We start from the raw sequence: 288358 nt of genomic DNA, 5'->3' as shown, positions 1-288358 counted from the left end.
GATGCCTGTGTAGTGTTGCTGTTCATGCTTTTAGCTGGATGCTGCATGATAATGCCATATGCTGTGTAGCTGAAGTCACTGAAATGGGCCAGGCGGGAGTATTGCTGCATTGTTAGTCTGTAGTCTGCCACTTGCACACTCAAGCACATTGCTTCTTTTAAAAATGTAAGTATTGGAAAAAGGTCTCAGTTATTCTCCACATACCTAGAAATAAGGGAAGAGAGTTGGGAGTTAAGGAGGAAGCAGAGTATGACGTTATTGCTGTTAGAAGATAGGTGAGAGATTAAAGGTGGAAGAGCTACAGGAGAAAAGGGAGTTCTGATGTAAATATCACTTGTATTAGCTTTGCTGCTACTGAGTTGCAGGCAATTTAATAAATACGCTGCAGCCTCGTGCAGTAAAATGTTATAACTCCAGGTACAGAGAATAAAATACAAATTCCCGTTTGGCGTATGCATGCTCCTTATTTGAAGGTGAAGCATTGCTTTGTGCAAATACTACCAAATTCGCAGAATGTACTTTGCAGAGGAGGAGTGGACCAATTATTTTCTCCCCACAAAAACACCTGTTTTTTGGAAACAGAGTAATGGTGTCATACCAGTAACTTACAAAGGTTGTTATGACTCGGAGACTACTCTGTGCATGTTGGAACCTAGGGCAGGGCTCTGTCTTCTTCTGCCTGTCCACACGGATCTACATGTAGAAGCATGCACTATGTATGACAGCTTCAGACACTGTATAAAAACAGACATGGGAGGGTTTTTCTATTTATGCTTTTGCATGACTAGAACTGCCTACTGATACAGGAAAAGAGGAATGTGAATTTGGACACTAGTATGAGTGAACAATGGCTTGTGGAGGTATGCTTTCAGATTGTCAAAGCAATGATTGAATCTTGCTTTGGATTTTAATACATCAGTAGGACATTAAGTCTGGATATTAAGACCGTTGTGTCTTCATACTGTGATATCACATTTAAAGTTAGCGCTGCACACAGTTTAAAATATCCCCTCACTCTCAAGCCCACTGGGGCTTTCATCATCTAATTGTTCATTCTGTCTGAAAAATCCAGGCATGTCCCTAAAGGCCCTTCTGCCCTCCCAAGTACCCACGGGAATCCTGCAAGCAGAAGGCAGAAAGCTATGCATGTCTGAGTACTCGTTGTGTAAGCATGCTGACAAGCACAGGGAGAGATGCTTGCCTGGGATATGGGGCAGAGAGGAGCAGGGTAGATGAAGTGAAAGCTCTTTTTAAGATGAGCGTTGCCATGGAAACCAGTGCCTTGCTCTGTGTTGGACTCTTGTGAAGTGAGGCTCATGTCTGAAATCTGTGGTGCAGAAGTGCCTCAGAGGTCCCTGGGGCTGTGCCTGCAAGAAGTCATGCTGTCTGGTCAGGCTGCTTCCATTTCCACAGCTGAGGAACTGGCCACAGTTCAGTAGCCTAATCAATATCTGCATAAGGTCTCATGGTTTGCTGTGAGGGGGAGCAAGTGTGGTGCATAATCAGGCCTGCTCTGACACCTTCTGAGGGAGAAAGCACGACCAAGCCTCATGGGACAGGGAATCTTACCCTGTTCTCAACTCTGGACCCAAGTTCCCTTTTATACCTTTATTTATCTATCTGTAAAGTAGCATAGATCATCTTTTTTATTTCAAAAAGATCAGGCTAACAATCTTTGTGATCCAAACTGATAAAACCCCTCCATAAAAAGCTCTAAGTTAATCAGAGAATGGGCACAACACCTGAAATTGCTAAATAAGCTGATAGAAGAGGAGCCTGGTTCCTCCTGTGCCCCTGCAGTCAAGGGTTTCTCTGGCGGGATGCCTCCTCAAGTCTAGGTGCTATCTTATGTTCCCATGAAATCTTCGTAGAATTCCTACCCACTCTGTGCAGGTGCTTTAATTTTTCCTTGTCTTGCAGCTCTGGGGCATGGGACACATGGGGGTGTAGTGTGTGTTAGAAGACACTGGAAGCTGAGGTAAGGAGCCCCTCATTGGATTGCCAGTCATAAACATAAGGGTAAGTCAGCATGGCATAGAGCTACACGGAGAAGACCTGTGCCCCACTTTAAACAGGAACTCAAGTTCAGGTGTCCACAGGACACATGCACTGAAGTGTGATTAATATTATAGCTCTTTGGTCAGATTTCTAGCTCCTATTTTGTTCATTTCCTACGTGCTGGAAGACAATCTGCATTTACGAATTGATGTCTGTTGGGTTCAGGCATGTAAATGTACCTGAAAAGTCTCAATTATTATTCTAGGGTTTGTTCTACTTACACAGTAATAGATACTATCTTTGTATTTTGCTTTTTAAATTAGCTTTTTTTTTTCTTGTTGAAGTCTTGTTCATTCTTCTTTTGTGAAAGGAAGTCAGGGACCAAATCAAAGTTTCTGTCTACAAAGCTGGAATAGCACTTGCACCTTTCTAATGTTGAACATCGTGCCTCCTTCACTTCAACCTGATGCAGCTTAAAAAATTAATCAGACTGAAAACATGATTAAATGTTGTGATCATACTTTCATTTCTGTTTTTGCTGAACCTTCAGGGTTCCCTCAGAGAATGAAAGCTGGTAGTCTGAGAGAATTGGACTCCAAAAACCAGATTTCTAGGAGAGACTTTGGTTCTTGGGTGCAGATCTTATTAGATGTACAGATTTTTACAGCTTCTACAGAGAATCACCCCATTTGGATTGTATGTCTTGGTCTCTGCTCCCTATGTTTTTGAAATGGCGATCTCATGCCTTTCTTTCATCACACTAGAGACAATCAGCCTCTTGGTGCATGGTAAGGGAAGGATGTTTATAATTACTATTTGCTTCATACTAATGCTGCTTTCAAATGTTGCTAATGATACAGCCATAGTTTTGAACCATCCTTCTGGGTTGTTTTTTTTATGACCTAGCATGGTTCTTTATTGCCTTCTGCAGTTGGTTTATTGTGTTTAAAGACACAGAGAAAACAAGGCACCAGAATGCACTGATTTTTAAAGACTCAGATTCTCTGAAGAATCCAAGAACAGCGGTTTGGTGACTGACATTTACAATAAGCCCCAATACTCAAGTCTTAAAGTTCTCGCAGCTCAGAGTAGGTGTAAATGAGGGAGGTGTGACGACTATGAGATAATTTAGTCTGTTGGCACCCTTCTGTGATCTACGTGAAAAGTGTTATGAAATCTTGTAGTTGAATTTATATTAAAAATTAGGGTTGGGGATGTAAATTCAGGGAGTCTGTGTGCAGAAATTTAGGACCTGTGTATTTCTTTAATAGGCATCATACTATTTATGGGTTGCCCTTGGGAAGGCTCTGGGAGAGAGTAATAATTGCTCACTGCTTCTGTATAATAAAGGATGTTTAATCTCTTTTATAACACTGTATATTACGTCATTGTAGAAAACCTTTCAGAAAGCCAGTATTTCAGATGGATTCATGTCAGTGAGGGTACAAAACTGTAATTAGGATGTGTTGACTTAATTGTTCTGGAGCGTGTTGGGGTTCAGATGGGAACTTCAGTCACTGCTGCTTGAAATGAGGGTAGATAACTGCTCATCCTGGAAAAGTATAAAGCTTGCAAGACTGGGTATTTAACACCAAGATTTTTACTGTCTGGAAAGAGAGAAGGTTATTATGTAAAAATGAATCTGCTGAGGAGGCTGAAGTGGTTGGTGTGCTACCACTGTGAAATGCAGAGATGCTTTTTAATAGAGGAAGTAGAAAACAACTAGTTTTTTTATCAGAGTGGAGGTTGCTGAGAATTGTGGATGATGGCAAAGAGAGTTTTATTGTGTTCCAGTTTAATGATGCAGTGCTGGAAAGTCAGTGCTGAATCAGAGCTACTCTGTAATAATTCATCAGGGTCAGGAGAAGGGTGTTCTCTGCAGTGGGAACATGCTGTGCCCGAGCTCCAGGGGGGACAGTACTGGCCAATGTAGGAGTGTTCTTCTAGGACAATGCTGCATAAGAAACAGGAAGAAAGGATAAATAATGTGCTCCTCTTGAGGCTTGGGTTGCTGCTGAAAGGGTTTTGAAAGGGACCATTTCATTGCACAAATGTCTCTTTTCCCAGGGCAACTTGTTCACTTCAGCACGCTGACAGATATGTATAAATAAAGATGCTGAAACAATGTGCAGGTTATTGTGTTTCCCTAAGAATCCCAGACAGTGTTTTATTTTGAGGGAAGCAGCTTAGTTCTCAATAAATTCCATGAGTTTGAAGGCTAGACGCACACAGACATGGGCTCTGGCATCATACCTGCCTTGCCACAGGTCTCGATGGTATATTATGAGAGCCCACCTGCAGTACTGTGCAAGTACAAGAGGGATGTGGATGTGCTCCAGTGAGTCCAGAAGAAGGCTGTGAAGATGATCAGAGACATGGAGCACCTCTGCTCTGGAGACAGGCTGAGAACACTGGCCTTGTTCAGCCTGGAGAAGAGAAGACTCTGAGGAGATCTTAGAGAAGCTTCCAGTACCTAAAGGGGCTACAAAGAAAGCTGGAGAGGAACTTTTTACAGGGACATGTGGTGACAGGACAAGGGGGAATGGCTTTAAACTGTCAGAGAGAAGATTTAGATAAGAAAGAAATTCCGCACTGTGAGGGTGCTGAGGCACTGGCCCAGGTTGCCCAGAGAAGCTGTGCCTGCCCCATCCCTGGCAGTGTTCAAGACCAGGTTGGACAAGGCTTGGAGCAACCTGGTCTAGTGGAAGGTGTCCCTGACTGTGGTAGGGGGTTGGAACGAGATGAGTTTTAAGTCCCTCATAAACAAAATGATTCTATGATTGATTCTATGATCCTAGTTCTAGTGTAGTAGCCAAGAAAACTACATTTGGGGAAATTTTATATGAAAAAGACCTAAAACAACAAACCAGAAGGCAACAAACAAGCAAACAACAACAAAAACCAAAACCAAACCAAGCAAAAAAACCCCCTCAAAACACAACAACACCCCCTTTGCACCCCATACTATGAGAAGTAACAAAGAGAAGTATTGAAACTGATACTTTAAAGTCTTTAGAGTAGGGGTCTAGGAAAAGGAAATGTGCTGGCTCTGACAGTAAATTGTTCTGTGACCATGGGTGAATGTCAGCACACAAAAAAATTGCAAAGATGTTTGGATCCCTCAGGTTTTCAGAGATGAGATGGTTATACCTGCCCTTAGAGATTACCTCTGATCTCTCACTAATGGAAAAATAGGATTTAGCACTTCTGTATTTTGATGAAACATAACTAGTAAAATAATGCTAGATCCTGGCTCTCTAAAGAGTCGCCTATGGAGAGTGACTAAATCCACCAAGACAAGACACGGGAAGTTAAGAGACTAATAACTTGCTGCCACTTACAGCAGATAGCATTCAACTGTTTTCTGTTTGGTAAAATTTCTTCCATGTCAGGAAGGTTTTTCTGAGAGACAGATTACTTGCTCCTATTATCTCAATTAACGACTTGTGATCTGAAAGCTTATGCTAGTCCAGAACACAGTGTTTGCCAGCTGATTTTGTGGGGTTATCTTCTTCATATTGTAGTATGAATTTTTCATTGCTGTAATGGAGCATGTGAGTAGGGTTACTAGATACAGTGAAGGTCCATGGTATTTTCTGGAGCTCCCTTTGTCTGTTGTGTGTCGGGGGGGACTTGGGGAATAGTCTGCTCTTGTAAAAGAACTTGTGCGCGGTGATTTTAGTACTGATGTACTGTTGTATGTTAGTTGAAAGGTAGGGCAGGGCATTTGTTTTTGGGACACGAATTTCTGTTCTAGAGGAGGATAGGTGGTTTTGAGTGAGGAACCTCAGCCTAAGTTCTCCTAGCAAAGATCCTGTCGTCTCCCTCTCCACATGTAAAGCCTTGCAGAGGGGCACATATGGCTGAGAGATGGGAGACGTGAGGTCAAATGTTTCCAAGAGGAGGTGGGAGCTGGACTCCGACTGCCCATGGCTCTAACAGATAGGAGCAAGGAACAGGAGCAGACATGCAGCTGGGTGCTACATGCCATATAACTGACTAGTACTTCTAATGGCGCTGTAAAGCAGCAGCATAGTAGTGTGTTACAGGTAAAAGGCACTATTAACCCCCAGTTTCACTACCAGTAAAATACTGCCAGTGTCTTTTTATTCAGCTGTGTTAACAGAAAGGCATGTGACAAAGTTGACTGAAACATCATCTGAGGCGAGTTTCATGACCACAAGACAGATAGGTAGAAGAAAAAGCTTCTGTGGCCATCAGAAGTACTTTACAGAAGCCTTGTGAATAGCTTGCTAAAATCCTTTTGACATCTTATTTATATTTGTGAGAAGCACATGAATAAAGTACAATAGGTCATGGCTAAAAAGCAACCTTCCCTGCAACATGTATAGCTCTTAAAATCAATTAAAAAGCCTTTATTTGAGTTTGTCTTGTGTCAGAAGGGCTAGGCTGAAGCCTGTCGGGAAGCGAGTTGTAGGGTTGTGAGTCAGATGCACCTAAGGAAAAAATGATAGTGTTTAGGAGCTCCAGGGAAATAAAGACATACAGTAATTTGCCCCCTAGAGGAATAAAAAGAAAGGGAGAGGAAGGAAAAAAAACTAAAGGCAACATTTACTGGTAGCTCAACAACTTCTGTCCTTAGGGGCAATTCTTCCAGGCAGTGTCATGCAGATGATATAAATTTATGCTTTGCAAATTGTTCTGGAGACTGGTGTCCCTTCGAAGAGAGATCTCATTCCAGGCATTTTGTTCTGGATAAGTACAGCTTGTGCAAGTATGGAAATCTTTGTGCTTTTTTAGTGTAAACTGGGGAGCCTGTTCTGTAATTGGACCAAATGCAGGAGGGAGTCGCTAGTGTTGACTACACCAGTTACTCAGTACGGCGCTTTCTCTGTTGCCAAAATAACCATGTCTGCCTTGTTCCAGTTCTTGGGGATTGGGCTGAGCATCTGCTCAGCACTAGTGGGAAGAGATGTCATGGAATCATAGAATGGCTTGGCTTGGAAGGGACCAAGTTCCCTTGGAAGGGATCTAGTTCTAATCCCCTGGCACAGGCAGGGACACCTTTCACTACACCAGGTTGCTCCAAGCCCCATCCATCCTGGCCTTGAACACTGCCAGGGATGGGGCAGCCACAGCTTCTGTGGGCAACCTGTGCTAGCTCCTCAGCACCCTCACAGTGAGGAATTTATTTCTAGTATCTAATCTCAATCTCCCCTCTCTCAGTTTAAAGCCATTCCCCCGTCTCCTGTCATTCCCCTCATGTCCCTGTAAAAAGTTCCTCTCCATCTTTCTTGTAGGCCCCATTTAGATATTGGACTGCTCCTCTAAGCTCTCCCCAGAGCCTTTTCCTCTCCAGGTTGAGCAATCCCAACTCTCTCAGTCTTTCTTCATGGGAGAGGTGTTCCAGCCTCTGAGCATCTGATATACTGAAGGTAAGGTCATGTACAATTGCATCAAATCTGGAACGCAGTTCTGCTTCTGTGAGAGACTTCTAATAGGACTTGAGGCAGGTTAATTGGTGCTCTATGATTGACTTACTCTAATGCCAAACAAGCAGTGATAAAGCCACTTTCCTCACAAGGGTACTATAATGACTAATGCTTTCTCAAGTATTTAGATATGATAAAGGTGAGGAGTAGCAAAGAAAAATAGATGCTTGCTGGTTTGAAATATATTGTGTACAATCTGTGCTTATTTAGCTGTGGTAAATGAACAGTAGCATATAATAGAGAAGACCTGAAACTAGATCTTTTTCATTATTACAGTTATGTGTTTCTGGCATCCCCCTCTCCTCCTTCCTTCTAATATGCTGTTGTTATGGCAACAGTGTTTCTATCAAGAAATTCATGTGAACTATAACCCTCCTTGCTGTCTTACCTGTTTTGGCACACCCAGCATACTTAAATGCATGTGTTTGAGTTTGTGTTCTCTAACCAGAAGGAATTTTATCATAATTTTGAGCAGAACTTTACTTGCTTAAAGAGGGCTTTGACAAAATCATATCTGCTATTAAGTACCAGGTTATTTAACACAAACTATTGCAAACATTTGATGTCATATTTCCACTTCAACATCCTATGGTTGGGCAAAGAAGCCTTGACAGCAGCTTCCTTGCAACTTTTAATAATCATGGATGAGTGGAACCAGTATCATCAGGTTCACACATATTTCACTGCAAAGGTTTGTATTTAATTTTACTTTCACACACCCTATTGATGAGCTCCTGCGTTCCCCTGACAAGAGCCTTCAGGACGTGCATAGCGATGTCAGAGCTAGCTGTTCATCCCCCATAATAGACAATAACAGCAAAGTGGCACTCTGACAGGATCATGAAATAGTCATGAGGAGGGCCAAAATAACAGACGGCAGTAAAGAGTTATTTAGTCTCTTAACCAAAAGGAATGGAGGTGTGTGATATTACAAGCTTCCAGATGGCAGAATACGGAAAAGACAGCTTCATGATCTGCTCTTATGAATTCGAACCCCTGCATGTCACTGGTGAATGAAAGGTATAATTATTTAGAGGGGGAGGGTGTTTTTAATTTGAGTGATATTTCTCTAGTTAGATGCATTAAGTTGCTTTATGAAGTATTTTCTGAGCAGAGTAGAGGCTTATAGTTGTTTAAGTGCTTGGTGTGCTCACTTATTTTCCTTAATTGTGCCTCAGATCTTAGTTTTTATTGTCCTGAACATACCAGTAACTCTTTTCCTTCTTGTAAAAATGGCTAGAAAGCATCTCACAAACAAATACAAAAAACCCCGTGATCGTTGGCACGATTTAGTAACACTTCATACTGAGTTGTGCCTTTGTTCACCAAACAAACAGAAAAGGGATTCCTCAAGATGTGACAGTCTCAGAGGGCTGCGACTGGAAATCCTAATATTTCTACTAAAGAATTGTTTATTACAGTGGGTCTTGGGCAGTATCTGCTTCTATGATATGCAAAATACAAAACACATCCTGATGCTGGATGAAGACATTTATGATACTATCTTTCACTAGGATTTATTTTAAGACTGGTCTTGGGCTGCCTTTGTTGCATATCGCTTGAAAGGCAATTTGTAATTGTAGTGTTCTAGGTATGTGAAATACTCGTGTGTGTGTGTGTGTGTGTGTGTTCGGGGTTTGGAGGGGAAATGAGGGCATACTCATGTATGGTTTAATGAAAAAAATTTGCTACTACTCTGAGCAAATGCATCTGAAGATACTTACCTGCTCTTTGTTCCATGAGCTGTATAGTTTTTAGTTTCTATGTTGGCTTTTGCAGCTTGTAGTGTTAGTAGTGTTTTGTAGTGTTACTAGCACTGATCTCAGTAACCAGCTTCTATGACTTGTATATAATTTCAGCCTGCAGATAGCCCTCTAAAAGAGAGCTTACATTCTTTGCCTGTTGCTCTTAGGCTGTATCTATATATGCTACTAATTTGCTGTGCTAGCAAAGAACGTGAACCAGTAGATGAAAACAGTTGGTGCTGCAACCCTTACATCTACGTTGTGTGCTGCTTGTCAGATTTGTTTAGGATTGGATTTCGCCTGGCCTTCTGGACTGAGTGCTGCCATCAGATGAGCTTCAAAGCTGACTGAAGGGTCAGATGTTGATTCAGACTCTTCTCTGCCAGCGAGGTTTGTGAATGCAGTCACTGAGCATTTTTAGGGGCGGTGCTGTTATTGCCCTCATGCTGCATAGGGTTCTGTACAGTTCTACAGGCCTGAGATGGGAGCAGTGACCTTCAAGGCAAAACTTGGTGCACATGCTTTCAACTTGTATTTATCAAATGTTCAGAACCTGTGGATGATTGTTATGGGGGGAGATGAGAATCATAGAATCATGGAATGGTTTGGTTTGAAAGGGACCTTAAAGCTCATCTGGTTCCAGCCCCCCTGCCACAGGTGGATACACCTTCTTCTAGACCAGGTTGCTTCAAGCCCCATCCAGCCTGGCCTTGAACACTGCCAGAGAGGGGCAGCCACAGCTTCTCTGGGCAATGTATTTGTGCTTAGGTGTTTGTGTGGTAATGTGTTTACCTGATCACTTTCTCAGTTGTCATCTTGCTCCTCCTCTTGTCTATGTGTATCCAGTGAGATACCTCATACTTTGTGCTACCACTTTGTAGCCTGTGCTTTGTCTTCCATCACATGCCAGTGGAGAAACCCTCATCAGGGTGCTCTCATATGCATTAGACATACAAATGGGGAAAGACAAGAGAGTGGAGAAAGGAAGATGAAAGTTAGATTTTTCTCCTTCCATCATGCCATAAATAGCAGGCCTGCCTGCTATTTATCAAATGCCACCAGAAAAATTCCTTCTCTGCACAATGTCTTTTTACAGATAAGAACAAGCTACAACTGCCTGTAGTTCATTTTGACCAGCTTCCACATCTTTTTTAACCACATTTTCTGTGTTTATTGTTTGTTTGATTAAGCTAATCCTTGTTTTTACAAGAGGAAACACAAAGATCATAACCTGCTCTGCTGGGTTCCACATCCCATACTGGTCTCTTTACCAGTTGCACAGTGACATTAGAAAATCTTTATAGGGTGCAATAAGCACTTACCAAAACGAGTATGCTTTTTGAAAAGACCAATTAAATACAGTTCTGTCATTAGTGGTGTTCATCATTCCTTGGCATTCATTAGCTGACCCAGTTGGTTTGCATTGCAAATTAATTTTCCATGGATGGCTGTAAATGTATAACAAGCTACATTATTCATATGCAAATATTCTTTTGATTAAATCCATCTTCACTTATTAATGCCCTAAAACACTTTGATGTTTATTCTTCTACAAGCTTATGGACAAGGATTTCAGCCATGCTGCCTTTTTGCGCAGCTTTTTGTCTGTTCCCACAAAGTCTTTTATTTTTCGCTCATTAAAAGTGACTACAGCAATGTTTCCTGTGACTAACTAGAAAAATTGGTACGCTATATATCAGAGTTCATCATCTGTTTGATCAGAAATGCAGCTTTGGTGCATTTCTTAAAATTAATTGGAGAACTTTTTCAGTTCAGTTTTAACCTAGGAAAAAAAGAGTTGAAGAACTTCTGTGTTCTGGCAAGAGAGCTTTTTCACATTCTTACATGCTGTTCCCAAGCCTCTCATTAGTGGGCCTTCAGTTTTACAGCCAGAAGGTAGCCTCCTCCCAAAAGAAAACTCTGGGAATTCTGTTTGAAACTGTCATGCTAGTTTTATTTCTACAGCTAATGATTACAAAGATAAACTTTCACATTAAGCAGTACAGATGACTTAGAGGCTAATTGCCATCAGTTTACAAAAGCCTTTACAGTTTTCTATTGACTTCGGGACCTAGTCTTTAAAAGTTGGCTTGAAGAATGCAAATCCTCATTAATAGGTTTCCTTACACAGCAACGTTGTTGGGTGCCATGGCACCTAAGACCAAGCCATAGTTTAGATGCTAGTCACTGTGCTAATGATTCAGGGACCAGACAGATCAATTGCTATTGTCAATGTCCATTAGATCTTGCCTCTCTGTCTTAATCAAAGAGGCTGGTTCATCTTGGATGAGTGCAAGTGTGGCAATGTGCTGCAGGCAGACAAGTGTCTTGGCTATCTATGGCAAAAAACACGTGTGTGCTTTTGTATAATAGACCACCAGAAGGCATAAAGGCTAAGAATATAATTCTTCTGATTTCAGAAGAAACTCATCCTAATTTACATCCATGTAACTGAGAACAAAATCAGACTCTGAATGTCTTAGGAGACATTATCCAATTAGAAGAAAGGTCAGGTTTGCACATTTACTGTCTATAATAGTATTTCTCTTCCTCAGTTACTCTTGGTCAGACCTGTGTGTGAAATGCAAATGGGCGTGTGGAGGAGTGAGAGAGAATGTCATCTCATAGAGCAAATTTGAGCAGGAATAGAAAGTCTCCACAGAGCATATATTCAGAGCAAATTTGTCCATTAGTCACTTACCTCTGTTGCTTTTCCAGCTGCCTTTCATCATCTCACTTGCGTCTCCTAAACAATTTTTTCCTTGTGTGTAATTGTAAAAAAGGTAAGCTATCAGTAATGCCTTGTTGAGAGCAACACTTAATCAGAATTAATCCATGATTCCAAAAGGAAAAGGAACCAATAAATGTGCTATTGTCCTGTCTGAGAAATGAACATAACTTTGTGGTAATGGATCCACTGCTATGAGGAGACACTTAACAAAACTGTGATGGATTATCTTGTGAAGGCACCAGGAGCACACTTGATATATAATTAGCTCTCAAAGTCCTCTTCCATAGAGAAACAGGTAGAGCAATTTTTATCCTCCTGAAGACCTTTCCAGTCCAAGCTCTTCACAGAATAAGAAATTAAGAAATTATGTCTGGAGTCCTAAATACCCTAGTTAATACTGGGTTTACATATAATGAGATTTACGTTAGTACAACTGGAACAGACTTGTAAAGAACTCTTATTTTCCAGCCTAAGAGACTGGGGAGGATAATAGCAAATAAAACTAGTATTTCCATGGCAGTGTAATTTAACAGTTCTGACAAAGAGAGACTCCTGGGAGAATGGGTGCAAAGCTAACAGTGTCTCCTCTGCTGCTAGCACTACCCAGTGTCTACAATTGCAGCCATGTGATTGAGAGAACTCCACTGTCCTCACACCTCTTTGTATTGTCTCCCTGACTATACCAAGACTGTGGGGAGCCTGATAAGATGAGCCCTGTACATGTGTGAGTCTAATCCGACTCAGAAAAAAAGCCTTGCAGGTAGTTGGTAATAGCTAAGTCTAAATAGAAAATTGTTGCTAGTAAAACTCATGTATATGACTGGAGTAATGCTGGAAAGCAGCTTGCTCTGTAGGTATTAATTGAGGATCTGTATCTGGGACAAACATTAGATGGAGCCTTCTTTCTGGGCAGTTATTTCAGTTATGGTCCATTAAAGGCATTACTTGATTTATTGTTTAAACTGTCAGGTCAGTACAGTGTGCTGTGGGACTAGATGAGGTACTCAGGCAAAATTCTGCATTAGCTTAGATATGTGCTGCTCAGTGCAACGCTGTGCTTCTTTAGAAATCTCCTTAGCCTAGCTTTAGGTCTGATTATTTATGTGACAGTAACAGCATTTCAAGTACGTAAACTGCAAACTACACTGATAGAACTCTTCCATTTCCTGAAGTCCTATGATCTCTGGTTTTACTCTGGTGTTTGTAGGGGGTGTTGAGGTGAGTTGTTGGCATCTGGAGTCCTTCACCAGGAAGAACAAGATTTTCCTGTTGATGGTTTTCTTCTTTATTGTAGGACATACTTGTTACTCTAGGATGTACTTGGATTCCTTTTTATCTTTCAGAAACACAGTTGTAAACCTGGCTTTTTCTTTATTGTTCTGCAGCTCCATGTTAAGCGAAATGGTCATATAGAGTAAATCTGAATGTTATATGCTATTTCTTTGTTCCCTTTGTTACTTCTAAACCAAGATCTTTTCCAGGTTCATTCTGCATTTCTTTAACTGACCATTCGTGAGATTTTCTTAGCCGTGGAATTCTCAACGTCAAGTCTGTGCCCTATCTCTTACCATCCCTTGCCTGTACTTCTATACTGCATCCTGTGTCTATGCTGCCCAGGCCTCTGATGTCATATCAGGCATATCATTTCTCTGTACCACATCGTTAGCCATAGAACCATGGTGGTACCATACAGAGATATACAGAAATAAAATGAATTACCCATAGACACCTAGTCAATTAGAAAAAATCCTGTTACAGCTAAATGAAGCAAAAATGGTTTGTAGGCAGGTGAAAATAGATTCAGGTAGAGCAACTCATTACAAAGCCTATGAGGTGGTACTAGCAATGGCGATACTGTTATCACAGGGCTAGTTGGTTATGTACTGCATCGTGAATATATACTGTGATGATTGGCTGTGCTAAACTAGGACAATTGTTTAAAGCTTATTTTGAGTAGCATTTGTTCTTACAAATGAAAACAGCTATGGGAGGATAACTTTCGGGTTTACACAGTGATTCTACAACCTGCTAGTTTAAATCTGTAAAACATCCATTTCCACCATGGTGTCATTGTTGATGATTACTCATCTGGTGACCATGGGTTCCTAAAAGAGATATGTTCCTAAGAAAAATAATTCATCAAAGAAATTAAAGCAGTTTATGTAACACACTTGGCATTTTGTTTATCCAGTATGCAGTCTCTGAGGTGTTGCAGACAGCAGCCAATGGAAGGTGATGTGTGTAGGTGTGACAGTGTATGGCTGGGCTTGTGGCTTGGGGATTTGTGTTCTTGCACCAGCCTTAATTTGTTGCCAGGTCTCTCCTGACAAGACATCTGCAGTGAAAAATGGGAGCAATATTAGTTATTCTCCTGCTTAGCCCACTGAAATAGTGAAGAGCCAGGAGTGTTGATTTGAAAGTATAATGTTATGCAGTCACAGCAATCGATGCATCCTACCTTTATGGTAAAGGGGTAAGAGATACCTCAGTGGAATGCTGCTCTACTGTCAACCTTAAAACAGGCTCCTTTCAGTTTCTTCTTGCACCTCTCCAGCCCCCCACTTTTACTCTGTTTTCTGTAATATTTTCATCAATGACCTGGATGAGGGAACTGAGTGCACCATCAGCAAGTTTGCTGATGACACAAAACTGGGAGGAGTGGCTGACACACCAGAGGACTGTGCTGCCATTCAGCGAGACCTGGACAGGCTGGAGAGTTGGGCGGGGAGAAACTTGATGAAATTTAACAAGGGCAAGTGTAGAGTCTTGCATCTGGGGAAGAACAACCCCATGTACCAGTACAGGTTGGGGGGTGACCTGCTGGAAAGTAGCGAAGGGGAAAGGGACCTGGGGGTCCTGGTGGATAGGAGGATGACCATGAGCCAGCAATGTGCTCTTGCGGCCAAGAAGGCAAATGGCATCTTAGGGTGCATTAGAAAGGGAGTGGTTAGTAGGTCAAGAGAGGTTCTCCTCCCCCTCTACTCAGCCTTGGTGAGGCCGCATCTGGAATATTGCGTCCAGTTCTGGGCCCCTCTGTTCAAGAAGGACAGGGAATTGCTTGAAGGAGTCCAGCGCAGAGCCACAAAGATGATTAAGGGAGTGGAACATCTCCCTTATGAGGAGAGGCTGAGGGAGCTGGGTCTCTTTAGCTTGGAGAAGAGGAGACTGAGGGGTGACCTCATCAATGTTTACAAATATGTAAAGGGTAGGTGTCAGGATGATGGAGCTAGGCTTTTTTCAGTAATATCCAGTGATAGGACAAGGGGCAATGGGTGTAAACTGGAGCATAGGAAGTTCCACGTTAACATCAGGAAGAACTTCTTTACTGTAAGAGTGACAGAGCACTGGAACAGGTTGCCCAGGGGGGTTGTGGAGTCTCCTACACTGGAGATATTCAAGGCCCGCCTGGACAAGTTCCTGTGTGATGTACTTTTGAATGCTCTTGCAGGGGGGTTGGACTAGATGATCTTTTGAGGTCCCTTCCAACCCTTGGGATTCTGTGATTCCAAGTAATCCCTTCCAAAAGCAGGCTAGGAAAGGCTTACAGGGACACCTCTCTTTTGGTTGTAGCTGGTAACTTTTTTTTCCTAAGACTGCTTCTGTCTCTGCTGGCTGCTGCTGCACTTTGCTGGAAAGAACACGCAAAAGCAAACTTTTGTCTGTAACTATCCAAAAGTAATAATTCTAGATCGGTGTCTTTTGAGAAACATCATTTTCCTCCAAAACCAATATCTAAAATACAAGATTATATGAGAGGAAATACGTGGGTGTGATGCTGAGAAGTAGACTTTCTTCAAACTTGGAGTTCCTGAAATATCTTCTTGTACAGGCTGAAGCAATAAGTGCTGTAGCTGCTCATCAAGGTAGAAAGTCTCTTGATCAGCCTATATTTAAGCAACATACTAGAGAAACAGGAGAACCAGCCTGCTGAGGAGGTAAAAAACTCCAAAATCAAGCCATCACCCAGACAAACTACTGCCTTATTACTGCCTTCATGGGGATCAACTGATATTACCATTTGGTTTGCCTGGGGCCAAAGTAGCAAAGTTAGGGGGAAAATTTTCCTATGTTCAGCAGCTTACAGGTGTCTCCTACCAGAAAGACATCCTTTCATCTACTCTTGTTGTCCCTATTTAAGCTATATGACTACAGTGCCTAAGCAAATATGTGCTGCCCATGTGACATAAGCTGACCTGACAGCTTTGAAGTATAGAATTGACCTGAATTTTGGGGCCTGCTGGATAGAAAACTCTGAGGAACTTACTTCCTTTGTTTTGAGTTAGTTTTACAGCTGAATGTTACGTGACAATAAAATATAGCAGTATCAGTTATCTGTTCCCTGCAGCATTGTTGTAAGCAAGAAAGATGTTTTATGTTGAGATGTTTGATTTACTTATCTAAGATGTGAAAATGATCACTAGGATATCCTGTCAAAGGAAAATTATTCTTTATCTTATCCACATTGTGTGCAGAGCCTGAAATTGCCACTCTTGTGTTCGTGTTGGGGATCTTTAATGGCAAAGACCGTATTACAGACCGTTCTAAGCAAACTTCACCTTCTGGTAAACGTATTTTCTGCGTTCTGCAATAACCATATATCAGGGAACAAGAGAGGTTACTGTTCTGTCTGTCACATCATCCTAAATCTGTGGGAGCTATCCAAAAGGATCCCACACAGCATGGCTAAGACTTTTTTGGAACAGCATGTAGGACTTTACCTACAGGTCTCTTACTGTGTTTTTCTGAAGACAGTTTCATGCCTGACATGCTTCACTTGTATTGATTAGTAGCACAGAATGGCGCTTTGAATTTTTCTCTTCCTCTCATGCTGGGTGTATTCATGTGGAAGCCTAGCAATGTGCCATGTGAGTGATTAGGAAGACTTCTTATTTTGTTTGACTTACTGCAGCCAAGGACTAAATCTAGTAATTTATTCTCCCTCTACTTATTCCCTCCTACCCCAGATAAATGCAAAAGTCCTGGAATTAATTCTTGTTAGAGGAATGGAACAGGTGAGTGTCATACACTGGAATTAATATTTTTATATAACTTGCTGCCAACTCGGTAGCCCCAGTGACGGATGGTTTGGTCTAGAAATAGAAATGGCTGGGGCTCTAGCAAATATTTCAAAACACTTCACGACCCTTTTGAAATGCTGGGAAGGAGGAATGTTAGAAGCTGCCATTTTAGCTGTGGGAAATGTTCAGTGTTGAACTTTAATATTATGTAAGTGAACTGAAGGAACATCATTCGTACCAAATGTCCTTTAGAGGGCGCTTGCTCACCGCTGCATTTGTTTTGAACATCTCTTACAATAATGTGGTTTAAAAATAATCTGCTACTGCACTAGGTTAGCATTTGACTGCAATGAGTTTGGGCCAGTTACGGTTACTGACATCAGCACACAAAAGTTGCATATACAAAGTATATACAACAATATTGCATGAAGTATGCTTATTTTTGTATAATATGTCAATTTACAGGAGAGCCGTTTCTGCCCAGAACAGCAGGTGCAGAGCAGGCCCACACTTCTTAAAAGAAAGAGCTTTCCCATTTGTAACTGGATTCTGGTATGATTTGGGGTTTTCTTTGGCTCTGCCTTCTGCTTTTCTGTGACTTTTCAGCTGCAATAAACTTTCCGTGCTTCATCTTCTTCAGTCATCTTCCTTTAAGTAAACTGTCGCATATCTCCTAGAGGTGCAGTAGAAGACTCTGAAGGACACAGAAACAGCTCTGGTAACAAAATTGGGCTATGAAGTGCCTATTTTTTGTTGTAAGCTAACAGCTGAGAAATTATGTTCTATTTTCTTAAAAGGATCTTTCTGGTAAGTTCAGTTGTTTGTAATGATTATGGCAACTGGATGGATGTGCCAATGGTGTCATCTGATCATTTTCTGCCCTGTTTCCAGTGTCTTCATTTTCAATTTATCTTTATCAGCTGAAGTGCTTCTTCTTCCTTCTCGATGCTGTTCCCGTAAGGGATAGCTTGCCAGCAATAACTTCAGGAAATTTCTCTTGGCAGAGGGCAACCCACTGCTTATAGGCAGTGCTCTCCACTTTCACATTATCTCTTCGCCCTTTAACATAGCATAAAGTAGTTCTGCATAGGTGGGCCATGGGACAAGTCTCCCTAAACTGGATAACTTATGAATGAATATGGCTCTATCTTGTATTTGCAGTTTCTGTAGCTGTTGAGAGTGTGAAACACCTGAGAGAAGACAAGCTATAAAGTGGTGCATGTCCTATGTTTAGAAAGACAGTACTGGCAGTGTGTGTTAAGGCAAAGCTCTAGTGAATTAATCTCTGCTTTCACTGTATCACTTTAAAATTAATGCTTGTTCATAAATAATACAGGATTTGCTAAAAAATCTCCATTAGTCCAGACCTTGATCTTGATGTCACAGTTTTTCTTTCCACATAGAACCTGGAATATGAAGTGGTTGATATAAACTTGGCATCAGTATAATTGGACTATGCCATATAACGCTAGCAGTTATTCCAAAGTTAATGCATGCATAATGTTTCTATCACATGTAAGAATGTGAAGTTTACTTATGGCATTGTCTGTTTGGAATGAAAGGAGCTGATTTCCACATTTGGAATTTTTATACATACTGGAAAGGTTGCTTAACTGAAGACAGCTAAACTATATTAGCAGAGTTGAGCTTTTCCATGTCCATTGAAGAGCTGACCTTCTGCTTCAGTTTTAAAGCCTTCATTTTCCATGTGTAATTAACTCCTTTCATCTGAATCTTGGAGGAGTCAGAACATATCTGAGTGGCCTGTGCATAAGCATTAAGATGGTTTATAGGCCACAGGCCGAATAACCAGATAATTACTTTGCAGATTCGATTCTTTAACAACATGGGATCTTATGGGAATAGATACCTAAACTTCACATCATGAATTTATAAAGGCATCACTGGTTAGCATTTCAAAACATGCTGAATGTGTGTGCTTCATAAAGCTTTGTGGTCATACACTTGTACAAGGAAAGGCAATTATTCTAAGTTGCTTCTAGACAGCAATGTTGGGGTTTTTTAATACTTCTTCATAAGTGAAATTCAGTCTGTTTGTTTCTCTCACAGATGTCATTGTGGCACTTTTCAGCTGAAACCAGTTAATTTATTCCAGTGGTGTATAGGGATATCTGGCTTTGTAATAGCTTTCCATATCTTGTTAGCCTTTGTTTAATATTCATCTAGACAGAGACCGGTGATATTTAGAAGCACATATCTCTAAGATTACACTTAATTTTTATATCACTAGACAGGATATAGCTTCTGATATTGGAATAAGATAATAACCTTTTTGGAGAGTATGAAATATTGCTCTGTACCTATATCACCGGGTAAAACTGAGTCTCATGAAATAAGCACTACCTCTTGTGCTGCGGTTAATTGAAGAAAACATTTGATTACTCTTCCATAGACCTCTAGGACTACTGTGCCTTTTTTAGGCCTTGACCAGCTTATTGAATACTTTGGCAACAAAGCTGATGAGAGAATTCTTTTTCTTGTCTTTCAATAAAATAATAAAATACCTGTTTTAGGTATAAACCAAACTTTATTATGACTTGATAAAGGGAGACTCTTGGGGGTTTAAAAGCTTATAGAAATTATCTGACTTCTGTGTCTTTCAGAAGAGGTGGTTTTAGATGTTTTGGTACAAAGTGACTTATGCATCTCTTGTGTTCGTATTTTGTTGCTACTGCTGGGGGATTCTGGGTCTTCAGACATTTTAGGTGTCCCTGTCCTATGTCCTTAAAAGTGCCACTGGGTGGAACTAGTGTTATAGGAACTTGGTAAACAATGGTGACAAAGCTACTGCTTTCCTGCTGCTAGGGAAAAAATGTCAGTTTAGGGAAGAAACTTCAGATCGTATAGAGCTGACAACACTTAACATGTGAGAAGTTCCTTCAGTAGCTAAGTGATGCTGCTAGTGTCCTAGTGAACTTTCAGAGCTCTTGCATATGTTCCATAGCAGGCATGCAAACCAAAAGAGCTGTTTCAATGGGTGGCAGCTGAAACACTTGTCCTGAGACCCCAGTTGTTTAGTAATCTTTTAGTGGTTATTTTTGGCTATGTTTTAACTGCTCACACTGAAATTTCCTCTGATGCTTTCTAGTGGATTTTAAGGGGCCTATTTCAGCCAAAAAGATCCTGCTGTTCCCAAGTGGAATCCCTTTTAAAAGGAGAATACACTGGCTGTATCAAATGGTCTCATAGTCAAAAGAAAATGGTCCAGACAGAGATGCTCCTGAAGAAAGCTGCTGTAATTGCCACTAGCAAGCATGTACTCCCATCATAACTCTACTATTAGAATATTTCTACCCATTTTATCTGCTCTTGTTAAAAGACAAAACCAACATCATTGTAGGCAGGCTGACTAAACCAGTGTCTGAACCTGACCACCTGGTTCTGCAGTTGTCTTTCATGAGAGCTACTTCACTTGTACAAGGGGCTGTTTGCAAAACTCTGGAGTAATACATTTTGGTTTATGCAGATTTTGCCTTTGAAGACTGTTTATGGCGGAGAGTTTAGCAATACAAAGCATAAATAACGTAATGATACTAATAATGGAGTTGCTCAGACATTGATTACCACTTCATTAAGCAAGATTACTCACTGTGATCTCTGCACTGCAAATTAGGTTTTGATAACTCGACCTGTTCTCTAATTTAGTGAATTAGAAAAATAAATTGCTGGGCCAGAACACTTAAAAAATAAAAAAAAAAAGTAAATATTTGTTTAAAGTGATAAAAAATTACCTTCATGTCTCTGTTTATTCAGGATCAAAAATACTTCTAAAGGTAATATTTTTATATTAAAAGCTTTGGGATCCTGTGTCATAAGAAATCTCTCCCAGTCAGTGTTTTGGGTTTCTTTGTTTACAAAGTACATAATAAACAATGCTTTGGTATGATAAATTTCTTGCTGATCCTAGGCCTGTTGGAGTTGCAACCCAGTCTGGTAATCAGCTCTGGAATTATTTCTGAGGAACAATATGCTTACACACAGAATCAGAGAGTATCAGTAAATGCAGAATTTGCCAGCACATAGACATGACAGGTGACAAATTAACCTCAGAATGAACTAATGGGTTTTGCTTTAAACATAAACCAAAACTTGAGCAACATACTCAGGTGGTGTGAAGGAATGTATTACAAGGCATAATGCTTTGATGTTATGGTGACTCGACCAGCATTCCAAAAGGCTCAGCTTTCTAAAGGATATATCCCTTATTAGAAATGATGGAGCTAATTTTCAGAGTACCTCTGAGAACCATATAGGGGTGATCTGTTTGCTTTGGTTTGTGGCTTTTCTGTTTTGCTGTGATCCAAATGTTAACTTTTCTTACATGTTCATCTTTAAGGGCTTCATCTGAACAGGGTATTTTGACATGAGTCTGAAAGGTTTATTGTAATCATCTTTGCAATGAATTAAAACATGTTGATTAATATGGTTGCCATTAACTCCTAGGAGTGATTAAAATGGATCTTGATTCATGATTTGATTCATGGAAGGTTATTGTACAATTTAGAACTCAATGTAAGTCGCTCAAATTAGAGTCCTAATTTTTAGGCTTTTCTGTCTCATACTAGCAAGTATCCTTTCCCTATCTTCCTCTCCCCTTAAATAAGGAAATCTTTGGGATCACTCCAGCAAAAATTCCCACCAGATTCTCCTCCTTCCAAATAGGATGCACATTTCTTAATGCTTAAACATGAACTAGATTTCTAGTCTATTACTGTATGGACAAAACTATCAATCTTCAATTATAGAACTGACTAAATTAGACTCATGACATTTGAAACCTATAAGAAGAAATACAGCCCAAGGTGGGACCCTGAATCTCAATTTTCCATTCCTCTCAGACTCGGTTATTAAATACATGACCTTGAATAGATTGTAGAAGTGTAAGTTATTTTCTGTATGCTTAGTTGAACTTGTTTTAATGTAACTGTCTGCTGCTGTTTTTCCAGAGAGCACTCAGAACAGCCATCCTTTTTCAGCGAGAATAGATTCAGTGTCAGTGAAATGTCCCCACTCTGAGCTGGTCTTTATTTATAGTATTCTATCTGCTTTTTCCATTGTGTCAGCTGGGTATCAAACTGCTGAACTGATAGAAACTCTGTAGTAAAAAATACTAGCACAAAGGTGATAAACACCTCCACACAAATTACCCTGAGCACTAATCACTTGGGCTTTGTGAGAAGCAGCACACTGAAATGTTCCTGAAATAACTTTACTCTGCCTTCAGCTTTTTAAAAATAATCCCCAAAACATGCATAAACATCAGAAGCTGTGAAACAGACCTCCCCTGCTAACTGTTTGTGGCTCTAATTATTACAAATTTACACAGTTAGGGAGTCTGAATGCCTGCTAGCATTATCTGTATCGTTTATAAATGTGTGTTGTCAGATGTATATTGGTAAACTTTTTCTATTTTTTCTCATAGTATCATCATTTCTCCTTTTTCATCTGCTATGAGAGACATGCAAGTTTGCATTGTTACAATTGTTAGATTCGTTACAACAGACTGAGCCATAAGGTTTCAGGACAAATACATCACTTCTAGTAATAACTGATGGTGTGCCTGCTTACAGGCAGAGGATGGAGCTCTTATAGTCTCAGAATGGTGGGGAATCCTTCGGTAAATTCATTACTTCTTTCAACGATGCAATCCACTGAACATGCAGAGCACTGCAATGGCCTTTATCATTCCTCTTCCCTCTTGCAGAATTATGTATTTCATGCAAGAATTCAGAGAGGCTATCTTGGCATGTCTGTAAGCATGTGGATAGGGCTTGCGCACAGTGTCTAAAGGACAAATGAAAGATGTTTGAGTTTCCCTGCTTTGGCTTGACATTGGTGGTCAGGCAAAGCTGGCTTTCTTTGCTACGCTAGTGACAGTCACTTTGCTTCTAGAGAATATCTGAGCCAGAAGCATGGTACCAAGAGCAATGGAGTCTGCAGCATCTCCAATCCCAACACTGGTGGTCTGTGACATAGTTACGTTTATGGTTCCTTTTATCTGTCCTGCATGTTATAGGTGGTTCTTTTTATTTGTGTCTGCTCTGGGTTACACTTTGGGTTTGTCCAAATTTTGAGCTTTTCCTTGCAAGAAACAATTAAAAATTCTTACGCTGCCTCTTATCTCAAGGAGCTTGATCTTGAAATCAAGCACTGAGTATTGCAAGACACAGTGAAAACCCCAAAGGCTGCAGTGGCAAGTAAGTGGGTTTTATATGTCCTTTCGTATTTAGATCAGCTTTAATTGTGAACATCTCGTGTCTTCCAGAACCCCTAATTTACATAAATATTTTTTCCTCCTTATTTTTTACCCCAAGTTCATACTTTAGTTGAGACCATTTTTTCTTGTTAATTTTCTGGCCTTATACTCCATGAACTGTTGTTGCTAAATGTAGATACCTACATTCTGGTAAGATTCTCCAGCTTCCTTACCCTACAGAACATGACAGTTCTGGCCCTTGTGCTGAGTTTCTTCAATGTTCCTAAACTCAGATCTGATCAGTTGATGGGTAGTTTTAATGCACCCAGTGCTGCAGAAGACTTTTGGTTACTGAAGTTAAGTCAAACTAGCACAGAATGCATTATTTAATAGCTTTTAGGAGTTTGTCACATCAGTCTGTGATGGACTGCCTGGTGTCACCTTGCTGTCCCAGGAGACAGAGCAGCTGAGACCTTTTCCTCTCTCTTAATCTCTATCTGAAGCAACAGCTGAAGGTTGCAAGCCTAGCCCGAGTGTGCTATTCTGAATGGTGCTGCAGAAGCTATGGATATGTGAGGTACCCAAAACTGCTGTAACACTGTATAAATGTCACTCACTCTGCTGTCATTCAGAAGCTGTCAGTCTCTTGCAATGCCAAAATATGCTCTCTGGGAGGCAGTGTCATAGTGCTCAAACTTTTCCTTATGCCTTGTCACTGAACAGGCAGCCCAGCAAAGGCTTTGATCACTGTCACTTTGGCTTGGGTTTAGAGGTTGAAAACCTCTGCTCCCCATTGATTTTTTTGTATAGTATCAGCAGGGATGAAACAAGGACCCACTTTTTCATCTGTCCTTCTCACCACTGCTTACAGCTCAGCAGGAGTTGGGATGTGGGCTACCTCTTCTCAGCCCAATTCTTCCCTGGAGTTCCTCCAGTGAATGCTCTTTTCACACTGCCCCTGCTACAGCCAGATACAATAGCAGTGAGTCTGTGACACACAGCAGATGATGCCCTTTACTATTCAAGGGAGATTTAGGTTAGATATAAGGAAGAAATCCTTCAGTGTTAGAGTGGTGAGACACTGGAACAGGCTGTCTGAAGAAGCTGATGCTCCATTCCTAGCAGTGCTCAAGGCCAGGCTGGACTGGGCTTGGAGCAATCCAGTCTAGTGGAAGGTGTCCCTACTCATGGCAGGGGGTTGGAACTAGATGATCTTAAGGTTCTTTCTAACCCAAACCATTCTGTGATTCTAAGCTGATTTAAAGAACTGTTTGGAGGATGACATCTTGCAGCATTCTGTCATTATTTTTATTGGCCCAGCAAAACCACAGGACTGCATCTTTGGAAGCCACCTCATAGCATTTGTTTACCTGTTTGCCTCCATACTGAGATGATGGCTGCCCAGAACATTTATCCAAGACAAGAGACAGTCCCTGCAACAACTAAACTAGAGAAAATGAGCATTGTTCTCTTATAACATCTGAAAAATAGCACATACTGGCACAATGAGCTACTAATCCAGCTGCTGTGCATCTGCCAGAACCAGAGCTCAAACACAGATTTCTTTCTTTCTGAGGTCCAGGCTAATGTCTACTAAAAGATACACTTTCTTTTCCTTTTAGGTTAACTAATGATTGTACGAACCTGCCCACATTCTTTCTAGCTTGCATTATTGGGAGGTGATGAATAGGACTATCACTAGAAACCCCCCCCCCTTTTTTTTTTTTAGTTAAGATTTAAAATTGGGATATTACTGTAAGGAAAATACTGATTTTTAACTTACTTTCTACAGGCGGCTGTACCAGCTCCCCAGCATTTTAAGAGGCAGCCTCTATTTGGCTGTCACGTAACAGGACTTTCCTCTAAGAACTGAAGTGATGCTCATGTTTTGCTTACAAGCTAATCAGAACAGCAGACAATGTTTAAAAATGACATTTATTATGATGGTTTGCTAAACAGTAGATGTGGTTTTGCTCGAGCATGTAAATGTCAAGGAGCAGAGCACCTAGCAACCAGTTTGCAAGATATTTTCAGCATGCAAAGAAGGTTCTTTGAGCCTGTTGGCAGATGTGTTTCCCTTAGTGCTCAATAACTGTCCCAGCTGCAGCCTCAGGTTAGATGGGTTGTCTTCCTCACTTGTTCTAATTAGTAATCCATTTAAGGAAATAATATTGCAGCATGATAGGTGTGCTCTAACCGGATGTCTAATAGCTAGGTTTCTGAAACCAGTCCAGAGACCTTCCATGTGGGGAGAGTGCTGGGCTAACAACCCTTCAATATTAAATCTTCATATCATAACATAAGAGGAGGCCTGATGGTCACCCAGTACATTCTTCTCTCCAAAGGCAGGATTTGTATCACCTCTGACAAAAGTTTCTTTGGAAAAACTTGCTGTGACAGAGATTCTGCCTTTTCCTGAGCAGGCAGTTAGAAGAATCACTGTCCTTATTAGCAGGGAGACATTTGGTTCTCGCTTTCGTCATAACTAACCTGGATTTTCCCTTTCATTCTGTCTTCTACTCACAATGGGTATGGAGAACACATGAGAACTGCTCTTGTGGTTCAGGGCAAGGGTCTGTCCAACACCACAGTCTGCCTCCCAACAGTAGTCAGAGCAAGATGCTCAAGGAAGAGTGTGGAGAGGCTAAGCATATATGATATATGAGGCTGTCAGTTACAAAAGCATGGCCAGATCCATTTTGATTCGCAGGATTTTCTGAGTATGTTGTGGCTTCTCTACTTAGTAACTTGCAGTGGATTCCTCTTCTAAGTTCTCTATTTGATTATTTGTCTCCTTACAAGAGTTTTTATGGTTTTGAATGCTTTTACATCTTGTCCTTTCTTGGATGGTTTCTCTTTAGACAGAACATTAATTTCATCTTCTCTCATAGGTCATGCCTTCTAGACTTATGATCATTTTCAAGTTGATCTATGCTTTTCTTACAGCGTAGTTTCGTATGAAGGCCATATTACATCAGCCAAGCATTCACCCATGCTGAATATGTACCTTCTTTCTGTCCCACTTGTATCTTGCTGATCTCACTAGTGTACTGTGTTTTCTGGGAAGTGTGTTCTATTACAGATAGCATAATCAGGATTTTTGGCTGTGATTTAAACAGGGTCTGTGACTTGCTTTTGAATATGCTTCTATTCTCCTTGAATTAAATGGGACACTAAGGCATTCGCTCTTCAGATGTCTGTGTATGAACTCTGTAACCATGGAGAATATTTATACATCTCCATCTGCATCTGAGACCCATTCTCATTCCTACTGAGGTTATTGTTAACAAGTCCTGACAATGCTTGCAGGAGTCTTAACTTATGCTGAAAGTGACCTTTTCTTTTTGGACTAGACAAAAGGTTTTTCCCAGGCACAAATTCCAGCCTGTCCCTGCAAGTTTAGAAGGGATGTTCTTCCTTCTTAGGTAAGAGTTTGTGCTTCTTCAACCTGCTGTCATCTAAGTGGTGTGTTCCCTGCAAGTTGCATGTCCAATGTGTGTGTGTTACTATGTGACAGTGCAGTACACTTAGTACTGCGGGTAAAATAGAAGGAAATCTTTGGACATCCTCTTCACATTTTTATATATTTTGTTATGGGAAACATCCTGTAAGTCTCAGATGACTGATTGTAACAATACTTAGATGTGTAACTTCTGCTTCCTAAGCATCCTTTGAGTAAATAACTGTTAGACTTCTGCGTTGTAATGGATAAATGCTCGAATGTATCTTCCCCCTGCCCAAATGAAATCAGCAGTCAGAAAACTCTGACTTGGTACCAGTTAGAAAATATTGGCATGATTCTGAAAGCTGACAAAATCTTGTTTCTCAGTGAGCTGCAGAGTTCCTCCCTGTTATAAATCAGCTGGTTGGAAGGAGGGTTAATAAATATGACAGTTTTGTGGGTCCTGGTCCTCAGCAAGTACTCTATCCTGGCTCTTACAGCCATCCCAGCAGCTGAGAGTCTGTCCCTGATGTTACAAACTCTTTATCACCATTCCTTTCAATCCAAATCTTATTAGCTTTCATTTGCAGAGAGGTTACCCTGGCATGGCAAAGATCATGAGCCATATTTTTCAGATGCTGTTACTGCATAGCAGCTGAGTTGGCCCATGTATCTTTAATTTCCTTTTGGCATCCAGCCAGAGGGAGCATGCAAGGAGCAATTTCCTCAAACACAGTAGCAGTAGGAAATTCATCTTGCTCTGAACCAGCTATGTGATCTAAGCAGGGGCCAGTCTGATTTTCAGCTTTGATACTCTGAAATAGAAATTTGAATATAAAGTCATCCTCAGTACTTGGATGTCTGCATTTCCCCTAGGGGCATTTCAAGTGAGACAACTGATTCCTTATCCTGACATTTTCTTAGAATTTCCATATACTGTAGCTATTAGTAGGTTGTTTACAAAGTACTGCGTAGTTTACCAGACCTGTGCAAATATTTTATTTCACAGTAAGGAGAGGCAGTTTAGAAAACAAAAGCAAACCATGGAGGATGGTGTTGTATTTCTGAGTCATTAGAATCGGCTCCTCCACTATTAATTGACCTCCTTAGTTTCTAATCCTGATCTCCACAAAACCACTTCTATTTTCCCAGCACTTCCTTCACCTGCCACTAGATTTTAGTGGTTTTATCTGATTCTTTACCTCACTTTCTCTTCCCAGTTGCTAGATTGCTCAAGTATCTCAGCTTTCAAAACCATTCTTCACACTCTATTCTTCCCATTATTTTTTTTTTTTTTCAAGTGATGGAAAGCTGCATATACATTACTTGAAAAAAAAATCTATACAAGTCATTGCAAGACTTCTCCTGAGCTAAAGATATTCATGCAATCCTTAGCTCCCACTCCACCTGCATCACTGTATTTAATCGTTCCCACTGAATTCTTCTCTGATACTTGTTACTATTGTAAACCCACACTGTGAGTGCATATACAGGACTAGCTTTACTGTGTCAAGTTTGTAGTACTGTTACCGCAACTCCGTGGTTGTTTTCACCTCCTCCATCCCTTTCTTTCCCTTCAGGTTGGATCTTTGGGGCTGAGACTTGCTGCCCAGGTGAATCCTTGAACCGGTTGGGTGTCAGAGACAGTTGTCTTAAGCAGAAATTCATGTTCTAAACCTAAGGAATGTGTTTTTTCACTTCTTGCTTCCTTTGAAGCCACTGACTTGACTCTTTCATATTTGTTTTATGTTCTGTGCACATTTTCCAACCCAGAGATAAACCCATATCTTTCTTTCATACCTCTTTGTAAAACTTTAGTAAGATTCTCATTATTCTTCATGATTGTCTCTGAATGTCATATATGTTTTTGAGAAGAGATGTCTAAGGTAACCCAGAACTCAAGGTGGGGCAGCCAACATTCCCTTTCTCCCATCATAAGTTTGAGGTTTTCTATTTTGTGTTTTGTTTTTCTCCCTATCACAGTCAAGCCAGTTTTATTCAAGCAGTTTGGCTGCCTTTGCTTTGCTTTGTCCTCATTATTTTTGGAAGTAGCTCCAGCTGTTTTAGGAGTTGTTAATGATTTTGTTTCTTCAAAGGGAGCATGAATTTGGTAAGCACGCAGACAGGGCTTCTCTTCATCTGGGATATAGTAGCTATCGACAATAAATGGCAAGGTAAAAATAAACACACACAAAAAAATCCATCCTCTCTCGTTGGGTTAGGGTTATTTCAGTAGCTGTGGCTTCTCTTTAGGACAAGAGAAAACCTAAAACCTACCTCTCAGCATGACCCTAATTGCAAGTTATAAGGGAATGGGGAGGAAGAAGGGGGTTTGTGCAGCTGACAGTTTCCTTCACATTCAGCTACTATTTCAAGAACAATATTTCAAGAAGTGTGAAGCATTATAATGGCACAAATCCTCCAAGGAGTGGAGTAATTGTGGTTTTTGGCTCTTGCAACACAGTTGTGATCAAACTTGTCAGAGTTTGCATGATTCCCAGAGAGAAGAATCACGTTACACATACATGGGCTTTTTTGCAGAACTAGTTCTGGTCTACAGAACTTTCTAGTCAAGGGCAGGACATAATTCTTTCATTGCTTTTGCTATTAATGTCATGCTAGATAAAGCATAGAATGGTTAGGGTTGGAAAGGACCTTAAGATCATTGAGTTCCAACCCCCCTGCCACAGGCAGGGACACCTCACACTAAACCATCTCACCCAAGGCTTCGTCCAACCTGGCCTTGAACACTGCCAGGGATGGAGCACTCACAACCTCCCTGGGCAACCCATTCCAGTGCCTCACCACCCTTGCAGTAAAGAACTTCTTCCTTATATCTAATCTAAACTTCCCCTGCTTAAGTTTGAACCCGTTACCCCTTGTCCTATCACTACAGTCCCTGACGAAGAGTCCCTCCCCAGTATCCCTATAGGCCCCCTTCAGATACTGGAAGGCTGCTATGGGGTCTCCACGCAGCCTTCTCTTCTCCAGGCTGAACAGCCCCAACTTCCTCAGCCTGTCTTCATACGGGAGGTGCTCCAGTCCCCTGATCATCCTCGTGGCCTCCTCTGGACTTGTTCCGACAGTTCCATGTCCTTTTTATGTTGAGGACACCAGAACTGCACACAATGCTCCAAATGAGGTCTCAGGAGAGCAGAGTAGAGGGACAGGATCACCTCCTTCGACCTGCTGGTCACGCTCCTTTTGATGCAGCCCAGGATACGGTTGGCTTTCTGGGCTGTGAGTGCACACTGAAGCCGGCTCATGTTCATTTTCTCATTGACCAACACCCCCAGGTTGCTCTCCGCAGGGCTGCTCTGAATCTTTTCTCTGCCCAACCTGTAGCTGTGCCTGGGATTGCTCTGACCCAGGTGTAGGACCTTGCACTTGGCATGGTTGAACTTCATCAGGTTGGTGTCAGCCCACCTCATAAGCGTGTCAAGGTCCCTCTGGATGGCATTCATTCCCTCCAGCATATCAACCAAACCACACAGCTTGGTGTCATCAGCAAACACATCATCTTACCTCTTTTTCTCTCGGAATTTCTGAGGTTTGACTTGGATGGAGAGAATAATACCAGAAAATATAAGTGCCACAAAAATTATTCAGGAAGCAGAAGAAATGAGGCTTGGGAAGCTTCCAGTCCTTTTTTCAGTAGCCCAACTTTGGACATTTAGTTCAGTCTTGACATTTAAGGTCTTCATGTCTGCTTGGGCTTGCCAGTCATCTTCAAATGTTTTCGTATGATACTGTGTTACAAAGATGTTGTTTAAACGAACATTTTGTAAAATGGCATTGGAAAATGATAGGATTCCATTAAGTCACTGATCAGGATTAAATCAGTGACTAATGCTTAAACTTTGTTACAAAATTAGCTCTAAGCTAGAGGCAATAATTACTCGTTATTTTGAATATGATTAAGAACTCTGATAATTTGTAGCCCTCGGTGCTGGTGTGTAGTGTTGACTCAGGGTCAAAGCTGTCCAACATGAGCTAGCTGGAAATCTGTCACCCTGGTATATATGTGTGGGCAGGGTGTTTTGTTCATATGATCATAGCTGTTCACACAAATTCTTGGTGAGAGATTAGGAGAAAGGATGGAGAGAGGATGCCTCTTTCAACACATCACTGAGCCAAAGCCTACCCTAGCTGAGGTTTAGTGGTTTTCATTCTTTTAAATGCAAAGCAATTATTTGTTCTCACTTGAACAGGATTCAGATGGATTTATATCCATTTGCTATGTGCACTTAAGGTAGAGGGGGTACATGAGAAGGTGGGAAGAACAGGCAGCTACCATATACATAGCAAACTGAATGTCAGTGGTATCTGTGTCTTTAACCTCTATTACTGTAGCAGCAAGGAAATGAGACATCTGCCTTCACTGATTCAGAAATATCCACATCACACACCAATTGAGAGAAATTGCAAGAAAAATAATGGTGGAAATGATGTTTTGTGGTCTCCAACTCTCAAAATATGATATCAGCAGTGATGCTAAGGGACACCTAGTAGAGCAAACTGGCCTTTTCATTTCAAAGAAGCCCGAATTGGCCCATGCTCTTTTCTTTTTTGCATAGAATCATAGAATCGACTAGGTTGGAAGAGACCTTTAAGATCAAGTCCAACTGTTAACCCAAGACTGCCAAGACCACCACTAACCCATATCACTGAGGACCTCATCTATATGGTTTTTGAATGCTTCCAGGGATGGGGATTCCACTGCTGTCCCGGGAAGCCTGTTCCAATATAGTCCTTCCTTACTTGTAGGACTATGCAACCTGAGAGGTTGTATTCTTTTCTTCACCTTCCCAAGCAAGTCAGCCTGGAAACTGGGTCAAAGCTAAGACTGCCACAGGAGATTTGAGCAAGGGGGTATTTCCTCATGGCATCAAAGAGCTTTGGTCCAAGCCAGTAAAAAGTGGCCAGTTAGGGTAGAGGAAAATCAGTGATTTGCAACTACCAATATCTCTCATTAAGTGTTCCAGTGGGTCAGTATGTCTGATGGCAGTAATAGCTTTTAGCTGAGCAGTGAGGAATCTCATTCCTTATGCTCACAAAAAATTAGCTGTATGAATGTTTAAAGTGTATTCTAATGGTGCCCATCATTTTATTGTACTCAAGCTATACACTCTGTTGTACACAGGCTGTGTGGCTGTGATAAGACTTCTACTGTCCTGGTTTGGGCTGCTTAATGCAACATAATGAAAGGCTTGTGTTTTGTCTTACTTTAACCCAAGAGGTTTCCAAGCATAACTGCCAAAATATATTGAGTATAAGCATTAGTACTGTAAATATTCTATATAAAACATGTAGAAAAAATGCTCTTCAGGGACTTGCATGAGTAATGAGTTCCTTTCTAATTAAGAAAACCACAAATGCATGAATTTAAGTTCTCAAAGTAGGGAAAGTTGAAATTTCACACTATTAAAGATCTTATCCACAATATACATACTGTAATGCATTTTAATCGATCATCTATATGATGAAAAGCTTATAAAACAAACAGTTGCCATGTACAATCTCTGTTTACATGGCTTAGCTTAGTTCACCACTGCCTGTTTCACGTCTTCAGGAATACAGCAATACTCACTGGTGGGAATAAATGGTATCTCTTATAAACCTTGTATGTTGTGACTTTCAGCCCTTTTCCCTCCAAGTTATTTGATTCTTTTCCCTTCATTCCTCATTGATGTACAATTTGTTTAACAACACTAATTTATTTTTTTGTAACACTGTAATTTTGCTTAGTAAATTTTATTGTCCTCCAGTCACTTACTGAAAAAAAGCCATTTGGGTTTTTAGCAGGGCTTTGTGTTGTGTGTTAATACTGCTTTTGTTTACTGGGTTCTTGTCAGCAAGTTTTCTTCATCTGTCTTGCTGAGCTGAGAACTGTTGTAGAAAAACTTGAGCTCCAGGGGGTGGTCATCCTCATCTTCCCTGGTGCACAGGCATAGTATGGTCTCTGTACCCTCTTCTGAAAACTTATTTATCCAGCTTGCATGAAACCCACTTAATATTTGCCTTGAATGCCATTAGCTGTACTATGGTTTGTTATGCTATTTGTCTTCTCTGTTCTTGATATTTGCACATGGGTATTTTTAGTAGTTTTTTTTCATAATCTGCTTTTTCTACTGTTCCCCTGTCTGCTTTTTATTTGCTGGCTTGCTGAAGCAGAACAAGCCTGCCTGAGTGTAGTGGAGAAGGTCTGTGCTATATGCACAGCTACAGAAGGAACAGCTATTGTTTTGTTACTGTACTTTTCCTAGCAAAAAGTGAGCTTTGGAAAAAAAGAAAAATACTTCTCTTGAAGGAGCTGAATTTTGTTTGGAAACTCAAATTAACTGCCAGAAAAAGTCAAGCTCAGCTATTTAAAAATGGATTGTTGACACTCCTCATAGAAAAAGCTTTGGGTTTTGGGACAAAGTGTTTTCCATGTAAGATTGCTGTGGGGATTGGTTCCTCAACACATGGGGCACTGTCTGTAGCTGAATGGGCAGGACACATCATACTTTCAAGAAAGGCTTGACATTTTGTGTAGTCTTAACTGGCTGGTAAGTAAGGACATGGGACTGTGTTTCATACTGTGAGATGGGCTCTTAAGAGCTGCAGATTTGTTGGTGCATGCTTCCAGGAGTGCCTGTTTCTGGTGTTTCCAAGGACAGGGATCCAAGTCAAGCTCCTACTCAAGTCTGTGGGGCCAGATCCTGAGCTGATGGAAACTGTTACTTGTATACAGAGACAACAACTGTATCTGACCTGAGGGTCTAGATTCAGGGTTTTTATCAATGTTTTGCATTGAAGCAGAGTGATAAGATACATGAAACCCATGATCACTCTCATATTGGATGCTGGAAATGGCTGATGCTGCAGTACACAGCCTAATTCAGAAGCAGTTTGAATGAGATTTCCCCCCTGTTTGTAATTTGACACTTTCAGAAGTGCAGAACAAGAAATGCAGCACTGTAAGGAAAGACTTTTCTACAACTGTAGCTCCTTAGCTGCCATTAAGATGGCTGGCAAAAGGCAAACCATAAAGGATGACTGAAAAAACTAGGGGAGCAGCGCTGCTAGATTTAGTACTCGCCAACAAGGAGGGTTTGGTCGAAGTGGTGACGGTCAATGGCAGCCTTGGCTGCAGTGACCATGAGATGGTGGAGTTTAGGATCCTGTGTGGGAGGAATAGAATACCTAGCAAAGCCACAGTTCTGGATTTCCGAAGGGCCAACTTTGGCCTCTTCAGTCAACTGCTAAGGGAAGTCTCATGGGAAAGTGTACTAGGCGGTAAAGGGGCTCAAGATAGTTGGTTAGCATTCAAGGACCGCTTCTTCCAAGCTCAGGATCGGAGCGTCCCAATGAGTAGGAAGTCAAGTAAGGGATCTAGGAGACCGGCGTGGTTAAACAAGGAGCTGCTGGGCAAACTCAAGTGGAAAAGGAGAATCTATGGATTATGGAAGGAGGGGCTGGCCGCTTGGGAGGAATATCGGACAGTTGTTAGAGGATGTAGGGAGGCAATTAGGACAGCTAAGGCCTCCTTGGAACTCAATCTTGCTAGTCGGGTTAAAGACAATAGAAAGGGCTTCTTCAAACACATAGCAAATAAAACTAAAACAAGAGGCAATATAGGCCCACTGCTAAACGAAGTGGGTACCCTGGAGACAGAGGATATAAAGAAGGCAGAGGTGCTAAATGCCTTCTTTGCCTCTGTCTTTACTCCTGCAGACTCTCCCCGAGGGCCCCGGATTTCTATAGCCCCAGAAGGAGTCAGGACAAAGGAGGAGTTTGCTTTGGTAGATGAGGATTGGGTTAGGGATCAGCTATGCATACTGGACATCTGTAAATCGATGGGTCCGGATGGAATGCACCCACGGGTGCTGAGGGAGCTGGCGGAGGTCATTGCTAGGCCACTTTCCATCATCTTTGGTAAGTCGGGGGAAACGGGCGAGGTGCCTGAGGATTGGCGGATGGCAAAGGTCACACCAATCTATAAGAAGGGCAAGAAGGAGGACCCGGGTAATTATAGACCGGTCAGCCTTACCTCCATCCCTGGAAAGATGATGGAACAACTTATTCTTGACTCCATCACTAGGCATATCAAGGATGAGGGGGTCATTAAGAACAGCCAACATGGTTTTATGAGGGGGAAGTCATGTATGACCAACCTTATAGCCTTCTATGAGGAAGTGACTAGGTGGAGGGATGATGGTAGAGCGGTAGATGTGGTTTTTCTTGATTTCAGTAAGGCATTTGATACTGTCTCCCACAGCATCCTCATAGATAAGCTAAGGAAGTGTGGGCTTGACGATCAAGTAGTGAGGTGAATCGAGAACTGGTTGAAAGGAAGAAGGCAGAGAGTTGTGGTCAATGGCGCAGAATCTAGCTGGAGGTCTGTGACTAGTGGAGTTCCCCAGGGGTCGGTGCTGGGACCGGTGCTGTTTAATATTTTCATCAATGACCTGGATGAGGGAACTGAGTGCACCCTCAGCAAGTTTGCTGATGACACAAAACTGGGAGGAGTGGCTGACACACCAGAGGACTGTGCTGCCATTCAGCGAGACCTGGACAGGCTGGAGAGTTGGGCGGGGAGAAACTTGATGAAATTTAACAAGGGCAAGTGTAGAGTCTTGCATCTGGGGAAGAACAACCCCATGTACCAGTACAGGTTGGGGGTTGACCTGCTGGAAAGTAGTGAAGGGGAAAGGGACCTGGGGGTCCTGGTGGATAGGAGGATGACCATGAGCCAGCAATGTGCTCTTGTGGCCAAGAAGGCAAATGGCATCTTAGGGTGCATTAGAAAGGGAGTGGTTAGTAGGTCAAGAGAGGTTCTCCTCCCCCTCTACTCAGCCTTGGTGAGGCCGCATCTGGAATATTGCGTCCAGTTCTGGGCCCCTCTGTTCAAGAAGGACAGGGAATTGCTTGAAGGAGTCCAGCGCAGAGCCACAAAGATGATTAAGGGAGTGGAACATCTCCCTTATGAGGAGAGGCTAAGGGAGCTGGGTCTCTTTAGCTTGCAAAAGAGGAGACTGAGGGGTGACCTCATCAATGTTTACAAATATGTAAAGGGTAGGTGTCAGGATGATGGAGCTAGGCTTTTTTCAGTGATATCCAGTGATAGGACAAGGGGCAATGGGTGTAAACTGGAACATAGGAAGTTCCACGTTAACATCAGGAAGAACTTCTTTACTGTAAGAGTGACAGAGCACTGGAACAGGTTGCCCAGGGGGGTTGTGGAGTCTCCTACACTGGAGATATTCAAGGCCCGCCTGGACAAGTTCCTGTGTGATGTACTGTAGGTTACCCTGCTCTTGCAGGGGGGTTGGACTAGATGATCTTTTGAGGTCCCTTCCAACCCTTGGGATTCTGTGATTCTGTAGTTCTACTGGGAGTTAAATAGAAAAGCTCGCCCATTTTCTGGTGAAAGTTTTGGGTTTTCTGCTTCAGTGCAAACCAGTATTTCTGTGCTGAGTATGAATTTATGGTATTTTTCTTTACATGCTCTGTCGGCCTTTGGGTTTAATTTTGTTTTTCATTAAGTCAGGAAAGACTTCCATGAAGGGTGGGGTAAATTAAATGACCATATTTATGATTCTGCCATAAAATATCTAGATATTTTCAGTGCAAAATCACAATACTTGTACACTTCTATTGAATTCCAGGTCGCATTCTTTGTTCAAACTTTGGAAACCAAACAAAACTGGAATTATTTTAGAGGTTTTAATTCTTTTCTATGTTGGACGCATTATGCTATTCTGCATCAGTTCAGAAGTGATCCAGCCTAGTAAATGGTCTCAATCAGTAGCTACTTGGGCAGAACTCAGGGAAAAGAGTGTGTGAAACAATATGTGCCTAAAATATCTCTCCCCGTGTATTTCTTTTTAGCTCTTGGTAATCTGGTGAGTACTGTTTTCCACACTGTCTGGGCCATCCTGATTAATATCCACTAATGATGAATGAGTCTAATTTCTTCTTCAGCCTATTTATATTTTGGCTTCCACAACACTGTTTTGGAGAGCTCTGGAATTGAACGAAGCATTGCATAGGGGAGAAAAAGATCCTGTTTATTTGTTTTCAGTTTGTTGCCAAGTAATTTTGAGTCCAAGCACAGGAAACACAAGTCTCTCAAGCCTCTCAAAAACCATTTCATATTTGGGCCAAACTCTTCCAATTCCCTAATGCTGGAGTTTCACATAGGGTTATAAAGAGCTCAAAACTAGTGGTCTTTCAGTAGTACCAGTGCTACTAAGCCTAGGGCTTTAAATCCATGTTTGAAATCGTGCTTTAAATATTGTATTTGTTTTAGCTAATTAGTTCTGACATTGTAGATATACCGGTTCTTATAAAGGAGAATATTCTGTTATGGTGGCAGAGGGATCCTGTGCTCTGTTGTGGAGTTCTCAAGGGAAATCTGTAGGAGATTGATTGTTAGGATTGATTGTTAGGGTTGTTAGATTTTAGGGGCTTGATTGATATTCTGAAAATACTTACACCAAATGGTAAAAAGCAATTAAAGTTTTCTAACAAGTCACACCATCCATTCTGCAAGCATCAGTGTTTAATTTTGCATCGCATTTTCCTCTGCCAGTTTTGCTTTCCTTCCTCAGAAATACCTGCTCTGGTTTAAATAAAAAAATAAAAAGGCAGGGGGAATAGGTCAGGTCTGTTTTCCCAGTGCTGTGTGATAGTACAGTTCGTGTGTGGTTATCTCCAGGGAATGGTGACTGATGGTGAAAAGCAAGAGCACGTCCCAGGAAAAACCGCATGCAGTAGGTCATTGTTGTACTGTTTGTACACAGGCATTTGATTACAGTCACTGCCTTAACAGGGTATGATAAGACAGAGAACCCAGTTAACAGTCCACCAAGAGCAGTGATGATGGTCTTTGTGTGCTGCCAGGGTGAACTCAGATCAGGTTTTAGTTAGGCTGGAGGCTACTACATCTACTGAGTATTTTCTCTTGGTGGCAAGAGTTGTTGGCTTTGTTCCTTTAATGGGAGGAAGTAGCATGAAAACCAAAATAAAGCATGAGTGAAGGTTGCTGACAGCAGCATAGGATGGATTGGCTCAATTCAGTTTCATTTTGCTTGGTGATTTACTTTATAATTACAGATCTTTTTTACTTAAGCCCCAAATGACTCCACAGAAATAGAGCAAGTGTGCTACTAATTAAAAACAACCAAACAGAACAACAAACTTGGGATGACTCAGTTCTGTTGTTTCTAGATGCCCTTGAAGTCAGAAACCTCTAGTAAGAACAATGCGTTCTTTTCTGTAAAGATATGCTTATGTACCTGCCTGAATTGTGGCCTCAATACAGTTACTTCACACAGATGCAGAGATTTATAATGTTTGTTTACTTACTTTCATACTGATATTTTTCAATCAAGATTGTATTTGCTAAGCAAGGTTTTATTCAGACCACTGTCTTCCTAAAATAACTTGCTGTATTTCAAGAAAGATGGGCAGGTCTCGGTATGACTGAAGTACTTTTCAGCTTGGAGTAGAGCTATGTGTTTGGAAATGGTTGTGCTGGTGCTTACTTTCAAAAGTCATGCAACTCTATTTCAAGAAGTAGGACAGTGTGTCTTGCTACTAAAAAATACAGCAGCGAGGTAGGTATATGTCTCTCTGCAGTTTGTTACTTGTCAAGAGATGTGCTATTTTACCTACCATAATTAGGGGGTGTAACAGCAATCAGTCCTAGCACTCCAACTGGCTTTGGTGGATTGTGACCTTCCCACTAACAGATTTCACTGAGTTCATATGACCTTCTTGCTGGTTGCAGCATTGTGAAGACTGTATAAATCACACTAAGCTTTTGTTTCACGATAGCTGTTCAACATGGAGTGGTCAATTTTGTTACCTTGAGCAGGACCTCGGTGTTCACTGTACATCTACGGCTGACGTGGTATTTCTCAATACTATGGGAAATCACTGCCTGTTTCACCCTTGTCAATTGTAGGGATTCCCTCCTCTGGAAAGGGAGAAGCCAAAACTATTTAATTCAGGTACAGGCAGACAAAGGCTGATAAAGGAGAATTATTGCCCCATTTCACTCTGAGAATGCATGCAAGCCTGGTCCTCTCCCCAGTGCAGAACTGCATGAGTCCTGCTGTAGAACTGGGAACAAAAACCCCGAGTTAACTAGAAACTCATCCTTCCCCTTGCATCTTCAGTTTGCTGATGTTACCATGTGCCATTGTTCTCTGATAAACCCAAGCTCAGCCTTATCCTAGAAAATGTAGGTATTAAAGCTCTAAGTTGAAAGTGTAAATTTTAAAATGCCAAAATAAAGCTGCTTTTGCAGTTTCGATTGGCAAGTTGTAAGCAACTGAAACCTGCATCTTATAATGGGAAATGTTGGTCAAGTCTAGTTGCAGTAATTGTAAACTGGATTGTATATGGTCCCTTGTGAGAATAACAGTAATAGGGTTAAAGAACAAATCTACAGTGGTCTCTTTTTCTGGTGACAGACAAATCCTGCTGGTTTCAGGAATTATGCCCATGGAGTATGTGCAAGGACTGAGCCACCAGAAATGGCATGCTCATCCTTTTCTCATTCTCAGGACTTCTTTAGCTACAGCAGTGTTTGTAGCTGCTTTCTGACCCTTGCTGGAGAGGCTCATTCTCTTTGCTGTGCCCGGGAGTTTTCAGCACTGCTCAATGTGAGATTTAGGAGTTTTTTCTTTGGCAATTTTCCTTTGTTAAATCCTGAGCACTCTGGCACTCAATAATTATGTAATTTATTCATGTTCACTTTGGGTTTCCTCCATGGAAAATTCAAAGATACTCTCACAAACATGCCTTGCCATCTTGGAATTGCGTCCGATAAACCGTCTCTCCCACTGGGATCTCTGGTGCAGCCGCATCCAAGAGATACTTGTTTGCTTCAGTTTTATTGCTCTCTTGTAAAGCTATTCTGTGTTTCTGCAGGTAGTGCTCTCATTTGGGCTGCAGAAATATTGCTTGTATTGTCCTCTTCACTAAGTATCTTTGAGAGCACAGAGTTTAGCAAAGATTTCTCTTCTTCTCTAGCCCTATGCAGGCTGCTGCTACTTTCACATTATGTAGCTACTGTTGTTGAGTCAGATTTACACACTCACATTGTTACAGGACTTTGTTAGAGCTTCAGCCTGCATTGGATCTGGTCCTTCAATATGTGAAGCCTGAACGTGTGAGCTGCAGGTGTCCTTCCTGTGGGATCCAGCAGCTTTGCAGGTTCCCTCCAAAGCATGTAACTTCGTGCGTGCATCAAAAGGAGTTGCCTTGGAAACAGAACCTCTGAGCCTTCATTTAATTTCAGAGGAGCAGAAGGTCATATGCCGAGTCAGCAGAGCTTTGTGTCAGGTACTGACAGTGGGGGGAGACTTAGTAAGGCCAAAGGTACTTTTGTTTCCAAATGTCAAGAAAATTGAAAGTCATGTGAGAAGCAAATGATAAATTTCCTTGTTGAAGATAACAGCTGAACCAAGTGCTTTGCTTTCATAAGGGATGAAGAATCAGTTTGCCAAGAAACTACCATGTCTGTACCTATTTAATCATGCTGCTATCACTGATGACAGTATCATCAGTGTGGTCATGGGGACATGTCCTCATGTCCCTAACAGCAAATGTAAGAGAGACGTAGCCTTGTACATCTCCAGCCCAGTGTAGCTGTGAAGAATTACACTGAGAATAAGGAACAGTCACAAAAATTGGACCACACTTTTGACAGGTCTGAACACTGCTGCTCCACAAAACACATTTAATGAACCCCACAGCTCAGCATGGAGAGGTGTAACCTCACTTCCATAATTTTTTTTTCTTGCCTTTCAGTGATTTGTTTTGTGTATCTCATAGCAAGTGGGATTGTTAAAATCCTGCTCAATTAAACATACCTACTTAGAAGGTGAACATACTGTTACTGCATAGAGCCAATACAGAGACCTTGTCAGAAAGAGCCCTGGTGGCTGACTAAGGTGTAGATGGTCAGCTCTGTGCTGGCGGTGTGAGGAAGGGGACATCTGGTTGTTATGTCATGGGATCCTGCTTACAACTGCCTCTGTATGCAGAGAGGCAGCAGCTCAATATGGCAGTGGCAAGCACAAGTGGACACTCTAGCTGTCTGAGGTTGGTCCAGAGGGATCAAAAGCACTCAGACATCCAGCAGCACTGTGCAGAGAGTGAGAAGCCCAGCTCTCTCCTGTCCTTTTTAGGCATTCTTCTCTAGCTTTTATTGTTCTTAGAGGAGAATTAGTGAGAAGTGATTTGAAGGCCATAACCAAGCTGTACATGCACAGATAAACCAGCAAACATTGGAGGACAAAGGTGTTAAGGGGGAGAGTGCTCTTAATGTCTTCTCAGTCTGCTGACTCACACCTACCTGTCTAGTTGAACTAGAGCATTGGCATCACACTTCAATTACTGTTCTCCAAAATCCAGATAGCTTATGTGTGACTCCCTGCCCTGGACCAGAGGAGATGGAAGAAATAGAGGGGAAAAGACAGACTGTCTTGGAGCCATCTGTCTATCAGTTTACTCATATTTCATTTGGCCATCAACTTGATATTGACCTAGCCCTCTGCCTGCAGTTGCTTATGATGCCTGTTGTCCTGCTTAACAAACAGCAGTGAGTGTGGTTACCATTTAATCTGCCACTGGTCATCTGACACTATTTCTGATGAAGAGTAATTTCCTACCCCATAATTTTCTAACTCTCCATGTGGATTGGCAAATATAAAAACAAGATCTGGGTTTCAGTTCTGTAACTGGCAAATATAAAAACAGATTTTGAAGAAAGCAAGCAAGCTTGAAACCACCTTAAGAGCAGGCAGTGAAGTTGTGGGTAACAGTCTGTGCTTTACAAAGTCCTTAACAAATAGGATGTTGCTCACCACCTACCACCATTACAACATGGGTTGATGGAGTTTGTTGAATCTAGGCAGACCATTTTACTCAAAACTACTTTGCTATGAAACAGACAGGTTTCTAGGTCATGTTATCCCTGAGGGGTAACTAGTGAGATGAGAAATGGTTTTGACGAGAGAACAGGCAGAGACTATCTGTTAGTGACTGCATATTGGTTCTCCTGACCCTGGCTCTTGACTCAGCTGTGACATTTAAAATGAAAAACTGGAAAATCCCGAGACAGAATGGCAGCCATAATCACTTTAGATACGGTACAAAGAGGATTGGAAGAAGTCAATATGTTGTTGTGTTACTCTCATGTTAGGGCTAATTAGAAGAACAAAGGATCGAGTGTTCCTGCTCACTCAAAGCCCTGGTTTACTGCCCTACCAGCTGCTGTGCTCTGCCTCCCTTCTTTCTTGATACAACCATGACTGAAGAAGCAAGTTTCCCCACGGAGAATGTGTGCAAGTGGTCTGCTGTGGTCATGAGGATGAGGAAAAGCTCTGCTGGGTTTCAGTTCTGTTATTGGGAATTAAAAGCCTCTTGTGATTCTTTCTCTCACACCGTGTCTTCAAGTTGTGTTGTGCAAATCCATGTTGTTCCTGACTGCCTCTGCAGTTCAGGCCAGTCCTGCCTGTCAGGGTAGGTTATGCCTTATGCCTTTTCCTCCACAGCCATTGTGTAACTGCTGTCAGGAGCCCTCCATGCAAAATTGTTCCTGGCATGAAGCACACATGGCTCTGAGGATCCTGCTCCATTTGAACAGGCATGGGACTTTCTGTAGCAATGTGAAAACTTACAGGCTGGGTACCTCCACAGAGTCCTAGTAACCTTACTATGCCAACAAGAGAATGAAAACGGGCTTCAGGGTAACTGTGTACTAGGCTTCCTTAACTGGGAAAAGAGAAACCTGTTTCTACAGAGCAGTGTCTCAGATCACCAAGGTTTGCAAAACCTCTGCATGTCCTCATAATCAGGTTAAGTGGGAGATATGTGAGAAAAATCCTTCTGGAGGTGATCATTATTTATAGTTCCTCAGGTGCTGTTGCCAGAACAGCCCTATTAGGCAGCTACTGTATGCAAAAAGGGTCACTTTCTGACAGCTTGAACTACATGCAGTGCTGCCGTGTTGGGGGCGTGAGAGACTTCTGCAAGGCCAGGTTGATGCCTTGTTATTTCTTCTAAGTTTTGCTTTGAAGGTCCTAGATAAATGTACAGACTTCTGATTACCATTTTCTTTTATTTGCAAAGCCAAGGAATGCAAGAGTACACTCTGCCTAGTTCTTAAAAAGCAGTATCAGCACTATTTTTGTTTATAGTAACAAGGTTGGTTTTTCCCCTTCCCAATTTTTCATAAGACAAGCTTATGTAGCACAAAATCATACTTGGAAAGCATTTTAATTCAGCTTGATTGGAGTATGATGAAGATCTTAAACTTCTCTGTGTAGACAGAACTGGAAGCAAGAATTATCCAGTAGCATTATCTTTTAATGGCTGTTTCTATTTTTGTCCTGAATTCATTTGCTTAGAATAATAGCTAAAATCTTATGCAGAATGTGGAGAAAGAATCACTGATGGTTCAGTTAGCAGACAAAGGGATAAATATTCTAAATTTCATGGAGACTGTTAGATGAATTTGTTTAATGCCAAATCAACATTTTGTTTGTTTTTAGCTAGGAATAATTAAGCAGGATTGGTGGCTAACAAGTTACCATCAAGCTGAAGTGAACCATGGGCAAAATAGATGAGTTCACACTGAACAAAGAAGCAACATCACTGTCAAGTATCTTGATTATCTTAAGATACCTCAAGATAATCAGTTATTCATCTTCTGAGGTATTATTCTATGTTTCAGAGCTTAAAACTTTTAGGGCAGCAATTTAGGCTGAATACTTATGATAATAAAGACAAGGATCTGAACCTCTTTGTCTACAGGATGCATTGAAAAGAAGGTTTTTGTGTTGCTTATGAAATATGTATACAGTAGGGGATATTGAATTTTTATTGTGTTTCAGTATATTTACAGTCATTTATTCTCTTTTTCTCTCTGCAGATAACCCTGCATCTGATGTATGAAACTTTGGTGGGCTTTTAAAAGATTTTGGGCTAAACAGCAGATTGAAGAAGCTACAAGGTAAAATCTGTCTTCTGGTGGTTTTGGGTACATTTACATGGTCTCATAAAACAAGTGCTCTCTGTATGTGCAGCTGTAATAAGACCTTGAGTTTGGATTTTCATTGGTCAGGTATATTATTTGGTGTTCTGAAGATGAGCTCCAATGATTAGTTTCTTTTCCTCTCCTCTATGTCATGCAGAGATCATTTTTTATTACTTATCCAGCACAGTCTTCTGTTTATTTGATAACACAGCTGCTGGTATTTGCTCCATGAAACCAAGTGTCTTCTGAAGGTTAAGTGCCTTGTGCTGGTTGTTTGTATAATGACAGTTTTCTTGCACACTTATACTCAGGTTCATAAATGCATGCTGTTCAGAGCTTCCTACTATAGTCATTTGCAAAGGAAAAATGAAACCAGACCAAGCAAAGCTCTCTACAAGTCGTGAGTAGAGCTTATCCATGTAATGAGATCACTTTGAAATGGATGCTACTGAAAAATGCATGGTGTGTAACTAGCTGCTATTTCCAAATGTCACAGAATTCTTTGCCCTTAGAGAGGGACAGCAAAGAGGGGATCAGGTTAGCTTTAAATTTAATATGGCTTGCTCTCGTGGTATATCCAGGCTTAGAGCTCAGAAAGAGGAGATGGATTTGATTCTGTAAGTCAGTTTTTTATTAATCTTGCAAGATGGCTAATGATTTGGGTAAATTGTTTAATATACATTTGCATGTTTTTTTCAGCCTGTATCTTTTAGTAGATCTTACTTTTCTTAATGGATTGCTGAATAGCAACTGAACAAACTGCAATAAAGTGGGCCATGAGTTTTATCTAAAATATATTGGCTTCCCACCTTGTGTCAAGGCAAGAAATGAGCCTGATTTTATAGATGTGTGTTTTATGAAGACCTAAAAGGAGATACGATGAAAGCTCACAGGGCAGGTGTGGGGGGATAGGGTTGGCATGGAGGGGCTCAAGAATAAAACCATGGGATCGGAGGAGAAGATAGAAATTAAATTAACCCTCTGAGCTACCATTGTCAGTTAATCATTACACAAGTCACCAATTCCACTGAAAATGAATTCACTAAAACATAAAATAGAAATATTTCTATCTCATTGAACAAAGCCTATTTACAAATCAAATGGAGTTGTGCAGAATTGAACCTTTCCTGCAGCACGAGGCTGAAAAAGCATCCCATGGCTTTCAAGTGTAAGAAGTGTGGTTGCTTTGATGGTATTACACAGGTACACTCCCTTGATTAACACGAAGATATGCCACCTTTTCTTTGCATTGACATGCTCAACAAACCAGTAAGTACCAGTGATGTATCCTTAGTTAGATACAAAGACACAGATACGGATATATATGCATACAATAACCTAAAATACATCTTTCCTGACATCTGCCTAAGAGGCCTATTCTTAATGACTTTTCCCTATTACAAGAAATTTCCAATGGCTATGTAAGGCAAGCTGAGCAAAGTGTTTGTCTTAGTTTATCAGTACTAGGAAAGTGTTATGTTTCCTGTCTCAACAGACAGCGTGAGGAGTTAGTCCTTTGTTTCTGGCTGTTCCTTCACCTTGTCAAGCCATTTCTGCCTATTGAAGAAGAAATGAAAAATCCTAATTTGCCGGAGAAATTTTTCTTCCTATGTAGGCCTTATTTGGGGAAGAACTTCCTAAGTGCAAAACAGCTTGGAGATCTGCCCAGCCCTTCTCCTTTAGAAATATCTCATAACATTGTCTGAAGAAACTCTTTCTTTAGAATAGACCAAGGAGAATAGTTGATAGTACACTAAATCTGATGTTTGGATTAGATAGTTTGTGCAAGAATAGAATCTTTGATTTAGCTTGAATGTGGTTTAATGAGATATTCTATAGGTGACTAGGTCCTTTGTTTTAAATAGAAGGCTCCAAATTGTGGAATGGGCTTCGATCCCTACTGCCCCTGCTCCCCCCTGAGTCAGGTCTGCTTTGGCCAACACAGCAAGAAGGGAGACTACTTGTGGAATGGCTATCATTGTGAAGCATGGCAAGAATGATGTCTCTGACCCAATGTGTGAAGTGGTCTCCCAAACAAATGTCATTTTGATAACACAGTGCTGATTTATAACATGCTGTACTACTTTGTCTTGCTCAGGATCAGGGTGCCAATTTGTAAGCCCACAAAGCATTTTGATAGAAGCTGATGGAGCGGACAAAAGCAATAGGAAAGGAGACAGGAAGGTAAAATGCCTTTTTCTCGCCATGGACAAAGAGAGGAATAAAATCCCATTGTCCTGAATCCTGGTCCCCAATTCTGCTTCAAGACTGCTCTGCTGGAATCAGCTCCCTTGAGATAGCCCACATGTCATAAATCTCACGTCTGACTGACTTTGCTCATCCCCTCTCTCCTCTCTTGGGCAGGTCAAATCACACAGGGTGGAGGTTAATTCATCTTCCGCAGTGGGAAACCGCACAAGATTCCCAAGTGCTTGCACTTTCAACAGCTCCCTAGATAGTCATTCCTGCCCAGTACCAATGTCACTGACTCCAGGGCTTTTCTGCTCATTCTCTAATCCTCTTTAATCACACAGGGCAGTGTGAGATGGCATTCAGCTTCTTAGCTTGTTTTTCTTGTTAGCCTTTCGTGCTTGATTCAGATATTTTGAAGTTATGCAGAGACCTTAAATGTTTTGATGACTTGGAAAGAGAACAAGACATGCAATTAAGTGCAGCAGATCCATTCCTGTGACGGAGGACCTTTTAGTTTGCCCAGCCAGGAACTGTGTAATTTTAGCAGCACAACAAATTAATACCTCATTGATGACTTCTGTGGTCTGGGGGTGTATTAACTAAACGCTGTTGTGCACGTCAACAGGAAAAGAAGTATGTTTTCATCGAATAGCAGAGAGCTTGCAAAGTTGGAGGCTGGTAATTGAAATGTAAACACTGAACTACAGTCATCCACTCTTGGGAGGAATGTGTATGAGAAGGGAAATTCAAGTAGTCTTACTCTAACTTAAGAATATTTCAGATTAGATTGGAAAAAGGCAGTAGAATGTTTCAGGAGGCTTGTAGAAATGGTACTGCTCAGCACCTTCCTCAGGGCAGAAGAAAAATGCTGTTTATGTCCCTTTCCTACATAAAGGGAGATATGCCCCCCACCCTGTGTTTGGGGTTTGACAAGTTTTGGTTGAATCCAATGCTGACATCTCTGAAGTATGGCTTATAGGGATGGTCCGGCAGCTGGAGCACTATGTGGTTAAAAGATGATTCTTTGTAGATGTTCAGCTGCAGGACAGAGTAACCTCTCTGATTTCTGGAAAGAACTGCCAAGGCAGGGGATCAAAATGTGTTGATGTTTTCTGGTTGGAGAGAGTTCACTGGTGTTGGTATTACTAATGCCTATTCGAGAGTGGGGACTCTGTGAGCCTCGAAGGGCAGTACGAGGATCCTGCTAGGTATCTCCTGTAATTGCTCAGTATGCTGTCCGGTTTTCCTTTCTGTTTCATGGGCTATAGGCTCCATGGCAATAATTCCCTTTTGGAAATGCTGCATGTTGGTATTTACAGAGGGGAAGGAAACCCTCAAACCCCAAAATTCTTTGATCTTCCAATGTAAATGAGGAACTTTTTTTTTTTTTTTTTTAATACTTCTGGCTACCTGTAACCGGAACAAGTTCAGCTTCTTCCCTCCCCAGTTAGAATCTGTGCTTTTATGACTTATGGGTTTTGATTTTTAATTCCAAATCAGTGCTGCTGTCAGGAAGTAGAAATGTGGTGTAGCTGATCTCAGGTGTCAGGCAGCTGTTATGTCAGTGGGTAATGCAAAAGCAAGGATGATTTTTAACTTAATATAAATCACTGAGGGCTCACAATTCTGCTAGCATTTGGCCCTTAAAAACTCTTGTCTTCAGTCTCTCTGTACCAGCTGGCAAAGAGAAGCATATCAGGAGTGCAGGCACGTTTACATTCGCCACCATTACTGGATGATGAATAAGGTGTCAGGTGAGGTTGTTTACTTGGAAAGCAAATTGGAGGAAAGCAACCCTATAAGAGGAGACAGTCCTTCAGAAGGAAGACAGTTGCTGAAGGAGCACAAAGCTGCCATTAATTCCTTGCAAAGTATTAATTCTGTGAGTTAGATTTCTGTGACAGAAAACCTTACATTTAAAAACATTCCAGATACTGGTAATTGGATAAACATCTATTTTGGGGGTGGGGGAGGGGAGGTAATCTATGAACAATATTTTCTTGTTTATATTGATCTCCATCAAAAGTGTATTTCTACCACAAGCAAATTTTCTATTGACTGAGGCACAACGAATCCCATAAATTATTTGGTAGTAGGAAAAGAACAAAAAAATATCAAATATCATGGAGGGAGAGGGTTGCTATTGCAGGAATTTTTTTTCTTCTGAAACTGAATTGAAACAACTTTCATGTAAGAGTTAGAGCTGACCTATCTCTTCATGCAAAAACTGAAATCTGTGGAGGGTTATATGGTCTGGATGCTTTGCTATAGTATCCTCTTTTTAAATGTGGTCTAACTAAAATTACAGCCCTACTAAAATAAACAAGGAAGAAGAATTTTTCTACCCTTTCAGAAACTTTTTCTTGGCATGAGGAAACTTTGATAATTACATTGAGCTATGTTGTATTTAATGTTAGAAGTGTTGATTAAGTTCTTCCTGAGCAGGTTGTGTATCCCTCCTTAAAGAACAGATGTTTATACAAGAACTAAAATTACCTCCTGACAGGTTGTTCGGATCAGCGCAATTAGAGACCCATTGCATACACAGAGAGCTAAGTCTCATATTTGCTGGATAGCTGTTGTAATGCACTGGTAATGAGCATATCTGAAAACATTTATTACTGCCAGGATAGTTACAGAGTGCCGTGACTGACAGTTGGAAGTTGCTGAGCTGATTACCTGGAGCATTAATGCATTGCCGTCCCTTAACCCAACCTTGGCACTAAACCAGAGTAGTATTACTATTTCATAAGATACGCTTCTGATAGCAAAACATCTTGAATACAGATGAGTAGCAGAAAAATGAGAAACGCAGTCTGAGTCAGATCCTCAGCCACCGCAAATTGGCCCCACTGGGCCGAGGAGCTGTATTGCAGTTTTACCTTGTTCCTTTGAGAGCTTCCCACTGGGCAGGTGCAGATGAGGAAAGCAGTTTTCTCACACTGTAGGTTGCAGATGAAAAGTATCAAAATGTTCACCCTACATATCTTTAAGCCAGAGGCTTGGGAAGCCAAGCTGGTTGCTGCTGCTCCCAGGTGCAAAAGTGCTGTTTGAAGCGGGAGATAAATGTGACTGCAGCCTATCTCTCCAGTTCCTTCTGAAGCAGCCCACTAAGGCTCCACATCTCTGTCTCAGCCCTATCTCTTGTCTCTTGCTATTCAGTCTACATCACAGAAGTAGCCCTGCACAACCTGGTTTCCATAACCTTTCACTACAGGAGAATAAACCTAGGTCCAAAACTGGCTGATTACATGAACACAGGAACAGCTCTAGGGCTTCAGGAATGCAGCCCAGTTGAGACACTGTGTCTAAATCCATGATGATCCCTACACAGCATGAACAGCTCTTCTATTTGTTTGGCTCCATGGTTTTCTCTTCATAGCAGATGATCTTCCAGTCATCTGTGAATCAGTAATACAAGCTCCAACAGCAGTATGAATGATAGGGACCTGCTTCAACATATTTCTTCCTTGACAAGGCAGTTGTGAAGTTTTCATTAGTTCTAGACACAACAGAAAAGGTATCAAAGGTTTTTACCATTCAGGAGATTAATTGTACCTCATAGGGACCAGCATTAAGCTTTACCTAAGCTCATCCAGGCAGAAAATGAACAAAACCTGCTTGTTGTGGGAGCCAAACCCTAACAGAAACAACTCTATCATATCAGGGCACCATTGATAAAGAGCTGTGCAGACTAAACCTTAATCAAGAAAAATACAATTTTTGTAAACACTAATCTATTTGACTCAGATGCAAGAACATCTGGTGCTTTGTAACTTTTAGGATAAAGTAATTGAAATCCCATAGTGCAGGCTAAACTGGAAACCAATTTTCAATCAGACTTTAGCAGTGAAAGAGGCACCCATTTTACTGCTTTTAATTTAGAGGTTGGGTAACTAAAAGAAAGTAAAAAAATGTAGTATTTTTTACCTGCAATTTTTATGCTCTGTAATTGAAATACCCCTGGCTGTTTCCATATCTGCCAAGCAGGCAAAAATGGGATTTTCAGAAAGTATTAGAGGAACAAAGCAGAGAATCACAGAATGGTTTGGCTTGGAAAGGGCTGTAATATCATCTAGTTCCAACCTCCTGCCATGGGCAGGGACAATTTCCACATTGCTCAAGGGCATGTCCAACCTGACCTTGAACACTGTTTGGGCAATTGCACTGGGAACGAAGTAGATGCTGAACTCTTCCTGAAAATCGAAAGTCGCAAGGCATTTAGCACTATTTGTGCCAAAGAATACCCTCCTTAATGATATATTCAATCTTCAGGTCTCATTCACACAGAGCTGGGTGGATGTTTTCCTTATGAGTTGTGTTTTTTAACCTACGTCCTTCAAAAGAAGGCTCCTGGGATGGAAAGGGAATGCATGTTACTGTATCCAGCAAGGGACTTGGGTAGTGAGAACTGGACTGGCAGCCTTCAGGCATATTCATGTCCAATAAAAGGCATGGGGAGAGCTTGGTGTTTGAGAAGAATGTCAATTCTATTCCAAACCAGATAGTAAGATTTAAAAAGAGGTGGCATGAATTGTGAGCCTGTTGCAGATTCAAAGTAAAAAATCAAAAGCTGCCTTACAGCACCCTTTCTTCGTAGCTATTTCTATTTTGTTGGACTGAACGTGCTTTTCCTGCTACCCCACTTAGTTATGTGTATTTTGCTTTTGCTGGCAAACCTGCACATTTAGGATGAAAACAGTTTGCAGCTGATTAAGGATGGTGTGCCTGGCAGTTTCTTGCTAATCTCTCTTACTGTGCACTTTGTAAAAATGACAGTCATGGTATAAATCCTAGTTTAAATCAATACCTGCAAGTGCTAATCTCTGAAGAGGAAAATGTCAAATACCTCCTGCTGTACGCAAGGACTCAAATTATATGGCATCAAACATTAAAGGCTACCTAAATTGTTCACCTTCTTTGTCCTTTGCCCAATGCTTTGTACTCCCTTTCCTAGCATTCTTTATGCCATTAACCATTCTCACATAAATGGTGGCTTAGTGCTGGTGGGTGTCATGAGGTGACTTATAGAGCAACAATGCATGCCAAAGACAAAAAGCTGTGTGGTTCAATTGATACTCTGGAGGGAAGGAATGCCATCCAGAGGGACCTGGACATGCTTGTGAGGTGGGCTGATGCCAACCTTATGAAGTTTAACTATGACAAGTGCAAGGTCCTACACCTGGGTCGAGGCAATCCCAAGCCCAGGCTGGGTGGAGGATGGATTGGGAGCAGCCCTGAGGAGGACTTGGGGGTGTTGGTCAATGAGAAACTGAACATGAGCTGGCTCCACTGTGCGCTTGAGCCCAGAAACCAACCATATCCTGGGCTGCATCAAAAGGAACATGACCAGCAGGTCGAAGGAGGTGATCCTGCCCCTCTACTCTGCTCTCATGAGACCCCACCTGCAATATGGCATTCAGCTCTGGGGCCCCCAACACAAGAGGGATGTGGACCTGTTCAGGCAAGTCCACAAGAGGAGGCCACAATGCAGCTCCAAGGGCTGGAGCACCTCTCCTCTGAAGACAGGCTGAGAGAGCTGGGCTTGTTCAGCATGGAGAATAGAAGGCTCCAGGGGAACCTTAGAGCAGCTTCCAGTGCCTAAAGGGGGCCTACAAGAAAGCTGGAGAGGAACTTTTTACAGGATTCTGTAGTGACAGGACAAGGGGGAATGGCTTTAATCTGACACAGGGAAGACTGAGATTAGATATTAGGCAGAAGCTCTTCCCTGTGAGGGTGGTGAGACAGTGGCACAGGGTGCCCAGGGAAGCTGTGGCTGCCCCATCCCTGGCAGTGTTCAAGGCCAGGCTGAACGGAGCATGGAGCAACCTGCTTTAGTGGAAGGTGCTCCTGCCTGTGGCAGGGAATTAGAACTGGATGAACTTTAAGGTCTTTTCCAATCAAGCCATTCTATGATTGTCATTTCTGGCCCTGTGGTGGAGCCACCAGTGGTCCGAGCTCCTGCTCAGGCACTGGCTTGGACAGTGCCTTCAGCTCTGGAGTCAACCTTCTTCCTTACTGCTGGGACCTCTTCTGAGAAGGGTTTATAAAAGCTCTGTTAGCTGCACATTTAAGCTCAATGTAGCACTTGAGGTGACTGGCACTAGGAATCCTGGGACTAAAATCAGTGGTAAATTTAGTCTCTGGTTTTGGCCCCAAGTCCCAGATCTGAACACTTACAGTCAGCATCCTACCCCACACCCATGGATGCTTTCCTTGCTCATTAACTTTAGGACACACAGCAATTTTAAAAGCCCGCTCTTTGCTCAAAAGTGCCAGAGGGGAAAGCAAGTAAGTAAACTGTAAGACTGAAAGGGAACATAGTGTGGTTCAAGGTAGAAGGCTTTACCTGCCCACTCTGCATCAGTTCCATCTCTGCAGAAGTACGTGCTCTGTTTTTTAAATTAAAGTTATTGCTTAGACCATATTAGCTCATAAAACTATTTCAGAGTGTGGAGAGAGTTTCTGCTCTCACTGACGTCTTTGGTCCTCTTGAAAGGCAAGCTGTACCTTAGTGCATTTGGGACCCTGATTCTAGGAAGTACTTGAAATTACAGCTTTTTTCATGTTTGATATTAACAAACTGATCTCGACAAACTATCTATATAATTTCTACAACCTTTAGCAATTTGGTTTTTTTTTATAAGGTGCATACCTGGATTTTGTTTGTCATTGCACTAGATCTGCTGCTAAAATATCAAGCCAAATTTCAAAAATCCTCAGTCTCCTTTCATTATATCCTTAGCTAAAAGCATCACTGATGGTATCTCAGCCCAAGGAGGAGCCAAGGACTCTGTACTATTAGCATCTTCAGGTATGTCCAAGTGCTCTGTTCCTTAGTTTCAGACGGCTGCTTCTGAAACACCTTCTAGAAGCTCTCCAAATACAAGTAGCAGCGCATGTGCCAGGCAGAAGTACTTAGAGCTGAGGGATCCTTGCAGTCTTGAGAAACAAATTAGCGAAGTATTAACAGATCAGAGTCTGCAGCTGTGCTGGATGAAAGGCTTCCCAGGAACAGACACCCACGTTTTGGTTGTGTTCCCTTAGTTCTGGAAGAGCACAAGGGAGGGATGACTGTTAGAAGGGCACAGTATTTCCAAATGGACAGTTGCAGATGCCCCAGGGATGATCAGGTCTATGGAACTGACTCTTGCAGAGAAGTTGTGAGCTGGGGAGAGCAGTTCTTAGAGGAGAATCTCTGTTCTGAGGATATTTCTTTGTGGTTTCCAATAAAAGCTGCTTTCAACTGCCATCTTTGAGGAAGTGCCCTTGGACTGTGCATGCTCAAGTTGGTCTCCTGCAAAAAACAGTCCGAAAGGCTATATCCAGCAGCCAGTGCCTTTTCACAGCTCTGCAGCTTTGAGGACTGCCACTTTTCTGTCATTTCACAAAAAAAGCTGTAGTTTTTCTGGTTTATGGCAACTGTTGGAAGCCAGGAGCAAATAAAGTGTTGGAGAAATAACACAGGCTTATAGTAGTAAGCTTGAACCTTTATATCTAAGACTGCTAGTGCCAAATTCTCTTCAGTCCTGAACAGTCCTGCTGGGGAGCACCAGGTTTGTGTGAAAGCATATTTTGGGGCACAGGCTGCTTTAGAGATGTTTACTACCAAATAAAACCAGTGCAGAATTGCAGTCTGTGCTGCCTCTATTGCAGGTGAAATTTCTGCTGACCTCAGTAGGAGCTGTGCTGTCTGATGAGGCTGAGGCAGCACCTTTCCTTTTCCTGGAATGAGGTGATTGATCCATTTTAAAGGGATGGGAGCATCTCACACCTCAACATTTTCATATTGCAACAAAGATTAAATGTAATTCAAGTCACCTCTGAGGAATTTGTGTGGTGAATCTAGTAGGCAGGTTGAACCTTACTGTGGCTCCAGGGAACTGCATGATAAATCAACACCAGTTGGTTTGTTTGCAGAGGCTTAAAAGGACACTGTAATGGTGCTGTCCTGAAAAGGTGCTGCATTCCAGCCCCTAGTGATGTGCAGAGTCTGCACTGGCTGATTATTCAGAGCTGGTTTCAGGTGCTTTGCAAGATGCAAAGTCAAATACTAGTATCAACAAATATGGAGATGAACATTTAGGCTATTGGACAACTGTACCAGAAATGCAGCCTGTTTCAGGGAAGCCACCTGGAAGGAAGCAGAGAGGAGGCAGTGGGTTTGCCATGACAAAGAGAAGTACATGTTGTTTGCATATCTGCTCAGCTTTCTTACTTCCCATAGCAGTTTCTCATACTGTTTTGTTTGGGATTTGCACATATCTTGGCCCCACCTCTTCTCTACGTATCTCTTCTTTCATGCGATTTTTCTGTTGTGTATTGCCTTTGCTTTATCTTATCTTTCTCTTCTTTCGTTCCTCCATCTTCGTCTGCATTTTCATTGCCTTCTTTCCTTGCTTTTTCTTTACCCAAGTCTCATGCATGCTTTCTCTTTAGCCTCCTTACTTTGCCACTCTTCATATGTTTCTTCCATCTCTACATTTTTCTGGGCAGCATGCAAGGGACAACTGGTAGGATGTAATCACCTGCACCATATCCAAAGGGGAGCAGTGCTGCAGCTTCTTCAGACCTTAAAACCATTGCAATCCTCCAGGTACCACTTGGCTCCGAGAAAGGAGAGGACCAGCACATGATTCCTCTTGTGCTGATCCAGGTAGTGTTGTGCAGGGGAGCTGCAGCTCAGTTATTTCTTCTGGGAAGCTCCCAGACTGCTATTCCTTCCCAGTGAGGCCCTCTAGGTACAATAACAACCTGAGCCACCATATTCAGATCAAGGCCTCACCTTTAGGTCTCCTTTCATAGAATCATAGAGTAGTTAGGGTTGGAAAGGACCTCAAGATCATCTAGTTCCAACCCCCCTGCCTTTACTGTTGTCTAGAGGAGTTAAGATCAAAACATATATTTGGGGATGTTTTCCCCCAGTCTAAAGTAATCAGAACGGGTAAAGTTCACTACAAAAGGCACAGGCATTATCCTACCAGAGGGGTATGTCCTACAGAACATGACTTAGGAACAAAGGGGTAGCCCACTGTGCTGGAAACCCTCTCTGCTTTTGGAGGGTTTCTGTACTCAAAAAATCAGCTGCCACGTTTGGCATTTGCTCAACTCATAGAACTTAGTTATTGGCTTGTATCATGGGCTTGTGATTTATCCATTAGCTACCAAGCCCTGCTGATAGATTTTTCGTAAATCTGTCACCCTTTGATTAAATGCTCCGTGTTAGCTCTTTGCCTTTCTTCAGAGCAGATCTTTCAGTCGTGATAGGGGAAAACCAAAGTTTGACAATACTTTTTCTGCAATTCCACAAGGGGAAATGCAGCTTCCATGCAGATTATTTCACATACACATGTATGTTTCTTGGGGAGGAAGGAAAGAGGGAAGCTTTATGAGCCCTGCCTTATCTTCTTTTATTTTAAAAGAAGCATTGGAAGCACAGGATATACCAAGAGGTGACTTGGTATAAAGAACTGGGAGTGTTCGACCAGGTTAGCAATTCCAACCCCTTCTTGCTGAATGCATCCCATTACAGCCTTTTCCATAAGCTTCACAAGGTATATCTTAAAACCTGTTTCCCACCTACCACATATAAGACCTCACTCCTTTAATGCTTTTATTTTAATTCTTGATCTTTTAATTTTCAGAGCAATCCTGCTTCAGTATGGATTATTAATACCCATTTGTTCTGATAACAATACTACACCAGTCTTAAGTGTCCCTTCCTTGTCAGTGCTTTCCCCTAGATGTGGGGGTTTTTTGTGGGTTTGGGGCTTTTTAGAGCAGCCCTATCCCTTCTCTTGTGCTGCTTTGGTTGGAAAAAACCCAGCTGGAGTTTGCAGCTTTTGGGCAGACTGTTGATTCCCATGACTGTCCTTGTTGGGTTTTTTGCTTTGGAAAGCCTGCAGCAGTTTCAATCTTTCATGAATCTGAGTAACCAGAGTCGTTCCCATTATTCCACATATTCCCAGTGCAACTCATCAAATTCTTGACTAAAGAAAGACCCTGTTTTTGTCAGAAATGTGAGGTAACTAATAATGCCCATTGATTATCAGCAGAAAGATAGCTAAGAAATACTTCAGTCTCAGGTGCTCTTTCACTTTAATCTTGCAGCAAATACTGATTTTAAGATACTATTTCCTTTAGATATGAGTAGTTCATGTTATGTTAGAACTATGCCTTCTTTCTAGAAGGCATTTTCCCTTCTAGCATTTGACTGAATTTACTTTGTATGTTCAATAAATAGAAATTCAGATCTGATATCTTTGCCAGCTCCTTGGAGGTCAAGAAAAGTGCAATAAGCCCCTGTGCCTATAGCCACAAAGCCATCCTTCTACCCTGCTGCTGTAAGCACCAGCTCACAGCCCACTGCTGCTTTGATTTCCTGGTGACCTTTCGTTTCAGTGCTCTGCCCTGTTGAGACTCTCATGAGGGATGCTACAGAAAGGAATGGAATTGCTTCCCAAGCAGAGAAATGCCAGACCTTGAACAGGCAGCCAGAGAGGGCAGGGGATAAATTACTCTGAGAATGGTCTGTTCTTGAGAAGGAAAAGCTTGTTTCTCTGCAGAAAAGTTGGAGTCCCTATGGGCTCCAGCCAGTTGCTTCTGGAGGGAGCAAACATAGGGAGGGATTTGCATTTCCTCATTATCTTTCATGAAAGTGTTCCAATATCGGGTGCCTAATTTATGTAAGTGCCCCCACTGTGTAGGTGAGGGATAGATCTGAGAGGGAATTCAGCCTCTGAATTCATGTACTTGAACCACAGAGCCCACTTTCCACTTGAGGTCATGCTATCATCACACAGGTTTTCCTTTGTAAGTCTTATTGTCAGCAGCAGCATCTGCCATGTATATGTGGGAAGTTTTATTAAGGTGACTAATACAAGTAATAGCAATCACTGTTCGTTTTTAAGATTATTATCAGACTACTTAATTATTCCTCAATGGCTTAATGGGTATACTCAGCCCATGTCTATACAGCTGTGACAGTCATCTGATAGTCACCGTGATTCAATGTGTGATTTTCAAAGTACATACAAATGAATGATATTGGTGCATCTGTACTGGGCTATTTCAGGAAGAAATGATACTTGCAAGATAGGAGGACTGGAAACGACATATTAATCAGGGGCTGGCTTTTGCTGGGTTGGATAGAAGAGAAAACCAAACCAACCGACCAACCAAATTTCCCCAAACTCTTCATGAAGAAGGGGCTGTTTGCTGGCTGGTCCTGTCAGGGATTTGTTTCAGAAAAGAAGAGAGAGAAGAAGGTCTGTCGCATCAGGACATCAATAGTATCTCCTGGTACACCAACACTGTGCCACATACCTTGGGCTGAGAGCACAGCACACAGCTCTTCCTGCTCCCGCTAAATGGTTCAGGAACTGATTTGTAGACATCTTCCTGAGAGCCAGCATATGGGATTTTTACTGATTTTATCTAAACTGTTTCTAAACTGGTTCAGTTAAACAGCTAAATTTTTCTTTCCTGTTATTTTTTTCCCCTGTGTGTACTCAAGGCCTTTGCAGATTAAAGATAATAGTTACCATTACTGCTAGGATGCTTTCATTCCTAGAGCTCAAGTGCTTTGCACGGATGAGTAAGTGTTATCAATCTGACTGAACAGTTACACGTGCCTAATTACAAAGACTTGAAGCAATTGTTGAAGAGCCCAGTGAATGACACTTGGGCTGTGCAGGCTCAGAGAGCAGGGAAAGCTTCCTTGACCTACTTCCTTGAGGAGCAATCTTGCTTCTTGGGGCTGGAAAATGGTCGTGTGTATATTTGAGTGAGATGAACTGTAAGGAGGAGTGTAAAGGGAATAAAGGTTCTTTCATAACAATTCTTGCACTTTTGGAGATTAGCTCTGTATAGTATTAAAAGTGAAAATAACTATTTGTTCTTTTCATCTGCTGAAAAGCACTCTATATTTGCCCTGAGATGGTTTGAAAGGAGCTGGAATGGCCATGTATTTCTCCTGAAACAGAGTGATGCGGCTGTTATAAATCATCTCATTCCTAGGATAAAATCTGTTGATGATGAGCACTGCTGGTCGTAGAACTGTTCTGACCTCTTGGCCTTGATCTGAGCTCAGGATAACAGGAAGGGTTGTTGCTGCTGACTTAACAAAGTTGATTTGTTGAAGCAGAGGCAAATACAAATCAGCTTGTCAAATCAGTAAAGCAGATAGTGCCATCCAGGACACAGAGTACATTTTGTTAAAGGGTCTGTCTTGGAAGAAAAGTATTTGTCTAGCAATGGAACTGAGGCTGTAGCTGATAAGGTAGTGAATGTACAGGGATTTCTTGTGCAATGGGCTGAATGTTCTCTCTTGTTATCTCTCTGAAACGTAGATGTGGGAGGATCATGATTTGTCAGCTGGTGCCTGAGGTCCGCAGCTAAGAGTGAGGAGTTCTAGGCTCTAGTCCCTTCTCCAGGACCTTGCTGTATTTCTTATCCAGTGACTCCTGAATGTGCAGTATATACACAGTACATGTATACATACTCCATGTCTGTGCTTTAAGTAATAACAGGGTAGAGGATTTCAGGATTGCATTTCTGGGTATGGCTAAATTTTACCTCCTTGAAGCTTTAAACTCTCTGTGGGATACGTTACCATTGCACATTGGGTCATAGGCCTTAGTTATAATGCATAGGATTTAGTTACTGGAGTCAGAATGAGATTTCGGTTCTGAAATTGAATTGGACACATATTTTGCTGAGGTTGTTTCAAAATGGAGGCTTGATTTCTGTGCTATTGGAAACTTTATTCAGGTTTAGAGATGCTAAAATGTTCATGCTTTTTTTACTCCTCCGTTTCATGCTGTCAGGCTCCATTAACGGCTTTCACAGGTAATTCAACAACAGTTCAAGTAAAGAAAAAAACCCCTACTTTTAAATGTTTTTACCATTTTTTCCAAATTCCATGGGCCAGTGAGTCGACCCAGTGGTGCAGTGAATTGGCAAAAAGCTCTGGCTTCACAGCTGTTGTACAGCACACAAACATGAGCTGCAAGCAACTGCTGTCCCTGGTGGAAAGATCTCTGAGAGTGAATCGCAGAAGTGGGGGTGGATCAGAGGGGCTGGGGTGGTTTTATAAATGCTTCTGAGTAAGCAGAGGCTTTGGGCTGGAGGAATTGAGTATCTGGTTCTGGACTGTGTTTATAGTAGTAAACAGAGGAGTTGAGGCCAAAGTTAAGAATAAAATCTCTAACCATGTGCGTTTGCTGAAATGTTGTACACGTATTTGTGTACAAACCTATGTGTTTCACCGGCTGGTAGGATATTACCCATACCGTAAAGAGCTCAGAAGAGAGGCACTGAAAGATTTAGAGCAATGCCACCTAGTGATAAAATGCAATCTCCTAAAAGAAGTCAATTTTAATTCTACAGGCTTTAAGATGCTTATTCCTTTACTGTGCTCTCTGGCAATTCCACTTGTTAGCATTGAACTTGGACATCAAAAATGACTTGAGGTATAGTTAGAGCTTCTGCTCAGCACCAGCTTGGATTTGTAGGTATGGCTCATATCCTACTGAGAGCAGCAGGCAGAGCTGGCCAGGAGGAGCCCTCTCGCCTCACTTCTTTTCTCCTGTCTTATACCAGTCAGAGGCTGAATGCTGATACCACTGCTTAGCAGGAGGGAGTGCATCTGAATCTGACCATTTTTAGCCTTTGGTGACTGATAGTGAATCATTTTTTTCCCCCTAACAGCTGCTTGAATAAGGTGACCATCTGTTCCTTATTAAAAAAAAAAAAACCAAAAAAACCCAGAAGAAAATAATCCTTTGTTCAGTGCTTAATGTTGTGCAGCCTGTATCAGTTGAATATAGGGTGTACTTTGTCCCACATTTCAGCAATAACCACACAGCGACGTCTATACAGAGATACAATGGTGTGATTTGATAAGATCCATGATTGTTGCATAGCAAATAGGACACTGCGGGCTTTTCTTTCTCTTTTCCTGCATAATTTTCTTTGGTTTTTCATAATTATTTTTATTATTGTATTTCCTGGTAACACAGTTATTCAATATCTCCAACGCACTACTGTGACACTTTAGTAGTCAACATTTTGACTGTTTTATATTATGCACTTCCATAAGAAAACTTAATCAGTAAGTTTCTCACTGAGATTTCTTTGTCTTGTGATGCCCTTCATGATGTTGGTGATCCTGCTGCTTAATTTTCTCATTCAATGCATCACCATGGTTGAAAGTGATGGCTCCCAAGAGTAACCTGAACAACATATGGCTGAAAGAACCTGGTAAAAAAAAAAAACCTTGGGCAAAACAGCAATGCACATCTGGGGAGCCAGATGCCTTTTCTTTTGGATTTTAAAATAGTAGTCTGTGGCTCTGGCAAGACTAGTATCTTATCATTTATATTAGGTGAGATACGTGCAACCTGTCTTTAGCCAGACCTTTTGTTTCCTTTCCCATGTAAATTCCACTGTCTTGAATTTGAAACTGTTGATTTCAAATAGTGTCAGTCTCTCCTTTCTCTGGTATTGCTGTATTCTCTAAAGTGAAACACAAAAGGAAAAATTGCTGAATCCCAAGTCCTCGCTTGGGTTGCTGATGCAGCTCCGCTCCCATTGAGAGGTAGAGGTTTCAAAGAGCTAAAAATTACTGAGAAGTCTCTTGAAGGGCACCCTGCCTTGAAACCAGCTTGGTAGTTATGATGGAAAATGGGTTCTCACTCCTTAAAATCTGGTTGTGTAGCAGAGTAAAGAGAAAACCAAAATCAGACCCAAAACAAAACCCCAAATAAACTAGACTTCAGTTTTGCCATACCAAGTTGTTTATTGAGGATTTGAACTCTTATCTGCTCCTCAGGGCTTCTATCTTTTCTACAAGTAACATTCAGATGTAGGCAAACACCAGGTTTTGCAGTGGTTTATAAGTGAGCTCTTGAGCAGAGCCCGCACACATTTTTGTGATGTTCATTATCATTATCTCACAGAAGTAATAACAGGTAATGCATTTCTTTATGAAGAGAATGATGATCTGAGGGAAGTGTTTTTCCTAATGATTTACTTGCTCATATTTTTAGCTTTTTTCTTACACTGGCAGAATTGACTTTTTCAATCATGAATGTGCAGTGAATTGTTTAGGAAGCCATGACACTGCTGAGTGTGACAGTATGTGTACATACGCTTCATAATGATTTGGGAAAGTGCAGCACTACAGAAAAGAAGGTGTAGGAATAGATGTGTTTGTTTTCATGCCAAAAATGCAAACAAAATTATTTCTGGCAGGGGAGAATTTCAAAGAACAGATAGGCTTTGTCATCTGTCTCCCACTGAATTTCAGTAGGCTTTGTATGGCCTGCCTGTTAGAAAATCTTCCATTTTTCTTTACAAAAGGCTGTTTATTGTTGTCTGCAGCACAGCACTTCTGAACTCAGCCTGGAACAAAGTTTTATTGTGTGAACAGTCTTAGCAATTGTTACACAAGGTGCATATGAGATGGAGGGAAATATCTGAGCTTTCATTTCTCCCTATGGCTTTCGCCATGCTAACCTGTTTTGTGCCAGCTGTGGCCTCCAGCACACAGCTCTTTATGGCACAATTGGTGGAAGAGGGCTGGGCTGGTGGGTGGTGGCAGCCTACACCCAATGCCACCATGTGGAGTTGTGCCACCCTCTGACCCTCCTAGTGCCCAAGCTGGCATAGGTAGAAGACTCTCTGCAGCATCCTCTAAGCTTTGTGCCTCAGTTTTTATCCTGTGCCAGCATCCCAGATCCATCATCTCCATACCAGGAGTGTGAGAAGGTCGCTGGCTGTAAGGGGAAAGGTTTTTAAACAGGGCCTGGGAATGAGGCAGCTGAATGTGACAAAATCTAAAGGTAGCTATAAGGCCAGGTTGGATGAAGCCTTGGGTGGGATGGTTTAGTGTGAGGTGTCCCTGCCCATGGCAGGGGGGTTGGAACTAGATGATCTGGAGGTCCTTTCCAACCCTAACTATTCTATGATTCTATAATTCTATGAAATGAACCTTAACAGGGGTAAATATCTAATAACTTGAAACTGTTGTTCTGGCATGATGCTTTAAACTACTTTGGGGGGTTTCTTTTCTATTTTTTATAGTGGTGATTAAGACTTTTTTTAATCCATGATGACAGGAAGGAAACACTGCTGGTCTGCAGCCTTTTCCAGGGAGGGAGGTGAACTGCAGGTGTGTGAAATTGGTACAAGAAAGAGCACAAATTCACCTCAGTCATGTACCAAGCTACTTAATTCTGGCAGTAATCGGCAGCTGAATTACAAGAAAAGTGATTGAAGCCCAACAGTGGTGGGGGAGGTTGTTTTCCTGTCTTTGCCTCTACTTTTCAGTGGGCTGCAGGGCTTTTATTTGAAACAGAATATACAGAAGTTTTGTAAGTACATTCCAACAAAGGTATATTTATACAATGAAGACTTGAAATGTTTATTCTCCTGTCAACAAGGAGAACAAATTCAGTATTGGAAGAGTTTAATTTACCTTTTAGAAACTCGGAATCTCAAAGATAAACTCGAAAGAAACCTACATTTATCAGAATACACAGTGCCACATTTCTAATTTATGGATGCAAACTTCAGTCTGCCCATAGAAAGCTTTCAGCTCAGATAGGAGCAACTTCTTGTTTTATTTCAGTCTTGCCTTTCTATAATGTTTTTCTGTGATTGTACCTTTTGTTTTAGCACTTGAGCTAAAGAAAAAAGAAAATCCACAGAGCAGTCTCATGTTTTTTCTAATGACTTTTTGTTCTTGATTGGAAGCAAAGCCTGAAATTCTAATACACGGAAATGAAAAGATTCTGAAAATGTATCTTTGCTTCACACTGACAATTGCTAACTACTAAGATAAAAATTATTAAATGTTCTACAGGGAGCATAACATGTTTCAATGAAGGAAATCTAAAATTAAATGTACAACAGTAAACCCAAATTATTTACCATTGCTTAATTCAGAATCAAACACCTGGTTTTTACCCAACAAATTGTCATGAAAACTGTCAACACTGTGTATGGTGTTTGTCCCATGTTCAGGCAGACACTGACAGTCAGTGCTCCACCAGAGCTGAAGAGTTTGTTATCAGTCGTGCCACACCTCTATGTTGTCACCTATTTCTCTTCATCAAAGAGATGAACTATTACAAAGGCTCAGAAAGCTGAACAAACTGCACTCAGTGCTCTCTCTTCCACACCTTCCCTGAGCCTTTCGGTACTTCATCTGGGACACAACTGGGAGCTTCCCAGGGCAAACAGTCATATTTGATAGTAACGCATGATCATTTTATCACCCATGTGGGTTGATTTCTTGGAGACCATCTTGCTTTTGATATTCAGGTTTGAGTTCCACCTTCAGTCTCTCCTCTGATGCATGATCTCTGTCCCTAACCTGACCAATCCAGCCATATTCCTTTGGACCCGTCATTCCCATGGTTCACAGACGTATTTTTACCTTGACTTTCTTCTACCTTTTTCCCTTAATTTTGCTGCTGCTGTTGGTTTTGGTTTTGGGTTGGTTTTGTTGGTTTTTTTTTTTTTTTCAGGGTAGTATTTCAAGGTCTCACTTAGGAGCTTTCTTTCACCCGTTGTTATCTTCTAAAATGTCACTGAGACCATCTGCACCAAACTGACTCTGCTGAGCAATTCCAGTTCTCTGATATAATTTCACAGACAGACTAGGTGCAGGCAAGCTCTCGTTTCCAGACAGACTTGCTCTTCAGCAAAGAACTCAGTAGCATAAACCCCAGACAAGCCTGGTGAATGTGACAAGCGTATCCCCTTAATAGAAATGAACCACACATTTTTGTTACTTTTAGTACCTTTCTGCCATGACTGCTAAAGCTGAACATTTTTCTTCATGGATATTAAGCAGTGGCTAAGAATCAGATTCAGGAAACGACTTCAGCACATATTCCCATTAGCAGACAGACGTGTGCATGTTGTAGTTTCAATGAAACCCATGAGGCTTTCAGCATGGGCATACCCTTAGGCATACTTAAATGCTCAGTTAAACACTCTCTTCTTTCAAGGGCTTTATTTTTCTGTTTTGTGAACGTGTATTTTACAAGTAAGCTATTTTTCCCCATTTTGGTCATAAAGTATGGGAGCTTGCCATTATCTCAGTAGTTTTCACTTTCTGCCTGCCAGACACCAGCCTGCTTACCAGCCTTTCTGTTGTTCCTTATGTCTGGAGGTAACAGGCGAAAGAAACCCCAAAACTGCTTGAGGAGGAAATTATACCTTTCCCTCTCCCACCCTCTTTGCTCAGCCCAGCTGGCCTGCAGTCAGTGGATGCTGAAAACCTATTCTTATACTCCTTTTTTCTACTTGCATTATCATGTTACTAGATTAGTACATACTGTTCTTGTTCACTCTGACATTTGGCAGTGTAACACCTGTATAGCTAAATGTGTGTTCTGAGGCTTCTGCCAGAAACTTGGAGTCTCAGTAACTAGAAACTGTGGGTTAGGCTTCCAGTCTTCAAGTATCCTGTAAGCTTGAAAGGTCTGTGCAGTCCCACACAGTGATGGCATGGAATATTTCATCTTAGTTCTTAAATCCTGTGTCTCGTAATTGCCAGCCTTCTTGGGTTCACATATCTTAGATACAAGATGGTGCCTGCTGTAGCTTTCTTCAGTAACAACATTTAACATAAGAATCATAGAATCATAGACTAGTTAGGGTTGGAAAGGATCTCAAGATCATTTAGTTCCAACCCCCCTGCCATAGGCAGGGACACCTCACTCCAAACCATCTCACCCAAGGCTTTGTCCAACCTGGCCTTGAACACTGCCAGGGATGAAGCATTCACAACCTCCCTGGGCAGCCCATTCCAGTGCCTCATCACCCTAACAGGAAAGAATTTCCTCCTTATATCCAATCTAAACTTCCCCTGTTTAAGTTTTAACCCGTTACCCCTTGTCCTGTCACTACAGTCCCTGACGAAGAGTCCCTCCCCAGCATCCCTATAGGCCCCCTTCAGGTACTGGAAGGCTGCTCTGAGGTCTCCATGCAGCCTTCTCTTCTCCAGGCTGAACAGCCCCAACTTCCTCAGCCTAAACATAACGTGGTCAGGAACCATGTGCCTATAAGTAACAGTAATAAAATATTCAGGCAAGTATTTTAAAGTAAGGGAAATTATCATGAAATCATCTAAGATAACTGTATCCCAAGCACTTTAACCTTGAACCTCCACACAGAAACACTGTTCTTCCTTGGCTTCAGCAGTTTGCTACATTAGCTCATGCATCCATCATTTCATCATTGTGCTTAAATGGCCCAGATGTGTTTTATGAAAATGCTCTTTAGCAGTCATGGCTGATTTGGCAATCAGCCCCAAGTGGAGCAATAGTAACTATGCTCTCCCTGAACTCATTTACCGTTGCTTCTGCTTTGTTTTCCTCATACCTGTGCTGTTCAGTATCAAAGCAAAACAATTTAGAGCCTGTTCTTACATGCTGTCATAGGACGATCCATAGCAAGGCTGATAAATAGATAAATAGAACCTTTAGAGTACTTGTTCTGGCATCTTTCAGAAGTGACTTTTATCCTGTAACTGAAGTGGGCCAGCTCACAGAAGTGAGTAGGTCCACTCAGCTGCCGTGGCAGTTCTTGAGAGTGTTTTGATCTATTTTTCTCATACTGTACATTCAGTTACAGAGGTTCTTTGGTGTTCTTGATATGCAGAGAATATAAAGCTCTAGTTCTTGCTTTTATTCAAATTGGTCTGTTAATTCCCTGTCCTAGTAACTTCTGAGCAAGATTGTTAAACAATGCTATTTAACTTTTTTTCAGCTGTGGTTTTTTTAACTATGCACCCAAATCTTCCCTCTTGAAATCTCTTCTTGTGCCTTTTCAACCCCATTCTGTTGCTCCAAATATAGGTATTCTCTTTGAACCTGCTCCAGATTCCACTTAAAGCATGTTTGTATGCTTACTTCACAGCTTCAGAAAGATAGGTTTAAGGGAGACTCGGGCTTGTGCGAAAGGATGCTCATGCGTTTTGCTCTCTCATAACATGTGAAATGTAATTATGGCAATATTCTATTCCCAGCTCTTCAGAATGCTGTTGCTTGTGCATCTGCTAGGATCAGTGATTAAAGATCAAAACAAGGATCTTGGATACTTAGGACTCAGTCAACTTTCACAGCAAGGAAATGACTTCTTAAAATTCCTCTGATATACTGGTCTCTGTTGGCATGGTACCACTCCATGCAGTCCCCAGGGAAGGAAGCACCTCCTGTAAATGTTAGTACTTTGTTGATCTCATACTGAGTGTCAACTACTTGTAAAATACTTGTAGTAGTTTAATGGTTGTTTAAAGATGTATTCAGCAATTCATTTGGGAACTAGAATTGTTAATTCTGTATATTTTTTTAACCACTGTTGTAGTTCTGACTCGTAAAACTACTAGTGTTGTTTATCTACCTTCTGTTAGAAGAGCCAAAATTTATGGGGACCTTAGTCTCTTTTACTGGACCAACTGATGAAGTTGGAAAAAAGAGCAGGTTTTTTGATCCATCATGTCAATGACATTGCTTGTCATGATACTGCATGACATGTTGGTGAATAAATTGGATACAAAATCAAAATGGCCTTTATGAAACAGCCTATAAACTGCTTCATAAACTGTAAACATGCTAGCTTGTTAAGTATAATTGCAGAGTAGGAATTATTGCTGAAGTTGATTTGTTTCTGCAGAGGTTCCAGAGAACTGGATCCAAGAAGTGATCTTTGCAAGATCTTAAAACCAGTACATCAAAGTAAATTCATTACTGATAAAGTTTGTAGGCTAAAGAAGGAAGTTGTAAACTGTAAGAGAGAGGAGTGCTGAGTGATCTGGATTGTTTGGAAGGCTGCATGCAAGTAAATTATGTGTATTCAAATAACATGGGATAATATAATATCTATACATATACTCATTGGCCATCAGGATACAATAATGTGCCCTAGAGAGTGTTGTTCCTGAAGAGTGCTTGAGGGAGATGAAAGTTGCACGAATCATTGTGGGTACTCTGCTGCATATCAGGGGGCCTTGGTGGTAAGGAGATTGAATAAAATCCTTGGCTGGTGAAACACTGGGTACCCAGGAAGAATAGAAATGTGATGTAACATCCATTTAGCACTGGGCTGACCTCTGCAGAAAGAATGTCTGATGCAGCTATGGTTCGTAATTCAAGGAGTAAAACGATTTAATGGGAATGGTTGAAGGGATGGAAAATATGCCTTACATAAAGAGACTCAGGGAGTGCTGTCTAGCTGTCTTTATTGTCACAACTTTAAAGCTACCATCTGCGATAATAATAGTTCAGCAGTTCCATGGACAAATTCATAATAAAAACAGCACCCAGAAGTCAATGTAGGACTAATCAATGTTTTAGAGAGGCAGAGTTGCAACTTTTCACAAATGGCTCTAAGCAATCATTGGAACATTTCCACAATGGCTTTAAGAGATCAGTCTTGATTTTTAACTTGTTTGGTATATTAAGGGGAAAAAAAAACCCAACTACAGACCAAAAGCAAGAATTTTATACAGACAAGCTTTAGCTTTTACATAGAGCACTAGGTTAGAAATCCCAGTAGTCCTCTCTGGTCTTAAACTTCTAAAGTCATCGACTCACAAAGGCAATTTTTCTTTAAATGGCCTCTTAGGACTGCGTTTTCTCTTCTTCTGGTTGAGCAGTGTGACTATGGTCCTAGTTTCTGAATATGTACAGGATCTTGTCTTGATTTGAGGGACCCAGAAGGGCTGCTCCGTTGCCTGTGTTATTGGTGTTCCTCTTTCTATGGACTGGCAACAGAATGGAAAGTGGAATGTCAACTAAGGGAAGACCTGTGGAGGAAGAAAGGCTTTTATATATATATATTCACAGACAGGAATTTAAAGTAGAAAAAATCCCTTTCCCCTTCTTTTTAATTTCGCTGTAGTTTCTGATCCTGAAACAGCTGTGGGTGGAAACCAGCAGGGCCTCCATACGTTGCCAGCGGGTATTCCTTACCTGAGAGTCTTACAGGCTCCAAGTCACCTGGAAACACATCAAGCAACAGGATCTGCTTTAATGCTGGGAAGAATGTTGCGAGGAGAGGTGTTGCTGAATATTGATGAAAACAAGCAACTTGGCTTAAAGAAATAACACATAAAGTTGATTTTAATAACTGTCTAGATGCTTAGAACAGGTATCTAAAAGCTGAATTCTATTGACATAATCTCTTAATGAGGCTGCAAAGATGTTTTCCTTCTCTGCTGTGCCATTTCAAGCGTTTTACCTTTCCCTCGTGTTTGATTTTTTTCCAACGTCAGTCATTCATTTACAGCACTCACGTTGATTTAAATGGGTTTTGGATCGGGCTCCAAGTTAGCATTTCCCTTCTGTTTGAACAGGGATTTTCTTTTATCCAGAGGAAGGAAATCAATAATTTGTCATGACAAACCAATGCTCATTTGGATTCACAATCATGCAGTGAACTCTTCTGTCGTTTTCTAAAGCAGTTTAGGATAATGGAAGAAGAGCCTCACTTGTGATCTCTGCTGTTTTCTTTTGTTTCCCTGGATTGATTTAAGTTCCATACTCCATTTGACCATTTGTAGAACAGATTACAGTAAATCTATCATTTTGTTTGTTTTAAAGGCAGTGCTAACTTTTTGTGCTTTCTGTTCCCCGACTCTTTCCCAGGGGGACCATTCAGGGATCCATCAAAGGATTAACCTTTGCCATGACAAATTAGTAGATGTAACTGTAGGAACAAGCTAAACGATAAGGCCACAAAGATGGTCAGGGGTCTGGAGCATCTCTCTTATGAGGAGAGATTAAGGGAGCAGGACCTGTTTGGTCTAGAGAAGACGGAGAGGGGATCTCATTAATGCATATGAATATCTCAAAGGCAGATGCCAGGAGGATGGTGACAGATTCTTTTCAGTGGTGCCCAGTGGCAGGATGAGGAGCAGTGGCCATAAACTAAGCCACAAGAAGTTTCACCTCAATATGAGGAAGAACTTCTTTACGTTGAGGGTGGCAGAGCACGGGAACTGGCTGCCGGAGGGGTTGTGAAGTCTCCCTCTCCACATGGAGACATTCAAAACCTACCTGGGTGCTTTCCTGCGTAACCTGCTCTGGGTGTCCCCGCCTTGGTGGGTGGGTGGACTAGATGATCTCCAGAGGTCCCTTCCAATCCTAATGATTCTGTGATACCTTGATGTAAGCTTGCATATTCTGTACCCTTTGATTCCACTTGGACTTTTGCAGATGGCAGATTATTTTTTGCAGTTCCCATCCTCTTAGGTGCTACCACCTCTGAAATCCCAGCAGCACATTACTGCTCCTCATCCTTGGCTGTCTCATCACAGGGAATGCCCAGGTACTTTCCTGTCTGTGCTTTCCCTGCAAGCGTTTGGGGATTGCTGAGGCAGCCTGGACCCCTGTGGAGCTGAGCAGCTTTTCGGCCATGCAGGCTAATGGTCAGAGCTGAGTTGGGGGCCCTGGGCCTGAGGCTGTCCCCAGCTTTGTTCCAGGACTTGCCTTATCCCAGCCCTGGGACAGGCTTCTGCATAAAGACGGTTGGCAGCGCCTTGCCGATTGCCCTGTGAGGAGCTGGTGTGGGGTGCAAGCTAGAGCGGGGGATGTAGGGGCACTCCCAACTTTGTATTTGCTGGGCTCAGAGGAGAAGCTGGGTGCTGGTGACTGGTCCTGGCCATGTGTTTTTGGCGCAAGTGTTTATCCCACCTTACCCTAAAGCTACCTGTGCATCGGCTCCTGCGCTGGGGGAGCCCCCATCCCCACTGGCAGAAGAGCTGGGGTGCTGGAGTGGGGACATAGGGAGCTGCTGCAGGTGCTGAACTGGGGCTGGCGCACGGATGTAATTCGGGGGTGTGCGTGTGTGTGTATGAGAGGCGCGGGAGGGGTGTGTAGAGGCGGGTGGAGGGGAGGGGTTAGGAGTGTGTGTGTGTGTGGGGGGGTGTCAGGGGCGATCCTCCCCGCCCGTGATTGGCAGCGCAGCGATCTCCCCTCCCGGCGGGAGCTTCCTTCCCTCCGGCCGCCGCTGAATTAGCGCTGAGGAGGGGCCGGGAATGCAGAGCTGGCAGCGCGCACCCCCGAGCAGCCCCCCCACCGCCCCGCTGCCCTCCTGCCGCCGCAGCCGCTTTCCTAGCCTGTAATCCTCGTTTATCCCTTTCCCCCTTCCCATCGCATCTCTCGGCCGCTTCCCCGCCCGTCCGCCGCCCTCCCCGCGGCGCGGCGGGCTGCCTCCGCGGGCGCGCAGCGCGGGGCCATGCCGGCGGGGCCGCCGCTGCTGCGGGGTGTCCTCCTTGTCCTCCTCTTCCTCCTCCTGCTGCTCTTCCTCAGCGCCCCGGCCCGCGGAGCCGTCTACACCAACCATTTCTTGGTGGAGCTGCACGGCGGGGGCCAGGCGGAGGCCGAGCGGGTGGCGGCGGAGCACGGCTTCGGCGGGGTGCGGAAGGTAAGCGCCCGCGCAGGCTCGGGGCGCGGTGCCCTTCGCGCTGGGGTCCTGCCGTGAGCAGAGCCGGCGTGGTCCTGCCCGCGACTTCCAGGCGAGGAGGGACGGAGCGGGCGCTTGCCGGCTGTCCCCGCGTTAACCCCCCTCTTCCCTAGGCAGTTCGAGGAGTAGCGGCTCTGAGAGCCGTTGCCAGCGCTCCTCGGGAGCAGCACGGGAGGGTGGTTTTCTTGGACTGGAAAGCAGAGGAGTTTCCCACATGGTAGCTAGGTGCTTTCTGACTTACTATGTAAACATCCTCCAATTGAGTTCCCATCCTCTCGGGATCGGGAGCTAGGGCTGGGGCTGCCCGGGGCTTCCTGTGCGAGGCTGCGATTGAACCTGCCTGGAGCACTTTAATTACAGCCCCATCGCCATGGAGAATCTTGCACGCAGTTTAAATGAAAGGTTTCACAGGGGGATTGACACTCGAGTTTGTGAGGCTGGTGGCTTCTTAACGTTCCTGTTATTCTGCTAGAGAAGCAGGATGCACCAGCCTGAAGAAGCTGCTCTGTGTGAAGCATGATGAGCAATCAGTGCTTGTCACTAATGAATGTGAGCTGAGAAAGTTCAAGTGTTATTGGAGGTGGTTTTCTCTCCCGAGGTCCCAGCAAATCCGAGGTAGCCACAGTGGTGGGGAGTCTCTTCCCAGCTCCTGGGGATCCCAGCTCCACTTGAAATCTCTCCCATTCAAATAGTTATTAGACCTCTCGATATTTTAGGGTACAGTCTTGTCTGGGGTGTAGATGGGGAGAGGCTAATAGAGTGCCCCGGTCAATACAACTCCTGGCAGACTGAATGCCCAGGCAGCACTGGGCTTGGAGGAGCATAGAGGGAAGGGAGCTGGGAGCATTGCTGCTTGTTAGGGTTTTATCTTCCCCTGGTAGTTATGCAATGAAAGCCTGATCCTACTTCCAAGGAAATGAATGAGAATGGTACCCTGAACTTGGATGAGTGAAATGGCTTGAGATCTTGATTAAAAAAATACATCTAAAAACCTGAAAGAGCATATGAAGTGAGGCTCCCTGCCTCGGGCTGCCTTGTCTCAGATCCAGTGGGAACTTGTTAGAGAAATGAGGACAAGATCATTGTTGCATTGACCACTGCCAACTCCTGCTGCTGATAAGATGCTTTTGTTTTGGGATCACAGCCTTGTCCTGATAGTAACAGAGCTGGGCTGCTGATGCCCATGGGAGAGTATCCATTGTGGGGATTAGATCTTGTTACATGAAACTTAGATACGCCTTTTTGGTCATCAGTTTTCTCTTTATTCCCCTCCTGTTTTCCCTCCCTCCTGTCATGGGGTATCTGACTGATAAGGCCTTACAAAGAGGGAAAAGTTCTTTTCTGCATAGCTGAATTTTGTATTACTTTTGCTAGATGCGTTCAAATGATCTTGTGGCACAAGAGACAGGGGGTGAGAGGATTTTGCAGAATGAAGAAATGCAGCTTCTGGGCTGTTGCAATCCCCCCCCCCCCCCCCCCCCCCCCCATGCCGCTCCCCAGGGTGGCTAGAGCACGTTAGGAGATACACAGCTTCTTCATGGGAATCAATCCCGCAGCTCATCTCGGCAGAGAGCTGGAGGAAAGTCCCTCGGGTGTGCGGGAGGAGAGTACCTGCTTTCCAGTACATGCCGCGGGGGGGCTGCTTCCCGTGGCCACGGCTGCCTCTAGGAACGGAGCGGAGCAGAGCCCTGGTGTGATGTGCGTGTGCTGGCAGGGTGGGGGGGGGGCCGGTGGTGGCCGTGGCTCCTGTACCGAGCACATGCTGTCCCAAGAGGTTTTGAGGTTACATCATCCCAGTACCTAAAAGGGCAGAAAGCCTCCCACCCCTCCTCCACAAAGGCAAGTGGAAATAGCACCCTGTTACCTGAAAGGCAGTAACTTTAGGAAATAGGAAAAGTTTGTAGGGTTTTAGCTGTCTGTGTTGGAGGATAATCCATGAGAGGCTGATAACAATCCCCATTCTGCAGGGGAAATCTGTAACGGGGTTTGGTGGCGATAGTGGGCTGTTAATAAAAGCCTGTGCCATCTACTCCAGTGTCTCTTGAGTATTGCTGAACTGCAGTCTCCTCATCTCTTTTGCTATCTTCAGTATTGCTGAACTGCAGTCTCCTCATCTCTTTTGCTATCATCAGGCTTCTCTCTGCTTACAGCCTGCAGAGTCAGCTTGCATGGTGGTGCAAGGCAGAAAGTTGAATTTGGTTGTGTGTGTGTGTGTGTATGGAAACAGAGCTGTTGATGGTAAGCTTTCAGGGGAAAGGAGCATGTGTAGGTGTGCTGTCTAATGAAATATTAAAAAACATAACAGACCCCCACCCCCTCCAGTTACACCATAAGGAGAGGTGATCTATGGTGCTTCAGCCACGCATATTGTTTGGGTAATATAATGAGTCATTTACTTCAACCAAATCCAGTTACCTTCACCCACATGGGAGAAGAGGTGTTGTCTGAATATCATCACCTTTATTTCAGTGCAGGGACTTTCCCATTAGGAGCACAAGGGCCGATTCAGCTTTTTTCTGTGTGTGGACTTAAGACGTATATGAGAGGGATTTCTTCTATGCATATATTACAAACCACTCTTAACATGACTTTACAGAAGCTGATTTTTAAATTACATGTTTTTAGTGCATATGATTTTACCTAATAACAATCTCTGAGCAAGTGCATGTTGCGGTCCTACACCTGGGTCGGAGCAATCCCAGGCACAGCTACAGATTGGGCAAAGAAGAGATTCAGAGCAGCCCTGCAGAGAAGGACTTGGGGTGCTGGTCGATGAGAAAATGAACATGAGCCGGCTGCAGTGTGCGCTCGCAGCCCAGAAAGCCAACCGTATCCTGGGCTGCATCAAAAGGAGCGTGACCAGCAGGGCGAAGGAGGTGATCCTGCCCCTCTACTCTGCTCTCGTGAGACCTCACCTGGAGTATTGTGTGCAGTTCTGGTGTCCTCAACATAAAAAGGACATGGAACTGCTGGAACAAGTCTAGAGGAGGGCCACAAGGATGATCAGGGGACTGGAGCACCTCCCGTATGAAGACAGGCTGAGGAAGTTGGGGCTGTTCAGCCTGGAGAAGAGAAGGCTGCGTGGAGACCTCATAGCAACCTTCCAGTACCTGAAGGGGGCCTATAGGGATGCTGGGGAGGGACTCTTCGTCAGGGACTGTAGTGACAGGACAAGGGGTAATGGGTTAAAACTTAAACAGGGGAAGTTTAGATTGGATATAAGGAGGAAATTCTTTCCTGTTAGGGTGGTGAGGCACTGGAATGGGTTGCCCAAGGAGGTTGTGAGTGCTCCATCCCTGGCAGTGTTCAAGGCCAGGTTGGATGAAGCCTTGTGTGGGATGGTTTAGTGTGAGGTGTCCCTCCCCATGGCAGGGGGATTGGAACTAGATGATCTTGAGATCCTTTCCAACCCTAACTATTCTATGATTCTATGATTCTAATAGCAGATTTCAGCAGAAATACAAGAGAAAGCATTGCCTTGAAATTAATGTTATGGACCCTGTGATGCACTTTCTAATTGATTCTTTGGCCATGCTTCCTAGCATCATTCTGAAACCACTACAAGACTTAGGTGGGCTAAAAGGTGCACTTTAAATTCAGTGCTTGATGAATTGATTAAGGGGTTGGTACTTGTAAACAGGTGCCTGTGTTTAGATCTGGGATCCTAACATGAAGAGTCTCAAAAACACTGATCAATTTTCTTTAACCTTTCCTGAATTAATCCCAAATTACCTCTTTGTAACTCTGTGCTCTTTGATTCGTTTTTTTTTTTTTTTTAACATTTGCAGTTTCTCAATCCATTTGTACCTACCAGCATTGATTGTGTGTATTCCTGGTGAAACAGATACTGTGATGAAGCGTATCCTTTCCTTAAAACGGCTAATCTTACCATCTTTGACCACTCAGGAGTTGTGGGGATGTCCCCCTAATTAGCTACACGTGAGAACTGCAAATGGAACAACTTTCTTCCCTCCCCCCCCCCCCTTCATTTTATTTGCATCCTGGCATGGCTGCCACCAGAATACATTTCTTAATGCAGGCTGAGAAAGCTGCTGTCTGACCTTGCCTTGCAATTCTTAATTCATTTCTAACAAGGGGAGTTGTAAGAAGCCTTTGGAAAGGTCTCCTAATTGGAGATAGAGTTTAGGCACTTCTTCCCATGTCATCAACACTGAGACTGAGATAATCTGCAGAATGCCACCATAGCTGAATATTCCTCTTCTGGTAGCATTGAGGTGAAGGGTTTTAAACAATTACCCTTCAGTGGCCTCAGATTTTAAAATAGGAACCAAACACGAATTTCAGAGCATAAAGAATTTGATGTTTTATATATTGCCTGATCACCTCTCCCTCTAAATCCCAAACCCCAAGGTCCCTCTCACAGCTGTGACTTTTCTGCTTCCAGTTTCTGTTTAGGAAGCTGCTGGTTGAGGACCAAGATTTCTGGAGCTGGCCAAGAATTTCTGGATGAAACATTGGGAGCTTTGGGGTTTTTTTACATTGCATAAATTCAGACTTACTGAAAGCAAAACTTCACAGATAAAGAAGCTGTATTTCTTGCTGCAGCAGCCCACTTCTGTGCATCTAAGCTGGAGCCTGTGAGCTGGGAGTTGATGTGCTGGGGAAGGCAGACCAGGAGGCAGAATAATGGGTTTGCAGCCTTGGGAGCTCTTTGCAGGGGTTTCTTTCCAGGATCCTGAAAATGTCATCCTGCATTCTGCACACTAGAGACCTGGAAGTACCCTCCTGTACAGAGCAGCCCCTGAATCTGGAGAGGAGTTGCTTGCCTAGCTTGATATTTAATGTGCCAGGCTATGCTTCTGCATGCCCAGAATGCACTGTGATGGACAGATGGGATTCTGTGTGTGTAAAAACAACCTGGTTCTCCTGTACATGTGTTTATAGTTATGTGTGTCTATATACATATATATGTTCCTTGTTTCTTTTCCTGTACTACCTATGCATGGAGCAAAGAAGGAGTTTTTCTTACCCAGGCTTCTGTCTGACACTGTGTGTATGTATTTTAACCAACCAATTTGTACACATAGATGGTGGTCCGTACTTTACAGATAAACGTGCCTGTGTTGCCTTCACCTGAGCTGCTAACCCAAGCGCTCATGGAAGTGTTAGTCCTGGCTAGGTGAAGGCAGCATGGAGGATGCAGACGTGCTCCGATGTGGAAACAGATGCTGAAGCAATGGAACATCCCATGCAAAGAGGCAGAGAGCCCAGACCTCTCCACATGGGCCCTCTGGAATCCAAGGACTTTAGATCACGCCTCAGACTGCAGTGCTTCCGTGCACTAATAGGTGTTTAATAATTAATCAGCTTTGTGTTTTATGCTGGCCTAGAGGAAAGGATGTTTGCTTCCAAAAGTAATCCTTTATTATAGAAACAGGAAAGCCTCTTAGAAGGTACAATGTAAATTTTTTGAGGAAATCAAGAGCTTTAATTTCCTAGATTTCACTGTTGCAATTCTGTGTTACTAAGAAAAAGTAAATTCCATGCAAATGCTAATTGTGCAACTACTGAGATTTCAATAGCTTGCCTTGCCATAACAGCAAATGCTTCAGCTTCCAAGAGAGAGTCTTGAGCTGATGTGCTTAAATTAGGGGGAAGATGCAATTAGCTAGCAGGAAAAGTTTGATCCTGCTGTGGGAAGGCACACTGCTGGGTCATGATGGAGAGCTCCTTTTCCAAAAAAGCCCTGGAAGAAAGTAATTGGGAGATGCAGGGAGAGCAGCCATCTGTGTTTGAAGGGATGCTCATTGGCTCCTCACAGGTGGAGTCCAGGCGCCAAAATGGAAAGTCCCATTTGCTCCTGTTTACACCCAAGAGGAATATTAGTGGAATTAAATGAGAGTTTTGCTGTGCTTAGAGAGAGTTTGTCTCATATGTGGGGGTACTTTATTTATCTTAAAATGATGCTTTTTTGGTTTGTTGGTTTTTATTTGGTTTTGCATTCTGCCTTGGATGCAGAAAACAAATCCCCTGTTACTTCAATGTACTTGCTTATGCATGTGAAAGCTGTAAACTGTCAACAAGAAGAATGTAAAGCACGGACTCAAGAACATCCCTAACACAGTTTCTGTAGAGCTCTTTCTCTACTGGAGAGTCACACCAACCGCTTGTTGGTGGTGAGTGCTCTGTTTGAGGTATAAGATAATTACCTTATCAGGTTTTTATAGCATTTATTATTTGAGTGTAAAACAAGAAGGTCAGACTCCCCTGCTATAGATCCCTGCTGTAATTGCTCTATTACTGTTTTGAATACATGGTGTAGTTCTGTTTCTCAGCAAAACATGCACATTAAACCTTGCTTTTACAGATAAGTTTTGTTTTGTTTGCTGAGCTACAGCTCAGTAAACACAAAGATCCCAAATTCTGGCTATTTATAAAGCTGCCTGCATTTATAATTTTGTTTATTCCATATTGCTTGAACTCACTGGCAAAATTGAACATGTGGTAGAGACCCAGGAAATGCGCTGCGAGTAATTCTTTTTTCACTTATTTTTTTAATGCTGCAGCCCAGCTGGGGATGTGCAGTTATTTGTTTTCGTTTAAATTATATTTAGTTTTGCCAGTATCAAGGAGAAAGAGAAAACATAATGAAGAAGTGAGCAGTAGTTCCAGAGCACTGTGATGCCAGCACACCAGAACTGAACATGATGTGAAGCAGTCTATCTCCTGCAGTCTAGCCCCGGGTGCCTGCCTGATGAAAGCTTCTTGTGGTGTGGTTTGAAGGCAGCAGGGACAGCTTTCAGCTTCATGGCTGAGGGGCTTAAGCAGTTGAGAAGCATCGGTGCTCAAAGCATGGGTGCTTGGGGTACTGCCTGCTCCTTTTCCCACCTTGCGAGAGCTGGTGGAGCAGGAGCAGCTCCTTCAGGAGACTCTCTGCCAGAGGTTGCCTGCACGCCACCAGACTGGAGCCAATATCCCAGGCCAGCAGTTTCAGGATGACATGGCTCCATGGAAACCAGAAGTGGACAGTGGCCCCCTGACTTGTTTGCTAGAGCCTCTGCTCCAGAGAGTACCTGTGAGGTGGGGAAACTACCAGCAGAGCAGCCACAAGTTCGTTGTTAAAGGGCAGGCTGGGGCTTTGAGCAACCTGGTAGTGCTCAAAGTGGAAGGTGTCTGCCCGTGGCAGGGGGGTTTGGAACTAGCTGCTATTTAAGGTCCCTTTCAACTCGGTCCATTCTGTGATTCTATGATTTTGTAGCAGGAAATAGTCTGTTGCCATATACTGTGTCTCCTAACCTTGCTGGTGCTCCTTTTCCTAGTTTTGTGAAATCCCTTCAAAGTATTTGATGCAGTCATTTCTCTCCTTTGTACATCTCTGTGTAAACGAATCATGATGGTTTGTGGAGAATCATAGAATCATAGAATGGTTAGGGTTGGAAAGGACCTCAAGATCATCTAGTTCCAACCCCCCTGCCATGGACAGGGACACCTCTCACTAAACCATCCAACACAAGGCTTCATCCAACCTGGCCTTGAACACTGCCAGGGATGGAGCACTCACAACCTCCCTTCATACGGGAGGTGCTCCAGTCCCCTGATCATCCTCGTGGCCCTCCTGCAACTGAGGTTCAGGATTTGCACCAGGAGAGACGGGATTAATATGTAGGAAACAAATCTCTGTCAGTTCCTTAGCTATTTCTGACCTTGCTATGGAATTTATAGGCAAAGGTGTTGCATTAGTACCAGTACTAGATAAACAAAGATCATCCGTATGGCCCTGCTGTCAGTCTGGGATCTCCCTTTAACTTTCAGGCTATTTCTGAACTCTACAACATCCAGATATATTAATTCTTTGTTTTGTGTGTGTATTTTGGCATCCCAGATGCAATGGCTCCGTCTGTGGCCCTACTTGAAACTCTCCTCCTCTGGGTAGGTTTTTCGGGTGTTAAAAGCACTCTGAGGGCCATTTCTAAGAAGCAATATGGGTACCTATTGGTGTTAATCTGCACCAAAGTTGGATTTGTCCCTTGACCTTAGGATGCAGAGCTAAGCAGCAAAAAGATAACTGTTTTTGTAACAGTAACCTCTCTTGGCTTGTTTTTTTGTTGTCAGGCCAAATGGAAAGACCCTATTGCCATGCCTACAGCCAGACCCAGATGGTTTAGGCTACTGCATATGAGGCAGAGTGTTTTGTTTCTAGGTAAGCTGTTCAAATCTGGATTAAAACTCTAGACAAAAATAAATAGTTCACTCCCAGCTTGAAGTGCTTCCATCTGAGAACCTCTGGCATCCTTGGCGTTTGTTTGTTAGCAGGCAAATGGTCCCAGAGATTGACAGCTCTGCTAGGGTTGGCTCCTTCTGAAAAGCACAGAGGTGCTTGAGTTATGGTATCTCTTAGAAGACCCAACCATTGTGTGAAGGTGGAAGACAGCCTTCTGTCATTCTCTCAAATTATGACAGGTGTCAAGATCTAACAGCCTACCCACACGTAGAAAACTATAACTGATACAGTTAGAATGGGAAAACAAACCCAATAGCAGCACATTTACTATCAGTGTAGGAGTGTTTAACTCATTCCAAGTCAGAACAATATTGGTAGAAATTTCATTTAAACTACAGCTTTTACCAGTAAGACCATGTTGATTTAAAAAAAAACAAAGCTAAAGTAACCCCACAACAAGAAGAAAACACAAAAAAGGAGTAACAGACTTCCTGGAATAGTTATACAGGTAGTACTTTACAGTGTAGCTAAGTAAAAGTTTGCATGTGACCCTTTCCCTCATCCATCTATGGCATTATTCCAGTTAAAATTAAACCAGACAACTCAAGTTTCACACGCGTTTGATAAAGTACTCACAAAGTGCTTGCTGAAACGTATGTAGAATTCATTTGTTAGGAAGTTTCAATTAGTAAGTCCTGCAAGATGTCCGTGCGCATGGAAAATTCTATGAACTGGAAATAAAGCCAAAATGCTAACATAAATGATAAATTCTGCCAGTTCTTGTTAAAATATTATGCCCGGGAAACCCTTCTGTGCAGTTCCGATCTGTAGCATGTGTGGATAGTTTATGTGAGAGCTGTATTAACAAACTCAGAGCTATGGTTAATGATCTAAAATGTACCTTTGTTCTGTAATGCTATCCTAGTCATCAGAAACCCTGCTCTGTTTTTCTTTCAGCTTTTTTAGATAATTAAATGGGTCAGGTCTCTACAGGATGCTGGCTGCATGGTGGCTATAAATATTGCAGCGAGCAGCCCAGAGCTTCCATCCATCCCTAGCTTCTGGCGGGAGGAAGCTGAGCTGCTCGACTATTTGTCAAACCCAGGATTTCTCCAAGTAACCTGAAGCAGTCTGATGTGGTGTTGTAAATCAAGGCAAGCTCTGCATTTAACTCTTATAAATTCATTGAGAAAGCTAAATCTGTACTATGGAAATTGAGATTTAATTTCAGCTCAGTGGTCCCAGGCTGTGTTTTGGGACAGAGAGCACTGTCCCAGAGAGAGATGAATTTGATGTGGTGTGAAATTCTGCATGGCCACCACTCACAGTTTTCAGCCAGCATGAAATCTAGTTTGGTCATGGATTCATGACAGTAGCTCAAAAGTCTAACTCAGCTTAATACTGGCTGTATTCAGTATTCAGCAGGTAACAGGAGCTTGGATCTAGAAAAGGGAATTACAAGCTAGCCTGGTTTTACCATTGATACACTGGGATTATAAACAAATAATTGAAGTGATAGCTCTAGTTTACTTGCTCATGGAGTGAACTGGGAGGTAATGTTCCTTGTCATGTATTGCCTACCTTCTCAAACAAAACTGTGTAAACATTATGTTCTTAACAACTTTGTCCACAGAAAGCAAATGGAAGGAGTGACCTCGGTGTTTACATCAAACCAGTGGACAGCGTGTCCCACATACTCATGACTGAGCTAGATTATTTGCTTAGCTATCAGAGCTACTTTCCCCTAGAGTATAGAACCAAACTGGGAAAACCTGCCCCCAGCAAATACATATTTTGTTATTATTTTTAAAAGTAGAGACACTGGTACTGTTATTAGATGGGCATTGGATATCAAACTGCAGCCAAACGTGAATCTCTTCCCTTGATGGGTGGTAAAAGAGGTGGGATAGAACTTCACCTCTCCCAGTGACAGAAGATTCTTCTTTCTGCCTTCTCTTAGAATGGTTTGGGTTGGAAGGGACCTTAAAGATCATCAAGTTCCAACCCTCTGTCATGGCCAGGGACACCTTCAACTAGGCCAGGTTGCTCAAAGCCCAGTCCAGCCTGGCCTTGAACACTGCCAGGGATGGGGCAGCCACAGCTTCTCTGGGCAACCAGTGTCTCACCACCCTTATAATGAAGAATTTTTTCCTAATGTCTAGTCTAAATCTCCCCTCTGTCAGTTTAAAGCCATTCCCCCTTGTCCTGTCACTACATGCCCTTACAAAAAGTCCCTTTCCACCACAAGTGAAATGAAGGACTGTGATTCTGAAATCTGCTCTATGAGTGAGCGCTGTGCTTGTCACCTACTATGCAACACCAAGTGCAGGAGAAGCTTCTGCTTAAGGCTTTTAGCAGCAGCCAGGATGTGGTAAATTACCCATCACCATGACTGGTGGATTCTCATCGGTCCTGCAGGGACCGTATGCTTTACTGTGCAGTTAATTTTAGAACTGTGTTCCAGCTGAATTTAGTGATTTAGAAGTTACTCTGAACCAGTTGCAAAGTGGAGCTGTCAATTCTGAATTTGGGTAAAGAAGCAGCAAAAAGTCAGAACTGGAACACATTTGCGGGTTTGGAAAAATTGGTTAACATTGGTGGAATCATGGTTGTGGATCAGGAAGTTTGGTCTTCACAGCATTTCTATCTGTTAATTTTTACATTAGCATTTTAGCCCCAAAGCTTCACAGTCTTTTACTTTTCTTCACTTAACTCTAAAACCAAGCAGCAAGTAGATTTTTTTTACCACTTTCTTCTGGTGGGGATTAAAACACTCAATTTCATTCTGTAAGATCCCTTTCCCCCGCTTCTAATTGAACATATTTTAGTCATGTTAAATATATTGTATATATTGTAATACATATACAACAATATATTGTAATTTCTATTATATTGTAATAATATATTGTATTGTAGGGAAACCAGTGTTCCAGGCTCTAAAGGCTAAAACATGATGAGTGATTAATTAAAAATCCACATGTACCTTGCTCTACTGGTATAATAGAAGCAAGATAGCATATCAGCACAAGCTGGATTGACCACAAGTTCTGCTGGCAATAAACTTCTGTCGCTTATTAATGGTAGTAACAAACAGTAAAGACTTATTTCACAGCTGCCTGAAAGGTCAATGGGGTAGGACCAGGCAGGAAGGGGAAGAGGTGGTGCTGCTATTTTCTTTCCTTTCACATTGTTGCTGCTAGCATGGAGGCAGATTTGGGTCATCCTTCATCTTCTAACTTGGAGCTCTTGCACCCACTCAGCGCAGTTAGTCTGTTGTGAAGTGATGATCGTACTGTTGTGTACTGGAGCAGTGGTGGCACAAGTAAGGGCAGAATTTGCTTCTGACCTGGTCTCATAATAGTGGGGATTAATGACTTTCCCTTGGCAGAATCAAGAAACTTTACAGAAATAAGGAAAACAGCCAAGATTTCCTCTTTTCCTTGGCTCCACTGAAAACCTTTTTCCTGAAGCTTCCGTGCCCTGCTCCTCTCAAGCCTACTATCTCAGATTAAAACAAAAAGGAAGCAACAATGCCCCCCTCAACTTTAATATCAGGGTTTTGTTTCTTGTTATCCATCAGCTTCTCTCCCATCAAGCACATATTTTTCTCCAGGAATTGGCACTTCTCTGGGAACTGCAAGACCTACTCTGTGTGGTCTAACAACCAAAACCTCCCTGTGAAGCACTTGCTGTCGGTTGGCTACTGCTTGGCAGCCTAGCATTAAACAGGCATGAAGAAAAAAGGGAAGAATAAAGGTTTTGAATAGAGAGCTACGTATCTTCTTTATATGTTTGTCAGGGCTAGCATCTTTGCATTAGTGAAATTCACCTTTTATGTGATTTCTTGAGGAGCTCTGGACAGTAACCAACTAATTTTGGTCTGAACTGCTTTTTTTTTTTACAGCACTACTTCATTAGAGCTTGAATTTGTGACTTTGGTTTTTGGGGCTACATTAGCTGAACACTTGTGCACGTTTGTGTCTTACACACTTCATTACATGGACATAGATGTAAAAGTATTGCTGAATTGCTGTGCTGAAATCCAGGGTGTCAGAGTGTAGCCGTGTCTTGCCCCTTTCTATCCTTGAGATACAAGTACCAGTAGTTTGGACTGGGGCACACTGCATCTCAATGCAGTTTTTAAAATAGCAAACTTTATCTCACATGGCTGTTATCTCAGTGTTTTTAGAGCTGATGTGACACCAGGCTCCTGTGAGACAGTAGCAGTCAACCTGTTTGGTTACAAGCTTAAAAGGAGAGACGTGTTATAGATCAGGAGTGAAGCAAAGTGGCCTTTGTTAGCAGTGCTAATTGCTGTCACCGGTCCTCATCCAGCTCAGTTAAAAATACACCATGGTCACTTAAATTTTCAAACTCTAAATCAAGCTATTCCTTATGAGCTTTCCCTAAGGCAAATGTACTGTTATAAAGAAGAGATTTCCATCATGTGTTATTAAAACATACTAAAATATTTACCAAATATTTGTTAAAGAGGTACCTGATTACATACGTATATATTATATGTGTAGATATACTCATTAATATATGTTTACAATGGCACTTGGCATTTTACAGTTTGAGTTTTATAGCATAGTCTATAGTGCTGTGCAAACATTAATTAAATGAATCCTATCAATAAATAACTAAACAAGTACTTATTAGACTGTGCCATTTTACATGCAAGGCAACTGAGACAACATTAGAGCTGTAATTGTTTGAGATTCTCTTAATACTAGGAGGCACTGGAGTTACCCAGCACCTCTGAAGATGAGTTTTAGTCTTGGTTCTGTCCTACAGCAGAATGCTACCATATGAAGCAGCAGCAGGGAGGGCAATGCAAATGAAAGGGTTCTGGATAGAACAACCTTGGAGAGAAGGCTACTCGAGGTGTGAAAACTTTCACGGAATATTATCACCTTGGGAGATGCTTTGAAAACATAGAAGAGCCTTGAAAGAGTGGCAGAATGCCCAGAGGAGCCCCGTTACTCCAAGCAAGAGACAGGCACTTCTAGCAAAATTTTTTTTAGCCTTTGGTAATAAAATGTGGCAAAGCCACTTTCAGGGCACCATCCTTTTTTAAACTGTATTGTTAAAACATTGAATGTCACAGGCTAAATGAGCCACAGTTATCTAACTGGGTCAAGTGCTGACTGGTTTTCTGGCTGTGGTGTCATTTACACTGCACAGCTGAGGAGCAGTTCCTTGATGTCACTACTGACATGAACAAGTTAAGAAAGTCTGGGGGAAGAAGATCTATAGGGATGCTGGGGAGGGACTCTTCATCAGGGACTGTAGTGACAGGACAAGGGGTAACGGGTTAAAACTTAAACAGGGGAAGTTTAGATTGGATCTAAGGAGGAAATTCTTTCCTGTTAGGGTGGTGAGGCACTGGAATGGGTTGCCCAGGGAGGTTGTGAGTGCTCCATCCCTGGCAGTGTTCAAGGCCAGGTTGGATGAAGCCTTGTGTTGGATGGTTTAGTGTGAGGTGTCCCTGCCTATGGCAGGGGGGTTGGAACTAGATGATCTTGAGATCCTTTCCAACCCTCACTATTCTATGATTCTATGATTCTAAGTGCCTCGAAAGAACGTCTGAAGTATAATTTCTGTTTGTCATTTTGGTTTTTTGGTGGTTGTTTTTATTTTGGGGATGCTTCTGGGAGGGGATTTGGGGGTTTTGTGTTTTGTTTTGGGTTTTGTTGGTGATGTCTGTTTTTTCTTACTAGGGTGAATAAAATTCTCCCAATGTGTATGAGTTTGATTTTGTGCTACTGATACGTGTTTTAAGAAAATGTAATTGATTCAACTTCAGTTGGAGTTGTATCTAGTATCCTAAACCGTGTGTGTGTTTGTCTGTTGTGTGTGCAGCTGTTATGAAGCCCCGTAGCTGAATGATTGGAGGAGGCTGTCTAATTTTCCCAGTGACCATTTGTTGCTTCTGAAAACACAACTGTTAGATGACCACTATGACTTTGCTCAGTGTTGAGATCCAGGATTCTTGTGTGGTTTAGTGATGGTCTTGGTAGTCCTGGGGTAATGGTTGGATTTGATAATCCTTAAGGTCTTTTCCAGTCTAGTTGATTCTATGATTCTATTCTGCCCAGGGCTTGATGGGGTGCTTTTCTTTCAGGATCCTCATCTATGTAAGGGGACATAATGATTGCTAGGCCTTCACTTCAGGCTGTCAGCTGAACAGTAACAGTCACCTATTTGAGATAGTGACAATCTGGATTAATTCAGACTGTCCAATGTGAGTGCTAGCGTATAAGCAAGAGCATTCTTCTCTTCTCCAAATGTGGAAAGTATCCTGCTTTCAACAGTGCACGTGGTAGAATCAGTAATGGATTTTATGCTTACTGGGGAGTAACAGAGAAATCTCTCTAAAATGCACAGATCCATTCACATAAACCAGAATAACTCTTCTAAAAGCCTCAAATGGCTTCTCCAATTCACTGATAAAACTATCAGCAAATCCACAGTCTTGTCACTGCTACCTTAAATGACTGTTATGTGCTTGCAGGATGAAGATCTTCAGTGACAAACTGAACAAGATAAATACAGTAAAACGTTAAACCTGTGTGATTCATTCAATTGCAAATCAAATTCCAAATATTACAAACTTGAAACCAAACTAATGGAGCAGTGTTTTGCGAGCACCTGGAAAAGCACTGTGTGTGATACTGTAACAAGACTGATGAGAAAAGGATGACTAGACATCTAACATCAGAATTATCTACCTGAATGTGGACAGCAGTGCTCCCTTTACAGTCTCTGGAGTGGAAGAGGTGTTCCTGGGGCTCAGCTCTGCTCATTTTAACATGACCACCTAAAATAGGTCAGATTAATCATGCTCTAAAAGTGTATCTCTTCTTTTTTATCATGAATTATATGTGGAGTTCAGATGAGCTCCACATGAACAGACTAGACATGGGTCATAGCAGTCCACAGCTGGTTCCATTTCTTCCATTAACTTCCCTATATTTAATAAAACCCTCATGTCCAGCTGTTGGGAAGATGCTTTGACCTTGTGGTTGCTGGATGCAAGAGGGACTACACGAAAGGCTTTGTTTTATTTTTTTGATAAATAAAATCCAGAGGTTTTATTTATATGTTCTGCAGGGTCTATGGATATTACATTTGACTTTACACTGTTCCTAGAGGAGAAGACATTTCACTGCGGGGCATGAGGGAACCTTTCAGAAACCATTGGAAGCTACTTCTGCTGGCTTCAGATATAATAGAACTTTTTAAGGAAGGTGGCCAGGATAACAGGAATACAGAATAATCAATATCCTAAATAACAGTAACAGGTAGCCTTGTTATCATATGTATTACAGTATTTGCACAGACTTCTGGATCTCTCAACCCAAATAGTCACAATCCTTTCTTATTGCCACCACCTGCTGCTGATTCTGCAGGAGGTGGTTGGACACGTATATGAAACAAAGTTGGAAATATGTGTAAATATCTAAGGTGTTTCAGAATTGTTTTGCAGGAGAAATATACTGAGTGTTAATGGGTTGATTTGACAAGGATCATCTTCTGATGATGTTGTAACATGAGGTTTACATTTTGGGAGTGTAAAAGCCATGGCTAATACCTCCAACAGCCAGTTTTGCCAGGACAATCAGATTAAGCTTTGATGGAGGCAGCTAAGTAAGATGCAGGTGCAATGAGAAATGAGCCAGGAAGACTGAATCATAACACTCAGACCTGGACCTGACTGTGCTAGTCTTGAGGGCTCTTTGGAGCTTGTGCAGATCCCTAGCTCCACCAGAGATCCTTATGCTGAGCCTTCAGTGTAATTATAGCACACTAATGAGAAAGTGTGAAATCCCTGCCTGGGGCTGTGGGACGCAGTGGTCTGGATTTCATGCTGGGAAGGCTCTGGCACAGCTTTAGTCCTCTGTGCTATTTCACATTTCTACACCAACGTTTGAATTAATCCCTTCTTGTCCGTCCTTTGTTCTATGTTATTTCGATGCTTGGGGCTGCCTGTGTTTCCAACTGGCTCTACTCTTACGTGGCCCTCGTCGCTATAGTGAGTGAGTGCTTTTGACTTCAGACTTGGCTCCCATCTGTGTATTTAAAAGTAAAATGATTTCTAATGCTAATTGGGGTGAAGGAAAATGAGAGAAAGAGAGTTTAAAAATTCATAATTGAATATTTATAAGCATCTTCAGTGCATTTGGTGAAACTGGGATGAAAAGGTTTCTAATTTCTGCTGGGAGGCACAACTGAAGTTGTGCTTCAGCTATAATGGCAACTGAAGCAGTAGGGCCTGTAAGGCCCATGAAGGCTCCGTGTACATTTACTTGTGCCAGGTTTAGGTAATGTTTTCTGCCAGTGTAATTACTGAGCAGTAATGGGATGAAAGAGCTCACCTGTGCAGATTTATGGCCCCTTTCAAAGTCAGGAGCTGTGCTTGGGTTCTGGTGGTAAGAGATGTTGTGCGTTTGTATTTGTTGATTAATTTGCAGGATAAGTATTTTGTTTTTCCTCAGAGCAGACAAAGGGTTTCTTCAGCACCAGTGCTTGTCGGAGCCCTCATATGCCTGGCCACATATACAAAGGCAGTCAGCCCTGGGGAGGGTCTTTGTCATCAGCCTGGATGGATGAAGGCTTTCTATGACTTGTTCACTGAAGGATCCATTTATGCTGATTTTGGTGACAATCAAAGAAGGCAACCCAGGGGTAACTTGTTATACATCACCTTTTGCTTGGATTTTAAATGATTTTGCTCAAAAGAAAATTGTTACAGAATGTTGCCTCCGTTGGTAGCTTGGGAGAGGAACCTTAACAATAAGTTGAAATAAGCCAGTTTTAGAATATTACCATATCAGGGAGAAATCATTGGAAATGATACAAAAAGGCTAGGAGTGTAATGTAGGGATGCAGCATTATGTGATACAGAGTGAAGGGTGGCATAGGAAGACTAGTTAGAGATCAGTTCCATTAAAATAGAAGAGGGCAATCAAACCTGTTCTTAAGCTTTTTGTGGGCACCATTAAGTTTGTGAGGTGTATGCAGATAGAGCCCCGAAGTCAGTCAGTAAAATGTAATGTCCAAGATAAGGGATCAGTAAAATTTGATGTTAAAGGTAGGTCTGGGAACCAAGTTTCCTCTACTTTTTGTGTTCTATTTGTTACTTCTTAAAGCTTACAGGGAGACATTATAGCAGCCAGAAGAAATGCCTCGCAGGGGAGAATTGTATCTGCCTATTTACAACCCTTCTTCCAGTGAGTGGCATCTAGGGCAGCACAGTAAATTTCTTGTTCTTTTTTGTTGCTGGGGAATATTTGTCACATGTGAGGAGGGGAGTGCAGAAAGGCTGTGAACCGTGGATTTAACGTTGTTATTTTTATTTCAATGATAATTATACCTGGACTTCTCTGGTGGAGCAGGAATCTGAGAACGGCCAGGATACCCTAGAGGTATTGGTACTATGCACAATGCGAATCGTTACCGAATGGTGCACCCTAGCCATTTTGCTTTCCAGCTAAGCCTCTTCCATTTAAAGAGTCTTTCTTTCCTCCTTTTAGTTGAAGACTGAATTTTCAAAAGTTATTTTCTGGTCCACGTCTTTTTTAGGAAGGAGCTTAAAGAGGATTTCATCTTTACTTTATACAGAGATAGTAACCGCAAGGAGGTTGCAAATCTGAAGGAGAAAAGTGGGTATATAAGAGTTTGCTCTACTTGCTGGGCCCTTTTGTGAAGCTGGTTTTGCTTGCATGTATTTTTCACCAGTAATTTTACATTGAATATTGAAAGTAATGAAGTGCCTGTAATTCCTGAGCTTCTCAAGAGTCCTATTTTGTATTGGTCCATGTTTATACATCAAGGCAATAGTAGACCCTTTTCTAACTCTAAGTAATCCTCCTCACTTGAAGTACTTTCCAGTGATTAGTTATCTTACATAATTGCTGATTTTCTCTGAGGACAGGGAGTTTTGCTTCTGTCTTGCAGAAAGAACCTCAACCACCAGGCTGAGTGAGTGCATCATTCTTCCATGTTACATTCAGAGCCTGCTGCTGCTGAAATAGGAATTTCACTCGGATACAATTCCAGCTTTACAACGAGAATATTACAGAGTAGCTATTGCTGGTGACACTTTGGAGGGTTTTTTATGTACAGGAGCCCTTCTGTTTTCATTTCACTTCATTACATGCACTGTTCATTTTGCTATTTGCTATTTTGCTCTAGCTCCAAATCAGAGTAGATCTCCTGGAGCAGCTAATAGCTGGAATGTAAACCCTGCTGGGAGCTGCCTGCATCCTGCCACTTGGTTACTGCAGGGGAGTTACTGGCTCAGTAGCAGGAGTTCATCAGAACGGGAGCACTTCAGTGGTTGCTTGTGATATTCACAGATCTCAATGCAAAATCCTCATCAAAGCATGTGACTTTTTAGGCCTTTTGCTGGTATCTGACTTCTCCTTTGTGTACATTCATTAATTTTAAGGATTAACTGCAGAGTTTAGATTCTTCCTGCAAATCGCTTGGCTTCTGCTATTAATTATTCACAATCCATGGTGTTAGATCATGTCATATTTCAGGTATTGCCTTCACTTAACCGCCTTCCATCTGTCCCCCCAAGTTTCATTGAATTAGTGTGAAAATGAAGACCATGAGAACTGTAAACTATCTGAGTACTGGGATGTCTGTGTAAAGAGTGGAATAGTCTCAAAGTTATCCATGATTTTGTCCATAAACCTGGTCATTGTTGTACTGACTGTAATTGGCCAGACTTGAGTACACCAGCTTTAGCAGTTTACTATATAATACATTGCTTCATTCTGATGCTAGAAACTAACCCTGCACAGAAAATGAATAGTGGATGTGTTGTGTATTCCCAGATACCTTCAAAATTGCTGAGAATATTCCTTAATGGAAGAGCACCAAGAGCAATATTCAACTGGAATTGATTCGAATGGTTGATAACTGAGATAAAAAGAAGGAAAATAGCCTGATTTCACTGAGAGAATTAGAGGGGTAATTGAACCACAGCTTGTGCTGTGTGTAGTGGTTAGCACAATGAGATAGATTTCAAGCTGTAACTGATCTGGCTATTTAGATGTTTTTTTTCCCTGCCTATTTTTGAGGCATAGAGTAATGTATTCAACGTGGGGGAAGGGCCTTTTCCTGGGCAGTCAGTTCTACTGCCAAACTCTGCTTTATAGAATCATTGAATCATAGATGGAAATACCTGATTACCCAGTTGGTCAAGATGCCAGGTATACATTTTTTAAACATAAATCTGCTTTTTAAAGACGACCTCAATCCAGACAGAATTACAAGGTGCAGCTCTGAGGCTGGATGTGAAGCATACGAGACTTCTGTGGCCACTGCAAATCAGCTTTCAAAGCCTCATTTCTCCTTCCGCCTCAGCTGTTGTGTTCTTCATGTAGGTATGGAGCTGAAGCAAGATGTTCTGATTATTTGCCCAGAAAAGCTCTCCGGTCAGCCCTGCAGATCAGCTCCAAGGAACCATTATGATTTTGATGAAATCTTCTTAACCTTTGATGAACACTTAAAAAGAGGTCTTTATATTGAAACAGAATGCTTTGATTTTATTTTTTTTTTAAAGTAACTTTGCATTTACGTATTATGTATCATATACAATGGAATTATAAAAGCGAAAATGAAAGGCTTTGATTTCATTGATGTTAAATGCTTCAATTAACATAAAAAAGGACTTTGTTGAAAAAAATCAAATCCTCGCATACTCTATTTTTGGAATGTGACCAAATTTTAGACTTTCAGAATTCACTGCGAATCCTCCATTCCCACGCTGCTCTGAGTGTATGCTATAATGTCTTTGCAGAACTGTACCAGTTATAGTGATAGATTTAATGAAACAGGAGATAATTTCATAGAAGGATAATGATACTTGTGAACTGTGTATACCTGTATACAGGAACTGTATCTGTTTTATGGCAGCAAGATCCTGCTACCCTTATTCAGCCCAGGTTTTCATAATGCATATCGCAACATCAGTCTCAGTTTTTCAGTAGAGAACTTTGAGCTCCTGCTAAGAGGTTTACGTTATCATGAAATGTAGATAATAAAAAGGAGGGGAACAGGACTGTCACAGATGCTCTGGAGTATCTCTTTTAAGTAGTTATTTTGTATGCAGGGTAGCCCAACCTTTTGAAGTTGAAATGTGCACAGCATTAACGTACTTCCCAACTTTTAAAAGTGAAGCTTAGTTTAAAAATACGGAGTTACTTGCTTAGATTTCTTCAGGCTTCTTCAGTCTGGAGGAAAAAAGGCTCAGGAGAGACACTGTAGCAGTCTTCCAGTGCCTAAAGGGGCCCTATAGGAAATCTGGAGAGGGACATTTTACGAGGGCTTATAGTGACAGGAGAAGAGGGAATGGTTTCAAACTGACAGAGGAGAGATTTAGATTAGATGTTAAGAAAAAAATGCTTCCTTGTGAGGGTGCTGAGGCACTGGCACAGGCTGCCCAGAGAAGCTGTAGCTGCCCTGGCAGTGTTCAAGGCCAGGCTGTATGGGGCTTGGAGCAACCTGCTCTAATGGAAGGTGTCCCTGCCCATGGCAGGGGGTTGGAACTGGATGAGCTTTAAGGTTCCTTCCACCCCAAACCATTCTGTGATTCTATGACTCCGTGAAATGTTCAATGTGAGCTCCCTGTTAAGTTGAAACGGAGAAAAATCTGTCGAATTTGAGATGTAAATGGAGGTTTCTAAGTGACTCCTGGAGTGGTATGCTGAATTCCTAACTCCATGTCTTTTAACCTTCTCAAAGCTAAATGTCTACTGGCCTTCCAATCACTCTCTGCCAGTCCTGCAGAAGGAGAGATGCATTTAGTAATGGATTTACAACTTCCTTCCCTGGTACGTGCTTTAGGTGGGGCTGGCAAGTGTTTGGTTGCTGCCTAAATGTCTTAGGCAGTAAAGCTGTACAAACCTGTTCCCACCTGGACACTGTGAGCATTGTGTTCTCTTAATATTCTTCATATGTTCCATTACCTGGTGTTCAGAAGAAATTCCAAATACCATGTTTTTCTGAGAGTGGAAATCGCTGGTTTCTGCCTTACTGCTTACAGCATCAGCTCAGGTGCATTATAATGGCTCAGAAAAGCACTTGTGTAGCGCCTTGTGTAGCAATTGCAGAAGGATTGTTTGTTGTAGTTTCAAATCATTTGCAGTTCATTCTGTTATTTTCTTCTGGCTGTTTTAGGAAATGGGAAATAATCCTGATATGACTTGGGAAGCTCTTCAGAAATACTGACATTGTTAACCTTAAACGTAAGGTGAAAATGGTACCAAGTGTGTACAAGTGAAGTTATGCATTGTAAACCTGTGGTAAATAACACTAATGCTCCTGGGCTTGCTTTATAGAAGTAACTTAGAAGTGACATTACCAAGAGTGATTTGCGTAACTCTTCCAGAGTCCTTTTGTAGATTCCTGATTGACTTCACATGCAACAGTTTTTCATGTCATCCATATTAGTAGCCAGTAGCTCCATGATGGTTTTTTCTCTCTCTTCCTCAGCTCCCTTTTTTAGACACTGGATACTTCTTTTATCACAATGGCATTGCCAAAGCCAGAAGAAGACGCAGTCTTCAACATAAGCTTCATCTGGAAAAGGATTCCAGGGTAAGTGTTTCATCATTATGCGCACCTATCATCTTTTCTATGTGGCACGGACTATTTTTTAGGAGGTCAGGTTGATGATCAAACCTGTGGTTATGGCTGTGTTTGCTTCCCCATGCTTCTTTCAAGCTTGGTGGCTTGAAACCTCCCAGACATCCTCAGCTTTTATTTGTATTTCAGTATTGCAAATACTCTCACGTTGTCTGAAATGTATCCTCTCTCTAGTAAGACTCAGTAATGCCAGAGTCTCCAGGACATCTCTGTGCACTCTGTCTCTCTGCCATAGGGAGGAGCCATCCAGGGTACATCTTGCGGTCATCCCTTGCATGCATCCTGCTAGTCCGTGGGTCACCCAGTCCAGAAGACCTTGTGGTGTGAATGGTGTCATTTTCTCTGCAGTCACACTGGGACTTTTTCTCAGGGAATAGTGTACACACTGGATACTAGGAGAGTGTATGCTGTCCAGTATTTAGAATCATAGAATAGTGAGGGTTGGAAAGGACCTGAAGATCATCCAGTTCCAACCCCCCTGCCATGGGCAGGGACACCTCACACTAAACCATCCCACCCAAGGCTCTGTCCCTAGCCTTGAACACTGCCAGGGATGGAGCATTCACAACTTCCCTGGGCAACCCATTCCAGTGCCTCACCACCCTAACAGTAAAGAAGTTCCTGCTTATATCCAATCTAAACTTCCCCTGTTTAAGTTTTAACCTGTTACCCCTTGTCTTATTACTATGTTTCTTTGAGATGCTCTTGCTCACAGTGTGCAAATGGTGTGCTAGGTTTTCGGAAGCATAAACCTTCTGACAGGAGGGAAAGGCCCTTTTTGCAGAAGGCCATGAGCTGGCACTAGCAAATTCTTTTTTCTTTTCTTTAGAGTTTTTTACACTAGTATAATACTAGGCTGGAGTGGGGCCACGTAGCATAAGAAGTGTATTTACTGCCCAAAGAAAGTAGATAAGCCTAAAGAATGATAGCATGACAGCAGTTAGATTATTTTTTTAATCCTTCAGTAGGATTTAAACTCTGTACTGTGAGCAAAAAAGAACAAGGAACAATTTTTTTCCAGACAGGATTTTGTTGCCAGGTATTATATGGTGCTGGAACACTTAAGAAAATCATAATCTGAGTAGGAAGAGAAGAAAAATAGGTTAAATAAGATCATAATTGTTGTGACACCAGAGCAAGCAAGGTCAGATGAATTGTCAGCTTAATTTTCCTACTTCTGTAGAACTTTCGAGTAGTTTTGGGCCCAAGTCTAACTGGGGTGCGCATGGGTACTTGCTTCCTTGCTTCTGTGGCTGGGAGCCGTATTAGAGATGCTGAGAGCTGTGTGCTGGCAGGTTCCCTGGTGCTGCTACAGGTCTTCCAGTGCTCTAAGGTATCTTGTCCTGTCTCTCTTCCATAAGGCTGGTAGCAGGTACAGGTGAGGGGCTGTGTGGAAGAGACCCTTCAACCTGCTTTGAACAGAAATACTCAGGTTGCCCTCACTTTGTTTGCCAAGCAGGGATCGGAAAGTAAACCGTTGAGAAACCACCTACAGTTACTGGATACTAAACAGATGTCATGAGAGAGGTGCATCCATTTCTGTGAACCACCCAATCTTGTTAAAAGCTGTTTCACTAAAAGCATACAAGTGAGTACGTTGCAGACTAGTGGCTGAGTACAGTTATTGTGTGCAGGTGCCTCTGTACTGGAAATAAGTATTTTTGTAAGCCTCTGAAACTTTTACAAATACCTGTGATATTTGTGTGAATCCACCAGTTCTCATTGCAGCCTCATATGACATAGCTTCATTCCAGACTGGCTTTTGCACTGACTACCTCTAGACTGAGTGTCTGCAGTGCTATTAGGAACAGCTTAAATTAATCTACCTTCTTGTTCAGGGATGTTCTCTTTCACAGTCATCTGATACGTGAGTGCTCCATCCCTGGCAGTGTTCAAGGCCAGGTTGGATGAAGCCTTGTGTGGGATGGTTTAGTGTGAGGTGTCCCTGCCCATGGCAGGGGGGTTGGAACTGGATGATCTTGAGGTCCTTTCCAACCCTAACTATTTTATGATTCTATGATTCTATGATATTTGTGGTCTCTGGACTCCTGGCTGGCATCTGTTATGTTCAATGAAATCTCATTTTTGCTGTTACTCTCCCCTTCTTCCTGATACTGCATACCAATGGCTTGGCTTTCCTTGGCTGCCTCCTTTGATTGCAGGGAATAAAGCCCTGTGTTTAAATAAGTGAGAATATCTCCCATGTGAGGAAAAGAATGGAAGGGGCATGGAAGCAACATTTCATTTCCATGTGTAACATGACATTTTCTCATCTACCCTTTCTACCTATTTTGTCCTCTTGGGTGGTCCTTGAGCTTTTATGATACCATACAGGTAGGTTGTGTTTTGTAATAGTTTGAGAGCAATTAAAATCATTACTATTATTTGCCTTCTTTGTGTTATACATGGACTTTAGAGAAGTCATTAAAATTCCTGTCATATTTATGTATAAGTGGAAACATGAGTTGTGTTGACAGTACTTAATTTCAAACTCCAAAAATAATTCCTAAATTTAATGGCAGCTTTCTAGACCATTTACATTCAATTTTACTTAGCAACAAATGTCAGCACTGTCATGGTTAATATGTTAACACATGAAGCCGAGAATAAAATGTTCCTGTTGTCTGGCTAGCCAGGAAGCAAACTTCCACCACAGAACCTTACAAATCTCTTAGGAACCCTTATGGTAAGTGCTGTACCCAAATGTTGTGAGAAAGTGGGCTGCAGTTTTTCTGTATACTTTTCGCTCTGGAGGAGATTGCAATTCCTAGCTAATTTTAATTATTAGTTGAAAAACAGCACAGATGTTCACTCAATTAATTAATGTTCTTTAATCAAGTAAGTCCCTTGAGGAGCCATGTCAGTTTTTGAAGAGCCCAGGGAGATGGATGGCAAAGCACTACGCAAACAGGTTACTGCATCATTTTCATGCTCTGCATGTGTTTTATAATGCTCGAAGAAGCTTTGTTGTGTTAAAATTTACTGTATGTTTTCCCCAACATAATTTGGAGATATGCTAAACATATACAGCAGTTGTGTGATAAACAACATCACTGTCAAGGGGATAGGAATGGAGCGTTAACAGGATGCCTTCCTAGAGAGGCAGCAAGAACTGAATCTTTCTTTGGAAGAACAGCTTCAGATACGATGGATTTGACATGATTTAATACATTAGTGTTGCTGAAGCCTGAAGCAGAGCTGGCAGCAGGTAAAGGCATATGTAATAGCATAATATAGTGTGTTGTTCTACTGAACTGTTCAAGATGAAAGTGCAGGCACGTGAAGCATCTTGGCTTTTGCTGTCAGTATGGTCCTCTCAGGTCCTCACTGTCAGCATGGCAAATGCCACAGTGATTTGAATTGCTTCAAATGGAGTCTGTTTAGTTATTTAAATTACATTCTCTGAGGTTCAGAGAACCTTCCAGGAGAGGCTTGCTCAGAAACAACTCTTGTTTCAGATGCAAATTTCCATGATTTCCAGGTGCGCTTGTATTTTGCTATTTTACCATATGTACCTTTTGTGCCAAATAGGTGGGTTTGGGGGGAAGTCCGTTTAACATTGTTCCATGTTAAAGCTGGAATGTTTAATGAGATAAGACACAGCAACAAGATATCCAGCATTCCCCGTGCAAAATTGCATTTTCATTTGCCATTATCTGTTAATTGCTTTAGCTGAAATTTCTCGGACCAAAAGGTCAGCCATTAGGCTTGGTTTGCTTTGGAAAGCTTCACTTAAGTAGCTGCTGTACTCCCTGGAGCTGGAGGCAGGGCGGCAGCCCTTGGCATGACCCATGGACGCAGGGAGGAGGTGACAGCAGGGGGCAAGAACCCTGAGTGACATAAGGGTAATGAGGAGCCCAAGTAGGATGGGACCAGGCATCAGCATGAAGGTGAAGAGAGAATAAGCAGGACAGGCTGGAACAGAAGCCCAGAGTCAGAAAAAAGGTTGAATGATTTGGGCATGAAGCCAGTCCATGAGCTGAAGAGGACATGGAGAGAAGCACAGTGATAGATCCGGGAGACTGGAAACAGTCCACACTGACAGACAGTGTCCACACTGACAGCAAAGAGCGGTGCCTACTGAGTGCAGGTCACAACACAACCTTAGAGAGAGGTGACCTTTTCCAAGGGAGAATTCCCTGAAAGCAAGGGGAAATACAGCTTCTGTAAGAGCAAACCTTGGCTTTAATTATGAGGAGCAGTGGTATATTTCATCAATGTGATTGCTCTGGGAAAGCAAATCAGAACCATGGAGATGCTTCATACTGAAAGGTATGAAATTTTCCTATCTCTGGAAGTATAGTAGAGGCAGGATGGGAAGTGGAGACCTTCCCTGTCCATCACAGCTAAAAGAAAATAATCGGATTTGCTTCATTTTCAAAACCGACTTAGATTCAGGCCTCCTATGGAGAGACTCAGCTGTATTATTAATAAATGTTTTGAAAAGTGGCCATGTAAGTAAAAGGAAAAGGAAGAAAATGCACAGTCTTTTTGTTACCTTTCAAAGCGATACTACTGTGTTTTTGCTGTTGTTGCATATATTCTGTTGGTAAATAGTCTTCCACTGAAGGAGCAAGAGTTGAAACACAGTTTGTTCCCTCGAAGATTATTTTGCTTTCTTTCAGGTTTTAGATAAAACCATTTTCCTCCCACACAGTCTCTCCTGTCAGACAGCTGCCAAGATTAATCCCACTCAAGAAAGAGGCTTTAATATACAGAGAAAAGCTGAGTCCCATTACTGATATCTATATGTGAGTGCATCTGTGTTGGGGGAATAAATACATATCTTCAGAGGGGGGAAGGTGAAATGAAAATCTTCCACTGAGGGTGAGTGAATTTGGCATTAGATCATGATTTTTTTGGACATAAACATCCCAGCGATGGCAATCATTATGGTGAAGAAAGGGATTAGAGCGAGACTTGGCTGATACTCGTGCTGGTACAGGAGTCTGGGGAGGGCGGATGTGTGGCTTCTTCAGGGTCTAGTCTCTAGGTGCCCATAGCTAAGAGTACTCCCAGACTGCTTGTATAATGGGATGCTGTTGACTCCCTTTGTGGGTAAAGGGGGTAATTTCCATGCGTTTCATCACAGCAGAGACCTCAGATAAATGATACTTTGAACATCTGTGGGAATAGACATTCTCTAAGTGAATGTAATGCCCAAGGCTTACTACCCAGTCTCAACTCTTAGGGGAAGGGTTCAGGTCCTCCATCCAGTTCTCTGCTGTGGAGGGGAGGTATGGATGTGTGCATTAGGGTAGAAAGATAGGAGAAAATGTCAGGATAAAAAGCCCTTCATGTTTTCAGCTCTTTTCTGTACATTCTTGCTGTGGACGGTAGCGGTGACAGACTTGCCAGTGAAGTCTGTTTAGCATTTTGCTGTAATATATGCTATCATGGGGCTGGCATGCTGGTAGGATTATACCCAGGAAAAGTTTGGAGCTGCCATCAATTTTATGAGACTATAGGGCAGCATTACATGAGCATTGGTGTTATCCTTTTGGAAGGAAATGGAACATTAAGTAATAAAAGCTCTGCTTAAGTACCTGTAATAAATATTGAACAGGCAAGAAAAGCTCATTAGAGGAACTGTCTTCTTTCCAATGCTGAAAAAACCTTCAGCCACCCTCAAGCCTACACACTGTTGGTTGAAGCTGCTTTGCCAGCTTGTTCACCAAGCAAGAGCTGAAGATGTTTTTGTCTTCAGTCATCCTGGCAAAATGAAGCATATTGTGCAGAAGACAGGCAGTATCATCCATGAATGGATCCCTGGTTTATCTGTTTCTGGCATAAGTTGTCTTATGCTTTATCCAGTGTGTTTGATGAAGGAGTTCTGAGAGTCTGTTCCAGTTCAGAGGGAGGCCTCTTTTATTAAATAACTTTTTCAGGTTGGTATCAGCTTGAACATTTGTTTTGCTTTCCTGTAGAGCTCAGTGCCCTTTTTGAAGATGCTGTATTTGTAATTCACAATGAAGCCAGTTGAGAAGCATTATAAGAATAAAACCCCTGTTTTCCTGATGAAACCACAGCAGCTGTATGTCTTAGATCATCTGATAATTGATCTGGTATATGTCTTACTGCTGAGCAAATTTAACACTTAAATGAAGCATTTTGCTTCTATGATACTTAGACCCATTGCAGATGTTAGTGGATGGTTATTTAAATGTCCAGGTTCATGGGTGGGGTTATCTGAGAAGATGAAAAGGAAGAAGCAGCAGAGATTGCAGCACAGTGTTAAAAAGGCAGATGCAGTTAGTCAGTTCATACAAAGGTGAAATTCAACCTGTGCTTCAGATGTGGAAAGAAAAAGGATCATAGAGGCAGTAGGACAAAGATAAGTAATTTTAGGAAGTGTGTTGTATGAGATTTGTCATTCCAAACAAGAAATCAACAGGGCAGCAAAGAGGAATTTTAGGTGTCTGATAAGGGAGGAAAAAGTTTCCCTACTATTTTGCCCCTCTTGCACAGCTGACAGAAGTAAGGGGGTACTTCTGTGCCTCTGGAGTGCAGAGGGCAAGCTCCTCTTTAGGCCATGAAGTTGTTTGTGTCTGTGATAATGTCAAAGATGATGGAAATATATTGAAGTAGCAAGTGTGGTTCATGACTCTATTAGACACATAGCATGGCTGTTGTCACCGCAAATAGCAATTGCTAAATTCTCTGTGATTGCTTTTTGAAACCTGCATCTGAGGGAGTCCCATTTCTTCTTGTCCTTGGCCTTTGTAGACTCTCTCGCTGTCCAAGAAGAGTTGATGGAGATTAACTGCTCGCAGAAAGCCTTCTCCAGCTACCTTTTGCATAGCTGACCAGCAGTGTCTCCAACTGTAAAGCACTTAGCTGCTCTTTATTTGAGATACCACAATTATTGCATAGCAGTCAGTTTCTGTAATAAGAATAAAAAAGAACTCTCAGATATAAAAAATAATGAGGTCTAGAGGTACTCAGGTACTTAAGATGTCACTTAGGGTTGACAGGGTAGTCCCTTTCACTGCAGAGAGTATATTAAGCACATGATGGAGAACTTCCAGTTCCTAAGTTTGTATTCCTGATGCTAGGCTTGGCATTGCTGGCCCGTATGTCGACTCCGTGTGTGTGTTGTATTTGTGATGTGCAATACAATTCTAATGTAAAATATCACAACACTTAGGTATGGAATATTAAATATTTCAAACAATTTGCTGCTGGAGCAAATGCAGTTGTATCCAGCATGATGTAAAAGTGAAGCTAAATCGGTCTATTATTTCTGTTTGTAACTAGAAAGACAGCTTCAGGGAGAAAAAAAGTCCATCAACATCAGCACTAAAGAGTCTTTTATAGATGTATTATATGAAAAAGCACCATTAGCTGCACATAATAAAATAACAGACTAGCAAAATGACGTCAAACTCAAACATACATGTGTCTGTTATGGAGACACTGTATAACTAAAATTATAGGGTAAGCTAAGACTGTTTCTATTAGAAAAAAATATAACAGAATGTACCACAAGATAATAGACCGATAAGTGAAGACAATGCTGTGCAGATTCACGTAGAGTTTCCCCAAAATAGAAGTACTGACGCACTGGAGTCCTGGTGCACTGGGGGCTGTGGAGTCCATGTGGTCAGTGGTTTCAAGACACAGTTCAACCCTGATCATAAGTGACTCGGGTGTTGCTGATACCTCCCTGGGGCATTAAGATGGCTCAGATGGCCTCCTGAAGTTGTTTCCAGACATGTAATTGCATCATTTTCATATTGCTGAACATGATACATGGGGTAAAGCAATAAAATGAGTTTTATTCTTCAAAACTACTTGTACCTGCTTGGAAGTTCAGTAGTTTTACAAAAGGCTGTTGAGACAGCAGACCACGCTCAGCCTCCACTCTGCTGCCTGTACATTGCTGAACTGGCATTAGTTAAGTTTCTGCTTTACTGTTGATGTCTGTTCTCTTGACTGCAGCATCACTCCCCAGTCTCCCTCTGCCTTTTCCTGTCTCTTGCTTCCTGCCTGATGATTAGAGTCTCTATTCTGTGGAGCAGGCCTTGTCTTTGTTATTTGTCTGTGCAGTTTCCAGCCTTGAATGGTCAGTGGGGCCTGTTTAATATTATAATACAAGCAGTGACAGTGGTGAGAATATTTAAGTTTTGGTTAGCAGGATGTTGAGAAGAATGAACAGTGTCAGACAGTGACTTTGGATTAATGTGGAAACTATTGTGATGCTTGGATTTGCTTTGGTTTGGAACAAGTTCGGTTTTGAATAAGAAATCCAGTGCTTTGATGTGCTGAGCTAACAGTCACTGAAGGTCATGAATATCTTGATATTCACTGGATCCAGGAATCTATGGATGTGGTATTGATGATAATCATGACTTTCTCTGGGAGGCTCGAGCCAGCTGCGGTCTGATGGCAAGACGAATGAAAGCCTTCTTTGGGCTGCCATTGTACCAGCATGTCCTGCACTGTGTGGTGACCCCTCTCTCTTCCTCTTGCCCTTGCTCAGGTCAGGACAACTGGGGTTGGTATGGAAGAGTCCATCATGGCCTGGGAGCACTTGTGCTTGATGGTAGCAAAATATATGGGGAATCAGAAGTGCTCTCCCTTCCCAAGTCACCAACGTTAGAGCTGTGACAGAATTCAGACTGCCATGTGTAAGCTTGTCTTCAGAGATAACTTCACTTTCAGTTCAGAAAGTGGACGTATTCAGCTAGACCTTCTTTTCAATGCAAGTAAACTCTATGCTAGAAAAACTTCCTCAGGAGCAATGCAAGACATTTTGGAGTTCATTTTCTTTGGCAAATCTCTTAAGCCTAACAGAAAATTTGGAGACTGTGAAACTGCCTTTGAGTTAAACCCTTTTGAAAAATTGGAAATATACTGGTTGATGTATACTTTGGGAAGAATATAGAATTAGTTAAAACATTATTCCTGATATTGCATGATGCCCATGTATTTTAGAATGTGACATGGTAGATTTAAAATGAAACAAAATAAATTTATAACAGTTTATTCTTTCTTTACTTCAGAAGATCTGGGTTTCTTGCATGTGCAGTTAGATGACCAGAACCATTTGCGGTATATGACGTTCCCTGTTCATAGCAGGGGGGTTGGAACTAGATGATCTTCAGGTCCTTTCCAACCCTAACTATTCTATGATTCTGTGACATTGGCAATAACTAAAAGGTGTGTCCTGGGTTCCGCAGTAGCAGTCATTTTTCTCCTTCTTAGTAGCTGGTGCAGTGCTGTGTGTTTGACTTTCAGCCTGGGAACAGAGCTGATAACACCGATGATTTTAGTTGCTGTTCAGTAATGTTTACTCTGACCAGGGACTTTCTGAGTCTCATGCTCTGCCAGGGAGGAGGGGAAGCCGAGAGGAAACAGAAACAGGACACCTGACCCAAACTAGCCAAAGAGGTATTCTGTACCACAGCACGTCATGCCCAGTATATAAACTGGGGGCAGTTACCCGGAAGGGCTAGATCACTGCTCTGTCGGGCTGGGTATCTTTCGGTGGGTGGTGAGCGGTTATATTCTCTCCCCTTGTTATTTCCCTTATCATTATTATTATTGGTGTCAGCAGCAGTGATTTGTGTTATCCCTTAGTTACGGGACCATTCTTATCTCAACCCGTGGGAGTTACATTCTTTTGATACTCCTCCCCAGCCCTCCGGGAGCGGGGGGCAGGAAGGGGATGAGTGAGAGAGAGACTGCATGGCTGACTGAGTTTGAACCATGACAAGGTGGTGCAGCTAAGGGTGTACAGTTAAATCAATAGTAACATAGGACAAGAACATTTTTTGGTGTAGCTTTCCGGGATATCTGAATGTGCTGTGTCAGGGCTTGTGTTGTAGGGCTGTAATGTTAACCCTCCCCCACTTCTACTGAGAGAGTCAAGCCAAAAGAATCGATATAATGACATATGTTACTATATCACATAATAAATGTATTATGTAGTGCATCCTCTCATGCCATTTAACATACTTTAGTACTGTTTAAAATTTGATGAGTGTTTTCTTTCTAAACAGCATTTCAGTCTATTAGTTTATTGCAGCCTGTTCCAAAACACTGTTGTCGCAAGCATTCTGTGTTTCCAGTTCTTCAAAGTGTATATGAAATATCTTAAGTATAATATTAATTTCTTTTTGCTATCAACTCAAGAGCTCAGAGCCAACAAGGAGTTACAAATACATCTGTGAAATCATTGCTTGTACGCATGATGTGTTCCATGAATACAAAAAGGGGTTTCCAAAGGTCAGAGAAAGTTGATTGCAGTATTTGGAAACACAATGGAAATGAATTAAAGGTTCAGATTTAAATCATTTCTGAATAGTTTTCTGCAGTTATTATTTGATGCTGCATTGGAACATCAGCAAAATGGGTGCCTCCAACAGCTGAGAATAGCCCATAGTAATTAAAATGCTAATATGTATGTCATGGGCTGGGGAAGTTGAATAATGCTTCTTTGCCTTGTAAACTTCCAGCTGAGAGGAGAACAGGACTGGGCAGAATAAAACATTACCGAAAGACTAAGAAATACCTTAAGATATCCATGCTACATATTTTTCCGAATTAGTTATATATTATCATAAATGGATCTATACTATCATAAATGGATTCTAATTATTTTGCTTATATGAAGTGATAGCTGAATGGCCACATTTCTGTGAAGATACAGCTTTATGTTTTATATGACAGCCATCTACTGTCTGAGTCCTGAAAAGAAACATGCTTTTATATGCTTTTCATATTGCATAAATGTAAATAGCCTGTTTCTATTCATTTTATCTTTAGTGATTCCAAGAATTAATCTTTCATATAGAGGAATACAAGCAAGGCATCCATGAGCATTGCAAACATGAAGTCTTCACGGAAGAACCAGAATGACCAGATGTAATTATCATTTTGATAGTCCTGATCTCACAGCAGTATCACTAAGCTGATTACTGCTGGGCTCTAGGTTATGTAACACTGCAGTGCTACGCTTAACATTCATAGCTGGTTCTCTTCTTCCTCACCAGCTCTGCATGTTCTCTCCTATTCCTGTTCTTTGGACGAAGTCCAGATGCGTTGGTTGTATCCTCGTCAAGATCCTGAAAAACAAAATAAGCCATTGAGGCAAGGAGATCCCCTGTGTTTTGTCCCAGAGTCTGAGGCTGAGTGATTGATTACATTTGTTCCTATCTAACTTGGTACTGTCGTCTGGCAAATACGATAAACTCATCTTCTATGTTAAGCTACTGGTTTTCCTGCCAGCCTTCACCTGCATAACTTCTGGATCACTGGGTCACTTTTGTTCTACTGGTGGTTGCACCAAAGTCAGCAGTTACAGTCATAGAACAGTCTGGGTTGGAAGGGACCTTCAAAGGTCATCCAGTCCAACCCCCCTGCAATGAGTAGGGACATCTTCAACTAGATCCAGGTTGCCCAGAACCGCATCCAGCCTGAGCATGAATTTCTCCAGGGACAGTGCATCCACCACCTCTCTGGGCAACCTGTGCCAGTGTTTCACCACCCTCATTGTAAAGAATTTTTTCCTCAGGTCCAGCCTGTGTCTCCCTCTTTCAGTTTAAAACCATCACCCCTTGTCCTAGTGCAACAGGCCCTGATAAAAAGTCTCTCCTCATCTTTCTTATAGGCCCCTCTTAAGTACATAATGCCTGGAGGCATTCTCTCACAACAAAACAAGGAGCTCAAGGCAGCTGCAATCACTGCCCCTCTGCTTTTTGGAAATGCCACCTTCTAGTCATGCCTGCACAGTGTCTTAAAAATGAGAGATACCTTTTATAAACCTTATAGGTACAAGCTGAATTCCTCTTGTGATAGCCTGCCTCATGCATCTTATGGATCTGACACCGTAAGGCAAGCAATCTCTGGCAGAGTTTGGACAAAAATGCCAATTCTCTTAGGCCAGGAGATACTGACATAATTGAACAATGATTGCGTTATTTTCTTTTCTCAACTGTGATGCTCTCCTGGGAAAAAGTTATGTGAAATCCATTTTATTTGTTTTGGAACATGAGCTTTTCTTGGTATAGTTCCCTTGGTTGCTATAGGAAGAGAATTCCTGTTTGGACTGTTGATTTTCTGAAAAGAGGAGGGGAAACCTCCGTGTTAAACTTTTACTTCCTTGTTTCCAGATGTAACCATATCTCCTAAATCTCAACAGTCCTTCCCCAAGTTGTTGAGGGCATGTTATGAGAAAAGCTGTGAAAGTTTTCCTGTCAGTCTAACTGAAAAAATCATTTTCCTAAAGAAAAAGAAATCTTTTTGAGACTCAAACTCATTTTATTTCTGATATTGCAGCCACAAAAATAACAGAAACAAAATCAACCTTTTCATATGTGAAATACCGAATTGGGGGAAAATATCGTACTGCACCAAGTGGTTTTATTTAGGGGGAAAAAAACCACCCTAGTTTCATGTTTCAACCTTTCTGGTCAGAACTTCTATGAGATTTTGTTTCGTGGTAATTTTTGCTTGTTTTCCTCAGTTTCATTATTTCCTTCCAAATGAACATCCAGTTGCCACAATGTGAAAAGCATGTTTTGTGCAACCAAAAATAGCTAGTGGGAGACAACCTCTAAAAGAAGCAACTGATTATCAGCCAGGATTACAGCCTTCTCCTGCTCATAGAAATGGGTAACTCACTGCTCACTTCACTGCTCTTCTTAATTTAATCTAAATGGCTATGAATGAATCTAAAGACAGTAGTAGCACGGTGAGGGTTAGGACTTCTCACTGCTGTGCAGACCTCTTGCTCTCTGATGCCAGATATCTCTAACAAACCTCCACTGGGTCTTTGGTCCATAGCCATTGTGAAAAATAGAAGCAAAGGGGCTTGGCACAAGCCAACTGTTTCTATTGCCAATTCACCAAACAATGACCATTTGCTGAACATCTGCATTGAAGGTTTTTTTAGTCCTGTTTGGATATTACCCTCTGAAGCCACTGATAGCTAAAACTGTCTCAGGAGTTGTATCGTGAGCAAATCCCGGGGAGCAAAACTCACCCTGCCTTTTCTAAAAACATCTAAGGAGGCTAACATTTCCCTCAGTCAGGGCATAGCTCTTCTCATAACAGCTTCTTAAACCCTGTTCTGAGGAGGTAATGGGAGCTGGGTGTTGCAGTCCTCCAAAGAAGGAAACATTTTTACTCATAGGCTTTAATTCACCGAAAACTGAACCAAAACCCCCAGTAGTTAATTTGACATATACAGAAGTATATGAAGTATATACAGAAGTATGAATCATAGAATGATTTGGGTTGGAAAGGACCTTAAAGCTCATCCAGTTCCAACCACCCTGCCATGGGCAGGGACACCTTCCACTAGAGCAGGTTGCTCCAAGCCCTGTCCAACCTGGCCTTGAACACTGCCAGGGATGGGGCAGCCACAGCTTCTCTGGGCACCCTGTGCCAGCGCCTCAGCACCCTCATAGGGAAGGATTTTTTCCTAATTAATGATTTATTTCTTTTTCACTTCCAGGAGTCTGTTTGGAGAGAAGCCTGGGAAAGGGGATGTAAATGATTGGATTTGGTTAATTTTGTCTAAGGAAGAAAACTTCCTGCAGTGAGCAACTTGTCATAGCGAAAAAATGGTTTTTGTTCCATTTCAGAGTTGCCATATGCACTCTCGGTGGAATTTGGAGTTTAATTATGAAATGTTTTCACTTTCATGTGTCAGTGAGGTTTGGAAGAAAGTTTGAGTGTATGAAAGAAATGCAAATTTCAGGCTGAGAGGTATGAAAAAGGACACTGCTTTTAGGAGTATGAGTCAAACTGACGTCTGCTGGTGTCCTGCCATTCACTGTGAAACACTGAACATTTTTGCATAAGGGATGTATTTCCCTAAAGACAGCTGTTTACTTGAGAATGGTATTTGTCAGAAGAATCTACTCACTGTGGTTTTCTTATTAGCACTGTACTTGAAAGTGTGTGCAAGGTGAATTACCTGCCTGACGTGCAAACAATGAATAATTCAGTGTAAGCCATGAAGTCAAATAAATCTCAAATACTTTGTCTGCCTGTAAAATAGATGACGGTGAGGAAGGGGCTGCTTTGCTGGCTTAAGACTTGCAGATCTCCCACAGAAATGGTCTGTCTGTCCATCTGAAATAATTAGTGGCATTTTACGGTACATAATGGATCAGTCTTTAGCTACATGTTTCCAAGCAGGTTTCAGATATGGATCATGCCCATTTCACAGATGCTGGAAATAAACAGAGGAGAGGCTTTAAGTTTTCCAAAAGGTCGCACAGCAAAGCAGAACAAACGCAGGAGTAGCTTCCAGATGCTAATCTACTGCTCTGGAAGGGGTGGGGGAAGAAGAAAAGAAAACCCAAGGTTGGATTACAGCCATTTGTGGTCTTTACAGCACCTGGGCAATGAGAAAACTGAGATGAGAACAGGGGGAAATATAAAAACGGAGAGATTAGTGCAGATCCTCTGAAGCCCAAAAGAATTAAACAAAGGACAGTAACCTTAAACTGTAATTACTGTTGTCATTTAGTGTTTCCACATGCATGATCTGGAGGCTCAGGGGAAATTACTGCGCTAGAGGCTATCTAAGCATAAAATAAGAACCGAATTGTATGGAGGCATTTGTCCCTGGGTATAATCCAATACTAGTGGTCCTGCCTCTGCTCCTGTCCTTGCTTCCCCATGGCTCCTTCCAGCTTTTCCCAGAATGGTGTTTCCTCGTCCTGCGTAACAGCAGCAGCAGCAGATGGGGAAAACATATTTACGTCTCTAGCATGATAAAGATTTGAGTGGGAGCTCTTTGTGCTCAGGAGGCTGTAACCCAAGTAATATTTTTTCATTTACTGTTTCATTCTTGCTGTCCAATAAACAACTATTTTCTTGCATAAACTCTGCACAAGTTATGTAACTGAACGTGTAGCAGTTTATATCTTTGAAACATACAGGTGCAGCATTTCCCAGAAAGTAAAATCCAACACCCCCCATCTTTGCATTTTCAGATGAAAAGAAACAGGCAGGGATGTGTGTCTTTGTGCTACCTTAGACTATGCTACTGACCCCAAATGTGTGTTGATGGGCTGGGGAAGGTGTTGTTTGGCAGAGAGATGTATCGGTGATTTCTTAGCAATTAGGGCTGTGTTGGTGTTGTGTGGTTCTTATTATGCTATTTGCTCATGGAAATGGGAGCTTTCTTGGGTCTTTGCAGGTGACATTTAGCTGCTTTCAGTTCTCCTGCCTCAACTGCTAGGAGCATCCATAGAACACCAGGACAATACATATTCTTAGCTCTGGTCCCAAACTGCAGCACTGCCTCCAGACTGAGGTTCTATCTTCTTTGTGTGTGTTACCCTCAGATGGACATGTAGAATGAAGTGATAAATAGCTTTTCTCTGCTTTGTGAGGTGATTTGAAACCTCTTTTAATATGTTTTGCCTGATTAAAGCAGCAGCTGTCTACCCACCCTGACTAGAGGAACTAGGGGCTTTGATGAGAGACATGATGAATGATGTCCTTGAGATTTGTATGGGGTTTTCATGTCAAGCCGTATGTTAAATTGAGAGAGGATATATGAGGAGGGTATAGGAGAGAACTTTTCTCAGTTCTGCCTTTATTGTGAAGGTTGCCTTCTTGTGAAGGTTGACAACAGGAAAGGGATGTTTTTTCTTTTCCTCCATGTTTTCCATAAGGACCTCAGGTAAGTTCTTACTGGACAGCACAGTAGCTTTCCAGGACTCTGGTTTCATAACAAATCTCAAGGTAAAGCAAACCAAATAACCAGCTGCTTCCTTCATCTCTGACTAAACCATGAGTTCGGTTACACACTAGTGTAAGGTATGTGGTGTTCGTGCTTTCTTCCTCTCTAACCATTGCCTGCTTTGTGAGTTATGATAAAGGGAAGATAAATTGCCCTGGACAGTTTCCATCACCTGTAGGCACCTGTGAAGGAACAGGGTACCTGGCTTAAAGGAGGAGGAGACGACACGTCTGAAGGAACATGTGCCTCGGGTGGGGATCACGCTGGGAGTTGAGCCCTATTTCTGTGAGTGGGTCACATAAGCTTACGCTGACCCCTCCACAAGCTCCAAGATGGAAATGCTGGAGGGGAGCAACCTGTGAGCCAGCACAATGCGCAGCAGTGCTTGTACACTAGGAGGTGTCCAGGTCATGTCCGTGTGCCATGAGGAGCACTGAACATACCAGTTCAGGAGGCTCTGCATGCAGCTCCAGCCTCATATGCCCACCTCCTCTGAGTATCCCTGCTTCCTGATTTCCCCTCAATACCTCAGCATCTTTCCCTCACCCCAGGGTTGTGTATTCTGATTAGGTTACTTTTTCTGAAACAGGCATTCTCCTCTGAAGCAAAGAATAAGAATTTGTCCTCACAAGTTCAGCCCAGCAAGTTGGAACTTGAGTTCCGCCACAGGGAGGCTGTTAACAGTTTTTCTTCTCACAGGCATGGTGTTAAGCACAAGAGATGGATGTTTCTCCAATTTGCAGCAGTGAAAACCTGAAATTTCATGGAAATGAAAGGAGTGAGTCTGTGTTTATCCTTGGACAAAAAGAGGTCTGGGTCTTAGCACTTCAGCCAAGAAGCTAACACCAGATGTACATTGTTGCAGTGTGGTGGTTTCACCTGATGTTTTTCTCAGTGGTGTTCCTGAGTTTAGGTATTCTTGTCTCCTATCCTCACTGTTTGTTCCTCTGATACCATTCCCACTTTTTTGTTTGTTGCAGTGATAGCTGGTGTTGGAATAGGGAATATGATTGCATTTTAAAACCTGTTTCCAAGCTAGAGCAGTTCCCTGATCTCATTTGCAGTTCAGTCCAGGGTGACATGTGGCAAGATGAAACAAGGGAATACCTTGAACTGGGTTTGCCCTTCCTGCAAGGGAAGCAAGGAACAATGAGGGGCCCTACCCATAGAAAGGATGGTAGATTTCAGTCCATTCTGAGGACCTCAGGGGTTTCACTTTCCCCATTTTGCAGATCATGGTTGTTACCATCAGGTCTCATAAAATGACATTTTGAGCCAACACTTTGGCAGGGCCATCCCTTGCATAATTCTGCTCTGTCTCTGGCAGCGCCTTATTCCTCATTTTCCTTTTGTGATGGTCATCCATAGGTACAGCTCACCTCGCTCTTAGAAGAAAGGCCCAGAAGAAAGGACATAATCTCTGATGTCATCGTGTTGTCCACAGCTTGCCAAGCCTGTGATTCTGTCATTTAGCACTGGATGTTTTACGCAACTTCAGAGTGCAGTGGCCTGAGACGTGGGACTTCATAGCCCAATGTAGGCATATGTTCAAACCACCATAAAGTCAGTCCTTCTGTGGTAGTAGTTTATTTCTCCAGACTTCCCTTTTGTTCTGTGAAGTGCTGGTAGTCTCAAGCCACTTCTTCAGTGCTTGCCCTAACACAAGTTGATGCTGGCTTTTTTTGAAGAGCCCTTAAATGTGTGTGCAGCAGGCACTATTAGTATTAAACAGAGATTCATCACTTCGTGTATCAAAGAAATGTAATTTCATGAGGGAAGCTTCTCCATTTAGTTTTTATTCTGTAGAAGCCATAACATGGATTGGGGCTCAAAGTTTGGACACAAAGAGCCATTTCTATAGAATTCACATGCATCATTTTTGGTTGCCCACTGTGTGAAACCTGAACAAGTGATTTTCTTCTGAGATTTGCTGAATATTTGTCTCAATGGAAATCAGCCAGGAAAAGCAAGAAATACGTAATAAGCTAGCAGTTTACAGGAGTGTGTGGAAATCTTCAGTGATAAGCAAAAGTATATTTTGGGTTTAGTCTTTCTCAGATCCTTGGGGTACAGCCTCTTCTCAATGAGTGTGAATACAGAGGTCCCTATTAATATTAATGCAAGTTATGTATGTGTACAGGGAGGAGAATATACCCCAAAGCCTAATTATTTTATGCAAATAACTGAACTGTAAAGATACTCCCTCATTTATGGGCAAAAAAAGCAGCAAAGTTCAAAGAATTTGCATCAGGATGATAATTTTATAATTTCATTTAAACCAGCCTGTGCTCTGACCCAGTGGGGACAAGGGAAAGCTCAGGCACCAAAATCCCTGCTAGCGCACTTGCATCTCTGATTCATAATGAGTTTTGTCGTCTTTGGGGGGCCACTTTCATTGCTTTAGGCAGTGGATAAATGGAGGGGCTTGTGACAAATCTGAACCAGTTGGATGTCCTGGTCCCTTGAAATCAAGGCAGAACCCTCTTTGTTTCTAAGATTTCTGACAATTAATTTAATTGTGCAGATGTGCTTTGGAGAGAGGAGAGGCTTGGCCAGCAGCCAGCGGGGCAGGCTGCTGGAGAACATGGGCAGGGATGTAGAAAGCCTCTCTGCTCAGGGGGTTGTTGAGAAAACCCATAAAGGATATTCAGATCACACTTCTGTGCCTTGTACTGCCCTGTGTCTGTGACAAGCTGAGGAGAGTTTCAGCCGGGATCAACTCAATGTATTAATGTCTCAGTTTCACAGGTTTTTCCTTCCCTGTTAATTCTCTGTGTACTCTGTTGCGTTGGGGCTGGCTCTGTGCCCCGGCATGGCATCTCCTCCCTGCTTTACTGACCCATCTCTGCCCTGTGTTAGGTGTCCTGCCTGCAGTCTCATGCTAGATGTGATCCCTTTGCCAAATCACTTATGTCCTCTTAACTTTCTTGTCAAGAAAAGAGCTGTAGGCTTTCCCTAGGGAAATGTGGGTTCAATATGCTGCTCAAGCAGGCACTAGGCAGTTTGTGAGTACAGGGGCAAAAGGATGGATTTCTGCCACGTGATGGCAGCCAGATTGTAGGATGAGGTGAGAAAAGTGCCCTGATGTAGATATCTCTGCCTTGGCTGTGCTCTCTGCTGCAGTGCTGGGCACCAGTGAGCTCTGCGACTGTGCTGTCTGTGGGCTCCAAGGCAGGAATTGGAGGAGAACATTGGAAGATTAGTAGAAAATTCTGACATACAGCATGTCTTGACAAGGACCGAGGTCAGCCTTTGAAAGTATACACTAAAAAACTGATCTGGGTAAGGGCCAGAACAATAGGACATCAGCTGCTTCTTCACTTTTTGCAAACCAGTCTCTTATTTGCAGCTTTTCCTACCTTTGCTGTTGGTACAGACAGTGCTCTCCAGAAGCAGCTCTGTTTTGATGCTTCCTCTGTGGCAGATGGCCTGGCCCTGGCAGCTATATGCTGCTAACCCAGTGCTGTACAGCAGTGATACATAAACCTCTGCTCATTTTATTAACGTGCTTTGTGGCAGGGATCCATAAACCTCTGAATCTAGGAGCTGAGGAAGTGCAATTGCAACCTTTATGGTGTATAGCCTGATCAATACAAATCATCAGTCGCTTCCTACTGGGCTGGAAAAGACATGCATGGGAGCAAGCTCCCTTGTTTTTTCTGTCCAGTGTATTTATGGTAATAGAATAAAGAAGGAGCTGTGCTATAAACAACTACTCTGCTGTTGGGTGCAGGAGCAAACACATGAATGCGAGCAGCAGCATAATTGCGGTTTTCGCTCTGTCATAAGATTGGCTTCTGTTTTGTGTCTGGCTTCTTGTTACAGAATTTCCTGAGAGGAGACATTGTGCAGCCCATGTAATTCCCACCAGGCAGCACTTTAGGAAGATCAGTGGTTTGCAATTCCATATCTCAACTCTACTGAGATAGCAGTGGTTCTGAAGGCATTAAAAATAGACAAGAAAGGCTCACTAATACATCGCTACCACTCGTGAACCTTGAAGTTTAAGTATTACAGGTTTGAAATATTAGAATTAGCTTAGACTTTCTGGCCGTTGTTGCTGTATCACTGCAGGCAGGCAGGTTCGTAAAAATAGCCTTTGTTTTTTATTAAAGCTAAATGGCCTTCTGCAGATGTCATTACCACCTGGCTGGGGAGGTGTTGACAGCAGTGGGCAGTAATCAGTGCTAGCAAACTGCCTGCCTGGTGCAGTGGGGACTTGAGTCAGAACAGAGACTGCAAGGGCTGACAGAGGAAGAGTGAGTGGTTGTTTGTGATGGCCTCCTCCGTCTGTGCAGAGGTGAGCCCCCTCCACGTTAAGTGAAACAGATGCCTCTTTGGGAGATATATTCCCCAAATTCAGACTGCAGCATTTGTTCTTGGAGCAGAAGAAACAGGGAAAGGAACGATTGTTTTGAGCAATGACAGTGCAGAAGAGGTTGCAGAAGAGGAAGATTGTATTCTGTAGGGCACTCACAGGGTTGTAGTCAGGAAAAAGAAATCAAAAGGCACTTGTGCTGTTTCTGAACCCAGAGTTGAGAAAGTTCAGGTTCCGCATGGTGGAGCCAACCTTTTCTTCATGGTAACCCCATGAGTTCAGGTTTTGAGAGGCCACAGCTAGTTTTAAGTAACTGTTTTAATTCAGACTTTCTTAAATGGAATGTAAATCAAATTGATTTTCAGCTTGGTTCATGCACTGCAGGTAGGACAGTGGCACTGACATTACTCTGCCTTTCTTCCCTTCTACTGCCATGGTGCAGTTTTTATTCCGGGAAGCTGCTTTTGGGCTGAGATTCTGGCAACAGTTTTCCATGAAAATGCTTCACTGCTGCTGGATCCAACAGCGCCCATCTGCTAGAAAGGCTATAAGCAGCAGAGGAAGCTGAAGTAGACTTTTGCTCTAAGCCCCACTGGATGAGAGGAACCTGGAACAGCTGCCATTACAGTTACCATGACTGAGTGCTGTCATTGGGCTTGGGGGACAGCTGTATAAAAGCGCGTTATTTTATGACTTGGTGTTTAAAAAAGGAGTACACATAGAAAGCAAAATAAATCACATAAAGGACAGAACAACATGCAGCTGTTCGAGGAGTGTGACATTATGGTGTATTTGCTGTTGATGTGGGAAGGGGATAATCCATGCCAGTAATTCTGGGAAAGAAAATGTGTATTATATTTTTCCAAGCAGATATTTCAAGGTGAATGATGAGCTATTAAATGAAATTTGAGTGGGAAGGAGGCTGTGAAGAATGAAGTAGAAGTATGATGAGTTATAGCACAGGTCAGAAGCCAGCTTTTGAGTGCAGAATCACTTTGGAGACCAGGAGGTCTATTCAGCACATGCTACAGACTTCAAGGTCTTATCCTCTGGTGACTCAGTTTCCTTAAATGATGACGCATACCTGCACAGGCATATTGCAAGGCACTTCCAGTCTGTCCATATGGAGTGCACTTAAAAGTCTTTGAATCAAACTGGTGTCCTTAGAAAGGAAATGCATGAAGGTAGAGGTAAAGCTGCTACAAATGATGCTTTGTGACTGAAAATGTGTTTGGGCATTAGCACAAGTATTCACACATTTACAGGAAGGCTCTTCTGCATCAGGGTGAGTCAAGGGCACACTTCAACAGAGAGTAACTTTACCTGCTAGCTGAGTCTTCTCATACAAACCCAACTGAACAGATTTTTCTCTAAGTGATATTTTCTCAGCCACTTATCTGGAGACTTGCTTCATGGAATAAATTAACTTAAAATCAACAGAGTTAGAGGAATCTTTAGCCTATGAGCACTGCTGCTCTCTTGGGATGTATCAGATATTTACTGCTTGTGTGGAAGCAGGAACCGTACTAATGGAATTATCTAAAAAGGAGGTTATATAAAGGCAGACTGTGTAGTACTTCTGTCCTTGTAGGACCAGTGAGCAGGAGGAAAGTCCTTTGCTGGAAGGCTGCCCAGCAATATAAGAAACAACCCAAAGTTATAAATGAACAAATGACAAAGAGGGATTTATTAAATTAGAGGATTCAGCGCCAAGTGAACACATTTCTCTCTTGTACTGCACAGATATATCCAGAAGCTAGTCTCAATGCCAAAAGGTTTACAATCTGAAAGATGGACTGGGCCTGATTCCCATTTAAACTAAAACCCTTTTAGACCACAGAGAGGCTGCAAATATAACTTAGACCTACCTTCTTTGGGTATCACCTCAAAGGTTGATGGTGGCCTTTGTAATAAGTAAAAATCACTCTATGAAAAGACTTTTGCTGTTGAGGAAGAAGGAAAAAGAGGGGGTGCTCAAGAATGATGTTTTAAGAAAGGTATATCTGCAGTACTTGGCAAAGGTATGTCATAGAAGGGAAAACTGTGACTTGTAGCAACTAATTCTGCAGCTAAGAAGGCAGGATGTGCAGTTGATAGTGCCCTACGTGCATGGGGCCTGATTTTCTTTTCTGTCACCAGGCATGCTGTTGTTTATACCTGCACAGAGAGGTGGTGGCTCGGATTGATTTGGAGAGGATGATCATTTCTGTGGCCCAGTGTAACTGGTGAGAGAGCAAAGTGCAAAATTTACCCACAAGCTGTCAATAAAGTGTCCCTGTGGTTTGCAATCTCTCCAGATCCACTGGAGAGACTAATGCCTGCAGTTATAGCCCATCTCTGGGGGAATTTCTTTCTTACAGAGGTCTTTGATTTTGTAACCGAGGTGACTGTCCTGCTGTCTTGCAATAAGACATTGTTTGAAATATAAATTACTTTGACTTTTCTGGTCATTATATATCATAAAGTGTAATGCCAGCTTCTGTCTGTAGAACAAGAAGCAGTTTTTCATTGCTTTGGAAACTCCTTATGATTTCAGAAATGCTTCTGCTTTTTTGCTGGCTTGTCTAAGCAGAGAAAAAGTGGGAAATAAGAAAGAATGGAGTTCCTAGAATAACCAGCGTCTGTGATAGTGTGGATCCTGATATGGCCCTGATGCCAAACTGAGGTGTGAAATGGTTTGTTTGTTCCTGAGGCAGTGCACTCCATATCAAGATATCCAGGGCTGTTTCTCTGTCGCAATTTTTCTCCTTAATAAATTTTATCCTAGAGCAAAAAAGCTTTGTCAAGGAGGACACGATCCTGTGAAAATTCCTGGTTTAATAAATTGGCATTTCCCGTGGCAGACCATCCATACTCAGCATTCATTTTACTACATTGCAGCCTAAACAGCTCACTTGCATTTCAAAGTAGAAGCTAGAGGAGCGCTATTGATTGCTTAGCTGAGCAGCTTGAGTATGATCTGCAGCCTCTTCTTACACATTGATTCCTTGTCTCTTTACTCACTGCTTCCTGAATGTCACTGAACTGTGAGAGGCCTGCTAAATGGACAAAAATATTGATTTCTTTTCCCCTCCTTTTATTTTTGAAAGCTCCATATTTACCAAGCACTGAGCTAATATCAGGAAAACAAAAGGTCACAAAATAAGGCAGAAGCAAGGCAGTTCTTGCATATTTTTTATAAAAAATATGAACTTGGTTGAAACACAAGCTCTTTCAATCATGTTTCCATCATGAAAGGTTAATTGTCTGCATGGAACCTTTGGGTTCAGGCTGTTCGTATTTCACTAATGCCTGATTGATGCTGAACTTCTGGGGCAGTTTCCTAAGTGGCCATGCCTCTGGTGGTATGATTTTCAGTGTTACGTGCAGAGGAGTTAGTGAGCAGCTCCTGTGCCAGGATTTGCTGTGCAAGGCAATTGGTAGCAGTCTTTTGTCAGAGTTTAATGATGCAGTGTTTTGTCCTTGTTTTGCTCTGCTGGGAGTGTGACATTTTACAATACCACATCCAGAGAGGGGAAATGAGCTCAAAGAGCACAAACTGGGGTCAAGTAGAACTGAGAAGACATCCCAAGAGGAATGACTGGGGACAGCGTAAGTGTCCAGAGGCTTTAGTATGTGCTTATGGTCTATATACACTTGCAAGTGTTTGGGCAGGCAGCCTGGAGAAGAGAAGGCTTCGTGGAGACCTCAGAGCAGCCTTCCAGTACCTGAAGGGGGCCTATAGGGATGCTGGGGAGGGACTCTTCATTAGGGACTGCAGTGACAGGGCGCAAGGGGTAATGGGTTAAAACTTAAACAGGGGAAGTTTAGATTGGATATAAGGAGGAAATTCTTTCCTGTTAGGGTGATGAGGCACTGGAATGGGTTGCCCAGGGAGGTTGTGAGTGCTCCATCCCTGGCGGTGTTCAAGGCCAGGTTGGACAGAGCCTTGGATGACATGGTTTATTGTGAGGTGTCCCTGCTCGTGGTAGGGGATTGGAACTGAATGATCTTAAGGTCCTTTCCAACCCTAACTATTCTATGATTCTATGGGGCTGTTTAGAGAAAGTGAAAAGCTAGAACTGATCCAGAACATTTAATTGTAGTAGGTGAAAAAAGCAGCAGGACTTCGATATCCAATGACACTGTTTCAACTAGTAACAAAACAAAAATGTAACAGTAAGGTAGAGGGATGGCTAAGAACAATGAAAAATTGACATATCTTGCCACAGGCATGACTTTCCCTATAAATCAAAGGAAATGTAATTCTGTCTATGCTTGTCATTAAGAACATAGCCATTTAAAATGTATGAAAACAAGAGCGACACAGGTATTTTGATGGAGAGAGATGCATTTTTACTTTCATGAAATCTTTCAGACTTGTGATTCAACAGCTGCTGCACCTTTACTGTAGCATCTCTAACTGAGCCTACCAAGAAGTGGCAAGATAGCTTGGGGAGAGAGTCCCTGTACAGAAAACTCCCCAGGGATGAATGGATACAGGTAGGAGAGGCACTTGGAGACTGTTATAAATAATCCTCCAGAGACACCTACAGTTAACAACAGTGACTCATTGCTAAGTATGGAGAGATTCATGAGAACCTTTGAAAGTTATTCTCTTGCATCAGAGGAGCAGTTGTCATTTGATTAATAAATATTGGATGGTCAGTGATACACACAAGCCCCCTGACATCCCTGCTTATTCTTTCTGGGCCTTGAAACACGTTCAGGAAGTTTGCAATCAGATGGATCCAGCTGTGTCAAGAACAAAAGGCATCAATTTTCTTAATTGCCGTGGCTGGATGGAGTCTAGCAGCCTTACCACCCCAGGTTATCGGTTCAGTAGCAGAAATGAGCTGTCCCCACTGCCATTTAAAAGTGATTTGGTTTGATTTGGTTCATCTGACTTTAGTTACAGTTCAAGTAGGTCTGCACTTTCTTTTTGCTAGCGAGGAGGGTTGGCATTATTCCTTTCATTTTGTAGTGCAGGTTCACACAAAACTTGGTTACCTTGGGGCTTCAACAAAAACGTAGAATGTGAGATGGGTGCTCCTCTGTGACATCTTCGGAGCTTACCAGCAAGCAGCTGTCAGACAGTACAGGTAATGAGTGTGTACTCTGTGAGTGGGATTGTATTTCCCTGATAAATAAATATACCTGTTAGGTTACGTGGAGTGGATAGTAAAATTAAGTATGTTTACTTAGACCCCCGAAGTTGCTGTAGGTGCATGATATCACGTTCCTGTTACTTTTCAAAGGGAGTTAGGTGTGCACACCACTGTGTCTCACTTGAACTTCTCTGCCTCCATCTTTTGTTGCCTCCATGTTTCTTTGGATACCAGAAATTAATGATAACCACAGCCAGGACAGCTTTCCGCTAACTAAAGGTGTTTTATTTAATGATGCCTTTGTGAATTTGGACACACTGTTCCAAACCACCTTCATGGGAGACTGATCTTCAGTACCCTTCTCATAGGGCCTAAGTCCCACCACCAGCCTGACTTCTTTATTTCACCTTCAGGAGAAGACCTATGTTGACCTTGGGGCTTTAGAGAAGAAAGAACCACTGCTTCTTTGGCTGATGATCTCACTGCTATGTGTGCTTCTAAAAATCTGTGCCTACTAGAGACTCCTTTTTTCCTCTGGAATTTGGCCTGAATTCTCCTGTCCTGAAGTTCTTGATACTTGAGGTTGGGGTTGTGTGTACTGTTCCACTTTTGTGGACCCGCTGGTGTAATTTAGTCTATCTGTCATTTATGCTCAATATAACAGAGTCATTTAACTGCAGGAGCTCACCAGTACAATTAACCCTGTTCCGTCAAAACGAGGAGCTGATTATCTTGGCATTCACAGGAGCATAGAGCACAGTTAGAGTGCTGTGGTTTCTGGCCCTCCCAGAGCAGTATTGCAGTCAATTGATTATTTTGTTAATTTGTTCTGCATCAGTATCCTGCTGGTTTATTATCATCCAAGTGACTTCATGCACCTATGCATAACAAGTATATTAAAAATCAATACTTAAACCTTTTTTTCCTTGTAAAGATCTTATTATCCATGGGCTACCTTCTTTGATACATGACCTTCATTCTCCTTACAACATAGCTAGTAACTTTTACGTGATTAAGTCCCATGCTAATAAAGGAGATGCTCAGAATTTTCTCTCTACTTAATCCTGTATCCTAACAAAAAAAGGAATAAATAAATTAAGAATGAAATAAAGAAAATGCAGTTGTTGCTGATAACTAAGCCTACTTTTGAAATGGTGAAATTCAGGCTATTTTAGTAAGAAAATCTCATTCCTTCACTAGTTTCTAATATGTAGCATGCTTCACAGGCTCAAATCATTTAGAAATGCTATTACCAGAAGCCCAAGTCTTCATGAATGCTGTTTTTCCTGCTTCAGTTAGAGAAGTATTTGAAAGGTGGCGTGAGGTTGCATTGTGCTTAGGAGTTAGGGCTGAACTCCAGGTTGGCACTTGGAACAAGTACATGGGATTATGGCTATTACGAGATCAGAATGTTTTCCAACTATTTTCTACTGTTGCACATGTAAAGGTGTTCTTTCTTATATGCGTTTTGGAAATGTATTACCTGCAACGTGATCCTTAATGCATTTACATTACTGATAGCTCAGGGAGGCCTCCTCTTCTTTAAGAAGAAAATTGTAAAATAGAAGCAGAATCAGATGTGGCTCTCCTGATCTAGACTAGATATGAAAGCACAAGTTCCCAGCTCTGGATAACCACCATTTTTCTAATGCAGATACGCAGCTGGCAAGAAGACAAGGATTCTCCTGAGCCAGCTATCTGCAGCCCTCAATGGGCAGTTCTCCACTCAAGTAATTTGATTCACAGCATCTTTTTCCAAATTTGTTCTATTGGGATTTTTTCTGGAATATGAGGAAATTATCTTGTCGGGGACTATTACTTTTTAGACACGTTTTTCACCAGGGTAAAGGCAAGTTCTTACCTCATGCTGGGTAAGATCCTAATACAAGGGAACTGAATGAGGCAATTTGTAGCTTACGTAAGTGGGAAGCTGCCAAGGCCTTATCCAAACCTTTCGACTCATTTCATGACATTTTCTGGGTGTTGTTTTACAAGTTACCATCATTTGCAGAAGTGAGGAAAACACCCTTTTTTCTGTAGTGAAAAAGAGGCATCAGAATTTCTGAGACTTGGATCTGTGGATGCTGACATCCTATGCATCCTCCTCCATATGAAACAATCAGGAAACAGCCTACAGAGTGGTTTTAGTTCAGAGAAGGTTATACCTCCTTGGGGAGTATATTCCCTTGTCTCGGGAAATTTGAATATAATGCAATATAATACAGAAAATAAATACTCTTTCATTGTGAAGGTGGAACAAATCAAACACATGAGGTGATCCTGGAGAGCGAAACCAGCCTGTGCTGTTTCTGCAGATTTCTCCCTCACTTCCTCCAGGTTGTCTTAAAGAAAAGCCAGGGCTCCGCAGCAGTGCTTTTTAATTAGTAGAAGTCCTTTTGTACTGAATCCTAATTCAGTGCCTTAATGCAGCAGGTCCTGCAGAGCCAGCAAGCTTGCGTGGGAGCACAGACGCATGAAATCTTTTTCTCTGGCATCCCTCTAAGTGAGGGTTGGCTTCTGTTCAGAGTTATTTTCTGTGGTGACAGCTCGGGGTTTGCAGTCGCAAGCAGAAAGGCAGGGGTGGTAACGGTTGAAGGCATAATGACAGGTGATTGCTCTGTTGTCTCCATGGCATCACTGAACCTTATCTTAGAGGTATCAAACAGTGTACTTATACCTTTGTCTACCCTGTGCAGATACCTGGCACCACTAAGTACACCTAGTATGGGTCCTACTTACTCACTGTCCTCTTTGCAGCTTATTTTGCATAAGGTTTATTCTTAATTTTCAATCTGCTCTGCTTTTAATGAACCTGCTCAAGTAATGGAAACACACATATAAATGAAAGCACCTACCAATTCAATATTTTATCATTTGGTACCTTTACTTTTAAGGAGTTAGAATTCAGATGAGTAGATTTTCAGACACATTTGATACTGCCTTTTCAGGGCATGCTGCCTCATCCTGCTCATTGCGAATTGGTATTAAGCTTTCAGGGTTATAATGAAGCAGTATAGCTGTGAGGAAAACAGCTTTTAACCCCCATCCATTAAATCCCAGTTTCATCTCAGCCTTAGGCACCTCACTGAGCACTGTCTTTTGAGGCTTCTGCTTTAATTAACAGAGACAGAAGGACACCTCCAAGAATGACTCAACCGATACAAGATCTGATTTAGCCTTTGGATTAATTTCTCCTCTGTTGATTTAGACTGATGCTGTATGAGTTACTGTGACACACCGGTGTACCTCCCATATAAGTATTCTTAATCAGAAATGCCAAAGCCGCACATGTAGAAGTGGTTCTCTCAGTTAACCAGATTTATTTCATAACCATACCTTTTTTTTTTTCAAGGCAGTGCCTAAGGAAATGTTAGGGGTCTTACTGTCTTCCTGCTGCACCTCAAGATGTACTCAGTTTATGGTTTTAAGCATTCCTCTTTCATCAAGAAGGCTAGATGTTTTTAACACACCTATTTTTGAAGTAAATGCTGGGACTCTTCTTGCTCTCTTGGTTCCATGTGGTCAGCTAAAGAGTACAAAAGAGTATGCCGGGCTTGACAGCACTTCTGCAAGGTCTGTGAATATGTTAGCATGTGCTATTACTCCAATTACAACCACTGAGTTGGTCTCCTTTAGGAGTGCACCTATACATGGGTGCAGATAAGGTGATTAAGTTCTGGCGTTTGTAGTTCCTGCCTCCAAACATGTTTGTGTCTCTTGACTTTTCTTGTTTTCTGAAGTGCTTGGTTAATGTTCTTCTGGATTTGCTGTTCATAAAGAAAATTATCTCTGAAAAACTATGGCTGTTTGTGTTTCATAACCGGTATTTCTGTGTCTTACACTTCAGACAGCATGGTCATTTAGTGGCTTTTTTCCCATTTAGTTTTTCTTGCCAGCGTATTTATTTATCACTCATTTACTGCAAGGATAATCCCTGAAAGTAGATTGCTTTACACAACATGTTTTTCAGAACCTCAGGAGTATGATGAAAGCACACAGTGCCAGATTTTTTTCTCCCAGCAAATCTCTTTGGCAGGAAAGGCGATCTAGTACTCTGAAAATACCCTGGAGAAAAATCTGGAAAAGCAAAAGCATGGTTGAAACCTGCATGCTCATTTTCTCAAATGCCTGCAGCTTGGGACAGTGACATATTGAGAATTAGTTAAATAACTTTAGCTTTTAATAAGAACAATGTTGATTTTGGTAGCAAAAAGTGTATCAAGAAGACTGATGATAATAATGATGCTTGGGTAGGGTCTCTTTCTTATCCACATTGCAGGGTGTCTAAAATACCTTCAAGCTGTAGTTTCCCTCTAGGTAGAACACTTCTTGGTGTCTCTCCCCCATGCAGCCATTGTAGTAGTCCTGTAGCTCTCTACCTCTTGCAGATTTTGACTGAAATCAGTCTGTGCCAAATGAATGGCACAGACACAAATAGTGTGATTTCATAATCCTTATCTCCCATAAAAACTAGGTTACAAAACCTTTGTGTATGTGGTGAAGAATTTTGAGCTAAAGATGTAAAAATTAACCCTTCCAGGTACGGAAAGCTGTTCAACAGGAAGGCTTCAGCAGAAGGAAGAGAGGATATAGAGACATCAACGACATTGACATCAACATGAATGATCCTTTATTTACAAAGCAGTGGTACCTGGTAAGCTTTGCAAGAAAGTCACAGTAATCGTAACTACGTAATCAACATTCAGGCTGTTCTGTGCTGATGCAATTTTTTGCAAGACTTCTTTCCAAATATCTCACAAGAACTTGGGAATGGATCTAAGGCTTGATGCTCTTGTGTTTAACTGTACCTCTTTTATGCTGGGAAGACCCAGCACATTTCAAGAGCTCAATTTCATTTCAGTCAATGGAAAGATCCTTAGAAGGCTTGAAAGAGAACTGTATTGGTGTCCTGTGGGCATTCCTGGTGTGCTGATGTGACCCTTAAAACTGCATATGAATCATGTCTTTGAACTGTTGCCAGGTAAAACATTGTTAGAGAATTATAACAGAAAGTTCTAGTGTATTGGCTAGAAAAAGTTGAGGGTTTTTTTTTGTCCTATGGAAATATGAATATTAATTGAACTCTTCTGTCAAAAGCAGAACAGCTGAAAACGGATGAATTTTGGCTTAAGCTAATGTTGAAAGAAATTCATATTTTGCTAAACTGTTTCATTTTTAATGTGTCATTTTATAGGGAGAAGTCTTCAGTCATATAAGAAAAAATTTTACATAGAAGTAGCCAAAATTATATAAAAGGTTGATAAAGTACTTTGGGCCGGTTTTAATCTTGCAGCCTAATGAAATACTTCGTAAATGCAGTGCTGCCTTGTTAATTTAGGAAGGGTCTTTTTTGCTTAGGAGTAGTGTTTCATATTCTCTTTCCTTTCAATCCATTTCTTATATTTAATGATTCCATCCAATAGGGTTGGCATTTTTTCTCCCAAAAAAAGGAGTTTTCAGGTGAATGAGGGTGCATTAGCAGGGATGGGACTTAATCCTTGATGAGATGATAAAATAAAGCATGGATTAATTCACTCTTTTGGGTACTTCAGTCAAAATGTTGCAGTGATAAAAATAACAAAACTTAAGGTATACATTGTTTAGATTATAAAGTACACTAAAATATGTTCTGAAATTAGATGTGTCTAATGCAAAATCAAAATTTTTTGCATCTGGACAGCAAAAGCTATATAATTTTTCCTACAGAACTTGAGAACTTTGTAAATGAGTGAAAATGAGTAATGCCTGAATGTACAGGGAATTGCCTGTATTGCAGAACCATAGAATCGCACAGAAACAAGGTTGGAAAAAAACCTTGAAGTTCATCGAGTGAGCTTTACTGCTTGAAGAAGGGCTAACCTTTTTATCAAAGAACTTGTTTCTGGCACCAAACCAAGTGGTCATGAATTTCAGTAAATCCCTGCCTTCAAGAAAAAAGCATTTCTTGCTCATAGAAAAGTCCTTTGTAAAATCCATTGGTCTAAATTTTTTTTCTGGATTGACCTACTGACCTGACATTTTAAGTAAAAAAGTCCTTTTGGGGGTCCAGAAGGTTCAGGGTTTAACCAAATCTTATCAACCACAAAGAAGTGAATTTACACAGGGTTTGTTTTTTGATGTTTTGCTTTGGTTTGATTTTTTACTACTGCATTATTGCAGTAGATACGAAAATGTACAGATGTGCACTCCAAAGCAAATGGAATACATTTTTCCGTACCAGAGATACATGCAAAGACATAAAGCAGATTTCAGTGGCTGTGAAAACGTGCCTATCCAGTAAAAAAACCTATTCTTCTTTTTCGCTGATGTATCAGATTAACACTGGTCAAGCAGATGGGACTCCTGGACTTGACCTTAATGTAGCTGAAGCATGGGAGCTGGGATACACAGGGAAGGGAGTAACCATAGGAATTATGGATGATGGTAAGTGAAGACTGAATGCTAATGTAATATTTTAAGTAGCTTTTTCCATATAATCAGAGTCAAAGAAAGATTAAAAAGTAGTGATGGATTGCTTATAATGGTGAGACTACCAGCCTTCGTAAAGACTTTGAGATCTTCAGGGAAAACATATTATAAACACTTCACTAGGGATGCTGAAGCATGGATATCCAAGCCTTAAAAGTAGTTTGCAATTATCACTCAGATGTCTTCCAGGGCACACTATAATGGCCATTAAGCCAAAAGAAAGACTCCCCTTGACTTCTGGAGGCATTGACTGGAGGATGTAATTGCTGTGCAAAAAGTACTTAAGAAAACATTTTCTGGGTTACATTATTCTCAAAGTCATACTTGACAGCTGAAATAATTAAACACTTTCATGCTCAATGTCAATAAAGACCTGCATATTAAATATATTACTGATTTGAGGCTAAGTTCAGGGAAGGTGAAGATAAAAGGTACACTTGAAATCACAGCTGTTCTACTCCTGGGTTCCTTGCTGAAGTACAGGAAATCTCTGCAGTCTCTCAGCGCTTTTCTTTGGGCTAAGTTTTGAATGCTTTCCTTTCATGGTGACTGAATAATTTTAAAAATAAATAAATAAAATACCTGGATCCACTTACGTTTTCTAGGGTCAGCTGAGATCTGTCCTCTTCTGCTTACTCCTAAGACAAGTTTTTTGTGGGAGTAAGAAAGTAGACTCAGGTATCTGTATATTTGTGAGAAATCAATCTCATGTGAGGGATCATCTCTCATGTGATGTTATGAGAAATCACAGTTTCAGTGGTCCCACAGAGGCAGGACTTAGCTTTCAGAATAGCTGAGCATGAGTGTAATAGGGACAATGACAAACTATTTGAGTTTCAGGTCAAATAAAGCTGTTGGCCCTTAAGATTCAGCTTTTAGAGAGGTGGGGTAGTTTGCGTTATATTCACTTTCCAGTAGCTCTGGAAGAGCACCTGAGTAACATGATTCTTCATTGAGACTTTTATTGTCTCCTCTACCATTTGGATCGGTAAGGCTCTCCACAGATACATGGGTCTCTTCCAGCAACTCTAGTGCTGAAGGTTCTACACAATGGGAGGTAATCATTGATCGGAATAACCACCATAATACAACATTGTCCTTGCAGATAAAATGGAGCATGTGACAGTGTGGTGGTGGCAGACATGGGACAGAGTAATGATCAAAATGTAACATGAGATTGGTGGCTATTCCGTGTATAATTTAACTGGATATGTAATAGGTCAGCTTATCCCATCAGAGTATAGATCTGCTGCTTCTGTTATGCCATACCCTGGGATTTGTATATTTGCCATATGTAGAAAGAAACCATGCATTAGAATGAGTATATTCTGCATCACTGCCCTGTCGCAGTCTTTAGCACTCTACCAAGGTGGGGAGCCTATGCTCAGATATTTGCTAAAATGTTCTAAAACAACATTAAAAATTGTCTTTTAAAAGCACATAATCCGACGTGTTTGTCTTAGTGATCTCCCCAAGCCTAGTCAGGTAATTTTCTGTCTACCTATTTTACAGTTTTCACTGGTTAAAAACACTCCTTTTTATACCCCGTACTGATCCAGTGCTTACTGATCTTGTTAGTCTGGGTATCCTCTGAGATGATAGAACTTGTATACAGATAAATTGTAATTTAAACTAATCTTAATAAGTAAAAATTATCTAGTCTACAAAGCAGGTCAATAAATTGTCACTGAGCTCCCTTTTCAATTGGCACCTGGATTTTGACATAAGTGATTGAAAATTCTTACCTGAGAGTGCCTCTGAAATGGTACACCAGTATACAAGCCCACATTTAAGAACTGGAATCTCATTTCAGTCAGTTGCATTATTCGCTATGATTATTTTGCTATGGTGGCAAAGGAATCTTGTTTTCTTCTGTGACCATTAGAAAATCTTTTCTGAAACTCTTAACCTTTGGTTTCTGTTCTGTCATTATCTTATTGCAGGAATTGATTATCTGCACCCTGATCTTGCATCAAATTACGTAAGTACATGCTGACTTTTTTCTGTAAAATGTGGATGTTCTGACTGTTATAGTCCCTCTGCTACAAAATTTACAATGGCGAGTGAAACAACAGTATAGCTGAACGGCTTATTTGACAGATGATACATTCACATTGAGAGAAGCAGACTAAAAATGGGACTGCCTGTATGTACTAGGGATGGAAAGGTGACAAGGCTTGCTGTGGAGAAATGACAGTGCTGCCTCACATTAAATAAGCTGCAGCTTGCAATATTGGATTTAGAACAGAAATAAGTAACCTGGGAATTGGCTGTAAATCCTGCTATTAAGATGCAGAATGCACCTGTCACTTGGAGGGGCAAGGAGCTGTGGCTGTGGCAAGGCATGTATTAGCCTTTGAATTCTCTCAGAGCAGCTTAATTCCTTCATAACAGGTGATTTGATCCAGTGCTTCAAAGCATGTGCAGAACAGATTGTGTATTCTCAGTACATGCTGTGCCAAGTGACTGTTCCTTAAAACTAACTCAGACCTTTGGACTAGAGGATTTTATCTTTCTTAATTATTCCAGGCTCTTCCCAGCTCCCCGCTGACACTATAACTCCTGTCTCCAGGCATCTACAAGGGTTCCCAGTACCCAGGGGCTGTCAGTTGCCTTTGGGATGCACTGGTCTCCCAGTGTACTTGTGGCACTCTGTTGGGCAATGGGCATGAAGAAGCTGGGCCACTGCTGGGGGGGTTGCAGTATCTCTGCTTTAGGTCTTGCTATTCTTCTGCAGCCACTGACTTCCTGAGGGAAGCCCAGGCTTCTTCAGCTGAGCAGTATGGTTTAGTTTGCAACTGCAACTAAATGAAGAATGAAGACAACTGGAAATCTGGTAAAAACAAGAGCCATTCAGATAGAACAGCTGTGAAATGAGATGTCCCATCCCTGGAAGTGTTCAAGGCCAGGTTGGACAGGACTTGAAGCAACATTGTCTAATGGAAGGTGTCCATGCACATGGCAGGGGTTGGAACTAGATGATTTTTCAGGTCCCTTCCAACCCAGACCATTCTGTGATATGATTTTATGAGTTATTTTTATGTACTTGCAATTTGGAAAATAATAATAAACAGGATGAGAATTTATTTCTTGTTGCAAGTAGCAAAGCACATCTGGTAAAGAATAAATGGATCTAGAAGGCGTTTACATTGCACAAGGAATTTGGGAAATAGCTGACCACAGAGGTGAAGTGCAGGATAGCCAGTTTCACTTCTTATGAACTGGCTTAATTACTTGAGAGCAGCTAATTAAACCCTGTGCCCTAACTGCAACATTACCTCCCAGTGGAATAACTTAGTAGGATGTTTCCATAGATTCATACAAATAAAGAAGTTTGTAAAAGGCAGCCCTTTTCTTTGCAGAAATTGCGCTCTGTGCGTATGTTCTGTTGTATGATGTGGGCAAAGCATGCACTTTTTATTCACTTTTCAGCAGCAGGCATGGACAAAGTATGTGGGAATATTCTGGTTCTAAAAGTCATGTTTCAGCTAAAGAAGCAAAAAGCCTGTACAGCATACCTGGTACAATGTCAAATAGGAGCACTGCTGTTGTTTACAGTGCACCTTAGGATTATGCCTGGAGACCTAAAATAGATTTCTCACTAATACAGTGTTTTCTCTTTTAATTCTAAAAATGTTTTCTGCTTGATGGATAAATATTTGTCAGGCTTAGCAGAAAGGTATTGTTTTATGAGTGGCGATGGTGAGGATTTTGGAAATTAATGGAAGATGACACAGAGAATGACAATGGACAGACATGATTCTAGAAATGAGCAAATAGCAGAGCTGGAGGCAAATCTGAGAGTTCAGAAAAGAAACACTGCTATGAAAATTGGAGAAGAAAAGCTGTAGGACATGGGGACAACAAACCTTTAATGGCAGTCATGAAGGACCTGGGAGGAGACTGATCTGGAGATGACAATCTGAAAAGGTCTGTGTAGGAAGGACTTTGTCCAAGCAAGGAGGGGTCCAGTAGTGGAGCGATGATCAGGATCAAGAGGGACAAAAGATGATTGGCCAATGTAAAATGTAGAATTAGGCATGGCTTGTTCAGGGCAGACACAGGGGAGAAAAGACTGAAGATCAAGCGCTTGGTAAGGCAGTCATTCAAAGGAGCAGCAGAAACCCTGTCTGAAAGATCACTTTCTTAAACGAGATACCACCCCAATGGGTTTTTTTTACAGAAAGAAAAGTAGGAGCTGTCTGTGAAATCTGTAGTTCTAGGCTGTCACAGTACTGGGGGAAAGAAAAAGAAAGAATAGCTTGAGTGTGTGTATAGTTCATCTTCATTGCATACGTTTCACTTTTAATTCTGTGCTGAATATACCAGAGGATACAGCAAGCAATGCGCTGATCTATTCACACATTATATGCAAGGTAAGTGAAACTTGGTAACTGGTGAGAGGTGCTGGCACCTCCTTGCGCAGAGCTGGCTGCTGTTGCTGTGTCTGAGAGGCATCTGATGAAGGGCAAGGTGAATTCCAGCTCCTGCTGCTAAATTCTGCCATCTCTCTGTGGCCCAAGTACCACGCAGCGGTTGCAGGGCTTGGTTCACCTGCTCTCTGCCTCTGCTCCTCTTGCTGCAAGGCTGCACAGACCTCCTTCAGTCTTGGAGATCCTACTCTGACAGCATCTACTGTGTCTCAGAGACCACAGGGGCCTTCTTTCCCGGTAGGTAGTAATTTGGGTATGAATTAAGGGCACAGACTTAAATCCAGCTGAAGGAAAGATCAGTTTGGACATAAAAATGCAATGACGTGAGTCTCTTCAGGGGTGAGTTGTTAACTCACTTCAGGCTGGCATAGCAATTGCAGGCACCTTTGTACAATTCCTATACCACGTATTTGGTGTTTCACGACATTTGCACTTTGGGACAGCTTTCTCTTCAGTTACATTATTTATTTTTAGGAAATTAAAAGCTTACAGCTTATGTTACTCGAGTGTGTAAATGCCTGCATATCCTGGCAATGCCTGTGCATCTTGCTTGGAAAATTGGGAGCAATTAGAAAGTCTCTCAAAGGTGGTGTTTTTGGCACTTGAGCATTTTCAAGTATAAAAACTTGGCATTGGTTACTCAGCTTAATTTGGCTTTTATGTTTTTGACTTGCTGGTTTTCTTGCTTGAATAGTTTAATGGGGGTTAGCACTTAGACAAAATGGAGGGTCAGGGAAAAAAGACCTTTCTAAAGAAAAAAACAATTTGTATTTTCTTCTAAAAATTGCTGAACTGTGACCTATTGTATGGAGCGCACTTCCATCCATATATTTTTTTGCTGTTTCTGAGCTTTACTGCTTCAGTCTCCATTTCTGTTTTTAATGCACTTTATATACATGGAAGGGAGTGCGCCTGCTCACAGCCTGGATGAACTGCTCTCCCAGCACCCCCTCCCAGGTTGCTGCAGTATAGCTACTTGCTTTTCTGGGATCAAGGGGTTATGGCAAAGCTGGAATTTTCCATTCTGCACTGTGAATGCAGAGAGGCTCATTGTCAAACGATCGATATTTTCTTCCAAGCCTTGGAAACCCTGCAGAGGTTCAGCCTTAGGGAAATTATTTCTTTCCCCACAAAGAGAACCCTTCATTATGAACTGATAATTAAAAAGCTGAAGCCTAATGTACTTCATGGTTTTCTTTCAGCTCAGACTGTACATACAAAGCCAGCAATTTTCAGGACTGACTTCTCTGAGATGCAGCATCTGAGTGAGAAAGAAAACTGAAGTTACAAGGGCTGCACATTATATATGTCTAATAAAAGAGGAGAACAGCAGCTGTTGGGGGTGTACAAATATCAATACATTGTTTTCAAGAAAAAACTAAGAGAGCAAATGGAGACTGGATGTGCCAAGAAGAGAAACATAATCTGATCTCATATTGTGGTACTTTTATACTTGGCCAATGTCTGCTGGTGAAGGTCAGTGTGGCTGCATTATCCCATTTATGGCAGCGGGGAGCTGATTGTCTCGTGTAAGTGCATTTGTTCCTGATTAGCAGTAGTGAGGAAAATCAGGATGCCACCAAGAGGCTCGGGTCAGGAGTAAGAAATTGCTGTTTTCAGCATCTGAACTGCGTAAAGCTGAAAGCTTGTTTCAAAAAATTGGGGAGGGAGAGAGAATAAGACAAACATTTACTGTAGGAAACCCAGAGGTGACTGTGTGAGTAGGTATACAAAGTACTGGCAAACGTTAAATGGAAATCATGCAGAAATATATGGTAATGTAACATACTCAGATAAGAAAAAAGATTCTGAAATCTGTGGAACTACACAGATGTAACGTGTGCATAACCAAACATGCAGTCATCCTAGCAGCGCTTCATTGCTGTCCCTCCCCTAACTTTCTGTCTTTCCTGTAACATGTGTCTATGGTACCACTTTATGTTCCATCTTCCAAGGTCCTTACCAGCCGTCACTCAAGCTGTACTCAGGAGAGGATTTGCTGAGCAAAAAATGCCATATGTGAGGAATGAGGGAAGAATTTCTGGAGTTACTCTAGAATAAATTGAAGTTTTCTGTCATCTACCATTTCATACTCAAATGTGAACAGCAGGTGCTCTTATCTGTCTTCTCTTTCCACTTTGGTGACATCTCTAAACACAAAGCAGTCTCTCTCTCACAACTTTTGGTTACTTGTCACCAGCTAATATGATAACAGCTCCCCCTGCCTTGCTGAGAGGCAAACAGAAGCATATTTTTGGAATAATTATCTTATCACATAAGCAGTGAAGCAGGGAAATGTTCTATTTCTGTTATGAGCTGCAATTTCCATTGTTTGCTTGAGGAACAAAAACATCATTAAATAATCTTCATAGCCACAAAAGAAATAAGAAATAGTACAGGTGATAAATTATACACTGCAATATGTGTAGCGAAGCTTAGCAACAGCATAAAGGATCTTCTTTCTTTCTTTTGGAAAGCCTGTGTTTCCTTCAATAGCATGGATTTCCGAGTATGCCTTGGCCTCCCTGCACACTACTGTAAGGACGTGCAAATTGCTCTGGAGGCCATGAGCCTGATCTCAATGATTTACCAATATAAATCATCCGTATCTCCACTAAAATCACTGGGGCCTAGTTGTGGGGGTTTGTAAGTTGACAAAGCTCCACTGACAGCTGTTGAACCATTCTGCTTTGACCTGATGAGCTGCCCCACAAAGTCCCAGCTGATGGAATTGCCCAAGTCAAACAGAGTTCACATGTAACTGGTGGCGAGAAAAACATTACTGTTCCAAGACTGAAATTTGTTGGAGACCCTCTTGAAGACCTTGAAAAGCTCCCAGTGTCTCTCTGCTGTCATTAATATCATCCCAAGGGATCCACTGGGAACGTAAAGCCAAACCTTAGCAGAGTCAGGTTCATACTTGCGTGGCATCAGCAAATGATTTCAGTTAGCTTTAGGAGATCTGAGTCCTATGACATGATTTTCAAAGAGACAGTTGCACTGCCATTTCTTACTGCATTTCAAAGGGTTATTGAACACAGGCACTAGACACTTAATTTCAATAAACCCTTACTGCTAATACATCAAAGTTACTTTCTGGGCAAACTCTGCATGCTGGCCATTGTTGCTAGTACCAGTTTTTAATTGCAGTGTTGAAATAACACATTATCAAAAAGAAAAGAACGGAATAAGCTGTTTCAGATGCTTGAACACATCACTAATTGGGTTTGGGGTTAGTTTGTTTCCCTTGTTTTTTATGGAGTTGGGCTTTTTGCTAATAGGTTTTCTGAAGTGATCATTAGCATAACAATTAAAAATTATTAACCAAAACCTGGGATAAATTCACAAAGCATCCTTCTACTAACATTGAGAATTCAGTAAGTGCACTGCTCAATGGATGCTCTTAAAGCAGATTGTGGCAGAAATTTCATCAAGAGATAGTTGAAACAAAATGAAACCTCTCTTTTGCCAGGATAGAAGGATGGATCAAGCATTTAAATGCCAAGTTGACTGATGCCTTAGCAACTGAAAGCGATGGCCTTCTGTTGGGCTGTTTGTGCTGCTCAGATGGCTTCTGGCAGCTAAGGGTCTGGTTTTAGCATTTAGAAGATGATCAGTCAAGACATGCAAGACAATGAAGTTTCACTGGCATAAATTACAATTTACAGGGAAGAGAATGAAGTTCTCTGTTTCAGTCTTGGCTGGTTTTTTATGTTACTCTGTGCAGAATCAGCTTCTGGGCTCATCCCTCTGTTTTGTGCGATCTGGGTTGGTTTTTTTTTCTCTGAACATCTGAAAGGCTGAAAATGAGATGATGCCTTCTCTGATAAGATCAGCCAGGCAAACAAAGTTCTCTGTGTGCTGGGTTTGTCACTTACAGAAAATGCTTCACATCTGGAAAACCTTAATGGGGTCCTGAAAAAAACCCTTCCTTGCTCCCAACAATACCTGTTTTTGCAGGTGCCCGTCACAGTGGTGCTCATGTACCAAAGTCTTAACTGTACAGTCCCTGTTCTCTGCCTTATGGCTGTTCTATATGAGCACCGCTAATGGGGGAGAGAAGCCATGGTGCTATGTAAAAGAGATGTCCGTGTCTTCTTACTTGGTGAAAGATAAAAATGTTCTGTAATCCTAGATGTTATCACAGCCTTCTAGCTTTCAACTCAATTAAAATGATGGAGCAGCAAAAAGAATTTAGAGACTATTTCTCCTCTTGATTATTTCATGTGGCCAGAGGCTTTTTCTGCAAGGGAGGCTGCAACTTGTGAAAGGGGTATGATTGCCTTAAGGAGAGATGATTTGTGTCACATACAGAGGTGTGTTTGCAGCTGAAAACTGGATTTCTCACACTGAAAGATGTTGTGCTAACAGGTTTGCTAAAGCCTGTTATGAAAGATCTGGACCCTGACTGCTTCTGCAAGTTCTTGGTGCTTAGCATCATCTATACCACTGGAGTTGGCATGGCTCCACTGATGTTGGCCTCTTCAGGGGATGCACTGATTTTTCCTGGCTATAAAATATCCTCAAAATAAATTCCTTTGGAATCAGAAAGATACTAATGCATTGTAGTTGCATTTGCCTGTTTTAAGAGCAGTGAATGCTGAAAAAAGTTTCATAGAATGGTTTGGGTTGGAAGGGACCTTAAAGATCATCCAGTTCCAAATCCCCTGCTACAGGCAAGGGCACCTTCCGCTAGGCCAGGTTGCACAACCTGGCTTTGAACACTGCCAGGGATGGGGCAGCCACAGCTTCTCTGGGCACCTTGTGCTAGTGCCTCACCACCCTCACCTTCCTTATATCTAATCTAAATCTACCCTCTTCCAGCTTTGAGTCATTCCCCCTTGTCCTGTCACTACATACCTTGTAAAAAGTCCCTCTTCAGCTTTCTTGTAGACCCCCTTTAGGCACTGGCAAGCTGCTCTAAGGTCTCCCTGGAGCCTTCTCTTATTCAGGCTGAACAACCCCAACCGTCTCAGCCTGTCTTCATAGGAGAGCTGCTCAGTCTGTGATCATCATCATGGTCCTTCAAATTTCCAGCTTTATTCTATATTAGAACAACCTGAAAGGAATAATCTTCAACTTAAATGCATGCCTAGTGTACAGGCCATGTAAGATGGTGCCAGAGACAACTCGCTTTGCAAGCTAAAGACAACACATTGTCCACAGCATTTATTTTTCTCTATAATCAATGTTCTTAATTAATCAGCTGCACACTGAGAAAGTGCAAGGTGGCTAATCGCCTTAATCATTAAGCAGTGGTATTAATTTTGATTTAAAGCATCATCCATGGAAAGTAAATTAAGAATCCTGAAATGAGAAATGCACAGGGGTGGAAGAGAGCAGATAAGGACATTTGTGCATCAGTTCTGGCTGGTGCTTTTGAAAGTGGCTTGTGCCTCTCTCCAGGGTTTCTCCAAGTAAATTTGTTTTGAAATATTTTCCTCTTCTATTTGGGCAAGAAAAGGAGAGGAAAGATTTTAGTCCTCACCGTTTACCATAGAGGGACCTGGCATTGCATAGTTTTGGGTTTTTTATTACTTCCCTTTCTGCAGACCGGTTAGCTTTTAGAACTGGACAGAAATCTTTCATTAGAACAATATTTTTACTAGTGGAGAGCAGCGTTTTCTGAAGTGTTCACGGGAAAATAAAAGTGAAATGCTTTTATTTTGGATCAGTTCAAACTCCTTTTAAGTATTTGACTTCTAGAACACAATTAAACCAGCAGCAACAAAACCCCACTCTGGTATATGGTCCACTTGGGAGAACAGGGTCAGATACACAGTGCCCTTGAGCAGTGCACACCATGTATTTTTAAACCAAGTTCAACACAATGAAATAAAGAGCTTCTGTTCCCTTAAAGTGAAAACACCACATTTTGGGTTGGAAAAGGCAAAAACAGTTTTAAAGATTTTTCCATTGATTTTCTAGTTTTCAAAGAATAATTATTTCAACTGCTCATACTGTTTAGGCCATAAACCAGTGTTGAAATCCCTGAGTATCCATCAGCATTGAAATGGAATTTAATTAGAATTCATAGTGTAGTTACATTTTGGCTACCAAGGTATCACCAGGGAAGGCTGAATTAGATGGTGCATGTTGGGAACACTAGCTGCATCAAAATTGGACAGAGGTAAAGACTTCCAGGCCCAGTGGTGATTTTGGCAAGGAGAGTTTCAAACCCACTGTTAATTAGTGAGCATGAAACTGATTTTGAAAGGAGAGTTTTGGCCAAGCCCTGTGGATAAACTGAACTTGTAGGAGACAAGAGCAGGGAGGCACAAGAAGTCCGCTTTCTTCTGCAGAACCGTAATAACCTCAATAGAGTAGATGAAGATGCAGACGATCTCCAATACCTTAAACACCTCTCCTTCACTGTGTCTCTGAATTAATTTGGTTAGTTCAAAATTAATTCAATTTTTTATGTCCCGGCTCTTCATCTTGACATGGTTGTTTGCTTTGCATTGTTTGATTTTAGGTATATGCATTTGTGTTTTCCATGTTAACATTCTACTTCTCAGTAGCTATGTTGGTGGTTGATACTTCAAAAACACCTGCCATATTTCAGATTACTTTGATTTAAATATCATGTTCTTCATTTCTGTTGCATTCCCAGCAGAAGCAATAAGCATAATGAACATCTCTTACAGTGGAACAGAGTAGTAGTGCGCAACGTCTAATAAAATGTTGGCTTCGTTGAAGTCACTGGTAATTTTTCCATTAAGTTCAGAGCAATCACAAATCTGGCAGATCATATAAATAACAGGTTTCTAATGTTTGCTTTGCTGTGTATTCCTTTTTTTTTTTTTAATCATCACAGTGTGAGGCAGACTTCCGTGCTTCAACTGAGGAAATAATGATACCAAGAGTTGTGGAAACATGACTGCCCCGGGTACCATGTTTTGTTGTAAAACAGGAGCTTGTATTCGGTGAAACTTCAGTCACTTCCAGTGTTGTGTATCTGTTGTTTGGTGAAAGTTAAAAGGATATGGCAGTCCGTATCTCAGTCACACGTTCCATGTGCTGCCCTTATTGCTTACTCATAAGCTTTGATGTAAAAGGCGGATCATTGGAAATGCTCTGCAGGGCCGGTTGGGGTCTGGATTTTATTAAAGAAGGTGAATCTCTCAGTGTGTATGAAGGAAAGCACAGAGGTTGTGCTGTCTTCAAGGACTTCATAATTGCAATCCTAGCACTTGTTTTTTAGAATCACTTCTTGTGAGAAACTAAATCACTTTAATTCAGTGGCACTTAACTGAGTTGCAGAATTAGTCAACAGTGATACCGTGTCTGACTGAAGTAATTGTGAATCTTTCAGTCAGCTAATGATGTCTGGGACATTGCTTAAATTACTGTGAAAACATCAGCTGTGATCAAATATACTAACCTTTAAGAGAAGAACCTGGAATGATCATGTGCTATTTAAAAGCATAAATACTTGAAAAGTGTAATACGTGTGGATTTCCATGAGCATCTCTGTTCTGAAGAACCTGCCCTCTGTCCCTGAAATCTTGGATTTAGCTGCCCGTTGGTTTTGCTGATTGATTGACACAGAATAAACAATGCAAACTTTTTAATTAATGAAAAAGCGTATAAATTGGTCTATTAAAATCCGTGAGAACCCCGCAAGTCTTGACAGATTTTAGTCACATTTTTAATACTCCCCTGGGAAGCTGTCAAACTATGCTAATAAGGTCAGCACACAACTGGAATAAGACAGAATAGATCTTCAAGACTTTTTAACTCTAAGGCATGTAAATCAACCTGTGTTTGCTTTTTGTGACTAAAGAAATGTAGGTAGTATTTTGCATTATGTTTTTTGAGTTTCTTCTCTGAAATCTTCACCTCCTTTTGATTCGGTTACAATGTCCTTTCTATGTGTCCATTCATCTTCTTCCATATTCATGCAATTAAGGTGAAACACCAGTTGAGGAGCTGTTAATGGTTTCTTCTCTTGTCAACTGGGAAACCTTTCAGAAGAAGGAAACACCCAACCACTTCTCTGTCTCTTCTGTTCTTACTTTCAGCTCCTCTGTATCCCCCAGATATCTCTTCCTGTCTTCTCTCCATAATCACGATGGACCAGGTCTGTCTGTTGTAGCTGACTCCTCAAACTGTCTAAACCACTTTGTTTTCCCTCTGTTCAAAGCTGCAGTTTGCCTGTTTTGTAACAGTAGGCTGGTGTGACCTGTTAAAGGGATCATGTGTAATATCCTGCCAAATTTGTCTTATGAGTGCCATTATAACCACAGGTGCAGTATTCCTGCACTTTGCTGTGAGCATTGCAGATAACTGATCAGTTTTTAATGACTTGGACTGTGATGCCTCGGGGATCACAGAGAGCAATATGGGTGCCAACGCCTGCCAGCCACCCCAGCAGCAGGGAAGTGCTTTCTCTCCCAGCAGTCTTTACACAGACCATGTCATGCTAAATGGCTGGATTTGAATGACAGCTGAGTTTGTACTGCAAACTGCGCTAAAGATTCTCTTACACTAATGGGGAAAATCGTCTGATCTACCAAGTGCCACTTGAGACCTTTGTGCTGGGTATAATCTGAATCCTGCCTGCTGTATTTGCTGGGAGAGCCCATGGGTAAATTTTGGGAGACTTTGGATGGGGCTCATTGACAAGAGCAAGAGGGTTTAGCTCCCCTTCTATTTTAGCTCATCCCTCCAAGAGGCTGAAAGTGCTATCTGCCATCAAACCACTGCAAACACAGCCTTTACTGCAGCTCAACACTCGACTCATATTTGATGTATTGACAAACTTGCCAGTTATTCCTTACTGGAGTATAACTAAGGAGAGTGGACCTGAACCTCATTTCTCTGCTGCCAGCTTTATACCTCTATTACTCTCCAACTTTAGTAGGTCACACTAATACAGAATACAAGTATATGAAGGGGGGGAAAAAATCCATGTATTGGAAAGGGAACGTGGGCCAGGGCTTTAATGGAACACTAAAGCTAGAGGAAATGCATGTTCATGTTATTTTTCAATACAAAGTCATTGCACAATTTGTATTTGCTATTATGATAAAATAATCCAATTGCTCAAACATCTGTAGCCACACTGACGCCAGGTTTTTCCTTCCCTCCTCCCCCCTCCCAGAATTAGAGAAATCAAGGAATTCATCCCATAGTCTGAAGCTTTGAAGCTTTAACTTTGGTCCTTGCTCTGATATCTTTAACAGTAACTAGTTGCTTAATTTATTTTGATTTTATTAATTGAATTGTCTTAGCAGTATGCTTCCCTATGAACATTCAGTACACATTTGGTATTTTGTAGGTATAGCATAAAGATACTTATGCACCTTCTCTGAAAATTAAGGAATGTTTGGCTGAGCAGAAATAGGTTGGGTTTGTTTTTCAGTTAACTTGCTTTTGCCTTCAGAGCTCTGGCTCTAAGTAATTAACAGTTGGTGATGTGCTTTAGGTTTCCTCTACATCAACCTGAAAATTGTGGAGCACGCTAAAAATGCCAAGAGGTGAATTGTGGAGCAGCTTCTTTATTATAGGCAGAAGTTCATATGGCTGCTTGCTTTTTAATAAAGTCTCATGCCTGCTTGAATTTCTTATGCTTTTTCCTATGTCAGGTGAAGGCACAGGGGAGAGGAAATGGGGGGTGTTTCAATAAGCTAGCTTATAAATAAAATGTTATTAAAAAATAATTCTCTACTTCTTAAACATTCTGCCCAGCCTAAATTTTCTCTGACTTTTTGTGATTCTTGGGGTGTTTTTTGTCCAGTTTGACTATACACCTCTGAGCCAAGGGTTAGCCGACAGCCACAGAGGGTTAGATGACATTTAGCTGAATGCATTTGGATTTTCATTTTGTTTACTGGGAAAGCATTCAACAGTCTCGGTGCCTGAGAAGGGAACTGGTAATTTCTTCTGTTCTTTGAAGCTTGAAAAGTCTGTGCTTAGGTCTACTGGCATGGTATACATCAGTGCTGCACTGCCTAGGTGCTTCATCCCCATGTGAAATAGGAAGTTGGTTTAGCCACAGCTTTTCTCTTTGAAGATCTTCACGCACCAGCCAGTGATGTAACTCGTGTTTGTTTTCTGATTTTATCTGCAGGGGAAGGAGGAAGGAAATTAGTAGGGAAAAAAGCAAAATAAGAGGTTGTGTGCCATTATAGTGCCAAGTGGTATGTAGAGAGAATCATCAGTTACTTGAGAAAGGAAATCTGTTTAGTGTAGAAAAAGAACGCAGTGTAAAACTATCTCAGTGAAGCTATTTGTCTTCATAACTGCAACTTTAAAAATAAGGCCACCTTAATGAAGATAAATATAATGTCGGCATGAGTCTCAGTGGGTTTTTTTCAGCTGCATTTTTTTGTTTGTTTTTAAACCTGGGAAGTAAAAACATTTCAGCTTTACAAAATAAGTTACATCAGAGGTGGAACAGCCAGTAAGTGTCTTTCTATAGTTCTAATAAACTGGATTATGGAAGTTGTTACAGCTAGTTATCTCACCTATTCTTACTGTTCTAAGTTAAGCAGTTGTCACCTGTTGTTTGTAGCCAGTTTATCATTTTTCAGTCTTTTGACCTAAGCCCAGATGCTTGATGAGTGTTGAGGAAATTCAAGTATGAGCTTTTTCGCTGATAACTAGAAGATGAAACCACCATTGCTGTGTGCTCTGTACATGCTCCTTCTGTGGCCAAGCAAGGCCTCTGAAACTAGAATACCAGGAGGGCTCATGGGGACCTCAGGTGTTATTCAGACCCAGCACACTTCTCTGCTCCATCTGTTTCGGATGATGCTCTGATGTATTATTTGGAGGCTGTTTGAAAAGGAGGATGGCAGAAAAAGTGTGCTGCTTATTCATTATTCAAGATCTGGCTGATGTTGTCTGGCTGACTACTTTTATGATGTACCTGTAAGAAGTGGGTAAAAGGCATTCATTACTGGAGGGAGCTGGCAGTGAATTTGCTCTTTAAGATGAATATTTTTTAACACAGTCCATTACTTTGTGGATATGTTCTTGATGTCGCCAAGGTCTTGAATACAGCTCTGATTTGCTGGATAGTTATTTAGGACATGTAAATTAGTTCATGTAGAGGCAGAGATATTTAAGCAGTTGCAGGGTTTTTTTATGGAAATAAAAATGAACAAACCACAGACCAAAACAAACTAGTGCAGCATGCGTCCCTGCAGAGAGGAGAAAGCTTACTCTAGCACTACTGACTTAGCACAGCGCTTCTGTTTTTCATTAACGACTTTTAAGCCTTATAGCACCCCTCCTAAGCAAAATATCATGTTGCCTCCCTTTTTGCCTCCTGGTGAGCATATTCCCTTTTCTTAAGCTTGTGTGTACAAAGCTGAATTTCATTTTGCAACCACATCGTGTTCGGTGTTATTTTAGTGCAGTTTCTCTGAGATGTTATATGTTGTAATTTGAGCCCAGGGGTTTGCTCGCTCTTCAGATCAGTACAGAAATCAAACAAGCAAAAGGTATCTTTCTGCCTCACATCTCTGAGGATTTGCAGTTGCCTGAAGATTGCAAGACCAGGTGCCACCCATCTTATAAATGTTTCTCTTCTTTTAGAAGGTACAAATCTCTGGGCTATCTTCATCACTGCTGTAACATCATGAACAGAATCAGACTGTGACTATCAGGGCATGCGTCTTTTAATTGTTTGTCTCCTGGACTAGCAGGGGAGCATAGGCACATTTCTTGAGTTAGGGAGAAAAAGAGAAGTATATGTGAATTACACTTCAGAGGCTTGTAAAGCCATGTAAGAATTTATGGACTTGCTGCATTATTCAAGGTACATAATTTTATTACAGATCTGAGCAGCACATGGGACAACTGATTTATTGTTATTGTCATATTTTATATAATGAATGTTTTAGAAGATTTTACTGCATGTGTTTTAAAAAGTACAGGGCAGTTCTTTGGGAAATGCCAGGCTGAGGTAATTTTTAAGGAAAGCAGAATTCTATACACAAGCAAAAGTTATCTATTCATTGTGGTAAACAAGCCATTACTTGGTAAATGATTGAAAGCATCTCAGCATCTGATCCATTACTCTTCTGTTAGCATCTTATTTGAGTTCGAGGTTAGAAAGTAAAAATAGAGATATGCCTTAAAATAAAATACCATTCCTCTCTGTAACAGTATTTTTATTATATAATACACAATATGTATAAGTAATTGCATAGGTGATGATTGACAAACATCAAGTTAAGATTACTCTAGAGCAATGAACTGGTTTTGATTGCATAAGAGTGATAGGATTCATCTCTACTATATGAGCAGTCTAAGGCTAGATTAATCTATGTGCCTAAGACTGGTGGCTTGAGTTGCTCCCTGGAAAAGAAGGCCAGGCAACTACCTTTGACACTGAAAACCAAATACTAGACACTTCAAGTCTAAGTAACTGCCAGTTTGGTTTTAAACCTGGAAACAGAATCATCTGAATTGAAAAGCAGAATGTTTTCATTTCAGCGTGCTGTTGCGGATCCTCATCTGCACTGGTTTTGGTTGCTGCCTCCTGGGTTCCTTCCCTTATTAAATCTCTGTGTTACCAATAAATTCCCTCTTGCTGTCTGCTGGGGAGCCCGGCCTGTGGTGGAGAATGGCAAACCACAGATTTTAATATTCACTTCCCAAAACACATGACAGATTAAATATTGTAACTATCCACTGAAGCAGTGTTCTTTTAGGTTCAGTTTTGAAACTTGATTCAATTTGTCACTGGTTTATGCTTTAAAAAAAAATAATATATTTTATAAGGTTGAGGTTTAGATATTTGGGGATTTGATGTTTAAATTAGGAACTTGAAGCAGACCATTTGTACTTGTCGCTGCCGTTTCATTACCCATTCCGCTGCTTCCATAGTGTGGGCGGAATATTCCTTCATGAAGCTGAAACTTTCTGTCTTTTCTCAAAGACCCTAATGAAGATAAATTGTGCAGTCAGCAGTTGTTTTCTTTCCAAGAATTCTTCTTAATTTTGCCTGTTTTGCAGGCATGGTTCCTGCTACATTATGTATCTTTTTCCTTTGAGTGCAGTGATCCAAAATCAGGCAAATAAGAGCTGCAGGGTGTGGGAGAGTGCTGCACAACTTTGTTTATCGCCTGCCTACAGCAACCTTTCCATAAGCTGACATTTGATTACATGGGATGTAGAGCAGAGCTGCAGTCTGCTGTAGAGTGGCTGAATCATTCATGCTGGAATCCCTTTGCCCGTCACTTCTCTGGACACAAGTGATACCTCTGTACAGCTAGAAGGGCTTTACTGGTCATAATTTTTGCACAAGGGAATTCTAGGGTCAGGAGCCCTTGGTAGCTACCACGAGGTGCTTGAACATCTGATGATGTCCTGAAAAACCAGCATCACCAGACCCAGTTTGAACTTAGGGTCTATTTATGTAAGACTGTATTTCTTCCAGAAGGGGAAAAAACCCACGGCTGACCCATGGCTGAGATTAAATTCTCATCTGTACAATATTCTTAGAGTGAAAACTGAAGTTCTGACTGAACAAGAAGCTGGCAATATATTGAACTAATTACATTTAGTACTGAGTTAGACCATACCTACCTGAAAGAAGTGATCAGAAACCACTGGAACTAAGCTTAGCTCTTTGCAGTCTGCATAGTTTCCAGGCCAGGTCTAGTCCAAGGCAATCGTTTAAGAAAATTTCTTTAATTTAAGAAAGTGAGAAAGTGATTGAAATGCATTTCTCTCCAAAGGTTGCCAAGCCAGACTCTGTGACAGAGTAAGTTTTACCTGCTAATGAAATTACTCAGTCATCATTGCTATTTTGACTTTACCAGAAGATGTGATTCTTCTGATTCTCCTTTTAGGAGTAGACACTGCACTTATTGATAAAGAACAGGACTGGATCTTCTGTTGACCAGCTCAATTCTTTTTACAGACAGGCTAGAAAGTTGGGGCTGTTCAGCCTGGAGAAGAGAAGGCTGCGTGGAGACCTCATAGCAGCCTTCCAGTATCTGAAGGGGGCCTACAAGGGTGCCAGAGAAGGACTTTTCATTAGGGACTGTAGCGAAAGGACAAGGAATAAGGGGTTTAAACTTAAACGGAAAGTTCAGATTAGATATAAGGAAGTTCTTTTCTGAGAGGGTGGTGATGCATTGGAACAGGTTGCCCAAAGAAGTGGTAAATGCTCCATCCCTGGCAGTGTTCGAGGCCATGTTGGACAGAGCCTTGAGTGATATGGGTGAGGCATCCTTGCCTATGGCAAGGGAGTTATAACTTTATGATCTTAAGGTCCTTTCCAACCCAAACCAGCTCATGATCCTGCCTCTGGCAGCAGCCAGTAGAGAGGATGCTTAGTGTGCATCATGATCACCAAGTCTGTGTGGTATCTACCTGATTATGGCCTCTGGTTTCTAGCATTCACTGTTTTATGGACTGTTGGAGAAGGAGGAAGCATCTAATACTCCTGCCAGGTTTATCTCCAATTTGTCTAACCGCATTTTGATTTCATTCAGGCCTTTAGCTTCTGTATTGCTAAGGGGCAATAAATTTTGTAACTCATCACATGTTCTGTTAAAAACTACTTGTTTTATGCAGCTTCTAAATCTCCCCTCTGGTAATTTCTATGGGTTCCCAATAGTTGTTGTATATGAGAAGTAGTAAATAATAACTCACCATCCACCTTCTCTGTGCTGTTCATGACATCTAGACCACTGTCCAGTTCCACTTCTTTCCCTTGCTGAAAAGTCATGTCTGGTTACTCTTAGCTCGTATAAATCTGTGCCATTCAAAGTGCTGTGTAAGCAGTTGTGGTAATTAAAAGAGGTAGATTAAACATACACCTGGGCACAGGAACTTAGAAGCACTGAGAATTTGTGGCTATAGCTGACATCATTGGAAGGCATCTTCAGGCAGAAAATCAGGGCCTTAGTTTGGAAATATAGAAGGATCAATAGGGATACTCACAAAGGGATTCAGCTATGTCTGAGATCAAGAACAGCCATGCAATATCCATTCCGTAAAACTCTGCTCCATTGAAATACTGCAGAATTATTTCTTATCTTTGCTGAATATAAGCAACCAGGTTTTCTGAAGTGATCACCAAAGAATCCCACAAAGAGACGTAGTTTCATCCTCCAAGGATCAAGGACAGTGTTGTGTCTGTTTCATTCTGGCACAAGTTTTTAGGAGTTAGGGGTTTTGAATCCAAAACCCAAAGACTTTGGTGATGCCAATGGACTGTCTATTCCTGTACCCCAGGAACTGAGAATCTGCTGAAGGGGAATGTTTTTAGGAGCAAAGCTATTCAGCCACAAGTCGCAAATTATCTTCAATAGCATGCTCAGCCAAATCTTAAAAAGAATACGAGTACACATTAGTTAAGAATTAACATAATTATGTTCCTTGAGTATGGTGTTTATTAAAATATAAACTCTGTGAACATCCACTTGAGAGGAAGCTTCTAAATATTTTTAAAAGCTTAATTTTCAGTCACCCTCGTTTATTTTTTCATTAAGAGAGAAGAAAAAAGATGGCACTTGACTTTCTGAAACTTTCCATTTCCTTCTCAGATACAGCATCAAAAAGTTGCTGAGTGTCCTTAACTCTGCTGATGCAGCAAATTCAGGGATGGTTTAGATTTATATGAAAAGCAGGGACATGGTATATAGCATTTTCAAAAGTGCCTGAGAGCCACATTTATGAAGCTGTTCAGACAAGTCAAAGACAAGAAATTATGCAAAGAGATGTTCAGGCGGATATGCTGACCATTAATGCAGTTTTCACATTTAGATTTTGGGAAATTTACATTCTTAGGCATTGAAATGTTTTAGAAATGGCACAGTTTTGACTGAATTGGACTGAAAATGAGTTTTTCAAAAAGAGTTCTCTGATGGAAAACCCGAGTGCCTGGTCTCTTACACCATTTGGACAATAGGATTTAACCTTTTTCCTGGCATACCAACCAGTGTTAACACCTAGATACTCTTGTAAGTGTTGGTGAGCAGTCCCTGAGTAGTAATTTGGGCTCTGAAACCACCTTGCAGTTAGCCACACTATTTGGAAGTATTAGTTGTCCACAGGATGCTTTGCTCTCCAGAAAGCATCATTCCCCAGACTTGCTGGCATAGGAAATGGCACAGAACAGCAGGGACCAGTTTGTGTCCGGATGCATCTCACAGAATGAAGAGAACAGTTTTGTAATGATTCTCAGCTCCCCCTTCAGTTTGTGTCCCACTTTGCCCTGCATATCTGTTTTTCTGCTGACTTACTGGACTTCTTTGTGTTTTGCAGAATGCCAAAGCCAGCTATGACTTCAGCAGTAACGATCCCTTCCCCTACCCCCGCTACACAGATGACTGGTTTAACAGGTAGGTGGATTTTGATCAGCCTGCTCTTCACTTTGGTTTGCTTAAGAGATTACAAGTATTTGCTAGTATTTTCTGCTGAATTCAATGGTTGCCAGAACAGAAGGTGCAGTCTCACTACTGCTTGAAAATTAGAGGTTACTTATGACTTAATTTTCTTATGTAACCTCTAAATAGCGCTGAATAACCATTTTAAACTTCATAAATAAAGCTGCTGCTTCATAAGAGTATGTATTTGTGTTTTTTGAGCGGGTGATAGCCGTATTATCTTTTTCTGTCAGCTATCCTAGGACATTGCAGTGACACAAGTCTTTATAGATTGGTTTCCCATCTACTGTGTCTGAGGCAGTGTCATACCTAGCTAATTTTAAAGGGAGCAAGCTAGAGACAGGAAAAGGCTTTGGAGTAAAAAGGTCCTTTCATCCAGTTGTAGACCAAGAGGCAGAAAGCAGCATGACGTAGAATGACCAGTTTAAAAAACAATTAGACCTTATGTAAAGTTCTGAATCATCTGTCTTTCACCTTGATTTCAGGACAGTGTGCATGGGTAGCATTTCAGGGCTGATTCTGAGATATTTCTAGCTACTGGAGGAATTGAAGTCCACGTACACTGACTGGGAACCTGTTCTATTGTGTTTATAAACCTGGAATCAGCAATGCTGCTGTGCTTCTTGTGTTATTTCTCCTGAATGCATCATGACTTACCAGGACTCAGTCCTTCAGTGTGTTCTGACCTTAGGCAGTTTACACTAAGAGAAGGTCTGGTCCTCAAGTTATGGTATAAATAAAGTGGCCCTAAAGAAAAGGCTTCAGATTTTAGAAAGTGTGACTTTTTTGTTTCCTTAAACTCATTTTAATTAGAATGGAACAGAAGCACATTCGGAGAGGGTTTTCAAAAACCCCAGGTGTCTCCTGAGTTCTGCCTCTGTCCCATAAAAAAGCCCTTTCTGTCAGGCTTCTAGCAAATTGTTAATGTAGTCAAGGATGCAGAGTCCAAGGCACACGTATAAGGTGTGTTTATTCATAGAATCATAGAATATGGTTGGAAAGGACCTCAAGATCATCTAGTTCCAACCCCCTGCCATGGGCAGGGACACCTCACACTAAACCATTCCACCCAAGGCTTCATCCAACCTGGCCTTGAACACTGCCAGGGATGGAGCATTCACAACCTCCCTGGGCAACCCATTCCAGTGCCTCACCACCCTAACAGGAAAGAATTTCCTTCTTATATCCAACCTAAACTTCCCCTGTTTAAGTTTTAACCCGTTACCCCTTGTCCTGTCACTACAGTCCCTAATGAAGAGTCCCTCCCCAGCATCCCTATTGGCCCCCTTCAGGTACTGAAAGGCTGCTACTATTATTATGATTATTATTATTATTACCCGATGATCTCAGCATCCAGCATCTCTAGCTCTGCAGCATGCTTCCCAGGTCCCAGGCAGGTTCTGGCTTGGATTTGCAAATATTGGTTTGGGATATTTCCAGTGAAATTTCCAAATGTCTCCTAGATGTAGATAGAATTGATACTGACAGCATTTACATAGCTGCACCACTGAGATTTTGGAATGTATATTTGAATGTGGTTTTCATCTCTAACTTATTCTGGCTGTATGGATGGCCTCCGAGTTTTGTGCGGGGGGGGGGGGTTGGTTTTCTTTCTAAAGAAATAAATCTTAGTTCAGTCAGTGAGACACAACAAAGAAGGGGAGCAGCTGTGCTTCCACCTCAGACACAGGCTTCCTGGAATGGATCAAACACGTTTAGGAGCTGTGATGTCCTCCTTTGCAGTCTTGCCATTTTTCAACCAAAGCAAGATGCCAGTGAGATTTCTCCTTGATTTTGGGAAAGGACGTCTAACACTTTTAAGCTAATATGAATCCAATTAGTGAATGGGAAGTCAGAGAAAGTCTAGGACTCTTAATTTGTGAAGGTCTGCTGCTTTTCTTGCTTTATTTATGCAAAGGATCTTTGTAGGAGAAAGATACCACTTAGCTCTGAAGCAGCACAGAGGAAAATTAAATTTAGCTTTAGTGGGTAATGGTAGTTTCTGTCATTTTCAGTGTGGAACTTCATAAAACTAAGTGTGTTCTGCCAAGCCCCATTAACACTGATTGTGCTGCTATCAAGTATTTTATAGTGGGGCACAGTTTCCAGACCCCACGTGTTCTCTAAGGTGGCCCTGGAGGCAGAATTGCCTCCTAAAGTCTCTTAAAATGAGCCTCAAGCGTCCTGGATGTGACAAGGGTTATAGTCTCTGGCCCTAGGTGCCTCGGACTTAACTTGAGGCACCCGTGTGAAGAATTGGGAGTGAGCAGCATGGTCACCGGTGATCCAATCTGTAATTATTGAGAATGACATGATTCGGGTTTTCAGAGAACTCCCAACACTTCCTTCTATTTCTTTTCTTGAGGGGATGGGGAGCTCGAGACAAGGAGAGATAAGGAATGCAGAAATAGCTTCGCAGATTTCCTTCATTATTCTTTCCAGAAAAAAAAGATATATGTAGAAAGTATAGCATTCTTTCTCATGGACTTTGAGGTTTCTATAGTGAGACAGGGAATTTTCTGCCTTGCATGGTAAGTCACAGGAGCAACACATTCAGTAAAGCATCCCTTTCCTGCCTGCACAGTTCAAGAAGGCTTCAATGAAGGCTTCATGTTTTCTCCAGGCCAAGATGCAAACCATCACACCACATTCACCTGTTCAGGAGTAGTTGTTACTACAGTTTTCTCTGCATATTTCTTTGCTATACTGTTAAGCAGGCTGATGAGCTCATATATAAGCTTTTATCCTAAGTTCTGAATTATTAATACTGGTAGGTTACAACTGTCTGCCTGTGACAGTCTGTCTGTCCATATGTGTAGCTGCACGGATGGGTCTGGACAAGAGAAACCTGCAATAAAGGCTCCATTTTGCACAGTTTGCAGTCAGTGATATATCTCCCATTGAATTTTGTGCATGCAGGAGGATCAGACTCTAAATAGGATAGCATAATACCCCTTTTTCCATAAAGAATACATTTCTATTTGAGCAATTCAAGTGATTTCTGGAACTAGAAGCAGAGGGCTGTTCACCGAGGGGCTTTTGTGAGCTGCCAGCTGCATGTGCAAAGTGTCATTAGACTTTAAGAAAAAGAAGGAGAGGTTTTTGCATGGAGTATTTCATTAATTGCAGCTGCTCTTCTTGTAAGCACTGATTCCCCTTCCACTTTGGGCTTTTTAAGGCTGCTGCAAGCACATTGGCCTTTCCATCTAACAGTTAGATCTTCGTATTTGGTTTTCATAGCCACTGGCCTATGAAACCAGGTATAGCGGGTTTTGAAGGGGGAGAGTGTGGTGCTTCGGGCAGAGGATTGCAGTCAGGCTGTTTAGCTCCTGTTACGGGGAGAGGAACATAGATGACTGGGCAGCCAAGGGATTTATTCCCGTGCTTACCCTACTGACTGCTTGACTGGGTTCAGACCCACACCCTAGGGACAAAGCTGAGACAGGGGACACGGGGTGCAATATGGGGAAAGGGCTGTTTGAGCCTGAGGAGCAATGGGAGTGTAAAGGAACCTGAACTAAGCCCCGTTCCCAAAAGTGGAGGCAGCCCCACAGTACTCAGACTGTTTTTAGGAACCACTTTGGGAACTGCCTGAGATTTTTGCCATGGTACAAATAACCAATAATTATTTCCACTCCTGTAGCCTTTGTATTCTGTATATTCTCTCACCCAGATAAGAGTTAGTTAGCAGGGCAAAACTTATTCACTATCTTGGAAACCTGTATTCTTCAAAGGTAAAAATATCCTTTACTTACTATGTCCTTTACTTGCTATAGATCCAAACAAAATACTACTGAATCAAAAGAACTCCCGCTGGCTTCCAGACAGCTCTTATTAACAGGGTAAAGCCACCTGCTTGCCTCCTCCTCCTTTTTTCGATCAATACGATGAAAACAACATAATAATTGAGAGTTTATATAAACAGATTTAGCAGCTCTTTCTACCCACAGTGTGACAAGTGTCAAGGAGGAGCTACAGCACTACTGCTGGTTCTTGGGGTGTTTGGATGCAGGCAGAGTGACAGGTTCCCCAAAACAGGAGAATGCTTTTCCTTGGGCAAGCACTCAGATGATCAGAAGTCGACAGTGTCATGTGAATAAAAAGGGGATAATGTTTGCCCCACAAAAGTGTCCCCTTGAGCTTTGCATATTGAACTGCTGCCCAGTGCAAGCAATTGAAGAGGTCAAGATAGGCAGATCATCCCAGCTATTGAGACTGCAGCTCTCCATAGCCTTCCCTTGCAGACAGCTGAAGTTAGGAAGGATGGATTGTGTTCCTTGCTGTCTGCAGAAGGATTTTAAAGCAGCTGAAGAGGATCCTCCAGGAAAATCTCTGACTCCTTTAAAAAAAAATGTTGATAGACACAATAGCATTGGCAGTGGATGGTAGAAATAGAAACAGTTTTCAAAGACAAAGCGGAGTGAAATTTTCATAACCAGTACAGATATGTCATTTAAGCCAGCTGAAGACAAAACTGGTTTTCAATTGAATCACCCTCTCCCACCTTAGTTTTTTTATGAATGGTCATGTAAAATGTTTGCATTTATATGATGTTTATGAAAAATGTTCTACGTGCTAATTTATGACTTGCTCTATGTGCTAATATACGGTTTACCTTTGAAGTAACTTGTTCATAGGTAAAAATATTCTTAATTGTTTACTATTCTCTAGTTATAAATGTTGAAATAATAGTGAAAAGGTGAATGTCGGAGAGAAAAGCTATGATTTGTGCCCGTGACATGGGTCACTTCGTACAAACCACAATGGGTTTATCAATGATACATGAACAGCAAATAGGTCTAAATTGGAAAAGTCTGCTATTTGCCATTAATAATTCAGCCAAATGCATTTCCACTGAATCACATGTGATTTTTCTTCTCCCATCAGCAGCACAGTGTCTAAACCCTGAGCTGCTGGAACAGGTCGACTTGCAGCCTCCATCACATGGGCCAGTGCAGAGAGGCAAGGTGGAGGAAAGGACCTTCTGATAAAATCTTTTCACCAGGAAGGCCCTAATACAGTTCTTTCCCTCTGTGAGAGGAGGAGCTCACCTGCAATGTCACTGAGGTTTTGCAGCCCAGCATCAGCCAAGACAAATTTTAAACAAAGCCATTTATTGTGCTCTGTGGCCTGTAGCTAGCCCACAGGTGACTAGATAATGAATGCCTAGCAACCGTATGTTTTTCACAGTTCCTTGAACAAGGGCATGAGTGAAAACCTGCTTGATTGTTGAAACAAATTTCTCCAGCAGCTGAATAAGAAATCTGTATCACTCTCCTCTCTGCTCCCTTTGTAAAAGGAGCTCACAGAAGATCTTCACCCTTTCACGATCACTGTGTACATTCAGGGCCACTCATTTTCTTTCATGGAGCTGCCTTTAAAAATGCATTCTCCCAAGTACAGCAGGAAAAAGAATGTGTTGCTTCTCACCCTTTTATTACTATTACACTCAACTTTGCCAGAGATGCTTAAAGGGAGAGAAAGAAAAAAGATTATTAAAACGAAACAATTCTGCTGCCTCCTGTAATGGTTTGTCTGGTACTCCAGATAGGCTTTATCATACAGCACTTGCTAATTGCATGAATCCTTAGCATCTGTAAGAGCAATGCCAGTTTTAATGCACCGTTTTAAAGCACAGAGTGGATTGATGTGAGCAGCAAGATGGATTTATATTGGTTCAGCATCTTAAACTTACAAAAACCTGACAGCAGCACAGGTTTCATTAGTTTCTGTGCTGCTGTGCTATTTTTTAAAAACTAGATTATATTGTCCATATTTATCTTCTCTGTAGTTTAATTTCTGTGATGAATTAGTAGAAAGGAAAATGCCAACTTCCTTCCTTCAGGACTGCTTCAGAGTCACTGCCAGTTAAAAGGTCTCTGTTAACAGCTGAGAAGCACTTCAGAGATGCCAAGTGTTCTTGAAATGCCGTGTGTCAGCCCAAACCTGGACCTCTGTGTGAGAGTCGAGACATTTCCCACTTGAGCAGAAAGCAGTAGCTCCGTGAGCTGACAGCTGAAGCACCTTGTCAGCTCTCCTGGGAATTAGGCATTGGAGGAGAGGGATGCACGTGCCCTTAGGTCCAGCTAGCTATGGGCCTGGTTAGCCAGGCCACAGCTCTTCTGTTGGGGTGTGCAGTGACCATTGTGGCTCCCTTCTGCTACTTCGGCTTGATACTGAACCCACCTCTTTAATAGCATTAATAGTGATCTTGTTTTTTCACATTAATACTGATCTTATTTTTTCACTATTTGCAGTGTTTTACACTGTTTCTCGTGACTGTCAGTTGGTAACAAGGCAGAACCTGAGAGTTTCACCTGGGTCTGAGCAATCCCAGGCACAGCTACAGGTTGGGCAGAGAAGAGATTCAGAGCGGCCCTGCAGAGAAGGGCTTGGGGGTGCTGGTCGATGAGAAAATGAACATGAGCCTGCTTCAGTGTGTGCTCGCAGCCCAGAAGGCCAAACGTATCCTGGGCTGCATCAAAAGGAGTGTGACCAGCAGGTCGAAGGAGGTGATCCTGCCCCTCTACTCTGTTCTTGTGAGACCTCACTTGGAGCATTGTGTGCAGTTCTGGTGTCCTCAACATAAAAAGGACATGGAACTGCTGGAACAAGTCCAGAGGAGGCCACGAGGATGATCAGGGGACTGGAGCACCTCCCGTATGAAGACAGGCTGAGGAAGTTGGGGCTGTTCAGCCTGGAGAAGACTGCGTGGAGACCTCATAGCAGCCTTCCAGTATCTGAAGGGGGCCCATAGGGATGCCGAGGATGGACTATTCTTTAGGGACTGTAGTGATAGGACAAGGGGTAATGGGTTAAAACTTCAACAGGGGAAGTATAGATTGGATATAAGGAGGAAATTCTTTCCTGTAAGTGTGGTGAGGCACTGGAATCGGTTGCCCAGGGAGGCTGTGAATGCTCCATCCCTGGCGGTATTCAAGGCCAGGTTGGACAAAGCCTTGGGTGGCGTGGTTTAGTGTGAGGTGTCCCTGCCCGTGGCAGGGGGGCTGGAACTGGATGATCTTGAGGTCTTTTCCAACCCTAACTATTCTATGATTCTATGAGTTAAAAAGGTCTGAATAACTTTAAATGAAGTGTAAGTATGGATGTTAACCTTAGAGCAAGCGTCATTTATACTGTGGAAGGGAGGTTGGTTATCTCTTGCTTCAGGAAGGAATGAGCTCATCTGTGTATCCAAGTACAGCACTCAATGATTTGCAATGGAATGTTTCTCCTCTGAAGCACTGTGAGGCCAAAGCAAGATTGCAGTGATCCAGCTCAGTTCAGCACATGCTGGGGTTCATGTGATGTCTCCCTCTTCCCTTTTGCAGCCATGGGACAAGGTGTGCGGGAGAGGTGTCTGCTGCTGCCAACAACAACATCTGCGGCGTGGGAGTTGCGTACAACTCCAAGGTGGCAGGTACAGTAGCAACTCAAGGTGTAAATGGTCATTAGGCCCCTGTGCCTTAGGTAGAACTGTGGAGACAGGGAGCGTCGCCCAGGACAGGACTGCAGGTTGGCACTGGGCCATGTGTTTATTACTTTCTGTAGCAGCTGAGGAGAGGAATTTCTCCATGGTTTTGCCTTTTCAATTGAGGGCTTTATATAGCCTCTTTAATAAGAGAGGAATAACTCTGCTCCTTCTTAAGCCAGCTCCTTTTGGTATACTGATTTTCAGTGTTTCTTCCCTGCGTAGCTGCAGAATCGTTTGCGACAAACCTCATTTTGCAGGAGGTAAAATCTAAATTCCTGCTGCAATTAGAAACTACTTGAAAAGGCAAATCCTATGCTGCTTGTATTCTTTAGGCTCTCACCAGCCTTGGCCTGCAGTGCTGTAAATCTCTGCAGTCGTTGGTTTGCTTTATTTTAACAAGGGATGCAGAGTGGTAGGAGCAGATGAACAGAATGAAATGGGTGGTACCTAGCACCCAGCATTTGCACATTGGGTCTGTTGAGTATTTTTACTTACAATTAGCTCTTGTCTGCAGTGATAAACTGAATATAGTGCTAGAAGTGAGTTAGGCTCTCAGCTTGTGTCGGATTGGTTTAATCTGAAGAAATTCAGTTTTCCCTCTCTAAGACTTACATGAGAACCAAGGCATAGCAAGCAGATACAGATGTTTATGAATTTCACTCTCATTCCCCAACCTACACCAAAACACCAGTGTGGATGCAGCCGCTGCTTCTTGGGAATGGTTCACAATGTATGTGCATGGGCAGCCCTGCTCTGCTTGTCAAGGCCCTTTTTCACTGCAGTGTCAGGAGATTTAGGGAAGGCCATATTTCACCTGTCACCTACAGGATCAAAAGCTGAATCTCTACTGTAGAAGGGTGCCAAGCAGTGTTTGCTAAGCTGTTACTCCAAGAAGCATTGCCAGCTGGGCAGGTCCAGGGCTTGTCCCCTTTCTCGAGGAATGGTAACATCCTTTTCAAGGATGGGACATTTCACAAAATTTATGTTCTGGCAGCAGCTACTTTTAGAGGAGTGTGAATTGAGGCCGTTTCTGATGACCACCAGCCTACAAATAACCTTCCATACGTGCCCACTTAGTAGCAAAATCCCCCGAGATTTTGGAAAGTCACAGCCTTCCTCCCTAAGGGCAGTGTGCACCTGGAGCACCACCGTGTGGTCAGAGGAAACGTCGAGTTGGGTGCAGCTGAGAGTGCCGCTGCCATGGCTCACGGTCTGTGTTTGCAGGTGGAATTGGGTGAGGCTTTGAGCAGCCTGGTCTAGTTGAAGATGACCTTGCCCATGGCAGGGGGGGGGTGTTACTAGATTATATTTAAGGTCCCTCCCAACCGAAACCATTCTAGGATTCTATGATTCTATGCACTGGAAGTCAGTAGCTAAGGATCTGGGGCATCGTGTGTTTTGCTTCTTGTACCTCTTTTTTGCCCTGAAGTCAAATCAGATGGTCTGCCTCTTTCTGTCATTGCACCACCTCTCCAGGGTCAATAACTAATTCTGTGGTTTCAATGCAGATCTTCATTTTACAAGCATGTGAAGGGATTTCTCACTCATTGAGTTTGACTTCCTAATTTCTAGCTTGAATCAGCAGATCAGGAATATCCAGCTTTGATCTGGTTTCTTTTTGAAGTTTATACCACTTTTTCCAGCCTCGTATTTGGCACATTGTCGTGGTTTGAACCCAACCACAAACCTCGTCCACTCACTCCCCCCCCTTCTTGCCCTCCCCCTGCTCCTGGAGGGACGGAGAGGAGAATCAAAAAGAATGCAACTCCCACGGGTTGAGATAAGAACAGTTCAGTAACTAAGGTATAACACAGATCACTACTGCTACCACCAATAATAATAATGATAAAAGAAATAACAAGAGGAAAGAATACAACACCTTAACACCAGCCGACCAATAACTCGCCCCACTCCCCCCAACCGAGCACCGACCGATACCTCCTCCAACCCTGTAGTCCCTCTACCCCTTCCGGGTCACTCCAAGTTACATCCTGGGCATGACGTGCTGTGGTATGGAATACCTCTTTGGCTAGTTTGGGTCAGGTGTCCTGTCTCTGCTTCCTCCCGGCCTCCCCTCCTCCCTGGCAGAGCATGAGGCTCACAAAGTCCTTGGCCAGACCAAACATTCGAGCAGCAACTGAAAACATCCACGTTATCAGCACTGTTCCCAGGCCAAAAGATCAAAACACAGCACTGCACTAGCTCCTAAGAAGGAGAAAACTGACTGCTGCTGCTCAAACCAGGACACACATGGTTCATTCATACTGTTTGGCTCTGTGGTATTAATTTCTGCCCCATCTGTGTCCTTAAACTGTTGGGAAAACTGAATTTCAACTCAAAGCTACAAGTGAGAGTTGTGATGTATCGCTGGTTACTCAGGTCTCATTTAAAAGGCATCAAGAGTTCGGCTGTCAGTGAAACTGTTCTATGTGTGGGGAATGATAGGTGTAAGAGCTGCCACGGCTGTCTTTGTCACACTCTGGCTTTTTTACGGCCAACACTTTGGGGTTTTATGACGTTGGCATGTCCTAGGTTTGTATGATTTAATTTGATTTTTACTACAGTATGGGTTAAAGGAAGCAGGTTTTAGTTTGCTTTTTTTCCTCTAAGTACTGGCCATATTTTTCTATTGTGTCTGCATGTTGACACAATGATATTTTTCCAGGAAACTGTTACATAGTGTATTTTCCCTCTCTGATTAAATTCTGTAAAAGAACCAAAATAAACAGAAAAAGTACTTGGAAAAAGTAATGACGTGTCGACACATCCCTGAGTGTAAATTAGAGATGAGGGAGGCCTTACTTGGTTTTCCCTAGTTGTTACAAAATACTATTTTAAATACTATTAGTATTATTTAAATGCTATGAAATGCTGAGATTGCTGAATACTACTGTTATAAAACTGATTTCAAATAGTAGATGGAGAATTCTATGTAATAAGAAAGCTAACAGTTAGGTGCTTTCTCTTTCTGTGTCATGCTACATTGCTGTCATCCTGCTGGGTAAGCACACCCTGGTGAAATGTGAGTGGCGAGTGAATAGGTGCAACTGCTAGTGAGTTAAAATACCTGTAACTGGGGGATGTCTCCAGGTGCTGAGACTTCATCTTATGCTGGGTAATAAATAATTCATGTTTATGTTGATTAAATCTACAGGTATTCGAATGCTTGACCAGCCATTTATGACAGACATTATTGAGGCTTCCTCTATCAGTCATATGCCTCAAGTCATAGATATATATAGTGCCAGCTGGGGACCAACTGATAATGGAAAGACTGTGGATGGACCTAGAGAGCTAACACTGCAAGCAATGGCAGATGGTGTGAACAAGGTAACAGTCTTATTAAATAATCTGGATACTGGGGCAGAAAGATATTTACACCCTCGTGCTGAAACCAATGACTTGGGGACACATGGTCCTCCTACAGAACACAGTGCAATTATGTGAACTATCCCAACTTTTGAAGGTCCATTGGTGTTGTGTCTAAAATATTGTGGCATTGCTTTTGTTGTGTATTCTAAGGGTACAGTGCTGTCTTGCATAGAGCTGTGTTTATCTCTTACCAGCTTACATATGCTTTTCATATGGAAATGGAAGAGCCTGATCTTGCAAATATTGCCGAGGTTGCCAGCTGTACTACTGGCATCATATTGTCCGTTTGGCTACCAATTTAATTATTGTTTTGGATTTGTAGTGTATTTCAGGTCATTATTATGGCTGTGGTTGAACCACAACTGTTCAGATGTCCATGGGGTAATATATTCCCCAGTCGCAGGAGCTTCCTTGTTTATTGTCACCTTTCCACCTCCTGCTAGGAACAGTCTCTGGTCTATGTTAAAGACACTCACTATCATTCTGGAATCTCTTAAACCTGTACTCTATTAGAAGATTGAGTAAAATGTGTGCCACAACTCAAAAAGAAAACAAATCAGTCCAGAACAAACAAACTTTGCATGGCTCTGTCTCCATCTCTTTTGTGTCATGCAGCTGCTCTGATTCTGTAGGGAATGAGCCTCCTCCCCTTAATTGATCATAGATGGGTTTCCATAATGAAAAGATCTGAAATTCCAAGGAACATCTGAGGTGGTTTTGTGTGGGCGCTCCGCAATTACTCATTTTTCCATCCAAATTATTTCTTCCTCTTACTCGTGCCAGTTTCTCCCACTCTTCCATCACCACCTCGCTGTGAGAAGCACATTCAGTTTACCATGTTTTGTGACATGATAATTAAATCTACTGCTGTGGTAAGTAGTGAAGCATCTAAAGCTGTCTCAAATCCGGAGCCTCAAGTGTTTTGCCTGTAACAGATAAATTATAGTCATCTTCCTGCTCTCGATGATAAAACTGGCAATGTACTGCAATATCACCGGAAGACTTGTCACCAATTTCTCATGGTAACACTTTACAAACCTCTGACCAGCTCAAAGTCCCTCTGAAGTCATCTTGACATAAGCTGTGTTTTTACTCATGATTTACTTTCATTTATCTAGCGTTTCCATAAAGATGCCCTTAAATACTCCTGTTCTGGGGAGAATCTTTCTTAGGTATGTGACACGGTTGATATATTTTTAGCAACACCTTATGTCTTACAGGTAGTGGATACTTGATCTTTCTTCCACTAAGGCTGATTGGAGAAGAATAAACTCTGAATATAGAAGAATTCCCATATAATTCTTGGGTTATTCACCTCCTATGCAGAGCAGAAAAGACACTAATAACCCTGGGAGGGGAATGCAAACTAAACTAAATAAAGGTATTTCACCCCTCAAGGGAAGCAGGTCTTAAATTGTAGTCATGCTTTTTTGAAGTTTGGTATTTAAAAGATCTTCTCATTAACTTGCTATAGTATCACCATATGCTTCAGTTAGTGGAATTACACTGTCATTAGCACTCTCTTCAAATGTTAAGTATAGGAGAAAGGGTTTTTCTCTTCTCCTCTCTTGTCTGGTCTGGTCACAGTCCCATACTTGGGATTGTTGGGTTTGTTACTTTTTTAATGCCTTCCCCTCAGAAGCGTTTGTGATTCTCTTTAAGAAATATATTGCAGTATTAAGATCAGAAGGGGCCCTGAGATCTTAGGTTGGGTGTTTGTAAAGGAGAAAGGGATGCTGAGCTGCACTTTGGGCAGGATTGCTCTTGTACCTTATCAGAAAACATAAAATGAGCAGGAGAGCCTGCATTAAACCAGTTCTGTCAAACAGCCATTGAGGAATTAAAGAGCAGAAGGAATAATACTGGGTCCTACCTACCTAAGAAAGATACTGTTGTCCAGGGACAGTTACACTTAATTTTATAGTGCCAGTGTCCCAGCTATCTCCTGGCAATACCTGCGCAAAAGAAGATACTGCTCCACCCCAAAAAAACATTGGGATCATAGCTTTATCTACTGTCATTTTCCTTATTACATTTCCTGTTTTTTGGGGTATAGTTTGTTCTCTTTTTGTGGAGAGCCAGATTTTCTAGAGATACTTCAAGATGTCAGTGGATGCTGGGTAATTTCCATGGTGCTTTGAAAAATCCACCACAGACTTTCCTGCATCTAAAGCAAGACTAACAAGCCTTTTACCTAGTTAAATACCCTTTTGCCTAGTTTAGGTCTATAACGCGTGCATCAAATCTTCTGTTGGCTGTACAAATGTAAACCTAGTTTATGATCATTTATTCAGAATAAAACCCCCTTTTATTAAAGAGAAATGTATACTTTATAAACAGAGACAACTAAATGTAGGAATTCCTTTTCTCAGTCTAGAGCTGATTCTCAGCAGAGTGATGGTTCACAAATTAATGATGAAGCTGAAATATTGGCAGGGAGGAAGCAACATGCTGAGAATAAAAATGTGTTATTTAAACTAAAAGCAATACTTTCAAATGTCCTGGAAGGAAATGTCAGATCTCTTGCGCAGAGCACGATTAATATCCTTACTTCTAATGCAATAAACTAAAAATAAGTAAGTGAGAGTGATACAGAATTCATATAGGGAATGTGCAGTTAACTGAGTTGGCAAACACAGGTAACATTTACCTTGTTATCACCACACTTGGGAGCCTGGCTCAAGGAGAAACTCACTGACAGGAGTTTTGCCCTTCTCCCAGACTCCATTCCACTGTCATGTCCTTTATAGGTCCACTTTCCAGAGCTGCTGGGATGCTAGGGTTAACTAGTCAGTTGATAATGATAAGAAGATGAAAACTGCAGAAACTGAAAGACTCCTGGTTTATATGTCTGTGTTCATGGCTTGAAGCCATGGAGCCAGAACCAAGTGGGTGAAGGCTGATTTATCTTCTTGGCTTTCCTCTTCTGTTTCCCACTCTTAGCATTTCTTAAGCTAATTCTTGTATTCTGTCTTAATCACACCTTCGATTTGGTGTGCTCTTTGCTTGTAAGGTCAATAACGGCAGCACTAAAGTAACATGATTAAGGACATCAAAATCTGTCCATCGCTCTGGCAACTATGGGCTCTTTTGCTAACTGCATTTCTAAGGCTGAACACAAAAGGGATGGCGTGTGTATGAGCTTGGTTGTCAGCGTAATACGTGTAATCAGAAGGTAGTGGCAAAGCAACTCAGGCTGCTTTTTTTCTTATCAAGACATGATCCTACTCATTTTTAGTGCAATCTATGCTTCACTGTGTTATCTCATGACTTTTGTTCAGGGGCAATAGTCAGCCGTGTGACTGGGTCACTGAATAGCAGTAGTTGCACTGTAAAGATAAATGAGCTCGCAGCTGAGTTAGTAAGAGCTTGAGAATAGGGATTGAAAGTTTCAAACAGACATCCACAAGGGTTTGATAGTTACCACTACTGGTTTGACACAAATGAACAGTCTTACCTAATGCAAATTCTAGCTGCTAGAAAAGATATATTCAGGATGTAAATGGAAAGGACTTTGTACAACTTCTAGTTTTTAAAGACTGGGTTGAAACTTGTGAGTATCCAGTACCTGCCTAATGAGCGAGACTCACCCTTTGCTATGGAACATCTGATGCTGGCTGCCAGTTGTAACAGGAGACTCGTCAGACTGCAAGTCTGCACCCAAGCCAGATATCCCTTAGGGTAGTCTGCAACAGGCTGAGGGACAAATGCTGTTCTGTCTTGTGAAACAGAGACCTACAGAATGCACTCTGTCATGCTGTCTCTTTCCTTAAACACATCTGCCAGGAGCAACAAATTAATATATTTAATGAGATTTTATCATTTGGATTCTAGACTCTGTCTGAGGCACATCTGTGATCATGGGGTCTAGGGAGAAAAGGTCTATGTTTCTTTAACAGGTTCAGTAAATCACCAATCTAACATTGTTCTGGGCTGTCCTGAGATACCTTAGCCCTTCATCAAGACCAGGCTGCTCACATGCTCAGTTTCATCTCTTCTGATTGCTCTGTGTCACATATTTGCAGATACGGAAACTGGATGGATGGATGAGCCTAGAGTCAATGGTGTCACATTAAGTTGGCAGCTGGTCACGAGTAGTATTCCCCAGGGCTTGGTATTAGGTCCAGTGTTGTTTAATATGACTGGGGGTGCTTAGTGTGGAGAAGAGAAGGCTCAGGAAGCCCTTGTCATTCTTTACAACTGCCTGACATGAAGCTGTAGTGAGGTGGGTGTCGGTCTCTTCTCCCAAGGAGCAAGTGGTAGGACAAGAGGAAACAGCCTCAAGCTGCACCAGGGGCGGTTTAGATTGGATATTAGGAAAAATTTCTTCACCGAAAGAGTAGCTGTGCATTGGAACAGGCTGAAGTGATGGAATCACTGTCTCTGGAAGCGTTCAAAAACCGTGTAGATGAGGCCCTCAGTGACATGGTTTTAGTGGTGAAGTTGGCAGTCCTGGGGTAACAGCTGGACTTGATGATCTTAAAGGCCTTTTCCAACCTAGCTGATTCTATTACGTATTTCTTTGATGAGCTATGGAAGGATTTTAGTGCAGATACAGAAATACAAACTCAAATTCAAAGCAGAGCAAGAAACCAGGACAATAGACTTCGGAAAAAGCAGCCTAGCAGTGTCGAGCATAGCTAGCTATATCATCTGATTGAGAGGCACGTACATTTGAGATGAAGGAAGAATGATGTAGTAGTTTTCCAACCCTAACTATTCTATGATTCTATGATTCTATATAGATGGCTGGACAAAGCAAGGCTATGTGATTTACGTATCCCTTGTCTGACCTGTGCTTGCCATTTTGAGGGCTAGATAGCTTGGAGGGGGAGGTAGGGATGGTAAGTGGGATTACTGTGACAGCACAACTCTCTTAAATAGAGACTTTTGTTCTACTACCTTGCATCCAGAATTGTATTAGCAGTCACCTTAAACAGGAAAAGGCAACTAGCTCAAGAGCAAATTCTGCCCATGTTTTATGGTGTATCCTGTCTTAAATGCAATAACTTGTAAATGTTTCTTATTTGCCATTTCATGAGTCCAGTTCTTTCCAGATTCAGCTATTGGAATTTAAGGCAATAGAAAGAAGTAATCAAGCTAAGCTGGTCTCTCTCTATCGCTGTTTTATGATGTAGTCTTTTATAAGTTGTGAGGAGTTGCTCATGGACTGAATTAATTTCTTGAGACTTCGCTGGCTCAGCCAGAATATATCAGACATGATCCATTTGTGCTTGTGCTGGTGAAAATGTTATTGCTTCTATAATATGGTTCTACCTAAGAAAATGCTGCACAAGTACAAATTGCCAGGGGAGCAGTATTAAGAATTTATAGTCTCATCATAGCTCTGTAATTGGGCTCACCAATGAAAGAAGAAAGGGTGGTGTTATACGTGTAAGGAAATATTTCTCATTTGCCTCTCTCCAAGGCCGCAGACATTGTGTTACTGTTCTTTGAAATATGCAGAAGATGGCACATTAATAAAGCATATGCAGTTAGATACCTCTAGCATCGTTTTATTTGCTCAACAGCCAAGTGAGGATAGCAAAATTAGTTTATGATCCGGCAGCCATCTAATTACTCCTTTTCTAAGGAAGCCTTTCAAGCTTCTTTATAACTTGGGAGCCCTTTACTATCACATTGCAGTTGTGTCTGCAATATGAATTATAATTCTGTGCCTTGTCTTTCTTATGTAAGATAAAATCAAACCTTATTAAAACCCTACGCAAGTATGTTGTATCTGCTTAGAGTCCTGAAGTCACCCTGTTCACCTGATGGTATGTTTTCAGGGTTTTTTAAAACATCATAACCAGCTTTACTGACCTGGTGATGGAGTACACAGCCTTTGACGGGGTACATGACCCAGGTTTTGACCCAGGTCCATGACCCTCTGCTTTCCTGACGCACCTCAGGGGATGGATGTGTGCTTCTGAGGACAGGATGGGCAGATCTCAAATGCCACTGATTTCTGTTGTGATACTGGCTTCCTCAGGGATGCCTTGGTCAACTGAGGACCTTGGCTGTTGTAGGTTTGTACTTTGCATGGGTCTGTGACAGGGTTAATTACTACCCTTCATGAAGTTTCAAATGGCTGTCGTATAAAGAGCAGAAAGCTGTTGTATTAGTGGTTGGGCCAACATGGCAGTATTTGAAGCTCTAAATGTAAGCATTTTCTTTGTTGGCATCTAAATTACTGTTTTCTAAGAAGGCAAGACAATAATGTAGCCTGAAAGCATAGATTTTGCTGTATCATTCTGCCCCCAGAAGTGTTTCTGCTTAATCTCTGTGCCGCAACTCAGCAGCCCTGTGCTTTAGCTTCCCACAGGGCTGATGCTACAAGCTGGGAACCTTTGCAGTGTTGCGAGAGCCATAGGTGAAGCTGCTTTAGATTGTAGCACTCCCCAGGAAATCCATATAGGAAGGGAGCACAGGGATCCAGGAAGTCACAGGCTACCAGATTGCTGGGTGAATCAGCCCTGGCAGATGCAAAGGTAGCTGGAGGACCAAGGGTTCAATAGGCTTTCAGTTGGCACCACGTTAGGGATGCAGGAGCATGCAGGCAGGCTCCAGAAAGCCCTGGCAGTGCAAAAGGTGAGCAGCAGTTCAGCGATGCCAAGGACTCACTGTCTCCAACTGGCTTACCCCACAGAGCCAAACTGCTTATGCATAGGAGAGATGGGGAGACTAAGGCAGAGCAATGTCTCCCCGTGGTTCTCCAGGACGTCTTGAGAGCCCAGCTCAATGCTCCCTGCCAAGCCATTACAGCAGTCAAATGGCCCTACAGCTCTTCCACAGTCCTTCCTTATCCTTGCCATGGCATGCCCCAGCCTGGGGGCGAGTTCGTGTTGGCTGCCTGGGCTGCAGACTGCACTTTGTGAGAAAAACGAGCAATCATTACTGAAGGATGAGGAGGTTAATTACAACACATGTAAGGATTTTAAAGTAATTCAGTCCCGAAGAGAAATAAATGCTCTTTTCAGAGGAAAACACAGTCGAAATTTATAGGGGATGGAAACTGAGTCCTATTCATAAATCAATAGGACCCATGGAAAGGCTTGAAAAAGCTGTAGAATTTTTTGCTTTCCCTGGAAAACCAGCCTATCTCTTACCATAGAAGGCACATAAATTGCTGTTGAATTATATAGAAGGTGCTGAAATACTTCTGTTTTCTAAAAGGGAAGAATTACAAAATAGTCATAATTATATCGTATGTCACACAACAAGGTGTTTAGAAAGTCATACGTGCTTTGAGTTAGATACAGAAAGCAATTCTCAGTTCTGTAATTTTTCCTGTGTTTTTCTGCGCTCCATCTTCATTCCCTTCGTTAGAAATGGGACAGTCCATGAAGAGCAGCAAACCATTTGGCTGTCCTTATCCTGAAATACCTTTTCATTGTGCCTAAAAGAATACCTTCTCAGAGTCAGGTGCTGCTGCTTTTTATTTCTTATGCTGAGCCCATCTGCCCACTGTGTCCTGATGCTGTTGTTCCTTGGTACCTTGGTTGTTTTCTGGGGGAGGAGCCTGCTCTTTGCTTTTAACTTGTACTGGTTAGAAACTGTTAGTCCTGATCTATGGCTGAAGGATTAAGCCAAAGCCGAAGGGCATGTAGAGACTGTTACATTCCTTCTGTCCATCTTCAGCAACCCCAATGGCCAGGCAGGAGTGGGTAAACCAGAGGAGTCATTGCAGAGGCTGTGCCATGGTAGAGGCCCAGCTGTTACTCACACTGGCACTTGCCAACCTTATGGGAAAAGCCAGGGAAGCGGGGGGGGGGGGGATTTATTTGTCAAATACCACACATATTTATCTGGAAAGTGTGATCCAGCAATCAGAACTTTGAGAGACACTGACTTAGGAACTAGCGAGCAAGCATGACGAATGAACAGAATAAGAAAGAAAATGAAGAGTTCAAGATATGCCTGAAGTTACACAGAGAATTAAGTTGCAGTCCGCTTTTCCAAGGTAGTTGAGTAAAGAAGTTTCTCTAGGATTATGCTTTTTAGAACATAAGAAAAGGAACAAGAAAACTCCTCAGGGATATTTTTTGCTGGTAGCACAGCATCCCACGAAGGACACTGGAAATAGAAAACCTGCTGTTTCCACTAAGAGAGCTTCTCAGTAGCTGTCTGTGATGTTCTAAGCATATAGCCTTGCCCAAGATTTAATTCTGATTTAGCCTGAAATGAGAGGTGAGCCTCTCTTGGCTAGTACTAAATGCAGCTGGTACTAAAATGTACTACTTGCCTATAAGAAATCTGGAGAGGGACTTCTTACAAGGGCAGGTACTGACAGGGACAAGGGGGAATGGCTTTAAACTGGAAGAGGGGAGATTTAGACTAGACATTAGGCAGAAGCTCTTCCCTGTGAGGGTGCTGAGGCGCTGGCACAGGGTGCCCACAGAAGCTGTGGCTGCCCCATCCCTGGCAGTGTTCAAGGCCAGGTTGGACACAGGGGCTTGGAGCAACCTGCTCTGGTGGACGGTGTCCCTGCTTATGGCAGAGGGATTGGAACTGGATGAGCTTTAAGTCCCTTCCAACCCAAACCAGTCTGGGATTCCATAAGAAGATCCATTTTCAGCTCTGAGGGAGATACAGTGCCTCAGAAGTGTGGGTGCAACTCTGTGCATTGCTTCTGAGGAAAATGAGCAGGTTTCAACAGGGTTCTGGAGCAAAGATACTCTTTAAAATGTACTTTATTATCTTGCAGGTCTCCCTTCTTCCTGAATCTTCCCTCAGGCTCCCTCTGGTGTTTATAGTCTGTATTACTAGCAACTTCTCCAGTCCTCTTTTTGGCCTGAATTTACAGTAGCCTAAGTTGAGCAACTGACATTTTTAGGCTCATATATGCAAATAGGAGCTTTCCGTTTGCTTTAAATACGACACTTAGTTGACCCAACTGGGATTTTTCTGGTTTAGACTATTACCATTAAGAGAATTGAAAATTCACTTCCTCTGAAGCCATGTATTTCTGCTTGGTAAATGAAATGCTGCCTGAGGATTGGCATCAAACAGTTTGCTTGTACAAACTATCCCACTGTTGCAGGTCTGGCTGTAGGAAATGTAAGCAGCAAGTCCTAAGCATATTTGCAAATAACACACTTGGGCTACTATCAGTTTATTTCAGCAGTGTTTGCTCCTCTTTCCAGCCTTGGCTAAGAAGAAAAGGCTGTTGAAAGTAGAGTATTAAGAGCTGAATTATGGATTTTGACACTAAGACTCTCATAGAAGTTATATCCTGAGGCCATTCTTGCGTTACAGTAATTGCATGCATAAAACCCATCCCCAGCAGCACTCAGCGGGCCAGTTCCACTCATGAACTCCAGCCGGAATTCTGGTTCCTGTGCGAATTATCCTGCTCTCCACCAGCAATCTGTTACACTTGTTTTGCACCGGTCTGCCACAATTCCTGCCTGTGGACTGAAACACTTTGCAGCAATACCCCGTTTTGGCAGCATGGAACAATGTGCCAAGCAGGGCTCAGGCTGTCTCTCTATGCTGAGCACTGTGTAGTCTAACTTTCAGGCACCAAGCTACTTCTGTGATTTTTTTCACATGAAAAGAAGTGTTTCCCCTCCCTTTAAAATAGCTGGAAGGGAAGGGCTGTTTAAGAATGGGTCCACACGTGCCAAACATCCTATCCCTGGCACCAGCAGCCGTCTGCTGTCTGTGTTGGGCAGCAGCCTGTGTTTTTGGGGCAGAGAGAGATGTGCTTGAGCTGCCACAGAGGTTGTCCAAAGGAGGCAGATGGTGGCAAGGTGGGGTGATGTGGCTGTGGTGGCACGCTTGGGATGTAGCCTCTGAAGTGAGATCAAGGCCCAGGTTTGGGCCCCATAGCAGTCAGAACACAAGGTGGAATATGGAAAATGTCACAGGGAAAAAAGACATCACAGTTCTTGTTATGCTGATTTTTTTTTATGGGTATATATATATATTAATAATTTTCTGGAATTATTTTGTTCTTAGAATTATTTTTGCAGCAGTATCCTCCTCCCTTAAAACTCAGCTGATTGATTTCAAATCTTTGTGGGAGTTCTCAGACTGATTTCAGTAAGCTTTTTCATAGTCATCATCTTTATTATGAAAAACTATGTCCTGAGATGTTATATACCCCAGGGGCAGCAAACCTGCTGTGCAGTTCAATGGATTATAATGCAACTCACTAACATGCTTGAAATAATGAGGTTGCTCTGTTCAGTGGGGTATGATGAAAAATAGAAGCTACTGCTGGGAGCTTGGATTTGATTTACATTCCGGACAAAAAAGGTTCCCTGTTAGAATACCGTTGCAGGTTACTAGGTTTGTATAATCTCTGACTTCCATTTTATTCTGGACAATGAAGAGGCTAGAGGAGATCTTTTTAACTTCTGCCCAATGTATATGAACAGTATGTTAAGCTGAGGCCTTGCACCCTTCTGGTGCTGTTGGAAGTAGATATTGGAGTGCACTGATCTGAACAGAGAGAAATGGTGGCTATTCTGGAATCAGTGAGAGATCTGAGCTTTGGGTTCAGTCGGACCGAGTGTCAGGGTTCTCAGGTCTAACCCTCTTGCAGGTAACCCCCATTTCTTAGTATGGGATGAGAAGAAGGAGCTGAGCTGATCCCTTCCTACTCCTTGTCTGTCTGGAAGTTGTGAAAGGATATGGATTTCTTTCCTTTAACTAGTGCGAAGCCTTTATAGCTTCCCTTCAGCTTCAGTCTCTCGCCTCTTCAGTGTAATTGGTAGACCATCTTTCTGTAGATGATTTATATGGTCTCATAACTTTGTTTTCTGCTTAGTAGTAGAAGCTGGTTTGTCAGATAAATAGCTCTGAGTCAGTGGTACCTTTGGAGAAAAATCTATTGAGATAAAAAGGTGCCCGTTTTACAGAGTTTTTTAGCCATTGCCTGGACCTAATTGGATCTTACAAACCCAGCGTGTGAGATGACCTATATCCCTTTTAAAAGAATGCTTTCCTCATAGCACTTAGACCTTGACATAAACGCTAATGAATCCATAATACATCTCAGCATCTGGCACAGGAGCCTTCGGGGCGTCAAGCAAAACAGGAGATAAATGGAAGTGCTCTGTGTACATAAGGTTGCAGAACTGGCTGTGCCTGCCAGTTAACTGGATTTAATAACCGGCAGAAGTCCATGTTATTTCTGTTTAGGGTTGATGTATATTTTGTTTGGACTGGTTTTCTCCTTTATAGGTGTCTAGCTTGACAATTAGATGTGCAGTTTAAGGTAGCTGCTCTCTCCTATTTGCAGTTTAACCCAAGAGGGTTGATTTTCCCCTTTCACAGGGCCGGGGTGGCAAAGGAAGCATCTATGTCTGGGCCTCCGGAGATGGGGGCAGCTACGATGACTGTAACTGTGATGGTTATGCATCAAGCATGTGGACAATCTCCATCAATTCTGCTATAAATGATGGACGGACAGCTCTGTATGATGAAAGCTGCTCTTCAACCTTAGCTTCCACCTTTAGTAATGGGAGGAAGAGAAATCCAGAGGCTGGCGTGGTGAGTCCAGATATTATTGTGCTGTTGCTGCTGTCTTTGTGCACTCCCACAACCTATTACAACTCTGTCTGATTTGGAGCAGCAGATGGCTCTTTGTTGAGATGGATGTTTTCTCATCTGCAGTACATGATGGTGCCAAAACTGTCAGCTGAGGAGATGCAGGATGAAAATTGAGAACAGCAATGATCTTCCATCTCTTAGTGCTTCATAGAGTTGGTGCTTTCCTTTATCAGAAACCAGATTTGGAAGTTCAGTTGCTCTCTTCCCAGAGGAGGGTGTGCAAAAAGGCCTCTGTAAAAACCTAAATGAAGTGTCAACATTTGAGATCATACTTGCTTGTACTGGCAGAGCAGTCATGAACCAGATTGCATCTGTACTACAAGCTGTAGAGAGCAGAGACATTCAGTCACCTACAGAGGATATACGGGGGTTTAGATCACACTCAGTCTCCCATTGAGCAGTGTGGAGCATCATACTCAAGTCCCCTTCAGATCCATACCTACAACTGGAAAATATGCAGTTTCTGCTCAAATGTAATTGGGATTCTCTTCCACCGTACTGATCACTGATCACTGCTCTTCAGCATCTTCAGACTAGCCAGGACATAGTCTAATTCACACTGTGGAAAACTGAGGTGTAGTAACTCAAGGTTAGTTTTTGCCAAAACCTTTTTTACGTTTTCCGTGGCCCTCTCTCGAAGACACATTGTGTAATCCTCACTGCCCATGTGCAGCAGCAGAGGGAAAAATGGTGGTTTCTGTCTTGATATCAGCTCTGTGTTGATGTCAGCCAAGGTGATCTGTGGCACCTTTGTAATTATCCCCATAAAATGTATTTCTAAGATATTTCCTTCTGGTTTGTTCTAGTGGCAAATCTGCACTTTGTCATTTTGTCACTATCAGACACTATCAAAATTCTGCTATCAGAAGATAGCAGCCTGGTACTGCTGTTGGTTCTGGAGTTGCACAAATGTTAGAAAGCCCGATAATGTTCGCAATTCTAGTTTCAAATACTTCTGACAACCACGAGGGAATTTAAGGCCTTTGGTTAAACTGTGTTTATAGGAAATAAATGCCATCTATATGAGTTCATGAGTTCTAAGTGTTAGTGAATGTTGGTTTACTACATCATGATATTTACACTTTCTGTAACTATGTGTCATTGTGGTTTTAAATTTACACACTACTCTAAAGAAGAAAAGAGATCCTAGGCATGAGCACACAATTGCTCTGAAGAGCCAGGGCACAAACTGCCACTTTCTGTATTTTTCTGAGTCTGTAGCTGCAAGGAAAATGGACTAGCTGTTTTCATTAATTACATCTGATATCATTGCAGGCTACAACAGATTTGTATGGCAACTGCACCCTGCGTCACTCAGGAACGTCTGCAGCTGCCCCTGAAGCAGCCGGAGTGTTCGCCTTGGCCCTGGAGGCTAAGTATGCTGTTGAGAAATGCCTTGTGAGCTCTAGAGAGGAGAGGGCCTGCGGTTTGTTTAATGTTGTTCATCATTGAAATTGGCTGGCTGTGGCATGGGGCTAGAATGAGCAGCTAACAAGCTGTCTGCTACAGTAGTGATGGTAACTTACAGATGGAGCAACAGCCTTGCCAAAGCCACAGAGCAGATACAGTCTGTCTGTCTTGCTCTCTCTGCGTCCTCTCCATCCATCCACTGCTTCCCAGGGGTTTGTCTTCTCCAGCACTGTTTGGAGGGAGGGATTATTAAACTTCTCCACATATCCGGTATAGAATGCCCAGCCTACAAAAACGTAAGAGCAAACCTAAGGTATCAACAGGACTTCGTCTTTTGCCACATCCTGTCTACAATGACAGATGCTTAGGGGAGAGTACAACAAATGAGGATTAAGAGTGATCTTTCAACAGCAGCTTTGGCAGTCAGTGGTTTGGACAGAGAGCAGTCAGCCTATCCTATTTAATAGCCATGGGCAGATTTGTCTTCCTTTAATTTGTCTCACTTTTCAACTTGTCTGTATTTGGCACCTGTGACATCCAGTGGCAGTCAGTTCTACAGTAACATTTTTTGATGGTGGGGAATGTTTCCTTTGATTTTTCCTTAACCCACTGGTGGTGATTTGCTTCTGTGCTACATGATTGCTCTTTTATGTTAAAGAATAAATACCATTGTCTATTTACCATCTCCATGCCATTCACAACATTAGAGCCCTCTCATGTATCTTCCTTCATTATCTTCTTCCCTAATGATTGAGATAAGTTTTCCTTACAGTAACCTATACCATCTTTTTACTTTATGTTCCACTATTTTACCAAGTAGAGGCAACATTTGCTCAGTTATACAGCTTCAGTTGCTGTAACCAAGGCATGAAGGAGCACTATGTACATGCTTTTCTTCAGCAGTGCAGAAGAATGAAGATTTGGCAGAGGAGGCAAATACCAGAGGTTTATACCATTAGCAGAGCAATGATTGTTGTGCTCAGGGAATTACTTTGGCCAAGTATCATTTTTCAGATTTTATATGCATAAAACATGCATGCCCAGTGTTTAACTTTGGATAATCATTCCGTGTGCTTTCAATCCCATTCTGTGGGACAGCCACCATGTAATAAATTAATATGGCCATAAAAATATAAAGGTTTAATGAATTTTCTCATCACTGCATATTTAACCTGGGCTACAATCGTAATATCTCAGTAATGATTATCATTCATCCAGGCTGTCCATGGAGACAGGTATTACTCTTGCAAACTATCGTGACTTGAAATTAGACTAATACCCCTGGTTTGCAATTGAGTTTCTAGCTTTTGCTGAGGAGTCACGGGAGAGAAAGAACTGTCAGTGTCTCCTATCTCCTTCCAGGCTGGCTCTGTTAAATTGTATTGTGTAGAAATACCCTGGACGAGCTCCACTGGCCTTCACAGGAACAGCTAACAATCTCTGATGCAGAGTCCTCTTCCTGCAATCTGCCTGTCAGTTCTTGTACAGTGTATGTCTGACATGTCCCTAAAACCAGACCAATCTGTGAGATGGAAAGATGGAAATGTACAGCTCCAAGATCCGTAGCAGCTCTTAAAAGATTTTAGTAAGAATGATGTACGTGATATCTGATTTTCAGTTATCTTGTGTCACCTTGGAGAAATGACAGTAATTGGCTATTCTGGTGTACATTCAGCATGCACACATGCTTATTACTTGGGGCACAGAAAGCTGAAAAGCGGATCCTTTTAGGTTGATGGCTTGAATCAGACATATTGTAATGTTGAAAGAGTTCATCATAAAACAACTGGAATAGCTTTAGTTATGTAGAATTAGAATGTCAGTTCTAAAGCTTCCAGAATAATAACTTATAAGTGCCCTTCCTGTCATCGTAATCACTGCAAATCTAGGAAGACAAGAGCTGATGATGAAAGACGATCATCGAATCTAGACAAATGTTACTTGGCTGCATCCATCTACGCTAGTATATCGTGGGTGACAAACCTCTGCCATACCTTATAATGCAAATCTGCAGTCAGCCGCAGACCATGTGCCCATATTCGCAGAATACTGAAATTACTCATTCTGGGTGAGTCTCAGAGGTCTGTGGGAAAAGCAGGAGGAGCAGGCAAGGAAAAGAGGGCAAGATGTAAGAGGAAGGCAAGGTGAAACTTTGTCATCATCTTCCTCTTTTTGTATTCTCAGGATCTGGTAGAATATCCTACTCCTTTTATTTGCTTAAAGATTGCATGGTGGATCTATGTGTAGTTAAAAGCAGTTGTTTCCTGGGAGACAATCAGAAATTATTTTGCAATTTTGGGGACTATATTTTGGGGAAGCACTATAAAATTAAAACCTATTCCTGTTCCCACTGAAATCAACAGGAGCTTTGTTATCGATATGTGTATGGATACAATTCCTGTGTGATGCATAGAAACAAATTTCACCAAAAGGCTTACTCAAACACAGTCTTACTTTAATTTCTTTAATATCTGCTTGGAAATACTGTACTGTTTGTTTTCCATGGTGCTCTTCCACAGCTTGGATCTTACCTGGAGGGATATGCAGCATCTGACAGTGCTCACCTCCAAGAGGAACCAGCTTCATGATGAGGTTCATCAATGGCGCAGAAATGGTGTTGGGCTGGAATTCAACCATTTGTTTGGCTATGGTGTCCTAGATGCAGGAGCAATGGTTAAGATGGCGAAAGACTGGAAGACTGTTCCAGAGAGATTCCATTGTGTTGGAGGGTCAATACAGGAACCTGAGTAAGTGAATAGTCTAGTATATGTGTTCAGCCTTTTCCAGGCTTTTAGGAGGCCATAAGCATGCAAATATATTGACAAAGACACGGGTAGTCAAAGAAACATAATGGAATTATTATTGTAAGAGAGCCTATTACCAGAAACATTCAACTATTCCAGCTATTGATAAAATAAACTACATGATCTTTCAGTTCCTGGGTTGCTGGAGGTGTGCATTCTATAGCTCAGCTGTATGATCACTGCTAGTGCCAGCAGTGTTAGCAGAAACATCCATTTCTTCTGGGTACTTACAGGTATGTTTGTGACAAAGTTTCTGTGAATGAAGCGCCTGTGCACAAGTGAAAATCCGGGAGGCTGGTACTGTAAATTACATAAGCTGTTGCCACATGGAATATCTGTCAGCCAGGTCATATCTCCTTGTGATATATTCCAGCAGACAGTTTTATCTCCAGAAGGCTGAAACAATCATCTACAGGTACCAGTGATTCAATCTGAACACTACTGCATTTAATTGTGTTTGGTTTATGATGTTCTTCAAATCTCTAATTGCTGGCTAGGTAGTCAAATTATTTCCTTATTTACTTTCATATGCTAAAGTGTATGAGTCAACAAGTGAATGAATTAATACTAATTGACTGCAACAGCTATAGTTCAGTTTTAATTATTTGAAATACTAACCTAATAATGGCCAATTCACGTCTATACCATTTGAAATTTGACTTTTCAGTGCTATTTTTGAAGGCATCATTATTCTCTTGGAAAAAGAAAGCAGACCAGATTGCCACCCTGCCACATAGCTCAGCCAGGTAAAGAGTAAGTTTGTTCCCAACCTTCCAGGTGGGTTTGTATTGGCAGGATCCAAGGTTATACAGCTGAGATCTGAGTTTTAATTTTTCTGGGCTATGTGTGCTCACAGGTAGGAAACAAATAAGAGAGTGCTGAAGCTAATTTTGAGCTATATTTAGTTTGTTCATAATTTAATTGCAGACAAATAATCTCATTTATCTTAGATGCATGGGGGTCATCCAAGAGGAAGAGAAAAAAAGTTTTTTTCTAGGCTTGGCTCCATGCTTCAGAGAATGTGGTAGAGGTATTCTGGCAACAGACTGAGCTGGAGTTGGGCAAGTAGTATTGTCTCCTTCTGCCTTTGTTTTTGTGTCCCATTTCTGCCGTTGAGCAGATAGAAATGCAGAGGTGATAATGTATTTCCTCCAGCCCAGAGATCTAGAACTGCAGTCAAGCTTCCCTATTGCTGTCATTGCCCAACAAGCTCCAGAGCTGAGAAATACTCTGCCTTGTATTGGTCTCTTTTGAGAACAGCACCCAGAAGAGGCTTTGTGCTTACAGCACACGGATTTGGAAAGTCAGTCACTACCTAAACCTCCTAACGCTACTGCAATATAATCTCAGTTTGTGATCTGGACAGGTCCCCCCCTATAATTACCTGACACATCTATATGTTAATAGGACTGCTGTAATATTTACATCCCCCAAGAAAAATGTCACTGACAGGAGATAAGCATCTTGAATTGCAACATCTACATTTTCTTAATTACCCTGCAATAAACTAGTGAAGTCCCAGCATCTCCAGAGATTCCTTGGAAATGAAAACTACACTGCACTGCTGCCATGGATAATTGGGTTATTTTTCTACTTTGGCCTTACATTTTCTCTATGTATCCTATAGATGTTTATACAAGTATAGATGCTTGTGTATATAAAATTCATACTCAGTGCATATTTAGGTAGAGGTGAGTAGTTGATACAGGGGTAAGTACCAGAGCGGCATTGTCAATTAGCAGAAACAGGACAGAAAAGAATTGACAGCCTAGAATGTACAGTGGGCTGAAAGCAGTCAGTATTTGAAGTGCAGCACTTCTCTGCTGCCTGGAGAAACATTTGTAAGTAACAGGAACTGTCCCTGTAAAGGGATTTTTGTTTGGTCAGCAAAAAGAAATAAAATGGACAAGTCTAAATCTGTCTGGAGATACAAAGATGATTTAGGACATCCTAGTCCATTAGCTGAGGAACAGCAGCATGGGAGTGTGCTTCTTGAGAGCTGTTAGCTCCCCCACTCCTCCCTAACTGGGTACTACACATCATGTAAAATGAATGTATTCTTTATGTATATATATCAATTGGGCAGCAGCACACTGTGAGGGCGTAGAAAACCCATGTCCTCTTCTGCTCCTTTCAAGTTAGACTTTTTCTACCACCGCTGGTTCATTTGGGATTTTTGGGAAAGTTACCTGGGCTGCAGTAATTAGTCTAGTAAAGCAAAGAGTGTTGGATGCTAGTTAATAGGAAAGGAAGAAACAGAGCAAGTCTATTCTCATGTGTTCTAGAGAGCTGAGATAACTTTTGCATTGCAGCACTTTGGAAGGCAGAGAGAAAAGCTGTCTGCGGTTGTCAGGCTGTCTGCAAAGCAGGTGGAATGGTAGTACTGCTCACATTTCTTTGGCATTTGGTGTTGATAGGTAGAAGGGAGTCACACTGTGGTGTCCTCCCTCATGTGATGTCATCCCTCCTATGAAGGAGATGTGGAGCACAAGCACAACTGTTTGACAAAGTATTGTCTAGTATGTGAGGGCTGTGAGACAATGTGAATTCAGATTGATTTGAGGGTGATGCTTCCCATGCAGAGAAATTACAAGTGTGTGGCAGCTGTGAGATTATGATTCTTCACCTCTGGTTGCGTTATAGTGCATTTCCTTGTGCTTTGGCACACAAAATAAATCTCAAGGGTATTGTAATTATATGTTCAAATATTTTAGCCATACAATATTTATGTTATACCAGCTTCTGCTCCAGGGCATTCGGTAAGATTCAGAACCGCACAAGCTTACGTTAAACAACAGTTTAAGGTAAGTGTTTAAATGCCTTGAGGACCTGAATGTCGTTTTACTCTGGAAGTACTCCCAAGAAGGCAGTACTCTTATGAAAGGGGGGCAGACACTGGCCTGAGCCAATTAGTGATGTAGGAAATTCTAATACCTGGAGCTCATCTCAAGAGTAGAATTCCTGGAAGCTAGGCTTGAAGGAAATGCTTTGATTGGTGTCTGAAGGCCACAGTAGTTCATTAGCAAAGGGAAAGGCTGGTACTCATTAATTTGAAAAGAAAGTATTAATTACCACAGTATGGTCAACGCCCTTTAAAAGGGACCCTCTGTTTTACTGCAAAAGCTAGCTCAGGGAGAAGCCACTAGAAGAAGTAATGACAAGCTGACTGGGGTACTTCATGACTTACTCCCTTTTTTAATGATTGTAGTAATTCTTGTCTTTAAAGTACTTCATTTAGACAGAGGAAAGTGTCACCCTGCTCACAGCAGGCTGATGGTGAAGACACAGAGTATTCTGTTTACGCTTGCAGTGTATTTTGCCAGCCAGTTTCTGAGGCAACTGGTATTTGCCAGTTACATCCTGACCCTGTGGGGTTTAGCAGGCACTTGGCACCTTTGGGCTGGTGCTGAGAGCCCAGGCAGAACTGCCCAGCACACAGTGGCTACCGACCTCCTTTGCAAGAGCTGGGAAGGTGTGGATGTGCCTTTCTCAAACCCAGCACGCTCTTGCCTCTTCCTTAGAGGCACACTTTGGAAACGATATGTGGAAACTTTGGATGCCTCAGGTGTTTCCTCAGCCATATGGGGAGCAAACACTGTGGGTGCCCAGCACGAAGAGAGCCAAACTGACCAGTGTAATACTGCACCCTGTTGTCTGTAATTCATCCCATTGACAGATGTTGGTAAGACCATTGACAGCTGTGACAGCACAGCCCAGCACGAAGTGGTTTGTCTTCTCTTGTGCGCCACTTCCAGGTGTTGTGTCCTCAGGTGTCTGACTGTCTCCAGCAAGGAGCCCTGTGCTGGTAACAGGGATCTGCTTTCTGTTTGATGAGAGTCCTCCCAGAATAAATGCAGCAGGACTGAGCCTGTGCTCCATCTGCAGGTCTAGCTTTCTGGTTACACTTGGAACAGATGTCATTCAGTTAATTGTGTGTTTGCCTTCCTGAGGGCCGAGTTATAATAACCAATATACTTGTGACTTTAGGTGCAGCACTTTGTCAGCTCAGTAAACAAGTGTGACTTCTTTCTACAGTGTGTGTGCTCCTCCTGTACAGGAGCATGGCAACGATAGCAGTTTTTATGAAAAACAGTTTTCAGATGAGGATCCCATATTAGAGTAAGGATGTAGGCTTTTATGCATCTGTGCTGAAGTTCTGTGCCACTGGCCTCTGTCTTTTGCTTGCTGCTGTCTTTTTAAGGTGACTATCTGACATGACTGACTGCTCCTGGTTCTTTTACCGAATATACACATTATTGTGCAGTTAACCAATATAGTAGTGATAAGTAAAGGCAACTACTGAATATATGTTACTATTTCTTAAAGAGTGGTATGTCCTTCTTAACTGTATTCTTTCTCTCTTTGTGGGTGCACATTTCATAATGTATTTTCAGATCAAGTTTTGATACCATTTTCTAAAAAGAATGTTCTTTTCTTGGCTAAGTTTGCAGCTATTTCCTTACTCTTCCATGCATTAATAGGGAAAATAGTACGGGTTTTTCTGTGAGGCACCAAAACCCAGTAGTTTTAGCATGACCCACGTCGTACTCTGTATATCCTTTTAATGCACTTAATTATCTTTTGACCTGCAGAAAGATCCCACCAAGTGGCAAGCTGGTCCTCACACTTACAACTGATGCTTGTGAGGGGAAGGAAAACTTTGTCCGATACCTGGAACACGTCCAAGCAGTTATAACAGTAAATTCCACTAGGCGAGGAGACCTCAACATCAACATGACCTCACCGATGGGAACAAAGTCCATTTTGCTGAGCCGGCGCCCCAGGGATGATGACTCCAAGGTGGGTTTTGACAAATGGCCTTTCATGACCACACACACGTGGGGAGAAGACCCCCGAGGCACCTGGGCTCTAGAGATTGGGTTTGTTGGCAGTCAGCCGCAGCGGGGCGTGCTGAAGGAGTGGACACTGATGCTGCATGGGACTCAAAGCGCGCCATATATAGACCAAATAGTAAAAGATTATCAGTCCAAACTGGCCATGTCCAAGAAGGAAGAGCTGGAAGAAGAATTAGATGAAGCAGTAGAGAGAAGCCTGAAGAGTATACTGAGCAAGAACTAGTGCTGTTCTGCATGATGTTGTCTTTCCTTCCCCAGATCCCTCTACTCCGCTTTCTACTATCCAAACCTCTGTGTTAGACATATTACAATGATCGTCTCTGTAGCCAAATTATCACACTTTCTCGTCAATGATTATTTTAATTACTGAAGCAATCCTTTTTTTACTCTAAACCACAAATGTACTGTCCCCCACCGAATACTGTGTACAGTTTGTGACTGTAAATTATTTTTCTTTGTGTCATACAAATAGGTAATAGCCTGCAAAAAAGTTGATGGCTTTTCCCTTCATATTTTTGTGGTTAAATGTTGTTTGTATTAAAAAGGAAAAAAAAAAAAGAGTGAATTTTAACATTGGCAGTTGGTGATAATGGGCACATTTCTTAAAATTATTGTGAGAGAGGGAATTGCAAAGAGGGTGGCTGGAGAGGTCTTTGAACGTCTAACAGCTCCTTCGGCACCATTGACTTCAGTGGGACATTCCCCACTGGGTTCAACCAAAGTAGCACTAGACCCTACAAAAAGAAATAATCCAGAGATAAAGAAAATTTACCAATCCAATTTGCAGAAATCCAGTACTTTTGAGAGTTTTCTTTTAATATATATGCTTACACAACTGTATACACACAAACACTTTGGTCACAGAATGGGTCAACAGGCGTGCAATAAGGAAGGCAAAGCAATGCCAAAGCCAGGCGATGTGGGGAAGTGCTTTACAAACAGGGTCAGGGCATTCTAAAAGCACAAGTTTCAGTTTTGTTTTGTTTTAATTTTGGCAATTTAAATCAACTTACCGTCTTACAGCAGAACGAGCACATAAGGAATGAATGAGCTGTAGGATTTCTGGCAGCCTGTGTGCAGAAGTGCATCTGCTCGTCTCTGTACCGAGATGTACGACAGCAGCACAAGCTGAGGCTGTGTCAGCATTTCCAACCATAGACCCCTGTTTTCTGGGGTTTACAACCTGGCTGTCAGTAAATTGCTGGGGGAGAAATTTAAAGGACACAGTTTCAGTCCCAAAGCAATTTTTTAATCAGATTTCATTTTTAAAAATAGAGATCTGTTATTTTTATGTTACACAAATATATTTAAGGAGAAGAATATGCCTAAGTTATTAATGTGTAATGCAAAGTTGGCTTTCTTGGCAAAGGTAGTGTGTTTGGGAAGATTTGTTGGTAATCATTGCTTTTCGCAGTTTCAAGAGTAGTTCCACCTTCACTTTCCGTACATGTGTAAAGTCAGTCTCTCTTGCCCTCAGAGTCTGCTCTGGCTATTATCACAAGAAGTAACATCCTCTTTGGTGGGGAGTTACTCATGGTAGCAACCAGTACGCGTTCTCAGGTGTGAGATCCCAATTTTAACCTTGGAATAATAAAGGTTCTTGATTCTGCACATATTTGGGCACGCATTCACAGTGAAGGACATCAGTGGACCTACCCCAATGCTAATTTTAAGCAGGAGCCTCGGGTCTTTGCAGGATTCAAGAGCTGCTTTTTAGCAGTGACTAGTTTCAGAATTTTATTATGTATTTTTAATATGCAGAGTATTGATCTAAAATGTTTTAATAAGAGTTGTCCTGGTGGATCAGGGGCATAGTAGTAAAAACACATTTAGTAAGTAAATATCTATCTAACAGATTAAAAACGTAACCCAAAGGTTCTGGTGGACATGTTTCACTTAGAAGTGTCTAATTCATGCTGTTACTTCTAGTCAATATCCATCTTTTATCTTTCCGTAAGAGGCCTGTTCTTTCCTTGACAAATCCAAGTGCAAAATAAAAACTTAACCTACTCAGAGTCTATGTGAATTACACTCTAAAGCTAAGACAAGCAGCCCAGCACTACTCACAGGTTCCTCATGGCACGCAGCCGTCCCTTTGTACAGTTGGGGTGCACTGGGATACAACAGGAGTCAGAGAAGAATCAGGCCCCGTGTGGTTTTCATTTTTTAAGTGCTCTTGGTTATTTCTTCCAGTACATTATATAGTGCCAACTGTGTTTAGCTTAGTGACAAGGACAAGATGGGGCCATCTTAAATCACAAACTGGAGTTCACGAGGCATGTGCCAAAGCACACTGAAGTTAAATGGCTTGGGAACAGGTTTGCTGGTGTCTTTGGGAGTGAATGGATCACACTGACGGTAGCAGGTTTCTGTGGAAGGCACCCAGATCTCAGAAAGAGCAGCGTATACATATCAGAGGGAAAAACTTAGCATATATATATTTATGCATACACCTGTATGCCTAAATACATACGACGCATCTGTGGTATCTCTCTATATATATTACATACAATATGTATATTCAGAGTATGTTACATATATTTGCTTATAAATATATATAGAATTACATACGGTATGTAATGTATGATACATACACATTATAACTTCTTGTGTGTATGTGTTCCAAGAAAGAGGTAACTGGAAGCTTTTGAAGGACTTCTAAAATGTGGGAAAAGTTTTGGAATAAGAAAAGTCTTATGTGGAAATCTTAAATGAACATGTATGTGACTTTCCATTGCATTTATGTAATTCTGCAGTTTTCTGTTCAATCATTAAATATCTTGCAAAACAGCAAAATAGCTAGATGGTTGTTCATATTTTCATAATGCTGACATAATATATTACGTGAAAGATCACGATAATGAGTGATATACAGAAATGGTGAGTTTTGATATAAGTATATATAAAACTAAGTGTATATACAATACAGACATCTACTTCAAATTCTTTGGGATTTTTTGCTGCAGGGGATTGCTGAAAAATATGTCCAGTCAGATTAAGTTTTTATGGTATTGCTGATGGAAAATAAAGTTAATTTGTTAGTATTTATAATAAAGGGGAAAATGAAGCTCATGATTTGAAACAGGTGAACACTGTTTAACTAAAGCCCTGTGATGATGTTTTATAATATGAGGAAAATAAAGAGCTGTTGTAAACTGGCAGGTCCTATCAATCATCATTGCCTATCCGGAGGTGCACGGGAGGAAGCACTCTGCTGTGAGGGGGATGACTTCCTACTCCTCTGCTTTTTACACTGATAAAGGAATTTGTACCCTGTATATGCTGGATCCAAGGATAATAAACACAGCCCTCTAAAAGAGTTGCCAGCAACAGATGAACTGTGACAGGCATTATGTTAACTCTGTGATACAGTGGGACACGGAAGATTGAGGCCGCAGGCTAGGAAGAGCCTTGGGCATTACTTCTATGGGTCAAACCCGCTGGCTCTGAGAGCAGCTCTGGAAATGCCACATCAGTTTTATTATCTCTGCTGTTTGGAGCACTTTGATCCACAAAGCCCTTGTGTCACTCTTCCTCCCTACTTCCCACCCACACCTGTGGGTACTTTTTAGCTCACATGTTCCCACAGCACAGTTTATGTTCAATTTTGTCATTTCTTACCCCATCTGCATCAGTAGACGATAGCAGGGAACCTCCTGATCTAGTTCTGATTACCACAGGGGAGAAAAGGTGCCTGTAGTAACCCAGGGCTCATCCCAGGCTCTGCTGAATGGATGCTCACAAATACCGTAACACTTCAGCATTTAAACTTTAGCATTTAAACACTTCATTGACAATCTGCATTTGATACTGTATGTTTTAAGGAGAGGTTAGCCCATAAATCATGAGATTTACTGTACCTTCCAGCATTGTCCTTATGAACAATACTAGTGGGTTGCTGTATAAATATAGATTCACAGAAAGAAGCCCATCATCTGCAGCCTTACTGGGCACCGTCTGTGTTTGTGGAAAGCAGGTCAGTGATTGTAGCAGAATTCAGGCCTTAGTTCTTCTTAGACTTCTGATATTGGTGTCCACGGTGCAGCTAAGCACCAGCTTGGTTCAAGCCTTGCATCTCAGGTTGCTTCCTATGTGATGCAGTATGTGATGCCTTCACTAACCTGTGCCACCAGCCCCAGTTTGAGAGCAGTTTTTGTACTGCTGACAAGGTTTACAAGCATCAGAAACCCATTCAGCAGCAAAGAGCCACAGCTCAAGCCAGATGAAGATAGGAGGGGGATATTCACACATAAGACACCGAACCCAGGGTCTCCTGAAGTGTTGCTGCCTTGCCATTAACTACAGTTTTTCATTACTATGACCATTAAGTTCTCTGTATTGTAGTGAAATCAGATGTGGGGGATATACCCAGTTCTGTCTAGGTACCACTTTAATCTGTTTACACCTTGATTTGTGACAGAGCTATTAAACAGCCTTCTGCTTGCTGCAGTTGGCTTTATTTCCCCCTTGCAGTAGTCAAAACCTGCTTTCACCAGCAGTTCTGAGCAGCTCACAGATTGCAGCGTGCATATGGGTTGATAAATTCCTTCTGCGCGGTTATTTACGCTGTTAATAAATTAAACTGAAAAGCAGCACAGCCACGTCTGATGTCAGCTCCCACAGCATTTAAACAGAACAGCGTCAGCAAAAGATCCTGAATAAACGTGGCTGTGTGGGCTCCCTGGTTCAGAGAAGGTGCCACGTTAAGCAGACATAACAGTCACAGTACGGATGCTACACCTGCATTGGAACTCACTATTGGAAAAACCCAACACGGTATTGAAGGAAAGTCTTGGGAGACATCAGAAGGCAATCCTGAAGCTCAAGCACGTCAGCTCAAACTGTGTTTAGCTGCTTCCGCCACAGCTGATGGGAGTTATCAGCTGGAAGGAAAAGGCTAAAACTGAGAATTGGGATGTGAGAAGGAACCTACCAAAGCACTTCAGTCTGTACCTCGCTTCAGTGGGAATATTCGTGTGCCTGAAGTCAAGCCAAGGCCTGAATACTGCATCGGTGCTTTAAGCAGTGCTCAGTAGTTACACAAGTGACCTGTTTTCCTTGTTTTTAACTTCCCTGAGGTGAAGGTGTCTGGAAGCTGCAAGAGGCCAGTGCAGAAGCATCGCTTTTTGCTTCCCCAGGGATGTGGGAAGGCATTGCTTGTTCCAGCAAGCCCAAGGAGTTCCATTGGGCTCCAACAAGATCCCGTGGCAGTATTTACTAAACTGTGAAATGCTACAGCTCGAGAAAATACTTAACAAAGAAACACCAGAGCACATGGGTGGTTGAGTTGGCTGCAGTCTGCTCAGAAGCCTGCTGGCGTTCATAAATACCTCAGTTGTGATGAAGTACAAGTAGTGGCTTTAGTTTCTTTATAAGGGTTAGCCCGCACTTTGGTGGAATTTCAAGTTTTATTGTGAGAAGACACGCAGTAAGATTATTTCAAATACAGAGAGTTTGTTTTAGATCCAAAAAGAAAGGCCCGCCAAGCTCATCCCTGTTTAAGTGTAAATGGCAGAGATTTGGAGCATGTTATTTAACAGGTACCCAGCCCTTCCCCTGGAAGAACTCCTGCACACCCAGTCAGTTGCTGTTCATAGCGGGGATGGTTAGTCAGTGGTAGAGGCAACACAAACCCACAGTGGGTATCTTCGGTAGAAGGCAAAACTTTTATTAAATGAACCAGATGTCACAAGTTAACATTTGCAGCTGTCAGAGATGGGGAATCATAAGGCAGCTATAGGAGCAGCAGAGGAATATGCAGATTTGTCCCGGATCCTGTGGACAGCCAGGCAGCAATGTAATAATAATAATATTAATTACTTTTAACGTGTCCTAATCATGAAAATCAGTCGCATAGGATGTGCCTATTACTTGTTGCCCTGGAGCACTCTAATGGTCGTCGCACCAAAGGTGAGCCTATGTCAGACAGAATTGCCATCAAGGTATCAACCTGTTCCATACCAAACAGCAAAAATCTCACTACTGTATCATTCGGTCAGGAAAAAAAACAGTCATTTGATAACTATGCCAGACAAGTTGACTATCAAGGGCGGGGGGGGGGGGGGGGGGGTCTGTCACTTAAGAGCCTTTGTCACCTGGTTTCTTCTTGCTTGTCTTCTCTATCATTGTCTCCACAATCATCGCTGTTTCTTCATACGTCTGAATTCTGTTGTCTGAGAACTTCTCGATGGACTCCACCACCTCCACCTTCTCGTAGCTCATGGAGCCAGGCAAGCCTGATTCCCTGAACAAAAGGCCCTGCTTATCTTCTCGGTCACATTCTGTCTCTCGAAGGACTCCTGGCTCAGTTGGGCTTATCGGACCAGGGGTAGGAACTGCCTCAGGCTCAGGAATGTCAGGATACTTTGTGATCTGCTCAATTCTTCCTCTTGTTTTTCTGCCCCATTCAAGTATGTCTTCTTTCTCTTCCTCTTTCTGTTTATCTTGGATTTCAAACTCTTCCCTCCTTTCACAGATAACCCCTTTCTCTTTTTCTGCTTCTTCAGCAGGTTCCGGTAGCTCTGGAATGGCCTCCACTTCACCACCGTTCATCACCTTCCCGTTGCTGTTGGAAACTATGATCCCTGCCCCTGATGGGATGGTGGGGGCCAAGATGCAAGGTTCTTCATAGCGTTCCTCCCCTGTTACCAGCACATAACGCCCTTTGGGATAGGCATCAGGTTTAGGCTCTGCTTTCTTGTGGACTCCTATTTTCTCTTTCACAAGGTTACACAATTTACTGAAGGCTTTACTTATCTGGGCTCCATCGGGTACGTCCTCTGGGCCCATTTCTTGTTCATCAAGTTCTGATTCTTCCTGCCCAGGTTCGCATGTGACCGAGCCTTCGTGCCTGAACTCCAGCTGATCTTGGTCCAAACCTTCCAGAGTTCTTTCATACATTCTTTCAGGTGAGAGACCGTCAGTTATGTCTTTAGACATCAGCCCCTTTTTCCTGGCAATTTTCTTTGTCAGAGCTTTTTGTCTGGGCTTGACGCTGGCGATGTCTTGCATGGCCTGGGTGATATCTAGGGAAAAACCGAAACAGAACAAACAACAAACAGTGCTGAACACAGTCCCTGCAAATGCTGGTGCTGTCCCTCCCTGCTGCAGGTGGGGAGCTGGATGAAGCAGCAAGTGGGAGCACAGCTCCCTTTAGAGCATTAAACAGCCTCTTTTATGTGGGCCCCTCGGCCAAGCAGCTGTTTTAGCATTGTGGTCACCCCTGCCCTACAGAGTGTGAGGACAGGGAAGTGTGTGTGGCTCCTCTATCAGGCCTGCATCAATGCTGATCAGGAGCCCTCAGCGCCTGCTGCTGCAGCCGGGCTCAGTATCTTCCTCCCAGGCATGGTGGCAAGGTTTGGCCCTGTTCACTGGACAAGAACCTTGTCTCCTAAAGCTGGGACTGAAGCCAAGTACCCAAAACCTGGCAGTAGGACTAAGTGGAAACAGCTTGTCTGGCTTTTACAACTCCTATTGTAGTTTAGGAACAGGAAAGGAGCAACCAAAACCCCAAATTAAAGCCTTCCTGCTGAGCACAAGGTTGCTGGATGAGTGGTCCAGCCCTGATGGGGAAGGTGAGTGCCATCACCAGCTATTCCAGTGCTTCTGGACGCTCAGCAGGGGGGCACCTCACCTCTGTGTCCCGGGGGGCCTAAGAGTGAGGCAGGCACCTCCCTTCACAGCAGTTTTGGAGATGGGCAGATGCAGGGGGGTGCATCAGGAGGGCACAGAGCTGAGCAGCCACCCCATCAGCAGTGCTGAGGAGCAGCACTTGGGCATCGCTCTGATGTTGAGCTCTAGGCACATGCAGAGGGAACCCCTGCCCATGGGCTGTGTTCTGATCTCCTGCACTATCAGTAGCCACAGAGCCCATGGAGCTCAGCAGGAGCACAGGCAGGCTGCTGATGTCCATGTCATGAACAGGAGCACAGGAGGCAGAGGCTGGTACTGGGAATTACAGGAACGTGGGGACAGAGATATTAATATGCTTTCCCCAAGGCAGCTGCTCTGTCCCATGTGGCAGGTACAGTAACACAGGTGAAATGCCCTGCTCACCTCGCAGGTAGGAAGCAGAGGTATAGCCAGAGACAGGCCATATCCTCAGCTGGTATAAAACAGAACTTTGCAGTTATTTACAGCTGCTGAGGATTTGTCCCCAGGCATTATGGACTCATTCCATAAACAACTGCTACGGTTCACAGAGCAGCCAGAAAAATTACAGCTGCACTCCAAAAAATTCCCTCGTTTGGCAGTTTATCTCCATTCTCAGGACAGTTTGTTATTAGTAGAAGCTCAGTGAGCCTTGGATTTAATCTGCAGTAAGTCATCCCGTGTGTTAGCACCCACAGCACCTTTCTGTAAATCAACTCCCCTCTTTGTTAAGAGCAGCCTCACTAGTTTAATCATGGCCATTTCCTTCTCACCATGTTTATAAGCATCCTAGGTCTAACAAGCAATCCTACAACATGGAGGAAACACCATTCAGGGGAAATCAGGTCATGGGATGTAAACAGGCCCAAAGGGGAGTCCTCTGCCTGCCTGCAGCACTCAACACCCCTGATACTCTTGGAACATCACTAAAGTGTGAACCAATGACTCTCAACAAGTCAGCACAAAAGCCCCAGCTCTTGCCATAGTTTCAGGTGCCTGTTGACTGTGCTCTATTGATTGGCCTATGCAGTAGATTGCAGAGATTAGCAAAGAAACTCTTTTGCTTGTGGTTTTGGCCTTTGACAGCTTGTCCCAAAGCCAGCTGTGGTAAGCTGAAATCACTGCATTTACTTAGCAAGCTGGAGTCAGGCTGTCACAGCTGGAGTTGGTATGGAAGACAAATGGAAAAACATCTTAAAATACAATGATACTGCTCTTGACAGACACAGGAAGACATGTCACAGGTTTACCTCTTCCCCTCGAAGCTTGAGGCTGGACAGGTCTATAGATCTGCGTGAAGAGTGTGACTGGCGTTCCTGCTATAGCAGAGTTTAACCTGCCGGAGAAGACGCGCATCGGTCAGATCTCTCCCCCTCATTTCCATCAAGAGCAAGTGAGATCATGCAGAATGAAGCATGGAGGTTAAAGAAATGTGTTTCTCCATGGTGAGGAGTCAAAGGGAATGATGGGAGCATGCTTCTTGTCTGGGGAAATTCACCACAGCCACAGCACCTTCGCAGGAGTCAGGCTGGTTTCCACCAGCAGGAGACGTGGGATGCTCCAGTAGGCAAAGTACACCAGTGATTAAAATGCATAGCAACAGGTCTGTAATTTAGCACAGCACTTTGAAAGGATGGGAAGGATTTTGGATGGGCAAACAGTCAATCCACACTTACCAGAGGTCAGCAAGAGCTATACCTGCTGGCTGGTAAGATGAAATTTGGCAGCCATTACAAAGTTACCTGCATGTGCCTGACTTCAGAAGGGCAAGACGAAAACCGAGCAGTCTTCCTTGGAAAAATATTTGAGGAATAAGGGGTTAAAAATGAAAACCGAGAGGCTGGCCTATATGCAAACCAGTTACTGCATCTGTGGCCTTTCCAGTCTGCTCTGCCAGAATGTGAGAGAACATTCTGGCCTGGTGTAAATGTGCAAGAGATGCACACTTTGGTTTTGGCAGTTATCCTGATCAGATTCCTAACCTGAATGCAGTGTCCAAAATGAGACGCCCCACGTGTGATATATCTGTGCCCCACGTGTGAGGCTGGCTATTAGTGAGGGTCCTTCCCCTGCGTCTTCTGGACAACCCAGCACAGCAGTTTGGCTCTGAGGCTCTGGCTCTGCTGCCTGTGCATGCAGCTGCGAAAGCCCAGCTCCTTTTATTCCTTTTCTCATGTGAGGCTGAGGGTTGACATTAGAGGGAGCCAGTGCTCCTCCTTAGGTTTAAACGACCCAAATCCCTGTCTTACATCGCACCGTTTTTCCGCCCCTGCCTGAAGAATGGGTTTGCTGCGAAGAGTGCTTTGCTTTTCAGGACATTTACCCTGCCTGAGCCTCGCAAAAACAACCTGCCTATAACACCCCAGCAAGCTTCACTAACACCCGAGCAGTGGAGAAGGTGCTTAGATTGCTTTTGTATGCTCCTGATGTCTGTGCACTGATGCCAGGACAGTGTACGGGAAGGAGAATGTGTAGAAAGAAGCAGCTCAAAACGGCTCTGACCCTTTCCTTGGCAGAGGCTTGACCAGATTTTACATCTATTTGAATTACCGACCCTGAGCGTGTACCAGTAAAAGGTGTGAAATGGCCATAGGTTTGGGTAGAGCAGATGCCCTCAAACATACGTTTCTCAAAGGAGATAAAAGCGATCACTGTCCCCTTTGGAGAGTCCAGAAACCAGCCTTACCGGCTGTCCTCGTTCTCGATGATGCGTTTGTACCGCTCCAGCTCATTCTCCAGGGACTGCTGGTAGATCACCAGCTGGCGGCAGTCGGTTGTGTACTTCTCCAAGGTCCTCTCTGCTTCTTCTATCCCCTTCCTGAGGTTTTCGATCTGCTCGTTGTAAAGCTGAATTTCATCGTCGTAACTCTCCTGTGTGTTTTTAATCGCTTGCTCCAGCATGGTTGTCTGGTAAACAAAATCGGCGGGGGAAAGAAGCAGCTCTGAAACAGTGCGAGGTGTCCCTGCCCGTGGCAGGGGGGTTGGAACGAGATGATCTTAAGGTCCTTTCCAACCCAAACCATTCTGTGATTCTATGATTCAGCATCCCAGTATTTCAAGGGTAATTAAAGGCCAGACATGTTTTGTTACCGTGTGTGAAGCTGTACTGTGTTTGGTTAGTTATTCAAAACCAGAAACTTTCCCCCTTGCACCCTTGTTTATCCCAAGGCTTCTTTTCCACAATAAGCATGATGGGATAAGCGTACACCAGAGGAACAGGCGGGTGATGTCTCCTTCCCCCCCCCCCCCCCCCCCCCCGGACTGGCTGTTGTCTCACTGTGGATGGCCTTGGCAGAGCAGGCAGTGTCTTACAGACAGCAAAAGTGCTTAACTGGGAAGCTGTGGCCAGGCAAAACCTGTTCTTCCATCTCTGTGGTCTGCAGACCAAGCACGGGAGGTTAAGGAAGGGTCTGTTTTTAAATAAGAAGCCTTCCTTTTGAATTCAATTCCTTGGCTTTTTTACTCTAGCAATAAAAATAACTGCTGTGCCACAAGGCTTCAGGTCCGGGTGTTGGACACCACATCAACCAGGAGGTGGCGATAGGTGCCTTGACAAAACCAGGGTCAGGAGTTGCAGGTGGGGTGTTTGGCGGTGTCATTCTGCTCTTAACTTTCCTCTGCTTTTTTCAGCTCTTTATCATGGTTATTTTATCACTTCGTTGTTTGCCTTTTTTTCTTCAAACAGCTTTTAAAGAGATGAGCTCACAAAAAAGCTAATGGAGCAGTAACTGGCTAATGGATTCTTTAATAATTGATTTATTTCTATATGTTACAGCCAAGATTTGCAAAAACCTCTTAGAAAGCCTAAATTTAGGCTCTAAGTCCCTTGGCATTAGTTTGGTTATACTGCAGTGTACCAGTGAATGGGTACCGCAGACCTCTAATGTTTGATGCTCCTGAAGTGGCCTTGATAACCTCTCAGCAGAGCCCTGAAGGTCCACCATCATTTTTCATGGAGCCAGTTTCCAGCCTGAGCTCAGTAAGTAAGCCAGCCCAGGTCTGTGTGACCTTTCCATTCCCAGCCTTCTGCTGACTCTGTCCTGCAGGAAACCAGTTGCAATGTGGAAACCTTCTTCCACCATGTCCTCTGATAAGCAGACTGCTTCGCTATGGCTGTGATACCTGCAGCCCTCCCTGGCCATCTAGACCTGACAGTTCGTAGCACTAAGAGAATGGGAATGAAACAGCTGAAGAAAAAGATGGAAAACTAAAAGAAACACACCTCCAAGTCAACCCCATTAAAGGCCATTCAGGTTTTACCATGTGACCATAAAAAGATGAGCATCTTGGTTGTGTTTATGGCTAGTGATGGCAGTACCTCAGTCTGCAGCTTGTATTTCTGCGCCTGGAGCTGGCAAAGGATGCTCTTGTATTCCTCCAGCTGGCTCTGCAGAACAGGGATCCTCCTCTCTGCTATCAGCTTTTCCTGGTTGGAAGAAAACAGCGTTGTGTACAGAAAGTATGTTTCACTCTGTTAAAAAGAGCCAAACTAAAGTCCACTACTGGAAAGAAGCTGTAAATGCAAACAGAAAACTGCAGAAGGCAAATGAAAAGATGAGTATTGAACCTCAAGTAGACCCCTGTGGCATGGCTTCAGGAATAAAAGATGTCAGTTGGCAGGACTGTAAAAGTACAGGTTATGTTGAAATTAGACCCTGTAGATGCAGCAGTTCATATCTTCTTCCAGCTAATAAACGTTCTTGGCACAGCCACTCATCTTGGTAGGAATCACCAAGTTTTCATTTAGTCTGTAGCCATTTATCTGATTTGCAAGTTTTCACACATCTTACCACCCCTTTAGGATAAGATTTACCTTCTCTGTAAATACTCATATACCCTGCCAGCCTCAGACAGAAAGCAGAGCTGCTTCAACTACCTTTAAACCAGCCATTTCTGAGGCTGATACATACGTTATAGTGTGCTTGACTACCACAATCTCTATTCTCCTGATCAGTCCAGTGTTCCAAAGCTACACTTAGTTTTTTTCTCTTTCTTACTTAGAGCAGTATGTATTTACTGAGAGCAATACTTGCCTCACATATGCCAGTGGTTATAGGGGACACACGAGGGGTTGTCTGGATGATCTGCTGCAAAACATTGACGTAGGTCTGGATTTCCATAAGGTTCTGTGGTAAAGTAAAAAGCATTTAATCAGAAAATGCTATAGCAAGGTGCTGCCTTCAATGTGCTCCACTCCTGGGGCTTATTCCTAGGTATTTGCATCTTTCAGCATATAAAAGCCCAGTTCATGTTCAGACTTAATCTTGGAATGTGGTTTTAGACCTGATTTGGAGTGCATGCGTGCTAACAGTTTCCTCATGCTGAAGGTACATAACAGGCACTGGCTATGTGACAGTACAGTTCATAGTCTTACTTAAAGGTTCAGTGCACAGGATCTTTTCAAAATGAGAACCACAGATACCTTTCCATATGGTCCAAAAAAGTGAATCTGTTCTTTCAAAAAGAGTAAAGATGGGACAGTGGCCTGATCCAAGCCTCCCAGCTCTACCAGGAAGGAGAAGGGGGCTGCATGTGTTAAGAGTTGGATGCAGCGTAATAGTACAGGACAGGCTTATGCCTGATGATGAACTGGAATGCTCTGGTGCAGAAAATTGGATATCCCCCTCTGATGAAAGCAGTAGATTCTTAGCATGAAATACAAGACAGCTTGACCAGCATGTTGAGTTGAATCATGATAACAGGTCAACAAATTCAAGACATTACTACAGCTGTAGGCGCTGGAACCAAGGGTGTCGGCTGGATGCTTGTAGCCACCCAGCCATTGGGCTTGGAAATACATAGGGTTGTCTTTACCCACCAAAACATAAATGGGATTTGCTTTAATTTGCCATTGGAACAGATGGTGAAGGGCAAGTCTGACACGTCTCTAGAAGGAAAGAGCTAAGTAAAACAGCAAATTCAGCCATTTACCTTCTTGTATCTGTCCTTTGTGGCATTAATGTCATCCTGCAGGAACTGGGACTCGATCTGCAGCTCCAGGTTGCACAGCAGTGCTTCATCAGCTTCCTACAATGCAGAGACATGTGGCAGGGTTAGTACATACGGTTGAAGTGCCAGAATCACAGCAGCCACTTGGCCATGATGTGAGCTGCATGTCTGTGGAGACCACACAGCCTGCATGGGGAATTGCAACCTACTGGGTGAAACAAAAGTAGTATGAAACCCACAAACAAGAGGCATCCTATTTATCATGTTCTCCCATTGTACACACTGCTTTTCTGCACAAAGTATGATACAGTTTGGCACTGGTACTCTCCAAATACATTAACCATATGCTTTGTGAATGCTGGGAGCCAAGTAATAGATGCTATGAAATACCAGTCTTTGATGCTAAAAGCTTGCAATTGTGCATGAATCTTAAAACAGATCCACAGGCTAAGGCATTAACTTCTCTAGTGTTTATGACAGGACCTGAGGTACCCTGATGCTTTTTTAATATCCCCAGTAAAGAAGCCCTTAATAAAAAACAACGAACAAGACAGTCCGAAGTATTTTCACTCCTTTTGGTGTATTCTCAAATACCAGAAATGTTGGAGTCATTTCTGCAAATAAAAATGACAGATGAGCCGGGCTAAAAAAAACCCCCGCTTTGCTGCACAGGTTTCTAATACATTGGGATTTGTGAGGATGAAAGTTCAGCATGTTCAATTAATTCAGAAGACAAGGTGTATGACTAGCAATTATGAACTCAGAGTATGTAGGTATGAGTGGCACTGGTATTTAAATCCAGTGAAATCTCCATTTCTGTTCAAAGGTCAATTCATTTCTTCCCAGTGTTATTTCATTTAATACAAACCGTTGAATATCAGATCATTTCCGTGGAACATGGCGATATATTTCACAAATATATAAGTGCGGGGGAACGGCTTTATTTTCCTACTTACAGCATGCTTTCTTGATTAGGTTTACCATTAAATAACACTAATATACCACTTTCGAGTTCATGATTGCTAGTCATACGCTGATGTGCCATTACCAGCTGTAAAAAATGCCTCGGTGAATGGATCGCAGGTTGTAAATAAACCACTGAATTCTGTGGGTGCAGGACATGACTCTTAGATAGGGATTTTTCCTTTTCCACGTGCACAGCATGTGCTATCCCAAAAATGTGTAGATGTTAGCTGTCTCATTATGCTGCTGAGCCTCCCTGCCAGAGACCTCTCCATCAGTCTCTCTACTTTGTGAGACAGTGGCTAATTCAGAAACACCCAAACCAGCACATTCAGAGCCAGTCAGCAGAAATGCCACTGCTTTTCTGCACTCCTCTGTCCTCCTATTGACAGGAAGATCAGCAGGACAATGGCCATGTTGGGAGGTCTGGGAAAAAGCCAACCCCCCCCCACCCCAGGCCTCTAGATAATACTGATAAGCAAATATTTCTGCATGTAATAAGCAAAAGCAGTGTTCAGCTTGCCAAATGTTCCTTCAAAGGGGAAAAATACTTATGCTTTTATTCCCTGCTTTCCAACAGACCAGCTTCACTGATGATGTTGTACAGAACAGTGCAGTGCCTACACATTTTCTTCTGAACCTTGCAGTATTTGCTATTCAATCAACTTCAGAAAAATCCATTCTGCTTTAGGTGCTGATTCCGGAACGATGATCTATGTGCCGAATCAGCATTTTTATTTACCATGGAAGAGAAACCGCTTAGAACTTTCCAGAAACAGTGTTTGCTGATTTTTCAATAGGTTCCCCTACTGCTGGAAAAGGCATGAATTTATATCTGCACATGCAGGTTTCAGGCTGTGTCTTGAGCACCTGTACAGAAAATCAGCTGTGCTCCCTCCAGCATTTGGTGCCCCAATGCAAGGAGATGCTGCAATGGGGACAGCCCAGACACAACCTGGTATAATAACATCCCCTACAGCTTAAGATCTTGTCAGCTTTGCCTGGGGTTGCCAAGTCAATTCACTTTCCTGTAGCTGCAGATTGGCTGAGAGGAACTGTGAAGATGGACCCACCAGCTCCAGCTACTGCTTACAAAGTGTTTGCCTCCACAGATAGATAGTTTTTAAGACCTTGCAGGGTGTCCAAGAACCCTGCTAGCACACTGCAAAATAGCAGTGATGCAGGGTATCTAGAGCTTACTGGAGATAGCAATGCTAAAATGCACATTTTCTTTTGTATAAAACATGCATATCATTGACATGACAGTGCTCAAGCGAAACAGTTCCTGCCATATGTAGCAGGGAAATACAAAATATCTCCATTTGATTCACTGCGATTGTTTCCAAATACCGAAGATGAAGGATAAGCTGTGAAAAGTAGATCTGGGAAAAGATAAAACACAATTTTCTTCGCTCAAATGAAAACTAGCAGCAAGAGAGGATGAATCAGGTTTTCTCAGTTTCACAGACCTTGTTTGGAAACTTCCTAAATATGTTAGTAAACTTCATCTTTTCTCTGGGTTTATGATCATGATGATGATGATCATCATCATTTCTCTTTCCATGGCATTAGTTCAGGAAGTTGTGGCTTGATAGAAACATTCCTCAATGTTTCACTGCAAAAGGTACACATACAAGGCGGGGGGTGATGTGGCTTTTCTTTTGTTTGGAAACCTAATGCAAAGTGGAGGGTCTGTCCTAGGAAGGGCTGACCATATCCTGCAAGGGACTGAGGAGCTTTGAGACACACCAAACTTCAAGATTTAGACATAATCAGCATTATCTCATGCCACAATATTAATACAAAGTATACTTTAATGCAGTAGCTATATTAAAACAAAACGGGCATGAAGAAGGTATTTAGCAACAAACGTTTTCTCTGGTCATATTTCAGACCCTTAGATACATGTATTGCCTGCATGGTAAGACTAACAAATGGGCTTTTCCTACCTCTGGCTTTTCCTAAACTCCTACTCTGAGTGTAAACTCCAGCTCACTCAGAAATTGCCTTCCAAGTTAGAAAAGACCAAACAAACAAGAGTCCTAGCAGAGTTTAAAAGAGTTGTTAAACGCACCTAAGCATGAGCCAGATCTTCAGCAAGAGTGAACTTGCATATTGGACATGGAAGAAGCAACATGTGTGTCAACTCCAGATCCCAGAATGTATGCAGAAGCCATTGCTGATGCTCCAAATTGAGTGTTGCTCAGTAGGTCCTCCTAGTTCGTGGTCTTACTGACAAATTACTGAAGCCCTGAGCACACCTGAGGCTGCGGGCTGCAGATGGCATGGTGCTACACAACCAAAATCAGCAGGACCGTACAGAGCAGGGCGCTACACATTGTGTATGTACACACGGAGGCTCAGCCATTTGCACAAAGCTCAGGGAGGCGAATGAAGGGGAAGAAGAACTTTTCATCAGTGCATAATGATAAGAAATATTGTGGCCTGACATTTTATCTTCCCAATGCTTATTCAAAACAGCTTGCTGTAGTAAATTAACTTAAAGAGAGAAATTATAAACTTTCCATTTTTCCAGGCTTACCTTATTAAGGCGTTCAAGGGTTTCTTTTAGCTTCTGCTGGTATTCACGTTCATTTCTATACCTGCAAACAGAACAAAGGAGATGAAGTTCAATGGTTCATCCTTTTGCAAACTGCATTTTCATCTGCACTATCATGCACAATATATGCTTCACACTAAAGCAGAATAAGAAAAGGACCAAAAGATTTACTTATGCATTAGCATTGCTTTGTTTTGGTCCAGATGCTGAGAGTAATTCCGGGATTTACTAATATCTTGTCCTCAATTTATGTAGCAGAAGGCAACAGAATGCCACGTATTTGCTATCACTTTTTCACAGAAAGCCCAAGAACGGATTATTTACAATAAAACTGTGTTTGATTAGCATTGGACTGCAGTAACACCCATTCATCAGTGGTTACCACCTGAGTATTTGCTACATTGGCAAATTGGCATTTAATTACAGAGCACTTGGTTTTCTATTCTACCTGTTGTTGTTCAGTAAGCACTTTCATGACAGACACATTAAACACAAAGATTGCAATTTCACGTATTGATTGTGTATGATTAATGATGTGTTAGGATGCTTTGATGGATCAAGCTTTGTGTCCTCTTTGATATAGCAATCATATTTTAACCTGGTCAAAATCATATGTGAGTCTTAGTAAGACTGCATTTAGCCTGTTCATATACATTTATAACTGGTTTAACTGTTATAACACTTATAATATGTATAACTGTTCATATACATTTATAAGAAGTCCACAAGTGCATAATGTGCATGTTCATGTACTAAGTGAACAATTGATGTATATTGTGTTTATCTTTGAGGAAAAAGCACATTCTTTGAGAATTAGGGCTCTGTACCTGTATGTTAGAATTATCTTCAAGAAAAACCTTTTAGCTGAGGAGTACAAAACTTCCTAATTGTTGATCATTAATGTTTATTCCTTTACCTAAATAAACTGTATATAAAATGTTTAACAGGAGATATGGTTCAATGAGACCCCCTTAAAAAAGAAACACAAACAGACAGATCTTATAGTATGAGGTAATGAGGCTTTGCCATCGGTAGTGAACAAGTGGCTCATCAAACTACATCTGCTGCCAGTGCCAAAGTACATAGTGTCCGTTGCAGTTTATCCCTTTGGTTTCCCCGAAATTATAGAGATACAGAGATATAAAAAGCTGGCATTTTCTTGATTCCGACAAGAAACCCTCATGGTGAGTGACAAGTGAAGTCTGGTGGTGAATGTCCTTCATTCGCAGTACAAGCAATGGACATCAACACAGCACAGTCCTCACCAGAATTCAAAACTGAACATACATAAAAGCTCTTCTCACCTACTCAAGTAGCTTTTAGGCTGCAATAGACCTCTTTGGACTGCTTAGGGAAAAAGGGGAAAGGAAACCAAGTGGAGGGGGCTGCCAGGCTCAAAGAAGGCAGGTCAGAGCTTTGAAGGTTCCCTTCTCCCTGGGAGTGTTCAGGGCCAGGTTGAATGGGGCTTTGGGCAGCCTGGTCTGGTGGGGGGTGTCCCTGCCCATGGCAGGGGATTGGAACAGGATGATCTTTAAGGTGTCTTCCAACCCAAACCAATCTATGATTCTCCTATCTTAGTGCCCTGACAGAGAGATGTTAACCTAATAGATTTAGAGATATCTATTAAACCCCTTAAGCCCTCCCCACAGCCTGGGGCACCAGCCTGATGAGAGCATTGGGCATGCAGGAGGGAAGCCCACAATTAAGCTTGTTTCTCCACCTGGCCCTTGTTTTTTGGCCCTTGCTTTTGCTGAAGTGCGAGAGCTGGCTCCCCTCCAAAGAGAAAACAGTCACAATAGATCCTAGCAATCTTCAATGGCCAGGTAATCGATTTGGTGTCAGCCGTGTGTCTTTAATATGAAGACAAATGCTGTCTCTCTGTTGAACCTTTCTGAACTCTTTCGGCAGTGTATGAAGCCAGTTGGTTTACCATTAGCTGAGGTTAAACTTTTCTACTACATTTTTCCTTTTCACTTTTCCTGAGGCACTTTGCTAACCTTTTCTCAACACAGACAGCAGTAATTTGGGTGCCAAAGAGAGCACAAATTGCAAAAAGCTGCTCCTGCAAGGATGATGGACAGGCCAGTAATGGTTGTGGTTTACACCCTAGAAGGCAGGATAAGGGCTGCACTCTGCTGATTTGTGAACAGGTTGGTTGGCACCTGCATTACCAAGAAGCTGCTATTGAGCAGCTGAGAGCTACAGGGCAAGATTTTGACAGTCTGGAAAAGGGGAGGAGAGCAGGCAGGACCTCCTTAACTGCAGCTGCAGCAGAATAAAGATCTCCCTATCACCAGAGGAGCAGCAGCAGCAGCACAACCAACCTCTGCAGACAGGGACTGAAATAGCTTTACCAATGGAGTCCCTCCTGCTCCCCATACTTCAACTATTGTGTTTTCCTACTCGGTTTTGTTTCCTGTCACAGGTGTTGGGTCTCCACTGTAGCCCCAAAGGATATCACCTCATCAAACCATCACCACACGTCACAGCTTGGGGAACACAGTGCCAGTTTCAGTCTCTAGTGACTTCCAGGGAATCATCTGCCATGCAAACCCCACAAGATTAGCACTGAATGAATTTTAAATGAAATAATCGATTAGCAAGACTTTTAATTTCTGAAGTTAATTAATCCTGTTCAGTCAAGGGCGCTAAAATCTGGGTTTCAGCATTCTTTCCTAGTATCGGGGAGAGAAATACAGTCCTTTTCCACAGCCAGATGCAACGTTGCTATAATAACGATGCTAAATAAAATTAGCATGATTAGTATTTTTGTGAGATGCATCCAAACAATTCCTAGTAATGCTCTTTTTTTGCGGCTTCAAGAGAAAGTATTTTCTGCTGATACAGAGTCTGAATTATTCATGTTAATGTGAAAAGCTATAAATGTGGCTACAGAGGATTTAAAAATAAGTTGTAATGCAAGATCTTCTTTTCAGCGGTTCATGCACATTCAATTGTACAGATCTGGTAATCCCAGGCTCCGCTGTGTTTAAATGCAGCTTTAAAAGGTCTACGTAAGTAAGTGCAACTTTTAAAGGTTTACTTATAGATACAAATCTATTTACCGAAGTGTGAATGTGAGTGAAAGAATGGGTTGTAAGAGCTAAAATTCTTTGCATTAGTGAAAGACACACACTTCTGTCAATTAACTGGTACACAGTGCTCCACTGAAAGCACTGTGTGCCAAAAGCAATGCTTTATGCTTCAAATTAAGCCAGAAGCCCCACACTGCCTGCTGCAGACTGAGTACAGACCCAAGTGGGACAGCAGGTCTTCAGCACAGGAATGCTTCTGGTTTCAGGAGCATGGCAAGACCCTAACATGGCAGAGAACATTATTCCTCCCATATTTTGTTTACATAGCTTAACTTGTAAGTTTAAGTAGCTGAAATAATAGCCATCAGATTGGCTTTGAGCTAGAGAGACAGTGAGAAGGCAGAGTACACATTGTCAGAGCACTGGCCTTGTCTTAAGTCCTGCAACTCAAAACCCAACAAATTCTTTTCAGATGCTAAAGAAACTTTTCTGTCTGTCTTCAGGTCAAATTAAGCAGCTCACAAGAGAAAAGACACAAAACCAAAATTCACTTCTTGATGTAAAACAGAGGCAACTTGGTTAAAAAATGGCCACAGCCCTTCCATTGCAATGGCCCTGTGTATCTTTAATGTTTAAATTGCAATGTTATTGGCTTGGATATAGTAGAGGTTTCCTTTTACTTTTGTTTACGGCTGTTGAGTGAACCTCATACCTGTATGACAAGGCACCACCTATTTATTGTCTAAGAAGTCACTAACTACCCCAGCAACAGGTCCTAAATCTCGCTTTCAAAACCACAGCCCCTTCTCTGGGTGTTCCTCACCTCCAGGATTTGCCTGCTGCTGGTGAACTATACAGGCAGTTGATCCACAAACTGCTCAGGTGGATGCAGGAATCTATGAACAGGTTGCCAGGACAAGCTAAATGTTTCTGGCCAGCTTTTCTAATTCTTTTCCTGCCAGCTTTCCTTGCAAGCTGTTGAAATCAAAGGAGGAATTGTGTGCTGTACTGATTCTTCGCCTGCCTGAAGTACTCCAGATAGAGATGGCACGGTCCTGCCCAGCTCTATCATAGCGCTAAACATTTCTATACAGCTGGCACACTAATATACAGGTAAACTTTGGAGTACTGAGTTTACTAATAAAAACATATGAACAAGTATCAGAGTCAACAGCTAAATTACAGCATTGCCTGTAAAAAACCCTGCCTAATCAGGATCTTGTAACTCGCTGGCACTGAGTTAGAGCATTGTGGACATCTGAGCATTTCCAGCATTAAGCCTCAGTGCACCTGGGCGGGCAATTCTCTGCTGTCAGATGAGAGAGACCAGGGCTTGGCATTTCTATGGCTGTGCTGTAGCTCACAGCCTCCATGGGCTGCTTGTGTGGCAGCCCACTGAATTGGGTTGGAAATCTTATTTTTTTAGATTAGGGCTTTTTTAGCTGGCTCATTTTCTTAATTCAAATGTCAGGGTGGCTCCAGGAATAGCTGTGGCAGCACAGCATAGCAGACAGTGTGCAGGGCTGGGGAGGGCAGGATGTTGGGACTGTACAGCTACTGATATCAGTGTATCATCAGAACATGCCCTGAAGACACAGATGGCCTCGACATCAATTATCTTGGATCTGTTCTGGGGCTCTTTCCAGTTGAAAAATGCTTGGAGACAGAAAAGGGAAAAATTATCAGTCTTACACGTTCTAGTCCAGAGAAGGGGGGATCAGTGGAGAGTCAGACTGAAAAATCATGTGGTTTGGGCAAGGACAGACATAAAGTCTGTGATGGAGACAAGGGATGAAATGTTGAAGGCCTTTGTATTTCTGCAGCAGCAAGATAGGGCTCAGACGATTCACCTTCTGCCTTAATAAAAGTGTTTCTGGTAAGTGTGGTGAGCATTGCCTGGGAGTGGCTGCACAAATTTGTTGAAAATACTTCATTTTTCCCCTTCCCATCAGTGTCAGGGAGAAGTGTTTTTAAGCTAGAGCTTGTTATATGGAGTTCACCCTCACCCTTCGGCAGGGAGGATGAAAAGCTCCTCCCTCCATGCTGCTGCCAAACTACCCAAACAAACCTGGCTGAACTACCCAAAACAGATGTTTAAGGGGAAAGAACCCTGGCCAATAAATAACAAGAAGCCAAGACCCTTCTCTCCTGCGAGCAGTCCTTTTATGAGCAATACTCATCAAGTCTCATTGTGTAATTAATTAAGCAACATGACCAAAACTGCCTGTTGCTGAAGGGAAGGGACTAGATGCGTCAGGAGCCACTCATATGGCTCAGCCCCCAAGGCTCCTGCTCTGTGATTTATGGTGCAACTGAGGTTAAGAAGTTAGTGGAAACTTGTTCTTACAGCTATTTCTTTAGTAGCAGAAGATTAAATAGTGGTATGCAAGGAAGAAGGGGAGGGTATTTAGATTTTTTTCTTGGTATGTAAAATTTGCTTATTTACTGTCTCTTCATCTCACATCTGTAGTGGCTGGACACCCAGGTATCTCACAATGCCCGTAAATAAGAGTTTCTCAGAGATATTCCGCACATTTCAGGACATATTTGGGGTTGTGTAACTCTGCACTGCTCAGACACATGCTTTGAGCCATTTTGGTTTTAATCGGGTTATTCTCTCTTAGCAGCCTAGAGCACAATCCTGCTAATGCTAATGAGTAATAGCAACCAATGTGTGCCATGGCGAGGACCTGCTGCCATGGAAGGGAGAGGGCAGTTGCCTGTCTAGTAGCACTGAGACCATGGAATGCAGAGCTGGCGCTCCCAAAGTCCAGTCACCTTGCTTTTCACCACGGGCTTACTACATGCCATCCCCAGCTACAGCTCTGATACACAAGGAGAGGCATCACCTGCGCACAAGTAGAGGTGGTGACACCAAACCTGTCCTTACTACAGAGATTAAGTATGGAAACAATACCACCGTATGTTCCTCCATTTGTAAGCCTTACTTGTTGCGGTACTCATCGAGCATGCGCTGGGCGTCCTTCTCCTCCCGCTCCAGCTTGGCTCGGTCGGATGCCAGCTCCCTCATTCGCTGCCGGTTGAACTCGATCTGTCCAGCGAAGGCTTCGTCCAAGCCCACCAGCTCATCCATGCGCTGGAAGGTCTCCAGTTGCTTGCGCAGGATGGTGTTGCGCTGCTCCAGCACACGTGCCCGGTTGATGTAGCTGGCAAAGCGCTCGTTGAGCTCCTGCAGGTTCTCCAGGCCCCGGGCTTGGGCCAAACTGTCGAATTCGGGGGAGCCTCGCAGCTCATCGTAGGCGTCCGACCGCTCGTACTTCTCCTTGCGCACCTCGCGAAGGAAGCTGCTCCTGTACATGGCTTCGGGGGGGCTGTGTGGTGCCGGGTTCCCCTCTTGCGTGCCTGCCTGCCTCTCCAGTTTGGATCTGAATTATGGCTGGGGTGTTTGAGGAGGAAGAACTGAACATAATCACCCCCCCAGATGATAAGGATTTGTCTCCAGGGCGGTTTGTGGCACTAAAGGCATCATCTGCAGCAGTGAACTAAATAAATCCCTATGGCCCCGCCTTGGGGCTGCCTCTCCCGGCGTCAGCATTTCGGAGGAGCAGCGGGTATGGGAGGGTGAGGGGCTTTTCTTTTCCAGGGTTGCAATTGTGTATGGCCAGAATAAAAGAGAACAACATCCAGCTTTCACCCGGCGGATTAAAGCATTACCCGTGGACAACAAAACGAGAGCTATGCAGTTTCGGAGGCTGAGCTCAAAGCCTTTCGTGGCTCTGCTGGGGGGAGAGCTTTGTCCCATGGTGGTGTCCCCAGGGCTATGAGCAGAGGCCTTCTGCTGAGCCAGGATTTTGGTGTGAGCAGATGGCGGAGCTTGATTTTTGTTGTTTGACAGTTTTGCGATCATTTAGGATGATGGGATGGTGTATAAAGCCAATGTGACTCCTGCTCCAAGTCCAAGATTTGGCTCCTCGGTTCCCACTTCACACTTCTTCATGTCAGCCTTTTCTGCAGGTTATTTCTACCTGGTGTGAGACGCATCAAAGCTGCACTGCTACTAAAAGCCTCAAGCTTAACAGGGCCCTGTTGGGAAGGTGGTTTCCTTGGGGATAGCTAAGTGCCACGTCTTTTCGTGACTTGGTGGACATTACGACTGGGAACTGCTGTCCTTCCTTCCTTCCCTTCACTCCCACTGTAATGGAGTCTCAAGTGCTGCCGTTTCCATGAGAGGCTTGAATTTCAGTGGAAGTGATGGATATATTTCCTCTATTACTTTTTTACTAGTCTTTCCCTTTGCAAAATGCTGTTTGTTGGGCCTGTTCTTCCAGAAGCACATCTATTCACCCAGCTGAAAAGGCTCAATACCAAGACAGTCCATATTCAGATCTCTGTTATGAATTAATGTGTATAAAAGTCACTGTTTTATTTTTTAATGAACACTTCTTGTATGCATATTTAAATTGCATGTACTGGAACCTTAATGGAGAGTGGCCTTACTGATGGCAAGTGCAGAGGTGAAGAAAGAAGGCAGGTGCTCAGGAGAGTCTAAAGTTTGGGTCTGTGTTATTGACTCTGAATCAGAAGGAAAAAAGAAGCTAATTAGAAGCTTTCTGCATCTTTCCTGATCTGCTTCAGATTATTTGGAAGTGCAATGGGGAAAGATCAAATGATCTTTCAGGAAACCTAAGTAGGGCTTGCACACACATTGCGCAGCTCCACAGGCAGCCTCTGAACTACATAAACAGCAGAACTAGAGTACATTTTTTATGAATTTTGGAGATGTTCATAAGCAGTGTATGTGAAACCGCTGCTTTCCGTGCTGCGCAAACCTGTTGGCATTTGTAGCTCTTTGGCTGGACAAGCCTGCCTGGCTGAACAATGCAGCTGAGCTTTTTACAAAGTTAGTCTTCCAGAAGAGATCAGAAAATAGATTTTGCTGGATTGTGGGCGATGTATTTTCATGGCAAGCGTGTTTTAGGCTTTAGATAGCCTTTCAGTGCAATAATAGCCTATGCGAGTACAGTCCCATCCGTCTGAGGCTGGAAGCAGGACTAGCTCCCATGGACCTTAGGGAATAACATGAAAATATCTGTAGAGGCCTCTCAGCAACACTCTGTCCATAAACAGAGCGGTCTGTCTGCAGGGCAACCCTTCCAGAGCCAATTTTTGTTGCTATTATTTATCCTGTGTTTCCCACTAGGAAAATCTGGGTTTGCTCTAGCATGTTTCACTATTACAAGCATTTCTCTAAGGTGGGATTCGTGACTCCGAGATTTCACCTGGTGCTGCTTCCTCTGCTGACTTGCTATAGACACTGCTTTACTGGGACCAAAGCAAGCTACCGGGACTTGGGCTGTGTGTCAGTGACTTCTTGTGACTGAAGCTCTGAGTTTCAGTCGCGTGGCGTAAGAAAACACCCTGGCCTCCAACCTGCTCATGTGCAGCAAACCAGAATGGGACAGCCTGAAAAGAAAAGCAGTTTGGCCTAGACTGCAACTGTTATTCTTCTTTTTCAAACAGAGAACATCAAAAGCAGCAGAGAAAAATCAATCTGCTCCTGTTATGCACCAAATTATTTGGCTCATCTAATGGACCACCAAGGTAAATTTTTTACCAAGGGCTCTTGCACACTGTTTCCAATTTAGATGTCTCTAAAGAGCCAAAGACTGAGAAGTTATCTACATGCACATTAATGAAGCATCTGATAAACTGCTGGAAGCTTTTTAAATTTAAATCAGTGAGCATGTATATAAAACCACTTCTATACAAAACATGCAATATCTTTAACCTAATGCCTGCAGTATTAACCTAATGCCTGCAGTATAAACAAGAAGGAACAGAAAGAAACAATTTGTATCTTTCTCTCTTTGTCCCCAGACTATGTGTGACGTTTTGAGAACAAAATCTGAAGGTTGCCTCTTTGCAGTTTAAATGCACTATGTGATACATCACCACTGCCCCAGAATGGGTGTTTACCTACCACTGTAAGCTTAGTAAATCCCTGGTACAAAAGTGTGGTTTGATTTTCTGCAATTGCTGGTATTGCTATGAACTCCTTTGCAGACTAACTTGGCTATATCTCTTATGTACAATATGAGTGTATTTTTGCAGTGCCATCAACCTGCTTCTACTCACAGAATCACAGAATAGTTTGGGTTGGAAAGGACCTTAAGATCATCTAGTTTCAACCCCCTCAACACGAGCAGGGACACCTCACCCTAGACCATGTCCCCCAAGGCTCTGTCCAACCTGGCCCTGAACACTGCCAGGGATGGAGCATTCGCTGCTTCTTTGGGCAGCCCATTCCAGTGCCTCACCACCCTTACAGTAAAGAATTTCTTCGTTATATCTAACCTAAACTTCCCCTGTTTCAGTGTAAACCCATCATCCCTGGTCCTATTGCTACAGTCCCTGATGAAGAGTCCCTCTCCAGCATCTTTACTCTTTACTGCTTGGCTAAGCCAACACAAGTTCCTCATGCTAAATCGAAACAACTAACAAAAGAAAACAACAACAAAGCAATCCAGATGAAACCCTATCTTCCTGCTAAGAAAAGGCCCAGCCCTACCCGTGGTCGGCTAGGCTGGCAGCTGAGCTTGTGTTGGCCATGGCTGCAAGTCAGCCCTGAGGCTCCTGTACCCTCCTGACTCAAAAAGACTGCCTGCTCTGCTCCTTTCCTCATGGGGAAAACCCTTTTGACACTGGTGGGTGAAGACAAGGTAAGAGTCGAAACAGATCTCCACAGACAGCCTGCTCAGGGTTTTCACATTAATGCCCCAAGCTGTTTTTTCCCAGTAATAACATGATTGATAGCTTGTTAGTATGTCTATTTAGCTGCTATGAAATGATGACAGACAACTGTGGGCCTCTACTGGTACAGTGCAGCTGAGACACTTTGCTCACCATTGCTGTCTTTTGAAGTTACTTTCCTTTATTCAGAGCCCGATGCTATAGCCCAGAGCTTACTGTTCCTGTAGTCCAGAACAAAACTTCAGAGCATGATGTGCTAACGAAGTGCATGACAAGCATTTTGTGGCAAGGTCTCATTAGATGGAAATGGAGGTTATTCTTCATTTTGAGAGCTGATGCTCAAAAGCCACATCCACGTACCTCACGTCTCATGGCTGAAAAGAGCTGCTGTGAGGCTGTTCAAAGCAAAACTTCTTTGTGAATATGACCAGTGAGGAAGATGAAATGAATTTGTGCCGATTAGCTTTAACAACGACTCAAAGAATCATATATTCAAATATGAAAGAATCCAGCACACGGAAAAAAGGTTTTGCTGTTTTTTTCTTTTCTATGTCCATAGTGAGCAGAATGAACAGGACAAGAAGTAATGAGTTTAAATTCTGCAGTGTAAGATATGAATGAGGAAAGTAGTCTAACTGTTCCTCTAATGAAGCATAGGAAATAAAAGTTTGCAAAATCTCAGTCCCTGAAGCACTTTAAGATAGACTAAGCAAACATCCCAGGACTGAAGAATACTTTGTTCATCCTACCTTAGAAATAGAAAAGTTTATTGATGACTGTCAGCATAGTACACATGGGGCCTTTCTGGCCTCTGAGTGCCCCCAGGGCCATGACAATGATTTCTGAGGTCTTTCCCAATCTTGTGAGACCCATACCCTCCCCCTTCTTTAGGAGCTTTGCATCCAGCCTTTGTATTTGCTTTAGAAATTACTTTCATGTGAGTGATTTCTATATAATGCATCACAGCTGGATACTGAATGCACCCTGCTTTTTGGACTTTCCCCCCTGGAGGTATTCCTACCACTCCAGGCAATACCATAAAGGTCAGGGCCCAAAGGTGAGTTTTAACTAATGCTATGCTGCTTTTCACAAAATACATGATTAAGTACCACCAGAGGGCTGTAGTCCTACAGCAGGAGTAGGCTGTGGGTTGGAGATGAAGTACCCAATGCACCATTCCCGACATAAGTAACACCAGTGACTCCTGGTCACAGAGAATTTGCTCTGCAGTATGAAACAAGCTGGGGTTTGTCCTTACTGCAATAGAAGATGTGCTGCAACAAGTCATGGCTTCTGCTCGAGGGGACCCAACTCTGGTGGGGTTGTTATGAATCCCCTGACAGTGATGAATGGGTTGGTGCACAGGTGTGGATCTGCCGCATTGCTCAGGACATCCTCCCCACACCAAAACAGCTCGGATAAGTGCCTTGAAGTAACAGCTCAGCTGCGACTGAGAAATGAAATCAGCAGAGTATCTTCTGCACACACCTGGTGTTAGCCAGTGCTTCTCAGAGAGCAGGGCATGATATGAGGAATCTGATTGAAGAAAACAACGCTTAGTTTTCTGTAGCAATCATAAATAAAATAAAACTGTGTCCTGGGTTTACCAGGAGCCGTTTTGCTCCTTCTTAGGAACTGGTGCAAGCTCTGTGTTTTGACTTCCAGCCTGGGCAGAGAGCTGATAACACCGATTGGTTTTAATTGTTGCTAAGTAATATTTATTCTGGCCAAGGACTCTGTGAGTCTCATGCTCTGCTGGGGACGAGGGAGGCCGGGAGGAAGCAGAGACAGGACACCTGACCCAAACTAGCCAAGGAGGTATTCCATACCACAGCACGTCATGCCCGGAGGGGGAACTGGAAGTTACCCGGAAGGGGCAGGCTCTCGCTCTTCGGGGGGGGTCGAACTCGTTCGGCGGTGGTATCGTATTCTCTTGTTATTTTCTCTTATCAATATTATCATTGGTGGTAGCAGCAGTGATTTGTGTTATACCTTAGTTACTGGGCTGTTCTTATCTCAACCCGTGGGAGTTACATTCTCCTGATTTTCCTCCCCATCCCTCCGGGAGTGGGGAGGTTCGGGGGGGGTGAGTGGACAACCTGTGTGGATTGGTTTAAACTACGACAAACTGGCAGTAAATTTTTGTTCTGTTTTGCACTGGCAAGTCTGTAGCAGTAACTAAGCTTTCCAGCTACAGCATTAGGCAGACAAGCTTTACCAACGTAAGCTGAGAGATATCATTCTCCTTCGTTTTGGATATCCACTGTCAGAAACACCACTCTGAAAGACGCCCTTTCAGTCAAAGGGTCAGACATGAAAAGGGGGTAAATTCTCAGGTTTTTCTTTTTCAATTTTCTACTTTCCTTTTTATTAAAACCATTTTAGGGTTTTGTTTCCCTTTCTGAATAATGCAGCAGAAAGGCAATATGTGAAAAAGAAATGAGATCTCTGGAAAATGACAATTGGTTTAAACCTCAGATTCCTGGGGAGAAAAAGTAGAACTGAAGAAAGTGAGAAAAAAGTTTGAGCTAATTGCAGGTAATCCCATTTCAGCATTCAACACCCCCTGTCTTGAGGCACAGGATGGCCCCTACCCATATACCTCATTAATAATATTGCGTATTTGGAAGAATGGAACATTTTAGAGATACTCTTATACGTCTGCATGTTGTCATCCTGAAACCAATGAGAACTGAAATACCTGTTTGTCTTTGTAGAAACAACATCCATTTGTTAAGATGTTAATTCAGAAAACTTCAAGTAAAGTACCTTGGCACTTCAGGACAAACAACGAATTTGAGCAATTCTTGTTTTTCAGAATGCCTCTTAGGAACACATATTTCGGCCCAAACTTTCCCATGCAAGCTTAAATTTTTTCCCATTTCCTTTGCGGGGGAGGGGGAAGATTGTAGTTGACGTGTAATTTTGATGGGGCCAATAATATACTTCACAGTATGTAAGACAGAAAATAAAGATGGTTTTCTCCCTGAAGAGTTCCGAATATGAGAAAAGATTGCTCCATAAACCACACGGCCTATCCTTCCGCCCAGGCAAAACAGAGTAGCAAGCTTTGTTCTCTGAAAAGGTGTTTGTTTTATTTCCTATGGGAGACAAGGGGGAACTGAAAAGGCAGTTGAACTGAATTTGGACTGTACTTGAGCCCTGTAGGCAATAATCAGAATTCCTGTAACAGACAGAACAAAGAAAACAGGAGCCAGAGGAGATGTACGACTTCTGCTGGGAAAAGATACCCTGAATGAAATGAAGTAGCAGAACTGAGGAAGGGAGATGAGAAGAACCTGAAAAGGGGTCAAAATGATAAATTTTGCGCTGGTATATGGCAGATATAATGTATATGCCAACCTGGCTGTCTGGGGAGTGCTACCAATGGTGATGCAGTGGTAGCACCTCAATGGGGATGGTGGTGTGAAGTCCATCTTGGCAGACTGCTCAGGAGCCTCTAGCAGACTGAGGAGTGTGAGGAAATCAGCTTGAATCCCTCTCCTCTCGTGCCCCTACTCCTTCCCCAGGGTGACTCAGTGTGAGAGTCTTGTTAAAGACAGATGGTTGACTTCAGCTGCCTTCACAGAGGAAGGGGAGTGGGACCAGAAGCCACACATATTTCAGCACATGCAAATCTGAGAAGCTGTCTCTGGGGTCCTTACAGCTACCAAACCCACCTGCCTCCCAGGTTAAACATTCAGAGCTAAGGAGCCCTTCCTGCCCCCAGGGACCAAAAAAAGGAATGAGATGGAGGCCAGACACTGGTCCCTTTCCTCCCCAGCAGCATCAGGTGCACAGAGCACCCCATCCCTACCTCTGATGCCAGCAGCTGTTCTTGCTTTTTCCTGCCTGGAAACCCACAGTCTAAATCCAAACAACTGTCAGATGATGATGTTTGCCTAACAGCATCCATGTAGGGGCATTTGCTCACTTGAGGGAGCTGCTGTCAGACACATCTCAGTGATGTCTCATCGCGATGCCGGAGCTGAATACATAGCCCCAAAATGAAATGAAGCATTACACACACTTGGTGCAAAGAAAACTGAATTTTAAACACATGCCATTGATTTTTCTTTCCCACCTCTGTGAATATTTAGCAGAGAACTGCTAAAATCCTGCCTCAAGTTTCCGGAAGTTAATGAAACTTGAACGCTTGAATTCTCTCTGGTAGCAGGTACACAATGAAAGGTACTGAGCAGGGCTGATTTCTACTGGATCATGTCTTCAGCGAAGCATCCTCAGAGTGAAGCAGACAGCTTCTAATTCAAAAAGCAATTTTTAAAACCCACACTGTCTTTCTGGAAGAATCACTCTGCTCTCAGAGCTGCCAAAGGCAGCCCAGCAGCAAACTGAAACTTAGGGAGAGAGAAGTAAACAACCTGGAGGTTTGTGTCTTGGGGTCAGGAAACAGAATTCGCCAATTGCAATAAAACTGATCAAACAGAGAAAAGTTATTAAAAAAACCCAAACAAACCCAAAAAACCAAACCCACACTAGACACATGGGAAGTGTTTCCTTCTACTCTTTGCCCAATTTCTTTTCACTAAAAAAGAAAAGGGAAATGTTATAGCATGCGAGACATATAGAAGGATAAATGAAGGAATTTTGAGTAAATAAGAGTAGAAAACAAAATTAACTCCCTTTATTTTGCATTGCTTTTCACTCCTGCTTGCCATAAATTCCATTACACAGAAAACATTATCACAGAATTGCTAAGGTTTGAAGGGATCACTGTAGCTCTAGTCCAATCTCCCTGCTGAAGCAGGGTCACCTAAAGCACGCTGCTCAGCTCTTATATCTCCAGTGCAGGAGACGTCACAGCCTCTCCTGGCAGCTTATTCCAATGCTCAGTCACCCTCACAGTAAAGTTCTTCCTCATGGTCAGGTGGAACTTCATGTGGGTTACTTATAGTCTATGCCCACCACCTCTTGTCCTATTGCCTGGCACCAGAAGCACTTAGCACTCCCTCACTAAAAGCTTAGAAAACAAAAAAGATAAAGTCTGTGGCTGGAGTAGAAGACTTAAATAATTGAGTTTTTTAGAAATTAACCCCCTGCTATTGCTGAAGCAGCAATACATCTGTTCACTGCCATCAATGCTGGTTGCAATGGTACAGCAATCAGGTTGCTGTAGTTGCTATGGGGCAAGACTGGTTAGAGGATATGCAGGCTACAAATACAGAAATTAATCAGATTTATACATATTGTGGAAAGCATCAGCTTTCACCATAAATCCAAGGTTTTCTGTGTTATAAAGCCATTTACAAAGTCTCTTGTTCATTGCTCTGATTGCCTACCTCAGGGAGAAGTTGGTCATGGGTGCTCCGTTTATCACTGACATTCGCAGGTACTTAAGAGAGGAGTCCTGTTTATTCCCAGCCTGCTTCTGACTGGTTGCTGCTGGGAGCAGCTTGCTGAGAAGGGCTGGAGGGGCTAATTGAGATTTGGGGGAAATAATGACAATCCTCGTTTGACTTAGTCTCTGGGTGTTTGAAGAGCGAGCTCCTGGAGTGTTTCTTAGACTGTCCGTCCGCTCCTTCCTCCCAAAGGGTTATAAGTTTTTCTGGCAGCTGAATCACTGCATTATAGCCTTTTAGGAACCCCCAAGCGTGCACACAGAACCATGAAAAGAAAAAGACCACCCTGCAAGTTCACAGGTCCCCAACAGGAAGGCATAGCAGAAGTAGACATGAACGTGGGATTTCACCCTTGTATCTCCCACCCTCAGCTTTGTGCTGGTCCACAAAGCTATCATCACTGTTCTGCAATGCAGTGCAGGGGTCACTCCTTGAAAGTATTATTGCACTCCTGAGCTGTGCTGGTATTTGGAGGCAGGATTGGAAAGTGCAGCGTGGCCAGGAGGTACTTCATTACCCTGCCTGGTGGCTGCTGCCTGCTCATCTCACAAATGAATGCCCACTTTGACATTGTTATTTTTTTTAAGTCTTCATACAGCCTGTTATGAATCATCTATTTAAACATCTCTCTGCCTCTCTGACTAAAATGCACTTTAAAGCCCCTGTACTTTGAAAATAAAATGCTGCCTGGAAAACTTAAGTGTAGCACTTGTAATGTGAAGTGTCATCTGTCTCTAGCTTCAGAACAGTGCTAGAAAATGCCTCTTCGACGCCATTGTCCTAGTTAGTCTTTTAAGTGTCCTGCCTTTCACCCACTCTGTCCTATGCCAGTGCTGCTGTGGCCTGAGTCTTCAGAGATTTCCTTGCCGGTACCTTTGGCTGTCATCAAGACTCCAGTCTTGGTTGCATCTAAATACCGACAGCAATAAGCAGGGGAGCAGTCTCAGGTGGCTGTCAGTTGGATCAAGCTTCTGAAATGAACTCAGAGTCAGGAAAAATCCTTGCAGCAGTGTGACACACCACAGTTTTCTTTCCTTTTTGAGATTCCTCCAGACAGATGAGAAGACAAAGACTATTTCTTTAATAAAATAACGATAACTTTTCAAAAGGGGCAGCCTTCCCTACAAGATCAGAGACATGAACAAATGTAGACTATTAGGATACAAATATTTCTCTAATTGGGCTTATCAAGGTGCCTCTCACATCGTGAAAAACACTCAAATGACTGCTCTGCTGTTGAGAAAAATAATTACTTGTTTTCCCTGATGGGATTGCTTTGTGAATACTTGCTAATCATAAATCTTCCAGAACATAAAAAAGTGCCCAATATGTTAAAACAGAAACTATTTATGTCATAACAAACAATCCAGCTTGAGGCTACAAACACAGAGCATCATCTGCTGCCTGTCTTTGGAAAGTTAATAAGGTGCACAGAAAGGCTCGCACAGGCCATTACTGTCCAAAAAGCCTGCTATCAGCTTTTCAGCACAAAATGGATCAGATCATTATGCAAATAAATCCTAGGGTCAATTTATGGCTGTTTGCAGCTGATGAGGGACCAGTTGCCTCTTGAATGAAAATCAGTGCCAATGCCTCTCGCATTGAGCGAGACGATGACAGCAACCCTCAGACCTCTGGGGATAGCAGTGGAAATATCAGGACCCTGCAGGTTAAATATATAACACAGACTATAATGGAAGAACAAGGAACCAATGCAAAGATCTCTGGCAATGGTGGGGGGCCTGTTTTGAAAGAGCTATACTGTCCTGTCTGCCTTTGCCACTAGCAACCCTTGAAGCAAAGCAGACATGCTGAACTTCGAGGTGCCATCACATGAGGTAACACTTCATTATACAGTGTAATATCCCTGGCAGTATTCAAGGCTAGGTTGGACGGGGCTTGGGGCAACCTGGTCTAGTGGAAGGTGTCCCTGCAGAATGGTTGGAACTGGATGACCTTAAGGTTCCCTCCAACCCAAACCATTCTGTGATTCTATGATTCTGCTTTGGGGTTACTGCTAGGTCCCACACATGGTATGATTTCATGACCCCATAATATAAATATAGAAATTGGTCATTACTATGAAATTATGTGTTATTTAAAGGAGGTGTATTAGGAACAGAAAAGATCCCCAGTGCCAACTCGCATAAAGACACCCAGTGCCCCATGACAAGATGGATTTCAGTATGAATTCTTGTTTTCTCCAAGATGCCACAAATTCCATTTGACACTTGGCAAGTTGGGTCAAGGAATTAGGAAGGATCTGCCTGGAAAATATGAATTATTACTGCTGTGAAGAGAAAATGGAGTTGAGAGAGGTTAACAGGGAAAAGCAGCCTTTAAATCTTTTGGTTCTCAGGCACATGGTACAGCTCCTCCCCTATAGTACTCCTCCACTGAGGCCACCACTGGTAGCAGCTGCCTGAGGAAGGATCTGGCCCAGCAGCCCCAGTGATTGCAGAGTTGCTCCTCTCACTGCCTCCTTGTCCCAGCTGTCACTATTGTACCCCTGTTGTCCTTGGGAGCAAGGGAGAGGAACACTTAGTGTCACTTTTTATCTGCTCCTGCTTCACATCTGAACAGACTGTGCCCAAGCTACATGTCCCAGTTGTTTTGAGGTGTCTGGACCAATTTATCTTGTTGTCATCACTTATTTTTAGCATATCCCCTCCACCTCATCCATGTGCTCTTTGCTGTAAGCCTGCACAATTTCTGGTTTGACCCTATTTTTTGCTCTTTGAAACTGAGCCTCATTTTTTCTTAGGGCTGGACTTGGTAGATATTTTCACAACCTTCCACATGTATTTTTGATGCAATTACTTTTAAAAGGTTTGCTACTACCACATCCATTGCAGTACTATAACTTCACAACTTGCCAAGCCTCACCCACAAACTACAACCCTATTTTCTGAATTCTGCTCCTTTTTCATTCTCAGAATTACTCAGTTTTGTGTGTACAAGCCATTTTAGGCAAAAAACTGCTTCCTGCTGTAAATCAATTAATATAAAAGTATGGCTACTATCTTCAAAAATGACAAAATTTATTGGCATTGATAGAATTTTACTGTAAATCTCACAGATCATTAGGAATCAGGTTCAGATGTACAAATTTCCTTCCAGGGTCTCCTGTGATTTATCTAACGGCTTCACTGAAAGTTCCAAAACTAACAGGGAACAGATTGAACTGACCTGCTCCATTTCATGATCTTACCTGTTTAATCACTGCAAAGCTTTTTTTCCCCCCAGTCTATCTGGAAACTAGAAGAACGTGGAAACTTAAGACTGATTTTTCCATAAGGTGCATATAAATTCACAGAACAGTTATTAGTGGGGAGTTTCATTGGCATGTTCCATGACCCATCTCCCATGTTCCTGGCACTACCAAAAGGTTTTGCAAAACCAAAAGAATGGAATAAAACTTCTCCCTTAAGCTTTGTGTCTAAACGAGCTTGTAACATAGATCAAAGATTAGTGGCTGAAATGTTCGTCCAGAGTGTTTCACTTAAGTAAGGGTCTTGAAGTTCTGAGAGTGTGTTTCAGATTTTCAACTGATAAAAACAATGGTTAAACCAAAGCATATAAGAAAACAAAGTCCCACTAAACACTATAGACAGTTATTCCCGTGCAGGACACTGTTTTTCACTGTAATATATTAAAAAAAGAAGGGTATGTCCCAATAAACTCAGAGACACTTTATTTGCCATCACTTCCGGATCTTGGAGCATCCTCTACAGTGTCAAAGCATAGAGATATTAAATAATGAACTCGGATTTTCATTTATAATTGACAGTTGATATTTATTTCCCTTAAATGGCTTCTGTTTAGTTCAGTACCCAGTGTTTCATCAAAATCATGCCAGAGTGGAAGCTGTGCTTTCACCAAAAGGAATGACTTTTCAAAGAAGTGATTTTTATGTTGACTGCTTCCTGCAGTCTTCGCTGTGGACATTTCCTGTTTTAATAAAGTGTTATTTATCCCCTCGCTGTGAAAGGTTTGTGAAGTCTGGAGCATCACAATTATTCTAAATGGAATCTTGAGGCATGTTTATAACAAACTCCCCTGTGTGTGTCTTTTCATTTTAAATGGCTTACGCGTGTTAAAACCCTGACATAACAAAATAGCAGAAGAAATTATTCGAAATTATTACTGCAATTGTACACAAAAAATAGTTGCCCACAGCTACGCTTAACTCTCAATTTACATCCCGCTTACTGCAAGGTAACATCAGATAAAATAAATGGATCTAGCTCCAGGAAGGCAAATGTGTGCCTGAACGTACACAGAGGTTTTCTATGCTCTGTCCCAGTTTACTCTCTCGGATCAGCAGAATGCAGGAATATTTTACCCTGTGAGGGGTAAAACAAGGGAATGGACCAGGGACCGTGTTTTGGCAGTAAGAGCATAGCTGCTGGTACACCCAAGTTCCTGGAAGAAATCAGCTGTATAAACATTGCACAAAGCTATGTTCCCGCTTCCGTGCTTCAGGTCATGGCAGCGTGGGCAGCAGCTGCCCAGTTTACCCTGCTCGAACCAGCTCTTCTGCAGGAAAAAACAGAAGCTTGCAGTCCTGCTTTTGGTTTAAATAGTGTGTAATTACACTCAACATATCACTTTGTTAGCCACAGGGCTATTTTCTATTAGAATTGCCTAAGGCCAAAGCCAAAATGCAGTGTTAACATGGAGCAGTTTCACCAACAGCAATTTCAGCACAGCGTCCTTCAGACCAAGAATTGAGAAAAACAAATAAAAAAAGTTAAAATATAGTAATATGCAAAACCTACCACTGCCACTACCAGAAGCAAAGTTTCCTATTCTCCACCAGAGAGCAAGGTATTCCCAAGGTGTGCCAAGATTTAGCTGGTGGTTTTCTGTAAAGAGAAAGGCAAATATTACCCTTCTGCATGTAAACTAACATTTACATGTTAGTAGAGGAATCTTTCATATCTTGCAGCCATTTTCCTACACTCTGTGGAAGAGCTGGTGCCATTTCTCTTAGCCTGTAGACTAAAATGGCCTATGAGTCAGGAAATGTCATTTTTAACATGTTTTTCCTGTTCAAAGTATCTAAAGTGCCTGTATACATCTGGTGGCTGCATTGAAAGCCACCCCTGCTGATATTTTACAGACCAAGCTGTGTTTTGCACTCATTGAGTCCAAAGCACAATGATAATAGTATTGGACGGCTGCGTGAAGCTGTAAAAGCTAAAGCTGGGGCAGTCACATCCTGCTATCACTTGGGAGTGACCTGTCCTTCCCACCATCCCCTGTTCTTGTGAAAAGCAAAACTGTTCAGCATTCAACCCAGTACAGCAATTGCTGCATTTCACTATTCCCTTTGCCTCGCCCTTTCCAGTGTAAGCAAAACAGTGCCACATTCCAGGTAATTGCAAGCTTTTTATGTTCCCCCACTGCGGAAGCCATAGCCTGACACACTTGAAATGAGGAGCACGTCCACACCAGCAGATCCTATTCCCTTTCTCTTGATTTATTAGCTGCTTCTGAAGCAGAACTCAATCACAACAAAGGGTGGACCAGAGCCACTGTGGCTGTAAATACATAATAATTCCTACACATATATGATGCTACTGATGGCACAAGACTCTGCATGGCATCTTTGATCAGACACATCCTTTTACAGCTAGTGTTGCTCGTGGTATATTCATATCTAAGTGCATGTAAGTCACAGAGATTTCCTTAAAATTTTTTGCATAGTTCCACAGTTCACCCTTCAGTATCTCATAATGCTCCTATTAATCTTTATTCCCTCTTATCAGTTACAAAGTCCAGGCCGTACCTCTTTGAGCACATGCCTGTAGTTTTAGTGGCCCATCAGCTAGTGGCTGAAGAGTTTTAGTCTTGGTTACCATGTCCTTTATCACTAGCCCATCTAGTTTATGTTGTTGTGCTTGTTTATCACTTTTCCTGTTGCTTATTATCCCCTTCAAACTTAAAATGTCCTGCATCAGATAGCCTAAATGAAGAAGGTGCACTCACATCTTTCCACATGCCCTTGAAAAGGGATGGAAAAAGCACCGCAAATTGGCTAGGAGGAAAAGCAGCTTTTCACAACTAAGAGGGATTTGCAGTGCTAAACATACATCCAAAAAAAAGCTCTTCCAGTTTTCAGTCCTTGCGAGTCGCAGGATGGCAAGCACTGAAGTGCACCTGGTCCAAGCAGGTAAATAGCCCTGGAAGCTATCGGATTTCATTTGCTTTTAATCAGTTTTGAGATTGCCACTGTGTTGCCCTCAAGGCTTTAGGCACAAGTTACTTGAGCTTATTTTTCTGTCATACCCTGCCCCATTGAGAAAATACTTCTTACGGCTTTCTGTTGAAAGCAAACTATACTTGTATTTAAGCCTTCCCTCTTCTGGCAGCAGCTCTCTGATATCACAAGTATCTCTCTACTGACATCTCTATTTGGTGTCAGAAAACACTCTCTATTTTTCAGGTAATACCATTTTGGTGCTTTGCTGCCTCAGGTGAAATGAAGGTAAGGAATTCTTTTGGAGCTGTCTTTTCCAAGCCTGCTCATTCTCTCACAATCCAGGAAAGGAAGAAAGAACCAAAAGCTCCTATGGAGGGTATATATGGAGCTTGCCTTTGAGGGAACATGTAAAGACTTCCTCAGGTAGTTTTACAAAAGAAACTATTTCACAGCCTTTTCATGAAACTTTTATTTGATTCTTCCTCACCAATTACTATGACTAATATAATGATGCCTTTCTTTCCCAAGCACAAAAAAAAACCCAAATCACAACAAATTAAAATGTCTCAAAACAAATAATAACACTGCCAACAATAAACAGCATTCAGCCCCATAAATTACGAATTTCAAGCCAATAATCACCTCACTCAATCCATCCTTTTCTCCTGCAGCTATCAGTGGGGACCTCATACGATGATTCCTTTTGGAAGTCAGAAGTTTTTCCACTCTCCTTTTTCAGGTAAAAAAAAGGGGGGGGGGCACTGATTGGATCAGATATGTTAACTTTGTGCCGTAACGTTACACCACTGTCAGTGGTTCAGTAGACATGAGTTAAGTCACCTACATTTACTTTTAGGGGTAAAAACCAGTGAGTTAACTCATATAGAATATATGATTTTAAAAATATGTGATTTTAGAATATATGATTTTAGAAATATATGATTTTAGAAAATATATGATTTTAGGACAAATCTCTTTGTTGACTGGTCTAAGATTTGGCAAAGACATAGCTTGGTTCTATCAGAGTAGTGTGATTTGCATACCCATTGCTGTCAATGAACAGACATCAGAAGGGTTTAATTTTTGCTTCCATGCCTGTTTGATGATAAGTTTGAACACACTGCAATTAGAAAAGCCTCTGCAAGCAAGCTCTCAGGAAGCAGAAAAGTGTTACCATGACTCCAAGATTCATTAACGAGGCCAATACATGTAGGTTTCTCAGAAATGTCATTTGTTCCCGATACTTTTGCACCTATCTTGATCCATTCCAAGTACACGTTCCATTAGCAACTGAGCCTTTATTTCCATTTCCTTAACTCGAAATTGATACCATCTAAAAATGCAGATGACTGCAACTTTGTTTTTTCTCCTGTGATGATGCATCCTGTTATTAATGTGCTTTTTCTTTACTATTTGTTTTTAATATAGGTAATTAGAAATGTCATTTCATCAAACATACTCCTTGGCTAATTAGGTTTGCCAAATGTTTCTTAGCTTCTCAATTGGGCCATCCCTTCCCCCTTAATTATGAACCCTCTGGATTGTTCTGCAGTGATGAATCTCCTCAAAGTTCTCATTCTGAACATGCACTTTGTATTTTTCTAGGCCTATTTAGGACAAAACACAGAATATTCTTGACAAGTTTCAGGAATGGACTGAAAAAAAAAGGGCAAATAAAGATTCAACATTTAGTTTATAATAATAATCTACAATTGTGAAATGAGGTGCAATTTGGTGGCTGACAGTTCTGCAGAAAAGGTATGATGATAATAAGAGGGAGTCAGCAATATCCTCCAGTTTGTAAGAAAGATAGCGTCAGATGCGGACTTGATGCATGAGCATCAGATGATCAGAGCAGTGAGTGGGAGCCAGTAGCAATTTTCATATATGAAAAGGATTTCTGTATTGAAAAGGAATAACATGACCTCTGTACCCTCTCTAGGCAAGATGCTCATAATATGGGCAGGACATTTAAACATAATGAAATGCAAGAAGCTTCCTGCCTGGCTTGACATGCACGTCATGTAAGGGATGTCTGCACTTTGACGAATGAATATCTAGATGGATGTGTCATTATACTAGAACATACTCCATACAACTCACATTTCATCTTGGTTCCTTTGTTTCCTAAATAGTAGAGGGAATAAGCACAATATTCTGCTTTCTTTTGACACAGAAAGTGGAATTTGAAATACAGTAATCAGTTCCATTGCATCCTTTCAGAGAAATGATGATTAAGAGAAGAATTGAGGAGCAGATTCTGTGCAAAAAACCCCAAGTATCTGGATTATAATAAGAAAAGAAATAAATAAAGTCAAGCTTATAGAAGGGTTAAGCTCCATAAGTAGGCAGGAGCTAGTTAATAGCTAAATCTCCAGAAAGAAAAAGGAGAAAGTAGTTTAAATTGCCCAGTGTATACATATACACGCACATACACATATATATATAAACAAAACAAAACCAAAGCAATAATAATCTTTCTTTTGACAATGAATATAGCAGATACGAATGATGAACTGCTGGAGGAAAATGAACAAAAATTCCTCCAGGAAATAACTTCATCTTCAATACAATTTAAAACAGATGCAGCAATGACAGAAAAGCAAGTAGGAAAGGTACTGAAAAGCTGTAAATAAGTTAACATTAACGTGTAGTGAAGAAAATACTGACTAGATGTAAAAAGGGTGATCTGATCTAGAATAGTTCTAGATCTGGTGTCCTGATCTGGGTTTTGGCATCAGCCTCCCACCCATTCTTTCCCAGCCGTCAAATCAGGTCAGTTTTCCCCTCAGCCCTCTCAATGTCATTACTCCTCTTCCCAGAATGTACTCCTGCTTGTTACTTCATCTTTCCTTCTAACTGAGTTTAATTACATTTCTTCTGTTTGTTTGTATGTTTACTTTTTACACCTGCAAGATCTGTTGACACTGATCATTAAAGCTGTGGCTCATTAAGAAGCCCAAACAACTGAGATGCAATTAACTTAAAATTGCACGTATTCCATAACACCATTTCATAATTAATTGCTTTCCTGACCATTAGTCACCTTTCTACAGAACCAGTGAGATCCCACAGGGCCTAAGCTAGAACAACAGAATTAACTGAATTCCAGTTTTAAAATCTGAAGCATGGGTAAGTGCATCAAACTGGAAAACAGAACTGGTCTCCGGTACCTCAGCATAAGTCTCTGAGGGGCTGCAAGCAACACATTTATTTTACTGCCCAAACTGAAGGAACAATGCCAAGAAGATATTAGGCAATACTTGAGCATCAGCAAGAATTTAGAAATAAACATGTAGTTTCACATCTTGTAACTGAAGTGCAGAAACCCAAGACTTTGGTTTCAAAAATTTCTGAATTGATATTAAGAATTACATTCCCCATCACGTGCTAGAGGAGACACAACCACCTGAGACACTGGAAGAAGAACTATTTCAATCTCTGCCCTGCAGAGCAGATTGCCCTGGGTTGCAGCCGAGTGCTCTGCACCTCCAATTTGATTAAGCATGCCACAAGCCAGGTACCCAAGAGCCATTCATAATTACATTACAATTCATTATAGCTTTAACTCTATACACAGAGGAAAAGCCAAGTTGGATGGATACTTTCTCAGACAGTCTCAGTAATAACCTGTTCTTTTTCATCAATAGATCTTGAAGTGCTCTAGGACTTCAGGAGCTTTCAACTCAGCTGTCTCAAGACAAAGTTGAGGTTTTCAAAGAAGTGGAGACCCGTAAATGTCCAAGGCTTTTGATTTTGTGTAAAGAAAAAAAAGGAGATTTTAAAAGTTCAGAAAAAATACTGGTTTTGAACAACTTGGAACTTTTTTGTTCAAATGCTTAGCTCAGAGCTCCACACAGCAAATTTCACCCCAAATTCTTATAAACTTCAATCAAACTGTAAGTAAATCCATCTAGAGTCTTTTAGTGAGAAATAATTAGCAACTTTAACACGAAGGATCTTGCCAGTCAAAATAAAGTATATTCTGTAACAAATTATCAAACTCTGTTTTGCCTTACAGCACTTCCCCTTTTCCATTGAGATATTCAAAATGTTTAAGTTTTCTGTCTGGAATACATAAAAGACCAATAAATGACGAAAAGCTGATGAGGTAAACCACTGACTCCTCTCTCTGTTCTGCCAAAGCGTTGCTAGGTATCTTTGACACCAGCCTTTCTCAAAAACAGTTTCTCTTAAAAGGAGTCTATCAAAACTTGACAACAGTTCCTTCTTTCTTAATATTTTCTTTGGACATTTATGCTATGGCATCTCTGCCTGCCAACATTATGTTTTATCTGTCTCCCTCCACTACAGGAGCCAGACTCAGAGCACTGAAGCTGAAAGCTTCCTGTGAAAAGCAGATAATGAGGAGAAATAGCTAAAGTCCCTCAGAGCAGCCTTCTTGAATGATACATGGCAGAGCAGCATGGGAAGCCTGCATACTAAAGCCAGTTTCTATGCAGGTATCCATATGCCTTAGCACATCACCCCTACCTCCAGCTTTTACAGCAATACTATATTTTCGGGATCAGCCCTCAAGTTCTGCCAGGGGATTAGCGTTTAGCAAAGTGCTGCTAACACTCAAGATTTCTAAATGCAGGGCTAAACCAAAAAATATTTCCAAGGTATTGAACACTGAAATCCTACTAATTATGACAGAAGCCAGCTGGAGCTGTCAGACACTCAACACTCCCAAAAACCTAAGCTAGCTACCAAGCCAGGAGTCTAACAGCAGTTGTCCATCCACTGCTGAACAGCCAGACTGCTGCTGTCTTATGTATTTCCGCACCACCAATCTCTGCCTGTGCTCAGTTAATACACAACATGCACAGCATGTGGTTACTGAGACCATTCATGATGCCCAGCATTATTTATGCACTGAATTCAGAGTGCCTTTGAGATTCATTTTCTGGTTTTCCCTTTTCTTGCATTATTTGATGGGGACAGGAGTTGTAGGAAGCACTTGCTTTTACTCCTATCTCCACTTGTAAAGTCTCTCTCTGTCTAGTATCTGCTTTGTGTTTGTTATGGTAATATTAAGTCATAAGCCTTCTGGTTTGGATAAACAGCCAGAAGCTTATTTGTAGTTAGGTGCTTCTCATGGATAGTGGTGGTAACTACAGGCTAGCCGAGCTGCAACAGGAACTACCAACACTAATGCTTTCCAAAGCTCAGTATTTTAGATTACTTTCTGTACAGTCTATTTCTTCTACTGTCAAGAAATCTGTAGGAAACCTTACAGCAATTTGCTTTTTAGACAGTGTGGTGGAGAGCGAATTATTTGTAATTAAAGGTTACCCATTACATGGACACGCACATACTTATTAAGAAGTAATATTTGGGCAAATGTGTGGTAATCGATCCTGTGCTGAAGCAAAGCTTGAGTGCAGCTGCTCAAAGGCATATGTATTTAAGCCAGTCTCCAGGTCCAACAGGTTGGGATCCAGCTCTTTGAACCTTCCTGGAACAGACCCATAGGTCTGAAATTACACGTATCAACTATTGGATATGGAGCTGCTTTAAGCCCTGTGTCTGCCAGTGAAGTTCATTAATATGTGTCATTGCTTTGACTCTCACCTAGCTAATGCTGTGCATTGTTCACTGGTGCACAAACACCAACACTGTGTGGTAGCCAAAGTTTCACATACGACCTAAGGCACCTCATGCTTGGTACTCCTCTCCAAGGTACACAATAAAGCTCTTCACTAGAGGTGGCAGTGGCAAACAAAATCATTCCTTAACAAGGCATTTCTGGGTTTGTTCTAGACCAGCACAGCCTTATTCATGTTTCATGATGACTTCACTGATTCTGTCTGCCTGGATTTGTGTTCTTTGGTTTAATGCATCTGGGCACGAGCCCCATTGCTGGTACAGCAGTGCAGAGCAGCTATCAGAGACAAGCCTCCAGTTGCATGGCTAATTGGCACCAGCAAAGGGCCTGGCTCTTCACTTATCAGATGTCACTTTGTGTTAGTTCATTGTCAGAGACCATGATTCTTATTTTTTCCCCCTGACAGCACCACTCCTATTACAGTTTGTGTGGCCTCTGAAGACAGGTCTGTCTTTGTTTGCATTCATGTCTGCATGAAACATTCGTAAGCACAGCATCATGTTTAGTTCTGCTTTGAGCTGAACCCAATTTTCACATCAGTCAATGTTGCTACAGTACCATTTCAAACCATTCAGACATCACCCACTACATAAACTGTGGCTACAAGGTCATATTTCTTCAAGTAAAGATAAGGAAACAATAAAATAAATTTAATCCTTTTGATTAAGCCTTCCAAACATGGGTGGTTGTCGGGGGGGGGGGGGGTGCTGCAGTGTTGGACTTTTAAATTAATTTTTTTATATATTATTATTTGTTTCATAGAATGGTTTGTGTTGGAAGGAAAGGAATTTGAGGATCATCTAGTTCCATCCCCCCCTGCCACAGGCAGGAACACCTTCCACTAGACCAGGTTAGTCCAAGCCCCATTCAACCTGGCGTTGAACACTGCCAGAGATGGGGCAGCCTGAGATTCTCTGGGCAACCTGTGCCAGGCCCTCACCAACCTCATAGCGAAGAAGTCTGTTTTTCACTTCTGCACCAGGGTCCATAACTGAGTGCCTCACAGGGAAGTCCACCTTCCTTCCCCACCTTTCCTTGCTCAGGTGCTACCTACCAGATACTCTCTTCATGTTGTGCATTTGTCTCCTGCTCCTGCCAGCATTCATACACAGCCTGTGCTGCACTGACATGAGGGAAAAACACATCTCTGTTGGTAAATTTTCAGTTTCTCAAAAAAAAACCCCACAAACCCAAAACCCCAAAAAACCAAAAAAACAAGGGGGCTGTTTTACACCTCAGCCTCTGTAACTCCTTTTCATTGACACGAGCAAGCTTCTTCATCCAAGTCTTCATACTGACATGAAAATGCAGCTCAGAAAACACTGAAGCTGTCTTAAACCACAGCACTTAGTAGCAATCTAGAAAGTCATTGTTGCATCAATAACTTCGTTTTTAAACCAGCTCTGGGAGGGGGTGAGAGAAGGGAGAGAGGCAAGAGTACGTGGTAATTAGGTTCTCTCCCTCATCAGAATTGCATTACCAATAAATCAGCTAAGACGACTGGCTTCTTTTTAGTTTTCTTGAATTTAACCATTGCCTAAGAACCTTGTAACAACAGAGCTGCAGTATGATTAACCCAGAGCTTCTAACTGCAGTATTTCAACACCACCTTGCATGTGGTTGGCTCTATATGGTCAACCACAGTCTTCTCATGCTCAGAAATCACACCCCTGCCAGACACGGAGCAGAGGAACAGAGTTACAGGTCTGAACAAGGTAGGTTAGTCTGTAATTACGGACATTGATCAAAAAAAAGCATAGAAGGCTTTGTGTTAACGAATGACTGGCACGCAAGAGTCCAAGGAATTAACTTAAGTTTTCCTGAGGATGTTGCCTTGCTCCTTGTTCTTTGCTCCTCGTGTCCCGTCTTTTCAAGGTTGCTAAAAAGCTGCCAGTTTTAGTTTTGTAAATGTCTCATATCAATTCTTTTCTCCTAGCACTGCAGATCAGCACTTTCAGATCCCCAGAATATGAACCTTTTAGCTCTGGCAGACCATACATATATTTCTTTAGTTTGGAAGAAGAGAGCATGTTTGGCTCAGATACATGCTGCACATTTACCCACAAAAGTGGTGATTTGCAAATGACCTAAGTGTCACCTTACATACGAATTGGGACCAGAATCTTTGTATTGCAGGTAGATAGACTGAGACAGTGTAGAGAGAAATCTGCTCTGCCACCTGCATAATAAACCAAAACACATCAACACCACCAACCACCATACACACAAAAGGACTACATAGGCTGTCCCATTTCCTTTAATTAAAGTTAGTGCAGACTCCTTCAATTAAATTAGACTGATCAGGTCTTATCAGTGAACCACTACTAAAATCTTGTGCTGCTGATGTTGAGCTGTTTGTTACGCAACAAGCTGGATCACAAGGCAGTTACCTGCATAATAACACACCATGTGCATTAGCATGGAATTCCAGATGTTACCGGAAGATAACAGCTCACAATTCAGAAGCAGTTAATTTATGCAGTTCTCTTTGATGCACTTTATTAAATACAAAGCAGTCAGATGAGTTGTCAGGAAAAATAAGTCCCTTCCTCCACTGTTAAGCTCAAGCCCAATGCTTTGCAAAGCCTTACAGCTGTCACAGGTAAGTTACTACCAGGCAGAAAGATCTCCTTTGCACTGAAATGCAGTAACCCTGAACAGAAGAAAAACAAATTCTGGCCCCAGAACAACAGAAGCAACATACACCATTGCCTTGGCGACAGTCCATCCAGGAGCAGCACATGGACAGCACAGCTCAGAGAATGTCCTAGGTGCCTGGGACTGAGCTAAAATAAGCTTGCAGCAAGGTTTGAGTCCCAGAGGAGGCTGCTCAGGGTAATGAGGGCATCAGTGAGCTCGGGGCCCTGGATACCTCCTGCAGCTCCAGGAAGCCTGTGAGGCAGCTGGTAGAATTGTGGGCTGGTGACAGAGACTTGGTGGTAAAGTGCTGTGAGCTGGACCTGTTGTTAGGGAGAAGGCGTTAGGGCTATGCTCTGGTGGCGAGAGGCTTTTTGGGTTTGCCTTAAAGCTAAGGAGACAGGTCTGTGACTTTCATCTGTATTTAGCCAGGCTAACTCAGAAAAAGAGCTCTCCAAAGCCACGGGTGGCATCAGGGAGTGCTTGGACCCAGGCAATGTCTGGACTCATACAAGACCTCTGCTTAAAACTGGCAGCTACCTTCTGACACCCAGAGTCCTCTAGATACTGGGAAGCAAAACTGCTTTATTTTGTAAGAAAACAAGATTCCTATTTAGCTTACAAAAGACTGCATCTCTTATAGGATATTTGCCATTGAGCTTCCTAACTGTGAGATGCTGGGCTTTAGGTGGTACTTCAGCCTGACCTATTCACTTATCTTGGTGACTGCAGCACCTCACTTCTGGAGAGAAGTTACATTTGCAGGGATGTTATCCCACAACAGGATGGGCACATCATGCCAGTATACTGCTTTTTGCAGTGGGCCTTTTACATAAACCTGTCTTTAAACGTCCCTTGCTGTGAGTGCAAAGAAACAGAGGGAAGATAAAACTCATTTGGGCTTAATGCCATGTTTTATATAAATGGGTGAAGGAAAAACAATTGACAAACAGCCAGTATTCTGGAGCTGAATAAGGAGAATAGCAGCAGCACAAAAGAAGCATTTTGGGTCTGGCAGAACCCTTGATTAAGAAAATCTTGTCTTTTATCTACCTGAATGGAACAACTTGCTCTGAATACTACCATGTTTGCTGTCCTCTGTATACCCTGTTCCTGACACCCTGAAGATCATACATGGTGTTCATGACTTCTCCTGGAGCACTGTGTGCTTAAGCACACGAAGTAACACATGCTGGGCATGCCATGATAGACAGCAAGCCTTAGACAGGGACTGACCTTAGGTTGCAGGCAGAATAACTCAAGCTGCTTTTTTGCATGGCAATTTCTCATAACTGCTTTAAGAGAATAAACGTAAAAGGAGACAATCATTGGGGCCATCTTCTGCCTGGGTTAGCAGCTCCTGCTCTGCCATTGAACTGGCTGGAGTTGGCAGGGGGAAGCAGCATTGTTCATTTCTGGCATGCATGCCATCATATTACAAAAAACACTTTAACACCATGGTGGATTAAAAACCCCCCACATTTTCTGCCTTATAAAGTTTACATTAACAAAAATAGCAAATAAGCTATCTTCTGCTACGTGTTTGTACAATGCTTAGCATGTTCAAGTTGTAAGCTCGGCAGAGGTCCCTAAGCACTGTGCTAGGTGAACAAGAAGCACCGTTCTCAGAAAAATCAGTGTCCCTTATTACAGCTGAAGGAGAGAAAATTATTCATACTCTCCATACACTCTCAGGTGGGTGGCTTTGCACCGTGACGAGTGCTTCCCGCACTAGAGAGTCAAGGATGAAATCACAACCATTACGTGACAGGGGAGAACACTGTCACTTAAAATGAGACTATGTCAAATTACAGGATTTTTCCATTGAAATGACTATCATTTGCCATTGCGCTCTGATAAGGCTGGCAATGGAGAGATGTGGCAGAAGGTTTTGGCACCAACTGGACCCTCCCAAACATCCTCCCTGTTATTGAGGCTGTTAACAAGGACTCAGCAGGCACTGATCCTGTAACTAAGCCAAATGAGTTCCTACAGTCCTCATTTATTAAATCCCAGCTGTTTCCTTCCATCCTGTTCTCTAGGCTTAGTTCCGTTATGGTTTTGCTCTGTTTGCCCCCGCAGAACACCCAGCTAAGGGTATCCTTCCCTCCCTACCTGCAGTCAGAACAAGTTGAGCAAGGCTAACCAGTGTTGCGCTGAGTACCCCTGTAGTGCTCATCAGCTCAGTCCCAGGTCCCCTTGGTATGGGATGGTCTGTCTCCAGCAGGATCTGTCTTCACAGCAGGCCTTATTTATCAGCATATCAGACTTCATGGTGTCTAGACAGCCTAGTTTTGGGTTTGAGGTAATGCTGTTGCCACTAGCTTGGAGGAAATGCAAAAATATCTTTATATTATTTCAGTTACCCCTTCCTTTCCTCACCTCCTCACTCCCTGCCCCATATATCTTCCCCCTCGTCTGGAGTACTTTACACTCTGTGTAGCAACAACAGCAAAAAGATAGAGACTCTCCATTAAGACATTATCCTTGAATTCTCTGTGGACCCTTTCTATCCCCCATTGGTTCTGGACTGAGTGACTGAGGTTTGCACCATTAGTCTTTACTGCTTAATGAATACTGAAATACTGACTGGAAATGAAAAGGCATGTTTATTTTGTGACATAAACAGAACAGAAATATTTTCCACTGCAAACAGTCCTCTAAGTGTTCAGTGTCACCGAACTTCTCTGGAAGAACTTTAGTTATGTCCCAGTCTTTGAACTTAACTAAGAACTAGGAGTCTTGTGGCTGATAAAAGCTGGGCCATTATTTTAAAGATACGGATATATAATGTACAATAACAAATCACATGATGAATGTCCAAATGAACAGGGCTTTTTTTTCAATGCTATATACTGAGAACCACAGAAATTAGTGGTCACTTTGACTCAGGAATCAGCCAGCTAATTACAGTGACACATCCTTACAAAGTATATGCCTATTTATTCAAAACAACCCCCAAACTTAAAATGCCCAGAAGCATGCAGAAGTTTCTGGTCACTGCTTTGAACTCTATTCACCTTCACTTCACCAGTGCTACATCAAAAGGAGTGTGGAGTTTATGTTTGTATTTAACTCTGAGCACATCCAAACTAACTCACCTTTTCAGAAAGGAAGGATGGGAAAACGAGCAAGAAGGCATGGATAAAGGATTTTTCAGTTCCATGGGGAAAAAAAAAGTAATGAAATCTAGTATGAAGGGGGTGTGCATGCGTTAGATTTCATCACGCTTAGGAGACAGCTGGAGAGCATGCTCTACCTCCTCTTACAGACACAGATATTCCATGCCTTTGCAGGGCTCAAAGATGCAAATGCTTTTTGTAACCAGATCACAAGGTGGGTGGGAGGAACATTTTGGTGGACAAATATTTCTTGGGCAACACCTTCTGCTGACAAAGAGCAGAGCTGCCAGCAGGGAAAGCAGCAGGCAGGAGCATGAAGCAGACGTGGTACCCTGTCCTATACCCAACCAGCCATTTGTTGTATCCACTGCTTTAAACACAAGAATCAGTTTTGCAGAGCTTTGTTCCTGCACTGCTTCCTCCCAGCAGTGAAGGCAGATAATCAGTGGCATGTTGAAGCTGGTGATAAGTGATTTTGTTGATTAATAATGAGAAACAACATCTGTTAGATGTTATTGCTCTACAACTACAACAGAGCAAATAACGGTGCTTCCATAGAGATAACTGAAGGTGAATTCATCCTTGATATTACACCCAAACCACTTTCTGTCATGAGATATGACTGGCATATTGCCATGTGAATAACGGTGTGATTCTTCTTTCCAGAATGTAAACCCATCCTGAAAATAATGGAATTTCCCAAGCATAAAAGTAAGGCAGCAGTGAGGTGAGGCTTGAAGAGAAGACACCTAGATGGTTTGGGCTTTATTTGATTTTTCTTTCTACCAAACAAGGAGTGAAGTAGACGTAGGGTAACACCAGCTAAGACAAAATTGTCTTGCAAAGATAGACAGTGAGCTGGTAAGGGCTGCATGCAGCCAGGGTCTGACCAGCTTAGGCTCTAAGCCCTGATATGGGAGCTGGACCCTGCACCCAGGAGTGGGCCCACAGCCTGGAGGTCTTCTCATTAAAACAACCCAGGATGATACTTTTGATATAAACGCTAAAAAATGTGCCACTTCTTGAACACTGTACTATCTTGATTTATAGTACTGTTAGCTAATACTTTGAATACAGGTTAAAATCACTCAGATGAAAAATGGCCTTGTCTGGTTCAAATACAGGCAAACTGATAATCAAAGGAATTTTTAGGACTAGAGAAATTACTTTTATAGGAAAAAGTGTTTAAGAACACGCTGATAACTGGGATGCTTGAGACAGGACTTTGCTGGCTGTGTGACGGCAGAAGCACTAGTTACAGTGATGGTGTGACAGGGGACTGGAGCACCTCCCGTATGAAGACAGGCTGAGAAAGTTGGGGCTGTTCAGCCTGGAGAAGAGAAGGCTGCGTGGGGACCTCATAGCAGCCTTCCAGTACCTGAAGGGGGCCTATAGGGATGCTGGGGAGGGACTCTTCGTCAGGGACTGTAGTGACAGGACAAGGGGTAATGGGTTAAAACTGAAACAGGGGAAGTTTAGATTGGATATAAGGAGGAAATTCTTTCCTGTTAGGGTGGTGAGGCACTGGAATGGGTTGCCCAGGGAGGTTGTGAATGCTCCATCCCTGGCAGTGTTCAAGGCCAGGTTAAATGAAGCCTTGGGTGAGATGGTTTAGTGTGAGGTGTCCCTGCCCATGGCAGGGGGGTTGGAACTAGATGATCTTGAGGTCCTTTCCAACCCTAACTATTCTATGATTCTATGATTCTACGATTCCATTTCTGAAAGTCACCATGGATTCAGCACAGCAGCATTTTACTCAGAAACAAACCTTTTTTCTTTTTTCTTTTTTTTTTTTTTTTTCACTTATCCATAAGCAGGAGACAGTGATTGGAAGTTTTGCAAAATATCTTGAGAGATTAGGAATAAGGCTTCACTCTTCTACCAAAACTGATGCAAAGCAACTCTGCAATTTTAAAAGGTAGGATCAATAAATTTGATGCTATTCACTACCTTATCATCTGTACCACCACAAAACACAAAATTAAACCTGTGTAATTTCAGCAACATCTTAAACGATCCCAAAAGAAAAGATCTAGTACTCAAAATGCATGTTTGATCTGTTTTAAAAAAGGCTAAAAGTGCCTCCCTTGTATGTTTCATCAGATATTTTTGGTTTTAGCCCAAGACTAAGGACACTGTTTTTCTAATACCCATGGTAGAGTTCCAGGGCAAATTCCTCCTAATTGCATTCTGAAGAATGTATATTTTGAAAATGAAAACTGAGCATACTATTTACCTATCAATACTGTAGCACATTTATCAATGCAAAACAGCAGCTTGTTTCCCCTTCCAACATGTCAAGAGGCAGGTTGTCCTGCCTGGGCGGCACTGGGACATTATCTGTAATGAAAAGCTTTCAGCTGCTGGGCAGACAAAATGCCTTCTGCCAGCCAGCTGTTATTTGTCATCATCTGAGTCTAATTCACTCCTCCCCTTCCCTTCCCATGCAGAGCAGCTGTCTGCTATTTTGCTGGTTGCAGCGGCATTAATTGAACTGGCTTCCTATTAAAGCTGCTGTCATTCAGTAAGTGCCACCATACCACAGCTACTCGGTTCAGCCAGGTGTTTCCAGGTGAGCCATCATTGCACTGCCCTCCCTTGAACGCTTTTTATTCCAACTGATCCATGACGTGCTAGGGGTTGTTTTCTCTGAGCTGCCTCCTGGGAGAAGTTCAACTATGTGGCACCACCAGGCAGGGATGGGATACTGCTGTCTGAGCCTCTTTTGCAGGGGTGTGTTGTGATCCAGAAGGTGTTCACTGCAGACACAACGCTAATAATCCATTGGAAGTACAGGGTCAGTGCCCAGGTATGCCTTTTCACTTAATAGACACTCTTAACCACTGCTGGCCATAATAGAGTATCACTGTTCCTTGCAGTAAAAGTAAATACAGAGTACGACAGCTAATACATTTTGTTAGTCAGCTCACAGGCCCTTTCAGAAGTATAACAGTACCGACAGAATAAAGCAAGAAACAGAATAGTTTCCACTATGAACTTCCCATTAGGAAGCCAATCCACATACCTCAATCTATGTTACTACTACCCTTGCATTTGGAGGAAGGATATTTATGGGAGCACTTTAGGGTGGAAACATACTGCGATGAACCTCTGTCAAAGCTTGCTGGTAGACTAAAATCCTTCAAATGGATGGGAAAAAAACCCAGACTGTGGGCCAGGCTCTCATCTTGCAGGGCCATCTACTCTGAACATGCCTCTATTTTCCTCTCAATTTTGACTGTTAATTTTTCTGCCTTCAAAGTTTCTCTTTCTCTACACTCTCAGTGAAAACAACATTAAACATTTTCAAGCAAATACGTGTTTCTGGAAACTAGTATTTTTGTGGAAAATTAGTGAAAGGTCAGCTGTTTAAAATAAAGTGGAAAGAGATAACTGAATGTTATCAAAATAAGATTCCAACAGCAACACGGGCCTTTTTGAGGTTCTGAAACAGTTTAACCTGTTCTTCTTTAGCCATGAGCAGACACACATTTCCCAAATACCAAACCTGAGCTGTAGAACACTGTACTGAATGTGTCAGTGTGCAACAGACTGCAGTTGAAATCTTCAGTGTGGATGCTGGCTGGAGCAGGGGAAGTCAGCAGAAATTTTGGTGCTGATTTTAATAGAATTGGGCTGTTGACTTTAACGTTTCTACTTCATGGCCTCTGACATGATCCCTGGTGAGGCTGAGACACAAGGGACAGAATGGTGATGTCCTTATCTGGTGTTTGCTTCCCTGCAGATTTGCAAACAGGGAACAGTTACCTATCGCTGTGAAAAAGATGGAGAAAACTAACAGAGAGGCCAAAGGCTGCAGTGAAGCTAGTCAGAAGGGAAAATCCACTAACAGATGAGTAACTGGCTTGCTCAACATGTAATTTATTCTTATACTCTTTTGTTTTACAGCAGGAAATTGGTAGCTCACTGCTTGCATGCAAGGCAGCTCCTGGTAGAATTGCTAGGAAATGGGATAAGAACTATGAGCAGAATGAGCAGTTTCTGCGTACACATCCACCGTGTACAGGATGAAAGTATTTCCCACAAGCATTTGTTTGCAGTAGAAATAGGGGAGAGTGAGAGGACAAGGGCTTTCAATTTTCTCCATTTCCTTTACCACATCCCCATTGTGTTTGTTTCCTTTCCCAATCCGTGTGTCTTTTCTGGCATGAGAAAGTCAGCAGATACTGCACAAGCATCCCTATATCCCTTCTGTGCATCATATACGCAAACATCTCACACACCTTATTTTTCTTATCTTCTACACTGCAGAGAACTGCCCTAAGTTAAACCTGTTGCAGAGAGGCTGTAAAGAGTCATTTTTAAGAGTGGCAAAGAGAAGTGGCAAAGGATGCATTTGCAGAGAAATAGAAGCTCGTTATTGCCAAGTATGCTCACATCACTCTTACCTACAAAAATATCCAGGGTGTAAACCTACAGAGATAGTCCCAAGATGCAAAGATCTTTCCATCCTGCCATGATACATGTGAAAAGTATGCACAGCTATTTCCTAGCAGGCTCCAACAGAATGCAGAATCCAGTATTCCCACATATCTTCTACAGAAAGGCACAAATTTATACATGTCAATAAATTAATGAAAGACTTTGGCAATACAGAAGGAAAATGTGCAGTTTGTAACAAGTAAAGTATTTTAAAGTATTGCAGCAATAATATTTTTCAGGACTTCCATCTTTCAAAAATCATTTTGGAATAAGAATTGAAATAACTTTTAGTGAGACCTTAAGGTAAAAGTTCAGAAGTGCGTTTGTGCGAGATTGAAAATGATTTAAGAGTCTGAGAATAGATAAGGTTATGATGTTACAGGACTATAATGAAATTGATGTACCAAAGGATACGAACAGACATCAGTATTTTTTAAAAATCCCCAACCATTTATACCCTGCTTACATCTTTGAAAGAACAGTGTTTACTGGAGCAATCCTGCTAATTTCCCTTGCTTTAAAACAAAAACTGAAATCAGCAGCATTGTTTTGGGCCAGCTTTTGGGGGTTCATCATCCAGCTTCACCAACCAAGGCATTTCGTAAAGGATACAGATTGTCAAGCGTCAGAGCAGCATGACTGCGCCTAGGAAAAAAAACAAGGAAGGAACATTTGCAGATGCTCAAAACTGAGCAGTGCTGTAAATTCTGCTGCATTACTAAAAAGCTTACACAACAGCTGACCAGCTCTCAATGTCAAACCCCAGCTACCAGCACCAAATAATTTTAAAAACAGAATCCAATATAAGATAACAAATTAAATGGAACTCCTTGAATATACTACCCAGAGCTTCCGCAGAGAGAATTTGAGGCTTGAAGAAAACATGTATTAAACCTCAGAGCCAGAGTCCTACAGGTTGCAAAAGGCTCAAAAACAATCTTAGAAATCATTTCCACATTGTAAAGTTTTGGGGTGCAGTGAGCAGAGAAATGTTGACTTTGGAATGGCAAAATAACAAAGCATAAGAAAAAATCTCATGGGCCAAATCCTGCACAGGTCAATGACAGGACATTACCCTGTGTGCTTAGGTTCTCAGTTGCTGACACTACCCACTATAAAATTATCTCTGTCCTCTGAGAGTAGTAGCACAGATTTATTTCTGGGTTTTTATGCCTGCAGTCTAAAGCTGTGATAATTGGCCTTTTTGGTGTCTTGGTGCCAAACAATCTTTGGCAAGTTTTGTATTTTTCGCTGTCTAGGGCCAACCTCATTCGCCTTCAGTGCCTGATCAGACACATCATTGTTGAGAAGTAGAGAGGAACTGACACAACCAAGAACCTGGCAGGTGATGGGCACCTTCCCAAAGCTGACTGGCATCCCAGAGCTGTGCCTGAGATCATTCTGCTCCCTTACTGTGAGATTAATATAGAAAGACCCGAAGATGAATGAACTGGAGGGCAGGAGATGCCAGGGCTGACATCAGTGATTCCAAGGTCCCTCTGATCCTTATGTGGCTGTTTCTGTGACACTCATTAGACAGAAACACCTCCCCAGGCATCAAAGCGAGCTGTAAAGAAACATGATTTTGTTTACCTGGTGTGGGAAATGTGATGGAGAGACTCCTCCGCTAGTGGGAGGAATTTCCAACATGCTTTGCAAGCCCCCTTGCCTGTCTGCTGTATTTATTCCTTCCAGTGCTTACCTCCTTGTACAAACAAGAATTTTCATGTGGTGACAGCCACTAAGTGACTGTCCATGTGAAGGGAAAACACCACTTCATTTGGGAACTGTAGAACCTGCCTGGGAACAGAAGAACAATAAAGTGTTGGAAACATTTAGAAGATGACGCAGAGATTTCATGCCAGGGCAATTATCGTCTGAAAAATACATTCAGGTATCATCTTCATACATTGTCAAATTACAACAGATAAACAGACCACCTAAAGAGAAAGACCTTTCCATCTACAAAATAGGTTTGCCTCCAGGGAGGATCAGCCAGCTGGTATTTTGTATTTCTAGCACATTTGTCACTAATGTTTTTCTTTGAAGCTTTCACTCCTCTGTTGTCGACAAAATTACTGTCACTGTTCTGTACATGTTAACATACCTCCTGTAGATCCATCCTGCACACACAAAAGCAACTGTCACACTTGAAATGACTGCCCTTGCAAAAGGGGTCCCACAGGACATTTCTATCTGACTGGAAAGTAACACTTTTAACAGTGTGGATACAGCTTAGTTGCCCATAATGAGGTAAACTAGTAGTTTTTTCAAAATGCTGACATGAAACAGCCTTTCATATTTTAATCAGCAGGTGCAAAAAGAAAGAATTAGAACTTCCCATTTTACTGGGATACATTAAAATGTGTGTTGCAGAGGATGCATGAATCAGTCGTAAGGCTTGAAATTTACAGCTTTCGAAATTCATTTCCAAGGCAGTTGAAAAGGAGATCTACATGCCTGGCTTTGGGTGTCCGAAGTCTGCTATATGCCTTTTTTATCTCTTGTTATCCTAGTGGTTCCTAAAGATCTCTATCCACTGGCATTTTCTATACTCTGTAAACCTCTAGTAAGAAGGTCTGCCATCTTCTTCAGTGCCACAGGTCCTATTCCATAGATGCAGATATTAAGTATTTCGCTAATGCAAGTGCTAAACAATAATAAATGCTGGTTTCTTTGAGATAAAGTATGCCTGGGGATCTGAAAGAGAGAGAATAATGTAATACTCTTGCTTTCTCTTTCCATGTGAATTGGCCAAATCTTAGTGAATGCTGGATCAATTTTCAGCCACTTCAAAGAATAGGATGAGAATCTGTGGTTTGTTATTTCTAGGTGGTGGTAGCTGTTAGAAGAAGTATTCTCTCACCTGTTCTTGGCTAAATATGATAACTTATGCCGGAAAGGCTTCAGTAAAGATGCACAGCATGAACAGATTGCCTTTGTTGTTTCAAAAAGACATTGGAGAAGTCAAATGTCAGTTGATAAACCAGCTAATGAGAAGTACATAGAAGCAATTTTCTGTACTGTTTTGCTTTTATTGGGGGAACAGAAGTACAGAGAGGAAATTAGGAGAAGCTATCAGAACAGATTGTGTTTGTGCCTTTTAAGACAAAAGACATATTGATTACTACAAAGAACTCATCATGTTGAGAAGGATTTGTGTGTTGAATCAACAGGTCTGATGTGATAACTAGATTTCCACAGGTGACAGACGCCTAGAGATACGGAGAAAAAAGCTTGCGTAATTCACAGCAACGTCCCTGGGCTTTTAAAGTGGACCCCTAAAGGCTGTGTGGGAAGATAAAGCAAGATAACCCTTGTAATAAAATGCAAAAAATCACTGTCTTCACTCCCTTTATCTTCTCCCATAAGTTATTTAGGAGCCTTCTCAACACATTATTGCAGAAATGGGCTTCAAATACATGCTACATTTGAGGCCAAAAGATTAACTTGGTTTGGTTCAGTGTGTCAAAACAACCTGCCCAAAAAAACAGGCTAAGAAAATGCATCGTAATTTGAAATAAAAGCTTGCCTTCTCCTTTGCAACTTCCAATTTATCCATCAGCAATTTTCCGTCTCATAGGTCTCATTTTTACACCCTTAGTTTTAACCACAAGGCAAGGGTCTGTTTGCTAAATGTGTTAATAACGTAAGAGTCACTTTCAGTCTCACATTTCCTAAATGGTAAAATTCTTGGAAATTAATAGAATGTCAGTGACTAATAACTGCTGAGAAACACATGGATCTGTTCGAAGTACAACCACAGCCCAGTCTTGATAAGGCTTATCAGCTTTCCTCGGGTACAACCACCTGCTGAAACCAACTTGGAGGGTGGGATTTAACATCAAGGATCACTTTTTCTGCCTTTTCTCCCTTAAGAAACTTCTTACACCCATGTAAGAGTAACTGCGCCTGAGTGAAAGCAAGAATGGCATAAGTATTAAGTTTCCTGGAGCTTCTGCTCCTAAAACTAAGCACGAAAGGTGAGACAAGAAGTATCTCAGCAGGTCCAGTATTCCTGTGGGAAGTCTGGATTTTGGGTTTTTTTTTTAGCATATTCTGAAGCTCTGAAGATCCTGAAGGCAACTGGCTGCACTGCACAGTCACAAAACCGTTAAGGTTGGAAGTGATCTCTAGAGATCATCTAGTCTTACCCCCTTGCCAAGGCAGGGCCACCTAGAACCTGTTACAAAGGAACTCATCCAGATGTATTTTGAATGTTTCCAGAGAGAGCCGCAGCATGCAGATGTGAAGCAGCTGATGTCCTTTGCAAGTACGGAACTTGTGCACTGTTCCCAGGTCAGTATACCTTTACGAAATGACCTAAGTAGCCCTCCATCACAGCATAACCTAGATTTAGTCATGGGTTAACATATTCGGGCCATTAAAAGCTTTGCATTCACAGGCTGCCCTCACCACTTTCCAGGTACCTCTTGTTTCTCAATTGCCTTTCAATCATTTGTCCATCGCACTTAAAAGAATTCTGATATTTTAAAGCAAAGATGCACTGGGAAGTCTTAAGCAGCGAAACAATTGCATAAAACCTCCAAACTGAAGTAGCCATAGGCTAGAAGAGAACTGGGGAACAGGCTCATTTACATGAGCCTTGCACTTACTCATTTCTATGTACGTGCTGAATGGCCTCTGCTGGTGACAATGCTGACCCTGAACCACAGGTTTGCACCAGCACAGCTGCTCTGAAGTTGTTCTAGAGGGAACCAATTTCACAACAAGCCTTAATCTGAAGGAGGGTGCCTCAGATTAAGATGAGTCACAATGTTTTATTTAACCCCCTCATAGACACACTTATCATTGCTGAGAATGATCTTAAAACTTGTTGAGGACTAATGAGATGTGAAACAGTGACCTCAAGGAAACAGCACATGTAACCTTGACCATTCAGTGAATTCCCTTTTATTTTCGTTTGTGTTTCAGCCCTGCCACATGTGACAGTTTATGGCTGCCATGTTCCAGAGTACTGAACGTACTGAAAAATATTGGAAGAAAATAAAGCTGTGCTGAAAAAGGCAACCTTATTATGGGCTTTATCTCTTTGGATGTAATCTAAAGGTTTTCAGATCTCTTCACCTCCTTACCCCCTCTCTTGTTCTTGTTTTTCCTTCTGCACACTCCCTTCCAGTGTGTTTCTCCCTGAGTCTTTGTCTCAGGTCAGTTTCCCCAGTCTCCCTCCCTGAACGGAAGCTCCTCTGCTTTAGTGAATCAGACATAACTTTCTCAGCAACCCTACACTTTCATTCCCCTTTCTGTGAACTCAACAGACTCGGATCAACCTGCTGGTGCCAGATGTGTTGTCTGAACAATGTTTCAGCTACAAATTCACAGCTGCATTGGCCGAGCCATGATCAAAAGACGTGGCAAGTGGTACCAAAGGCAGACCAGAAAGCACAAGAGTTTGCCTTGCTAGTGGGTGCAGTTAAGCTCTCTTATCTATGCCAAGGGCTCTTTTTTGGTAATTGCTTGGCAGTGTTTTCCGATCTGCTGGAAGATGTTATTTCTAAGGCAAAACATTTTCAATCATTGCAACCTCCAAGGAGAGAGGGAAGAAAGCCAACTGAAATAGCAGCCTTCCAGCACCTGCAGCCTTTCATAGCAGCCTTCCAGTACCTGAAGGGGGCCTATAGGGGTGCTGGGGAGGGACTCTTCATCAGGGACTGTAGTGACAGGACAAGGGGTAATGGGTTCAAACTTAAACAGGGGAAGTTTAGATTGGATATAAGGAGGAAATTCTTTCTTGTTAGGGTGGTGAGGCACTGGAATGGGTTGCCCAGGGAGGCTGTGAGTGCTCCATCCCTGGCAGTGTTCAAGGCCAGGTTGGATGAAGCCTTGGGTGAGATGGTTTAGTGTGAGGTGACCCTGCCCATGGCAGGGGGGTTGGAACTGGATGATCCTTTCCAACCCTAACTATTCTATGATTCTATGAAATTCAGTTTTTTGTAATGAGGAAGGAAATGAAATTACAATTTCTTATTTCCAAGTGAATTCCTTACCACGATCTGTGAGGCTGCAGGCTGAATGCCATTAGGACCCAGCAGACAAACTGGAGCTCTCCCACAGGTCCTCTTGGAGAACAAACTCTGAGGTGAGGGCAGCTGGGTCATCTAGTGGAACGGATCAGATTTATAAAGCCTGTATTTCTCCCATGCAGTCTAAAACAAATAGACTCATCCCAAAGCTGAAGCTTTAACATGGGCACTAGCTTCCTACAGGGGTCGTTCTCTGAATTTCATAGGCTGAATTGAGCCATTTATTTAGCCGTTGCTCTGTCCTGTACTTCTATGGACATACTTCTTATTTTGTTCTGCTCCTGTCCTCAGCTCCTGTCAGCACGTTAAGTGTTACTGATATTCTCAAGAGAGCCAAGCTGTTAGTGCTTTGACCATGAAAGAAAATAAGGTTAAAAAAGGGTTCACTGATCAACAATCTGTTACTCTATCTACCACAAAGACCAAAAGCTGGCAGAAAATGGTGAGAACAAGTATTTTGTGATACTTCTTCCATCATCCAGTAAATTCTTAGCTGAGTCACACTTCAGCTGTGTCATGTCACCAATTAAAGATGTTGAAAATGTTAAAACAAGTACTAGCAATCCTCAATGGCCTGGCGGTTTTTCCAGGCAACTTGAATCAATATATTCAGACTTCGCTGGAAAGGGAAACGTGGCCTTTTCTCCTAGCTTGAAGCATAGCGCTAACCACTCAGTCATTTAATTTTAGAGCAATAGATCTTCTTTATGGCTAGGCGTTTGGTTCTGGTTTATTTGTTTTCATGCAGTACGGCTGAAAGTTGTACATGATGCCCTTGCCAGAGATGAAGTGTAACCTTTAGGCATTTCCTGAGAAAGTAATAATAATTTTGAGCTTTTTTTCTATATATAGTCATCTTCAGTACCTATGTACATGTGCACATACACACATACATATTTGTAAACTTAGACTTACAGAGAAATATACTCAAATGCATCTCTGCCCTCCTAGCTATCAATATTGCTAGATGCAGATGATTTTCCCTGAAAATAGGGTTATACATCAGCATGCTGATGAGTTTAAAATGATCAAGCCCTGCTTCTCAGGGCTGCTTTGGAACCTGCTTCAGAACAAGTTTCTTTGCATGTTATCTTGAAATACTCAAAACGCTTCTTTTGAAGTAAACATTGGCAACACCCTCTTTTGAAACAAATTGCAATCCTTAACTTTGCAGGCAAAGATGAGTTAAAGGAGAGCTGCCCTGCCAAGAGAGCCCTGATAGCAGGGAGATCACCTTCCTGGGAGATTACAAGACACAGGCTTAGTTAGAAAGACCTCCTGTTCTCTCTAGAGAATGAGAAGGATGACTGCACTACTAGGACAAATCACCCAAAAAGTATGCAGGCTTGTCTTAGGTCAGAGACCTCCTGAGGTGGGACCTGGCATGGTATTTAAGGAGGGGACATGGGGACTATATGGCCTAGTTAAACATTGTACCAGTGAAGCAGGGAGAATACAGCCTCCAGATGGGCAACTTTCTTTCATCACCTTGCCCTCAATCTGCTTCTGAACTCTGTTTCATGAAAAGGCAAACATTTCTCCAACTGTTCCAAAAGGCTGCCCTTTCTGATTGACACAGGCACGAGCTTCTTGTGTAAACTGCATAATTAACATAAGCCTTTGAAAGCTGTTTCTTTTCCCTTCACCACAGTCAAGATGCATGAGTACACCACACCGATGACCTGGACAGGTAACTTCTCAGGGTAACATACCTATTCAAGCTCTAATCAGACCTAGCTTTGCCCCTTGTACTGAGATTGCAAAGGAAATGGTAGTTTCCGCGTGCTTGGGATAGCCATTCAGTGCAGGAAGCAGAGAGCACCCCTAAGTCCATTGCTCTCTGCATGAAAGGTATCAAAGATTCATTGATTCAAAAAGCTCTTCCATCAATATTGTCTACTTTACTGCAAAATACCTGAATGCCCATTAATCCTCCGGGAAAGTGAGACTTCATCACTCACTGCTGAAGAGGAATACTATAACCTTGGAGGTACATTGCTCCTCACAAAGCTGAGATAGTGGAAATGGTTGGAGCTGATTCATTTTTCCTTTACTTTCACAGCAGCCGGGGGTCATTTACAGGTAATTTCTTGCCTCTTGGCTGAGGAAGTGGAACTTCCAAATTTTATAAACAGATCATGCCGCAAGGGTATTGTTTGCATCTTGCAAGAGAAGTTCTTTAATTTATCAGGAGGTGTAAAATCTCTGTTTGGACAGTAAACTGAGTAATGGGCGTAAGACTGTTGGATTAGTATCTGTCTGTGCTACCTATCTGTGAGGTAGGCATAGGTACACACACTGAGTTCAGACTGTAATAGAAGTAGGGACTTGGCATATCAAGGCTCCACAGCACTCAGTCAAAGTGGAAAATAAACTGTTTTCTACCAGGCCAGCATTCGAATAATGATCAGCTTCAGTCATCCCTTGTAATGTTCTCTCATCATTCTGAATAGCAATGTATCTTGTGTGTTACATGTACCTGGCATCTTTAAACAGCCGAGATTTGCATTTTGGCAAGATGAGACATGGCTGTTAATGCTTGAGAAAGAGGAAGACCACAGGTGAATTTGGAGTGGTTATTCCAAAACTGCATCTGAGCGAGACCCCAAGAGATGCTGAACACCTTCAGCTCCTACTAACCTTCACTTTGCTAATGTAATTGCTGATGGTGCAGTGCTTCCATGTTACCCACAGATGTGCTAAAAACCTTAATGCTATTTGGTTATTTGCAGCCTGCCTGAAATCTGACCTGACGCTACACATTTAAGAGGTCACTGTGCATTGCTGAATCTGCCACCTCCACCATTAGTCACCTAGGTATCTTTTTGCCAAGATAAAACAAGGAAGAATTTCATTCACTTCAATACACTCAAAAGCTCAGCAGTGTTCCAGTGTACTGCTGAATGTGCCTGATTTCTTTCAGCTAATTCATACCCTAAATTTAAACCAATGAGTACAGATAATTATACTGATCAAGAGTGTGCAGGGCCTTCAGGTGGTGTAAAGCAGGTGCAAAAGACTGAATGGAATTTAAAATGCACCTACAATCAACTGCTGTTGTTTGGAATTGATATCCTGTCTCCAGGACTTGACTACTTTGAGGAGGCTCCATTTATAAGGTAACCCACACCAGCAGCTGCCATCATGACATGCAGCAGAACATTAACACTCCAAGGACCTGGTAGTTGGTGTTTCTGTCCCTGACTCCTCAGGTAGTCTGCAAAGTATTGATCCCATGAACTATGACAAGCAATTAGGCACCAGCATGACTCCGTTAACAACTAGCAGTGAGACATGTCTGTCTTGCTGTGCCACTGACTGCTGTGGTTTCAGGATATTTGCTCTGCAGGCAGGGGAAGAAAGGTTTTATGTGTGTTTATAGAAGCCAATAAATTGTAAGAAACAAGCAAATAAAAGATTATATTGTTCTGCCTTGCAAATATTAAACTCCATTCTGGAGAATGGAGTACCTTCAACATGAGACTATTTGATGGCTAGCCCTTCAGAGCAGCCCATGTTCCTGGCATAATATGGCAGGTTTCTGAATTTGCCTGTCCTCCCCTGTCAAGTCAGCTGGCACTCACTAGCGGATGAATTTGCCTCATTTTTTTCTCAGTAAGGAAAGACTTTACTTCCTGCATGCTTCCTTCCTTATCTATTTACTTTGTGTGGCTCTCCTCTGTCATCTAATCAAAAGGGACTGAAATTTTTGCTTTAAAAGGTACCTGTTGGCTATATAGGAATTCCATATTACTATAGCACTCGCTCCTTATTTTTCTCTTCGAAGCCTAACGTTTTCACCCTGTATTTTCCTCTTTGAAGCCTTACGTTTTCACCCTGTATTTTCCTTCACCTCTCTATTTCACTACTCCAACTTCCCTTCCTTTTCCAAATGCCACTCAGTCTTTTCCCTTACCCATCTACCCTCCCAGATAACTGACCTTTCATTTACAGAGAAGAATGCTCTTTTGTATCTGGCAGTTCCATGGGAAGAGTTCCTTTTGGAAACCTCTCATACTTACGTTTCACTGGATTCCTCATGCTTCTTGTTTTGACAACCAGAATAAATTCAGTCAGGGTACAAGCAGAGTCAACCACTACAGGGATCTTATCAGAGGCACTGCAAAAGGTTTTGATAGGTAAAAACTGTTTTAAAGAAGGGGGTTGGCCTACGTGATCTCCAGAGGTCCCTTCCAACCCTAACAGTTCTGTGTGACTCTGTGTGAAAGAAAGAAGTTTTTCCCTTAGAAATTTTACACTGTTAGCAAAAACAGAACATATCTTCAACGTTCTTGATTTTGATGTAGTGATTTCCAGCACTTTCAGATGGGTTTGTACTGGGAAGCTCTATTTCATCTGGTCCTGGAAACAGTTAACAACGTGGTTTATGTGCATAAACCACCAGATGAAAGATTCCTGAGACGCTCTCATTCTTCAAGTGCATTTTAATTGTTGCTTTGCTTCATGTCATAACCCATTGCCTTTTTAAAAACTGAATGAAGTATTTATCAAAAGGTTATCGGAACTCTGTCAGGACACGATAGCTGATACTTCTTAAGTCATTTTGGCTCTGCTACTTGGTCTGTACAATTCCTACTGAAGTCAATCTTGTTGATGCAAAGTGAGATAAATCTGCCAGGGACCTCTGTTACTGAGCTGCAAGAGTGCGAGCACATGAGCAAAACCACTCTCCAAAGTAAATAATGGGGCTTGAGCCATTACAAACAAACAATTATTCTCAGGCTTCTTGCATTTCTCATCTCAGCACGTATTGCCAATTGGTTGTCCTGTGGGGAAGGATTTAGGATATGTTCTGTAATGACACTGAAAGTGAACATTAACAATTAATGCAATTCATTATCACACTGTTTTAAAATGAGTGCAAATTGGTTTTTGAAGGGTATCCAAGCCGATCTGATTTAGAGCAACTGCTAACAGCAACTTACCTTTTTGTGGTGCTTAGCATTTACTGAAATAAAAATGCATTATTCTAAAATTAATGAGAATTGATTTCAATGTTTAAATGAACTTTTCAGAAAGTGCAGATGTCTTGGGTAAGCTGCTTAGGCTGGGATTCTGGCACGCTAACTGGCCTTCAGGAGACGTATTTTATTCCAAGATAGTTATTAAGGTCTATCATGATCATTTGAAGTACCTAAACAAAAGTGTGTAATTGAGTATGAGTAAACATAAAAATTTGGTATTTATAATGCATTTCTCAGTTATCAGAAGCCTTGTTGTTCCCATATGGAATCAGAAGCACTCACCAGTTCTGGCCATTTATTTACAATATCACAATCAATCAGTGCATCATTACTGGTTAACATAAGAGTTACAGGAAAGCAATGATCAGGGAAAACAAATGCAAGCAGGAAATACAGTTACTGAAAGTCCCAAACTTGCTAATGGCTACTTCTAATTAAATATAAATGGATGAGAAATGTCTGTCTCTAATCTTCCTATCAGATCACCACAGGGTAACAAAATGATAGATCACTTCACACGGGCAAGGAGTTTTCTGTGTCACAAAGAAGCCAGATGATCAATTAACTTTTATGGATTCTGCTGAAGGAAAGGGATCAAGACAAACTCAAAAGATGTGAACCTAAACTCTGATGACAGTTTATAACCCTGCACATACAGCAGGACTTCCTGGAACTACACAAAGAGCCAGATCAGAAAATCATCCTGCGATCATAACGCTAAGAAGGTGAAGGCTTTCTCTCCATCAAGTAAAGCATTATTATAATGGTTTATATTGCCTGCACCTAGACATTTTTGTAGATGTGAATTTGAAAACACACAAATGAACTTATTGTTCCTGCTGGTCAAGGATTGATCCACAAGGTTCAGAAGTTTGGCATGTGTAGTCAGAAACTTATTAAAACAGGATGTGCTGGTCAACAGAGACTGATTCTGTATAGAACAGTATGTAGCAAAAGGTAGCTCAGTAACGCACATAGAATAAATATGACAAGATGAGCACAAATATTTTTCCACACTATTTCAAACTGAATAAGCAGACTTGTTATCTCATGGGAACAGAATTTACTTAAATACCTTGTAGTTCACAGTCTTTCCTAACAAAAGCAAAACAAAAAATAAGAAAAGTCTCACACACACACACACAAAAACCCAACACCCCCCCCCAAAAAAAAATAACAAAAAACCACAAAAAAAACACCCACAAATAAAAAATCCTCCCCCAAAATAAAACAAAAAAATGCCAAACCCCCAAAGATCTAGTAAAGTCATCACAAGTCTGGCCAGCAGTTCACATCAATTCTTACTCAGTTTGAAAGCTTTGGCCTTTTCTGTGTTCTTTCATTCCATCTTTACTATTTTCTCATCTGGTCTCAGATGCCATCCAGCAATAGGTGAATAAAACCATTTACACTAGTGATTATGATTTGAAAAGTAACATTTATTCTGGAAGAGAAAAATATCTTTTTCAGCTTTTGTTGACTTTCAAAGAAACTGCAAACACCAAGACCAGTACAAACCAGAATTCACCAGTAAAGGCATAGAGCACATATACTCTCACAAGGTCCTCAGATTCCAGTGGGATATTTTTTATCATGGAGCTGCAGTGTTATCAAACCATCAACTTGTGTAATGTCTCCCCTACCCAACACACCAAGAGAGGCTCAGAAGACATGCCTGGAGACCAGGGCTGGAAAAAAGTCCCTAGCTGCCTACATCTGACTCCAGAACTCATTCCAACATGGGTAGTGCATGCCCTGGCTCCCTGCCTTCCCCCAATGCATTCTATATAGATCATCTTGAAAAGCACATCTGTGATGCTACAGTGTCCTGGGTTCAGCCTGGGCTTGAACCATGACATACAGGCACATATAGACTAGTCAGCATGGGATTTGCAGGCAGGATAAACCTTTCTATAGAATCAGGTGTCTGTGCAGTTAAGAAACTAATGATCTGCAGTAAGTACTAGGGCTTATAATCAGCTTGAGGGCTAAGAAGCAATAAACGATGCTATTGTGTTCTGGATTGCATTGAAAAGGGCTGTGAATGCACTGTGCAAGCTGCAGGATGGTGACAGATGAGGGAGGTGTGGTAACTGCACAGTACGTACATCTGTCCCTTCAGGTATAACGTAAGAAGCCACTCTCACCTCTGAACTTACCTCAGCACAGGTACTTTAAAGAGCCATCTACAACAGGTGACTCAGAAATTCTATTGAAAACACTCTCACTCCCTTTGGATTGCAACCTCTGTGAACTAAGTCACCTTTTACTCAAAGATGTTTCTTCAGTAAGTCCACCCCCTTGCTCACAGCTTTCTTTAGTGCATTCCCAGCACAAGAAGTATGTATTTTTCCTCACTTGAGCTATAACCTTTTGCAAGCATTAAGTGGCCTACAAGCACAGGCTAAAAGCAAATAAACATTTATAGCCTGCAAACGAGATTCAAATACTGGACCTTAATCACTGATGCTTCTCTCACTTCCAGTTAGCTAAATCTTTGATTTTTTGGTGCGATAAAAGCCAAAATGAGTGCCTCCTGCTCCCAAATTGTACCATGTTCCCAGCAGCAGTGTGAGAGAGAACCCAGCAGATATCCCATGTGAGTCTGAAAAACATTACTGTCATCTTTCAAGTGTTAGCACAAAAAGCTAATTAGGGTCCCTGCGCAGAAAAGCACTTTATAGAGGGTTTAAATCAATGGCATTACAAGTAAACAAAAAAATGAAGTGCTAGCAGGAGGCTGCACTTCTCACATTTAAAGGAGGGAGATATTTACGGAATCAACACTTCAGCTCCTGTTTTCTGCCGAACAATAGCAGGACCATGTGACTCCTTAACAGCACCATGACAAATGGTGGTTGCTCTTGACTTGCTGGAAACCAAAGGATCCAAACCTCTTCTCAAGGAGCGCTCAGCTGTAGAGGGTCACATTTCTACATGTGAAGTATTTCCATATTCCAAACAGGCTCATTGTGCGTTTGCTGTTATTTACCTGGCTATTTAAAGAACAGATCTCTTGGGGAAGAAGCTGTCTTTCACAGAGTGTTAGGACAGAATTTTGCTTTTAATCTCTGCTGAGGTTTTTAGCTGCTACTGTAAGATAAATGGTAACAGATAACTACAATATAGATGCTTTGTGGTCTCAGAAATGATCACCTATATACAAGATCAGAGTTTCACAGGTCCCAGCTAAAGTTTACTTGTTTCTTGTTTATTTATGAGTTAAAAATGCCTGTTCCCCAAAAGAAGCAATCAAAAGTTATTGGTTTTTCTTTGGAGGAACAGATATCAAAAATCCATTTTAACCCAAGCTTTTGTAGTTTGCTACAGTTCACAGAACCTTACACAGAGGCACAGCTTTTTTGTTAGTTCAAATAACAGATAATTAAACATAGTACCAGCTAAACCTGTGAACACTTCTAGAGAATTCCTCCAAAATACTTATGCTGAAAGTCAGGTAGAAAACACTCTCTGACCCACTGACTCAATCAATATTAATGAACAATGTAAGATATAGCTGAATAGGTAGCGTACTTGGTGCTACAAAGAGCAAAGGTGATGAATTCAGGGTAGGATCTCAAAAAGCATCCTTCATTTCTTTTTAATGATTTCTATCCAATAAGCCTCTTGCAAAATACACTTTTAAAAGTCTCTCTGTGAATTCAGGGTTCACACCAGTACAATTATCAACCCTGAGGCATGAGATGCACAAAACACTGGAAAAGCAGAAACTTGAGAAAATATGCTACCTATTTGCAGCAGCTCCTCCTCCCCCATCGCCTTCAGAAAACATTAGCCTCAGGGCTCACTCAGCCTTTCGTTTCTCCAACTGTGAGCGAAGAAGCAGCTCCATAGTTCCAGTAACCAACAGGCAGAATCTGAAGAAGCACTGGGACCAGTTGGGAGATCCTGCGCCCTCCTTAGTATCCTTCCAAAACAGAGGTACTCTGAGGTACCCTTTGTCCCTAAAGTGCTCCCTGTGGAGGCAGTCCTCAGTCCTACAGCAAAATCTGCCTGGATGCATTTGGCAATAGTCCCCTGTATTCAAAGCAATGCTTACAGTACATTTACTGGAACTTTATTAGCCCTTTCAAGCAAAGGGAAGCATTTAGCTTATTCTAATGTTGGAGATCTACTACTGCATGGAGACAGGAGTTTTCCTGTGTAAACTGTTTTGAAATATTGCTGTTTGGTTTTAGCTTAGTCAGAAATGGGACACCAGCTTTGACATGCATCTCAAGGCAAAAGGCCTACAGCTTGAAGGGTGAGTTAGCATCATAGCATTGATGTGCTCAATCGCATTTACTTTTCATGTTCTGTAAAAATAACAGTCACAGAATCACAGAATCCCAAGGGTTGGAAGGGACCTAAAAAGATCATCTAGTCCAACCCCCCTGCAAGAGCAGGGTAACCTACAGTACATCACACAGGAACTTGTCCAGGCGGGCCTTGAATATCTCCAGTGTAGGAGACTCCACAACCCCCCTGGGCAACCTGTTCCAGTGCTCTGTCACTCTTACAGTAAAGAAGTTCTTCCTGATGTTAACGTGGAACTTCCTATGTTCCAGTTTACACCCATTGCCCCTTGTCCTATCACTGGATATCACTGAAAAAAGCCTAGCTCCATCATCCTGACACCTACCCTTCACATATTTGTAAACATTGATGAGGTCACCCCTCAGTCTCCTCTTTTGCAAGCTAAAGAGACCCAGCTCCCTCAGCCTCTCCTCATAAGGGAGATGTTCCACTCCCTTAATCATCTTTGTGGCTCTGCGCTGGACTCCTTCAAGCAATTCCCTGTCCTTCTTGAACAGAGGGGCCCAGAACTGGACGCAATATTCCAGATGCGGCCTCACCAAGGCTGAGTAGAGGGGGAGGAGAACCTCTCTTGACCTACTAACCACTCCCTTTCTAATGCACCCTAAGATGCCATTTGCCTTCTTGGCCACAAGAGCACATTGCTGGCTCATGGTCATCCTCCTATCCACCAGGACCCCCAGGTCCCTTTCCCCTTCACTACTTTCCAGCAGGTCAACCCCCAACCTGTACTGGTACATGGGGTTGTTCTTCCCCAGATGCAAGACTCTACACTTGCCCTTGTTAAATTTCATCAAGTTTCTCCCCGCCCAACTCTCCAGCCTGTCCAGGTCTCGCTGAATGGCAGCACAGTCCTCTGGTGTGTCAGCCACTCCTCCCAGTTTTGTGTCATCAGCAAACTTGCTGAGGGTGCACTCAGTTCCCTCATCCAGGTCATTGATGAAAATATTAAACAGCACCGGTCCCAGCACCGACCCCTGAGGAACTCCACTAGTCACAGACCTCCAGCTAGATTCTGCGCCATTGACCACAACTCTCTGCCTTCTTCCTTTCAACCAGTTCTCGATCCACCTCACTACTTGATCGTCAAGCCCACACTTCCTCAGCTTATCTATGAGGATGCTGTGGGAGACAGTATCAAATGCCTTACTGAAATCAAGAAAAACCACATCTACCGCTCTACCATCATCCCTCCACCTAGTCACTTCCTCATAGAAGGCTATAAGGTTGGTCATACATGACTTCCCCCTCATAAAACCATGTTGGCTGTTCTTAATGACCCCCTCATCCTTGATATGCCTAGTGATGGAGTCAAGAATAAGTTGTTCCATCACCTTTCCAGGGATGGAGGTAAGGCTGACCGGTCTATAATTACCCGGGTCCTCCTTCTTGCCCTTCTTATAGATTGGTGTGACCTTTGCCATCCGCCAATCCTCAGGCACCTCGCCCATTTCCCACAACTTACCAAAGATGATGGAAAGTGGCCTAGCAATGACCTCCGCCAGCTCCCTCAGCACCCGTGGGTGCATTCCATCCGGACCCATCGATTTACAGATGTCCAGTTTGCATAGCTGATCCCTAACCCAATCCTCATCTACCAAAGCAAACTCCTCCTTTGTCCTGACTCCTTCTGGGGCTATAGAAATCCGGGGCCCTCGGGGAGAGTCTGCAGGAGTAAAGACAGAGGCAAAGAAGGCATTCAGCACCTCTGCCTTCTTTATATCCTCTGTCTCCAGGGTACCCACTTCGTTCAGCAGTGGGCCTATATTGCCTCTTGTGTTAGTTTTATTTGCTATGTATTTGAAGAAGCCCTTTCTATTGTCTTTAACCCGACTAGCAAGATTGAGTTCCAAGGAGGCCTTAGCTGTCCTAATTGCCTCCCTACATCCTCTAACAACTGTCCTATATTCCTCCCAAGCGGCCAGCCCCTCCTTCCATAATCCATAGATTCTCCTTTTCCACTTGAGTTTGCCCAGCAGCTCCTTGTTTAACCACGCCGGTCTCCTAGATCCCTTACTTGACTTCCTACTCATTGGGACGCTCCGATCCTGAGCTTGGAAGAAGCGGTCCTTGAATGCTAACCAACTATCTTGAGCCCCTTTACCGCCTAGTACACTTTCCCATGAGACTTCCCTTAGCAGTTGACTGAAGAGGCCAAAGTTGGCCCTTCGGAAATCCAGAACTGTGGCTTTGCTAGGTATTCTATTCCTCCCACACAGGATCCTAAACTCCACCATCTCATGGTCACTGCAGCCAAGGCTGCCATTGACCGTCACCACTTCGACCAAACCCTCCTTGTTGGCGAGTACTAAATCTAGCAGCGCTGCTCCCCTAGTTGGTACGTCCACCATTTGCATTAAGAAATTATCATCAATGCACTCGAGGAACCTCCTAGACTGTGAATGACTGGCTGTGTGAGTCTTCCAGCAAATATCGGGGTAATTAAAGTCCCCCACGACGACTAAGGCATGTAGTCGCGAGGCTACTTCCAGTTGCCTGTAGAAAGCCTCATCAACTCCTTCGTCCTGATCAGGAGGTCTGTAATAGACCCCCACAACTGTATCACCCGTGCCAGTCAGCCCCTTGATTCGTACCCACAGACATTCCACTTGCTCCTCATCCGACCCCGGACAGAACTCAATACATTCTAGTTGCTCTCTCACGTAAAGAGCAACTCCACCACCTCGCTTCGCTGACCTATCTTTCCTAAAAAGGACATAGCCATCCATGACCACATTCCAGTCATGTGAACTGTCCCACCATGTCTCTGTAATCACCACTAGATCATAACCTTTAGCCCGCACACAGACTTCTAACTCCTCCTGTTTATTCCCCATGCTGCGTGCATTGGTGTACAGGCATTTCAGGGAGCCAGTCCTAGTACTCTTTTTCCCCTGCGGGACAGGGTCTAAAGAGCTATCCTTTCCCACAAGTGAAACAAGAGATTGATAGTCCTCCTTAGCCCGCCATCCTTCAATCCCTAGCATGTTCCTCTTGGGCTTGTCCCCAACAGGCCCAGTTAAATCCCCTCCCCCCTTCCTAACTAGTTTAAAGCCCTGTCAATAAGCCCTGCTAACTCCTGCCCCAAAACCCTTTTTTTTTCTCTGGGACTGGTGTATCCCGCCTGTCACCAGCAAACCAGGTGTCCCATACAGCAGCCCGTGACTGAAAAACCCAAACCCCTGCCTTTGGCACCAGTCACGTAGCCATACATTAACCTGCAGAGTCTTCTTATATATCCCTTCACCCTCGCTTGCAACAGGTATGGAGGCAAACACCACTTGCGCTCCAGACCCTTTAACCAGGGGTCCCAGGGCCCTGTAGTCTCTCTTCATTGCCCTTACGTTCCTCGTAATAATTTCGTCACTGCCAACCTGAAAAACCAGCAGTGGGTAGTAGTCAGACGGCTGCACCAGTTCAGAGAGCTTCTTTTTAACATCTCTAATCCGAGCCCCAGGCAGGCAGCAGACCTCCCTGTGTGGTGGATCCGGTCGACAAATGGGCCCTTCTGTTCCCCTCAGAAGGGAGTCACCCACCACAATTACTCTTCTTTTCTTCTTGGTTGGGGAAGTTCTGAGGCATGTGGGTGAGTGACTAGCCCTGGGTGACTCACTAGATAGATTTGCCTCACCATCTCCATTCACCTGGCCCTGAATTTCCAAGACCTCGTACCTGTTATTCAAGGGCAACTGGGAGGGAGGAAGGGATTGTGAGGGTGTTCGCTTACCTCTCCGAGGAGGAACCTCCCTCCATCCATCCTTGTCCATTAAGCTCTCTCCTTCTGTCTGATGGTAGGAGGGAAGGGGATCCATAGCTTGTTGAACCACTTCCCTCTGCCCTTGCCTTAGGGTGTGGTTCCACCAATCTATTTCACTTTCACACTCTCTAATGGCTCTCAACCTTTCTACCTCCTCCCTCAGTTCAGCCACCTGCCTGAGCAGGTCATTTATTTGCTCACAGCGAACACAAGCAGTATCACTGGCTCCCTCCAATACAAGTGCCAGGCTCAGGCATTCGCTGCAGCCAGAGACCTGCACAGCTGCATGTCTGCAGGAAGGCTCAGTCTGGACACCCACATTAGTACTCACTACAGCTTTCGATCGTGTTGTAACCATGATCTATCTGGTCAATCAATCCGTCTACGTCCCTCAGCACTCTTTCCCCCTCCTGTACTCCAGGCGAGTCCTCTCGATGAGGCGGTTGGAACGCTTCCCTGCCCGCTCGCCTGCCCGCTCGCCTGCCCGCGCGAACTGCCGCGCAAACTGCCTCGACCCTCTGCCTCGACGCTCTCTGTTTGCCGGCTCTGTAACTGCCGCGCAAACTGCCTCGACCCTCTGCCTCGACGCTCTCTGTTTGCCGGCTCTGTTCGCCGCGCTCCCTGGGAAGGTTTTTTAGCCACTCCCAGCTGGTGCCACTCCTCCTGGCTCCGCCCCCTGTGAGTCAGCCCCTCGCGGGAGCTGAGCTTCCGAGTCCTGGGCAAGTCCTGTTGAGGACTTGAGGCTCCCTCCTCAGTGGCTCTTGTCGCTCTGAGGTGAGGCTCCTGGACGCTGATCTCTCCCCTCTCCGCTCCGGTGTTGCAGGCGTCCTCTCTCAAGCTACTCACCTCAGCAACTGCTACTCACTAAGAAAACTCCCACAACCTGCACAAAAAACCAAACCCTCCCCCCCAAAAATATTAAAAAACCCCCCAAAAAAACACCACAAGAAAAAAAAAATCAAGAAACAAACCCAAAACCCGCTTAAATATTCAATTTCAAAAGAAACAGAAACTGCTTCCCTGACAAAGACCTTGAGGGATCAGATTAAAGCATGATTTCCGTCAGCAATGAAGCTTGTACAACTGCACCCTCTTTGTGCGACTGCCAGGCTGCCAGTCCCAGTACTTACTTCTTTCTCCCAGTGAAATTCGATTTCCAGTATCAGCCAAATTGAGGTAGAGAGAGGTTTTGCACATCTATCAAGATTGCAAATAGGCAGCTGGGTTGAAAAATCCACTTCTTTTTGATAGAGTACTAAATGTACATGCTTTGTTTATGGCAGTAGTTTATTTAGGGGGAGAACATGCTGCTATGAGCTATTTTAGCATGAGAAAAAATAACTTCGTCACTGAACAATGGATAAAAACAACATACTATGGGTTCAAGTTTCTTTCCATAGGTTTTCTTTCTCCACGAAGCTTGGGACCGTGAACCTGTTTTTTCTGTAAGAGGGATGCAGTAAACAAAAAACTCACCAGAGTCATAGAATCATAGAATGGTTTGAAAGTGACTTTAAAAATCATTTAAGTTCCAGCCTCCCTGCCATAAACAGGAACATCTTTCACTAGAGCAGGTTGCTCCAAGGCCCGTCTAACCTGGCCTTGAGCACTGCCAGGGATGGGTCAGCCACAGCTTCTCTGGGCAACCTGTGCCAGTGTCTCATCACTCTCATAGTGAAGAATTTCTTCCTAATATCTAAACTAAATCTACCCTCTTTCAGTTTAAAGCCATTCGCTGTTTTCCTGCCATTACAGGCTCTTGTAAAAAGCCCCTCTCCAGGTTTTTTGTAGGCTCCCTGTACGCACTGGAAACTGCTCTAAGGCCTCCCTGGAACCTTCTTTTCTCCAGTCTGAGCAAGCCCAGCCCTGTTAGCTTAGTCTTCATAGGGGAGGCACTCCAGGACTCAGAGCATCTTTGTGGCCCTTCTCTGGATGCACTTGATTTATAACAACCCAGAGAGAAGAGGGATCCTGGCTTTGGAGGAGTTGAGGACATCATCAGTAGTGGTGAAAAAGTTATGTACTCAAGAGGGCTCTCTTTGGGTGATGCATCTTGATTTCAGGAAGACAAGCTGATGAATGACTGTGAATGCCTACAGGGTGACCTGTGTAGTCAGAACTCTAGTACTACTGCACTGCTGCATCATTCACAGCTCTCAAAACAGGAATCTCAACGGACTTGGCATGGCTTTGTGCTACATCCCTCTGCAGACTGACAGTTAGGAATGTATTTTGATAATAACAATCCATCAGGAAACAAGCTCCTGTCCCCCCAGATGATAAACCCATTTGAAAGTGCAATTGAAAGAGACTGATGTCAAATTTCATGAGAGATGGCCTAAGGCAGAGCACTGCATACTGACAAAATTGCTCCACAGTACACAGCAGTTGGCTTTTGTTATTTTTTCATTTTGAAGAGTGTTCTGGGATGGGTTAAGCAAGTGACACTGCAGGAAGAAGCAGCGATGTCAAATTACATTAACACATGGCAATGCTCCTTCCTCCTGCCCAGTCCTTCCATGCCAGAGACATGGGGACAGCTTTCACATTAACCTTCTGTACTGTTTATTCCATTTACTCTTAAAATGCACATTCAATGCAAAAGAGGAAGTAATTAGTGAAATAATGCATTTTGTCTAGAAAGAAATTTAAATTCTCTCACTTTGAGGCATAACCAAACTCTTGTCTCCAGAACTTAGTACGAGACTTTCCTTAGAGGGAAAATTATTGCATAAATGTACAGTTTCATTCTGCCCACCTCCACACTCAGGGGTAATAACCTGAAAGTAGGTAAAATGCAGAGGTCAATATCCTCTCTAACTGTGAATAAAGAGTTCTGTATCCTCCGTTCTACTGTTCTGTATCCTCTCTATTATTGGTATCTGTTGCCCTCTGCTAGCAGTTATTTTTCTCCTTTTTTTTCATTTTTCCTGGTTTTGCTCTTTCTTGCCCCGGAAGACTTCATTGTTTCATTAGCATCATGCTGAGCTGTATGAGCAGGATCCAGCCGAGAATGAAGGGAAGAACAGAGCAAAGAGAATCAGACTATTCCACAGGGGACAGAGTCTCAGCCTCACCTTCCCCCTCTGTTTGCAGCAGCTGGGTTTACTCTCTCTCAAGCTGCAAAGCAGAGGTTTTGGTTCTGTGCATCAAGCCAAGTGTGAATACAGACTGCCAACCATGACCTGAATCTATAATGCATGACTTCTGAAACAGTTCAGAGATACTCAGTAAAACTTTTAGAAACAGGTAATAACTCAGCCTACAAACGCAATATGCATGCAGTTGCCTTTTACATCAGCAATGAACAGGTATAGCATGGTAAATCAACACTGCATGTGTGTCTGGTTTTCCAAAGAATGCCTAAACATTCCCTGCAACTTTTGAATACATGGAAAAATAAAGTGACTTCACTGTGCAATACTGGCTCTCATTTCAGTTCCCATTCATTTCAATGGGGTCAGGGGATGGTCAGGACTTCTGAAATTCAGGTCTTGAATGGACTTTGACCATTTTAAAAATCTGAACTACTTTTTTGGAGTCCATATACAGCAAAGTTTTATTCTCTGCGGACTACACATTCTCTTGTTTTCCTCTGGATATCATCAAAATCAAGGTTTGATTGATTAATATAAAGCAAAACCAGATGAGAATTTGCAAACTATGTACATCGTTTCTAAAACTTACAGCAGGTGCAACATTTATTTCCTATATAGTGTCACTGGTAGCGGATTTTGTTAGTCTTTTGTGATTTCTGTTATTGAAAAATATGGGTAACAAAACTTCACAGAGTTTTCAATGCTTCACTAGAAAGTAGCGTCTGAGAAACAAAGCAGAATATGCATCCTATGTTTGCTTTTAAGAAACACTGTATATGCTGCTTTGGATATGCCAGTGAAAAAACTACACTGCAACTAAGGAGCTTATGACCAAGTAAAGTTATTAAATACAACCTCTTATACAAGAAATACAAGAATAAGTCATGTTCCCCAATAGAGAAGGATCTAAAAAAAAAAACAACCAACAGAGATGAAGGTGACATGGTTTAGTGTGAGGTGCCCCTGCCCATGGCAGGGGGGTTGGAACTGGATGACCTTAAGGTCCTTTCCAACCCTAACTATTCTATGATTCTATGAAGGTCTGACTTTTATATACTCCCTGTCTTCACTGATTTAGGCTGATCTCTTTGTGTTGCCAGTGTCTTACAGAAAATACTTTTACATGGCACTTTAGCCTTAGGAAAAATCTTCCAGTCTATGTACTCCACATGTAAGTTCTGTTGGCTTTTGTTTGTCTTGTCAAAATTTGCATGCTCTCCCTCACTCAGTTACACATCTAGAGTAACTTCACTGCAGATAACAGGATGATTCCAGTTAGGAGCTACACTGTGGCCGTACACTCCTGTCACTTGATCCAGAGCAGTCAGGAAAGATGATCTGACATGATCTGGCCTTTCCAATTGAAATCCTACTCAGAGACTCCCAAGTATCCATCCCTGGCAGTGTTCAAGGCCAGGTTGGACGAAGCCTTGGGTGAGATGGTTTAATGTGAGGTGTCCCTGCCCATGGTGGGGGGGTTAGAACTAGATGATCTTGAGGTCCTTTCCAACCCTAACTATTCTATGATTCTCCTGTTTCTCCTATCTGACCTTGCCAATGACATCACAAGTTGAAAAAGCCAAGACAAAGAAAGTGAGATGATGATTACAGAGATGGATTTTGCCTATTCCAAAAATGTCATGGTCAAACAACATTTCTGGTCAAATGTCAGTTTTGCACATGTCAACAGAAGTAAAGAGATAACTTATTTTTTTTTCCGGTTTATCACCATGACAAGAACAAACAATGTAAAAATGAGGCATTTACTCATCCAAGTCGAACATCTCCATCTTGAAGTCCATATTCCAAATGTTTAGCTTGAACACTACCTCCACTTTTATATTCAAGGTAGCTGAAAGGACACCAAGGATGTAAGCAACTAAATGCTCCAGCAGAGAACTCAGTATCAAACAGAATAAAAGCAACACATAAGAAGGACTAAAGATCAGAAAAAAAAAAAAAAAAGAAAAACTAATCAGGAAATGCCAGTGTAATTCATATTCCTGTGCATTACGACATGGCCTTTTAAAACATGATTTTACACTCTTTTACTAAAGATCACTCACCGCTTTGTTAATGGATAATTTACGCTTCTCACTAAACACCTATAGACTCCAGGGGTTAAATTACTTAGTATCATTTCAGATTCTAAATTGAATAAAGCACAAAAGATTTCCCTGTGCACACTCCAGGAATTATCGTAGCATTGCTCTGCTCCAGGTTTGACTTTTCAGATTAGGTGGCACTTTTACAGTATTTTCTACAGTCAGTGTGCTGACCACAAACAAGGCTACTCTGAATTACTGCAGATTTTTTCCCCTAGGTATCTAATATTAGATACTCATTATGCACATTCAACATTTGCACGTGATCCAGTGTAATGGATCAAAGTGGTCCTGCATCTCCCTCCTCTTTGCTTATATTAAGTCTACTGATGTTGCAGCTGCAGGGTGAGTTGAGTCAACAAGTTCATTTGGCAAGAGGCTGTGCTTTTTCTCCTTCAGCATTGCTAGATCAGTTGTCCACTGGCCTAGTCAATGAATTCCTCACATTTTTCACCTACCCAAACACAAAAGCTGATACAGGTGAATCAGTTGGAGAACAAAGCCAGAGTTATGGGCAGGGGGAAGTAACCACCTTCAAAGATGAGAAGTACAACGTGAAATCCTTGGGTCTGTCTGTGAGAACATGGTGTGAGTGACTATACAAGGGGATAATTGGCATGTCCAGCATTACACATGAGCTGCTTTGAGCAAGGAGCACAGCAGTGGCCAAGAAAACCTCATTTCCTACAGCACCGTAGGTCTGCGTGGGTATGCAAACAGACATGAGTCTGTCACGAGATGAGTTGTTAGTGTCCTTCACCAAGAATATAGGGAAAGTCCAAGCAGCAGCTGTGACTTCAAGTCCCCATTTTGCTTCAGAGTACATGAAAGACCATGCAGCAACAGTGGTCCTAAGCAAAAAGCAGCAATCCAGAAGTAACCAACCACCAGGTATGCTTAAACTCAAATGATATCCATTTGTCATTTGACTTCCAGGAGCCAGATGCCTGCCTCCGTGATGGCATCTTTGAAAATCTCCCCAAAGCAGTTTCTCAGAAGTCTGCAGTTACTCCGTGCCAGTGCCCCCCTTCACAACGTTAAGATGAAATGCATTATTTATGGATTCAAATGGCACATTCTTCTTTCAAAATAATCATTTTATAATTGGGATAGTGCCCTTGATTGTGTGCTGTGGCCTAAGTAACACTTGGGTAGTAAATAACTCTTGGCTTTCAGCCATTTGATCAATAGAGCTGACTGAAGACTTACCATCAAAGCATTCAAGAATAATTACTTTTCAAAGAAATGAAAAATTTCACATTAAGACTCATCTTCCTTAATTATTTTGACTAAAAAAAACCCACCATACTATATTTTAAAAACTTTTCCCTTTTTAAAAGTTTTTTTTTTTTTTGCATAATGTATAAAGCAGTTCTTAAAATCCTTCCACCTTTTCCCCTCATTAACTTCTTTCCATCTTTAAACCCCTTCCATAGGTAGATGACTGTCAAGTTGCAACAGGGAGGCATTACCTGTGTGTAGCAATAGATCTAGTGTTCATGCTGCTGCAGCTGTAAGGTTTCAAAAGTCAAGAAAAGGTCTCCAGATTCCAGATAATATGCTCTATAACATGAAAAAGAATTAATTTAGCATCTAAAAAGGAAGAGTTATGGCCATGATAAACTTAATGGATGTATCTGCAATGCCACAGTGGAAGTAAACACACTCAAGTTATTGTGGCACCACTGTGGCTCTATAGCCACAATCATGTGTCACCTCGCATGTTGATTAACTCCGAGTACACAAAGCTTTTAGAGTAAATTTTGCAGACAGTGCTGAGGCCTGGTTTTGTTAAGCTGAAAGGGCTGAAAGCTCGCTCTTCTTGTGAAGGTTGATGCGTTTTGCTACACTGGAAAGTATTTTTTCCCCTCTTGACTCTCATGTCTAATTTGGAAAAATTCTCCTTTTGAAGAATAAAAAGTGTCCTTCTGCCCTGAACTGAAAGGAAACATTTCAAATCCACTCCTAAAAAAGTCCTTGCAGAAGCAGACCCAAGGGCAGGAGCTGCACCACTGGAATATCGCATTTGTGAAACAAATCAGCAGCTACACATCAGCAGTACACCCAGTAGTAAAGGCTTGTGTGAGTGTGAAGAAAATGGCTCAGACACCTGTGAGTACATATAGGTACACCTCCTCAGGCTTACCAGCTCTGGCACCATTTGAATGTAATAAATCACTGCCTCTTAGTACAGAGTATGTTACTGCTTAATAGCAAACTCTTACATCTTTGTAAATCCCACAGGGTTTCTCATTATCAGAATTATAAAGATCTTTTTTCTTAAGTATCCAGCATTTGTATTGGCAGGGCTGAGCCTCCAAACAAAAGCAGATGCATCTCCTACAAAGTTTTCAATTCCTCAAGGCATTTAACAGCTTCTGGTTTATTACTACTGTGCAGAGCTTGGTTTGCATCTATTGCTGTTTGCATGGGCAGGTGCTTTACTTCCCTGTCTGTAAAACTTGATTATACTGCTTCTTTACATCACAGCAATGTTAGTTGGTTAGCTGGTTTCAATAGAGCAAGCAGTATACAATTCAACAACATTGTGGGAAAGATGCCCTAGATGAAGCAGTGATAACTTAAAGCACGGAAAGATTCGATGACCAAAATAACCCTCAAAACATTGTTCCACATGTGACACTGGTAGGGCCAGATGCTCCCTTTCTCCTCTGTTTGACATCTGAAGATGTCATATAAAGAAGACTCAGAAGGGAGCAACTAGCAAAAGTGAAACAGCGAAGTATACAGCAAAGAATCAAGATATGTGGATGGACAGTAATTTCCTGAACTTAGAAACCAACACTTAAAAAAGGAAATAATTCCTTGTGAACTGAATCACAGTCAGAGATAAAGCAATTTGGTGAAGTAACAGTTGTAGCAGACATCTGTCTGAGTTAGGAACCTGGCTGTAGTTTTACAGATCAAGGGATCACTATTTTTCAGCTCAATTTTCTGATCAAGTTAAGAAGATAAAGAAATCACAGTAAGTACAACAACCTGTAGCAAAGTGTTTCTGTAGGTTTCTAAACTACCACAGAAGCAAAGAGGGAGGAAAATGATTAATGGATAAGTATTGCAGTTTGCCTTATCCATCTCCCAGGAAAAGAATCTACCTCAAATATCACAAATAGTTATTTGCACATGTTGATAGTGATGGTACTAGAAAACACCATAGATCTTCCTTGCTGATTAGTATGATCTTTTAAAATACCATGATAAATGTTAATTACACACAAATGACAACAGTACAGCAATTATAGCAGGACTAAGGGCTTAGTGATTAGCACTGTCACGCCTGGTTCCTTTGACCTCACATAGTAAACCTGAAAACACTCGTAAGTAAGTAATGATTGAAACGCACTGCATCCTTCTTGAGCTGGGTAACGATGGTGACAACAGTACACTTCATTGCATCGCATGAGATTGATTAAAGACAGTAGAAACCCAACCCATCAAGCAGAGGGATGTGTTGCAAAGACATTACAAGGAAAATGAACAACAGCTCATTTTCTTGCCTTCACACAGTTTCTTTTATCTTCCACGCTTCCTCCTTCAGTAATATGAAGAACTCACTTACTCCCTAAATTTTCAGCTGACATACCCCTGCTTTAACAAAAAATAATAAAATTGAATTATTTTGTTTGCATCTTCTTGATTGTACCACTGAGAATTCCCAGGAAACTGCAGAGGAACTGCAGAGTTTCAGCTAAGCATGACCATGAAACTCCTTGAACACGAGATGCTTGCTCTTCCCTCTCCTCCTGAAAGTAACCACAAAGCAGTGGATACCTCAGATAGATGTAGCAGAACAAGAATCCGGATTCAAACCTTTCTGGAATGCATTTGTTTAGTATTTCATTGCAGGAGAGATCAGGCATTCCGTAGTGCTTTTTTGGAGGAATTTTGTATTTATTCTGGTTTTCAGAATGCACCAAGGATATTTCTCAAAATACCACATAGCAATGCTGAATAGGCTGTTTCTGGGTGGGGAATCTAATCCTATCCTGCAGGTGCCTAAGTTTTTGAGCTTTTAAATAATTTCTTAGATGACTAAGTGTATGTTGAGGTTCTTAAATGAGTTTCCACCTTTTCCCAACTGCTTTTCCAGATTTTGGTTTTGTTTGCTTTTTAAATTCAATCTGCCCTGTAACTGATCTTCCCTTAGCTGAGACAGTTTGAGTCAGCTGCTTCTCCACAGTTCGTAGAGAGTTAAATGATCAGGAAATACTCATGCAAACGTGCGAATGCCAATGTAACACACTGTAGACTTCTTCCGTAGCGAAGCATGTCCTTACCTTGTAAAAAAAAATATTGATGTGAATAATGAAAGTGGCTTCCTGTGGTTTTATATGGACTAGATCTCACTTTGAGGAGCATCTATCAATCTATTTCCATGGGATTACCCCAGCTAAAATATAACCCTGGCTGATCAGAGCTGGGCAGACTGAAGTAACTTGGGAAATCCAAGCTTTGTGACCAGTACCTCTGGGGTTGACACACAGTGGAGCTGTACACTCACATTCCCTGAGCTGTGCCTGCTCTTTGGCCTCAGCAAGTGTCATCCAAGTCATGCCCTCTGGGAACAAAAAGCTGAACATTCCTTGCAACTCTATCTGCTGCCTTGAGAACCAAAGGATGGCCATCTGGCTCACATCCCTGACTCTGGCTGCAGCCAAACTCAGATGCTTTGTGAACAGGAGCAGCTCAGGACAAGCAAATATGAATTGCCATCTCCCAAGAGCTTTGCAAGAGCCTTCACCAGCAGAACTGCTGGTTGAGGGTGCACATGCTGTTGAGTCCCGTAGCTCAGATGGTCTATATGACTCCATGCAAGCCCTTGAATTAAAACCAGGGTTTTACACAGCAATTACCCTGTAGGCTGCATTGTGCATTAAAGCTGGAGCGAGCAGAAGCAAACACCCTAGTGCAGGTATGCAATAAGAAGATAGTCATTCTCTGCAAGACACTGATCAGCTGGTCACAGCAGCATGTTTGAGACCCTAAGCAGACGGAGAGATGCCATCGTTCACCAGTAAACCTAACAAGTTTTGAGGTGTGTCCTCAAATATTATTAGCTCTGCACAGATACGGGAATATTTCCTGCCAAGAGGCACAGATAACTTGAACAATCTCAGGCTCAGTTGGCTACAGCTCCTGCACCCCATGCATTGTACTGCCATGGCCCTGCAGACCCTCTCACTGACCTCATTCACATACTACTACTATCCTGCTGCCTTGTGACTTGGCAGGTCCAAACTTCAATAGCCTCATCTCTTACATGATGCCAGGACAAAGTACGCTATTCACTCAGCTTCACTGGGATTTCTGGATCTGCGCTATAGACAATGACCACTAACTAAGTGCTCTGGGGGAAGAACAACCAACCACCTTTGTCCTGTTTTCTGTGCCTTTCTCATGTCTGTTTCCCAAGAAAAGACTGATACATGGCCTTCTGTGACTGAGATAGGCGCTAAGCTACAACGACATATGGTCTAGATGTCAACTTCAATCGCGCTTTAAGGTGGTTAGTCTTCATAAGCTTCCCACACTGCTTGTTGTCTAGAAATGTGAATGCTTCTGAAGATAGCTGTGAAACTCCAACTGATTTACACAGATTTAAGATGTCACCCTGGACTTCTTCATGAGTACACAAATAGAATTTACTCTAACAAATACAGTAAATATTTAGCTAGTAAATGGACATTTGCATTGTCCACACCAGAATTTGCCTGAAGCCTTTGTTTTCCCTCTGAATGGCCAAAGTTGGGATGCTGGACACATCCCAAAGTGGCAAAAAAGCAATGTAAGAAACAGTATCGAAAGAGCAAACATGTGGAACTAGACTGGTTACTACTTTCAAGGGCTTATGGTATTTCACTGCCACAAAGTCTGTTAGTTACACTTTTCCTGTTGCTATATGTAAGTCCTAAGTATTTATTAGAACAACTTCTTGCTAATAATCAGTAGTCAGAAAGATAATCAATATAGACCCAAAAGAAGATATATATGCCAAAAAAAGATGCTTATCCTCACTTCTGATAAATAGGCAGGTAGGTAAAGCTGTAGGAACTCTTTATCAAATGAATAGACGAGACAATGAAAAATGAATTTCAGCAAGTTACCACAGGTTCACCTAAAAGGATGCTAAATATGGTTTCATTTTTTATTCATATCTGGCACAAAAGAAGATTACACACAATGAAATCACTAGATGAAGCTACAACATGTATGTGACCTAAGCTTATTAACTTCATTTTTATCAGTTTGCCCAATTTATAAAGAAATTAAATAGATAAATAGATTAATTAAATAGATAAAATATATTAATTAAATAGATAAATAGATTAATTAAATAGATAAATAGATTAATTAAATAGATAAAATAGATTAATCACCATGCTGTTCTTCCTTATTTGGAATAAAAGGGTTTGATTTGTAGTAATTTTTATTTCTCAATTTCTCGTATTTGTCATCTTAAAAAGGGATTCATTGCTTTTAACCTTAACTCACTGTTGTCATAGCAAATATCAGGCAATCACTTCTCCTCAGCATTGCCCAGCCTGCAAGATTAATAAAGGCAGATCACATGGAAGTCCTCCATTCATCTCATAGCACTCTGAAAGATCTCCTAGCACAAGGCACTCTCCAATTATTTCCTAACGTAACAAATATAATGCTCAGCTTGTGCATGTGGGGTTTTTCCTGGGAATTTTTCCTATTACTTTATATGGTGGGGGTCATTATCCCAATTTCATAGGTGGGAACACTGCAGCAGGATGTGAAACTCAATATGAAGATGAGGAAAAGTGTAGGCAGCTGTGGGTCTCTCTAGAGTTCAGGAAGAAGAGGATGACAAACATTAAGATACAACAGAAAACTCGGAGGGATAGGGGAAAAGAGTAAAAATCTGAATTTTGTTTGAGCATTTGAGGAAATTAATGCTGTGGGTACTTTCAAGGCACAAATAGCACGAACTGCATAATCGCTATTAATAGCTTTTCTAACATCACTATTTTGTTCGTGTTTCTGCTGGTTTTTACTCCACTAGACGGTAACCACAGAAACCAGAAATCAAACAAAAAGTGAGGCCTCAGCCATAGAAGCATGGTGATATAGCACAGAATGTGCATTTGTTATCTGTGTATTTGTTATCTGTGACTGCCAGAAACAGAAAAAACACAGGGTTGCTTTAAGATGTGTATTAACACTCTGCATGTCAAAACATAAACCAGAAATACAGCAATTCCTCTCTCATCTGAGGAAAGGCTGTGCCTATTCAGCCTAGAGAAGAGAAGAATCAGGAAGGATTTGATCAATGTCTATAAGTATCAGAAGGGCAGGTGTCAAGAGGATCTCTTCTCAGTGGTGCCAGGCAATAGCACAAGAGGCAACGGGCATAACCTAAACCACAGGAAGTTCCACCCAAACATGGGGAAGAACTTCACTGTGAGGGTGGCTGAGCACTGGAACAGGTTGCCCAAAAAGGTTGCTATGTCCCCTTCCCAGGAGATACTCAAGAGCTCCCTGAACACAATCCCGAACAATGTGCTCTGGGTGACTCTATTTGAGCAGTTAAGCTGGACTATGTGACCACTGATGGTCCCTTCCAGCATCAGGCATTCTGCAATTCTGTGAAATAGTCTGTGACAAACTTCTGAAGGGAAAAAAGCAAAGAATTACATAGACAAAACAGCTCCAGAAGGCGAAGCTGTTCTTTTTCTCCATAAATACAGCTCCATGATACAGTTTCTCAACTGTTAAATATAAGCTGTCAGCAGAGAGGTAGCCCTAGAGAATACTTTTGTCTATGTGGCTGGAGGTCTGTAAGCTGCCCGCACAGGTCAGTGTTGACTCCTTGTGGCAGGGTATCTATCACATACACACAAGCAGGAATGAAATTCATCTGGTTGTTACATAAACAAAACTAGCCCTTCCGGTCACACGGAAAGCTGGAACATATAGAAGAGCCATGTATTTAGCCTATTCTTAAATAAACCCCCATTTGCACAAGTACAAACTTTCATGTCCACCCATACATAGAACCTTTTGAGGTAATTCACCACTTTGTAGAGACAAGAAATGCAACCAGTGTTAGGGTTGCACATTACCCTTTTGTTCAGGTAAATGTTCATCTTTTTATACTTTTCCAACTTGGAATCACCAAGGACAATCACCAACATGAGCTGTATCCAATCAGCCTCAAAAGAAAATAAAAAGGTTTAACCTGGTTTACTTTCCACACAGATTTCCTTATCTTCTATAACAGTTAATTTTAATTAGAGAGATAATATAGAGAAGCACATCTAGCTCTCGATTTCATAGCTCTTGAACTCCTTCTTCAGTGAGGCTTGAACTTCCTTGTATGCATGGCAAGGGAGACAATGTCTATTTACAGTCATTTGAAGGAAGATATCAATTCTTTAGAAGTCTAGACCACCACTAAAAAGCCAACCTTGGTCAAGAGCCATCATATAGTTATCACATTTATTGCAGGGTTGTTTTGGTTTTGTATTTTGTGGGGTTTTGGTTGGGGTTTTTTTGGTTGGGTTTTGGGGAGGTTTGCGCGCGCATGTGTGTGGTTTTTTTAATCTAGATAGTTTTTCAGCATATAAGTATCTCCACTTAACTTCACTCTTTTTTAATTTACCCAGTTTTGAATCTCAGCCCTGGCCCTGAGCAATACTCTTCACCTCATTTCAGGGATGAACTTCTGACTCTTTCATACCCTCTCCAGACACAGTAATTAACAGCCCTGAGGAGTCAAGAGGGCAACTCCTCACAAAAGCTGTAAGAACAAGTGATGATAAATGTATATATGTATAACACAAACTATTCTAGAAATTATATTTCCCCAGAACCATAAAATTTGGGTGCTTAAAGTTTCTTTTGTCCTGTTTAAATAAAAAATGAGTCTGTTGCAGGCTTCCAAGAGACAGTGCTCTGACAAATATCCTAAGGCTTTCTGCTGAAGTCATTGGGGTTGGCAATGCAGCTCATTGCTTCTCGTTTTCTTTTCTTTTTTCATATCCAGCCAAGAAGCCCAAAGTATAAAACACTCAAGTTAATTCTCTGAAGTGCATGGCAGTGGCTGAACTTCAACAGAAGCGGTTTGGACAGACAGTGAATGTTTTTGAAAAATCCCATTTTTCTGATGCAGGATGAAGTTTCACATTAATGGGGATTGCTGGAGCTTAATAGAAGTAAGTCCTACATCTGCAAGAGACACAGCAGCAGTAATAACCACCATGGCTCATTCCCCATGGCAGCTTTGTAATAACAGTAGTTTTGAATTTTTCAGTAAATGCAAAGAGTAATTCACGTTTGCACAATTTCAAATACCATTTATAGGTAAAGTGCTATTTTCCCTTCAATTAATATAATGCTGATATGTGCCTCTTCACACCGTGCTCACCAAAGGCTACACTGGCCCTTCCAGCATAGGGCACACACTGTTATACAGATGAACACCACAGCCCATGAAAAATCCCACCAGTATATCAGGTTGACTCACCTTTTTAAAATCGGATGACAATGAACATATCCCATATTTTGACATTTAGGGTACGCCCCAGCTTTTCCTACCCATGGAAAACTGGATCTGAAATGCACATGGGATGAGTCTCCCTGGAAAACAAAGCAGAGAGTTTTGCGAAGAACCCTTAGCACACAAGAGGTCTGTGCAAAAGCACAAGTTGTGGTAGTTTTGCTGGTCAGAAACTTTTTAATGGATAGACTTTATTGGAAGATGCTCATTTATTTTTGATAAAATCGGTCACAGTGAAAGTCAGTTTTGAGGAGTTTCTCAGTTGAGCTTTAAGCTATGAAGCTGTAGAAACAGTTTCTCTTCATATTTCTGAAGAACTGCTTCCTTTCTGCTTTGAAATCGCTTTTGGTTTGAAAGAAAAATCAATATTAGAAATTAGACAGCAGAATTAAAATAAAATGTTTCAAAGCCTAGTAATATTTTCATTTTATGAAAATGCTCAGCACTGACATTTCACCTCAATTAAAACATGACAAAACAGGAAAAATGCTTCTGCCTACTCTATTAAAAACGTGCAAAAGTACTTTCTTGAATATGAACTGAAGAATATGTGGTCTCCAAAAGAAGAGAGATCTGTCTTGATTTGTGGGGGGGGGGAAAGAAGAAAAAAAAACAAAGAAAACAAAAGAAAAAAGAAGGTGATAAAAGCACTTAATGAAAAGCATCCTTCTGAAATGGAAAAAAAAGGACTTCTTTAAAAGACAGGCTAAAACCCCCCAGATATCAGCTATTAAGTGACAGTTTTGAAACCAAGTCCTATATTAGCTGGGAGTAATCCCCATTTTTCAAAAAGGTGGTTTTCGGCTATGTCCGCAGAGATGGCGTGCCACAGGCAGCTGCTCTAATAAGTCTGTGAATGATTTATTACTCTTCAGTGATCCTCCGAGAAACACAGTTTGCAGGCATCGTACAGATTTTTTTCCACTACTCTGTATGCAAAGGCTACTCACACTCCTCGCTTCCCCAGCTCTTATCTTATGAGACAAGAAGTAGTTGCCTCCTTCACACAAGCACTTTCTGTGCACAGCAGCTGAGTACAGGAAAATTTCTCTCTGCAGACAGAAGCCCAGGCTCAGGGCTCAGATTTATCCCAATGTTACTTGATGCAAGGTTTGTATAAGATGCCCTCGATCCTGGACAGGTTTGGCTCGTGACACTAGCCTGTCTGATTCCCTGGGTCAAGTTATGAGTTACTACTGCACACATCAGTGGAAGAGGGGATCTATTTGTGCACTTTATTCAATGACCTCTTAATGTAGCTCAAGCATTGCCACTGCCCAGTGAGATTGTCCTTGCAAACTTATTTAGCATGGCTGTGTGAACAAAACACCAAAAAAAACCCCAAAACCCAAAACAAAACCAAAAAACAAACCCAAACACACTACCACGCCAACCCCCACCCCAAAAAAAAAAAAAACAACCCAAAAAAAACAGAAACAAACCCGCACAAGCAAAAAAACCCAACAAATAAGCCACAGAATACCCCCAAAACCCTACACAACAGGAAAAATAAAACCCACAGTAAAATAGAAACAAAATTAAATACTGGGAGGGGGAGAAAGATGGGGGGGGCATGGGGGAGGATAGAGAGGGAAGTAGTAAAATTGCTTAAACTGAAATAACCCCACTTAGGTTAACTCCTCTATGCAGCACCTCACCATTGACTGCAGACCTGAAGACCTTCCCAGGCTGGCATATTCGGGCAGGCTGTAACTTAGCTATTCATTCATCACATGGGCATGCACAAATAATGACACCGCAACATTAGCATCCTCTCTGGCCTCAAAATACTGGTGTCTGCTGAAGACCAGGGCCAGCTATACTGGCTAGAGGCAGGACTTGGGGCACAAAATTTCCAGTCAGTTCTAACAGAGATTTTTTGCAGACTGGCTCCTTTAGCAGTTAATGATGGATTTGTCTGATGCTTTACCCAGCAGAAAGCATACTGTCAGGGAGCAAAAAGGGTAAAATACCACACTACCTCGGTTTTGTGGCTGGTCTAATAATGGCTTTACTTATGTTCTTCATTTTAAAAGGAACACGTAGGCTTTTTTCATATTGAACAGTGGATTCTGCCTACTGTATCAGTCCAGCTCCGCCAAGATATTCATGTACCTTTCAGTGGGACCCTGGTTAGATATAACCTTGATGATTGAAGGAGGTTGTAACACCTTATGATAAACAGCAGCACAGCCTGAATCCCACTGATAGTCAGTATGTTCTGGGGATTTTAGATGTTGTTTTTAAAATCAGTAGCATTAAGTGCCCAAGGAACCTTTGGAACCCCACCTCCCAAATTGATATGAAGGATTCACACTAGAGCCATACACAGATGGCCAGGCACTGGCAAAGGCATTTCACAGATGACTGGAAATGAAGCCAAGCAATTCTGAAGCATCATCTTGTAATCACGATTGTTCTAACACCCTCAGTGATTGCCAGGTAAGTGCACTTTGCTACCTTTTGTTTCTAAGCCTGCCTGCGACCATGAACCCATGTTAGCAGAAACGATATGTGCACTCCAAGGAGGGCAGACAGATATAAGTGTAAACAGAGCAAATGCACAAATCAGGTGGGCATAAACATCCCCAGCTGGTGAGCCATGCGACGACAGCATCACTGTGCTGCTCAGAGGTAAAACACATTTGCTTGGGCACAGCATGACACCAACCCAATTATTTAGCTTCTGGACTGAAGTAGTTTATAACAATGCAAGACCACAGCCTCAACCGAGCAAATATTTGAGTGCCTGCATGCTCCTGCTGAGGCACAGCTTGATTGTTACCTACCTCGTGCCAGGCATGATTGGTAAGGAAGAGCTGCTTAGTGCAATGGAAACACTATTTTGCTGGCAAAAAATATATGGGTTTGCATTGGGCCCTTAACATACTGCCAAAATCCACACCACCACAGAACAGGGCAGAGAAGAGAGAAGTATTCCTGGGCTATACAGTTTTAAGGCAGCTCCCGGAATTTGGAGTTTCTGTCTGCAGTTCACAAAGTGTGAGGAGCTATAGGGCTAGCGGTGGTCCACAAGAAATGCTAACTGCAGGCATGCATCAGAAAACGCTTCTCCTTCTGCACAGCTCTGGTGCCTGACTCCAGTGCCATGCTCCCCACAGGATGGAGAACCCTCAAACCCTGCCCTGACAGAGAATGAGCACTGAATGAGCAAGAATTTCAGCAGAGCCCTGGTACCTTCCATTGTGGCAAAGGGCTTTCAGTTCTGCTGATGGAAAAAGATGTATTTCACCTAGGCAGATGTTTAAGAAGTATTTTAGCAGACAGCAGTCACAAGTGCAAGATGTTTTTTGACCTTTCCATTCCTGAGTGTTTAGGAATTTATTATAATGTCGTGGTACTCCTGCCTCCTGGGACATTAAGGCCTGTTCCATCTGCATAGTTTCATTTGTAATCAGAGTTAAAGGATGTAAATGGCTTCTTCACTTACCCTTTCATGTATGTACCAAGAGTTATGAACTTAAGCTAGTGATTTTCTAAAAAAAAATGAAATGCAAAACGACAGAACACACTATTATTTCCACTCTTAGGGACTGCTCCCCTTACCAATTCTCAATGCTTTTTGCACTCTAGGCTTTTTGTTGCAGCAGATCATCAGTGGAAAGAGTACAGCAATGGCATTTCTTCAGTGAAGAGAGATTGAGGACAGTACGCAGGAAATAGAGATGTATGGCCCTTATTTCAGGAGCTCTGCACCAGCATACCCTCCGGCTTATGTCATCTGCCAGACTGGACTGAAGTTAAATAGGACCTAATTAACACTTGCCAATCCTGCTAGTTATCTTTCACAGAAACAGAGAGCCTTTGCTGTTAAAGCGAAGCAGTTTTGTTTGTTTTAGGCTGTCTTAACAGAGCTAACAGAAGGATGATTGCAGAGTCCAGGGTTACCATCCAGAGGAAGGCAGCAGAGAGCCCTTAAGCCTGTTCAGGCTAAGCGGCCTTTAACATTCATTGTCAATACTACAATTTTATTAGATATTATTTTATCTTTAGTCACAGTACTGTAGTTGGATTATTGTTACAATTAATCATTCTCTTTGTTACCCAGCATAAGAAATTCCAGGAAACCACACATTCCAGCCTCAAAAATCCCCTTTACCCTCCTTCTTAATTACTGTGATCTAGGTCCTAGGTAACTTCTAGCTACAAACTTTTCTGCACCGAAATCCCTGTTAATCAAGTGTGTTAAACCTAAACTTTCCTTACTTCCTTTGCATTTTTGCAAAATTGTAACCCAACAGGGAGCAGTTGAAGGAAGCCAGCTTTGGGGTGGGTACCCAGGCAGACAGCTTCGCTCCTACCTCTACTGCTTTAATGCCCAGTGCATGCCGCCAGAAAATCCTTCCACCCTGACACAACTGCAAGCACAAAAACTTGTAGCAAGGCTGAATAAGACCAGTAAAGCTGATTATTTTGATCATCCACAGTATGATCATCTGCATTTTCTGGCATGAAAGAGAAAATATCAAGATCCTGAACCAGCACAGAAAAATGAGTGAAAGTTTCTGATTTCTAGAAAGTAAAGATAAGGAAAGTGCATGCTGCCAGAAAACTGTATTTACCAATTTTGCCTCAAGCCTCAGTGACCATGGTTAAAAGCTTTCCTGGTCTGCTGGAAAAGAGGTTGCAATTTAAAAAGAAAAACAAAATCATTTGAACATTCAGTCTTAAAGCAGCACTATGTGCTACAGCCAAATGACAGAAGAGCCTTTGGGTGTTAAACAGATCAAGAGGTTCTAGGGGTGACCTTCTTTGACAGCCTGCATGTCACATTTTCTACCTTTAGTGTAGAAGTGGCACCTAGTAGATTGAAAATGGAAAAACCTTAGTTTTAAAATAACCTGTTTCAGCCTTTACGGTTTCCTAGGAGAAGCATCATCCTCCTTAGAAATGAAAGGGATAAATACCATACATTTATTTGCTTTGCGCTTGGTTAACACTAAATACAGCTTTTAAGCTGCCAGCAAGCTCACTTCATACATACCTTACTGTCAGTTTGCAACCACTTAAAGCTATACAGAGAGGAGTGGAGACCATTTTTCTGGGATGTATCTTGACATTTGCTGCTCAACTGCTCTGCAGCAGAAAGACAGCAGCTGAGAACAGACCTTTTCACAAAGCAAGCAACTGTCCTTTATGGTCAACCATCACAAAGGGCACCTGTGAATGGTGCATCATCTTTACTGTCTGATGAGGACTGCTATGGGATGACGTGAAGTTTTGGCTAAAGTGTCCAGCCTAGGACAGCCTTAGGGTTGGGTGTCTAATTGACAGGTTTGTAAGGTTAGGGGAAACAACTTTCACCCATCATACACATATGAAAAAAGAAGAGTAAGCCAGGCTGACCATCAGCACCCAAAGGATCAGCAAGATAGGTATCCTCCTGGTAGGACATCCAGAACATAGCTGGGCCCCAAGCAGGATACCTGAAGGAACCTCATGTAAGATGCAGGGGAGCACTCAGTTTGCATCAGTCCCACAAAGGCAATGTCTGGGGGAGGCCTATCAGAATGAGGCAAACTCAGTCTTCCTGGCTACATCATAAAGTCCTTCCCAGAAGTACTAAAGCTTTAACTGTATTGCTGTTTCAGTCATTCAATTTTGAAGACCAACCTCTTTTCTGGAAATAATGTGGGTTGTTTTGTTGGGTTTTTTTAACAACCCTTGTATATCAGAGCAGCACACTTTATAATTAAACCAGTGCTACAGCATTTTCCATACTGACTGTACAGCACAGCAGTCCCTGGGCAGTTGCTCCTTACTCAGTATCTGCACTTGGTGATGGCAAGAGGGGCACTTTGGCTCAGAAGAGAGATAAAACCTGTGAAACGTGTCCCTTCCCAGCTGCCTGGCCCCTCTCTCCTTCTGCCTACACAGTCGCAGGTCAAAAAGCTATATGGCAAATCTCATGCCCTCCCTTGAGATATGTGAGCATGGCTTACTAAAAACCAGACACAAATGGCAACCGCATGCAAAAGAGGTAGCCCAGTGCTTCTGTAACTGTTGCACAGCACAGCTGGAATAAACCAAAACAACTGCCTTGAGTTAATTGAAAGTATATCTGTGTACACACTAACGGGGGATCTGGTCCCCCTGACTTAAACAAATAGCAGTTTATCTCCCTTACTTCTCAAATTCATAGAGAGATCATTTAAATCAAATACTATACTTTAAATCATGTCCCTTCTTGAAACTAAAGAAAACAAACCCCTAGCTGTTATTTACTTCCCAATTCCTTCGCAGATACTGCAGTAATTCAAGCATAATCACAAGAGGAAAAACAAATATTCTTCACATAGCCATATTTCAAGTGCTTTACTTTCAGTTCATTAATTTCTGGTATCTTCCTCCCACTCTTCAAACACCTTCTTATTTTGTTGCTCTTCAATGGCTGCTGCCTATATGACAAGGCTTTCCAGCTAGTGAGCCACTAATATACTGATATTATAATTACAGTGCCATTAAGTAAAGTGCCCAAGCAGCTGAAGTTATTTCTTCTGAACTATAAACTCTTGAATTTTTTGACCATGAACTTGAAGTGACACTTGCTACTGGGGTGTTTGCTCATTTCTCCCAAGAAAGGTTATCAAAGTATTTTAAAGCTTATTTACTTGCAAAATACTGTCACTGGCATGTTTTTCCCCTTTTCTTCTCTTACACTATACAATGCTCTTGTTTTTTCTTCCCCTAATCATTCATTAATACATTTAATATCAAGATCATTTCATAAAGGGAAGGTCAGATCCATGGTGAATGGACAGTGATAGTGCAGCAATCTGTCAGTCACTGCCCTACCACAAGGTACTACGAAGTCAGCACAAGCCACCTGTAGTCTTCTGTAAAATGAGAAGTGCTCTAGCCTACAATCCTGGAGGTACTGAGACACTAAACTTGATCTAGAACTGAAACTTTAAGGCACACAAACTTTAAGAGAAAAATTCAGACCAAAACTCCAAACATAGCCATGGATAGAAATCAGGATTAGGATTATCAGGACCCTAATAATCAGGTTCAAAACATCGATACTTCTGGTTTTTTACTTTGTTTTGGTTGTTTTGTGGGGGTATCTAGATAGTTCTACACCCCTCACTCCTCCCCCCAAGGCTATTTACGTTCTTGTCCCTTGCTTTCATGGGGATCTTCCAACATGGTACTGACAGAGGGCAACACAGCATTCGTCACAAGCACAGTGCAACTACAAAACCTCCCCAGAACTGAGTAAGCTTTGATTCATGCAGAGACTTGCAAAGAGAAGTTGTTCAAACAGTATTGTGGATATATAAAGAAGCAGAATGAAGTATGGTGACTATAAAAAGGTGACTATTCAGATTAAGGTGCTGATACTGCAACACTACAGTGGCTTGTGAAACAAGGCGATTTCAAGGCACCTGAGGACAGAGTAACGTATCAAACTAAGTGTTGATTTGAAGAAGATTAGAACAGTATTTGTGCAGGAGAAAGTCTCCTGCCTGCTTCAGTGCACTAGAGATTCTGAAGGAATTGCATTGGCTTCACTCTGAAAGCCTCGTTGTCAGTTTGTTTAAATAAACATGCATTCATTCCAAACAATTATATTTTCTTCCCAAAGTACCTCAGCATCATCGCAAAGTGGATTCATTAGAGAGCCAGCAGCTCCCCTGATTGTTGACAGAACTCCGAAGTTAAGAGGACAAATCAGCAGTTAGAGCACTGCAGCATGTCTGTGTGTGAAATCAGGGAGTATAGAAACGATGTCTCTGAAATCAGGAGGATTGTTCTGATTTTTGTTAAAGAATGATGGTGCTGAAAGGGATTTGCATAGCTCTCCAGGAGCAGCTCGGATGTGCTGGCTGGAGTCAGCTCATCACATCTGTAACTGAATGTCACTGATTTCTATTCTTTAGAATAAAGTACCGAAAACGTGAAAGGAGGGAGCTGAAATATCCTCAGAAAGATGAAAAGAATTGATACAAATCTATAGAAATCATTGTTCTGTATTTTTTTAACTGTGTATTCTTATAAAACACTGTGGCCAGCTGTTGCTCATACAAATAAAGTGGTTATCACTGCTATGATCAAAATAATAGTGAGCTCCCTGATGCCAACACAAAGCTCAAAACACTGTCTTCTGAAGCATCCAAAAAGAATTGAATGGATATTTCTCTATTGCCTTAAAAACGCTATTTCATACGAGTAGATTATAATTAAATGTAAACCAGTCTGCATCTTACCCATGCAAAAAGCTGGATCAATTTTGAAAATATAGAGGTTGAGAAATTTTAATTCATAGAAAAAGGGGAAAAAAAAAAGAAAAGAGGTATTTTGATTTGACTATTAGAAGTGGAAGTATATAATATCAGCATGAAAGAACATTCAGAAAGTGAGATTAAATGAATAACATTACTGGAAAAAGTAATGCCTGAATTTATTCTGGCACTACTGTTATTATACTGGTATTACAGGTAGTGAAGTATCTTCTATATTGAATGATGTATGTTTGTGTTGTTAAGTTCAAGACAAAAAGATTAATTCAACTCTTTTGCAAGTATCTCGGTCAAATGTGCTGTACTTCGTCAGAGCAGGTACACAGGAAATTACAAAAATAACAGTGCCAGGGTTTGGGGTTCTGGGGCTCTTTTTACCTGGGGAGGTGATTGGTGATCAACATTCTGCATTCTTTTGCAATTAAATTTATGGTGATACACATGAGAAAAAGCTTTGCTTGCTGCTAGGTTAAACCTGGGGTACCACACTCAAAAACTGTGAACTGCTGCAGCGCAAAGTAAAAGAGTGATAACTGAAGAAAAGCATTGATGGGGATAATAAGAAAATAAGAAAAACACTACTTGGAAGTTATTTTCACTGAAAATAAAGGTGTCATGGAGAACTTATAGCAGCCTTCCAGTACCTGAAGGGGACCTATAGGGATGCTGAGGAGGGACTCTTCGTCAGGGACTGTAGTGACAGGACAAGGGGTAATGGGTTAAAACTTCAACAGGGGAAGTTTAGATTGCATATAAGGAGGAAATTCTTTCCTGTTAGGGTGGTGAGGCACTGGAATGGGTTGCCCAGGGAGGTTGTGAATGCTCCATCCCTGGCAGTGTTCAAGGCCAGGCTGGACAAAGCCTTAGGCAACATGGTTTAGTGTGAGGTGACCCTGCCCATGACAGAGGGGTTGGAACTGGATGATCTTGAGGTCCTTTCCAACCCTAACTGTTCTATGATTCTATGTATAGAAGCACTTTCTACAAGCACTGTCAAGTTTATCTGACCCGATATTGACATTTCTTTGCTTTGTTTTCATCCAGCTTTTAATCCTTATTCTGTTTGCAGTGGTGACAACTTTATCCAAATAGAAATAAACCTCAACTGCTTTCTTCCCTATCCTGTATTTTGCAAGTCACTTTGAAGGACTTTTTTCACTTACCCTGGTTAAATCCTTCAACTTTGCTGTGACCACTCTTACTCCCAATAGCATTCTTATCATCAAATGTTAGTCCTGACCACACTAACAGAGCACTAGACTGGGAAGAAATTCTACAATATGAGACCACTCAAAGCCATTCAAGTTGTAATTCGTAACAGCGTTGAAAACCTTCCTAGCTTCCCCTCTGCAAGACACTGCATATTTGGTACGAACACAGATTCTGGATGCCTTGAGAGCCAACAGACAGAACATGATTGCCACAGGGAGTTTCCAAAACTTGATCTCATTATTTTCCAGCCCTCTCTGGTAGAAAATTATTCTCCGCCAAGAGCTGTACATGCCCAGTGAACGGCACAGCACTCTAGGATCTGAGCTTCTATGGTTGAGGATGTGAGAATTCATGCTAGGAAAAAGGAAAACCCTAATTCCCCCCAGTAAAAAAAGACCCCAAACCCTTAATGACTACACAGATTTGAAGATAAAAACAAGATCATTATGAATTTACAGTGACTTAATTCTCACTAAAATCACAATAATATTGATTCTCTTCTACACTTCAGTCATTTTATGGCAATCCATGAAAATGAGGTAGTGATATTTAAAGGCCCCATAAGTATTGTAATAGCAGAGAGTCCCTAGGGCATGAGAATTGGATGTCATATGCACACAAGCAAACAAGAACAAAACCCCCACAAGTGACCACCATTATTTTTATCATCTATGTATACAAAGAAATAACTGCAGGGCTGCATAAAAATAAAACTGTGGTCAGCCTATGGTTGTCTATCCCGCTCGGGTATTCTGATCAGGAAAACAGCTAAGGAGCCTGAATGTTTCAAGAATGATAGTATAGATCTCAGTGTGGGAATTGAAAGAAGAATCAGAGAAAACTTGAGTTTTGGAAAAGCCGTTAGAAAGGATAGGTGTTCAGCAATGAAAAATGCAATATTTATAGACTTAAGGGTCATGGGTCTATCATTAGTCTAAAGTATGCTACGGCCCTACAAGCTGTGCTTTTTGAGAATCAAATATCATAACTGAATTCTATAGAATCTCTTTAAAGAAGGATAATTCATGTATTTTCTTAAACAATAAATCATGAATTCGTTTTCTCACTTGAGTAAAGGAATAATTGGATCAGTTATACCCAAAGGTGTAGCCAGCTTTGAGAAGTTTCCTCACATCCAGCGAGCATTTTAGCAAGGGCATACAGAGAGCAAGCAAGCCATCAACACTTGGCAAAACACTGTGGGTAGATTCAGAAAGTAGTGTGTAATGACCATGTTTTAGTCTACAAGGAAAATGCTGGGGCAGATAACCCAAGTGTTACACCACCAGGACAGCACCAAGCCTTCAGAGATCAGAGCTGTTTCTCTGGCAGAAAAAGTAATTATGAAACACCACGTATTTTAGAAGTGACTTTACTCTCAAGTGACTTAAGCAGAGCAATACACACAATTAGAATGGAAATCTCTTCAAACCAGTGACACCTTCTGTCTCATCATAATTTATGCCAGTTCAGCTCTGTAATACAAAGCTTGACTTAGAAGGACTCAAGGCATATTAGTTTTATTACATATCCTGTCCTAGCCACTCTTCTAAAGCAATTTACTGTTTTATCTGCACAGTGCCTCATCTGCTTCAGTAATACCCAACTTGTTAGAGACCAATACTTTTCCAATTTTCTCTTTTCTCTGGTGCCTGTTCTGTAATATTTCTTTTTCATAGAATAGAATAGAATAGTTAGGGTTGGAAAGGACCTCAAGATCATCCAGTTCCAACCCCCTTGCCACTGGCAGGGACACCTTGCACTAAACCATCTCACACAAGGCTACGTCCAACCTGGCCTTGAGCACCGCCAGGGATGGAGCATTCACAGCCTCCCTGGGCAACCTATTCCAGTGTCTCACCACCCTAACAGGAAAGAATTTCCTCCTTATATCCAATCTAAACTTCCCTTGTTTCAGTTTTAACCCATTACCCCTTGTCCTGTCACTACAGTCCCTGATGAAGAGTCCCTCCCCAGCATCCCTATAGGCCCCCTTCAGGTACTGGAAGGCTGCTATGAGGTCTCCACACAGCCTTCTCTTCTCCAGGCTGAACAGCCCCAACTTCCTCAGCCTGTCTTCGTACGGGAGGTGCTCCAGTCCCCTGATCATCCTTGTGGCCTCCTCTGGACATGTTCCAGCAGTTCCATGTCCTTTTTATGTTGAGGACACCAGAACTACACACAACACTCCAGGTGAGGTCTCACAAGAGCAGAGGGGCAGGATCACCTCCTTCGACCTTTTTCCCTCTTCTCTCACATAAGTCAGAATTATAGCCTCCTTTGATTTATATTGTGGGTGATGTTTTGTTTGGATTTTGGTTTTTTTAGGTTTTCCCTGGGGTTCTGGGTGGGTTTTTTGTGGTTTTGTCTTGTGAGGATTGCATAAGACTAAGAAGGAACATAAAGAACACAATTCTACAAAACCATAATTCTAATCAGAATAATGAAAGGAAAGCCATAGCAAGTGTGTGATTTGGTGATTTCTTATTAAAGTCACAGGAAGTTTCTTAATGAAGCATGATACTGCCCTCCAGGAAACCCCACAGAGAACTAATAGATTCAGTGTTATTACAGAGCTGCCAACCAAGTATCCTAACATTGAGCTGACATTAACAAGGGTGACTAAAACAGGGAGGAAGTAAGCTTCACCCCAAGAAGCAAGTAAAGAAGCACAGGCAATCTGCATTTTAACTATCTTTTGAGTGGTAATTCTTTTTCTTTATTATGACTTTCAAAGTGAAGCCACAATTCTTTTGTTCAGCGACTCTCATTTGTTTTACAGGGACATGTAAAAGCCCTGAGGCCAGGGCCCCCCTCTGATGTGTCATCAAAACCAAGGGCAATGAAGATTTGTTTATACTGTAGATGCCAATAGATTGTTGAGGTATGGGAGCTGGTGCAGATGTCAGAAATAAACTAGCCATAGTAATGTGCAGCTTGTAAGAAGCTGAATGAAAGGGTCCACATGAGCTCATCCCAGTAGTGACATATAATTTATCCTACAGCATCTTAGGCTGACAGTCTTAGGTATACTTGAGCATAAGCCCCATGTACATCCAAAACAATATAGAAAGAGATAAGAGCAGAAACAGGAGATTATCACTTATTTTCCCAGAGGATATACATGGATCCAGACACAAAGATGACAGACTCTGTCACCCAGCACACTACCTCTTTGCTGCAGTTGAAGCAGAATTAGCACTTGCTTGAGAAGTAAGAACTTCTCACACAGGTTTGGAAGCCATATTCATCAGCATAATTTTTCCCCTCAGAAAATGCTGTTCGGCTGGGCTAAATGATGTATTAGAAAGAGAGATATTAATCCTAAACTTGGAATAGTTTTATTACCACACTTTAGCACAGTCCTTACGTTAACATGTATTAAAGCTTGCCTCAAAGTTCTCCATTTTTTTGTTTGCAATATGAGGAGCTAAGCTGCAGGGACATAAATCAAGGACTACAACTGTACATTTCAGTGAGCAGGGTGCTACGATTCAATCTGAAAAAACCTTCCTATACTACACAAGCACCATCACTTTGTGAAACACCTCACGCAAAGACCACACAGGCATGTACTAGGTTACAAGCCTTGAGCACTACAGTATGAATTTTCTTGTCCTATCCAAGTATTTAAGAAATTACGTCATGTTAGAATTGGAGAACGCAGTAAAGTGATAGGTAAAGACATAAAAAAGTTGATGGGGCTGCTTTAGATACAGTGGGATTTGACATAAACCTACGAACCATAGGGTAATTTAGGTAGGAAGGGACATCAGATGAATACCCTGCTAAGAGCATGCAGCTTTTAACCTAATTTCCAAGGGCTATCTCGGATACATTCTTTAACAACTACAAGAATACCAACAGAAGCTGTTCTGTACCTTTTCTCACCTTGGAGAAACACCATCCATAACCATCCACTTTGACACAATCCATGCGCTGCTGCTGTTACTGAAAGCACTTTTGGAAGGAATGATTTTGTTCACACAGGTGTTAATTTAAAAGTGTAATTAGGATTTGTATATATGCACTCTACTTACAGTAACATCCTCAAACATTGTACTAAAGCTATCACACACTGAAAAGTAGAAGCAACTTCAATCAAGCTATCTGATAATTCACAATATAAAATATTAAGTCTCAAAGAAAAGAAAGTACAGCCTGTGTTAGAATGACAAATTCAGGAGCCCTTGTACAAAATCTATTCACCCTGCAGCCAGCACACAAAAGAGGTGTTTATTTACCCTTTTCATGTACAAACAAAGCCCGAGAACATGTGGCTTCTCGTATTCACTTTTCTACGTGCATAGCTATTAATTGCAACAATTCTCACTGGCAGAAACAAGGGTGGATCTAAAGTTTGTATGGTGCATCTTTGATAAACATCCTCAAGACTTCCTCCTTTGAATATTCTCAGCCTTAAAAGGCGTAACTACATGACAAACAGACTGATATCTGCTACTGCTTTAGCAATTGTAATTACAAAGTCACCAGGGGAAAAAACCCCACCTGTTTCAACACATTTCAATATCATGTATAAAGAACACTCACACCTTCAGAAGCTTCAAGTAAATGGGAAGCAACAAGTGTTTTAGACTAAAGAACTGGAAATTATAATATTTTTGTTGAGATGTGAGCAATTTTTTTATAGAACAATGGGAACTCATCATTGAACCCCGTCATCACTCATTAGATAACATGCCTGTATTCTTCACTGGAAATAAAGACACTTAAGGATAAAATAAACTACTAGCTTATAATTAATGAGAAAACCCTATCAGTCCTACCTTCTTTTCAAAGAACATGTTGTTAGGTATTCTTACCTACAAAATACGTTGTTTTGGTGCTCTCAACTGTTTGAGTGACTGCTTGGCATTTGATATTTGCTATGCACCTGCCTTCAGCTGTGCTGCTGTTTCCAGAATTTCTGCTATAACTTTGCGTGCATAGAAAAGGAACTCCCCAGCGCTGATTTTTAAATAGTAGGTTGTCTTTTCCAGCAGCTTTTCTATATAGACACAGCAGAAATATGAAACTAGTGAGTTATACTGCTGTCACTTAGACAGTGGAGGTGTTACTGAGAAAAACAATGCCAATAATTCACGCGTACAGTAGAAAAATGCACATCAAAATGACTTGTAAAGGTCTGCTGTAGCATTACTACTAATTGGCATCTCCCTGTATGTAATTATGTGATCATACAACACACTTGAGTGATATGCAAAACCAGATAATTTATGGAGAAAAAATAAACCCAAAATACTCTGGCTAATTGGGACTGTGCAATACATACGGCCTGCATTGAAGGCTGCTATGTCTCATTCATAAGTAGCTAATCATCTTTTTAGGAAGTTTCTGAAACATGTAATTGTTATTTAAAGTTGGCTTCTGCATTTCACAGGCAGGATTGTAGAAGCAGCAATATTCTTTTATTGAAGCAACTCATTTGCCCAGAAGAAACATCTTGTCTCTTCTCACTTCCACCAGCTGGTGGAGTAAAAGATGTTGCCTCACTCCTTACAACACTTTACCTACATATCTTTGCCACTGCTGATCCTGAGCCTGCAGAAGTGTTTGCACCTCAAAGAGAGCAGCAAATTTGCCTCAGAGATAATGTGCACATTACAGCTGTACTCTATGTGCTCAAAGCTATGAGAAAGCATAGGGCCAGCATTATATGGGCCCACAATGGCAGTGGCAGACCATCGTGCTTGGACACTCAGCAAGATTGGGTATCTCTGAAAAGCACGTCAGCTCAGGCAGCAGTTCGCCTTCACTAAAGACAACCAAATGGGTTCTCAAACTCAGTGTTACTCAGTTTGTAAAAGCACCATCTAGTTTTTAAAGCAAATGAAAGAACACACCATAAAAAAAAAGCCCTCAGAGTACCTAGGCTGCCACTTCAGACTCTGTATTTATAAAACACATACAGCCCTGCCAAGACATGGGCACTTAGCCTTTGACTGCCCATTACTGCCTCATCCTGAGGCTGCGCCTCACAAACCACCAGTCTTCCTGCCTCTCCACTTGAACAGCTCCTGCCCCGAGGGGCTTTTTTCACCTTGTAGGAACTATTGAATGGAGATTAAAAAAAGAAATGAAACAAAACCTCACACCACAAAACTCAAAGCAAAACGCATCAGACGCCAAAACCACCTCCCCCCAAAAAAAAACCAACAAAACCCAAAAACAACCCCCCCCCCAAACACACAACAAAACCACTCAACAAACCCGAATAAAAAACCCCACAAGCTCACACAGCCTGCCTCTACCAGAAAAAGAAAACCTACTTTGCCCCTCTTCAGCACAACCTTCTAAATAATCAAGACTGATACCTGACCGAGTAGCTGTAATGGCAGCTGACAAGTTCAAGAACAGGTCTTGCCTGCTTTTTTTCTGTCCAGCATTTATCCAGTTTGCTTTTTGGCACACATGAATGGCATTGAAAGACTTCAGCAAAGGAGTAGGACTCACTGGCTCTGCTTTACAGTAATAGGTTTGCAAGTTATAACTCAGACTTCACCCGTGCAAAGAGCTCCAGGCCATCAAAAACCCTGCAGTGTTGTTAATAAAAATGTCTACTGAGAAGTGAAACTACTTTTAACCTGTGTTTTATTTCCCCAAGTTCCAACTTTCTCCCTGCCTTCCCACCCTTCCCCTACATCTATCAGGCAGCTTGAGAATAATAGAAGTAATGGCTGAGCAGAGGCATAAGCCGTCTTTGTCTAAATGCAGGAGGCCACTGCTTCTGCAGTTCCTGTGTGTTTCACAGTCATGAATTGCAGAGAAGACAAAAGCTTCAATAAACTAAGCTTAAACCTTCTCAGAATCATTCTGGGGTAACTCTTTGTTGTGATGATAAAATGGCATTAATTACATAGTCAAGGAAACATTCGTAATAAAAGGACATCAAGATTGAAAATCTTGGAAGTGGTATGACAGCTATAATAAAGCACATGCGTCATTCTGATCTTAATTGTTTCAAATTGTAAGAGTTTCAGATCATGGTGTTTCGGTGTGTTGCATGCTAGCACCCCGTATATCCAGATGAAAACTTGGGATACAGTCCTTCCAAAGTGTCATCATTAGTGACAATACAAGGCAGTGACCAAATAGAAAAACAACTGTGGGAATATTGTGTGCAGTTCTGGTGTCCTCAACATAAAAAGGACATGGAACTGCTGGAACAAGTCCAGAGGAGGGCCACGAGGATGATCAGGGGACTGGAGCACCTCCCGTATGAAGACAGGCTGAGGAAGTTGGGGCTGTTCAGCCTGGAGAAGAGAAGGCTGCGTGGAGACCTCATAGCAGCCTTCCAGTACCTGAAGGGGGCCTATAGGGATGCTGGGGAGGGACTCTTCATTAGGGACTGTAGTGACAGGACAAGGGGTAATGGGTTAAAACTTAAACAAGGGAAGTTTAAATTGGATATAAGGAGGAAATTCTTTCCTGTTAGGGTGGTGAGGCACTGGAATGGGCTGCCCAGGGAGGTTGTGAATGCTCCATCCCTGGTGGTGTTCAAGGCCAGGTTGGACGTAGCCTTGTGTGAGATGGTTTAGTGCGAGGTGTCCCTGCCCGTGGCAAGGGGGTTGGAACTGGATGATCTTGAGGTTCTTTCCAACCCTAACTATTCTATGATTCTATGATTCTAATAAATAATAATTAAAAAATTGCCTGTAGCATAAAAACTTGCTTATTTTAAAAAGAAAAATTCTATTATTACAAAGCCACCAACAGTTCTTCTGTGCCACTGTATTTTCCTAGCACAGGACAGGCACTCCAAGGAAGAAGAGTTTCCTCAGGGCTAAGAATTCTTTCTTTAAATACTCTCATCCTACCTAAGAGAAAATTGTTTTTAAAACCGAATGTGCAGCACGACAGCCTGTGTTATTTGGAAAATCCTCAAGTCTGAACTTCTGACATGAAGGAATTTCAGCAAGAGCTGAAATGTCTCATGTCAGACAATGTCAAGGTCAATGGAGGATGCTCTGTTTTGTTAAAGAAGCATGACAGTGCACAGGAGCAGACTGGCTGCAATCTATGGGGCACAGTGACATCCCAGTGACTTACAGCATTTCAGCAGGTGTATTTCTAGGATTTATTTCAGGGAAGGTACTCATATGACCCCTGCAACAGCCACAAAAGAATCCCAATTATGAAAGTTCAATATTTCACCTTCTTTAAATTCAAGAGAGTGAGGGAGAAGCGTAAAGATTATGTTTGAAATGTCAATTTTTCCCCTTCCTCTAAAAATAAAACAAACAAACAAAACAACAGGAAAACCTTCAGGAAACTTAGCAGCTTCTTCCCAATTCCTTCATTAAACAGCTAGCTCTTCCTCCAATTGTTTGCAAGTAAAGCATATACAAATCTCAAAATGCAAATCCCAATTAGTGTGGCACAAACATAACTTCAAGGCTCTTTGTTTCAGAATATCTGATTATATGAAAATTTAAGCTGCTTTTCTGCCCTCAGAGATAAACAGATTATCTTTTCAAATGACAAAACCCACAGTTAGTCATATCCATGCCCTTTGTAACAATCGTAAGTAATCAACAGCAATCAGATCATTACAGAAGAGCAGGCTGGGCAGATAAAAGTGCTGAAATTCAGCCTTCCAGGAAAAAAAGTCTCATTGCTATATGCATAAGAAATGTTAATTTTTGATTATCTGATATATAGGGATATTTCTAAAGACTTTTTTCAGTTTTATATCCTCCATGCTCTTAGCCCCTTCTCCTTGGATCCAGTTCTCAGCCTGTGTATATAGTCCTCACAGCTCAGGCCCAACACTAATGTGAACCAACCAGAAATCCCACCTTGTTTCCCGTTACCTTTTCAGCAAGGAAGAACGTCAAACCCACACTTGCCAACACTGCGGTGACTGCCGAAAGCTGAGCACATATGAGGGCATATTGCCATTCAGGATCAATGCGCTATCTGGGTTAGTGTGAGCATGCTTGGAGGAGGCTTGTTAGCCCTGATGAAGCATGGTCCACAGCATGATCTGTTCAGGTCTGGCAGACAATAAAAACACCATATATCATCTCCTTGTCCATGCACACACTAGATTAGCTCAAGTAAAGCACTTGGAAAGTTATCTTACAGCTGCAGGAGTAGATAAGTAAAAGTAGAGGAGCACTTAGGTGCTGACTGTGAAGAAATGTATCTCAGTCACTGCTTTATTTTGAACATGAATTAGTGGGATGAACCATTCATTTTGGATGGCTTATATATGAAAACAAATTATCCACCACCAATATACAACCTCTACATGGATTAAAGAGGAGCAAACATCAGATACTAGCTTGTCTCTTCTGCACAACACGTTGGAGAAAAGAAGGGTGGTAAATAAACTCTCAGAACATCTACTAAATAATGCATCTTCATATAATTAGATATATTCTGTTCAGAAGCCTTTAGTTTTTAGACTATTTAGACCATTTTCACAATAATTATCTGAGAAGACCAATTTGGATGTTGCAGCCAGCCTGGATTTATTTTTTCTTTAACCTTATGATTGAATAGATGAACTCCTATTATTTGGTCAGAGCAAAATGATTTCTGAAAGTCAAGAGTACTACCCTATCATGGTTGTCGCTGTCAAGCATATTTTCTTCGCTAATTAAAACATCACAGTTCTACAGCCCCAAGATAATTTATTTTACTAGGAAACGAACACCAGCAGTTTATTTTTCACGAGATTTTTGCAACAGTTAGAAATCGCAGCAGGTTAAAAACGCCAAAACAAATGCCAATGCCTAGGAGCTTTGTCAAGAAGGGAAAAATGAGGAAAAAAACCATGGAAACATATCTCTGCAACAGGTGATCGCCTGCTCCAACAGCATTAATGTATCTGGAATTACAATGTCGATGAGGCTGCCACCTCCTCACAGTACTGCTGCTTTGTCAAATAACAGGATTTCTCCTAGCTACATCTTCCAATCCCACCAGGATCAACCAAACTACTGAGTTTACAGACATAGAAGTCAAGCATGGAAAGGGTGATTTTAAAGTTATTTACGGATTGGTTTCCATCTGTTACAGGTACTGTTCTCACTGCACAGCCACATCCCACAAACCCAGTTAATTCACAGGGCCTAGCAGAAATCAGGGAATACTGGTGAATCATGTCCTGCAACATTAATGGTCTTAAGCCATAAAAGACATTTTTCATAGATTTACTACCCCTTCAGTTTCAAAGCCAGGTAATAATTTGTAGGGTTTCCCATGCATAAGGCACAGGCAATCCAGTTCAGTCAGCCTCAAAGATCGTCATGATCATGAAGCAGCAGAACAACTGAATGGTGAAAATAGATGCTTGCAACCAGACAAATACCTAGCAGGTAAGAGAACAAAGTAAGTTCTTCCTGTTCTCATGAATTTTGTCACAGAAACCAGTGTTTCAGAGCATGAGATGTTTACATGCCCTGATCAGACAAATGGAAAAGGATAAGGAAAGGCTGTATAGCAGGCTGTGGAGGTACATTACCTCACAGGCACCCATGTGCTTCCTCACCCAGGACTTCTTGGGTCCCTATTGCCAGGTGCATCAGCCGGGCACAGTGACAGCCCGCAGGAGACACCACAACTGCAGCTGTGCCATACCCTAAAGCACAGGAGCAGTTCTTCAGCCTGCACAGGCGCCAGCAGTGTTATCATGGTGTGCTAGGCCTACCTCCAGCTGTGAAGAAGTCCCATCTGTGCCCCCTTTAAAATTTTCCACATCAGAAGAAAAGCAGATTTTTAAAGTACTATCAAGTAGGTTCATATAAATAACCCTTCTATACACAGACTGTCTGCAGTTTGATTTCGCCTGTAGCTGAAGCTTTTCTGCAGTGTTACAGTGTATGACAGAGCAATTGGCTACACAAATGCTATTGAGAAATGATGTTGTTACTAACCTGCATTACCAGTAAATCCCAAACCTTCTTAAATAACTACAAAATAAGGAAAGATTGTGCCCTTTGTCTCTAAAGATCTAGTTAAACTCAAATATTCTCTTTTATCTCACAGATAAATTTGTTTACCAAAGAAACCAGTAACTCAGGATTGACCTATTGCACGTGCACAACTGCAGTAACCCATGCTGTCATTTGATGTCCCTGTGCTGAATAAAATCCCTATCAGGCCAAAAGGCTGTGGAGAAAGCATTGTGAAAGCCAATTTGGTTTTCTGCACTACATCTCTTCAGCACCCATCTCTCTCTGAGACAGACTTTTGTGCAGTGTGGTACAGATGGTGCCAATTATGATAGAGGTGGTGTCAACTGTGAGACATAAAGAGCAAAAAAAGTCAAAGATACATAAAAATATGCAAGATGACCTTACAACTAATAACCAGTAAGGTCACAAAGAAATAGACACCCAGTATGTTGGCAGTAAAGAATAGTATATAACATTTACCTAACAGGGAAAGTGAGCAAACATGCAATATAAAGTTGCAATGTTAAACATTAAAGTATTCAAATATCAGTACTGGCCAGTCATCCTTAGGAAGCTGTGTTGCAGAATAGAAAAGGAAAACTTGAGTACAAAGACACGTGCTTATTTCAGAGCAGTTAAAAAGTAGGTCAGCTATATTTTCAGTACACTTCTATCATGTTTGAAATTACTTTGGTGTATCAGAAACCTTTTGCCTTTCCGCCAGATGTACTCTGGCTTAGAGAACTTTTGAGTTAGAAGCAAGTATTAGTTGGGCTTTTCTGTGGTTATGCAGGAAATTGAGGGATGCACTTGTCCTTAATGATCTTCCATCAACAGAATCGCAAATAAAAGCCTCTGGCATACTAATCCTTGCAAGCGTTTAGGAAATTTGGGAGCATCTTGGGCCTGCCCACAAAACCACAATCCTCTAATAACATCCCAGCTAGTATTTCCCTGCATCTCAAAGACAACAGCAGGCAAAGATTTTCAGCCCCACTAAGTCTGTCTGGTGGTGGAAAGCCAAGTTAAAAATCTAATCAGCAACTTCAAATTCCTCTTGCCAAGTAAACTGCCGTTCGGAAGGAATGGAAATTGCAATGTGAGCTTGTCTGAAGGGCAGCCAGTAACTGAAATGAAATATACCCATTATGGGCTTCATCTTTCATTTTATTTTCAGGTAACACAGAATAGTATGCAAGTCTAAACTCTAAAAGTGCTACTTTCAATTTTAATAACACTATAAAATCTGTATAACTTTGGAGTGTAAGAACAGAGCAATAAAATCATCTATCACCAGTTGCTTATTTTAATATAGATTGTGTTCCTAAATTTTTTCTATTATTTTAAAGCAATTCACCATTCACTGAACTTCAACAAATGAGATCTTTGAAAATACAGCTATTCAGAGAGATTAATAATAGCCTCTTACCTCTTCTCCCAACAGCCCAAGATATTTGCCTGTTATTGCTCTTCCTTTCAACATACTCTTCACAGAGTATTAAAGAAAAGGGCATGAGAACATGGAAGCCAGAAGCAGTTTTCAATCATGAAAATACGACAAGATAAGCAATAACATTTTGCTTCAAAGTGTAAGCTATTTAGTCCAGTGAAATTATCTTGGCTTTTAATATTGTAAATCCACTTAAAACTAGAGGTCACTGAGCATTCAAGCTGCAACGCTACAGTAGTACAATCAGGTGCCTTCTGAGGCTTGCAGAACTCCATGATAACAGATAGACTGTCATAGTGCTAATGTCTTGTTTCAATGCGCTTTCATTAAGATTTATTTATTACTAAGGAATGTAATCCCTCTAACTTCATACTGCTTATGCTATCTACAGTTTTTAGGTAAGCAAGAAGCTAGAATTTCTGAAAAGTGAGATTCCTTCAGAGAGGAATTAGAATACTTAATTGCAAAATTAAAACTTAATTGCTCTGAATATATGTAACGACCTTCTTAATCTATACAGGTTTCTTTTAAGGAAATAAATAGCATGCAGTTATTAAACATCTGTATCAGATGTTCCAATGTGAAATAAGATTTAAATGGAAAAATAGTTTGGATTTCTGCAAGAGAGCATCAAGCGACTTCCAAAATAGAGAGGTGGCTCTATAAAGAGTACAGCAGCTAATACATTACATATATAAAGAAGAGTGTTCAAAGCCAATTAAATCTCTTTGGTAACATAACTACTTGTTATAAATCAAAACAAGGTTGTCACTCTGTTTGGATCAAGGTTAAACTACTCATAACCATTAAATTCACACATATGCATTATCAAGGATTTATTTTACAGCTCCTCACTCCACCAATCTGAAGCATTACCAGCTGAACCGGGAGCAGCATGGCATTTGTATTATAGATGTGGAAAAGTAAGAAAGGATTTGTAGCATAGTTTCTGGCTTTCATACTATGCTTTTGTCCAGGAATAAGATCAGTAGGAATTGGTTAGCAATACATAGGAAAGCAAAGCTATAAAAACATGAAAACCATAGGAAGACTGGAACACTATCATTTTTTCCTAGCAAATGATGGAGAATATTCCTGCATGGGAGCAGAAGTGTTAATCTGTCTCCTCAGAGAAGTGTATGTAAAAGGCAATTGAACTAAGCCCCAGCATTCCGAAATGCTGGGAGTTAGCAAATGCTGAAGCCCAGCCTGTACCCCCCTTGCTAATAAGATGACATTTTATTTAATTTAGTAGACTCTTCTGTACTAAGTGACAGGCAAATAACTGAAGATACCAAGTTTTGCTGTGAAGAAACCTGAACCAGATGAAAATCTGAACCCTATTCCACTGTTTATATTTCCAGGAATCACATAAAAGCCCCCTAGCAGTAGTAAAAGCCGTATGTTTTGACAAGAATAGGTAGTTTACTACCCAGCTTTGCGAATAGAGCAAATCAATAGTGATTTTACACCCCCCATCTGAAGATTTGCCTTCCTCCACAACTGTGTATTGGAATATGCCCTCTCTGGCTGGCATGCTGCAAACCTGCAGGGCAGTTCATGAGAGCACTGTAAATCTGTGCTAGCTCAAAAGTTTAAGGGCGGGCAACGATAAACAGAAGATAAATGCTAACTTGAAAACAGTTTCCTCTACAATCAAAGAGAATTGCTTTAAGGCATATTAAATCTAGGCTAAGTGCATTTAATAACCCTCTAGCATTTGCTGCTGAAAACAGCTGGATTTGAAATGTTAAGCCTTAGCTTTGATTAAGTATCAAGTAATCTGCAAGGGCAGCTCTAAGGCACAGAACAATTTGTCTTTAAAAGGGAAAAGAAATAAACATTCTCTCTAATTACCTTTCAAAAAGCAAGTTAATTGAAGAGGCAGCAAATACACAGATCAGCCTAACAGAGAGACAAGACACTGATGTTATTCTTTTTTACAGCAGGAGTAAACAATGCAAAGCAAATTTTACTCACTGTCCTACCTGAACACTACCAGAGGTATTTTTGGTGCCCAGGATTAAAGTCATAGCAGTGGTACACTTAGTATATGCAATGCCTTACTAAATGGAAAACCAAAGCTGGAGTAAGTTTATCTTACAAAATGCACAAGATCCTCCAACATCCATCCTGCATGAAATGGCTGTACTGATTACTTCCGTACTCCCTAGGAGCACTCGTGGACGCCGAATGAAATGACAAGGAATGGATTTACAGCACCAGGCACTCAGAAATTGAAATGCACCATTTGCAAACAACCCAGTAAATCATGTATAAAAGAGGCTATAAAAGAGGTTTCAGTGAATTAGAAGTTCAATGACTTCATGCATTGACACATGCTTTCCAAAGCAGCATTTTCACAAATTAAAGCCGTGTCAACCTC

General features: G+C 42.1%; 2 protein-coding genes and 1 long non-coding RNA gene across 3 annotated transcripts; 1 reads left to right on the top strand and 2 right to left on the bottom strand.

The window, feature by feature from the left end:
* Positions 1–67335: 67335 nt before the first annotated feature.
* LOC136015816 (uncharacterized) lies at positions 67336–70014 on the bottom strand. The gene is made up of 3 exons (XR_010613366.1): positions 68914–70014; positions 67828–67949; positions 67336–67661 (listed from the first exon to the last, which is right to left on the bottom strand). It is a non-coding gene; the product is annotated as an uncharacterized LOC136015816 (long non-coding RNA).
* Positions 69793–179180, top strand: PCSK2 (proprotein convertase subtilisin/kexin type 2). The gene is made up of 12 exons (XM_065682298.1): positions 69793–70282; positions 92016–92120; positions 121823–121936; positions 123597–123705; positions 125694–125731; positions 144420–144496; positions 151873–151961; positions 155170–155345; positions 166674–166889; positions 168225–168325; positions 170879–171106; positions 175756–179180. The coding sequence occupies exons 1-12, from the start codon at positions 70094–70096 to the stop codon at positions 176240–176242; spliced, it is 1929 nt and encodes a 642-aa protein (XP_065538370.1). The 5' UTR covers positions 69793–70093; the 3' UTR covers positions 176243–179180.
* A 2917-nt stretch (positions 179181–182097) lies between these two features.
* BFSP1 (beaded filament structural protein 1) lies at positions 182098–199495 on the bottom strand. Its single transcript, XM_065679259.1, has 8 exons — positions 199125–199495; positions 193124–193184; positions 189601–189696; positions 188703–188795; positions 187988–188095; positions 186356–186576; positions 184920–185005; positions 182098–183044 (listed from the first exon to the last, which is right to left on the bottom strand). Exons 1-8 carry the CDS (start codon positions 199493–199495, stop codon positions 182098–182100), a joined length of 1983 nt encoding a protein of 660 aa, XP_065535331.1.
* Between the last annotated feature and the right edge of the window lie 88863 nt (positions 199496–288358).

The sequence above is a fragment of the Lathamus discolor genome, chromosome 5 (assembly GCF_037157495.1).
Source record: "Lathamus discolor isolate bLatDis1 chromosome 5, bLatDis1.hap1, whole genome shotgun sequence".
NCBI classification, from domain to species: Eukaryota; Metazoa; Chordata; class Aves; order Psittaciformes; family Psittacidae; genus Lathamus; species Lathamus discolor.
The sequence above is the reverse complement of the archived record's forward strand: the minus strand, read 5'-3'. Positions and strand labels throughout refer to the sequence as shown.

What these genes read in the sequence shown, in the direction of transcription:
- PCSK2 (XM_065682298.1), top strand. Translation starts at nt 70,094, where the DNA reads ATGCCGGCGGGGCCGCCGCTGCTGCGGGGTGTCCTCCTTGTCCTCCTC. An exon ending in GCTTCGGCGGGGTGCGGAAG is followed by an intron (nt 70,283 to 92,015) that starts GTAAGCGCCCGC and finishes TCTCTTCCTCAG; the next exon opens with CTCCCTTTTTTAGACACTGG. An exon ending in GGGTCAATACAGGAACCTGA is followed by an intron (nt 171,107 to 175,755) that starts GTAAGTGAATAG and finishes TTTGACCTGCAG; the next exon opens with AAAGATCCCACCAAGTGGCA.
- BFSP1 (XM_065679259.1), bottom strand. Translation starts at nt 199,495, where the DNA reads ATGTACAGGAGCAGCTTCCTTCGCGAGGTGCGCAAGGAGAAGTACGAG. An exon ending in CAAAGGACAGATACAAGAAG is followed by an intron (nt 188,796 to 189,600) that starts GTAAATGGCTGA and finishes ACTTTACCACAG; the next exon opens with AACCTTATGGAAATCCAGAC. An exon ending in TCAAGCTTCGAGGGGAAGAG is followed by an intron (nt 183,045 to 184,919) that starts GTAAACCTGTGA and finishes GTTTTTCCCTAG; the next exon opens with ATATCACCCAGGCCATGCAA.